General features: G+C 43.7%; 1 protein-coding gene, 1 long non-coding RNA gene and 2 other non-coding genes across 4 annotated transcripts; 1 reads left to right on the forward strand and 3 right to left on the reverse strand.

The window, feature by feature from the left end:
- Window positions 1-27,587: 27,587 nt before the first annotated feature.
- On the reverse strand, window positions 27,588-197,813 carry LOC101322361 (dehydrogenase/reductase SDR family member 2, mitochondrial-like). Its single transcript, XM_033849760.1, is given in 12 exon segments — window positions 27,588-27,738; window positions 28,034-28,089; window positions 28,441-28,575; window positions 28,899-28,939; window positions 128,343-128,397; window positions 151,537-151,557; window positions 183,338-183,385; window positions 183,387-183,440; window positions 184,314-184,350; window positions 184,352-184,490; window positions 184,661-184,785; window positions 197,806-197,813. Coding segments are annotated over 12 exon segments (870 nt in total).
- LOC141277991 (uncharacterized) lies at window positions 64,906-71,574 on the reverse strand. Its single transcript, XR_012330024.1, has 5 exons — window positions 71,338-71,574; window positions 68,764-68,867; window positions 66,872-66,934; window positions 66,623-66,672; window positions 64,906-65,038 (listed from the first exon to the last, which is right to left on the reverse strand). It is a non-coding gene; the product is annotated as an uncharacterized lncRNA (long non-coding RNA).
- LOC117311339 (U2 spliceosomal RNA) lies at window positions 71,913-72,099 on the reverse strand. Its single transcript, XR_004525552.1, has one exon. It is a non-coding gene; the product is annotated as a U2 spliceosomal RNA (small nuclear RNA).
- A 731-nt stretch (window positions 197,814-198,544) lies between the features above and the next one.
- Window positions 198,545-198,651, forward strand: LOC117311249 (U6 spliceosomal RNA). The gene has a single exon (XR_004525474.1). It is a non-coding gene; the product is annotated as a U6 spliceosomal RNA (small nuclear RNA).
- The last annotated feature ends 11,842 nt before the right edge of the window (window positions 198,652-210,493 follow it).

Consider the following 210,493-nt stretch of genomic DNA (forward strand, 5'->3'; position numbering starts at 1 on the left):
TCCGCTGGTATGAGATGAAGAAATGTTCCCTGCCCGCCCCCCACCCCTGAAGTATTTCATTTTCCTGTAAATTTCTGGATCAACTGAACACACACACACACACACACACACACACACACACACACACACCCACACCCCTTCCAAGAACCATCAACAATTCCTAGGGACAAGGCAGTCTAAATCCACAAAAGAAAATGAACCATTTCCCTAGAGGTGCCAGCCTGCCCTCTCTGGAGATAACGTTTGCCATTATTATGCAAAGCAGTTTCACTTACCCTGTCCTGCTTTTAGAGCAGCATAAGAGGCCTGTGGTATGAAATGAATAAGGCCTACCACAAACCTTGCTGAAAGAAAGGACAGAGCAATCTGCTTCTGAGGGCTCTCTCTTTGTTGGGCCAGATCAAATTCTTGAGCAGCATGCATTCTTTTTAATCTCTGCAAAGGAAGTAGGGGTACTTTAAGAATTTCTTCTCCTTCTGTCTCAAGCAAACCCTTAGGAGTGAAGGGGGTGGGTAGGTTTGTCCTTCTAATTACATATGCTTTTTGAATTTAATGACAAAGGGACTGTTCTTACCTTTTGATATTTTGTAAAAAAACCAAGGAATCACACAATACACACTTTCTGCACCTTTTTTTTTTAAACTTTTTATTTCGAAGTAATTATAGTCTCACAGTAATTATAAACTCAAAAGTAATACATAGAGTCCCTATGTACCCTTCCCCCAACTTCCCCCATGGTGACATCTTACAGTGGGAACATCTGTAGTACAATGTCAAGACCAGGACACTGGCATTGGTGCAATGCTGTTAACTAGACTATAGACTTTACTTGGTGTCCATCATTTTTTATGGGCACTCATTTGTGTGTGTCAGTGCATGAATGTTCCGTAGCTTATTGGCATGTGTTGGAGATATTTTTTTTTTAATTTTTATTATTATTATTTTTAATTTAATTTTTTTTTTTTTGGCTGTGTTGGGTCTTCATTGCTGCGCGCAGGCTTTCTCTAGTTGCGGTGAGCGGGGGCTAATCTTCGTTGTGGTGCACGGGCTTCTCATTGTAGTGGCTTCTCTTTGTTGTGGAGCATGGGCTCTAGGCATGTGGGCTTCAGTAGTTGTGGCACGTGGGCTCAGTAGTTGTGGCTCGCAGGCTCTGTAGTTGTGTTGCACAGGCTTAGCTGCTCCGTGGCATGTGGGATCCTCCAGGACCAGGGATCGAAGCCATGTCCCCTGTATTGGCAGGGGATTCTTAACCACTGCGCCACCAGGGAAGTCCCTGTGTTGGAGATCTTTGACCAGCAGTCCATACTTCATCATTATTCCTTCTTTCATTATCTGGATAGACAATCATTTATCAGTTACCCACTGAAGCCCACTTCAGTTGTTTATGCCTTTTCTCTGTCGACTTAAGAAATATTGCACAACGTGAGAGTTGCGAGCTAAGTTTTATTGGGGGCAAAATGAGGACTGGGAGAGAGTCCTCAGATAGCTCTGAGAAACTGCTCCAAGGAGGTAGGGGGCAAGTCAGTATATATGTGATTGTGGTGAAGGGGGAAGACATGCAATCAAGCACTTTTTTTTTTTTTTTGCGGTACGCGGGCCTCTCACTGTTGTGGCCTCTCCCGTTGCGGAGCACAGGCGCCGGACGCGCAGGCTCAGCGGCCATGGCTCACGGGCCCAACTGCTCCGTGGCATGTGGGATCTTCCTGGACCGGGGCACGAGTCCGTGTCCCCTGCATCGGCAGGCGGACTCTCAACCACTGCGCCACCAGGGAAGCCCCAAGCACGTATTTTTTGTAGAAGTTTTCTGCTAGTCGCGTGAAGGTTACTGCTAGTCATGAGGAGCAGACGTCACCATGAAGGATTTTAGTGTTTTTCTAGGTATGATGAGATACAAAAATTAAGCTCATAAAATCAGCTCCTGAAAATATTTAACGATCTGAAGACCTGTTCTGCCAGTTTTTCCCAGAGCACAGAGGGCCTCATCTCTGCTCTCCACCCTCCACACTTTTCAGGGGGTGTTGAAAGTCAGCAGCTGCAGCAGCGCATGATTAATCCTTGTAGAGGTAGATGGCGAGTGCCCATGGTGAGTGGCAATTGTAGTTGACATCGCCCATAAATATGATGTTGCAATAGCATCTTTGTTCACTTAAGTAGGATAACTTGTCTGTATGGGCCCAAGTAAATAGTTGAAGCAATAGGGCAGAGGGTATGTGCCTTTGACATTTTGAGAGAAATTGCCAATTGCCCTCCAGACAAACTGTGCCCTATTCCAGTCTCAGACACCCTTCCTGAGAAGGCAGTTCTGTGTGATGGTATCCATTTCATCCCACCCTCAGAGCACTCAGTTTCACCAAACATTTTAACTTTTGCCAATCTGGGCGAAAAAACTATTTTTGATTTATATTTCTTTATTAAGATTACTTTTTCATATGTTTACAGGTATTTGTATTTCTTGTTTCGTAAACTACTTGTTCATGTCCTTTGTCCACTTTTATTGTTTTCTTATTTATTCTTATAAACCCTTCACGAAAGGAAATTAACCATGTGACTGTCACGTATGGCAAATATTTTTCCCAGTTTGACTTTGGAGTTTATGTCTTTAATGTCATGTAGATGTTTTAAATCTTTACGGAATCAAACTTATTTGTCTTTTCTCTTATGGCTTCTGAGTTTTATGTCATGCTTAGAAAGGCCTTTCTTACTCCAAAAATATAAAAAATTCACTCATGTTTTCCTATAGTTATTCAATGTGGGTTTTGTGTGTGTGTGTGTGAGTGTGTGTCTGTTAAAATCTTTGGGCCACATCTGATATCTGCTCTTGTATGGGAAATGAGGTAGAGATCCAGGTTAATTTTTTTTTCCTAAAGGGTTAATCAGTTATCTCAGCACTGTTTGCATTATCCCTCTATGCCTTGATTATTTTTATTATTCCCATATGTATTTAAGCCTATTTCTGGATTCTGTTTCATTCCATTGCTTTGTCTATTTGTTCCCATGTCAGGATTTTAATAGATACTGCAAAGAGGAAAAAGGAAAGTGGAAAAAGTTTTATAAAATAATTTCAAATAGAATAGCATGTCAATTCAGAGGAGGGAGAGAGTGTTTTTAGTTGGGGTGGTCTGGAAAAGCTTCATGAAAGAGGGACATCTAAGACAAAGCTTGGACAATGAGTGACATTAGTCAAAGGGAATAAAGAGCTGAGGCATGGAGTCAGGAGGTGGTGAACATTTGTGCAGATGCCCGGTGTATCTCTGCAAAGGAGCCCACACTCCACCACTTGTGTTTTTATGCACGCATGTCTTGAATACGTCAAGAACATACAGACATTTTTGTATTACTTTTTCCAGGTATTTTGAAGATATATTTTTTAATCATAATAGCTACAAGTGGAGTACCTACTGTTTGCTAGGGATATCTATATCGATTCTGATTTTCATCACAATGAACAAAGTTGATAGTTATTCCCATTTTAGGAATGAGGAAAACCCTCAAACAGGTTAAATAACAGCTCATAAGTGGCTGCACTGATATTCAAATCCATGGCCAACAAGTTAAAGAACAAAACAAAACAAAACCAGAGTAGAAAACATCACAGATTATCACTCATGTTTAGGGTGTTTGGAGCAGGCGCTGTCCCTTCTGCGACCATGTCACCTGGGATTCCTTTACCTTTTCTTTTTTTAAATATTTATTTATTTTCTTTATTTTTTGGCTGTGTCGGTCAACTGCAACTAAGGTTGCAGCACGCGGGATCTTCGTTGAGGCATGTGGGATCTTTCGTTGCTGTGCATGGTCTCTTCATTGCAGCACTCGGGCTTCTCTCTAGTTGTGATGTGCGGGCTCCAGGGCGCGTGGGCTCTATAGTGTGTGGCACACGGGCTCTCTCGTTGAAGCACGCGAGCTCAATAGTTGTGGCGTGGGCTTACTTGCCCCGCGGCATGTGGAATCTTAGTTACCTGAACAGGGATCAAACCCACATCCCCTGCATTGGAAGGCAGATTCTTTACTACTGGACCACCAGGGAAGTCCCCCTTTACCTTTTTTAAGAAAAAATTTTTTTAGAGTTTGGTCTAGGAGAGAAACTTTTTTTGTCTTTTTTTTTGTCTTCACTGCATGGCTTGTGGATCTTAGTTCCCCAGCTAGGGATCAAACCCATGCCCCTTGCGGTGGAAGCGTGGAGTCCTAACCACTGGAATGCCAGGGACTTCCTGGAAAGAATTATTTTTTTAAAAATATTTTATCGAAGTATAGTTGACTTACAATGTTGTGTTAGTTTCAGTCTCTTTATCCTCTTTGTGCGCATCAGCTGAATTCCAGTGTGCGTGGCCCTTGGCCAATGACTGTTGGAGACGGGGATGTACACACTCCAGCTCTATTGCCCTCTCATTGGGATGATTCTGACTGCAAGTCATTGTGACCCACAGTGCCCCCCAAGCCCTCTGTGGGAATGAGTCAGAATTATCCTCCGTGTGACTTGGCTTGATATAGGACCCTTACTCGGCCCCTTCCTGGTGCAAGTTCCTCATTCCTCTCTTTCCCCTGGAAATATTTCCTAATAAATTACTTTCACATGCATCTTCCTCTAAGGCAGTATTGTTTCAAGAAACTTTTGTTTCAGTTATGTGGAGGGGTGTGTGTGTGTGTGTGTGTGTATGTGTGTATGTGTCTGTCTGTCTCTCTGTGTATTGGGTTGCCATATAACGTGCATTTCTTACTATGAAGCTAAAAAGTTTGAAAGCCACTGTCCTTTACCACATTAAACTGTCTTTCTATTTGTGTATGGTTCATAGAGCTGGAAAGTCTCCTGGACGCCCCAGGATCAGAACTACAGATCAGATTCTAGGTCTTATTGCCTGTTTGAGCACAGCGACTTAAAATATACTGGATAAAAAATATCTTAGTCACGTGTCTAGAGAATGCCATCAACTTTGACACAACTGGCTAAGCTGTTCTTTGAACTTCTTTGGGCAGTCAAGCCTGCCAATTAGCTTTCAAAGTCCAGATTTCCCTTTGCTAAGGTTGATAAATGTGGTATAAAGGTCATGATGGTTGATTATTAATTTTTTGTGGACCAGCAGAAGCAGGAAGACCAAGTTTGTCTTGTAGCAGAGTCAGATGGTGTGCCTGACCACGTGGCAGGGTTGCCATCCCAGAACCCTGGCCCTAGGTTTGGCTTAGATGGGGAGAGTGGGGTGTTCAGAACTGCTCTGCATTTACCCCCAAAGACAGTGCAGTTAAAAAGGAAAGAGAGCACAACACACACTCGCTAACAACCAATGAAACCTAGCTAAGAGGTCAGGCAAGTCTCTGTCGGTCAGATCTGCAGGAATCCTGGGGCAGGCCTGGCTGCAGGGATCCACTGGAGGTCATGAGTGGAAGGCAGAGAGCACCGATACCCAAAGTACAGTGGCAATGAGTTCTGGAAGGCAGGGCAGGGGAGAGGGCAAGACACCCATCTTCCCAGGAAAACCTTTCAAGCCCTGCCATCATCGTGTCAGCTGAAGATCCTTATTTGTCAGTACATATGATGTAAGATTGGTTCCATATTTAGAAAACAACAAAAATATGTTGAAAACCCAATGGCATGATTAAGGAAAAAAGAGGCAACCTCAGCTTGTCAAGTTTAGGATGAAGACTGCTGTGAGTTAAGAAGAATTCATAGGGTCTCTAGTGTTGTCCCAGGGAAGAGCTGTGCTTTCTGGTCGACGTGAGACTCTGGTTACCCCGAAGGTGTGCTGCAGTGTGGGGAGTGGTTGCTCTCAGCACGGTCAAGGTCTGGTTGGAGGACCCTCAGATCTCTCCTGATTCCAAACTCACTCCGCTGCCTTCTGATTATCACTCCAGGTAGGAGGTACGGATCACTGACAACTTTTTCTTATCACGGCAAGGGCTTGTTCCCTACCAAGACTGAGTCCATTGGCTTTTGAGACTAAATCCATTTCATGTGTGTTTGGGGTATGAGCATCAGTACCACATCCCCTTGAGGTGTTGACTCTCCAAGTTCCTGGCTGACCCGTCTGAGAGCCACGTGGGGCTCAGGACCCTGTGGGACTTAGCCCGAAGCGGGCAGTCAGATCTCACAGGCTCCAAGACCATGGAGGAGTGCCAGCTCCTGCCTCATCCTGTCTGAGCTGAGACCCCGGGGTTCGGCAGTACATGCTGATTCCTGACTGGAAGTAGCAAACCTGGACTGTTGGCGAGACTCTGAAGTCCAGCACGAAAGGGGTGTTCACATGGGGGTGGGTGAGAGAGACCTTTGACTCTTGGTAGCAGAGCAGGAGCGGAAGGAAGATGGGGTGGGGTGGGGGTCAGTTTTGTCCTCAGTTTCTGTCTGGCCTGCCATTCCTAGAAAGTTAGGTGAGAAAGAAGTCTTTGGGCTCTGTCTCCAGGGGAAACTCTGCTCAATTTCAGTGGTGATGAACTTCTCCCTTATTCAGGCTTCTCTGTCAGATGTCCAGGGTGGGGTGGGTGGCTCCTATGAGGCCCAGTACGGGGTGATGTGGGGAGATCCTTGTCTCGTAGCACACAAGTAGTCAATGTTTTATTTATTTATTTAGGGCTGTGCTGGGTCTTCGTCGCTACGAGTGGGCTTTCTCTGGTTGCAGCGAGCGGGCGCTACTCTTCATTGCGGTGCGCGGGCTTCTCATTGCAGTGGCTTCTCTTGTTGCCGAGCATGGGCTCTAGGTGCACAGGCTTCAGTAGTTGCAGCACACGGGCTCAGTAGTTGCGGCATGCGATCTCTAGAGCACAGGCTCCGTAGTTGTGGCACACTGGCTTGGTTGCTCCATGGCATGTGGGATCTTCCCGGACCAGGTCTCGAACCCGTGTCCCCAGCATTGGCAGGCGGATTCTTAACTATCCAGTACTTTCAAATAAACCTTACACTGTAATTGTTGCAAGGATACACCATTTTTTTTCCCCACCAAAGCAGATTCTAATTAATCAACAGTATGCTGATGAAGCATCTGTAGGAGAAGCGCTGGGCTGAACACTGTAGTAGATTAAAGATTTACAGCATAAACAGTCCTTGCGCTCAAGGAATTTACAATCTAGCTGCAGAGATCGGACATGTCAATGAAACACCTAGAAAACAACAGTTTAAAAAAGTACTCAGCTAAGTGTTATTTGCATCTCCTTTCCACCCTTTCCACTGCATCTGCCCCATGGGGAGGCTCTCCCTTGCCCCAGGTGGTGGAACCCTGGAGACAGTGGGCAGATAATAAGCATCTTCCCTCTGTGCCCCACCCCCTCCTCAGGCTGTGGGACTTAGTCTCCTATCTTCCCATTGAGCTTAGCACCCATGGCTGAGAGTAGGGTTTTGTGTGGAGATAATTCCAGAAAATGGACCCTGCAAAGGGGATCCAGCCCAGATGAAAATAGGTTTAATTCTTCGATCATCTTCTGTTAAAATTGGATGGGTTAGGCTAGTTGAATGGTCAGAGGGACAATAAAAGGCCATCAGGAGACCCAGGTGGGGACTTCTTGGGGGCTCCTCTGGTTGTTTTGCCATGTTCTCTCACTATGCTTTAATACCCATATTCTTAAAATAAACATCCCCCCTGCCCCACTTGTGCTAATGCTTGTGGGTGGAACCTTTTTTTTTTTTTTTTTTTTGGCTGCACCCTGCAGCTTGTGGGATCTTAGTTCCCATTCAGGGATCCAACCCGGGGCCCCAGCAGTGAGAGTGCCGAATCCTAACCACTGGGCCGCGGGGGAATTCCCCTGGGTGGAATCATTCGTGTATGGTCCTTTGAATCAGACAGGTTCAAGAGAGTGACCAAAGCATTACTGGGACCAGCTTCTGCTGTTGGGCCAGGCTTTCTCAACAAGGGTTCCAGGAGAGAAGGAAAGTTTATAGAATATTATGAGAGTGACTATTTTCTCAATTCTCCCAAGGACGGTACATAGCTGGTACCATTCCGGAAGCATAAGAGTTACAAGTTAATTCATTACATATAATAGATGCCTTAGGGCTTAGTTCTCTCATGGAACCCAGATTGAGAAGGGCTGCTCCAGGCCCACGTGCCAGGGTTTCAAGCAACACCTGAGCTCCCTCCTTTCCTTGGCCTGCCTTGGTTGCCACAACTGACCCATAACGGCTTCTTGAGTCATGAGTTTTGATGGTGTAGATTAAGTATAATTGGAGTTCGAAGGAGAGACCAGAGACCTGTGGGTGGTAGTATGCTGAGTTACAACGTTTTTAGATGTGCTAAGTTCCAGTATTGACCTACAGTAGGCAGTGAGCTGGGCGTGGGGAGCAGATCCTCAAACTTTGCTCTCTCCCTCCTTCCACACTGGGAGCTCCGGCAAGGCAGGGTGGCTCTGAACGGCCGTGCATTTGAGTCATGATTTTCCTCTATAGTATGGAATTGGAAAACCTCCATTTAAAAAACACACTTTAGATCTGGTAAACAGTGATTTAAGTGGCAAAAATGAAGAGAGTATGCCTCTCCCATCTGACACATAAATCCAGAGCTTTTATGATTTGGCAAGAGGAGCCCAGGTGTTGAGTAAATCTGGAATTCTTCAGGATGGCCCAAGATTCTGGTTTCTCCCCTGCCTGGACCAGGCAGAGCCTAATTTTCTTGGACCCCTGAAGGCTGCTGAAATAACTCCATCTCTGCTTCTCTGCCACGACTGTGCACTGAATCCTGCTTGAAACCCCTGACTTTCTTCTTTCACTAGGGACCCTTTCTTTCTCCCCTGCTGGATCCAGGAAGGGTGAGAGGTAGCATTAAAACTTGCTGTGCTGCAGCCACAGCTCATGGGGCTATGTCTTTGTGTAAAGACCCATTGACTTAGGGTTTCTAGTGTCACCTATAGAACTATTCTTATTCTAGGTTAGGTCTCTCTGCTGTATGTTCTTATATACTTCTCTTTTGAAATACTTATCGTGCTACTGATGGCTGGTTTAACATTTGTTTTCCCTGATAGACTATGAGCTCCATGAGATCTGGAATGGAGCCTGTCTTGCCCACTGCGATATCCTTATTACCAAGTACAACAAAATCATCCTGGGCATTTCAAAGAGGGAATTTAAAACAGGGAATTGACTACACAGGAAATGCACAGAGGTGAGAAGCTGAATGCTACTACCACGAGGGCTTGAAGGACACAGGAGAGGGATGGTGTCACCAGAATCAGAGGCTGAGGCTGTCCCATGGCTGGGACTGGCAAGGGCCCTGGAGGGAAGGGCTGTCTGATGGGGAGCTGGAACCACTATAGGAAAATGATGCTCAAAACAGAGAGAGAGGGCCAGCAAAAAGAATCTGGCTTCTCCTTACTTCTCAACCTCCAGTCTCTTGCCAGTGCCTCCCACTGGCCATTCTTGCTGGAAGATAGCTGGCAAGGATAAACAGGAAACTGTTTTTAGGAGAAGGACAGGGAAGAGATCTGAGAGCAAACAGGCAATGACTGGTACAGTATGAACTAATAAGTATTTGTGGTTTGCATGAATGAATAGGCATAGAGGTGCATTAAACATTGGCTGAACAATAAAGTTGTCACAACTCTCCCATTCTCAGCCTGTCAAAATAATTCCATACCTCACTTTTCTGCTACTAGTTGCCACAGATATCTTCTTGAGACGTGAGTTTGGACAATGTAAACGAAGTGTAATTGAAGTTCAAAGGAGAGACAAGAGCCCTGAGGCTGGCAACTTCATTCTGAAGCACTTGAATTTAAGTGTTTTTCTTCTGCCGGGAGAGCCAAAATACTAGTAAATATGTAGGCCATTTAACATTACCCAGTTTGAAATCCAGCTTAGTTTTCTTGAGCCTCAGATCTAACGGCTGCAGGGATGGTGTGCCTCAGAATGACTCGAGGCACCATTTGCAAGGCAAAGACCTAGGGTTTCAGGTCATGGGTGCCTTTCTGGATGTAGAGAAGGCTGCAGTTCCTCAGTGTGTCCACGAGAGGGCCGCAGGGTCTCCCCTCGCAGAGTCCGGACTGAGCTGAGACTTGGTGCCCCATCCATGCCTTGGCTGCCCGTGGTGTCCACTCTTAGGTACTTCGTGTGTTGGAGTACATCTGGGGATGCAGAGGCTGCCCTGATTCCAGAGGGAGGAATTTCCTATTTACTTCCCTTATTTTCCCTTTCACTGGTTCATTTTATGTTTAATAACAGTTGATTTGAAAAATGTACAAGTGGGGAAATCGAAGTAGGCCTGTGGGGCGTGTGTGTGTGTGTGTGTGTGTGTGTGTGTGTGCGTGCGTGCGCACATGCACACAGACCCATATGTACATTTTGAAGGTGGGATATCAGGAAGTGGGGATAATTCTGGTTACCAATTCATGCTTGAACCTGCAGCTTAAGTATTATTTAATGTAGAAATTCAGAACTGGAAGAAGACCTTGGAAATAATTTAGCACCCCCCTCATTTATAGCTAAAGAAACCAACCAGCCTTTGCTGCTTGCAAGATGCCTGGAAGGTTCAGAATGCAGTTAGTAAGTAGAGCTATTGAGGGGTTCGTGGTAAGATTTTATTTCAATATTCCATCCTTGCTCCCCCTTTCTTGGGCCCAGCCTGAGCCTTGACAGCAGCACCAAAGCACAAAAAGGCATCTTCCAGTTTTCCATTAAAAATGCTTGGCTCTCAGTTTTTTGTTTTTTGTTTTTTTTGCGGTACGCGGGCCTCTCATTGTTGTGGCCTCTCGACCCGTTGCGGAGCACAGGCTCCGGACGCGCAGGCTCAGCGGCCATGGCTCACGGGCCTAGCCGCTCCACGGCATGTGGGATCTTCCCGGACTGGGGCACGAACCCATGTCCCCTGCATCGGCAGGCGGACTCTCAACCACCGCGCCACCAGGGAAAACCCGGCTCTCTGGTTTTAATCCCATCTTTTGTCTGTGGAGTCTTTCCAGACTCTATTGAACCAGAGGATAGAAAGATCTGACACGGTAGGAAAAATTTCCAGGAAGACGGTGGAGCGAGTAGAAACCCAGTCAAACTCCTAATCGCAAATTCTATCGAAATCAATCAGAAATTTTACTAAAGAATTTTCAGTAGCAGAGCAGACATCAGTCACTAAGGTAACTTAAGGGAGAATGCAGTAAACTGGAAAAATTAATGTGGACTCCCTGAAAAAGTTTCATTACTCCAAAAAGATCAAAGAGTGTACAGAAAACTTCTTAAAAATTAATTCTGCAAAAGAGCAACTGCAGGAAACCACGCAGAGAATTCAGAAACTGGTTGGAGTTTTTTTGGAGTTTTTTTCAAAGAAATGAAATGGACTCTACATCTTCTCAAGGGAGTGAAGGTCAGAATGAAAAAGAATGAAGGTAAAGAGATCATTGCAGAAGACAGACTGAAAATACTGTTTCAGCTGCACACAGCAGAAATGGCACTTAAATAAGTAAAAAGAAAACCTGAGCAATATAACCAGAATTTGAAGAAGCTGAGAAATGAAACATTTCGGGAAGGCAGATCTGGGGTGTAGAGTTCAGCATTGCAATTTCTGAATGGTTAGGCTTCCTGAATAAGCAATCAAAATCAAAGGCACGAAATCAATAATTAAAGATGCAATAATACATTTTCCCAGAACCAGTAAGAGATTGGATCTGAAATAGAGGAGTCATATGGTCTAATAGAACACGTATGAACATTTGAAGAGTGACTTCAATTTACAAGACAGTTCTCCTGTTGCAAGGACCGTATGGTTTTTATCCTTCATTTTGTTAATCCCACTCATACATCTTTTCTTTTGATCTTCACAACAACTGTGTGAGGTGGACAGATACTATTAATCGCTCATTTTACTGATAGAAAATAACCTCCGAGTGGCTAAATGATTTGCTCGAGGGATAGGACTAGTAAGTGAGGAGCCCTAGGTCAGGTCCAGGTCTTGCTCTCCAAAGTGTGAGGGTCTTATACACATTTTAAACAATATGGAAAACACATCTGTGATAACAAACAAAAAGAGAAGAGTACTTTTAAAAGCATGAAAATTAGAAAGACTATTGCCTTTTCTAGTAACAAAAAAAGAGCTGGGTGGATATGGAACGTTAGCACCAAGAATGAGAAAGAGAGAGAGAGAGATTGTTCGTTCTTGACCTTGACAAACTGCCCTTCATGTGGGATGCAACAAAGAGTCATAAGCTCTTCAAGGTCTTAGAAATCTAACCAGTCACTCACCTTATTCCACTTGGCTCTAGGGACTGCTTCTAACAGAAGTCTGCGTTAAACACAGGAACCTAAGTAGATATGGTGGCAATTGACGCACCTACATTGACACATCATCGCCTAGAACCAAAAACTACTCTAAAAAAATAAAATCTGGGCTTCTCTGGTGGCGTAGTGGTTGAGAGTCCACCTGCCGATGCAGGGGATGCGGGTTCGTGCCCCGGTCTGGGAGGATCTCGCATGCCACGGAGTGACTGGGCCCGTGAGCCATGGCTGCTGAGCCTGCGTGTCCAGAGCCTGTGCTCCGCAAGGGGAGAGGCCACAACAGTGAGAGGCCCACATACCACACACACACACACACAAAATAAAAGAAAATAAAATCTATTAATTATCCCCCCACCTGCAACTGTAGACTTGTGTATGTTGCGTAAGGAAGTATGTGCAACTGCGTACTGCTGTGTTTTGTGGAGACAAGCAGCGCTGTCTGGAGTGTGACTCTGACTCTGGACCCCTCTCTCTGAGTTGCCTGGCAGTGAGCCAGCTCTCAGACTCACTGTCCCACAGGACTCGAAGTCTCCAAGGTCTGGAAACTGTCGAGGCATCCCAGAGAATCCCCCTAGGCAGTGGGCACCTAAGATAAGAACCACTTTGTGTACATAAATCCCCAGGTGAGGCCACTTTCATACACATCTCATAAAACAGAAGCGTCCCAGGGGTGCGTCCGAGCCTTCTGCGGCTCTTCTCCGTAGCACTTGCCTTTCACTTGCCCCAGCACACCTCTCCGCAGAACACAGCCCCGCTGACCCTGCTCCCCTTGAGTCCCACCCGCACCAGGGGACACTGGTGGGTGTCCATCCTGAGCCCTTTACAGAACAGCTGTGCTGTCTTAGTTCAGATCCTGAGGAAATACATGATTTCTGTAGATAAAGGGACAAACTCTCTCCTGTGACTTGCGGTATGGAAGTCCATTTCAGCTAGCAGAGGAGAATTTACTGTTTCATCTCATAACACATATGTTTTAGTTATTCCCACTACCAAACTGAACAAAGCCCTAGAGTTAAAGTAGAACGAGGATTTTCTGAAGACCTTGTATAATAAGTGAAGTGAAATATTAAGTGAAGTGAGTCAGACAGAGAAAGACAAATATCGTATGATATCACTTACATGTGGAATCTAAAAAAACAATATAAATGAACTTATTTAAAAAACAGAAATAGACTTGCAGACATAGAAAACAAACTTATGGTTACCAAAGGGGATAGCGGGGGTTGTGGGGGAGATAAATTAGGAGCTTGGGATTAACATGTACACACTACTGTATATAAACTAGATAAACAGCAAGGACCTACTGTATAGCACAGGGAACTGTATTCGATATGTTGTAATAACCTATAGTGGAAAAGAATCTGAGAAAGAATATATATATACATAATATATAAATACATACATATATATAACTGAATCTTTTGCTGTACACCTGAAGCTAACACAACATTGTAAATTAATTATACTTAAATTAAAAAATGGTTAAAAAATAAAGTAGCACAAGGATTTTCTGAAGACCTGTATAAGTTCCAGCCATATCGCTCCATTCACAGAATCTGAAAGACAGCTAATTACTTTTCTTACTATTTTCAATGAGAAAAATTTCTTAGATTTCTTTCTCCTCAGGTCTCCTGAATAATGGGGGTGTATTTTCTCTCCAGTGGCATGGAGAAGGCCCCTCTTCTGCTGACTTTATTGATCGGGTTTGAGCAAATGGTAGTGGTTTGTTTGAAGTAGATTTTTGTATGTGTTTGTTTGAGGTAAAATTCACGCCAAGAGACAGGTGAAATAGTCCTCTGGGTTCTCGCTGTGACCAAGAAGGTTTTATCTTTTTTTATTCCCCTTTCTTTCCTTTGGGAATGAAAATAACACTGAAAAATCTTAGTTGGCTTTGTAGTTGGTCCAATTATTGGAGTTCAAACAAATCTCATCAATGACATTACTGGGTTTAATATAACTCCATTTATATGATGACAAGGACCAGTTGTATTTAAAAAACATTTATTTTTGATGAAAACATAAATACTTCTTAAAGCACTCTGACTTTCTTTTTTCTGGTGACTACTACCTGAAAATATCTCTGAATACTGTCCGTAAGGGAAAATATTTTGGAAAAAGTGAAAAATTATGTGAGAAGGTATAGAAATCACATGCAAATTAAAAAGAACCAAAATATATAACCAGTATGTGTGTGTGTATGTTTGTGTATCTATATATAGATATACACACACATATAACTATATGTATATATAATATGCCATATACTTTCTTCCTTCTGCTCTGCAATGGAGAATATTATTCTTGTCTTGTATACTCAGGAACACAATTAGTAATGACATATTTCTAATGATCCCCTAGAAATCTTGATAAGGTTGACTAAGGGTAGGAACCTGTAATTAAGCTTTGTGTTGGTGGCACGAAATAAAGAAGGTGGCACAGGAAGCTGAGGGCAGGATCCACTATCTCTTTCTCTACGCTGTGATTCTATGCGGTTCTTGCAAAGTCACCCTTAGGCTGATGACAGTAGTGACAAGGATGTTGAACCTGGAGATGAATCAGAATGAGGCCTAGAGACTGAAATATCAAGAGCTCTGCACCCAGTAGAACATGGAGGAAAATGCCAGTCAAACCTTTCTTTTTCTTTTTTCAACTTCCCCACATTAAAAAAAATTATTTTTTTAAGTGTTTTTCTGGGAGGAATGATTAGAATGTCCAGGGTGGAAATGGGGAGAGAAAAGTGGTAAAAAAAAGCATTTACTATAAAGGGAAATGCAGAAAAAAACCCACCAAAACATGGAATTGCTCTGTGGTTGGTGGAGTTCTTCCAGCTCTATCTATGAAAAAGACAATGGACAGTTGGGGATTCTCCTTCCGGACAATTATTACTGCGCTACTACTGTGATCAGAAGCATTGCCGCTGTGGATGCCTTTGAAGAGAGTTATTATTGAGAATCATTTGTAATGGGATTTTACTTCTAGTTATGGAAAACTTGATAACCAAATTTATAATACAAATGATTAAAAAGCCCAAGAAATCTTTAATGGCAGAATTTGTTAAATGATGTATTAATCATAAATACCAGTATCTTTCTAACGCATGTGCTTCGCTTGGACATATTGAATGTGTAACCTGTGATCTATCTGGACTGAAATAGGCCGTGTTAAGACAGCATTCTGGAAGAGACTTTTTTCTCCTGCCCACTACTAACCTGAAGTTTTACTGTAGTCATGTCTAGAAGATATTCAACAAAATTTCTTAGATTGATTGCAAGCATAATTCAACATTTATTAATCTGTTAGTGGGGAAATTAAGGAGTGGGCTGGTCCAGAAAGGGTATGAAAATGGAGGGTTTTAGAGTTGGCAAACAACGTTTATTTAAGCAGCTAGTTTAAAGAACTATGAAAGGTTGCAGTTTCATTTCGAAGGTCACCACAATATCTAGTCTGCATTGTTTGTTGGAAAGGAAGCCCACACAGGATGGCCTGAGATGACAGGCATGCAGACTCCCAGGCCCGGTGAAAGTAACACATCTCAGAAGCAAATGACAAGGGGCTGCAGTATGGCCAGTAATGGGAAAGCAAGATTTGACCCCCAAGTTACATTAGGGCTAATAACCAGCAGGCATGAATGGCATTGAGCCTCCAGGGGAGCCACCAGGTAACCAGGTCAGAATTTTGAGCTGCCTGAAGCCAGTGGTTTTTCTCAAATGCAGACAAGTATGTCCATTTCTTAATTTTGGGACACTTTTTTTTTTTAACTCCTTTTGACAAAAGCGTTTTTTTCTTGGATGTTGGGGGTAGGAGTTTATTAATTAATTAATTTATTTTTGCTGTGTTGGGTCTTCGTTTCCGTGCGAGGGCTTTCTCTAGTTGTGGCAAGCGGGGGCCACTCTTCATCGCGGTGCGCGGGCCTCTCACTGTCGCGGCCTCTCCTGTTGCGGAGCACAGGCTCCAGATGCACAGGCTCAGTAGTTGTGGCTCACGGGCCTAGTTGCTCCGCGGCATGCGGGATCCTCCCAGACCAGGGCTCGAACCCGTGTCCCCTGCATTAGCAGGCAGATTCTCAATCACTGCGCCACCAGGGAAGGCCCGACAAAAGGCTTTTTGACTTGAAACTGATTGAGAATGACTAAAACAAAATAGCTTGGATTCTGTTTCAACCCGCACGGGTCTGACACCACCCGGTGTACTGCAATCCAATTGTGATACTAACCCCCTGGAGTTACTGCAGACCACAAGCAGGTGGGAACTCAGTCCTCCAGAAGACGGCCCCCACTTCAGATGCCAGGCATACTTCGGGGGTTCCCAGGTCACCCACACTTTTGACCAACAGGCTACAAATCCAGGAGGTTCCCATGACCCCCTCAGTTTTGTTAGTTCTCTGGAATGACTCATGGAACTCAGGAAAGCACTATCTGATGATAATTTTATTATAAAGGATACAGATCAGGACCAGTCAAATGAAAGACGCATGGGACAAGGTCTGGGAGGCCCCCGAACGTCAAGTTCCCCTGCCATCTCCAGGGGAATCAGGACAGGTCACCCTCCTGGCACATTGATGTGTTCACCAACCAGGACGCTCCCCTGAGCTTCAGTGTTCAGCTTTTATTGGGGCTTCATTACAGAGATATGACTGATTAAATCGCTGACCAGGTGACTGAATGCAGTCATCAGTCCTGTTCCCCACCCGGGGATAGGGCTGGGCTGGTCGCACATCATTTAAAGACCTAACCTTCTAATCGGGTGGTTGGTCTTTTGGGTGACCAGCCCCCATCCTGGAAACCCCCTGAGTCATTTAGGAGACCCCCTGAGTATCTTACTAATATAAACTCAGGTATGGTCCAGGGGCTCAGGAGTAACTGTATCACTTGGGGAATTCCAAGGGTTTTAGAAGCTCTGCGCCAGGAACCTGGGACAAAGGCCAGACAAATTCTTCATTATACCATAGCATGGGAATATAGGTAAGGTTAGCATGTTTTGACATAACTTTAAATGTCCTATAGGGGATTCTGATACATTTCCCAAAATGGAACCAGAATGATCTTTTCAAGCCAATATCTAGTCATGTCAGCCCCTGCTTGAAACACTTCAGGGGCCTCTTAACGATCTTAGAATAGAGAGTAAAATCCTTAACCAGGTCTCTGAGGTCCTGTGTGCTCTGCCCCCGCCGTCCTCATGGCCAGCCTCGGCTACCACACCCCTCTCCCTTGCTCTTAGGACCTGGCATTTTAGTTTCTTGAATGTAGATTGATTGTTCGGTCTAATTATTCTGCTGGAAAGTTATAGGAAACAGACACAGAGAATTAAGTAAATCTTACCTGAGCACACACAGCTAGTTAGTAAAACAGTGGAATTAGAATACCAAACTCCTGACCTCATAGTTAATGGTCCTTTCTAGTCTACCCCTGAATTGGTTCACATTTGTGAGCAAATGAGTAGAAAATCGTGTTGACGATCTTTCTACCTAACAAAGTGTGTGGAACCACAGCAAACATTTTCCTATTAGTTTCACCTCATTAGATTCTTGGACTGCAGGAATGGGAAGAACCAATTAATAGCAACTTTTCTTAACTGTCCCCTTCGGAGGTTCTGAGCAAAGAGACAAAAACCCAGCTCACCCCAGAGCTCCAATTAAAGGGAACTTGACTGCATACCCAGATGTTAAAATTGTTGCCAATCACCCCAAGTTTCCTCTTCAGTGTCCACTTTGTGAAAAGTGGCTGGTGAATTCATCCATACCAGACACTGATAGGTTCATACCTTCAGTTTTTATTAAAATCAGTGCGAAAAAGACCTCGGTTTACCCACCTGAGATAAGAAAGGGTTCTAAAACTATCTTTTTATGAATGACTTGTTTATGGACACCCAAAAGGTTCCATAAAAGATGAAATACAGATATAATTTAGGGAAGATGGGAGATGAAGTTTAGGGTTTTATGAGATTAAAAAAAAGGATGCAGAGAAAGTTTCCAGCTTTTCTAGTAGATCAGATGGATGACTGAGGTCTCGATCATCTTGATCTATCACCAGCAGTCTTCATGTTGAAATGAATAAAATAGAAATGATTAACCCAAAAATAGGCAGGTCATCTGACCAAGAGGAAGAATAACCATCTGCCGAGAGGACCTGTCCTACTAAATCTTCTGCATCTCCTCTAAGGTTTAAAGACATTCGTCTTTCTCATCAAGCTTCTCCGGTGTCCTTGCTCAAGCCTTCCTGCCATAGACACCTGCCTCCTTATTCCACATTCACACAAATCTACCAGTACCGTGTTTCAGGACTTAGATGGGTTTTTCCCTTTTTAATGAGGATGCACTCAGGATGAGATCTGCAACAGCAGCAGTTGTAGAATTAATCATTCTCCTTGTTTGTTTTTAAAGCCCAAGTTAATAACTCCTTCAAAATAAATCTCAAAACTGAGTAAACCAATTATAATCAAAATTCTGGTGCATAGCTTTGCACATCACAAACCGCTGCCTTCCCCAGGTGTGCTTCTTAATCATTATATATTGTTTTCTCAATCTGTTCATGTCACTAATAGAGGCAGATGGAAAAGCAGCTTAGCTCTTTGTCCTTTTCCTCTGTTGGCTCCTGCATTAGTTGTCTTCTTTTTGCCCCTTCAGACCCACTTTCCACCCATCCACTCCCAGCCAGGGAGGCTGGCGCATATGGACGTTATCAACATACTCTGATGCCTCCAGCTTCCGGTTGGGATCGGCTGGTGGAAAGCATCAGCAGGACATGGAGATGGAGGACTCGGAGGAAGGTGCAGGTGTTTACTACACCGGTTTGTGCCCTTCCGGTTCAAGAGGGATACCTGCATCCCACTTCCCATGGGTGGCCCTTTTCTTGTAGCTACTCTCTGGGTGCCCCAGAGCTCCCTTTCTGAGACTCTTCAAGCCAGAGGTGGTATCCATTGCAGTATCCATTGTTGGTTACTGCAAAATTCAAAAATTCCAAATTCAAATCCAAACATTCTTCCAAACCGGGAGTTCTCCAGTGTATGATCTCCTCCAAAAGGGAGAGTCACACACGAAAAAGACAAATACAAGACTTGAATGTAGACTAGAGATAGCTAGTGGTTGAACCTTGGGTGTCTCTAGCAACGCCTTTAGGGCACACAGGGTGGTTCTTAGTCTGTAAAGTGAGTGGGATAGGCCACATTTACAAAGTACTTTTCTCTATAGGAGGAGAAGGGGAGAAGGTCCTATTTGTCCCTGCTTGCTGCCCTGATGGGCAGGGTTTCCTCCACGTGGGACAGAGCCTGGCTCTGGCTGTCTCTCCTACGCAAAGGATCAGGTAAGTGAGATGCGGGGGGCCTGGAGAGATGGGAGTGTTGTGCTCGTGCGGACACAGCTGAAGTTCCTTCCCTCGCCTGAAGGGGTCAGCAAAGGCCCAGGAAGGGTAGACACATCTTGCCTCCCAGGAGAGAGAAAATTCCTGATAGGCCGTTAGTTCCCAAGGGATAGGCCCTAACTAGCCACTGTGTGATTTCTCTGCTTGGGTGTGGACCGATCCTCCCACAGGGCTCCCCTAACTGCGTGGAGATGCTGGCACTGGCCCTAGCTGTTTAAGAACGGGTATCTACGTGGGATACAGGAACAGGAGTGGGCCCGAGGGCCCAGATTGAGGGGGGCCACCAGGGTGTAGAATCCCCCAGCTCATCTCTCTTGGACACTTTCCCTGGGTTGTCTGTGCCCCATCCAAAGCCCGTAATCAAGCCATCAAAACTAATAGTATGATCTCCACATTAAATGAAATTGTGGATGAAGAATGGGGATGGAGGAAACCGACTAATGGTTCTAATGTTTTTCTCCCAACCTTTCACTTCTCAGTAAAGTGCAGTCATCTGACTCCTTGTTTGTGTGCTAAGGAAATGATGAGTCCTCTGAGAAGCTCTTAGCAATAATCATTTTCTTCCTTGTTCCCTCATGTCTATTGGGTAGGTTCAGGCAGGAGAAACCATGGCAGAGATGGGCAGTAAGTCACAGTCTGCCCCTTCGGGGAGCTTCTAGCTTCCCACCAGTTTCACTGCTTGCCATATGTGTAATAGTCAATAATATTTATTTTTTAGTTACAAGAGTATGACAAGAATACTCTTTTCTTTTGGCCACGCCGTGCAGCTTGTGGGATCTCAGTTCCCCGACCAGGGATCAAACCAGGGCCCATGGCAGTGAAATCGTGGAGTCCTAAGCACTGGGCCGCTAGGAAGTTCCCCAAGAATACACTCTTATTAAAAAACAGAGGGAAAACAAAAAACTTCTTTTTACTTGACTCCTCTAGTCTATTCCCTTCCTCAGAAGTATCCATCATTGTTGATTTGGGAAATTTCCTTCTGTATATACGTCGTGGTTTGAAAATACATCCACAATTATTTGATACTATTCTTCAAAAGGTGAAGACTAATCCCGCACACCTTAAGTGTAGGAGGTACTTCGTGACTTGCTTTCAAAGCATAGAGTGAGGCAGAAGTGGTGGTTTGTGGTGTCTGAGATTAGGACCGGAATGGTGTTTAGTCTTTCTCCTCTTTCTTGCTCTCTGGGACCACCTGCTCTGGGGGGAAGCCAGCTGCCATGTTGCGAGGATGCTCAAGTAGCCCTAAGGAGAGGCCCATGTGGTGGGGAACTGAGGCCTCCTGCCAACAGCCATGTGACTGAGCCGTAAAGAAATTATTATAATATTAGGTTCTGCCTCTGGTGAGGGCACAGGTTCTCTTGAGTCAGGGTTCCCTGTTCGTGGGAATGAGCAGAGGACAGAGCACATAATCCCCAGGGACATTTTTCTGTTGACAAGGATACCTGAGGGTTTATACAACAGGTATATTTAGCTCCAGAGCTTGGGTTATGTGGTGGTTGCCTATATTTGCTGCCCAAATTACCCTTCAGGATTAGAAGATTTATTATCTCAGCTGCTGGGAGAAAGCCCTCAACAGTCAACCCCTTGAGGGATTTCTTTAGCTGAAGAGCGCCCTTCTTCCAGCAGCCCACATCCAGTGATCGATGAATGAGTGGAATGGAGCCCAGCCCTCTCACCCCAGCTCGGGAGAGCTCTGAAGGGTCATCCCATCTTCAGAGCTCCCCGCAGGACTGACTGAGACGTTCCCTTGAGACTGCATTCAGCTAGACTTCATTCTTTGCCCAACCCTGCTTTCCTCTCCTCCTAAAAAACCTCCTACATGTTAATCTCCATCTCAGAATCAGAAACCCAAGTAGGGATAGTGGGTACCCAAGAGTGGTCTAAGAAAACAAATGATGAGACAGGATTTTAGAGCGGGATTACTGGCCACCCAACTGGCGTCACTGTTAGGAGTCGTTGCCTTTCAGGAATGAAATCGGCAAGTTTTTTTTTTAAAGAAAAATGTATATCTTTCAGTGATATTTGACTTATCATGTCCATGTATCATATTGCTTTCATTTATAAATGGTTAATTGCAAATGTCTGAGATGTGGTGTTATAAGCCATTTAAGTTTTATTCTTTACATTTTTTGTTTTAAAAATGATTGAATGCTATTTAAGAATATCGAGAAATCAGGAAAAGAAGTGGGGAGAGGGTTAATATTTTGTTCCTGCCTTTGGGGCTTCAAATCATATGTCAATTAAATTCTAAAACTTCAGACAGTGCAGCCTGGTAAAGAATCCATTCGTGTGTCTTCACCTGGCAACTTCTCCAGCCCCCACTCACCACCTCAGCCTTCCCAGTAAGAGAAGCCACCTCCTGGTGGGTTCTGTGTGGGTATAAAAGGTGTGCGTGTGTATGTGTGTGTTGAGTGGTGTGGAGAGATAATGCCCTCTCTCCTGGGTTACACCCAGTCAAAGGGTACCACGTAGTGACTGACACAGCCTCCCCCATGTTACCACTCAGAGCAGCCCTGAGCCCTTCTGGTGGGGCATAAACCTGATTTGGGGCTGACAGGGTCAGGGCAGGTTCTGGCATCAGTGAGTCCTCTTTCCACCGCGACGGCCTCCTTCTCTCCCTCCACGATTCTCTCTCAGGGGCCACACCAGTGGTCCTGCCAGCTGGTCTTGGTCAGGGAAACCCCAGCTCCTCAGAGATACTGTAGGAAACTTGGCTGTCAAAGGGACTCAGCTTCCTTCCTCTCAGGGGTCCTGCTTCTGTGTAAATGTGTAGGAGCAGAGAGATATGTATGGGTTTGGATGCCTGAGAGCATCCAAGAACCACGTACAATATCATATTCCAGTGGGTATATCAGAGGAGGCTGATGGGACACCATTTGCCTACAGAGTCTGAATCCAGGCCCTCATTCAGGTTAATATCCTTTTACTGTTATAACAGTAATTCACAAAGGGAGGACTCACTCCGTTGTTAAATCCTGTTACATTCCTGGTAACCAGGGTTAGATTGGCCAGGAAATTACTAGGTTTGGTCAGTGCCCTCAGGTTACATCTCTCTTTGTCTCCCTGGGAATGTCACGCCTTCCCAGAGAGTATCAATTCCTCAGAGGCCCTGGGGGAAGGTTAATGATTCTGCATCTCCAGCATTTTGGCTCAGACACAGGAAGCATAACTGGACAGTGTGTGGGGCTGGGGAAAGGAAGAGTTCTTCCTTCTAAGTTTGATGCCAGCACTTCATGACTCTGCAGCTGTCTGTGGAACCCCTGCTCCTGCTGTGGGATCAGCTGTCCTCTTTCTGTCTTAGAATTAGTGTGGCCACTGGTTTCTCTTCACAGCTGATTTGGAGATGCTAAGGGTGTGCCTCTAATCCAAGCCCTCTCAATTATCCCTAATGATTCCACAGAAATTTATCGCATAGCCCTACGTGATGGCCAAATGACCCCACACTGCCTTAGGCTTAGAAAGTTTATATGCCCTTGGTAAACAACATCACTGAAGTGAAAAAACAAGGCAGGTGTCCAGGGGTGGAGAAGGGCATCCAAGAATCTGTTTATAGCTTCAATGCCTTCAGGGCATGAAGCCACAGGATAGCTAGGATGGAGCTAGGAAGGATCAGGGCAAGCTCTAAATTGGAGGAATAAAGAAATCTACATGTACTTAACTCATATCCTGGATGGCCTCTGGAAATAGGCTCCCAGCTCCAGCGCCCTGGTGGAGAGCTGTCCATTGTAGTATTAGGGGCATCTGAGTCTCTGCATGTGCTTCTCACCTAAAGCTGTGCTTCCTCCTGAAGTTGGTGGCAGGTGGTACCACCTGGGAAGTCAACTGGGGAGGCCATAGCCCTTGTGAGTAGGAGGGATTCCGCCAGAAGGAGAAGTCATGGCCATCCTAGTGACTGCCACCAGGGAGGCGAGAGGCCATTAGGAGACTCCTGCCTCCAACTAAGACCTGCCTAGGGAGTCCAATTCCTTCCTTTTTCTGGGCTTCAAGGAGTCTATGCTTGAGGTCACTACTAGTGGTGGGGAAAAGTGGCTGCCTGACCCTCCTCCTCCACACTTGCTTATGGTAAGCTAGGCTATGTTAGATAATAGGCAATCCCCAAATCTCGGTGGCTTAACCCGATAAGAATTTCTTGCTTGTGTCACAGTCCAATTCAGGGTCTGTGGCGCTCCTGGGCAGCTTTTCTTCAAGTAGAAACTCAGCAAGTCTGGCTGTTGCTATCTGGCAACTCCATCATTTCAGAATCCTTCACTTCCAACCATACAAACTGGAGAGAGAGGGTGGACCAAGGTTCTTGTGGGACATTTTAGGGGACAGGCACAGGCAGAAATTGTGACATAGCTTCAATATAGTTGTCAGGGAGGCTGAAGCTGCAGCCTTTCCACGTCTGCGGGAGAGGAAATGGGATGGTCAGCATCACACCAGTCTCTGTTATATTCATGCAGAGGCTTCAGTCCCCATGGCGATTGCAACTACTAACAGTTTTCAGAGGACCTTGCAGACCTGTCTCTCTCTCCATTACAGCGTATGCATTCTTGATTTTTTAAACCTTAATGGCCACCTGTGTACCGGTGGCACATCAACATTCGAGACCTAAGGCACAGCGAGATACCACGGCCGCCACAGTAGTAGTTGTTTCATGTTTGTTTAGCTGAATGAATGGAGAAGGGTAAGGATGTCTGAGTAGCCGTCTCTGAATCAGATTTGAAGAAAAGCCAGATTCAGAGGTCAGACTGAGCCAAAGGCAAGAAGAGGTCACCACTTCTGCCCGCACGTGGAAATGGCTCCAGAAATCCTAATCCTCTGGAATTCTGCTGTGGCACAGAGAGGCCAGAGTATATGAAGAACTGTGGTCAGTGGCAGACACAGAGAATTCTGGTTTAAAGGTAGTAACTCTTACCTCCATGGCCTTGCACACAGGCCTGGTTATGATTCCCTGTGCTTGAGCCAACCTTGGGTTAATTCTCTTCGTCCTCAACATCCTTTTTGATTTGGTTTGCCCTTGTGTGTGTTGGCCTGGACTTGCTCCTCTGGACTGACTGATACAGAAGATCCTTTCTGGTCTTTGTCCGCAGAGTGAGGGCGGGTCCCTGGAGCCTGAGCTAGGCTGGGCCTGGCCAGTGTGAACCTGCCTCTGGCAGGTGCTGAGTTGTAAACCTATTAGTGGCTGCCTGAATTATCAACACATTTGATCTGCCTGCTCTTCTTCTGTACTAGGATATTACTATTACTAGCAATAAGGAGCTTTACCAATAAATGTAAACGGCCAGGATTTAATGGTGTCCTGCTTACCTCTCTGTGGTGTGGGCTTTGGTCCTGTGTATTTTCACATGCTTTATTGAGGTATAATTGACAAATAAAATTGTATATATTTAAAGTATAAATGTGACGACTTGATATACAACATTATACATTGTGAAGTGATTACCACTGTAGAGTTAATTAACACATCATCACCTCACATGACTGCATCTCGGAGGATAACCTCTGAGTACTTGGAATATTCTTCCTGATAAGAGTGTTTCTGCATGCCTGAGGTTTTGGATACACTGTGTTAGTTTGACCTCTGGTGGGTTGGAGGCTGGGTAGCTAAGATCAGTCATGTGAGTGTTTTATGACTGACTCCCAATAAAAACTCTGGACACCAAGGCTTGGGTGAGCTTCCCTAGTTGACAACACTTTGCACATATTCAATATTGATGCTACAATTAAGCATGACCCCATACGACTGCACTGAGAGGGGACACCTTGAAGCTTGTACCTGGTTGCTCTTGGACTTCATCTCATGTGCCTTTTCCCTTTGCTGATTTTAATCTGTACCCTTCCACTGTAATAAACTATAACCATGAGTATAACAGCTTTTCTGAGTCCTGTGAATCCTTTTAGTAAATCATTGAGCCTGAGGGTGGTCTTGGGGACCCTCAACACAGTGTGATACCCTTCTCCTGCCTTTACTTTCAACCTTCTTGTATACCTCAGATTTTATTTTTAAAGTCTCATATGTGTTTATATGGTTCGATTCCTTCCTTCCTTCCTTATCCAGTTTGATAATCTTTTTCTTTTAAGTAGACCATTCAGTCCATTTACACTCACATATATATTTGGGTTTATATCCATCCTCTTATTATTTTGTATTTTCCACTTATGTTTGCTATTTCTTTTCCTCTTTTTTAAATATTTATTTTTATTGATTTATTATTTATTTATTTGTTTTTGCTGTGCCAGGTCTTAGTTGCAGTACGTGGGATCTTTGTTGAGGCATGTGGACTCTTAGTTGTGGCATGCATGTGGGACCTAGTTCCCCGACCAGGGATCAAAACTGGGCCCCCTGCATTGGGAGTGTGGAGTCTTACTTACTGGACCACCAGGGAAGTCCCCTTTTTGTCTTCTTTCTTGATTTCTTTTGGATTGATTTTTAAAATCGTTTTATTTTTCTTTGTTAATTTGTAGCTATATATCTTTTGTTTCACTTAGTGGTTACTGTAGAAATTGTAACACATTAGCTTAACTGTCAAAATCTAAGATTAATAACTTGACCATCCTCCTAGTCCAGTTGGACATCTTGTTTATCCTTCCATAACCACTTTCCCCCCTTTCCTTCTCTGCTCTGTGCTCTAGGAGACTGACCTGTACAGGTTGATCAACAGGCTCCCTCTGGCCTCTGGTTGGATATTTATTCCCCCAACTCTGTCTCTGCTAGGTCACAATGTGTGGGCTGGGACTCTTTACCTAAGTCCAGGGCTCCTGTCAGTTGGCTTCTTCCTTACAGCTACCCTTTTCAGTCCCTGCATCTGCTCCCTCCTTTTTTCCTTTGGGCCTAGAAGAGGTGCTGCCCCCTCCCCCAACCATTGGTTTCCTTAAACCTTGACCACACCTTTGTAAGTGGTACTTTTTTTGTGTGTGTGTGGTACACGGGCCTCTCACTGTTGTGGCCTCTCCCTTTGCGGAGCACAGGCTCCAGACGCACAGGCTCAGCGGCCATGGCTCATGGGCCCAGCCTCTCCACGGCATGTGGGATCTTCCCAGACCGGGGCATGAACCCGTGTCCCCTGCATTGGCAGGCGGACTCTCAACCACTGCGCCACCAGGGAAGCCCCCTGTAAGCGGTACTTTTATTAAACCTTCTCAAATCACTCAGTTTAAGAGTTTGTCCGTTTCTTGCTAGGATCTTGACTAATACATAAATATGAAAATCTAAAATACTCTCTCTTTACTCCTTTCCAACTTATATGTCATTTTATTTGTTATTTTTCAAATTATGAAATCTTTTATTTGTATTACAATGACTCAAAGCCAAAGTCCTACTCACACCTATTATGTTTTTAACATTTAATTGAGAAACATGATATATGTACAAAAAAGTATGTAAAATATATACGTAGAGCTTAATGAAGTATTATAAAAACCAATGCCTATGTAACTATGTACCAGGTCAAGAAACTGAAGTGGGGAATGTGAGACCCTGGAGGGAAAATAGTCAACATTAATGTGCAAATTATCACTGTAACAGGGCCTCATTCTTGCCTGGCACTCTCTGAAAATCCAAGTGGGGAGGCTGGCATTGATCCATCAACTCCCATCCTCTATTGGTGAGGGTGACCTCTGCTGGTGTTAACTCCTCTGTACTTCTGGCTTGTTATCTGTGTACAACCAAGCCATCTCCTATTGTGCTAGGGATGTACAGGTACTTGAGAAACCGTCAGTGTGCCAGGAACTGCCCACAGCTGCAAATGGGCTGAGGCCATACCCCTTCTAGATTCCCTTCACCCTTGGTCAGCATGTCCTCTGGTCTAGGCTGCTCACCTGATGGCGTGGCCCAGACTTCATCTCTGAGAATGCTGCTCTCTTGGTAACTATGCTGTTGTTAGGCCATGGTTCCTAATAACCAAGGTGGGAAAGGGGTGAAGAAAAATGAAAATACTCAAAGACAGTTTTATATTGTAAACTTTCTTTTCTTTCCTTTACTATTTTACCCTCTGGCGATTCTGAACTCAAAGTGTGTATATTGAGCACAGGCTTGTCATTAATAGAGGTTTTCCAACACGGTGACCCAGAACCACATGGGGCCTTCACATCAAGAGGCAAGCCTGAGCTCTGTGCTCATACCCCTCAGAGGTGGGGGAGAAGTTGGGCACCATGATGTTCTTGCCAGTGATGTAGCTGGCATCTGAAGAGCACAGGAAGGACACCAGCTCTGCCCAGTCCTCAGGCCACTCCACTCTGCACAGAAAGAGGAGGTGGGGCTGAGAGTGGTGACACCTCCCCATGAGCTCTGGGTTCCTGTGGGACGCTGTGAAGTCAAGACCCTCATGGGGATGAGTGGAGGGCTGCAAATGGAGATATATGGGCTCTACAGGGACTTATACTCATCCCAGGGCTAGGCGGGTGATCAGATCTCAGAAAGAGGAATGGGTAACAGCCTGCAGAGTGATGGCATGTGATCTTTTATCCATCACAAAGCTTCTAAGGTCACGTTAATCCAGATCCGGATGGATACTGCCTCATCACAACATACCTCTGTATTCCATGGACTCTTTCCAAACAGTTCCACAGAGTTGGGTCCTCAAAGAGCTAAAGCAAAGAACAATAATAGGTCATTGTTACTCAGACAGATGCAGTTACATTGGGGGCCACACCATGCACGTGCCCTTGTGGAAGCATGACCCTGCTCAGAGGTGAGGCAGGTGGGGGAACATTCCCTGCCCCTCCCTTAAAGAATCAAAACCCTAAAATTGAAACCCATTCTCCTGTATTGTGGGCAGAAGCTGCCAAGTCTCAAAGCTGTGGACCAGAATCTAGGGGTGTTGGGCTTGAGGACAGACTCCACGTTTGTGAGCGTGGGTCTCTTTGGCTAAGGTCTTGCCTGGGGAAGACAGCAATGGGACAGTGTGGGAGGGCCCAGGAGCTGCCTTTGGTCCTCACCATTTGACTGCAGTCTGTGTTGATGATTCCTGGCACCAGGAAGTTCACCCAGATGTTCTTTGATGCCAGCTCCACTGCCAGGGTCTGGGTGAGTCCCAGCAGGGCCATTTTACTGACGCTGTAGGCTCCTGTTTTCTGTGGGCAGAAAGGGAAATAGATAAATAACCTAGAACTGAGAATAAGGGAATGTCACTTGGATGTCCTGGGTTCTGCCTGGGAGCTCATCCCAATTGCACCTCCATATCATCACAATGCCTGAAAAAGAGGGTAAGAGGCTCCCACTAAGTGCATTTATGTAAAAGGCAAGATCTGTGACACCCAGTGATGTCATGTCTGCATGTGGGGAGTCCTGAGGAGCAATTGTCAAGCCTTGGATATCTCTATGCACCCAATCTTCCAGATGAAATGAGAGCAAGTTTCCTCTTGGCTCACCTAGAGCCACAGACAGTCATATTTACGGCAAGTGGAATATAGGCTGCCACTGAGGAGACCAGGACCACTGAACTTTGCCTGGGAAGAGAAAGATGGGGTGGCATGTGAGCTGAAGACACTTGTGTGTGACTGAGAATGGAGACTATGTGGATGAGGGGGAGGACTGTGAGCGTGAGAGAGGTTGCTGGTGCAGGTATATCTCTCCTTTTCCTTTTAGGTCTTCAGTGATGTTTCTCAAGTTGTATTGCCAGTAAAGACATCTGTGTTTGGATTTTGTTTTTGGAGGAAAAAATTTGACTGTAGATCACATTTATCTAATGGTAATATCATGTAATATAATAGGTATATAATTTTAAAGAATTTGTCCATTTCAATGCAATTCCAGTTTAGGTTTGGAATAAAGATCTCTGTCACTCTCATTCTCTTAGTGTCTTTTTATTGTCTTCAGGATCCATATGGTGTCTTTTGTTTTTTTATTCCTGATACTGGTTATTTGTGCCTTACCTCTTTTTTCTTGATTAAACACACCATAAACTTGTCAAAATCATTTGTTTTTTTAAAAAATAAACTTTTGGGGACTTCCCTGGTGGTGCAGTAGTTAAGAATCTGCCTGTCAATGCAGGGGACACGGGTTCGATCCCTGGTCCGGGAAGATCGCACATGCTGTGGAGCAACTAAGCCATGTGCCACAACTACTGGGCCTGTGCTCTAGAGCCCGTGAGCCACAACTACTGAGCCCACATGCCACAACTACTGAAGCCTGCGCACCTAGAGCCCGTGTTCCACCATAAGAGAAGCCATTACAATGAGAAGCCCATGCACCGCAACAAATAGTAGCCTCTGCTCACCACAACTAGAGAAAGCCCATGCGCAGCAACGAGGACCCAACACAGCCAAAAAAAATTTTAAAAATAAACTTTTAGTTTTCTTAATCCCTATGTTATATTTTGTTTTCTTTTCCATTAATTTGTGCTTTTTATTATTTCCTTTCTTCTTTTTTTTCTTTATTTTTTCCTTCTTTTTTTTGTGTGTGTGTTTCCTTTTCCCCCCCGTACATTCCAGTTTTGGTTTTTGTTTAACATTGACAATATAATACTCTGCTAACCACTATCATTTACAACTCAGAGATATATATTTACTTCAATGTCTGTAAAGAGGGATCTGAAATCTGTATTTTAAGCACAGCAGTTGAGCTGAGTACATTTTATATAATTTACTGAGGTTTATCTGTCCTAGTTCAAACAACTTTTTTCTTTTTTTAAGTTTTTAAAAAATTAATTAATTAATTTTACTTATTTATTTTTGGCTGTGTTGTGTCTTTGTTGCTGAGCGTGGGCTTTCTCTAGTTGAGGCGAGCAAGGGCTACCCTTCGTTGTGGTGTGTGGGCTTCTCATTGTGGTGGCTTCTCTTGTTGCACAGCATGGGCTCTAGGTGCGTGGGCTTCAGTAGTTGTGGCACGTGGGCTCAGTAGTTGTGGCTCACGGGCTCTAGAGCTCAGGCTCTGTAGTTGCGGTGCATGGGCTTAGTTGCTCCACGGCATGTGGGATCTTCCCGGAACAGGGATCGAACCCGTGTCCCCTGCATTGGAAGGTGGATTCTTAACCACTGTGCCACCAGGGAAGCCCAAACAACTTCTTGATTCCTAGTTTTTTCTAGAATTATACCTTTGCTAGAACTACAAACTCAATAGTCAACAGAAATGAAAAACTTAATAAAACATATCATTGTTGTCTAAAGTAATCACATTTCCCCCTTGTCATACGGTACTTTTTAGGTTGGCCAAACTATTCAGTGTAAACTGATAGCTTACTTTGAATGAACACAGTTTGAAATACTTTTCCTTTATAAAACATTTTTTTTTGCCATCATGACAAAAGAAAAATAGCCTCACATGTTATGAACATAAGGAATATCTTAAATAATTTCACTGTAGTGCTAAAATTTGACAATCTTAAATCCCTTAAGAGAAGACCAGTGTTTCTGGCCTGTCCTATCCTATATAAAATGGTCACGAATTTGACCACTTGGGGTTTAGTTAGCTATTATTATTCCAGTGTCTTAAGATGGATGCCTAGCACACTAATTTTCTTTTGTAAATAAGCATTTAAGGCTATCAACTTCCTAAGAACAGCTTTAGTAGTTTATGTATACAAGAGCAATTTCATTGGGTTCAGCAGGAGACGGCTCACAAAGCCCGATTGGATTGGTCCAGGAAAGAATTTGGGGTAGGGGAAAGCAGTCAGGAATTGAACACTGACAACTTTTGAGAAGTTTTTCCTAAAACGGAAGGAGAAAGGGGGTCACTCCTGCAACAGCAGTGTGCAGAGCTTTGCATAAGCTCTCTCCAGGGAAATAACCATGAATGGTGAAAATTATTCTTAAAAAAACAAACTGGAAATTGTCCTAAAGGCATATAGAGAACGATGAGACCTTCATTCAAGAAAAATCTACTGTCTTGGTAAGAACTCCATGAACCCAATGAAACTGCTCTGATCAAGGTTGCCCGTGCCTTTCACATGGCTACGTTCAACAGCCCAATCCCATTTTCATCTTACTTGGCAGCAGTATTTGACACAGTTGATCTCACCTTGAAGGGCTTTCTTTGCTTTTGGGACACTACACTGTCCTGCTTCCTAGTTCCTGGTAGTTTTCTTCCTGCCTCATTTATTTCTCCTTCTCGGTCTCCTTTTCTGCTGCCTCAGAACCACTCCTTTGACCTCTCGTCCTTTTTATCTACGCTCACGTCCTTGATGATCTCATCCGGTCTCATGGTTTTCAATAATCATCCATTTGTTGATGGTTTTCAAATTTGTATCTCTAGACCAGGCCTCTTTTCCGGACTGCATACCCATAATATACTGCTTACTTGACATCTCCACATGGTTGCCCAATAGGCTTCTCAGACTATTTATCTACAAAACAGCTCCTGATCTTTCCCTCCAGGTCTGTTCCTTCCAGTCTTCCCCATCATTGCAGTTGCTCAGAAACCATGGCATGTCATTGAGATTTTTCTCACTCTGTGTCTAAACTGTCAACAAATCCTTTTGACTCTACCTTCAAAATTTATTCAAAATCTGATTTCTCCCAGTCTCCACTGATGCTCCTTGTCTCTTGCTTAGATTATGCTGAGAGCTGCCTAAGGGGTCTTCCTGTTTCTACCTTGCCCCCCTTAGGCTGACTCTGAACAAAGCAGTCAGAGGAATCCAGCTACCTCTTTGACCTCATCTCCTGTTGCTGCCTCCCTTGCTCCAGTCATACTGGCTTTTTCACTGTTTCTTGAATATACAAAGCACACATCAGCCTCAGGGTTTTTGCGTTTGCTGTATCTTCTGCCTGGAGCACCCTTTCCTAAATTTATCCCCATGGCTCATGGCTCACTCCCTCATCAGGACCTCTGACAAACATATCTTTCCCTCTGGCCTGAAATTCTGCAATAAGAGAATCATCTTCATGGACTTTATAGGAATTTCTTTTCAAAATCAAATATACTTGGGGGACTTCCCTGGTGGTCCAGTGGTTAAGACTCGGTACTCCCAATGCAGGGAGCCCGGGTTCGATCCCTGGTCAGGGAACTAGATCCTGAATGCTACAAATAAAGATCCTGCACTTGGCAACTAAAAGCTCCGGTACGCGGCAGCGAAGATCCCACACGCAGCAATGAAGATCCTGAGTGCTGCAACTAAGACCCGGTACAGCCAAATAAATAAATAAATATTTTTTAAAGAGGCTATTAAAAATCAAATATATTTGGGAGGGATAACACTGAATCAATATTAGACATAATACCCTAACATTAAGAATTTACTGTATTGCTTTTTCTTGCAGATAGCTAGCTGAGAGCAGAGTAAGAATAGAAATTCGGTAGATTTTGAATGATGCTCTTACCCAGTGAGGATGAAGAGTGAAAAGCATGAATGGAGGACCCTGGGCAGACAGTGAAAAAAGTACATGGGGAATAAGGGAGGTCAGTGGGTTAGAGGAAGTCTCAGAAAAGGAAGATGGAGAGAAGATGGAGAGAAGAAGGATGTGGAAGACACACTGTCCCTTCTAAGACTTTCTACACCACCACTTTAGCATAGGGAGTATAAACAGCATATTAGAAGTATAGATGCTCCAAAATCCTTTGAGGAAAACCAGATAAAACTAAGAAATGGATTAAAATGTATCAAAAGTACCAGAAATTGGCTCCACAAACTGTGAAGGGCAAGTGTAAGTTCTACTTATTTTGCTACTGTGTAAGCCTCCCAGTTCTAGATTCTGCCATATATATGTCTCTTGTTTGGACGGTTCTAATTTGTATTCTTTCATTATAATAAAACTATAATCATAAAAATAGTTTATACATATTTTCATTATAATTCAGTTCTAGATATTTTCTAATTTCAATTATAATTACCAAACATATGAAGTTTTTAAAAGTAACTTTGTTATTGATTTCTAGTTTAATTGCATTGCAGTCAGAGAAACTAGTACTTTTTATTCAATAACTTGAAGTTTGTTGAGGCTTCTTTTATGGCCAACATGATCAAATCTTGTAAATATTCTCTCTGTGCTTGAAAAGAATGTATATTCTACAGTTGTTGGTACCTTTTCTATGTGCATTCATTAGGTCAAGTCTGTTAATCATGTTATTTTAATCCTGTTTATTCTACTGATATTTTTGAGGGTACGGGCCCACTTGCTCTAATTAACTACTGAGAGAGAGGTGACACTATCTATCCCACTCTAATTGTGGATTTTTCTTCTTTTCTTTGTACTTCTGTAAAATTTTGCTGTATATGTTTGGAAGCTGTCAGTGTATATAGAGCAATTAAAATTTTTATACCTACTTAGTGAATTGATCCTTTCAACATTATGAAACAACCATTTCTATCTTTAGCAATGACCTAATATCTCTTCCATCTCATATTACTATAGTGATACCAGCTTTCCTTTGATTGAAATTTACCTTTCATTTTTGTCACTCTTTTCTTTCAACCTTCAGTAATGGTTTTTTTTTTTTTTTTTTTTTTTTTTTTTTTTTGCGGTACGCGGGCCTCTCACTGCTGTGGCCTCTCCCGCCGCGGAGCACAGGCTCCGGACGCGCAGGCCCAGCGGCCATGGCCCACGGGCCCAGCCGCCCTGCGGCACGTGAGATCCCCCCAGACCAGGGCACGAACCCGCGTCCCCTGATCGGCAGGCGGACTCTCAACCACTGCGCCACGAGGGAAGCCCAGTAATGTTTTAAAAATATATTTCTCTTGAACAGAGCATATAGTTTGATTAAGAATTCTAGCTCGGCTATCTTCGTATTTTAACTGTAATTACTGATACATTGGAATTAATATCTAACATCAAATTTTGTGTTTTATTTTTTATTCCCCGGTTCTTTGTTTTCTTTCCTTTTCCTTCTTGTTTTCTTTTGGATTATTTTTCCTTTTTCCATTTCCCTCCTCTACTAGTTTGAAAATATATTGCGTACTCTCTTGCCATTCTTGTAGCTGTTATCCTAAAAAGTCAAACAGGCCTGTTTACCTTATTAGAGTTTAAAGGTAATACCCTTACTCTCTCTCTCAAAGAACATGAAAATCTTACAACACCTTAACTCCATTTCCATTCTCCTGATTTGAGTATTATTTTCTTTGTATATTTTTATAAAACATCATTATTGCTTTTTATAGTAAATGGTTATATTTGTTCATACGTTACTATATTCTGTGCTTTTCAATCTTATTTTCATCTTAGATTTTCCATATGGGCTCTCATTTTCCTTTCTGCCTGCAGTACATCATAGACTTTCTTTTCATAAAGGTCTTCTGAAAGTGAACTCTGTTTTTGTATGCCTGAAAATGTTATTACTTTGCCCTAGTTTTTGAAATATATTTGTAGGTATAGAATTCTAGGTTGATAGCTATTTTTTTCAGCATATAGATGATCTCATTTCATTCTTTATGATTTCTTTTGTTACCAATGAAAAGGCAGTCTAACTACAGTACCTCTGTTCCTTTTGAAGGTAATCTCTCTTTTCTTTTTGGGTGTCTTTTAAGATCTTTTCTTTTTCATTTGTGTTCTGAAATGGCTCATGATAATTCTCAGACTCATTGTGATTTAAGTGTAGAATTAAAAAATATATATATTTTGCTTGACACTTACTTCTTGGATATGTGAATTGGTAATTTTCATTAGATCTAGAATTTCTAAGATATCATCTCGTCATTTATTGTCTCTTCTACTTTTATTTTCTGTCTGTTATCATTGTGAGTATTACTTAGATGTTAGTGTAACTTTCTTGCTTTCTCCTCCATGTCCTTAACATATTTATCATATTTTCCATCTTTTTGTATTTTTGTTTTACATTCTAGAGTAATTTCCTTAGCTCCATCTTTCAGTTCACTGATTCTCTCTTTGGATGTGTCATATTTGTTCTTAAGTCCATCCATTGCATTTAAATTTGAATAATTATATTGAAAATTTCTAACATTCTTTTTCTCTACATTTTAAGTTTGCCTGGTCATTCTTTATAGTTCTTTTGTTCTCTTAACACATTTCCTAGCTTATCTTTTATTTCTTGAAAAAAAAGTATATTTAATTATTTTATAATCTGTGTCAGATCATTCCAGTATTTAAAGAACTTGAGGGTCTGTTTCTGTTATCTGTTGTATGCTAATTTTTGCTTCTTGCTCTCTGTTTTTTTTTTTTTTTGCGATACTCAGGCCTCTCACTGTTGTGGCCTCTCCCGTTGCGGAGCACAGGCTCCGGACGCGCAGCCTCAGCGGCCATGGCTCACGGGCCCAGCCGCTCCACGGCATGTGGGATCCTCCTGGACCGGGGCATGAACCCGTGTCCCCTGCATCGGCAGGCGGACTCTCAACCACTGTGCCACCAGGGAAGCCCTTGCCCTCTGTTTTAAGTATTATTTTGAATGTGAGCTGATCTTACCTTAACATTTTATTTTTAAGAACTATGTAAGGTCTGTGATTAAGGTAAGTTCATTTAAAGAAGTTTTTCTTTTGCCTCTGTTAAGCACCTGGGGCTAATATTCGCCTGGGATAACTTTAAATTAAATTTTTTTTTTGGCTGCGCTGGGTCTTCATTGCTGTGCGCAGGCTTTCTCTAGTTTTGATGAGTGGGGGCTACTCTTCATTGTGGTGCACAGGCTTCTCATTGTGGTGACTTCTCTTGTTGCAGAGTACGGGCTCTAGGCACGCGGGCTTCAGTAGTTGTAGTACATGGGCTCAGTAGTTGTGGCTCGTGGGCTCTAGAGCACAGGCCCAGTAGTTGTGGTGCACAGGCTTAGTTGCTTCATGGCATGTGGAATCTTCCTGGACCAGGGATCAAACCCGTGTCCCCTGCATTGGCAGGTGGATTCTTAACCACTGAGTCACGAGGGAAGTCCCTAAATTAAATTTTTGACTTCTTTTTTTTTTTTAATTGCTTGTTTGTGTGTATGAGGTGTGTGTATGTGCGTGTGTGTGTTGAGTCATCTCGGTAGCAGGAATTTAGACTAAAAATCTGCATGAGGGCATAACTTGGGGTCCAAATCCTTAGCCATATTTTTCTTTTCCCCTCCATTGGTTTCTAACTTTGCAAAAGCTAATTTTCCTTGTAGTCTTCCAGGGATCTATTTCTAGTTCATCTTTTAATTGAGGGGTAGTTATTTGGGGTCCCAGCTTCATGACTGGAGTGTCCCCTACTGGACTTTCTTCCTTGGGCAGGCCTTTTTTTTTGTCTCCTATGTCCTGCGAGGCCATGGAAACAGAAGCTAAAGGGTTTGGCATTTGTCAAACAGGATTTGGAAAATACCCACAAGGCAAAAGCTGACTGCAGGGCTCAGCTTACTTCTCAAGGCTCCTAGTTTCACTTAGTTTTTTGGTTTAAGACTGTTTAACTTTCTTGCTTGTGTTTAAGATGATACATTAAAACTTTTTTAATCTTTGATTTTTAAATTATTTACCTCTGCTAAATTGTGTCCTTGTCGTTTCTTCCTCTTTCTGGCTGTTTATACTGGCTCCCATAACCAAGGTCCTTTTTCTCTTCATACTTAAAATTTAGAAGGATGGATGAAATATGCTCAAGATTATTAAAATGCATGATCACATGACTTCTTGCTAAAAAAAGTCAGAGCCTCCTCCCTGCCTACTGCATAATATCTAGACACCCAGTATTAATACTTGTTTCCTTGTTTCACGCTGTCTGACCACTTCTTTTTATTTCCCAGTGGTTTTTCGGGTTGCTCTTTGAACCTTCTCTAAGCTTCCCATTATTTTTTCAATTGTTTCCATTTATTCTTATCTACTTGTCAAAATCCTAACTACCCTTCACAACCCAATTTAAATAGAGCTTCCTTCATGAACTCCTGCCTTGCCCACAAGGCTGGAGAAAGTAAGCTTTTACTTGCTCAGATCCTGTAACTAGTAAGAATAGTAGTGGCCCCTGTGCTTATGCCCCTTCTAGCATTTATCTCACTAACTCTAGGTGACTGTGTTGCATTTATCACTTTTAACAGGGTGCCCACCACCTAGTAATTGCTTACTAGATATTTGTTAAAGGAATGAAAACCATGAATGAATTGAGATTTGGCTGCAGTGAAATAGTGATGTTGTAGGGGCCCACTAGACCCATGAGTTAAATTCCTTCGCCACACTCTTCCCCTCTGCTGTCCAGTTGTGTCAGTTCAGCTCTGATCTGGAAACATTTACTTTCAAGTAGCCATTCTTAGTTTTTAAGTGCTCAGGCTTTGAATGGCATCAGGACTTGTGTACACAGTGAACTTGTGTTTTCCTGATGTTTAGGATTCTGACCCTCTGCTCAAATCTCCACAAATCTATAGCTATGAACTGATTTACATAAAACCAATTCCCTTATTTAAGCACTTAAACTTTAGTAAATCTTAGGCAAATGTCAAAGCAGATAATGCTTTCGAAGCAAATATACACAAATTCGTAATCTTTTTTCTCAGAAACTTGGCTCCTGTGGTTCCTATTCATTCACTATGGTTCCTTACCTCTCCTTCAGCCAAGGATTCAAAATAGAAGGGTTTCCTTGTCCTCCTGCTTAACTTTTTCTCAGTGTCACTCCAGGCAGTTTATTCTTAAATCTCTGGGGCTTCATCTTGTTCAAGGACAGAATCACTTTCTCACCTTTCCCCAAACCATTTCTCAGTCTTTTTGACAAGGAAGAATCTGCTTGGGGGAAGCAAAAGGCTAAGTATTTCTTTTCTTCTCTCTCTCTCTCTCTCTCTCTCTCTCTCTCTCTCTCTCTCTCTGCTTCTCTGCTCCCATCACATCTTTATTTTGGAAAAAAAGATACAGAATCTAGGAGTATACTAGTTTCTTCGTTCTTTCAACAAACATTTAATGGGAACCTACTATGTACTGGGCACACAGAATATAAGGATGACTCTATCATAGTTTTAGTTTTGGTACTCAAAGCTCTCATGTTCTGAACTGGGCCTGCAGACAAAAAATGGTAATTATCCATTGTGTTAGGAGATAAATATGATTAACACAGTTTTATGGGGACAAAAGGGAAGGAGGGGTACCTCACCTAACCTTGGGGTTGGAGTGGTTAGATAAAATATCCTGGGGAAGACAATACCTGAATGGACTCAGGAAAAGGAGCTTCTATTATTATTATTTTTAACTTCTTTATTGGAGTAAAATTGCTTTACAATGTTGTGTTAGTTTCTGCTGTATAACAAAGTGAATCAGTTATATGTATACATATGTCCCCATATCTCCTCCCTCTTTGCATCTCCCTCCCACCCTCCATATCCCACCCCTCTAGGTGGTCACAAAGCACAGAGCTGATCTCCCTGTGCTATGCGGCTGCTTCCCACTAGCTATTTTACATTTGGTAGTGTATATATGTCCATTCTACCCTCTCACTTCATCCCAGCTTACCCTTCCCCCTCCCCATGTCCTCAAGTCCATTCTCTATGTCTGTGTCTTTATTCCTGTCCCACCCCTAGGTTCATCAGAACCTTTTTTTTTTAAAATAAATTTATTTTATTTATTTATTTTTGGCTGCGTTGGGTCTTTGTTGCTGCATGCGGGCTTTTCTCTAGTTGTGGTGAGCGGGGGGCTACTCTTCATCCTGGTGCACGGGCCTCTCTTTGCCGTGGCTTCTCTTGCTACGGAGCATGGGCTCTAGGCACGTGGGCTCAGTAGTTGTGGCTCTTGGGCTCTAGAGTGCAGGCTCAGTAGTTGTGGCGCACTGGCTTAGTTACTCCACAGCATGTGGGATCTTCCTGGACCAGGGCTTGAACCCGTGTCCCCTGCATTGGCAGGCAGATTTTCAACCACTGTGCCACCAGGGAAGCCCAGAACCATTTTTTTAAGATTCATGCTTTTTTACAAAAAAGGTTCACTGTAAATTTTTTTTTAAATATTTGGGAAAAGTCATGAGAAAATTCAGGGAAAAGTTGTGAAAGGCTTCAAAGTGGATCCCAACTTTGAAATGGGTTGGGTGTCTTCAGTGGAAGACCAGGCTTTGCCTAGCATACTCTTCCAGGTGATCGGATCCTGTGGGGGTCACTACACCTTTCATTACCTTTGAGCTATTTACAACTCTATGAGTTATAGATAACTGATAGCAATGCAAATGATTCCCATCCATAGATGCAAATAAATGGTATCTGGAGCAGAGTCAATTGGTTTCCCTCCCCCACTGTGGAAAAAATCAGCTTTGCATCTATTAAGCAAATTTATTTTAGTCTTCCTTATGGTCTCTCTCTATGTGTAGTTCTTTGAATTAACTTTTGAATCATTTATAATATCTTAGTGGTTCCCTTCATGAATTATTGAGTTAAATAAAAATTTTGGTACTTGCTCACATATATTTGCATGACAGTCATGACTTTACCTTTTAAAAAATTATCCTTCAACAGAAGAAAGTAAAAATTTGATGTCAAGTTAAATATTGCTTTTTTAAAAAACAATTCCCCTAGTTACCTCTCTACATATCCATTCTCTTTTTTTTTTTTTGCGGTACGCGGGCCTCTCACTCTTGTGGCCTCTCCCGTTGTGGAGCACAGGCTCCGGACGCGCAGGCCCAGCGACCATGGATGGCTCAGCAGGCGGACTCTCAACCACTGCGCCACCAGGGAAGCCCTCCGTTCTCATATAATATCCATGTATTCAATTTTGCAGAAAGGGTCATAGTTCTCATGGCTTTTCTTTGTTCCTTTCTCCATCCCTCCCTCTTCCTTCCTTTCTTTCTTTCCATCCTTCCTTCCTTCCTTCGTCCTTCCTTTCTTCTCTCTCCCTTCCTTCTGTCCCTTTCTCTCTTTCTTTCTTTTCTTCTTTCTCTTCCTTCCTTTCTCCCTCTTTCTCTCTCCTTCTTTCCTTCCTTCTTTCTTTCTTCCTTTCTTTCCTTAGCTGGTTCTTCTTTCTTTTTATTTTATTTTACTTTTATTTATTTATTTTTGGCTGTGTTGGGTCTTCATTGCTGCGTGCAGGCTTCCTCTAGTTGCGGCGGGTGAGGGCTACTCTTTGTTGCAGTGCGTGGGCTTCTCATCGCGGTGGCTTCTCTTGTTGAGGAGCACGGGTTCTAGGCGTGCGGGCTTCAGTAGTTGCAGCATGCATGCTCAGTAGTTGTGGCTCGTGGGCTCTAGAGCGCAGGCTCAGTAGTTGTGGTACACAGACTTAGTTGCTCTGTGGCATGTGGGATCTTCCCGGACCAGGGCTCGAACCCTGGTGTCCCCTGCATTGGCAGGCAGATTCTTAACCTCTGTGCCACCAGGGAAGCCTTCCTTAGCTGTTTCTTAAACGAACAATGAAATACAGAGTTTGGGAATACAGGAGGGCACACCAAGCAAGGAAGGTAGCATGAATCGAGGCAAGGAGAGAAAAGCACAGTGGGAGAAACTACAACAAGTTTGGTATTCCTGGAACATCCAGTGTGAAGTGGGGATAGGCTGGAGATGAGGCTAGAGAATTAGTCAAGGGCCAGATGGTGGCAATTATTGAACGCTGAGACAGAGAACCTGGGCTTTATCTAGACGGCAGAGGGAGACGCTGAAATTTAATAAGAGCGGTGAAAGGGTCAGATATTGACATGGTTAGATTTTTGCCTTATAGAAACAACTTCTGTGTGAGTTTGTGTGTGTGTGTGGGGGGGTGCGTGCGCCCGCGCGCGCCCGCGCGCACGCATGCATACGCTCATGCACAATTAAACTTTCCATCTTTTTTTGCAGAGGTGAGAGGTAGGAGGAAAACCAGGCATTTGGCATCCCCAAAGTCAAGTGAAGATAGCATCTATGGAGAAGAGTTATCAGCTGTACCAGATGCTGCTGGTAGCTGAAGTAAAAGGAGGACTGAGTACTGACCCCTGGATTTTGCAAGGTGGAATTTACTGGTGACCTTGACAAGAAAGGTTTCAAAACATGATTGGAGTGGGTTTAATAGAGAAGGGGAAGATAAAAATAAGAGACTGTAGTCTTTCAAGTAGTTTTGTTGTTTAAGAAAAAAAAAAAAGGCAGAGAAGTAGGGCAGTTGCCAGATGGAGAAGATGATTAAGAGGAGAGAAGAATCAACACATCTGTAAACTGATGTGGATGGTCTCAGTGATCCAGGATAGAGGGTAAGATGATCAATGTAGGAGAGAGAGCAGATCACAGGAGGAATATCCTTGAACAGGCAGGAGAAGATGGGACCTAGAACACAAGGAGTGAGCTTTTAGCTAAGAGCACCTATGATTCATCCGGAGTAAGAGGAGAGAAGATAAATAGGAAGAAGTGTGCTGGGGGCTTGTGGAAGGTCTCTCTCATTGCCTAATTTTCTCACGGAAAAATGAAGTGAGGTCTTCATCTGAGAGTGAAGTGCTGGAGGTTTGAGGAGAAGAGAGAGAATGAAACAGTTGTCAAGAGAGTGAGAGAGTAATGGAACTAGAGTATGATGATGGGCAGCGTTAAGGGCTCGCTTAAGATTGGTTAGTGATAGTGGCACTGGATTATGTATTTTATGATGCAAGTTGATAAAATAAGCTTTAACTTATTTTAACTTATTTAACTTTCTGATAAATTCATATTGACTCTGAAGAAGACAGTTGGAATTTCTATTCATGCCTTTTATTTAATATATCTTGAAATTTTGGTAGTATTGGAAAACAGTCTAAAGAGACAAGTGTCACTAAACAGTTCAGCTTCATTCGTCCAAAGGTGACTGTTTTCTTAGTAATGACACAATCTAGGGATTGAGTGTTGAGAAGAGCTGAAAAGAATTTTTTTTTTGGCTGCGACGGGTCTTAGAGGCGGCGCCTGGGCTCTTCATTGTGGCGCGAGGGCTTCTCTCTAGTTGTGGCATGAGGGTTTTCTCTCTCTAGTTGAAGCGCACAGGCTCCAGGGCTCGTGGGCTCTGTAGTTGTGGTGCGTGGGGTCCAGAGCGCATGGGCTCTGTAGCTTGCAGCACCCGGGCTCTCTCATTGAGGCACGGGAGCTCAGTAGTTGTGGCGCAGGGGCATAATTGCCCCACGGCATGTGGGATCTTAGCTCCCCAACCAAGGATCAAACCCGAATCCCCTGCTTTGGAAGACAGATTCTTTACTAATGGACCACCAGGGAAGTCCTTGAAAAGAATGTTTATTTTTAAATACTTGGAAACGCTAGTTTCAGCATTTGCTATTTTGTATCAATGCTATTTTTGCTTTGCTCCTGTAGAACTCTCCCCCATTATGTGTTCCTTGATAAGAACTGAGGTGTGGAAAGGTGTTTAAATGAAAATTGTCCACACACGCACTGCCCCTGACAATGTATCTGAATTCAGAACATCCCAACACAGGCTAAAACACTTAATTTCTAATATACCAGGCTACACTCTTAACAAACTTAAGTATCAAAAAGAGAAAGGTAAGAAGCCCTAAGGCATTTAAATATTAAATGAAGTATCCCAGAAACCAATATGTAGAACAGTCTTTGTTGGCAACTGGGAGGTTTTCTCATTCTGAACCAATACATCATAGTAGAATAATACAACTTTCTTCCCTTTTCGAGATTGGCTAATGGTAAGGGGAGGTAGGAAAGGAAATTTTACATAACCTTGCACATAGGTGCTTTCTCAGGCAGATCGTTTTTAGAAAGGACCACATCTAGAAGGTGAAGATCTGGAAGTTGATTTCTTTTTTAAAAAAATTTATTGAAGTCTATTTTACTATAAAAATTAAGTATACAATTGAATCATTCTCAGTAACTTTGCCAAGTGGTGCAGCAATCTCACTAAGACATTCTTAGAACATCTTCATCACTCCAATAAGATTCTACAAGCCCTTTACAGGTAATTCCGTTCTTACCCCCAGCACCAGGCAACAACTGATCTACTTTCTGCCTCTTAAATTTTATAAATTTGCCTTTTCTGAAGCTTTCATATAAATGAGAAAATTGATTTCTTAAAAGATATGTATGCCTACTTGTAAAGTCTTTACATATGTATTGTTCTTCAGCATTCTCTTGCCAAAAGGATGGGACACTTGTCTCAGGCATATGGGGTTTTGGGAAGAATATATATCTGTATAAAATATTCTATATATACTTTAAAAAATATTTATTTATTTATTTATTTAGCTGGGCTGGGTCTTAGTTGTGGCACATGGGATCTTTAGTTGTGGCATGCGGACTCTTAGTTACAGCATGTGGGATCTAGTTCCCTGACCAGGGATGGAACCTGGGCCCCCTGCACAGGGAGCGTGAATTCTTAACCACTGGACCACCAGGGAAGTCCCGATGTATACTTTTCTTACCTTGGTGGTGAGTCCCAGGTGCTTTGCTCGATGCCTGGGGAGAATCCGTGTGATAATAATAGCTCTCAATGTCGTGCAGGTCCTCGGGTGTCTGGGCTGCTGCCACTCCTCTCCATGCTTTAGGTCAGACCATCCCTTTCTCCTCCTCCCAGGACACACCCACAAGATCTCCATGTCCTCTTTCCAGCCTTTACTTTTTTGAGTCATCAGAGCCCCAAACTAGAATGGAGGTTCCTATTGAAAGACACAAAATCACGTTCTGTCCATCATGTAGGGCCTCTTGAACACCTTCCTTTATCATCACAGCGAACAGTGACCTCTGTGACTTTCTATAGCACTGTACTCATCTGCTTCCAGGACCCCTGTTTCTTTTCTTGTATTTTATGTTAACCACTATTCATTCAGTTGTCCAAGTCAGAAACTTGAGTCAGCCATGATTCTCCCTCTCACTTCTTCCACATCCAACTGTCACCAAATCCTGCCAATATTATATCTGCTCTACTTAAGTCAATCTTCTCCCCATCCCACTGTTGCTATATCTTATTGCGGTGGTCATGTATCTGGCCTGGAGTGTAGTTGTAGCTCTTTTCTGCTGTTACTTCCAAACTAAGCTGGGGTGATCTTTCCAAGGTGAAAAACTGATCAAGTCCATCTCGTTGCTAAAATTCAACAATGGCTGTCCATTGACTTTTATGATAAAGTTTAAATTCTTGGCTTCTTGTACTAAGATTTTGTTGATTTGTCCCTGACCTCTCTCCCTAGCTTCATTTCTCTTTGCTTTCACAAGCTCCTTTTACTAGAAACATAACAATTTCCCTGTATTTCTATGCTTGTATCCTCATCATCTGGGTTGTCCTACTCTTTCCTCAAGACTCAGCACAGGCATCATCTCCTCTGGAGGCAGTCACGTCTGCAGAGAAGACTTCTTGGATACACCTATTTGGTCTTTCCAACCAAACTCTATGTCTCAGCCCTGTGCCTCCTCCCACCCCCAACGAGGCTGATAGCACCTTAAGGGCAGAGTCAATGTTTTATACTTCTCCAGAGTCAGGTTTGCATTTATTGTTTGGAGTTCTCTTTTTAAAAATGACGTCTCTCTTCTCTGTTGATGCCTTGAGCCTCTTATTGACATCATGAGGCTTGTGTGTTGTGACCCAGAGAGTCAAAGCCTGAGATTCAGCTGGAGAAAGTGGGCCTGTGGCCAAGCTGATATTGTTTTCTGTTACAATCAGCATCTTTCTTCCTAAGGAGGGTCCAACAGCACTTTTTTTTCTTTTGAGTGCTTACTGTGTATCAAACTCAGGTTCATTAGGTGTTTTCATCTTTATAAAAACCCACTGAGGTATTGATAAGTGATACTATCCCCATTTACACACAGGGAAACTGGGTCATAGAGAAGTTAAATAACTTGCCCAACCACATGTAATCACTGTTCATCAGCTGTGGGATTTGTCTCCAAGCCCCATGCTCTTAACTTCTAAGATATCTATTTATATATATCTATGTGTGTGTGTGTTTTATGGGTCCAATAATGAAATGGATCAAATATTGTGAGCTTAAACTCAAACAGTTTTGCATCCTGACCCAACACATCTTTGGACGTAAGAGGGTGTCTAAATGTGGGCTGAAGATGAGAACCAAGGTAACTATGGGGCCTCTTTCCCTATCCTGCCTTCATGTGGGCTCAGCCTGGGCTTCCCTTTAAGGGTTTGCTTGCCTACCCTTTTCCTAATTCCTTGATATAGGAATTATACCTGGAATAATTCTGTTCTTTTTCAAATATTGCATGTCTAAGTCTTGTAGCAAGATACAGGATTCTGCAGCCAGTTTTAGAGTCAGGCTTAAATATACAGAGACAATCCTTTTATATTAGACAGTTTCTTGCCAAAGCATGCCTAGTATAGTTTGGCTTTCCTGCTATGAGTCCACATATGCTTTTTCGTTTGTTTGTTTGTTGCTTTTTCGGGCCACGCAGAATGCGGGATCTTAGTTCCCTGACCAGGGATCAAACCCGTGTCCCTCTGCAGTGGAAGTGTGGAGCCCTAACCCCTGGACCGCCAGGGAATTCCCCACATATGCTGTTGAGAGGAAGATGATTTGCATCCTTGGCACCTTGACAGGTAGCTGGCATTATAACCTACTCTTGCAAGTATTTGTTTTCTTTTTGATTATTTTATTCAGAACAAATAATAATATGACTCAGGTCATGAAGGTATAACTGTGTTCCTGCCCCAAGAAAGGACCAGTTTGTCCCATCTTCAGGCAGAGGACTCCTAGGAATATCATATAAAATTATATATAAATATATAATTATATCTATACATATACATGTACCTATATACATAATATATACATATATACACACATGCATACACTGTAATTTTTTATTTAGCAGCTCTCATCCCATTTGCTTCATTTAACGTTCTTATTTTTCTTATAATTGCTTTCTTTTCCATGGTTCTTGATGAGGCAATTTTGTTCCTTCTATTCGGTCTCTGCCTCCAAATTTACCTTTAGCTTCACACCTATGTCTCTGAACATATACTCAGCCAGGAACTCATGTAACTATATAACTTGGTATGTTTATGTAAATGTGTTTACATGCTATACACCACTTTGTAACTTTGCTTTTTTCATGTTATAAGGTGTCCTGGAAATCTTTTTGCATCAGCATTTAGTACATTTACCTCATTTAATAGCAATTCTGCCCTTTTTGGCTGAAGGAGCTCGTGAGAATATACAGAGACTAGCAGCCATGTTTCAATCCTGCAGTAAACCTGACGTCCAAGTGGATATTGGTGCTCAAGTTGGACAAAAATCATATTGTAATGGCACCTGGGCTTGGCTGTCAGTGAAACTGTTCTTTAGAACTCTTAGCGATTAGAAAGTGAGCAAACAAGGGGCACAGAAACCTGTCACACTGACACAGTGGCAGTAGGGTCTTAGGGAGGCCATTCTCAATCTTTCTACCTTCGAGGAATGCTTGAAATAATTTTCAAGGGAAGGTCTCAAGGAATTCTGGCATAAACACTGTTATATCTGAAGCAGTTGTTCGTTACTATGATAGTAAATTACAGATAATAATCTAATATTAATAGTCAGTGTTCTTTTGAGTAGAGAATCATACTTTCTGTGGATCTGTTTACTATGGCCAATTTATTAGCCTACTATTTTTGTGTGGTTTCCCTTCCCCACAGAGGATATTCACTCTATTGCACATAAGTAGTGCACCCGAGGAGACTTCAGTTTTCCCTTGATTTAAAAAAAAATCCTACTTGATTAAAAAAAAACTTAACTAAATAGGTCTAAATGTTTTATCACACCATCATACTGTAAGAAATACTAATGAGGTATGGTACATGGTATTTAATATATGCAAGAGTAATTATTTCTCCTATTTAAAGCTAAAAAGATTTTTTTTCTGTTTTTTTTTTTTTGGCCAGTGTATCTTGAATAGAATCAGGTAGCTAAAGATTAAGTAACCTTACTTGAAATTAATCTCTTTCTTTCCTTTTCATAAATTTTAAAAACTTTTAAGGCAAACATAATACATTTCTGTTAAGTAACTGGCTTAAGCCAAAGTGGGGATTCAGTTTTTGAAAGGTCAGCTTGATAGATTTAACTTAAGCAAGGGTTGTAAATTTATTTTAATTAATGTTATTTATAATACAAAAACATTTGACAGTTTTGAATAGTAAAGCAATTAATCACAAGCCAAAGCAATATGAATAAAAGTAGCCTAAGACACTGTTATTAAGACTGGAAAAGAAATTTCTCACTAAGTGACATGATCAGGCTGAAATAAAGGTCTAGCAATTACAAAGTTATTATGCATATATATAAGTTTCTTGATCTCTTCTGTAGGCCTATATATACATATAAAGTGTTATTTATTTATTTTTTTTTGCGGTACGCGGGCCTCTCACTGCTGTGGCCCCTCCCGCTGTGGAGCCCAGGCTCCGGACGCGCAGGCTCAGCGGCCATGGCTCACGGGCCCAGCCGCTCCGCGGCATGTGGGATCTTCCCGGACCGGGGCACGAACCCGTGTCCCCTGCATCGGCAGGCGGACTCTCAACCACTGCGCCACCAGGGAAGCCCAAGTGTTATTTTTGAAGCTAAAAAGAAATAATAAAATCTGTGTTTTTCATTTAAAACCCGTGCTGGAAAATTTATGCTGGGACAGCAGACACCACGTCTACAACCTCTAGTCACCAAGGAGTTTGTCCAGGTTGGAAGAGGGCAAAACGAAGAAACTACTGAAACCAGAGGACAATAGCGTGAAGGAGTTATCTCATTTTGTGAATCAATGTCATCAGCTTCCTCAAAAACGTTTACTAAAATGATTGTGAGAGTGACTAATTTAGGGGCAGTTTCCTTGCTTTTGAATACTGCAGCATGGAAGAACACATTGGGGTTGATGTAGGACCCACAGCTCACTACTAAACAAATGCAGATATCTATGCATGATCCAGACACACGGGAGGTTGTTCCTAAGCCTGGTGGACTGTATAAAAGCTGCTCTAACACTTGTTTACGCTGAAGAAGGGGGATTATTCTCTTCCTATAAATGCCTAGTGGAACTCTCCCTATGAAGGGGCTGATATACTTTGTATGAAAACCATGGTGGATTAGTTTTATGGTGATCATGATATTTATCTCAATTGACAAGATACTGTACCAATTTGGACCACCGAATAACATTTCTTCAGATCAAGGACCGCACTCATCCTCAGAGTAATTTTTTAAAAATTATTAATTAATTAATTAATTTTTGGCTGCGTTAGGTCTTCGTTGCTGCTTGCGGGCTTTCTCTAGTTGCGGCGAGCGGGGGCTACTCTTCGTTGCGGTGCGCGGGCTTCTCATTGCGGTGGCTTCTCTTGTTGCGGAGCACGGGCTCTAGGTGTGCGGGCTTCAGTAGTTGTGGCTCGGGGGCTCTAGAGTGCAGGCTCGGTAGTTGTGGCACACGGGCTTAGTTGCTCTGCGGCATGTGGGATCTTCTCGGACCAGGGCTCGAACCCGTGTCCCCTGCATTGGCAGGCGGATTCTTAACCACTGCGCCACCAGCTAAGTCCCAGAGTAATGGTTTGATAGAGAATTGGAACAGACAATTGAACATTGGTTGCCTAAAATGAGAGGGAGATAAAGGCTTGAAAGGCTGGTTTGTCCCCATCATGAGTGTGTGCTCAGACTAAACATGGGGCGGGTTAGGAGGGTCCCCACTAGATAGATTCCTCCACTGTTCCGGGGGATCTGGGGAGGCATGATGGTATGACTGTACAGTGTTTCCCACGGAGGGGAGGATGTTTCCCACGGGGAGGAGGATGGTGTGATCATATGATTTTCCCCCATATCACCTCAACTTTTTTCTCTTTTCTACACATCAGCTTTCTTTTTTTCTACCCCATGCAGTGATCCCAGTAAGCTAACTTTCATACTTGCCTACTCTCTTCCTCACTCTCAAGTCCAAGCAGCAGCAGAAACACTTTAGGATCTCCTTTTACAGCATGATTTTTCCAAAGATTCTATTTCCTTTTAAATCTTGTTAATTGAAGCCAAAGCATTTTTCCCAAGCGCTTTCATTGGCTTGTTCAACTGGCTCATGTGATAAAAAAGGATCTGCTAAGTAGGCGTGTTTTTGGAGCCATTCTTATCTTTAAAGCACTCAGCAGAATCTGGCCCACGACTTTCTGGCAAATACACCAGAAATTCACCTTTGAGCTCAAATACCCCATTAGAAGTCTTCCTCTGCTGACCCCGGAAGTTTCACTATGTAGCAGAGATTTTTACCCTTTCTTTGTCCAGGTTTCCCCACAGCTTTAAAAACAAACTTGAGTGACCTGGTCTTTGTTAATAAAGTTAACCATTTTTGTACCACCATCCAGAACTGTTTTTCATTTAATCTCCTAGACTTTTTGACACCATCTCACCTCCCCGTGAAGAAAGCAGTGTGTTGTGATGATGTCAGGACTGTCTTATTTTACACAAGGGGCAAAGCCTTTCACAGAACCAACCGCTTATAGGGCACCATCAGTACAAATGCCAATATCCTCCGAGATAACCTTTCGTTTCTAGATACTAAACAAAACATGAAATACATCTTGGCCTTTGCTTGTTTCAGGTAACACTTTGCAGTAGAAATTTTTTCTTGAATTTTACCATTATTTACACATTAATAAATGTTGCAGCATGACATTCATTAGTGAAATCTGTCGACTTACCAACCTGGATATAGAAGAGGTTGTTTTCAGTTTATTAGATAAAAAGCTTTTTAACATCATGTGACAAGTCATAGATAACATCAACATATCCTGCTACGGAAATTTTTCAGTGTCTTGTATTGTATCTGTCCAAGTATTTTACTCACTATAATTTTACATCCTGGAATTAGGAGCTTTTCATCACCTCTGTAATTTTTCCTTTTTAGGCAGTAAGTTTGCTACTCCATCACTTGCTTCCTGAGCTTTTCCACTGGCCTTTTTTGTAAACAAAAGTTTTTCTCTGTTTGCTTTGAGATTCCAGTAGCCATTAGAAATATTCAGCACTTTTCTGGGTCAAATGGTTGTGATTTATCGTTAAGTGGCTTTTCCATTTTGCTGGAGCCATTGCTGCATTTGTAAGTTGTTTGCCTCAAATAAAGTACATGCACTAGGACAACTTGGATTACTAGCATGTGTAAAAATCCATTGAGGGGGACTTCCCTGGTGATCCAGCAGTTAAGACTCTGCGCTCCCAATGCAGGGGGCCCAGGTTTGATTCCTGATCGGGGAACTAAAATCCCCCATACAGCAACTAAGCCCGCACACTTCAACCACTGAGCCCATGTCCTCTAGAGCCTGTGTGCTGCAACCAGAGAAGCCCGAGTACTGCAACAAAGACCCGGTGCAGCAAAAAACAAAACAATCAATTGAGGGGTAGTTTTCATTGTAAAGAGGATATTTTTATAGACCACTTTTTGCAATGGTGCAGTGGAATGACTCAGAAGATTATAATTCTTCATCACTAATCTTATCAGAATTGTCCATAGGACGTGGCCTAGAATTCTCCTCTTCTGTCTCACACCTTATCTTCAAAAATTGCCCCACTGGACTTGTTTGTGAAATACAAATGCTAGTAAAATATAAAACAGAAGGGCCTAATAACTTAATGAGAGAATTGCAAGAAACAAAAAATCCACAGTACAATTCACTTCTAGCCTACGTAATCCAAGTTTGTAACATTTACAGTAGCAAAGCTCTTGGGGGGCATCTGTGTGGTATGAAAATTTCCTTCTGATTTTTTGTCAACCCTGTAGAGCTCCTTCACTCCTGCCAGGTGGTCAGAGTTGTGTCAGGGAAAGTTGGAGTGGTAAATTCAGAGGGAGGTGGTGACGTCATCAGCTACCCCCTCCCTTCCATGCAATATACAGTGCTTACCAATTATCAGTGTCCTTCCCTATCTCGAATCAAAAACTGAGGATGGGCTCAACCAAATGACCACAGTTCTACCCTCACTGCCACAGGGAGCTTCGAAAGTATTCTAATTAAATTGCTAACGGAGTTGCTCTGTCATTGGCCATCACTGGCAAATTTCAGCATCACCCAATTTGCAAAGTTCAAAACTTGTTTATTATTATTTGTCAATCTTTTTAAAAAATGTATTTTATTTATTTATTTTTGGCTGTGTTGGGTCTTTGCTGCTGCGTGCAGGCTTTCTCTACTTGCGGCGAGCGGGGGCTACTCTTCATTGTGGTGCGCGGGCTTCTCACTGCAGTGTCTTCTCTTGTTGTGGAGCACAGGCTCTAGGCGCACGGGCTTCAGTAGTTGTGGCACGTGGGCTCAGTAGTTGTGGCCCGTGGGTTCTAGAGCACAGGCTCAGTAGCTGTGGCACACGGTCTTAGTTGCTCCATGGCATGTGGGGTCTTCCCAGACCAGGGCTCGAACCCGTGTCCCCTGCATTGGCAGGTGGATTCTCAACCACTGCACCACCAGGGAAGTCCTATTTTTCAATCTTAATCTCTCTTGGAAACTTGATTGAGAAACTCAGACTGAGAGGTTTACATTATAAGTATGCCCAATTTTGCCAGCTTAATAAACAATGACACCCTATTTTGAAATGTCTCCAAAGACCCAGATAATTATGAATTTCAGTTACCTGGGGAGGTCCCTTCCCTGCTGTGTCCGGGAAGAACTAGGCATGTTTCTCAGGTCTCATGACCAGTCTGGGCTGCTTACCGGTGTAGCTAAGAGCTCTCCCATTAAGTGCAAGGATCCAGGAGGCTCTGCTGGGATGTTGCTTCCCTGGAATGGGCCCCAGTTGGGCTGCTATTTCTGCTCCACTAACACCCCTGCCACCTCTTTGTTTAAATTCTTTGTTCTGCCTTTTGAAGTTGCAACTGCCTCCACTGCTCCCCTCCTCCCTCTTCACCTCAGACACTTTAATCAATCCTCTCAGAAACTTCCAAGTGACAAAATAAAATTTAAAATATCTGTTCCCCAGAAGGCATAAAGGAACAGACTGATAAATCTGTATAAAAATTTTAAACTTCTGTTTGGCAAAAGACAAAGACAGACTGTGAAAACGTAATTGCAGAACATATGATAAAATGGCTAATTGCCTTATTTTGCAAAATAACGCTCATGCAAATGAATGAGAGAAAGTAAAACAACTCAAAAGAAAATACGCAAGTTATAAGAACGGACAGTTCACAGGAAAAGTATAAATGGTCTATAAAATTATGGAAACATACTCATCTCACTCACATTTTAAAAACATGGAGATCAAAACATCAACAAGATACAATCTTTCAACTCTTAGATTGGTAAAAAAGAGAAGCTTCATAACCCAGAGCTGGCAAAAGGATGGGGAAATAGGTACTTTCAGATGTTTCTGATGGGATTTTATTTTTTTTTTAAAGATTCTTTTGTTGTGGACCATTTTTAAAGTCTTTATTGAATTTGTTACAATATTGCTTCTGTTTTATGTTTTGGTTTTTTGGCCACAAGGCATGTGGGATCGTAGCTCCCCAACCGGGGATCGAACTGGCATCCCCTGCACTGGAAGGCAATGTCTTGACCACTGGACTGCCAGGGAAGTCCCTGATGGGATTTTATTTTGTTGCAACCTTTGGGAAAGCAATTTAGCCTATCTATCAAATATTTAAGTGTGTGTATATTTTGACTGTATTGATTGAGAAATTTCAGTACTTGGGGTTTACATCGTGAATATGCTTGCTAAAATTTCCCCTCAATTTATGTGCAAGAATGTTTGCAAGACATTGTTTAATAACAATTTAAAAAGCAAATTTGTTTAATAGCAAACAACTTTAAAAAAAGCAAACTAATATCTATTGGTAGGACATTTAAGTTGGAGTATATCAATATAATACAGCTGTTAATAAAGGAGATAGATCTGTAAGTGCTTATGTTGTTGGTTTTTTTTTTTTGCTTTTTGGCTGCTTTGGGATTTTTGGCTACACGCGGGCTTTCTCTAGTTGCCGCAAGCGGGGGCTACTCTTCCATGCAGTGCGTGGGCTTCTCATTGTGGTGGCTTCTCTTGTTGTGGAGCACGGGCTCTAGGCACGCAGGGTTCAGTAGTTGCAGCATGCGGGCACAGTACTTGTGGCTCGCATGGGCTTAGTTGCTCCGCGGCATGTGGGATCTTCCCGGACCAGGGATGGAACCTGCGTCTCCTGAATGGGCAGACAGATTCTTAACCACTGCGCCACCAGGGAAGTCCCTGTAAGTGCTTAAAGGGAAAGGTGCCCAAAGTATATTCTGAAGCAAAGAGAACAAGGTAGAGAACAATGTGATAGAAATAAAAATTACCTGTCCATACAAACATGTCCTAGTAAATGCATTCAGCATTTTTCTAAAAAAATGTGCAACACACACACATACACATTAGCAGCAGATTCCATGGAGAGAAAAACTATGGAGGAAGAAAGATTTTATTTTTCATTGCAAACCTTCCTGTTCTCTTTGAGGTTTTCCTTTTTTTTTTGAGGGAACTTTGGACTTAGAGGGTTGAATTCAGTACAGTCTTTGGTTCATGGAACTCATTGGTTGGGGCAGGACCCATAACCCCAATCCCCAGTTTCATTTGCCTCTTTCCCCTTACAGACAACCATCCAGTTAAATGTATATGCGTTCAGTTGTATGTGTTCTTTTAAGATGTGTATTGTCTGTTGGGTGTAGTGTATTAATTTATATAAGTGCTATACACTCTAGATCTCATTATTTTCTTCCTGTTTTCTCTTGGCATGATGCATATTGCTCTGGTACGTGTAATTGTTGCTTCTGACTGCTACACGGTACTCCTTATTTTCCAGTTTATTTCTTGGATAGACTCTGGATAACCTCCAGATCCTTACCACCACAAACAGTGGAATAAACCTTCTTGGAGATGTCTTCATGTGAATTTGAGTGGGAATTTTTTGGAGAAATATATCCAGAAGTGGGGCTTGCTGGTCACGAAATACAATGATGTATAACTAAGAACTGTCTGATTGCTCTCCAGGGTGGCTGCACCTGTCCACACGCCCACCAACAGCATAAGAGGTCCTGCTATCCCCACATCCCTGCCAACACTTGGTATTCTCAGCTTTATTATTTTCACCAGCTTAATAAAGTAATATCTTATTATTTTAAAACTTTGTGTTACTCTGATAGCTAATGAGTTTGAGCTTCTCTTCACATGTTTGCCAGCCTTTTTGATTTCCCCTTCTACAAACTGTCTTTTCATTTCCTTTGCCCATTTATCTTTTGGGGTTCCTGTTTTTTAATCTTTTTTTTTGGTCGGTACACGGACCTCTCACTGTTGTGGCCTCTCCCGTTGTGGAGCACAGGCTCCGAACACGCAGGCTCAGTGGCCATGGCTCACGGGCCCAGCCGCTCCGCGGCATGTGGGATCTTCCCGGACCGGGGCACGAACCCGTGTCCCCTGCATCGGCAGGCAGACTCTCAACCACTGCGCCACCAGGGAAGCCCAATTATTATTATTTTTAATGATATGTTCTTTTTTTTTTTTGGCCGCACTTTGCTGCTTGCAGGATCTCAGTTCCCTGACCAGGGATTGAACCCAAGCTACAGCAGCGAAAGCCCAGAATCCTAACCCCTAGGCCACCAGGGAACTCCCTAGTGTCAGCCTTTTAAATTCCCCCAGAAGTCTCTTCAACTAGCAGAGGAGAGGCTTGCAATAAAGGGGGGAGGTGCAATAACAATGACTGTTTGCCTCTTTGTCTGCACTTCTGTGATCAGAAGTAGCAATCAGCAGTCAGAGCACTGATCCCTGATATTTGGAGGATAAGGTCCTTTTTGCTCACACTGGCTCCTGGAAGCTGTATACAAGCTCCTCCAGGAACAAATGCACAGCTGTCAACCTACCAGGTGGCTAAGAGTGGGGGATGGGTAATTGCTACTGTGCTAGGAACTGAAATTAACTGCAATTTACTACCCAAGCCTTCCCCTGGCAGATTCTGCTGGTGCAGTTGTTGTCTAGGTGGGGATATAGATTCCTGGCCATCTTCCCAGATTCCTCTCTGTGTATACAGTTTTATAGGCTGCAGATACCTCCAGGAACCTTCTGTGAATCCAAGAACAAATACGGAAAATAGAGATTCGGAAAAGATGTGAAGACTTCCCTGGTGGTGCAGTGGTTAAGAATCTGCCTGCCAATGCAGGGGACACGCGTTCGATCCCTGGTCCGGGAAGATCCCACATGCCGCGGAGCAACTAAGCCCGGGTGCCACCAACTACCAAGCCTGCACTCCAAAGCCCGAGAGCCACAACTACTGAGCCCGCGTGCCATAACTACTGAAGCCTGTGCACCTAGAGCCCGTGCTCCGCAGCAAGAGAAGCCACCACAATGAGAAACCTGCAACGAAGAGTAGCCCCCGCTCTCCGCAACTAGAGAAAGCCCGCGCAGCAACAAAGACCCAACGCAGCCAAATAATAAATAAATTTATAAAAGAAAATAAAGCAAGATGAAGAAATATAATACTTTCAACCATTTTTAAAAAAAAGAAAAGAAAAGATGAAGACAGTATTGTCAACCTTCAGGGTTTCTAGCATCTCATTCTCTGTTCCTGCTCTGTATCACCTCTCTAGGGTTACCTCCTCCTTAGCTTTTTTTTTTTTTTTTTTTGTCGGTACACGGACCTTTCACTGTTGTGGCTTCTCCCGTTGTGGAGCACAGGCTCCGGACGCGCAGGCTCAGCGGCCATGGCTCACGGGCCCAGCCGCTCCGCGGCATGTGGGATCTTCCCGGACCGGGGCACGAACCCGTGTCCCCTGCATCGGCAGGCGGACTCTCAACCACTGCGCCACCAGGGAAGCCCTTGTAACCATTTTTAAGTGTACACTTCTTTGGCGTTAAGTACATTCATGTCATTGTGTAAGCATCACCACCATCCAACTTTTTCATCTTCCCCCACTGAAACTCTGTGCCCATTGGTAGCAAGTCCCCACTCTGCCCTCTTCCCTCCACATCTTCCTTCTCTTAAAAAAGCACTTTGTAAAGTGTCAGAATCTTGTACTATGATAAAACATTTACCACAGTTAAATAGACGTGATTTCCCAGAATCGATGGGCAACAACTTTGCTGGCATTCAGTCAACACACAGAAGTGCCAGGTGTCCTGTCTCCCAGCTCCATCTCTCCCTCCCCATCATTAACACCCTCCCTAAGGTGCTGCTGAAACCGCAGAATGCATTTTGGGACTTAGTAGAGCATAGGTTCTTCTGTTTCAGCACAGAAGGAATTCAGCAAGAGGCAGGGTGACAGGTAAGGAAAGAGTTTATTAGTATAGGACGCTTGTGAGCGATACAAGCGGGCAGGCAAGGGATTGCGCACCGAGGACTTAATGGGTTACATTTTCATAATCAAAGGAAAAGTGGGGAGGGGAAGAAGGCCACCTTCCTCCTCATTCTTGAGTAGGTGTCAAGCTTCTATTGTCATCTCCTCCTCCACGTCGGGTGGGGGAGTTTTCTTGTCCCTACATGGTCAAACTGGGGCTGTCATGGTGCTATTTAGAAGGGTGGTAATATATGCTAAGATATGGTAAATCATCTCAGGTTTCAGAATAAAGTCACCTTTTCCCCTATATTTTTGTTTTTAGTGCATGCAGAGGAGCATGTCCTGGGAATCATTAACTTACTGACATCACTGGGCAGGATGTGGGTCTCATTCCACCATTGTTTTATTGTTTTGGGCATGTCTCATGCTTCTGTTGCATGGTTTTGTTGTTAAGCAAGCCTGCTTTCCTGTTTCTTTTTTAATATTTATTTATTTGGCTGCGCCAGGTCTTCATTGCAGCATGCTGGATCTAGTTCCCTGACCAAGGATGGAAGCCAGGCCCCCTTCATTGGGAGCGTGGAGTCTTAACAGCTGGACCACCAGGGAAGTCCCTACAAGCCTGCTTTCTTGAGTGATCGTTAACTTACAGGGGTCTCCCATACTTTTCTCTCTACTTACAATCCCCTAGTGGGATTAACTATTTAATCACCTACTTTGTCCCTTTACTCTGTCCCTATCACTCCACAAAGGGTTCACAGTTAAAAGGGGAGAGTGATTCCACTGTCTTTCTAGGGTGGCAGTTGAAATCCCTGCTTAAGGGGCCTCCTTGTTACTGCCTTGCCTACCTGTTGTCTGCTGAAGGCAGCCTGATGTGGTGGAAAGAAAAATGCCTAGTGAGTCAGGAGGCCTGATTTATTCACTTGTCCCGCCACTAATTAGATGTCTCCTTTGAGCTAAATCACCTACTTCTCAGGGCTGTACTTTGCTAAATTATTAAGTAGAGAGTAGGCAGAGTGTTTGATGAGCTTTAAAATTCGGTGGCCTGCTTTTCCCTGAGTGGGCCTCTTTCCTTTCAATCTCGGAGAGATACCCCTTTGTTTTCTTCAACAAATACCCCTCTCTTTCTCCATAGTTAGCTTCATTATTCACTCACTCCCCACAAACCATGTCAATCTTGAAATATTAAAAATACAACACTCACCTCTCCAGAAACTATAAAACATTTTTTCTTGGTTTTTCTAGCTGAGGTTAAACCTCTACTTATTTTTTTTCTAACTCAGTGGCTAGAAGTATGAAGAATATTTTCAAAGGCCAGCAAGTTTTGTTTCGTCAAAGGTGAAGGTTCAAATTCATCTTTGCGGAGCAGGGGCCTTGCTTTTTTGACACTGAAAATATTTCAAAGGCCCTTTGGTTATGCCAAGCCAAACCAAAATACTACTCTAGGGTGGAGAGACAGGAAAGAAACAAACTACTATGCAAACAGTGCAACTGTTTGTTTTCATTGTGGGTAGATTTGGCATTTCTGTAAATCATTATACGTGGTGGAAAGCTAGCCTTAAACTTAGATTTTCTTTGTTTCACTGGAAATGTGTTCCCAGGTACAGAAATCGCCCATCTTTGGCCCGTCTCTGGCCCCTGCAACTTTGCTGCAGGTTGGGGTGGGGGGGGCAAAGGAGAGCACTGGTTAATCTCCTGTGGATGGTCATAACATAGACAATCTAGGAGCAGATGCAACTAGTTACCTGTTATACATTTTCTTTTCTGCAGCATGAATTGGTCCTGTTATTATATAAGGCTAAAGCAAAGTTTCGTGAAATGTTATGCCTGAGAAATACAGGAATGTATCTGTGTCCAGACTTGAAAGAAAGTGGTTTGAGGGGAAAATGGTCTGCGTGGAGAAGCTAGTGATGAGATGGAAAGACTGTCCTGTGCTGGAAATGAGCAGCAGTCCCGACCCAGGCAAGGGGGCAGGGGAGGCAGAGACAATTCGGATGGATTTGTGGGATCTTTAAGCATTCCTTGGGGATAGTCAGAAACATCAGGGAATCTTGGTAAAAGATGGGGTTTTCTATGAGTAAGCAGGATGGGGATTCAGGGAGACTATCCTAAGGGAAGTGTGATCCCTGGGTTACGTTAAAAAATAATCGCTTGATTACCCAACAGTGGTACATACACTGGTAGGTTACACCCAAATTTGGCAGGAGAGGTAGTTTTGGGTTAGGGCACAGCAGATGTCAAGTCAATATAACTGCTAAAGGGAGAAATGAGAAAGGTTTCCTCACCTCCCCCCTACTCTGACCTCCAAAATGCGAAGGGTGCACTAGGAAAATGCTATGTACTCAGAAAACAAAGGTTTAAACTCTCTCCTGGTTTTGCTACGAACCAATGTATAATCTTGACTATGTTCTATGATCTCCTACTCATCAATTTCTTCATCTGCAAACTGAAGTGAAAGGTCATAACTAATATCCTTGTCTAGTCCCATTCCCACAGTCTACGATACTGACTGTAAGGGGAAAAAAAACCCCAAGGCGGCCTTTGCCTCTTGGGTGGAACAAGCATGGCCCCCAGGGGGACTCCAGGGCAGAGATTTCAAACTCTAACATTTTATGGAGTTCATGTAAATAATAAAATGGGTGGACATTTAGAGTTTTATGTGGATTGACGTGATTTCTACAATGTTGACAATTAATTCAAATTTTAAAACAATACTTTGGGTCTACAAAACACATCTGGCTGACACACTGCCAGTTTGGGGGTCTGTGTGCAAGGAGGGAAAAGGGAGGGAGAGAACAGAAGTGCTGGTGTATTAGGGCCGTGAAAGCGTGGAGTCCTAACCCCTGGACCGCCAGGGAGCTCCCAAGAATTCGTATCTAATATAATGTGTCTTTTCATGACTCCTCTAGAGTAAGCCTCCACGATATTATCAGGCTCATACACCCAAATGCCCCTATTCCTGCTCCCGGAGCTCTCCTGAGAACTCCTCAAAGGGCTTTGAGTAAAGAGACCTTTGAAGCCGTGCATTCAATCGTCATTGCAGTTCCATCACTCATATAATTAAATACTTATTTTCAGCACATTCTTCCCTCCGGCTGACGGAGGTGAGGTCTCTTTAAACAAGCTACAGAGTCCTTCTGGATCTCACAGAGTGACCTGTGTTGTTATTTGGCTAACCTGGGCTTGTCATTTTCTTTCTACAAGGCTTCTAAAGCAATTAATAAAAGCTGGCAAACTCTCAGTCCTTATAATCATAACTGCCCTCATATCGTTCAAGTGCCTTAGCAACCTCGTAACCCAACACTTGACCTTTACCCTGCGCTCATCCCCATCTTAGGAATCTTGTGACCGCTATGGCACACCAGGGGTCATGCCCATTCCACGCTGTCCGGCAGTGGAGCCCTCACTTCCATTTGAGCAGAGAGTGATTCAGATCCAGGATCCTACTCTAGGGTCTGCTCTCTACCATTTCTGTTACCAACGCTCCTAGCCTCCCCCTCCCCAATCCCCCCCCAAAAATTAAAAGCAAAGCCCAACACAAGGCTTGCATATAGGCAATTTTGGGGGAATAATCTCAGGAGAAGGAGGGAGGAAGTGGGGAAAGTAAAACAGAGAAGAAGGGAAAGCCAATGCAAAAGTGTGTTTTCCAGTTGGTCACCACTGTAGGAGGCTGGGGCTGAAGCCACTGGGATCTTCTGAGAAGCCACATAGAATGCACCTTGGATTCTCCACTCAGAAGGTTGGGAGGGGGTGCTTCCCTGGTGGCGCAGTGGTTAAGAATCCGCGTGCCAATGCAGGGGATACAGGTTCTATCCCTGGTCCGGAAAGATTCCCACATGCCGCGGAGCAACTAAGCCCGTGCGCCACAACTACTTAACCTGTGCTCTAGAGCCTGGGAGCCACAACTACTGAAGCCCACGCGCCTAGAGCCTGTGCTCCGCAACAAGAGAAACCACCGCAATGAGAAGCCTCCGCACCACAACGAAGAGTAGCCCCCACTCGCCGCAACTACAGAAAGCCCGCGCGCGGCAACGAAGGCCCAACGCAGCCAAAAATAAATAAATAAAAAATTTTTTAAAAATTAAAAAAAAAGAGTTTGGTAGGGGGATCAGTTGTTCACCAGCACCTTCCTGCATTGGTCAAGGGTTGTCCCAGGGCTTGTTAATTCCTTTGCAGTTTCAGACCACCCATGAGTCCCATGCCCCAGCATTAGAGACACACTGGGAAGAGAGCAAGAGAAACACAGAGCGCTGAGGAAGGTGGTGTCAGTTTACACCCACATGAAGCTTATAGCTGCAGCAATGGAAAGAATAAAAGGGGAGCCCAGAGAATGTATCCAATTCACTGTCCTTTGCGGTTATCTTCTTTAGACTGTTTCTGTGCACTAAAAAAATCGAATGCATACTATTTAAAAATATCTAGCTGGGACTTCCCTGGTGGCGCAGTGGTTCAGTGGTTGAGAGTCCGCCTGCTGATGCGGGGGACACGGGTTCGTGCCCCGGTCCGGGAAGATCCCACGTGCCGCGGAGCGGCTGGGCCCGTGAGCCATGGCCGCTGAGCCTACGCGTCCGGAGCCTGTGCTCCGCAACGGGAGAGGCCACAGCAGTGAGAGACCCGTGTACCGCAAAAAAAAAAAAAAAAAAAAAAATCTAGCTGTATTAAAAAGCAACAAAGACCCAACGCAGCCAAAAATAGTAAGTAAATAAAATAAATTTATTTTTTAAAAAAATAATCAATTCTTAAATATTTGTCTCCTGTTTCTTAAAACTGATTTCAAGTACTTGAGAAATACCTCAGCGAGTTTAGACATTGGCCAAGACTCAAGTCATCACAACTAAACTCCCCAACTGCACAAACTCTCTCCTTTGGATGATGACCAGTTTAAAAAAAATATGGTGACGTCAAAGGGAAGTAAGACTATGTTGCTCTTTCTCCCGTATTCTATGACCACAAGGATTCTAGAAAAGCAGCCTGACTTTATTAGACCTGGAGGCTCCCCAGGAGCTGGTAACAGAGCAGGAAGTATAGGAGAGTTCACACGCTAAGGGTGTGAGTGACAGGAAATGGGAAGGAGCTGACAGGTAAAGTTGCTGTCCTTTCTGTCCCAGCCAGACTGTTATGAGGCACTGTGATTCTGCCCAGCCTCTCCCAGACATCGGGCATGACCGAGCAGCTGGAGTGTTTCTGCTGAGGCTGTGGACAGCTCTGTAACATGCCCCGTTGTATATGTTTGCCCTCCTTCCCCCATTCACTGCCCTCTGTCCTTCACTTTTGCAGCCTGGACCCTCAGTAAAGTGTTAGCTTACAAGCTTTGCCTTGGATTCTGATTTCTAAGGACCCCACAGAGACACAGCTCTCTAACTGGTGTTGGAGTGGGGTTGGACCTTTAACATAATGACGAAGTACAGTTGCAGCCTTCAAGTTCTGTCCTGTGAGTTTCAGCTCCCCAGAAGAGGCAGGTACCAGATGGTCAGTGCATCTGCACCCCAAAAGCCAGGCCAGCTCCAGTGAAAGCTCAGCCCAGCCAGGGTCAGCCTAGCTCAGGCCTCGGAGTTTTGCCTTCCTTCAATGGAGACAAGGGCCAGCAAGGGTCTTCTCTGTTGGGTATATTCATGGGAGAAGATCCAGGCCAGCATCACAGGTATAGCCTTTTAGCCAAATTCAAAGGGAAGTAGGGGACCAAGAGAACTAACCACGTTTTGTCTCTGACGTGGGGAAAGCACAAGGCAGGGGAGGGGAAGGAGTGAGTTTCTTTCTTTCTTCTAAACCAGAATGCCAACTCTAGTTGACCACAGCACCCTCGTGTCACGTGGAATCTTCTTTCTGCATCACTGCAGTTAGCCAAGGGATTAGCGTTTGTTAGCTCATGGATTTGGTTATGGCAGTACCAAAAGGAATTTTAAGGGTATGGGGCCAGGACCCCAGGCATAAATGGTCTTTTCTTCCTTTTGACTCAGTCTGACCCTGACTGTCTTCTCCTCAGATCTGATTTGGAAACAGCTTCAGGTAAAATAATTTAAACAAGTTTAGCCTTTCCCATCAGTTCAATTCAATTCAACAAATATTTATCTAGTGACTCCTCTTTGAGGACCAAGTTATCACGCTCAGCATCGTAGGCCTAGAACATGCACCGTGCATTTGTAAACAGTTACAGTTGATAGGGCAGAAGAACAGGAGGGAAGAATGTGGTGGAGAGGAGACAGATCTGCAAGGGTTCCCTTAGGGCATGAAAGGCCTGGAGGCCTTTCAACAACAGTGAATCTGGAAGGGCTGGGGAGCTTGCCCAGTGGTAATTTTGTTGTGTATTCTCAACAGGAGAAATACAGAGAATCCTGGCTCCGGGGCATTTTGGCTTCCTCTACCTGGCTCTCCTGCAGACAGCTTAAACTCAGTGTGTCTGACTGAATTCCCCTTCCTCCTCTATTTATTTTTTTTTAAATTTTATTGAAGTACAGTTGATTTACAATGTAGTGTTAATTTCTTCTGTACAGCAAAGTCACTGTTATACATATATATATATTTTTTCGTATTCTTTTCCATTATGGTTTTTCACAGGATATTAAATACACTTCCCTGTGCTATGCTGTAGGACCTTGTTGTTTATCCATTCTATATATAATAGTTTGCATCTGTTAATCCCAAACTCCCCCTCCTTCCCTCCCCTACCACCTCTCCTTCTCGGCAACCACAAGTCTGTTCTCTATATCTGTGAGTCTGTTTTTGTTTTGTAGATATGTTGATTTGTATCGTATTTCAGATTCCACATGTAAGTGATATCATATGGTATTTGTCTTTCACTTTCTGACTTACTTCACTTAGTATGATAATCTCTAGGTCCATCCATGTTGCTGCAAATGGCATTATTTCATTCTTTTTGATGGTTGAGTAATATTCCACTGTGTGTGTATACACATATGTATATATCATCTTTTTACATACACATCTATATATGTATATATATATGTGTATATATATATATATATATATATATATATATATCTTCTTTATCCATTCATCTGTCGATGGACATTTAAGCTGTTTCCATGTCTTGGCTATCATAAATAGTGTTGCTATGAACATAGAGGTGCATGTCTTTTTGAATTATAGTTTTGTCTGGTATATACCCAGGAGTGAGATTGCTGGATCATATGGTAGCTCTATTTGTAGTTTTTTGAGGAACCTCCATACTGTTTTCCATAGTGGCTGCACCAATTTACATTCCCACCCAGTGTCAGAGGGTCCCTCTCCTCACCTTCCTCCTCTAAATCTCCTTTGCCTCCTGTACTTATGATACCATCATCTCCCCAGTTAGACATCTGAGAGTGTAACAAAATGAGCCCCCTGCTACTGTGTATGCTATGTCTTATATGGTGAATGGTCATTTTTTTGCACAATGCACATTTTTTTGCCCTGTTCTGAGGGGCCGTAGGTTCACACCATACCCTTCTGGTGTCACTGAAAGCACATGGCCATGGGTGTTCATGTCAATTTTCAGGGAGGCTCTGGACCCTACAAAGGGATGCCCCAGGGAAGACCTAGGGGAGGAGGAAACTCCTTTCTCTTTCTGGACCTTGCTGTCTTGGACTTGGGCTTTGAAGAGTCTTGTTATGCTTGAGGGCACTGCCAGGTTGAGGAAAGATAGCCTGTGTTGCATGGGGCTTACGTGTGTGTCAGATCCATATCTGAGACTTCCAGGCAGTTTGACATTTGAGAAGGAAAGAGAAGCTGGGTGAATTATTAAGCCACCACGTCTGTCTGCGCTTAATTTGCTCTAGGGATTCTGGCCAGAGTGTCCCCGAGGTTCTGTACTAATATACGAGGAATCATGGGCTTTGATGGCATCTTGTGTGCCTTCTACCCTCGATATAGGTGTTTGGCTTCATTTGCTTGTACCAGATTATCTTTGTCAATTCAATATCATCCACACCGCTTTCTCCATTCTCTGCATTGCAGGGAAGTCTGGAGCTCCATTTCCCAGGATCACCTTCCTGTATTGGGTTACAGTCTGCCAATTAAAGTTGCTCACAGGACATGAGGAAGGCAGAAGAGTCAGTGTGTCTGTTGGCAGTTGTGAACAAACGCTTGGACATATGATAGACATATGATTTGCTGCAGCTTCCGGCCCCCTCCTGAGAATCCCCTGCTTTGATGTTACAGACACAGCTGGGATTGTTGTCAACAGTTTCCCTAGGATCCGCCCCTGCTTGATTTCATGAACCAGCTAGTTTCCATACTGTTTCTCCAACCCTTCAAAGCATTGTGTAAGCTTCTAACTAACTCCTTTGTCCTTGAAATACAGAAGTGCTTCTCCTTTAGCAAGAGAGCCCTGACTGATAGAACATTGCTGTAGCACCTGCCTCGTGATGGGGGTCACAGTGGTGGTTGGAGGCAACTTTCACTCCTATTAATTATTAACGTGTAAGTATATTAGTATTAGTGTACGTATATTAGTATTAGATTTATTAGTATAATAGGCCAGGAAGATTCTGGGTAATTCCTTCGGCACTGTGACCAGAGGTCCTTGCTGTATGTGTTGTACTGCAGCACTCGCTCCTGATGGAGCAGGACAAACACGGTCAGTTCTTATTGCCTCTTATCTCGAGGCCTTTCATTTGCTGGAACTCTGTGAGATGGAGCACCTTCACTTAAGATGGGCTGGTTGGCCTATCGATGAATGAACGACATTCCTGTTTGGGGAGAATGAGTGGAAGGTGATAGGTTTATACAATAAAAGTGCATAGTGAGTTAAGGAGTATGGAGTAATCATCACAGACCCTGAACTGGGTATCTGGGTTCCTATCCCTACTCTGATCCTTCTGTTCCAAATTCCCACCAGCTGTCTTGGTGTCTGACCCATGATAGGACAGAGTAGTGTTTATGATAACTATAAAGTCTGTAGAGAAAGAATATTTATTTAAAAGTGGCCTCCAACGTGCCCACCTGGAAACAAGCATCTCTGGGGATTCAAGATGGGTCGCATCTTGGGGGTTAGTCACTTCTCTAGAACAAGGGTTTTCCACAGGGGGTCACGTTCATGCTTCCTAAAGAGCCCCTTCATCTTCTAAGGACCAGGTAAGAGCAGTGCACCAGTGTATAATCCTGTTAGTCCTTGATGTTTTCTATGCGACACAACAACCCACCTGCATTTAAATCGCTATATGTTTCTTGGAGAATTTATAATTTTTCCTCCTGTCAATCAAGTACATCCGCCATCAAAAAACCTTGACGCTGGAAGAAATCTTGGAGTTCCATCTTTTTAACCTCTAAATTTTAAAGATCCTGAGCTCAGGGGGGTGAAGTGCTTTGCCCACAGTTCCTATAATTTAGGAGCAAAGGGGGGACCTCAATCCAGCTTCCCAACTCTCAGTTCAAGTATTTTTCCCCCCAGCCTAGCCCATAGCTGTGCTAAAGGAAAAATTTCCGGAACAAAATTAAACAGGCAAAGAAGACTTTGTTCAAGGTTATTGCAACAGGGGCTGGGGTCCTCAGCTCAGGCTGAGCTCACCTCTAGGGAGACAAAGGGCAGGAGAGTTTTTAAGAGCTGGGGTGGGGAAGTTCCAGGCCATCTGTGTTTGTTAACTGGCCTTACCCAAAGGAAAACTAAACTTTATTGCATCTTCATGACAGGAGGTAGTTTTACAATTTGGAGCAAGATGCCCACCTAAATTAGGCTCCTATCCTCCCACAGAAACTGGGAGATAGGGATGCTGTCTCCCTTGATGTTTATATTTCAAAGGGATGTCTCCCTGGTCCTTAAGAAAGACATTCCTGGGTTGTAAAACTGGCAAGATGCTTTTTAAAAAGATTTACAACTCAAAGGGGCAGAAAGAATTCACAGTGACAGGTTTTGAAAAGGAAACACTAAGAAAAGGGAGGTAAGGGCTTGGAGTCAGGAAGAAGCCTGCCTAAAGTCCAATCAAGCTGAGGGGAATGTTGAGGCTCTCTTGGTCAGATACCGCAATATTTACTGCTTACACTAACTCCGAGGCTGTCCCTCTTCTATGTCTTTCAACTCAGCTACACATTGGCATATTTTGCCAACTTCCCAATGGCTCACCTTCAGCCATCATGGGAGAGCAACAGTGGCATGGCATGGACCATCCATGTCCCTGCCAGTGGCACCTCCCATGTGAATCTCCCTCCCTATTTCCCTCCCCCTCTCACTTCCTTCACTCCTTTTTCCTTTCCAAAAATTACAGTCACAGAAATTACATCAATAGTAGACAGAAGAAACATGTCCACCTATTATCTAATAAAGAAAATGCATATACCTGAGGCAGGAGATAGATGGGCCGCAGGGTAAGCAGCAGGAGTTCATTCCCTGTGGACAGAAACTCCAAAATATCAATAACAGGACAATCGAGAGAGGAGGCTGAGCCTTGCCCAGATAAGAGATAAAAGACCACATATTCCTCATCCTCAAAGCTAAGGAGACCTTCCCGACTACACATGCGTAGAAAGGCTCCTTGGAGGTCATAAAGGGAGGGGGCACCACCCCACAGTAAGTGATGTCAACTTACCCATAGGTCTCTTCACTAGAATCCCTCTTGGCTAAGAGATGTGCATGCACACAGAGGAGGACCCTGTAATATACGAAATATGGACTTAGAACCAGGCAAAGCGGGACTTTCGTGGTGGCGCAGTGGTTAAGAATCTGCCTGCCAATGCAGGGGACACAGGTTCGAGCCCTGGTCCTCTGCTGCGGGAAGATCCCACATGCCGCGGAGCAACTAAGCCCGTGCGCCACAACTACTGAACCTGCGCTATAGAGCCTGCAAGCCACAACTACTGAACCCACGTGCCACAACTACTGAAGCCCGTGCGCCTAGAACTCGTGCTCCGCAAAAAGAGAAGCCACTGCAATGAGAAGCCCGCGCACTGAAAGGAAGAGTAGCCCCCGCTCACCGCAACTAGAGAAAGCCTGCGTGCAGCAACGAAGACCCAACACAGCCAAAAATAAATACATAAATAAATAAATAAAAATGTAAAGAAACTAGAAAAAATAAAAATCCATATGAGATAAAAGAACCAGGCAAAGCAAGATGATCGGTCAAAGGAAACCTGGAAGAAATACCCCGTAAAACTGATTCAAACTACCACGAGGGCATGACTTTCTCTCTGAGCGCCCCCGTGTGTCTATCCACATGTACTGTATGTACTCTTTTTCCTCCTAATAAACACTTTACCTACTTCACTACTTTCCATCTCTATGTGGAAATTCATTTCTACACAGCTGACGGGCCAGGGCCTTGTCACTGGCCACTGGTCCCTTGTGGTCTAGTGACTAAGATTCAGCGCTCTCACTGCTGCTGCCCGACCTCAGTCTCTGGCTGGGGAACCTAAATCCTGCTTCAAGCCGCTGCAGCTCAAGGCCACCTGAGATCATACTTTACCAAGAAACATCAGTTTAAGTACTAAAGCCTTAAAATGAATGGAGAATAGATCATAATCCTGTTTGCTCTTACTGAAAAGGCTGATGACCTTCTAAGTTTTCAGGAAATAATTGCTGTCACCCCAGATTCAAGGAGCAGGAATAAATGTAAGTCCGTCACCAGCGTCGGTAACTCTCCATGTATGATTGAGCACACACTCAAGTCTAAGGGCAGGTGAGCAAAGACTTTCAAGGAAATATTTACTGTCTCTATTGTGAATGATCAGAAGACAAAATTTTATGTTAGGATGTCCATTAGGTGGGGAGATCAATATGTGGGGGGAACCATGCTTTCAAATTCACTGAAATTAGAGTCATTGCAACCAGTGCTGTGCTGTATCATGATCATTAAAATTTTCGTAATAAAAAAATTCTCAGTACTTAAAATAAATATTAGTCACAATCATCACTGTTTCCAGCCCCTTAAGTAACATACTTTGAGTCAGTTGTGTAAGCAGGAGTCAAGCCTGTCCCGGTGAGGAGAATATTTTTTGGCCCCAGAGAATTCGCCTCCCTACCCAGGGGGATCCTACGCTGAGGTGGAACTGTGGTACCACCATGGTGGCCTACTCTGCTCTTGAAAGCCTTTCCAGCCTCCCACCTGCCCCACCAGAGACAGCGAGTCTTGGTATGCATGCTTGGTTGTTCCCTATCCTCTCAGGGGATATCTGTTCACGGTATTACATTCGTATTACAAAACTGGCTTAAATCCCTGTGCAAATGTCTTATTTATTTTTGTTCATTATTCCATTCAAGAGGTTAGTTTTTTTTCCCCTGAAATTTCCAAAGATTCTTTCACTCAGGCTTAGCACGTAATAGACGCTAAATAAATATTGAATGAATGAATGAATGGATGGATGAATGGCATTATTTGTAAAACTTCCAGTTACCTCACATTTCTAGGCCTATATAGCTAAGAATCTGTTGGCTAGTCATTAAACAAGCATTTGTTTAAGGGGTAAGTATTTACACGTTACTTACAAGTGTAAGTAGAAGAAGGAAAGAAGGCACATTGCATCAAGTTTCTTTTAAATGTTTTCACAACAGCAGTGTTTCTCTTCCTCCTCCACCTCCCTTACCTCAACCTACAGGAAACAAAGAACATTTTCCATCACAACCCACTACACACGTGCACACACACGAAAATTTCACAAATCTCACCCACGCTATAATTTCAGTGTACTCTGATATTTTCTATTTCATTTCTTAAAAAATAAATATGAATTGAGACCCACTATATAAGTTTTATGACCCATTACTAATTGAGACCTACAATTTGAAAAACATTGCTCTTAAAACTACTTTAAAAATAATAGTGGAAAAACTGCTGAATATATTTTTATGAAAGCCATTCCTGGGAATATCTAAAATTTTGAAAGTGCTAAATTCTAAAAGAGTAGTATGATGTTGGAGTCAGTGAAGATAAAGGGAGATTGGATCCATAACCCTTAGGGTTACAGGGTTCCAGACTTGAGGGTTTAAATTTGGGAAGGGGAAGAAAAATGGGAGTAAAAGATAAATGGCACAGATAGGAAATAGATTGAAATACTAATAACTTCATTTGACAAATTCTGCTAAAAGCAGTTGGCTACATTCCTGAGTCAGGGGACCTAGAAATGTCTAATTCCCATATGGTATCACCAGCACACTGTGAAACAATATGTTCTTTTAAAATTAATTCCATTCATTTATTTTTAATGACAAAGTAATACATAAATACATTCTTGTCATTAAAATTATATAGAAAAAAAGTTCCTCTTGACACTGTTTCTCCTCTCTGATCCCAGCGAATTTTCTTTTTTTTTTTTTTTTTTTTTCTTTTTTTTTTTCCAGCGAATTTTCAAGAACTATTTTCAATTTGAATATACTTCCAGATCTTTCTAATGCATTTATGTTGGGCTGGAAATACAAATGTACATGGACATACAGGAATATATAAAAAACTTAACTGGTTTATAATGAATGCTTTGTTCTGTAACTTTTTTTTTATATAACAATATGTCCTAGAGACTTTTCTACATTAGTGCATATAGAAACAGCTTATTCTTTTAAATGTAATTATTGGCATGTTTGGGTTTAGGTATACCATTTTTTTTTTTTTTTTTTTTTTTTTTAGGTATACCATTTTATAAATTTGTTTTTGCTTGTTCCCTCTGTGTTTCACTCCTGTTTCCCCTTTATTGCTGTAATGTTGTGGTATAATAAGAAATATATAGTCGGTCATCTTCCCCAGTTCCTGGCACGGAGTCCCTAAAACTCTTGGAACCTCCATTGTGATAAGTCTGTTTATATGCTAATGAGATGACTCTGGGAGGCTGGGGGTGGTTGCCAGAGGAACAGCCACCTGATTAAAGGGTTGGAACTTTTAGCCCCACACCCGACCTCCAAGGAAAGGAGAGGGGTTGGAGATTGACTTAATCGCCAATGTCCAATGATTCAATCAGTCATGCGTACATCATGTAATTTCTATAAAAACTCTAAACTAAGGGGTTCAGAGAGCTTCTGGGTCAGTGAATGCATGGAGGTACTGAAAGGATAGCGTGTCCCAAGAGGGCACAGAAGCGTCACACTCCTTCCCACACGCCTTGCCCTGTGCATCTCTTCCATTTGGCTGTTCCTGAGTTGTATCTTTTATGATAAACTGGTCATAGTAAGTAAAGGGTTTCCCTGAGTCCTCTGAGCTGTTATAGAAAATTATTGAAACTGAAGAGGGGGGTGTAGGAAGCCCTGATTTATAGCTGGTTGGTCAGAAGTATGGGAGGCCCAGACTTGCCATGGGCATCCGAAGTGGGAGGCAGTTTCTGGGATGAAGTCTTTAGCCTGTGGGTCTGCACTTACTTGGGATAGTTAGTGTCAGAATTGAATTAAATTGTAGGATACGCAGTTGGATCCATAGACAGCTGGAAAACTACTCAGTGTTGAAAAACTGCACATTTTACGTCAGAGTGTTCTGTGTGTAGAAGAAACTGGTTTTCTTACATTTGCCTTCTTTTGAGTTATTTGAATATCTTTTAAATATTCCATTTTAATTTATCTATTGGGATTTCATTATATATCTGTTACAGTTTTTTTTTTTTTTGCGGTACACAGGCCTCTCACTGTCGTGGCCTCTCCTGTTGCGGAGCACAGGCTCCAGACGTGCAGGCTCAGCGGCCATGGCTCACGGGCCCAGCCACTCCGCGGCATGTGGGATCTTCCCGGACTGGGTCACGAACCCATGTCCCCTGCATCGGCAGGCGGACTCTCAACCACTGCGCCACCAGGGAAGCCCCATCATTTAATCTTAATTACCTCCTTAAAGACCCTATCTCCAAATACAGTCACATTTGGAGGTACTGAGGGTTAGGGCTTCAACATAGGAATGGCGGGGGGTGGAGTGACAGTTCAGCCCATAAAAAATATTAACCTGTATGTTCTTTTCTTCTCTCTTTGATTATCCCATTTGGCCATGAGACAAGATGTTGCCAATTCCCTCAGTGTATTAATTATCTATTGCTGTGTAACAAATTACCCCAAAATTTAGAGACTTAAAACAACAAATATTTATTAGCTCACAGTTTCTGTGGGTCAGTTTATCTGGGTAGTTCTGGCTCACAGGCTCCTGTGTTGTTGCAATCAAGATGTCAGATGGGGCCGAAAGGGATTGGAGCATCTGCTTCCAAGATGGCTTGCTCACATGGCTGTTGGCAGGCATCCTCACTACATGGGCTTCACATAGGCTGCCTGAGTGACATCACAGTATGGCAGCTGGCCTACCCCAGAGTGAATGGTCCAAAGGAGAGTGAGCAGGAGTACCTTTTACGACCTTTTACGACCTACTTTCCCAAGTTATACAGTGTCACTTCCACAGTATTCTATTCATTAGGAGCAAGTTACTAGGTTCAGTCCACACTCAAAGGGAGAGAAATTTGGCTTCCATCACTTGAAGGGAGGTGCACCAATGAAATTTTGAACATATTTTAATACCACCACACCTAGTAAGGAAGTAGAAGGTTGGGAAATTTCACATTTTTAGCATCTAAGTTCGAGAAGTATAGTCCAAGTCTCAGACCAAAAGGGACTTTTAAAAAAAAAAAAGTAAGCCAATAGAACAGACTAGAAAATTTCTATGAGCTGGTGTAAGAGAAGAATTTGGGGCAGAGATGCAGAGTGGGAATGGTGTAAATCTCCTGTCCCTGCCTAGTCTAGAGTGGGGATAACTAACAACCTGACAAATTCTCCATAACGTTTAGGGTCCGAGAATAAAGAGAACCCAGGCCGTACTTCTGATAAGAATAGATACTACACCTGATCTTAGCCAAAAGGCCGAGAAGCAGTTGCCCAGGCCATACTTCAGAGCAGCAGGCATCAGGAAGAAATTACCTGTGCTATCAGGCCATGGAATCACACAGACAAAAGGTGTTTTGCATGTGGGGCAACAGAAGGTCAGAGACAGTCTTATGCTTTCCAGGCCCTGGGCCAGTGCGGGGACAGGTGAGGAAGGCCTGGGGTGTGTCATATTTAGAAATTAACTGAGAGGAGAGCCACAGGCCTTCAAGGATGTCCTGATTTGGACGAGGAAGTAAATAGAATTCATGATGGCTCCTGCTGACTGAAGAGTAGGAACGTTTAAATTTTTAACTGTTTTCCAAAAATATTGTATAAAAGTGTAGCCCATAACTGCTATATCTGCCAGCATTTGTAACAGCAATCTTTCACATTTTGGTCATTCTGATTAGTGAAAGATGATATATAAATTATTAATTTTATTTTCCATAGTTACTAGGAGTTTGAGGATCTTTTATAATTCTTTTTACTGTTTGAGTGTCCTCTCCTGTGAATTGTCTGCTCCTCATTTGGCAACATTTCCATATTGTCTTTTCCTTACATTTGTAGGAGTTATTTGTCTCTTTGGACACTACTCCTTCATCTGCTACATATGTTGCAAGTGTGCTGTCATAGTCTGCCACTTGTCTTCTAAATGTGTTTATAGTGTCTTTTGCCAAACAGAAGTTTTCAATTTTAATATAATCAAATGTATTAATCTTTTCCTTTATGGTTTGTGCTTTTTGTGTCTGCTTTAGGAAGTCCACCCATTGCCAAATCACAGAGATATACTTCTGTATATTTTCTATTAGTTTAAATGTTTTAATTGATCTAAAATTTGGTTTTTCCACTTATAAGATTGTGATCTAATTCTATTTTATTCCAAAAGATGAGCCAGTTTTCCAAGACTTTTTTTCTGAATAGTTTATCTTTTCCTTGGTGAGTTTTAATGCCTTCTCTAGTATTCACCCACATGTGCATGGTTCTGTGTCTGGGTTCTCTTTTCTATCCCACTGATTTATTTTTCTTCTCCTGTAATGATACTACACTATTTTATTTATTTAAAAAATTTTTATTGTTATTTATTTTTGGCTGTGTTGGGTCTTCGTTGCTGCGAGCAGGTTTTCTCTAGTTGCGGTGAGCAGGGGCTACACTTTGCAGTGTGCAGGTTTCTCATTGTGGTGGCTTCTCTTATTGCAGAGCACGGGCTCTAGGCACATGGGCTTCAGTAGTTGTGGGACATGGGCTCAGTAGTTGTGGCTTGCAGGCTCTAGAGCACAGGCTCAGTAGTTGTGGCGCACGGGCTTAGTTGCTCCGCGGCATGTGGGATCTCCCCGGACCAGGGCTCGAACCTGTGTTCCCTGCATTGGCAGGCGGATTCTTAACCACTGCGCCACCAGGGAAGTCCTATTTTATTTTTTCAATTGAAGTACAGTTGATTTATAATGTTTCAGGTGTACAGTAAAGTGATTCAGTTACATATATATATCTGTTCTTTTTCTTATTCTTTTTCATTACAGGTTATCACAAGGTATTGAATATAGATCCCTGTGCTATACAGTAGGTCCTTGTTGGTTATTTCATATATAGTAGTGTGCATCTGTTAATCCCAAACTTCTAATTTATCCCTCCTCCTTCCCCCTCCCCTACACTGTTTTAAACTCTAGCGTCTTCAATATGTCTTCTCCAACGGGGCAAGAGACCTCCCTCACACACACATACCTGTGTTCTTCTCTTTCAAAACTGTCTAAACTATTAGTGCACCTTTACTTTCCCACTGGCATTTTAGAACAGTCAAGTTGCCTAAAAATCCTGCCGGGATTTCAATTGAGATTGCATTGAAGTTATAGATTAATTTGAGAGATAACTGACATCTTTATAATGTTAAGGTTTCTCATCCAGAAACCTAAACATCTGTTTATATTCACCTTTTGTTCTATATCTTTCAATCAAGTTTAAATTTTTTCCTGTAAAGATTTTTTGTGCTTTTTATTTAGGTCTATTTCTAAATATTTTCTGTGTATTGATTGATGTTGTCTACGTGATGTCAGTTTCCAAAATATGTGTTAGGATCTTCTCCTATGTTTTTAGATTTGTCTTTATCTCCCTGTAATTCTATTTTTATTTTGTATATGTAACAGGCTGTTAAAATTGACATCTTGTCCAAGGCACCAAAATACTCTAGATGAGAAATTCCAAAGCCAGGTGATCATATACAAATATTCAAAGACAATGTTTAAAAACTTGTTCTATGACTTTTAAACCTCTCACCCAGTTTTAGGACACAAAAAAGGAATCAGTACGGAGGGGAACATACTCCATTTCCGAAGAGATCTGTGAAGAGATTTCTTTGGAAAGAGATGATCCTTTGCTATTAATACCCACCCCACTCCAAACTTTGGGAAGAGGAAGGAGGTGCTTTACCTCAATTTTCTTTAATTTAAACAGCGTCTACTTTCCCCTAAAACCCTAAATTTCCAAACCTGCCATCCAATCCCCTCCTCAAAGGGCTTTATTTTAAATTTGCAAGTAGTATACACAGTAGACATCACAGGACCACAGCTCAACTCCCAAAGCCTCACGTGGGATCGGGAAAGGGGTGAAGGTAAAGGTGACGTCCTTTTTAGCGTCACGATCTCCTCACTACCGCATCAAAATAGTTGAATGCATAGAACATCAGGCTCTTCCTGTAAAAATGTGATGGAGAAGTGGCTGGAAAATGTGTCACTGACTCGATTTAGGTCAGAATGGGCTTCTGCTCCGATCACCTCAACACTAACTCACTGTATTCAACCAGGAAGGCTAGAAGTTAGAATGTTTATGACCCTGTCAGGCAGAAATTTTAAAATGTAGAGTGTTTGGACTTCCATGGTGGTGCAGTGGTTAAGAATCTGCCTGCCAATGCAGGGGACATGGGTTCAATCCCTGGTCCAGGAAGATCCCAGATGTCGCAGAGCAACTAAGCCAGTGCACCACAGCTACTGAGCCTGCATTCTAGAGCCTGTGAGCCACAACTACTGAGCCTGCGTGCCATAACTACTGAAGCCCACGCACCTAGAGCCCGTGCTCTGCAACAAGAGAAGCCACTGAAATGAGAAGCCTGCGCACAGTGCAACGAAGAGTAGCCCCCACTGGCCGCAACTAGAGAAAGCCCGCGCACAGCAACGAAGACCCAATGCAGCCAAAAATAAATAAATAAATATTTTAAAAAAAGAAAAGACAATACAAGGCTTAAAAAAAATAGAGAGAGTGTTTGAGTTCCTTGCACCTTTAACAAACAAGGTCTCTCACACAGTTAGATTTGGAATTCATGATGACTAAATCATCGGGGAGAAGGGCTATTGCCTGCAGGAGAGCTCTAGGGAGACCTGTGAGAAATAAGAGACTACAGACAAAGAGCCTGAGCTCTTTCTTTCCCCAAACAGCCTTTCCCCTGGGACTCCCCATCAGGCTGAGAAGCCTGGGACAGGTTTCATGTTTCTGCGTGTTAGAGGCAAGAAGTGTGAACACTTATTCTAGAAATGCATTAGCGCCTGTAGCCAAAGTATCAGAGCTAGTGGAATGTTTCCTGTCTTCACCAAGGCTCTGGATGAGTGAAGGGAGATGTAGGAAAGAAAAAGGAGGAAAAGAAACAGACAAGCTGCTAATGAGTAAGAAGATTTCTATAGAACACTTCACTTAGTTAAAGTGCAGTCATTTGACTCTTGTTTATTTGTGTAGAAAATGATGACCCATCCAAGAATCCATTAGAGATGATCAGATTGGTTCAAATTCCCTTGTGTTTCGTTGAGTGTGGACAAGCTAGGGAAACTGAAGCACCATTGGGTGGGAAGAGGCATAGAAAGAATGAGTGAAAGCACGAGTTCACAGAAGTGATGCGTACATCTTAGAAAAGCACTCAAGATAAATGTCTGGCTTGAAGGTGAGTAGTTTCTCACTTTGATTCATAGGTTGCCACATTTTCAGAAGCATTTTTGTGTCACATACCTACAGGAGCTTACAAAAAGATTCATGGAAGCTTAAGGAAAAAAAAGAAAGGGAGTCTTTCTTGTTTCAGTACTATGTTTTTGCTGGAATGAATTTCTGCTACTGTGAACTCTGAAGAAAGCTAGTTAGAAAGAAACTAATTATATTAGAAATTTTTCATTGAGAGTCATGAGCCCGAATGTCACGGGGACTTTGCTCCTCGGGGTCCCCAGGGACAAGAGAGACAGAAAAAAGAAAGCAAAACCAGGACATTTGCTTATTGATAAAGTACCTTTTGAAAATGTATGCACATTTCTTCAAAGTTATTCATTGCACACAGTGTTCAACCTGTCCTGTAACAGTTATGAGAGTGTTAACACTAACATCTGGTCCAGCTCTTGGGTCCTATTCCAATGAGCTTGTCTCCAGTTGTCCAGAAATTGCAGCCTCTTTCAGGGCATGATTCTGTGCGTCCAGAGGTCAGGTTTACTCAGAGAGCTAAGAACAATGGGTGAGAAACCAAGAAATGCATATGTTAAGGTTTTCCAGAGAAATAGAACCTCTATCTCTCTATCTCTCTCTCTATCTCTTTATCTATCTACCTATCTATCTATCTATCTATAAAGAGAGGGAGAGGGAGAGAGATTTTAAGGGATTGGCTCAAGTGATTGTGGAGTTGTGGTAAGTCTAAAATCTGCTGTGCTGCAGATCCAGGGAAGAACTGATGTTGTAGCTCAAGTTTAAAGACAGTCTGAAGGCAGAATTCCCTGTTCCTTGGAGTCCCTTAGGCTATTTTCTCTTAAGGCCTTCAACTGATGGATGAGACCCATCCACATTATGAAGGATAACCTGCTTGACTCAGAGTCTACTGATTTAAATGTTAATTTCACGTAAAAAAAAACCTTCCCAGCAACATCCAGACTGGTGCTTGATCAAATATCTGAGTACTGTGGCCTAGCCAAGTTGACACACAAAATTAGCCATCACAGCTTACTAGTTGTGTTACTTAAGTTTTTTTGTTCCGGTACGCGGGCCTCTCACTGCTGTGGCCTCTCCCGTTGCGGAGCACAGGACACGCAGGCTCAGCGGCCATGGCTCACGGGCCCAGCCGCTCCACGGCATGTGGGATCTTCCCGGACTGGGGCACGAACCCGTGTCCCCTGCATCGGCAGGCGGACTCTCAACCACTGCGCCACCAGGGAAGCCCTACTTAAGTTCTTTTGATTGCAAAGGACACTCACCCAATCTGGAAATTACCTTAGAACAAAGGCAGTTCTCAGGGATGGTGAATCTTTTGCTCACCCTCATAGCTGGAATGTCCTCTCCCTCATAGCGGGGAGTGTCTATTTGGTAGCAAGAGAGGAATGGAGCAGAGATGCAGAGAGAAGCAGGTACAGATCCTCTTAGGGAGCAGTTTTCAACTGGAGGAGCAGGTCAGGAATGCCAGTGGAGCTTTACGAAGATGACGATGCTCAGGCCCCTCCCTAGACTTCCTGAATCATAGCCACACCCTATTTCTTGAGGATGCACACCCCCTAGAGGCAGGCTATATTTGGACAGAAGCAGCATCTGATTCGGGGACTGAGAGAGGTACATTTGTATTGTAACTTGAATTCAGGAACATTCACTGCAAATGTTGGACTCTAAGGATGAAGAAAGGGAGGAAAGAAAGTGGGTGAAGGGCGCTATCAAGTATTAATAATTCCAAAGAAAGAGAGAAATACATTGATAAGAAGAAAACTAACATAAGAATTGAAGATGATGGTAGAAATTTAATAAATTATGCATAGGAGTCATAGGACTCAATGACTAGGGAGCAGCCAGTTTTAGTTTTTGCTGGAACCAGGACCTCTAGACTTGTAGATATTAAAGTCACAGGGATAAGAAGCACAAATTAGCCAAGTGAGTTGCTGGGAATGATGTTAAAATGGACCCCTCCGACTTTGATCCTGGACACATGTGTTCTGTCTGTGGGGACACAGCATCGTTGGTTTAATGACCATTGGTTTAAGATGTACACTGCATCCTGAAAGACAGCATCTTATCTCCATGCTGGTGCCTTAGCATCCCTTCAAAAAACAGTTACCATGCTCTTTTATATGAGCAGCTTCTGGGTGACATGGCATATGCTAGAACCCATAGATTCTGCCGTCATGTGCCCCTTGTCACACCCTCTTTGGCATAAAGTGGGTTTTTTGGCCTAGGGTAACATTATGTGGAATGTCACGGTGGTAAATCAGACACCCTGTGAGTCCTTGATTGATGGTGTTGGTGCAGAAACAGTAGGAAAAGCACACCTCTTACCCAGAACACATGTCAGTCACCATCAGGATGCATTTTTTTTTCTTTTTTTAAAAAACTGAAATATAGTTGATTTACAATGTTGTGTTCCTTTCTGCTGTTCAGCAAAGTGATTCAGTTATACATATACATATATATATATATATATATATATATATATATATATATATATATATATACATTCTTTTTTTTTTTAGGATGAATTTCTGAATGAAGGACCATAAAACAAGTCTCAAAAATATTGAAATCATATCGAGCATGTTCTCTGTCCTCAGTTCAGTTGTGCTAGGACTCAACTAACAACCGCCAAAAACTAGAAAGTCTACATATGTTTGGAAATTAAGGCATACATTTCCACATAACTCATGTTAAAGAATAAATCATAATGGTCATTTAAAACTATTTGGAATTGAATAATCATTAAATATTCCATATCCAAACCTGTGTAATAAAGCTTCTTAAAGGGAAATTGTAAGTTCTGAATGAATTATACAAAAAAGAAGAACAGCTGAAAAATAAATGAACTAAGCATCCATTTTTAGAAATTATAAAAAGAACAGCAAAATAAACTCAAAGAAAGTAGATTAAAGACAAGAATGAATCAAGAGATGACCGTAACGGGAGGAACAAAAAAGCCAAAATTTGGTTCTCTAGTAATACTGATAAATGACTGATAGAAGAGAGAGGATGCAAATAACTAACATTAGGAATGTAAAGAAGCATCTCTATTGATCCTGCAGACAATAAAAAATAATAGAAGAATATTGTAAGTAATTCTGTGCCCATGGCATTAAAATTTAGATGAAATGAAAAAAATCCCTAGAAAAATACAACGCACCAAATTTTATATCAGAAGAAATAGAAAAATATGGATAACAATTAAAAAAATTAATCCCACAGAGAAAACTCCAGGCCTGTGAATTTTACCAAACATTTATGAAAAAATAATGCCAATCTTACACAGATTCTCCCCCAAAATGAAGACAGAACACTTTCCAACCCACTTCATAAGGCCAGCATAAACTTTCATTTCAAAATCTGACAAAAATATTATAAAAGTAAATTTCAGTCTTATCTCTCACGAACATAGATGTAAATATCTTAAGTGAAATATCAGGAAACCAAATCGAGCAATATATTAAAAAAATACGCTACAAGTAAATTGGATTTAACATTAAGAAATCAATCGGTATAATTCACGATAAAGCATAATAAAGGACAAACACCATCTTATCTCAATAGATGCAGAAAAAGGACAAAAACTGTATCTCAGTATATACAGATAAATGATACCTTGTAATCAAACACATTATATTTTTGCAGCAAAATATATAAGTATTCTCCTTGAGGAGGATAGACTATAAATAGATTCCCATCTGTTCATGTCAAGTTTTGCTGCCAAATGAAAAAAACAACTTTCTTTTTGGATTTCAGAGTAGTGGATAAGGGATTATAGGCGTATATCAAAATAATAAAGAAAGATAGCAGATTGAGAATTCATAGAAATACACACTTAAGAAAAATAAAACCATAATGCTAAGTTCTTGACTTACAACAAAAAAGAACATTCATTGATCAGCTTAGTATCTTGCTAGAGATAAAGCTACAAGAGAAGTTAGTTATAATCAGGGTTGTTTGGTGGTCCTGGAATCATAACGGCTAATGTTGTCAAAGGTGATAACCAGATACACCTTTTGTGACAATAAGGGCACCGTTGCCCTGCACACTGGCTGAGGGCACCTTCTCCCAGAGATATGCTGTCAGCGCACACACGTATTCTGATTCAGGAAGCATGCTAATCTCAATATTAGCTCAAGTGAGAGACCAGGAGCATAAAGAAAGCAATAGGAAGGATCCATTCTACTTTTGACATTTTAAAATGCAAATCGGGTCATGTCTCTTGTCTACTTAAGGCAAGGTCACGTGCAGTGGCTTCAGGGCCACCCTCCCACTCAGATACTGAACTCTGAGGCAGGGCGGAGCTTTCCTTCCCCTTGAGCCTTTCAAAGTATTTGAAAAAAAAACTCAAAAAAATTCTGTTTCATATCTTAAAATATTTTATGAATCATTCTTAATTCAAAGCTACTGCATTAATTGCAATTTGGGGCACTTCTTTTTAAGAAGACAAACAACATTGCCCTTTGGGTCTACACAGCTTGTCGCTTCTCTTAACTTTTCTTGTTCTTAAGAACCTGAGTTCCTCCCCATCCCCCATTATTTTTTCTCTTTTAGGTTGCTTTATTTGCTTTTAGGCCTTACTGATTCTGAAGTGGTGCACCTCAGATTGGGACTTGAACCCATGTGCCAGGACTCGAACCCAGCCTAAACCCAGATTGGGACTTGAACCCATGCAGCGGGGACTTGAACCCGGCCAAAACCCACAGTCTTCCAACTGAGATCACACACCTGGTTTCAGGACGTAATGTAAAAGTTCAGGTTCTTGATGTCTCATCGCAGAAAGAATTCAGTGAGAGACAAAGTGATACGTAAGAAGTGGATTTATTTAGAGAGAAACACACTGCACAGACAGAGTGTGGGCCATCTCAGAGGGTGAGAAAGGCACCCGGGTATGGGGTTGTCAGTTCTTACAGAGGTGGGTAATTTCATAGGCTAATGAGTGGGAGGAGTATTCCAGCTCTTTGGGGAAGGGGCGGGGATTTCCAGGAATTGGGCCACCGCCCACTTTTTGATCCTTATGGTCGGCCTTGGAACTGTCATGGTGCCTGTGGGTGTGTCATTTAGCTTGCTGATGTGTTACAATGAGCATATACTGAGGCTCAAGGTCTAGTGGAAGTTGACTTGTCCGTCATCTTGGACCCATTTGGTTCTACTCAGTTTATGTCATGTCCTCGGGCTATGTCATTCTTACAAAGGTTATGCCCTGCCCCTTTCCTTACTGTTTCAATTCCAACATTTAATGAAAAATCAGTTACTTTTCTGATGACATTTGGAAGTTATTACACATTCTCTTCAATAAAAATAACTATATACCAAGGTATGTTATCTAATTACAACATTTAGTATTTTATCGTGCTTCTTTGAGCCCCCTTTTTATAAGGCTCTTGGCTGAGTTTAGACATTACGAAGAGTTTCTTCTGCCTTCCCACAGAAAATGAAAAATGTCACTTTTAAGTCACACCTTTCCACTCAGTCTTCAAGGGAAGATGCCACCCCACCATCCTCTGGCACTGCTAGTGAGAGACAGGAAATCCAGAGCTCAGCCTGAGGGCTTGTTCCTGTGAACACTACCCATATTTTCTTTCTTAGAAATGTGCCAGTTTATCTTTCCCTGTAGTTGAAAATGTTGAAGAAGCTGTGTCTCAGAATTTCTTACTTTTCCAGAGACACTGTTGGTGTGATTTTCAATCTGTGATCTTTTTTGCAATTCTGCAGTTTTTTTCCTTCTCTTTAAAAAAAAATGAATTCTACTCCTATTGTTCTTGTGTTATTCTTTTTGTAAACTTCTGCTAATTGAGAGTTGATCTTTTTGTTGGATTTCTATGTTGGCAACATCTTCTGAAATATTTCCATGTTTTTATTCATTCCTTTTTAAAAATTCTGAAATGGTTTAACAAATGGTGAGATATGATAGAATTGTAATGGATAAACAAGAGACTTTATTTTAAAGTTTATTTGTAGTATTTGGCTGCCAAACCAGCAATCAGATGGGATTGGGAACTGAACTATCCTGTCCTCTTTCTGTGAGACCCCTGGGCTAACAGTTATCTCTCCTTTGGTGAAGACAGGTGGGCACCTACTGCCTAGTGAAGACTGGGAAGGCAGCTCACACAAGTATGGAGTTTTCAGAAACTGCTCATGCATCTTGCCAAATATATCAGATAAAGATTTATTGATATTTTAAGGAATTGACTCACACGATCGTGAAGCTTGGCAAATGAAAATCTGATGGGGTAGGCCAGAAAGCTAGAGATCCAGGGAAGGGTTGCAGTTTTAAGTGCAAAGGTCATTTGTTGGCAGAATTCCTTCTTGCTTAGGGGAGGTCTTTGTTCTTTCAAGGTCTTCAATGGACTGGACAAGGCCCACTCATGTTACGGAGGGTAATTTGCTTTACTCAAAGTCCACCAATGTAACTGTTAATCTCATCCAAAAAACACCTTTGTAGAAACATCCAGAATAATGTTTGACTAAATATCTGGGCACTGTGGCCCAGCGAAGTTGACACTTAAAATTAACCATTACAAGCCGTCCCTTTGTCAACGTGGCATCTCTATGCTTCTCCTTAAAACATACTTAATCTTTAAATAAAGACAATGACAAGGTCATACTTCTACCGAACATGATATAACTCTTCTGCATCAACTAAAAATGCACAAATCCTTTCCCTAGAAGAGGATGCAAAGTCCTTGGGTGATGTTCACTCTTCTCCTTGATATCCTGTAACTTAAATACCATAATGTAAAGTTAACAACACTTAAATACCATGATGTGAAGTCACCTCTCCTCTTCTGTTTACTCCCCTTGGCCCATAGGAAGAAAATGAAATAAAATGATTTGTCTCTTTTCCTACCAACACTCATCAAGTACATCCTATAAAAGCATAAGTTTTCCTTCTTCCATTCCTTGCACAGCTTTGGGTATGGGGGAGAACGAAGAAGAAAGAAATAGAAAAAAATGTATGGAAGAGAGGGAAGAAAGTGGCAGAGTGGTTCCGAAACCATTTGACCCTTCAAAAAGAGAGAGTAAAATTGATGCCATCAAAAGAACAGACACTTTTCTCCCTCCTTCATTCTTCACCCCTCCTTCATTGCACCAACTCATTTCTTTCCTTTCTTCAGCCCAAATGTATGCAGGCATGAGTTCTCTCTTCACCATCAAGAGTATTCAGATTGTGGATATAATCAGGTGTCCAGTGAGCTCCTCTGTCATCACCCACCTTTGAGGGAAGAAAGGGATGGGAGTGGGAGACAGCATCTTTTCTTGTCCTCTAACTCTTTTTTAAAAAATAATTAATTAATTAATTTTGGGCTGCGTTGGGTCTTTGTTGCTGTGCGTGGGCTTTCTCTAGTTGCTGCGAGCGGGGGCTACTCTTTGTTGCGGTGCACGGGCTTCTCACTGCAGTGGCTTTTCTTGTTGTGGAGCACAGGCTCTAGGCACGTGGGCTTCAGTAGTTGCAGCATGCAGGCTCAGTAGTTGTGGTGCACGGGCTTAGTTGCTCCACGGCATGTGGGATCTTCCCGGACCAGGGCTTGAACCCATGTCCCCTGCACTGGCAGGCGGATTCTTAACCACTACGCCACCAGGTAAGTCCCTCTAACTTTTTTTTTTTTTTTTGCGGTACGTGGGCGTCTCACTGCTGTGGCCTCTCCCGTTGCGGAGCACAGGCTCCGGACGCGCAGGTCCAGCGGCCATGGCTCACGGGCCCAACCGTTCTGCGGCATGTGGGATCTTACCGGACCAGGGCACGAACCCGCGTCCCCTGCATCGGCAGGCGGACTCTCAACCACTGCGCCGCCAGGGAAGCCCCTCCTCTAACTCTTAAAACACTCCCCTACCTGCCTTCTTCAGACACCTGTGGCTAGGAAAAGGCTATCGCTAGCTGTGGAGTGAGGCAAAGTCAGACAGGGAGAATGTTTTTACTTGCCTTCCTCTTTCAGGAAACACCTCTTTAGGTTCTCTTTTTTCCCTCCACATCCTGTTTGCTGATTCATGAAAGCATCAAAATGGATCTGAGTTTTCCATAGAAACCATATGGTGTTCTGCTCTCTCAGGATCAGGGATTAGGAGCTGGGATTCCACATCGTGGAGGTGGATATATTCTCTTTTTCCAGGAAGAGACACGGGGTTATGTGACAAGAGAGAGTCTGTGCTATAGACCCAATGCTTCTGTCCCCCTGACCCCCAAATTCATATGTTGAAACCCTACCTTCCAAGGTGATGGTATTAGAAGGTGGGGCCTTTGGCAGGTAATTAAGATTAGATGAGGTCATGGGGTTGGAGCCCTCATGAATGAATTAGTACCTTAAAAGACTCAAGAGAAATCTTACTTCTCTCTGCCCTTCTGCCACGTGAAGACACAGCAAGAAGTTGGCCATCTATGAACAAGGAAGCAGGCCCTAACCAGATATCAAATATTCTGGAGACTTGATGTTGGAATTCCCACCTCCAGAACTGTGAGAAATAAATTTCTGTTGTTTATAAGTCAGCCGTTCTATGGTATTCTGTTATAGCAGCCCCAAAAGACTAACACAGCTTGCAAGCTCCATTAGGGTAGAGGCTATGACTCTTGCTCATCACTTATACTCAGGAACTAGCTCTGGCACAGAACAAGTGCTCAATTAATTACTGTTAGAGAACAAGCTCTAAGACCCATGAGAAGAAGAAGTTTCCTGGGAAGGAGCATAGAAGTGTGGGATCTGATGGCTGTAGTACCTGAGAATTTCTTTCAAGATGGATTAGACGGAGCTACATTTTCTGTGTGCTGTGATGTCTGACATATAGAAATTTAGAGGTATGTCTATATTATGGGTCTCCAGATGTCTATAATGCTATCTATAAAAGTTATTTTGAGCTTTTATAAATTTTAAAATGTTATGCTTATAGTACTGTACTAATATATTTTGTATATAAAAAATTTTTAAACAAAAACATAAATTCTTAAAAGATGCAATAAAAATAAATATAAAAAAGAAGTTATCATTTTCCCTGCGCTCTCATGGATGATTTTAAGTCTCCCCCGAGTTTAGTTAGTTCTTCCTATTCGAAAAGAAAGTTTGCAGAGCTTCGGGTGAGGTGGGGGAGAGACCAGCACGAAATATACTGGAGGGCTATGGTTGATTCTAGAAAGGCTAACCCATCCAAGTAATCAAGAGAATCTCTGGCTCATCTCTACCACTAAAATGCACTTTTGTAATGACTGTAATAAAACATTTCAGCTAATTACATGGTTATTCTTATTTCTGCTAATAGTTTATAAGGGTCCAAGGAAAGGAAGTGCTTATTTTCTCTCATGTATCATCATCCTGTTCATCATATAATTTGTGGATAGTCAGAAAGCTTTTCCTGGCAGGATGCATTGGCTAACTTTTGCTGCATAACAAACCATCTCAAAATTTAGCAGCTTAAAACAGCAAGCATTTATCATTTATCTCACAATTCTGTGTGTTGTCTGGGTTGGCAGTTCTCGTCTAGACTGCCTTGGCTGGGACTGGGTAACCTAGGATGACTCACAACTGACCTGCCAGCTGACTATAGACACATGGGTGAGCTAGTTAAGATAAACCAAGCATGGCCCAGATTAGCAGAGTCACCTATCCACACTGCAGATTACTGGGAAATGACTAAATGATTGTTTTAAGTGACTGAGTTTTGGGATGGCTTGTTACACTGTAACAGCTAACTGATACAATTCTCGTGATGGTTCCTAGGTGTTCAAGCAAGTACTATCATCACTGGAGAAGTACAGGCATACCTCTTTTTACTGTGCATCACAGATACTGTGTTTTTTTTACAAATTGAAGCCTGTGACAACCCTGCATCGAGCTAGTCTATTGGTACCATTTTTCCAACAATATTTGCTTACTTTATTGTCTATGTGACATTTTGATAATTCTCACATTTCAAACTTTTTCATTATATTTGTTATGGTGATCTGTGATTAGTGATCTTTGAAGTTACTATGCAAAAAGATTATGGCTTGCTGAAGGCTCAGATGATGGTTAGCATTTTTTAGCAATAAAGTATTTTTTAATTAAGGTATGTATATTGTATTTTTTTGACATAATGATATTGCACACATAATGGACTACAGTATAGTATAAAGATAACTTTTACAAGTACTGGGAAACCAAAACATTCATGTGACTCTTGTGATATTCGCTTTAATGTGGTGGTCTGGAACTGAACTTACAACATCTCTGAGGTATGCCTGTAATCAATCACATTGTCTGCCTAAGGATGGAGTCATGTGCGGGCCTTCAGTCTGAAACTATTCTTCCTAGAATGACAAAAGCCTTGATTGGGTGATGTTCTTGGACTTTGCTCATAGATGTTTTGCTGTTCATAGGTATAATTTTTTTCTAATTTTTCTTTTTTGTTGTCTCTGTTTTTTTTAAAAATATAAATTTATTTATTTATTTATGGCTGCGTTGGGTCTTCGTTGCTGCTCACGGGCCTTTTCTCTAGTTGTGCGAGCAGGCGCTACTCTTTGTTGCAGTGTGTGGGCTTCTCATTGTGGAGCACAGGCTCTAGGTGCACGAGCTTCAGTAGTTGTGGCACGTGGGCTCAGTAGTTGTGGCTCGCGGGCTTAGTTGCTCCGCGGCATGTGGGATCTTCCCCGACCAGGGCTCAAACCTGTGTCCCCTGCATTGGCAGGCGGATTCTTAACCATTGTGCCACCAGGGAAGCCCCTCTGGTTATTTTTTAATGTGCCAAAGTTTAAGTAGTTATGATTTCAAATCTCTCTTTTATGTTGTCTGTCTTTGCATATTTTTTAGGAAGTTTTACAATACTGTGATTTGATAAACATTTACTTATTGATACTTTTTAATTTAAGTAGTTTTATGGCTTTTATTTCCATGTATTGTAGAGCTGTTTTTAGGCTCATATAATTTAGGTTTGTTATATCTACTGAATAAATGGGTCCCTTTATCATTGTGAAATGAATGATCCTTTTATCTCCTAAAATACTCTTTTTTTGAAGTCCACTTTGTTATTAACATTGCCACACCAGCTTTCTTATGCTTAGCATTTTGAAGATTCATCTTTTTTTGCAGTACGCAGGCCTTTCACTGCTGTGGCCTCTCTTGTTGCGGAGCACAGGCTCCGGACGCGCAGGATCAGCGGCCATGGCTCAAGGGCCCAGCTGCTCCGCGGCATGTGGGATCTTCCCGGACCGGGGCACGAACCCGTGTCCCCTGTGGGAGTCGGCAGGTGGACTCTCAACCACTGCGCCACCAGGGAAGCCATTGAAGATTCAACTTTTGCTATCCTTTTGCTTTCAATGTATCTGTGCCTTTGTATTTAAGTTTTGTCTTTTATAAATAACATATAATTGGGTCTTGCTTTTTTATCCCTCTGACCATCTCTGCTTCTATGGACTGGTTAATTTCTGAACATTTAATGTAATTATAGAAATGACTGGATTCGGGTCTACCATCTTACTATTTGATTTCTATTTGCCCTCTCTGTTCTTTCCTCTGTTCCTGCCATTTTGGGGTTAGTCAAGCATTTTTAAAACTATTTAATTTTATCTCTTCTATTAGCTGTTAAGCAAAACAAATTGTATTACATTTTTAGTGATTGCTATCGCAATTACAGTCTGCATTAATTTATTATAATCTAACTTGATTTATTATTACACCACTTTACGTGTAACATAAGAATCTTTCAACTGTATAATTTTATCTAACTCATCCTCCCATCCTTTGTGTAATTGCCATCATGTATTTTACTGCTACATAAATTATAAATCCCATGTTACCTTGTAGGGTTTTTTTTTTTCTCTAAGCAGTCAACTATTTTATAGAGAATTGAAGAAAAGTAAGGAAAAATGTTTTTATATTTACCCATATATCTACAGTTTCCAGTGATCATAATTTTTTCTTATAGTTCTAAGTTTCCATCTGGTATCATTTGCCTTCCGCCAGAATTTTCCTTGGTGTTTCTTATAGCACAAGCTTTCTAGTGATGAATTCTCTCAGCTTTTCACTATCTGAATGTCGACGTTTCTCCTTCAATTTTGAAGGGTGTTTTTACTTAATGGAATGATAGGTTGATAGTTTTGTTATTGTTTTTCTCTCAGCACTCTGAAAAGTTTGTTCGATTGTTTTCTGGCCTCCATTATTTTATTATTTATTTACGGCTGCATTGAGTCTTCGTTGCTGCACACGGGCTTTCTCTAGTTGCGGTGAGCGGAGGCTACTCTTCCTTTTAGTGCACGGGCTTCTCACTGCGGTGGCTTCTCTTGTTGCGAAGCACAGGCTATATGCGCGGGCTTCAGTAGTTGTGGCACGTGGGCTCAGTATTTGTGGCTCACGGGCTCTAGAGCGCAGGCTCAGTAGTTCTGGCGCATGGGCTTAGTTGCTCCGCGGCACATGGGATCTTCCCGGATCAGGGCTCGAGCCCATGTCCCCTGCATTGTCAGGCGGATTCTTAACCACTGTGCCACCAGGGAAGTCCCCTGGCCTCCATTATTTTTTATGAGAAGTCAGCTCTAATTCTTACCAGTGTTTCTTGTACATAACGTGTCCTTTTTTTTCTCTCATGGCTTTTAAAATTTTCTCTTGATCTTTGTTTTTCAGAAGTTTGATTATGATGTGCTTAGATGTAGTTTTCTTTGTAATTATCCTACTTGAGGTTCACCAGGATTTTTGGATCTGTGACTTGATGTTTTTAGTCAAATCTGGAAAAAAATTTGTCTGTTATTTCTTCAAATATATTTTCTGCCCCATTCTCTCTTCTCCTTCTGGGACCCCAGTTATGACTACTTAAGACTGTTCCCCAGGTCCTTGTTCCAATTTTTTTTTTCTCTGTACTTCAATTTGGATAATTTCTACTGGTCTATCTTCAAGGTTATCAGTCTGTTCCTTTGCATTGTTCAATCTGCTATTAATCTCATCCAACAGATTTTTAAAGTTTATGTATTGTATTTTTCTATTCTAAGAGTTCTATTTGGTTCTTTTTCAGGATTCTCAGTTTTCATCCATTATATCCACCCTTCCCTTAAATTCTTTGATAAATATTTATAGGTTTTAAAAATTCTTGTTCGCTAATTGAAACATCTAAGTGGTCTGTGGGTCTATGTCTAATGACCACTTTTTTTTTTTTTTTTTTACTATTGGTCCCACATTCCTGCTTCTTCACATATCTGCTAACTTTTGACTATATATTTTCTACGTTTTGTAGGATACATTGTAAGAGACTATGGATTCTCTTATCTTCCTTTGAAGAGCACTGGATTTGTCCTAGCACCTGTTAAATCATTGGAAGATTACCCCGATCTTATGGAGGCTTGGTTTTAAGCTATATTAGAATGGGGCTATTTCAGTTTTATCCTTTGTCCTAGAGTAAAGTCCTTCATCCTTGAGCATGATCCTTGTTCTTAAGACATGGCCCTTCTGGAGGTCAATAGAAAGCCCCTCTCCAGAGCACCAGACAACTCCTGAAATCTCTGCCACTAACCCCAGCTGTTGCTTTCCATTGAGCTTCTTAGATTCTTGCCCTGTTCAGGCACAGCCAAGGATTTGAGGGAAGTTTTTATTATTTATTTATTGATAAAGTCACTTTTGTGAAACCATAGTTTTAGGAATGAGGAAAGTTTTTATGCTATGACCCTCAATATAATTTTATTTTCCTCTGAAATGGCAGATTTATCTCAGCTTGCGTCTGGATTATGCAAATACTGCAAATTATTTTCAATGAGCTTTTGAGTACCGCAGGGAATTTAAGATAACTGTTACATCCATACTGCAAACAATTACAACCAACTACACTTGTCCTGGTATCATTGTTCAGGACCTTCCAGACTCATAGTCCAGTCCGTATTTCCTCCAGAACCTAGGATCCTGTGGCACTACATCCTCAAGCCTTAGAGCTCTGGAGGAAAATGCAGCCACAGTGATGCTCTCTAAGCACCTGGAGAACATGATATGGTCAGTCCACCATTGCTCAATCCTGGATGATCAGTGAGAAGAGCTGGTGACTGATGAGCTCTGGGCACTGGCTCTCTGCTCTGGATGCAGGGTCTAGCACACATTCCACCCTTGGGGTCCTGCTGCTCCAGATACCTCAAGGCACTGGCTGGGGTCCATGGAGGGAAATGTTACTCAGCAGTACCACTTTTGTCCTCTAGTCTCCAGCCCCAGATAATGCTGTCGCAAACTTCAGAAAAAGGAATGGCCACTGAGATGGAAAGGGTCTCATCATGTCTCTTCTTGAGGCTGTGCCTTCTCCCAACTCCACAGAGACAGATGAAGCTACAAACCCTACTTACTGCTGACTCTTTGGTCTCAAGAGGACAGGACTCTAGGAACGAGGCTGCGTATAGAGCCCACTATGAAGTCAGCACTTCTGGTTCCTGACACTGCTCAGGTCAAAACAAGGAGGGCCTGTCAAACCTTCTGGATCAGCTAGGGTGGATCTGATGGCAGGTTATTTATTTATTTTTTTTGAAGATGTTGGGGGTAGGAGTTTATTAATTAATTAATTAATTTTTTTTTTTGCTGTGTTGCGTCTTCGTTTCTGTGCGAGGGCTTTCTCTAGTTGTGGCAAGCAGGGGTCACTCTTCATCGCGGTGCATGGGCCTCTCACTATGGCGGCCTCTCTTGTTGCGGAGCACAGGCTCCAGACGTGCAGGCTCAGTAGCTGTGGCTCACAGGCCTAGTTGCTCCGCGGCATGTGGGATCCTCCCAGACCAGGGCTCGAACCCGTGTCCCCTGCATTAGCAGGCAGATTCTCAACCACTGCGCCACCAGGGAAGCCCCCTGATGGCAGTTTTGATATGACCGGGAGACTGGTTTGAGGAGGACTAGGTAGCTGGGGAGTTCAGTCTTGGAGCGGAGAGGTTTCCCTTTGGCATATGGATTGAAGGAAGGGCAGTGAGCACAGATTACCCACATTTTTTCTCAGAGCTCTAAAGGTGTAAGTCATTATAGAGACTGAGGGAGGGGATGAAAATGCAGCTCCAAATTCTCCTCTTCTCCCCATTTGCTTGTTCCCAGACCTGAAAACTGTCCTTTCATGTACTCTGGACTGAGACATTGCTTCAGAGCTTCCATATCCTGAAGTGGTCCAGATAGGGCCTGCGGTTCACAGCGTGGAAGAAAAGTATAAGAGTTTATTTAACAAAACAAAACCAAACAACTGACAAAAACACATAAAATTAGAAATATTAATTTTTCCTTTAAGAAAGGAAGTCAGTTTTTCTCAGTGAAATGCTTGCTGCCTGATTTGTTAGGTTAGAAACAACATTTACATGTTTTTTTCCTTGTACCCTATTTTCTCTAAGCTGCTATATTCACAGAGAAAATATCAATACAAACTCCTAGGACCCACTGGCTAGATATATATATATATATATTTTTTGCTTCTAACATTTACTGTAATGATATCTATTGCTTCAGTTAGTTTTAAGGTTTGTGAAGAATGTTTATATAACAACATATGTTCTAAAACAATGGCTACTGTGAAAAATAATAAATATTCAAATTGTATGTAAATGATTCAGCAGTAAAGCTTACCAAGCTTTTTCTATAGATGCATTATCTAAAAAGCTATAAAAATCCCAGGGCAAAGTCTTGCTGTTTCAGACGAATAATTTCACTCTTCCTACTGTAGCAGAGCTGTGTTGTTCTTTTTATTTTCTAATATAGTGATATCTGGCACTTTTTCCTTCCAAAATCTAGGTATAAGCTAGGTTGTGAATTACAACCTCACAGTGGAAAATGAAGCAGCCTGGTTAATGTCACCGACTCCACCATCACCACACTTCTGAGAGTTCTCTGCAGCCAGCCTACCCAACAGCCATAGCTCCTTGGGGAAGGTAAGCCCATCCCCTAAGAGTGAAGCATAATTGGTCCAAGTAAATCATGGTAATTGCATTAACTAGTGATTTGCTTAGAGGTAACCCTATGACCCAGTTCTGGCCAATGAGACATCAGGAAATATGCTGAGAGGCTCCTAGGAAAAAATTTTCTCCCTGATTAAGCTTAAAGTTGGAGACATCATGTAATTAACATTTATTGAACTTTGGAGACATTAAAATAATTAAGACATGATCTTTACTCTAGGTGTGCTCAATGCCGGAGAGAAATATAAACATATACAGTATGATTTAATGAATATCATATACAAAGTGCTCAGGTAGAATACGGAAAAAAAAAAAAAAGCTGTCCAGGATGAGGGTCAGGGCCTCCCAGAAGAGGTGATTATTGTAGGTGTTTGGACCAGGTTATCTAAGAAATCTTTGCCTAGCCCAAGATCACAGAGATTTTTCTCTTATATTTTTTTCTAGAATGATATAGTTTTAGATCTTACACTTAGGTCTAGGATCCTTTTTGAGTTAATGTTTGTATATGATGTGAAGTAGGGGTCAATGTTATTATCATCATCATCATCATTATTATTTCATATATGGCTATCCGATTGTTCCAACACCATTGCTGAAACGGCTATTTGTCCTCTTCATTTCCTTTACATCATAGTCAAAAATCAGTTGTCTATATATATGTAGGTCTCTTTCTTGACTCCCTAGTTGTCTATCTTTATACCAACTGTATTAATACCATTGTATTAATTACTGTAACTTTATATAGGTCTTGAAATCAGTGTTAGTCCTCTGACTTTGTTCTTTTTTTTTTTTTTTTTTGCGGTACGTGGGCCTCTCACTGTTGTGGCCTCTCCCGCCGAGGAGCACAGGCTCCGGACGTGCAGGCCCAGCGGCCATGGCTCACGGGCCCAGCCGCTCCACGGCATGCGGGATCCTCCCGGACCGGGGCACGAACCCGCGTCCCCTGCATCGGCAGGCGGACTCTCAACCACTGTGCTACCAGGGAAGCCCTCTGACTTTGTTCTTTTACAAAGTTGTTTTGGCTTTCTAGGTCATTTGTATTTCCATATAGATTTTAGAATCAGTCTGTCAACTTCCATGAAAAAAGCTGTTGAAATTTTTATTGGATTGCATTGACTCTATAGGTCAGTTTGGGGAGAAATGACATTTTGCTCTTCCAGCGCATGAACAGATTCAGAGAACGAATGTAAGGACACCAAGCGTGGAAAGTGGTGGTGGGGCGGGGGTGATGAATTGGGAGATTGGAATTGGCATATATACACTAATATGTATAAAATGGATAACTAATAAGAACCTGCTGTATAAAAAAATAAATAAAATAAAATTAAAAAGTCTTCCATGTCTCTACGTAATTTTGTGGACGTATGGAATACATCTATTTAATATATTATGCTAATTCTAACATCTCTGTCAACTGTGTCAGTTGGGATGGATTGATTTTTTTTTCTTTATTATGATTGGATTTTCCTGCTTCTTTGCATGCCTTGTAATTTCTGATTGGAAGCTATACATTATGCATTTTATCTTCTTAGATGCTGGATATTTTTGTATTCCTATTAATCTTCTTGAATTTTGTTCTGGGATACAGTTAAATTACTTAGGAGCAGTTTGATCCTTTTGGATCTTGCTTTGAATGTTCGTTAAATGGGATCAGAGCAGTGCTCAGTCTAAGAATGATTATTCTTCATTACTGAGGCGAACGAGACCCCTCAGAGCACTCTGCCCAATGCCCCATGAATTATAAGGTTTTCAATCTGCTGATGGGAACAGGCGCTATTCCTGGCCTTGTGAGAGCAGCCGGGCAACTTTCCAGTGGTTCTTTCTCTGGCCTTGGTTAGTTTTCTCACATGCATGTGCTGATCAGTACTCTTCTGAATACTCAAGAGGCACCTTCTGTAGATCTGTGAAGTGCTCCTCTGCAGCTCTCTCCTCTCTGTCTTTTGTTCTGCAAATTCTAGCTGCTTAGTTCTTCCCAAGCTCTCAGTTCCATCTCCACAACTCAGAGACTACAGTCATCACAGTTTGAAATTTTATTTATTTATTTTTTTGCGGTACGCGGGCCTCTCACTGTTGTGGTCTCTCCCGTTCCGGAGCACAGGCTCCGGACGCGCAGGCTCAGCAGCCATGGCTCAAGGGCCCAGCCGCTCCGCGACATGTGGGATCTTCCCGGACCGGGGCACGAACCCGTGTCCCCTGCATCGGCAGGCGGACTCTCAACCACTGCGCCACCAGCGAAGCCCCACAGTTTGTAATTAATAAATGAGTGTGATTATCTGATTAATGTCTGAGCCTTACTTTACAATCACTGTCTCCTTGAGAACAGGGTCTTGGTCTGTTTTGCTCATCATTGTATTTCCAGTGCCTCACACAGTTTCTGGCTGATAGTAGGTCCTCAATAAATACTCAGTGAATAAAAGAATGAACATTAAACCCAATCATAACACATGGAAATACTAAGTTCCTAAAGGCTTCGTGGACATTAATTACAGTCTGAAAGTTGATGTCCCCCCATGTTAGGAGGTGGGGTTTTTTGTGGTTTTTTTGGCGGTACGCGGGCCTCTCACCGCCGTGGCCCCTCCCGCCGCGGAGCACAGGCTCCGGACGCGCAGGCCCAGCGGCCACGGCCCACGGGCCCAGCCGCTCCACGGCACGTGGGATCCTCGCGGACCGGGGCACGAACCCACGCCCCCCGCATCGGCAGGCAGACTCCCAACTACTGCGCCACCAGGGAAGCCCCGGGAAGCCCCGAGGTGGGGTCTTTGGTAGGTGCTTAAGTCACGAGGGCAGAGCCCTCATGAATGGGATTAGTGTCTTTATAAATGAGACACCAGAGAGATCTCTCACCCCTTTCACCATGTGAGGACACAGCAAGAAGGCGCTGGCTATGAACCAGGAAGAGGGCTCTCACCAGAAGGTGACCATGCTGGCACCTTGATCTTAGACTTCCATTTTCCAGAAATGTAAGAAATAAATTTATGTATATAAACCTCCCAGTCTCTGGTATTTTGTTATAGAGCCTGAACAGACAAAGGTAATACATAATCTTTTTTTCAATTATCTCTTTTTTTTCTCTTTTAGATTTACTGAAGTTAAAATGAATGGCTCAGAACTACGTTTATTAACATGGATAAACCTCACATAATGCTGAATGAAGATAGCAAGTTGCCCAAGAATATGTTCAATGCGATACCATATGTAAAGTTTAAAAATATGGAAAACATACTGTATATAGTTAAGGGATACATATATCTAATAAGTGTATGAAAACATGCATAGGAATAAACTACACCAAGTTTAAGATAATGGTTCCTTCTTTAGAGGAGGAGAGGGGAGTGATAACCTGGGAAGGGGGTATAGAAGGAACAACTTTTGATCCTTGAAACTCCAAGTGTGTTCTGTCAGACCAGCAACATCATCATCATTTGGTGACTTGTTAGAAATGTAGAACCTCGGCCATCACTCCAGACCCACTGAATCAGGATCTGCATCTTGACAAGATCCCCAGGTGGCTCACATGCATAGTAAAATATGATAAGCACTGTTTCTGGTGGAACTATAGGATTATTGTTAACTGTCTCAAGCGTGAAACTGATGAGTATGGCTCTGTCAAAATGCTTTAATTCTTAGGAGATGCATGTTGAAGTATTCAGGGGCAAAATGACATTGCTGTCTGCAACTTACATTCGAAAGTTTCAGAAAATAAAAGTAGTTGAGATGAAGTAAATGTGGCAAGATGCTAACGACTGGTAAATTGAGTTGAGGGGTGTACAAATGTTCATTGCACTATTTTCATCTTTTATGTAGATTATACATGTTCACTATTTCAAATGTAGAATATGTTTAATGGAATTGCTTTGAATTTAAAAATCTGCTTGGGGGAAAATTAACATCTTGACAATATCGAATTTTCTCATCTGTGAACATGGTATGTCACTCCACATGTTCAGGTTTTCTTCTCTGTTCTTCAGCAATGTTGAACAGTTTTTTTCATGTAGATTTTATTCATTTATTGTCAATTTACACTTACTCCTAGATATTTGACAGCTTTATTGTCACAACTGTGAATGGATCCTTCTCAGTTATATTTCTGTCTGTTGCCAGTATATAGAAAGCTATTAATTTCAGAATATTTATTTTCTAATTTGTTACTATACTACACTCTTATTTTTCTAATAATTTCCCAGCTCATTTTCTTTTTTTAAAACAAGTTAACCTCTTTTTAAAATTTTTATTTATTTTATTTATTTTTGGCTGCATTGGGTCTCTTAGCTGCGGCATGAGGGATCGTCGTTGAGGCATGCGGGATCTTTGGTTGTGGCGCGCAGGCTCTTTGTTGAGGCACACAGGCTTCTCTCTAGTTGTGGTGCGCAGGCTCCAGGGAGCATGAGCTCTGTAGTTGTGGTGTGTGGATTCCAGAGAGCATGGGCTCTGTAGTTTGAGGCACGCAGGCTCTCTAGTTGAGGCGTGCAAGCTCAGCAGTTGTGGTGCATGAGCTTAGTTGCCCCACGGCATGTTGGATCTTAGTTCCCTGACCAGGGATTGAACCCGCGTCCCTTGCATTGTAAGGTGGATTCTTTACCACTGGACCATCAGGGAAGTCTCCTCCCAGTTCATTTTCTTGAAAGTTTTAGGAAGACAATGATAACATCTGAAAATAGTGAAAAGTTTGTCTCTTCTAATATTTTTAGAATTTTTTTAGTTGGCCTATTAAATTGATTTCCTGCATGATTTAAATAGCAGTGATGGTGAGTATCATTGTCTTCTTCCTGACTTTAATGGAATGGCTGCTAGTGTTTCACTGTTAATGTAATGTTGCTTTTAGTTTCTCTTATATTCTTTTTATTGTAATACACTAATAACTTTTATTGAATTAGAAATGCCTGTTAAATTATATTAAGTCCCTTTTTGGCATCTTCGGAAATGATTTCATTGTTTTTTCTCTTATAATTTATGAATATAATAAATTGTTTATAATAAACTATATTTTCATTTTAGAAATGAAACTCCTTGGTCATTATTCTTTTAACATAATGCTGAATCTACTCTTACTATCATTTTATTTTTTCCATCTATATTCACAACTAAAACTGGTCTATGATATTCACTTCATTTGCTTTCTTTGTCATGTTTTAGGGTCAAAGTCTTAACATAAACCATGATATTCCTCACTGCAGGTTGCTCAGTACACACTGGTGAATTGAATTTAGTCTGGCTGCTGTGGTGTTTCACACCTAGCTCCCTGTTCATTACTTACACACAGAAGCCCAAGAACAAACATCATTAATATTCCTTTGCCATGGGTAAGACAAGCCAGGAAAAATACCATCAGATCATGAGCATCAGCTTAAGACCATAGGCTTTTAAAAACTCCCCGTAGAAATACGTACTGGACGGGAAATATCCAATTGAGTTTTGAAAATCAGCTTAGTAATATTCCATAGCTAAAAATAAAGACAAACTGAATATAACCCTTCTAGTAAAATGGATAAAAGACTGTTACATAACCAAACCTTTAAGGAAGGTAGAAAAATTTAGTACATGGGTAGGAAAGACCATGACTAGCTCTCAGAATACTTAATACACATTCACAAAGCACAAGTGGTATTTTGACTGTCTTGTTCATTTTTCATACCAAGTCTGACCCAGTGCCTCCCACCAGAGAAACTTCCAATAAGCATTTTTTGAAGGCACCAAGGAGAGACGATTCTTTGTTGTCCAGCTATCACGTGGGGGTCATGAGTGCCCACGAGCCAAGCTACAGTGCACTGGAGATCCCCCCAGTTCTACGCTGATGCGCTGAACTCAGAGTATGATGCCTAGTCAACCTCTTTTCAGCCACTGCACACGTCTGTACCTCGAGGTACAGGGGAGGCGGGAGGGTGGGGGAACCCCTGGGCTCTGCCTCCTCAGCCATCATGGCTGCCATGCTGTGTGCTGGGGTGGCTGCTGAGGCAGGTGCACCGGGAAGGCTGGCCAACTCCTGCTGAGAAGCAGGACCACGTGATAACTTATCGTGTACTGTATGTGCCGGGGGACAGGAGCTGGGGCACACACCAGCAACTGTTTTCCTGCGTGAAACCTATATCTTAGGAACCTAAGTACGTGAGTATAAACCATAGTGTTTAGCAGGAATGGACACACGAGTGGCATTATAGAGGTATTTTGAAGTCAGTCCAGCCTCTGGGGTCCCTCAGGAGTCCCTTCTCTGTGTCACGCTCCCTCCACAGCTGCTGGGCATTTGCTGTTGGGAAATCTGGCATGAAAACAGAACTGGAAAGTCTTTGGGGTGACTTTGGAAAAACCACAGGTTGAGAGAGTTGTATCAGAGTTTCAGAGTCTCCAGGTGAGGTGTTATGAGCATCTGTGATGCACTTGCGACCCAGCAGACTACCTGCTTTTGGAACAGCATTTTGTGAAAAGCCAGATGACACGGAGCAGGTGTGTCTCCCAGCCCTTTGATACAGTGAAGCATCCAATCCGTTATCGTCTGCTCCTCTACCTGCTAAATGTAACTTGAAAATGTCTATTTTTCTTTATCCCCACTGCCACTACCCTGGTGCAAGTCACTGTTTATCTACAGCCTAGATTTCTGCAGAAGCTTCCTCACCAGTGACGCGGCCATCGTAGCAGAGCTCCAGGATGAACTTTAACGTTGAAGCCTATATAGGCAGCCCCGCGCCCAGCACACCTCTATTCCCACAACAGGTTACAATAAGAAGATGCCCTTAAAGTCCTGCTATGCTGCCTGCCCGCTGCTCTCCCTCCTTCTGTCTCCTTCCTCGGATCTATTTTCTCTTTGTGATTTACTATTAGTTTTGGAATGTTTCAAGCAAATAGAAAAATATAAAGGGTAATATAATACGCACTCGCGCATCCATGACCCAACGTTCTCATATTTTAACATTTCAAAAAATTTTCTGGAGTTAGATAATCTAAATGAATGTTTATTATGAAATACAGTTGACACAATGCAGGGTTTAGGGGCACAGTCGAAAAATCCGTGTATAACTTTTGACTCCCCCAAAAGTTAACTACTAATAGCCTACTGTTGACAAGAAGCCTTACCGATACTATGGTCAATTAACACACATTTTGTATTATATGTATTATATACTGTATTCTTATAATAAAGTAAACTAGAGAAAAGAAAATGTTATTAAGAAAATCATAAGGAAAAGAAAATACACTTACATTACATATACGTATTTACTGAAAATAATCTGCATATGAGTGGACCCATGTAGTTCAAAGGCCTGCTGTTCAAGGGTCAACTGTATATTGTGCATAGGGAAGAATATATATAACGTAAATGAACATATTATGCACCACTCAGCTTAAGAAGTAGAATATTACCAAATGCCTTTAAGCCTCCCATATGCCCCTTCCAAACCAGAAGCTATGTCATGCCTCCCAGAAGTAACCACTATCATGAATTTTGAAATAACAGTTTCCTTGCATTTCTTTATATTTTAACATATAGGTATAGCTCCTTAATGTTTTTTCTTAGTTTTGCCTGGTTTTGACGTTTATATAAATGAAACCAACCTGAATGCATTCTTCTGTGAATTGCTTTTCTTTTTTTTTTTTTTGCCTAGCAGTCTCTTTTGGGAGTCATATCCATTGTTACGGGAAGCTGTTATTCATCGGCTTTCACTGCTTTCCAATCTACACTTTGCATGCAGCCAGAGCAGTCTTTTAAGGATAAAAATCCAGTTATCTGTCACCTCACTGCATGAAACCCTTCAGAGGCTCTCCAGTGCTCTTGGAACAGAGTCACAGATCCCTGGTGTGGCCTACAAGCCCCCATGTGACCTGACCCCACCACCCACGTGCATCTCATCTCACTCCCCGGGCTGAAGTCCATTTCAAGAATCTCAGCAGGTTGCTCTCTCCCTTTTGGTCTTTGCACATACCTGGATTCTTTCACTCTTCACTGGCTAGTCCTGCCCAAATTTCAGGTCTCTGATTAAACCTCCCTTCTTCAAATGGATCTTCACTCACCACTCAGTGTAAATTAGATGCCTCTGGTCTTACCTCCTTCCTGCCCTGTTTCTTCAAGCACTTACCACAGTTTTGTTATTATATATTTATTTGTGCATTTTTTTTTTTTTTACATACTGAGTGCTTGTTTCCCTTAAGTTTTATTGAGGACAGGATCACATACATTTTGCTCAGAATGGCATATCTAGTCTTAGCAGAGCCCTGGCAGGTAGTAGGGTTCAAATAATTACCATTCAATGAGAACTGGAGCCAAGAAAAGTTGATGCAGTCATGACAAAAAAAAAATTGTTCAGCTCATGTATTCTGGGGCAATTCTCTGCTGGATAAAAATTGTTAAAAATGAAGGTGTCAAAGCATTTTCAATAAAGCATGTTAGGTGCGGTATGATCAGAGGCAGATGTTAAGCTTTTGTATTTGTCCTATATGCTGACCCAAAGAAAGTGACTGAGAGGCAACTTTTTTTTTTTTTTTTTGCGGTACGCGGGCCTCTCCCTGTTGTGGCCTCTCCCGTTGCGGAGCACAGGCTCCGGACGCGTAGGCTCAGCGGCCATGGCTCATGGGCCCAGCCGCTCCGCGGCATGTGGGATCTTCCCGGACCGGGGCACGAACCCGTGTCCCCTGCATCAACAGGCGGACTCTCAACCACTGCGCCACCAGGGAAGTCCAAGAGAGGCAACTTAATGTAGCATGTGCTATGCTGCATTTTAAACATAAAATATATAACAATAACGAAAAAGTATTGAGCGCTTACTTGTGTGGGCACCAATTTAAGTGCTTTGCATGAATTCATTGATTTAATTCTCATAAGAACCCTAAGAAAGAGGTGTTTCCATTATCCACATTTTTACATTATCAGGAAACTGAGGCACTGAGAGATGAACTCACGTACCAGAGTTTATACAACTAGTAAGTGGCAAATCCTGGCAGTGGTCCCAGGCATTGTTATTCCAGTTTTCTTCACTCTTATGCTATATATATCACCTTTTAATAATTTTGTTCAAGAAATATTTGTGGCAAGAATAAACGATGAGGTTTATATCAAAGTTCAAGCAAACTGCTATAGGCCTAAGGAATGACAGAGTTGGATTCCATAGATGGCTGTCTGCTGTAGCGTTTCAGATGGTCCCTGGGAGGCAGATGGGACTCAGAGGAATGGATGTGGGAGAATGATGCTGTCACGACCCAAGACACGTCTGCAGAATGTGAGACACATTAGGGAAGGGGATGTGATTTGGTGTCAATGGACAACAGGTGGTGTGAAATGGATGGATGTTTGTAAAGAAAGACCCCTGCCAGAATGCGGAGGGTCTTGAATGATACTTTCGGAGTTCCTAAGTTTTTAAGCAGGGCTTGGGCTTAGGCAAATGCAGTGTCGTACTGAATATATAATAGAATCCTGTCCCGGCAACAAGTGGAGCTCAGATGTTGCAGGTGAGGAAGACTGAATGACGCTTCTCCTCTGTCTATATGTAGACATTTATTTCCATAAGGGCTGAAGGGCCCCTGAGATTCAGATATACAGAAAAATGTCTGATGGCTGGGGGGACCTCAAAGGAGAAAAGTTGTAGGAATAGACATCAAGAAACATAGAAGAGAGTTCACTGTACTGGACAAAGTTAGGCAAAAAGAACTAGGATCAGTATTGATGCCTCAGATAAGAGGGCATTGCTAGGTCTGGGCTCACTGGGACCTGATCACCTCCCCAGAGTGTATGTGCCATAGGAGAGAGGGGCTGTGGACACTATGAAATAGATTCATTCTAATACTTCATCAGAGCCTGAGTGTGACTTGTGGTGTAGCCTGGCCTTTGGTGTTACTAGTTTCTCCAGCCTTGTGCATCGTGAATTCTGGGCTCAACCAAACATAAGTGGGGCAGGGGTGATGGGAAGTTCTAATCCTGGAAAGCAAGGATGGGTTAAATTCTGGAAAGCAAGGATGGCTTAAATTCCTGGACACTTATATGCATCCCGTGGGAACTCCTTGGAGAGAGAGCTTGTACAGGAGACTAGAATTCCTATAGTCATAAAAGTGGTAGATCTGGGGCTTCCCTGGTGGCGCAGTGGTTGAGAGTCCGCCTGCCGATGCAGGGGACATGGGTTCGTGCCCCGGTCTGGGAAGATCCCACATGCCGTGGAGCGGCTAGGCCTGTGAGCCATGGCCGCTGAGCCTGCGTGTCCGGAGCCTGTGCTCCGCAACGGGAGAGGCCACAAGAGTGAGAGGTCCGCGTACCACAAAAAAAAAAAAAAAAAAGTGGTAGATCTGAACCCACAAAACTTGGGAAATAATAATAATGGGACTAAATCTATTGTCCCTGGATGCTGAAACCTGAGACACTTGGGATACATAACACTTCAGCTCAGATTTCTCTACTAAGCTCTGCTCTGGACATCTCTACTTGGACGTCCCACATTACCAAAACCGCAACATACCAACAACTGAACTCATTGTCTTTCATCTACACCCTTCTCCTCCACTGGCTTCCTTATCTTAGTAAATTGGCGCCATTTTCTCTCAGTTACTCAAGCCAAAAACTTTTGCATCATATTTTATTCCTGTATCTACTTCAACGTCTATATGCAATCCACAAAATCTTGCCTAGTTTACCATCTAAATAGCTCACTCACCATTTTTCTCTCATATCTCACATACCATTCTTAGCCCCCATACAAGCCAGCAGCATCTCCACCTGGGTGACTGCCACGCCAGCCTCCCAGTTGGTTTTCTTACCTTGAAATCTGCCTACCCAAATACCCTCCCAACTGGTTCTCCAGCACAATTGTTCTAAAATTCAAATCTGAGCATGAACCTCCCTGAACCCTTTAAAACACTTCAGTGGTACCTTACTGCCCTCACCATAAAGTTCAGGTGTGTATCACCAGTGCCTTGGACCATGGCCGGCATCTAGCACACACCCTGTAATTATGTGTGCATGGAAACTGGAATGAGCTTGCATGTCTCCTTTTAACTTGCTGTGAGCACGAAGGAGGCTGACTTCCCTAGACTGCAATAGCAGCAGAAACTTATATGTGTTACACGTTGGTCATCTGTATTTTTACTTTGCCTGTTTATTTTCTCCTGTGCAGAAGTGTTTAATTTTATTATAATCAAATCTATAGATTTTTGTAGTTTGGGGGGTTCAAGATATACTTAGAAATTCCTTGCCCATTTTGAGATTATAAAAACATTTTCCTATATTTTGACCCAGCAATTCAATCATTTCATTTTTCTCATTTAAATATTTAATCCTTTTGGACATATTTGTATATATGATGTCAGGCAGGGGTCTAACTTCATTGATTTCCCATTCAGTAGTCAGTTTCCCCAAACAAAGAATCCATTCTTTCCTCACTGATTTAAAATGCCACCTTAATCATTTATTAGATCCCCATATACACTTGAATCTGTTTCTTGACTCTCTGCTCTGGTAGTTCTACTTTTCAGTTCCTACACCAATATGAGACTATTTTATTATTTATGATTTTTGACACAGGGAGTTTTGAATATTTTAAAACAAACTTTTACCATGTGATTTCTTCCATTTAGAAATGTAGTCCCTCTATCTTACTTATTGAAATTTATGTGTGAAATAACTCGACTTCACATATGCATTTACTATACAAGGACAGATGAATTTAGGCAATATTTTTAACATTCACATGCCTCCCAGCTTATGTGATTTCTTCAGAATCTCCTTTCAAGGGAACTGTTAGAAAAGTCATCTTTTCGTGCATACCAATCGAGGTATTTTTCAATTTTACTATAGGATAATATACTTTTCTGAAAGTAATTTCATTATTATTGATGAGGACAGTCAACAATGTTTGTATGGTGTTAACTATTGTTTATATACTAAATGCCCATATCTCCTTTGAATTTATTCGTTTATTTTTAAATCACCTGTGTACAGCTTTGGCAAATTAAAGTTAGAGAAAAATGTTTGAGATCCTCAATTCAGAAGCATTAGAGTTTATTATAACTCTTTATTGGAGAATGATTTGATTAATGCATCTGTAACCAAAGCTGTTATTCCTCTCTTCCCCATTTAAACACAAAACACAACAGACTAAAAATAATCCCAAACGACAGGTCATATCTCCATCATTATCTTAATAGCCTTGTGTTTTAAACACTTCTTAAAGAAAAATGAAATCAAAATTTGCATTTTATATATTTCTGAGCATACCATTAGAAAGTTCATATAATTCTTTATTAATCAAAACCAGAGTGTGGGAGTGAAATAAAACCATTTGAATAGCATAGTTCTTGCATAAACGAAGCATAACAAATGCAAAAATCCTTAGCTGAAGGATTTAAAGCAAACATTCCTCAATTATTTTGTGTCAGAATTTATAGGACTAACATATGATTCAGCAGTCTCTCAGAACTCATCCTACAGTAACTCAAAAGATACAAGGATGTTCACTGTAGCATTGTTGCAATGGCAAAATATAGAAGCAACCTGGAAATTTAACAATGTGAGAAAGGTTTAGTAACTTATAGTATCCATATAACTAAATACCTATGTAAATGAGTTGCAAAACAATATATTTGGTTTTCTCCTCCACCCTTTTTCTGGCAAAATTACTCCAATGCACCATAAAACACTCTGTGTTTACAGAACAATTTCAGCATTTGTCTATAGCACAATATTTGCCATTTCTTCCCAGGCATTGTTGTTTATTCTGTTCTGAAACACTAGTGAAATGATCTGCTTCTGAAATTTCTTCTCACAATAATTTAACAATATCTGTTTGTTGTCACGTTTTGCTTTCCGCCAAAATCATCATCTGTTAATGCATCAGATTCTCCTTTTTCCAAGTTTTTCTCCTTAGTCTACTAACATTACAGTAATAAAATTAAGGTCATGCATGTTGGTTAAGTTTCTAAATACATTCTCCTTAATGAGGCTCTGTCCCCATCTTTTTACAAACAATGCCAAGAGGTGATTTGACTTTTCTCAGTTCATCCATGATTCAGGACAAAGAGAGTCCATAACCTCATCATTTTTTGCTCTTCAAAATTCTGTAGTTTTATCAGTTTTCTTCGCTAGTCAGAATCCTTCCCTCTTTTTTTTTCTTTATTGAAGTATAGCTAATTTACGATGTTGTGTTAGTTTCAAGTGTACATCAAGTGATTCAGTTATACATACATATATACGTGTATATATGTATGTATATTCTTTTTCAGATCCTTTTCCATTATAGGTTACTACAAGACATTGAATATAGTTCCCTGTGCTATAAAATAGGTCCTTGTTGCTTACCTATTTTATATACAGTAGTGTGTATATGTTAATCACAAACCCCTAATTTATCTCCCCCGCCCCTCTCTATCCCATTTGGTGACCATAAATTTGATTTCTATGTCCGTGAGTCTATTTCTGTTTTGTAAATAAGTTCATTTGTATCATTTCCTCTTGACTGATGACTTCTGTTTGTTCAGGATGGAGAGATAAATAACTACTAGTATAGAAATGGAAAAAATTGTGTGCATTGCGGCTTTCCACAGCAATTCTACTCCCTGATTTTCAGATTCTGGAAATCCAGGGGTCTGGCCTGCACACACAGGAAAATGTCATGGATATTTTCTTCACTGGTCCATTTGGCCAAAGGCAAATCCTCACCGAGCCTTTCTCACGCCAGAACCAAGATAACACTCCTTGATGAAAACATCCATCCCAGCAACTTCTGAATGATGGACCTGATTTTAGACAGACTCACTAAGACTGGAATTTAAGTTACTTGAGAAAATAAAGCTTGCAGCCGTCCAGCGCACACAAAGTGTCTGGGACAACTCACTGGCTGCTGTATTGTGTTATAATTGCAAAGCAAGCTCACTGTCTGCCAGGATTTATTTAAAATATCCTTTCTTCTTCTTCGCATTTATAGACACGATTCTAATTTCCTATCAGAATCTGGCTTCCTTCCTTTTGTGAGGGAGTCTTTGGGTCTCTGGTAACAAGTGCCTTGTTCACTGGAGCCCCGGGTTACTGTCCAGCTAAGGGAATGACACCATCCCTGAAAAAATTTTTCACATGGGAGGCATAGTTTCCAGTAGTTTTTAGATGGTTTATGCCACAGCCTTGTAGAAATGGAGGAACATCCAATAAACACAGAAAACTCTTCTTCCTGAGGATCTACTTTTTTTTTTTTCATCAAATACTGACATTTCTCATTTCTCCATGATTTTGTTTTCTTCTGGCTTGAATTTCTTACTGATATGATTATTTTTGCAGATACTGGTGCCTTTCAAATATTTCATTCACCCGAACCTCTCTTCTACGTTTTAAATCCAAATAGCTAATTTTCTTACGAAAAGTTTACTTCAAAATCAACCTGACTAAAACCAAATTTGATATTTTTTGGTAAATTTACTTTCTCTTATTTCAATCAATGACAATGACATCCACCAATGCCCAAACCAGGGACCACAATGTCAATATAGATAGCTCCACCTCTCTCACCCTCAATGTCACAGTAGGTCCAAGAATTGTCAATCTTACCAATCTCTTTTATCCACCCTTTCTTCCTCTTCCTCATCTTCACTGCCTTTTAACACTTCTCTTTTTGTCTCATCTCACTTCTGTCATTTGACCCTCCATGTTGGTGCCAGAACAGTCCTTTTAAAACACACATATTGGGCTTTCCTGGTGGCGCAGTGGTTGAGAGTCCGCCTGCCGATGCGGGGAACGCGGGTTCGTGCCCCGGTCCGCGAAGATCCTACATGCCGCGGAGCACATGGGCCCGTGGGCCATGGCCGCTGAGCCTGCGCGTTCGGAGCCTGTGCCCCGCAACGGGAGAGGCCACAACAGTGAGAGGCCCGCGTACCGCGCAAAAAAAAGAAAAAAAACAACACACATATTACTGAACTTTTACGCTACTTAAAACCTCGCTGCATCTATTGAGGCCGTGCTGTGTGTCGGGCTCAGTGCTAATTTGCTGATGATAAAATGATAAACACGACCTTGTCTCTGTCTTCAATTATCTCATAATCTGATGAAGACAAAGACAAGCAGTTGGAATTCACTGTGATGTAAGCAATGATCTCTAGGTTCCTCCTTACCTAATGTAAAAGTGCCAAGTGTCAGAGAGGAAGAGCCCCCTGATTCTGCCTTGGGAATCAGAGAAATTCACAGAGAAGGTCAGGGGAGGAGGAATTTGAAGCGCTTCACAGGAGATCACCTCAAATACCCCCATGAAGCTGGGGCACACACAGGAAGTGTGGGCGCCTTGCGGTGAGGCAGGTGGGCTTGAGGAGGGTGTGGTGTTCTGCTGCAGACCTTGTGGGAAAGGGGAGAAAATTTTACCAAGACACTTGAAAAACTTACCAAGACACACTTAACAAAGAGGCTGAATTGGGGTTCTGGGCTGACAGAGTTAGAAACACAGAGGGAAGTGTCAGAGGCGCGAGGTCGGGATGAGCCCTTAGGGTTTCTGGGCTGAGCAGGAAAGTGCCTGGTCTAATATTGGGGAGGTCCCTGGAGACAGAGAAGGGAGACAAGGCCCAGGTTCTAGGGAGTCACAGTATGAAAGTCTTGGCATCATCGGAGCTGGGAGAGACCATGAAAGCCTTGTTTCGTCTTCCTGCATCATACAAATGAGGGATGAAAGTACAGGAGAGCTTAAGTAAACAGTTCCAGATGCTCGGCAGGCAATAGAGCCCTAGCTCTGCCGTGTGACCTTGGGCAAGGTCGTCAACTTATCTATAAAACAGAATCAATAACGGCACCTATTTCATGGGGTCACTGTGAGGATTTGATGAGTACAGTGTATAAGATGCCTGGCATGTTGGCTGGCCTGTGGTGGGTTTCCGTGACAATGTGTTATTATTTCTACTGCTAATGAGGTCTCACAGCTCACTCAAGGCAGAGCCAGGACTAGAGCCAAGTGCTGGCTTTGTATTCTGTTCCTCCGTCCTCCAGGCTCCTTCCTGGGGAGAAGAGGAGAGGATTGTTCTGGCAGCAAGAACCTACAGTAAAGTCACCAGTGGACAGTGACCCAAGCCTGGAGAGAGGAGGGTGGGAAATCCTTGGAGTGAGGGATTATAAGGACCTTCTCTACTTTCTATCCTCTTTAACTTCTGGAGTGATAGGTATGGTGTGTTGGGGGGGGCGGATTTAGGCATGCACGGCTCTAAAGGACTATAGAAGGCACCAATAGAACCCACCAGCTGGGGTGATTATAATTGTCCTAGAACCTTGGCTTTTAGGCAGAAAGGAGAAGTGGAGTTTGGGGCTGCTTTCTACATATCTTGACCCAGGTCAAGAGGGAAGGAAGGATTTGCCTGGTGGTCCAGTGGCTAAGACTCCATGCTCCCAATGCAGGGGGCATGGGTTCGATCCCTGGTCAGGGAACTCAGATCCCACATGCTGAACAGTGCAGCTTAAAAAATAAATAAAAATAAAGTACACAGGAGGATGTATGTAGGTTAAATACAAATACTAGGCCATTAAAAAACAAAAAAGAGGGCAGGAAAACAGACAGGGATCACAAGCCAGAAGCTCTGCTCCTAAATCGAGTTTAGGACACTACAAGGGACAGGAGGGAAGTTACTGATTCGTATAAATTGGAAGGCCAGCAGATGTACATGGTAAAAAATTCAAAACATACAAACAATGAACGGTGAAAACTAAATCACCTTCCCACCTACTCCTTAGTTTCCCCTCTCAGTGACAGACTCTGTTATCAAATTCTTTATTTATCTTTCCAACAATATTCTGTGCACTTGCTAACAGACGCTCATACACACGGGCTGTTTATTGCACCAAATTTTGCATGCTAGTGTCTTGCTTTTCCCACTTAAAAATACATCTTGGGAGATGATGCTGTATCTGTAACTGGAAGCTGCCTCTTGCTTTTCAAAGCCTAAATAGTATTCTATTGAGTGGATGCACTGTAATGCATCCTTTATCAATAGGCGCTCATATTATTTCCAAACTCTTGCTTTTACAAGTAGAGCTACAATGAATATCTTTGTATATACATCTCTCTAAACATGTACATATGAGGTAAATGCATAGAAGTAGAATTGCTGTGTAGGAGGAAATGTGCGGTTTGTAAAATTTATTTATTCTTTTATTTATTTGGATCATAGTTGATTTACAATATAGTGTTAGTTTCAGGTATACAGGAAACTGATTCAGATATAGATAGAGATAGATAGATAGGATTATTTTCCATTACAGGTTATTACAAGATATTGAAAATAGTTCCCTGTGCTATATAGTAAACCCTTGCTTATTTATTTTATGTAGAGTAGTTTGTATCTGTTAATCCCATACTCCTTATTTATCCCTCTCTTCCTTCCCTTCCCTTTCCCCTTTGGTAACCATAAGTGATATCATATAATATTTGTCTTTCTTTCTTTTTTTTTTTTGACTGTGTTGGGTCTTCGTTCTGTGTGAGGGCTTTCTCTAGTTGTGGCAAGCGGGGGCCACTCTTCATCACGATGTGCGGGCCTCTCACTATCGCGGCCTTTCTTGTTGCGGAGCACAGGCTCCAGATGCGCAGGCTCAGTAGTTGTGGTTCACGGGCCTAGTTGCTCCGCGGCATGTGGGATCCTCCCAGACCAGGGCTCGAACCTGTGTGCCCTGCATTAGCAGGCAGATTCTCAACCACTGTGCCACCAGGGAAGCCCTAATATTTGTCTTTGTCTGGCTTACTTAGTATGATATTCTGTAGGTCCATCCATGATGCTGCAAATGACAATATTTCATTCTTTTTTATGGCTGAGTAATAGTTCACTGTGTGTATATATATATATATATATATATATATATATATATATACACACACACACACACACACACACGCACACATACCACGTCTTAAACCAATTGCCTGTTGATGGACACTTAGGTAGCTTCCATGTCTTGGCTATTGTAAATACTGCTGCTATGAACATTGGGGTGCATGTATCTTTTCAAATGAGAGTTTTTGTCTTTTCCAGATATATGCCCAGCAGTGGGATTGCTAGATCATATGGTAGCTCTATGTTTAGTTTTTTAAGGAATCTCCATACTGTTTTCCATAGGGGCTGCATCAATTTACATTTCCCCCAACAGAGTAGGAGGGTTCCCTAGGAAACGTACGTTTTTAATTTTGATGGAATAATAGGATATTAGATGTGACATTTCCTGTTGTCTTAGATTTTCAGCAAAGGCCCCAAAGACCAAACTAAGTCACGAACTACCTATTCAGGAGCTGTGAGGAGATGGTAATACCTGTTTTCTTTCCACCTTTAGCCTCATCTCTGCCTCAGGGTCATATAAGAGAAGGCCAGGAATTCATCGAGAGGCAGAACACATGTTAGAAGAGACGGTTTCTTTAGAGAGTGAGAAACTGGAGAGTTGTCAGAGCAGTGTGCTGTTTCTCCTTTCCCGAGTTTGTTTCCCTCTTAGTTTAAGGCAAGTCGCTGGGGAGGGTTCATAAGAGCAACTCAGAGACCTTGTCACGAATCCCGTGGAATTTGGGGGATGTAGGGTTTAGTACCTGAGTCACTGCTGGGGAAAGCTTCTGAAAGCCACAGTCTGTGGCAAAGCTGCCTCCGTGGGCAAGGCGAGAAGAGGCTGCCATGGGAACAGCGGCACCCTCCCCGACGCTGGGGAAAGGTGTGTGTTTCCTGTGACCTGCTGTGGGCCCTGTGGAAGGGAGCTGGAATTGAAAAGGACCCCACCAAGAACAGGCTGGAGGCGCCGGGGTGGGGATGGAGGCAGGGTGCCAAGGTCTGAGTGTGAGAGCCACAACTGTCAGCAGGAGAGTGTCGGTGGGGTCAGGAATGCTCAGGTTAAGGTCTCCAATGAACCCCAGAATCATCCCATAAGAGACAAGCATTTGGGCACTGGTCACACACAGAGGGTACCAAAGCCAGATTACAACTGTCCCAGTCATCAAAGACCTTTTCCACCCTCTGCGTGTCTCCTCTCCCAGCGTCAACCCTAGGGGAACTGGAGCTCACAGGGTCAGGGAGAAATGGAGGGAAAAGAACAAGGTGAAAGAATGAAAAGCCAACCAGGACCCCCTTTCCGGGCTTCAGGTTTCTGAGCCTGAGTCAGGACTGATCCAGGGATTGTGGAAAAGGTTTAAATTGCAGGAGGTTACAGCTTTGATGTGAAACTGGTCTAAACTTGTCAATACCTGGAAAATGAGACTATTCACTAACTGAAAGCGACTACATATTTAAAGTATAAGAAGTAGAAAAATATTTTTAGACATCTTTGAATTTCTTGTTCTTCCCATTTATTAGTATTGTTTTTAAAAGCCAATTAGAAGCAAAGTTTATTTCTTTAGATTTCTTTTAGCTTTTTATTTTGAAATTATTTTAAATTTTCAGAAAAATTGCAAAACTAGTACTCACAAAGTTTACATACATGCCTTCCACCTAGCTTTCCCTGTTGTCTTCTTGCATAATCATGGTATGATGATCAAGACCAAGAAATTGACACTGAGGCAATGCTATTAACTAAACGCCACAGTTTATTCAAATTTCACTAGTTTTTCCTGGCCCAGGATCCCACACTGCATTTAATTGATCTGTCTGTTTAGTGTCCTCCAATTTGTAATAATTCCTCAGTCTTTCTTGGTCTTTCATGACCTTGATAATTTTGAAGAGCTCTGTTCAGTGATTTTGTAGAATGCCTGTCAGGTTTGCCGGATGTTTTCTCACGATTAGATTGAGGTTGTGCGTTTTAGCTGGTATCCCACAGAGGTGATGTTGTGCCCTCCCCAGTGCATCCTAGCAGGGGGTACATGATGTCAATATGTCTTGTTACTGGTGATGTTGACCTGGATCACGTGGCTAAGGTGATGCCTGCCTGATTTCTCCACAGTTGTGGAGACTATTTCTCCCTTTGTAATTCATAAATATCTTGTGCAGAGACACTTTGAGACCATCAAATTTCCTGTTTCTCTTCAAACTTTTGCTCACTAATTTTAGCATCAATAAATGGATTTGCCTTCTCTAGGGTCTAATTCCCTTTCTGCCTGTATCAGTGAAGCACAGTAATAACTCCACAGTCTACTTTCCAAAGGCTGGGTTATTTTGCCTAAACTAATCATAAGCACTTCAGCAGGAAGTCTGGTGGAAATTTGCCTCCAACTCCTGCCCTCCTGCGGGCTCCTGCCATTGTGAGGCCTATATGTCTTCTTATTAATCCTAATCATCTGATAGACAACTACTGACCACACACACACACACACACACACACACACACACACACACACACACACACACCCCTCCCAGGGACAGGCATTAATTCTCAGAGACTTTAGAGCCTAAATTAATATTCATAGGCAGAAACAATTTCCTCGAGGCAGCATCAGCTCCTCAGCCTCCCCAGGTGAGACCTGGCCTTTTGATATACAGAGCCCTGGACAGTCCCCTTTGCTCACACACCTTCTTTCAGCACTTGCTCCAGGGCTTGACAAATGAAGGGTTTCAGGGCACGTACCTTTCCACATTAGAGCTTTTCTTTATTTGAGGTGCAGGGTCAAATTCTTTCACAGAATCCCTATTCTCTGGTAATCTCTGTAAATGGAAGGGGGTGGCTCCTTTGAGGATATATTATTCTCTTGTACAAAAAAAAAAAAGCTATAAATGAGTGAGATTGTTTTTCCAGTTACCTTAATATTAATCCAAATGAGAAAATTACTACCTGTATAATGATGCCTAAGAAAGATCTATTTCCAGCCTTAATATTCACATTCACCATTACACTAAATGAACCAGAGTTCGTGGAAATGCTCAAAAGTTCACCAAAGGCCTAGTGAACATTATCCAATGATGTTTTAATAATTTATATCAAGATTAACCCTCTCTGGTCAGTGTTACCCAGTTGTAGGTTTTATGTATGTCTGCCTCTTGATCCCACAATAGTATTAAGTTAGCATACAAGTTTGCAGAAATATTAATAGCCAAGAATATACATCTTCTGTCCATAGAATCACAAAAAAGGTCTATGATAGATCAGTGAGAGTGAAAAATAGTCTTTTATTGGGCTTGGTTCAGCTCTCTGTAAGATGAAAGAAAATATAGCAATGGAAAATATCTTATATTCCTACTGTTTATTGTTTCATCGTACCATTTATTGAATATTGGTGTTTTTATTATTGAAACTTTATACTATGCTTAATCAATTTTGTTTCCGACTCTATTATCTGATATTAATTTTTATTAATTTTAATTTCTTTTTTCTGTTTTAATTTGTTTTTACTGTTTTTAAATGACCTATCTTGGACCAACTTTCTAACTTTAACGTTTTGGAGTATTAATCTTGCTTATTGATTTAGGCAGAAACTGGCTTTTAACGGTAGGTTTAGATGATTTATATTAAATCTGGTATTTGGTACATTTGGTTTTCATTCTTTCAATGTTTAGGATCTGTCTCTTTGCTTATATGAACTATATTACCCCCTTTATCTTTGAAAAAGTTTTGGAAGACAAAAAAAGCCCTATTTTAAAGACATACATGAATATCGTAAACCATTCTGTAAGCATTCTAATGATCTCTTTCCCAAATCAAAAGCCTGTTCCACTCCCCTTCATGGAAGAAAAAGGCTACTATTCTTTTTGTCTGTGCTTCTTGTTCCCTACGCTAATTTCCCATTCATAATTAAATATGATATTTCTCACTGTTTTCTCTTTCATGTTTCTTTTATGCTTTCTGTGTCTTACTTTTCTTCAAATAATTAAGCTGGTGTCATAAATAACCCTTCCAGAGTTATCCTTACTTCTTTAACAATAGTTGCTATCAATAATTATCACGGGTTCATTTTTTAGCCATTAGCCATTCAAAATTTCTACCACTAATTTTAGCCTTGCATAGTGTACATTGTGGCTTTGAGCACTTTTCAAACGAGGCCCCTGGCTGCCACATTTCTTTTGAAATTGGGCCGATCTGAGAATGTCTCTCTGTTGCCTCCCTATACAAGTGGCTTGATGTGGCCCATTATTCTAGAGTTGCAGCTTATCCCTTCCATAGAAGATGTCATCACCATGTCATTAGGCATTTCTCCTTGCAGTGGAAAAAGCCAAAGCTAGTCTGATATTTCGCTCTTTGAAAATGACCTACTTTTCCTACTTGGAAACTTGCAGAATTCTCTTTTTTTCCCTTATAGTTTTAATTTTTTATGAAACTATGTCATGGTGTTGCTTTTGTTATTGATTTTGCCTGGAGCTTTGGACGTACTTGCTGTAATTTTTTTTCAAATATAATGTTTTCTCTGCGTATTGATTTTATCCTTTTGTTTGTTTTTTTTTTTCACCTTTGGAAACCCCTTTTATTTGGAAATCAGATCTCCAAATTTAACAACTTCTCTTGAATTATTTCCTTACTTTTTTCACTCCTTCTCAATTCTGAATATTGTAATTATGGATAAGGAGGGGGTGAACAGTTGCTGTTTTTTTTTAATGTAAAGAAACCACGAACAATGACAATTGTCAAAAAAGGAGGCCTTGTTTTAATGAAGAACAGTTGGCACCTGTTTGGCTGAATCAGGGATGACATGGCAGCTGGACCATTTTGTCCATTTTCAAACAGAGCCAAGGATTTATGGGTTCCTCCTTTGGTGAAGGTGGTAGCAACTGCAGCTAAACACAGAGCAGGTGGAATCTGTCACAGATCTCACTTCTCTACAGACTGAGGAATTTTTTCATATAATCTGCAGAATAAGTCAGAAGCAATTAAAAGACAACAGCGGTAAGTTCTTGATATGAGGAGCCCCCGCCCCCGCCAAAGAGGGCTCCGGAAGTTCAGCTCAGAGTGTGAAGTCAAGTGTACAAAGAACACCGCAAACGGCGTGAGTTACAACATGGCTCACAACAGCAGCTGGGGAAAAGGAGAGGGAGATTCTTCTGGTTGTTTGAGGACCAGGGATCCCCTGGGGCAGGTATTGTGACTTAAGATATCCATCCACAGGCAGCAGGATCTCTACCTGTCTGGGGTTTAGCGTGAGCCCTGACCTAGATCCTGGACCAGTGATTGTTTGGAGTCTAGGCCTGGGAACCAGCAGAGGCCCTGGCTGACAGGTTGTGCCAGCCTGAAAGGAAGGAGGGTGGTGGGAGGGCTGGACCTATGTTCATGTGGACTGACAGGGATAGAGATGTGGGAAGTAAAAGGGAGTGGTCAAGGCTGGGCCGAGGAGGATGAGTTAGGACTGAGATCACTAATGCTGTACTTGCCTCGGTGGCAACTGATATAGAAACAAGGGTTGGGGGGCTTCCCTGGCAGCGCAGTGGTTGAGAGTCCGCCTGCCGATACAGGGGACACGGGTTCGTGCCCCGGTCCGGGAAGATCCCACGTGCCGCGGAGCGGCTAGGCCCGTGAGCCATGGCTGCTGAGCCTGCGCGTCCGGAGCCTGTGCTCCGCAACGGGAGAGGCCACAACAGGGAGAGGCCCGTGTACCGCAAAAAAAAAAAAAAAAGAAAAGAAAAGAAAAAGAAACAAGGGTTGGGCTAAGACTGTAGATGGCATGTCAGTGGCCCTGACCATTAGGAGCTGAGTAATAGAAGTCTTTGGGAGCACAGAGGCCATTTTTATGAATCTGGAGGGACCTATTTTCCTTATTTTATCTCTCTACCAGAGTTGTTTGACAAATGCCTTTAGTAATTACAGGTCTTTTCTATGTCTAGGCTTCAGATCTGGCCCTTCCTCTATGATCAGACAGGAGGTTATGAAACCAGGTACTATATTTGTTGTAGTGATCTTCTTGAGGACGTTGGCAATGACATATCTCTTTCCATTTGTTAGAGTTATCTGATAAATTCTTTCAAAGAAAAGTATGACTTCAGAGGGGGTACCAGCCCCTAATGGTCCTATTTACCTTGCATTTACGGATGCTCCTAACACATACGTTTGTTCATTCTTTGCAAATCCCAAATCCACTAAGCTCCCCTTTCTTATCGAAGATCCTCTCATTTGAAGCCCAGAAAAAGTAGAAACAATTTGAGCCCAATTAATTATATAGCATTGGATTTCCAGTTCCCACGACTTTCCACTGGACATGATGTTAGATGGTATTGCTGCATTTCCACCCCTTCAAAGCATTTTGAACATAAATAACTACAGTTATTTCCATCGAGGAAAACAGCTTGCTAAATTCATCTCCATGTACTTAGAATTCTAAGTTCCTCACTTGCCAGTAAGTTATTAAAATTCACTCATTTTTAAATAGACTTCCACCTTCCTAAGAGGCTTCTATATATCCTGTCATTACTTTTCTGCTGCTTTCCACAACGGGTAGATAACTGATTTGATGGGAGAAATTAATTTGACATTTTATCCTCAATCAGAATATTAAATATCCTCCTAACCATAGTCTTAGTCATTTGTGTCTTGTCATCATACAACGATTGCACTTTCTTCTCTAGATCCATAGTTAAAGTTTGAAATTGAAGGTACACGAGAGATGAGGACTTCATTTTAGAAACTCATTTGCTATATCGATCTAGGAAAGATGGGCTTGCTCCCTCCTGTCCAGAGACTCAGAGACCCTTGGGTGTCACCAAGGGAACTGCGCTAGAGACAGGAAAAGTGCAGGATGATTTTATTTTAAAAAACAAACAAAAGCAAAACCTCTACTTTTCTGGGATATCGCTGGCATTTATGGAAACACGCCCCCACTTCTGAAGAATTCTGCTGTGGGACTTGAAGATAATCTTCGAAGGTGACCATGTCATATAAGTCTGAGTTTCGAGCACGCAACAGCTAAAATTATCTGAAGGAACAAAGGTCTTCTGGGGAGTGGGAGAGGGTGAGGGAAACTGGAAGGTGGGGCAGGGCTGGGTCAGGAGCCGACCAAGCCCACAAGCCTCAGTTTGCTCCTGTTTTCAGTTATCAGCCACCATTATCTATCTTCACCAGCGGTGAATGGAAGAGGCAGTGCAGCAGAGGTGCGCCCAGGGCGAACTGAGTGCCGCCCCAAAGTGCAAGTCAGAATTCAGTGAGTGTCCTGGGGGATAGTCTGAGACTAGACTGCTCTTTAATAGAAGTTGTCCCCCTTTCCGCATCTGCCCCCATGGCCCCTTGTCAAGCTCAAAACTTGTCCTCAGGTTCTGATTGACTTGAAAGTGGTTTTGCAAATACATCTCTGTTTCTTTCTGTGGACAGGAGCTTAGAATTACTTAGCCCAGTCTCTCATTTGATAGATTAAAAGAATTAAGCACAAAGAAGTTCAATGACTTGCCCAAGGTCACTTCTTGTTGAGTTTAGAACCACCATCTTTGTATTATGAAAACCATCTCCAACATTTCCTAGATTATACACGTATTTTTTAAACTTGTGTTGAACTTGGACACAGAATGTCTTATGGCTGCCTGGCACCTTTTGAAGACAGTTTTAATATTTGAAGAATTTTGACTAACGATTCCCCATCCATAGTCTCTCTAGCCAAAAAGGACTCTTCCCACCTCCTCTGCAGTAAGACACAGGCACTGGTGCCACCAATCAGAGGGCCTCACCTAAGACTGATTCGGAAGGAAATGAAATAAGTTCCTCATTCTGCTGCAACTGTGGCTTCAGAGCCAGCTGGCTTTCGGAGGCTGTGGTGGTCTCAAGGTTGGGTTCCTGACAGAGGCACAGCACTGATGTGGCATCGGTGGCAACTGCAGTGATGTCAAGTCCCTGGCATTCAGGTCAGAGCAACCTGGAACATTTGGGTTCCGTGGTGACAACAGTCAAGCCAGTGTTGTGTTTTGGTGTGGGCAATGCACCTGGAGCTTTAGCCTCTAGCCTGGTTCTCCAACCTTCCAAGGTTCTAGGAGCTCCCTAATAACCTTTAATAAAGTCATCTTTTGCTTAAGCTGACTCCATGGGTCCCAGTATTTGTAAGTGTTATTGGCAAGGTGAACGAGCAGGATGAAATCACCTTTGTTGTTCCCTCACCCCATTCCCTATTCCAATGCCCTGCCCTGCCTCTGGATGAAATTCCTCTTAGATGATAAAAGTCCTCTGTTCCCCTTCGGTCACAAGAACAGTCTCATGTTAGTGATTATTGGTCCAGTCCAATATGGTAATAACAATTCTGGACTCTCTTCTCAGTGAAAGCTTCTTCCCTCTCCAGCTTGGGTGTTGGCTTTATCCTGGAAGCATTTATCAGAGGAGGGAGCGTGGTCCTCTTATCTCTCTTTCCCCCTCCAGGGCTTCTCCTTTGCCTCTTACAAGGCTGCCTCTACTCCTCCAGAATTAAAATGAGCAGGAGGGAGGAGAGACAGAGGTGGGAGAGCACTCACAGGGCCAGCGCAGATGCACCTGGTCTTGGTTTCCTCTGGCCACGGCACATGTTTAAAGAGATCGTGTATTCAAAAGGTCTAGTACAGCATACGACAGATGCTTAATAAATATTTACATTTATTTTCATTAGGTGTACATTTGATGTTTCCACTCTATTAGACAGTAAAAGAAGAGGGACTATGCCTAGTCTTTGTAGTATTGTCACCTATTTTATCGTGATGTATCCTGTTAAGCTCCATCATTACTGGGATACTGATAAAGTCATCAAGGTTTAAGCCTCTTAAAAGACTACACTCTGGGGGTTTCCCTGGTGGCGCAGTGGTTGAGAGTCCGCCTGCCGATGCAGGGGATGCTGGTTCGTGCCCCGGTCCGGGAGGATCCCATATGCCGCGGAGCGGCTGGGCCCATGAGCCATGGCCGCTGAGCCTGCGCGTCCGGAGCCTGTGCTCCGCAAAGGGAGAGGCCACGGCAGTGAGAGGCCCACGTATGGCAAAAAAAAAAAAAAAGATTACACTCTGGTTATTTGTGCACATGTGGTGATCCTACTGCAAGCACAAGCTTTCTAAGCCGGGGGCATATTGTGGGAGATAGATGGCTTTCCACCAAAGACCCTGATTCCCCTTCAGTAGAGCTATGACTAGAAGGTTGCTTCCCAGCCAGCTCCAACATTTCCTAGACTCCCTTGTGTTTAGATGGGTCCATGTGACTGAGTTCTGGCTAATGGAATGTGGATAGAAGTGTTGTTTGACATTTCCAGGCCTGGCCCATAAAACCTTTGCACGCTCTCTCTGCCCTCTTGGCTTCCCAGATGTTGGTGTTAGGGTTAGCTTGGAAATCATGTGTTGACGATGGCAGAGCCTCCATCAGCCTCAATTCTGTGGAGCAGAACTCTCTGCTTCCAACTGGACTTTACATAAAAAAGAAATAAACTTCTACTATGTTAAGTCAAGGGTCAGCAACATTTTCTATAAAGGGCCAGACAGTAAATATTTAGGCTTTGAAAGCTGTATGGTCTCTATTGCAACTACTCAACTCTGCCATCTTGGTGTGAAAGCAGCCATAGGTGACACATAAATGAATGACACAACTATATTCCAATAAAACTTCTTTTTTTTTTTTTACAAAAACAGATAGCAATCTGGTAACTGTGGGTGGTAGTTTCTGACCCCTTTATTAAGCCACTACAATTTTGGATTTTATCTGTTAGAGCAGAATACTACATTAATCAACTCACTTTCTTATTCAATCTTGTGTCAGCACTACTCAGGGTGATGCAGGGCACAGAGTAGATACTCAGTGATGAGTGAATGGAGAGACTCGAAGCACAGAGTCCGGAGTTTCAACAACTGTCTGGGACAGAAGATCATGCCTCAGGCCTGAACATGGCCAGGAACTTAGTCTGAGTTCCTTGCATAAAGCTGGGAGACACAAAATGTTGGATAAGAAAGCTCCCTCTACTGTCCCTCCGTTGTCTTCAAGACTGTGTCCAGTTCTCCCACCTTGGCATTGAGGGATTTCTGACTCTGGCTTCTGCTCTTATCTCCATCTTCTTTTCCCACTGCTCCTTCTTCTTTGTGTCTGAGCCCCAGGAATACCAAACCAAGTTCCCTAAATGTTTGGCAATTTTACACATGCCGTTTCCCCTGTCAGGAATGTCATTCTTCTTGTTTCCCTAGCTTAACTCCTCCATCTCCTCTTATCCCACCTAGACTGGGAGGTGAGAGTCGTTGATGTGCTTATCGTCCATATGGCCACAACCCAGCTCATCCTTCAGTTACAGCACTTATCATGTTCCGACGTGTCGATATACCTGTCTACGTACCTGGGTGGGTGCATCCTGAGGTCAGGGACCACTTTGTTTTCCATACCCCCAAACCCTATGGCATACTTGCCACTTACTTGGTTCTCAGTAGAATCTGGTGAAAGAGTCAGTGAATTAATATGAATCCCAGCCTTAACGAGTACAGCAATAACTACATATGTTGAAGAGTTGTTTTACTCTTGGCATTTACAGATATTTGATTCAAAAACACTACCAACTAAAAATGATATATCACGGATAGCGTAATAACTTACATTGGATTTACATTTCCAGTAGCTGGTAAAGAATGTCCATTCCTTTTGCCTCTGCAACAAAACCACCCTTGGTTGCACCTGAGCCCAGAGCAACTGAGGTGCTCAAGATTGCCCAGCACAGAACAAAAAGGCTAAAGTCTTATTAAACAGTTTGGGCTCTGCTGATGGCACATGGATCCTCTAAAAAAATACACAACTCTGTGACCCAGATTTTCCAGAAAAGTCCCACTTTCAAGTGTTTGTTCCATTTTTCCCACAAATAAGCATACATTTTTCAAGCCATATGTCTCTATTTTGTTTAAGAAAACATGACTGCTGTTAAATAGCCAACTCCAGCCCTGAAAGGTACATTAAGTTCATGATAAACAGCCTTATATTTAACCCAGCATCTCACCTAAAGACGTTTTTTGAATTTACGCCTATTGAAAAAATTTAGAAATGTCACAGTACCTAAATTTTTTAAAAGTCTCCATCTGACCATATATAAAACTTGGCTACAATTTTTAACATTGTGCTAGTAAAGCTGAGTGAAATGTATTCCTTAAATTTGGAGCTTTTGAACCGGCTTTGCCTTTTGGCCAATTTGGCATCCATTGGGCTAGTCTTTTGCCTCTGACTCAAAATCATAATGGAAACTTTGACCTCACGTCTAGCAAGAAGGATAGGAGCAGGCCTTAAAACTGAGGTATCCCCACCCCAAATGCAACCACAGTGTTTCCAGTGCTTACCTGGTGGGAGCCCCAGGGCAGCCTGACTTGTCACCAGGGGAAAGGAAGACCTGGAATATTCGGGGTGGGGGGGGGAAGAGATGGTGACTTTTGTTTGTTTGACTGACTGCTGCTTGCGCCCAGGAAGAGCCAAAAGCAGAAGAGAAGGAAGCAAAAATAGCCTCTGATAAGGACCCAGATCCAGAGGGGAAACCACTCAGGAACAGAATTGAGGTTTGGAGACGGTCCTACCCACCCCTCTTCCTTTCACACACACCCTCGCTTCCTCTTCCCAGGGCCATCCAGCCTGTGAACCCCCTCCCTGCTTGTCTGGGCACTCCTGGTCCAGCACTTGTCATCCTCAATGCCAGACACATGCTTGGCAGGGTAGGTGAAAGATGGGCAGGTGGAGTAGCCTTGGAGCTCAACTCAGGAGGCCTTCACCACTCACCTCCATAATCCCTTTTACGAGGAGCAGGTGGGTCCTAAGGAGAACGGGTCCTTACCTGAACAGATTGCAGGATGGATGAAGGGACAGATATTTAGTTGAACTACAGGAAGTTGCCAGTTATCTAGACAGATAAATAGATAATTTAGGTATAATAGATGGTGGATAACAATATGTACACCTAGGTAGATATAAAAGCAGATAGTGGTAGAGATGGCAAGTTAGGAATATACAGATCAATTTAACTGTACATCAGTTATTTGAGGCACATATGTGCTTCTTTCTAGAAGGAAAGGATGGTCTGAGGGATATCAAGGACAAAAGAACAAGATGTGCAGACATCTATGGGAGCAGTGTCAGCCCTGGTAACAGCCAAACCATGCCACAAACCCTATTCCTAACCTGCTCCCACCTCGACAATTACAGTAAAATCCCCAGCAGAACAGAACTGTCAGAAATTGAACTCTACGAAATGGTACACACCACTTAGGTACAAATGAGATATTTTGTTTTAAGATAATCCATAAGTACATCTTAGGGTTTTGTAAAATAGCTCATAAACTATGATTTATACACTGACTGGAGCTAATCTGCCCCCATGGACTCACGGTTATTATTTATTACTTTCTCCCAAACTGAAATATAAGTATTCCGGACCATTAGTTATTGATCACAGTCCTCTCTTACACCAAAGGGGACAGATGGAATCACAGTCAGGGTCACCTTCATACTGTTAATGCTAAGTTAGAGAACAAGGCTTTCCATTACCTCATCTTTAAATGGAAGGTAACTGGCAGAGTAGAGCTGACCTGATGTGCCCAGCAAGTTTCAGGTCAAACGTCTTCAACCCAGAACAGAGACATGGCAAGCCTTGCTCACTAGAGACTAGAAAGGTCACTTGAGCCCACCTAAGTGTAGGTGGCCCAAGGGGAAGAGACAGGGGACACTGCCTTGCCTTTGTAAGCCCCCATCGGTAATGTGGACCAATCAGTTTATCTACTCCTCAGCCTATAGGGAAAAGTGAATAAGGCAGCAGAGCGAAGGGTGTGTGTTTCCCCACCGACACTTTTGAAAGGGCTGAGTTCTACAAAGTGTCCTCTTTTATGAGCAGAAGCAACAATGTGTAGAGAAAGGTCCTTCCTGCAAAAGTCTGTGAAGCCAATGGAGCTCCTTGGGAGCTGATGGGGAAATAGTGATTTGTAACTCTTGTTATGACCCTTCTTCTACATATACACATATAGATAGCTTGGAAATACCAATCCATATTTTGGAGGCCCTACTGAAGGGATTCCAATATTGTAAATTCCCTTGCTCCCCCAATGGGTGTGAGGTTTTCCACTTCTCAGGTCCAGGCATGGCTCCTTACCATGGTGGCCAAATGCTTCCTGGCTGGGGCTGTGGGATACTGATTGCCCCTTCATGAGCCTTGGGATACCCACCAGGGGAGAGCTGGGGAAACTACTTTGCCCGGTTGGAGCCCCAGATGGACGACTAAGGCCCCAAAATGTCAGGCCAAGAGAGCCTCCCCAGTTCTGTGGGTAGCACACTTTAAACTCTCTTGAGAAATGTCATGAGTGTGTCCCGGAAGCCTGTTTGGAAGGTGACACTTATGGACACTAACTTGTTTCCAGAATCAGAAAGGAGATCCATGGCAGAAATCTCCCCCCAACCCCCAATCCCCAGATATCTAAGGAAAATTTCCTTGACGCAGGACTCAAATGACAGAATAGGTGATCGGGCAGGCCGTGAAACCCATAGGTGGGACCCTGTAGACTTAGTGCAGAAATGAAGAATTTCTGAGACAGAAAAGAAAAAAAAACAAAAAATAAAATAGCAACAGACTTAGAGGCTTACTTCTGTGACTGTGGAAGAACCCTTGAAGACCCTGCTGAGTATCTGAGTATGTGGAGAGCAGCAGCGATCTGCGTGTTAAATTCCTAAACACCCCAAAAGGCAGGAAAAGAAAACTTCAGCACGCACACTGATGATGAGAAAACCCCCGCAGAGGGCACAGGAGCAAGGAACTATTACAGCAAGGAGTGAAATAATATAATGGCTCCAGGATAATTAGAGATATGAGTTTTGTTTGTTGGATGATTTTGTTTTGTCTTTAAACCTCTGAGAGGTTGAAGCTGCAGATAAGAGAGAAGAAATTTCAAGGAATGAGGTGCCTAGAGGGGTGGGAGTGAATGAGATCCCAAGTGGGTAAGGAAGGAGTTCCCTGGAGAGAGAAGACACACGCACCTCCTTCACTGATGTGTGGGCTTTCGGGGAGGAATAGAAGCAATGCAATTAAGTTTTAGACCAGAGTGGGGAAAGGTGATGAGTACCATCTTGTTGAAACCATGCAACTCAGATTGGGACTTGAACCCACGGTCTTTTAATTGATATCACATTCCTGGTTTCAGGACTTTTTTTTTTTTAAACATCTTTATTGGAGTATAATTACTTTACAATGTTGTGTTAGTTTCTGCTGTATAACAAAGTGAATCAGTTATACGCATACGTATATCCCCTTATCCCCTCCCTCTTGCGCCTCTCAGGACTTAATAAAGCTCAGGTTCTTGATATCTCGTTGCAAAAAGAAGTCAGTGAGAAACAAAGTGATAGGTAAGAAGCAGATTTATTTAGAGAGAAACACACTCCACAGACAAGAGTGAGGGCCATCTCAGAAGGTGAGAGGCCCCAAATATGGCATGGTTAGTTTTTATGGGCTGCATAATTTCATAGGCTAGTGAGTGGGAGGATTATTCCAACTATTTTGGGGAAGGGGCAGAGATTTCCAGGAATTGGGCCACTCCCCACTTTTTTTAAAAATTAATTTATTAATTTATTTATTTTTGGCTGCTTTGGGTCTTCGTTGCTGCAGGCAGGCTTTCTCTAGTTGTGGCAAGTGGGGGCTACTCTTCTTTGCAGTGTGCGGGCTTCTCACTGCGGTGGTTTCTCTTGTTGTGGAGCAGGGGCTCTAGATGCGCGGTAGTTGTGGCTCTCAGGCTTAGTTGCTCCATGGCATGTGGGATCTTCCCAGACCAGGGATCAAACCCATGTCCCCTGCACTGGCAGGCGGATTCTTAACCACTGTGCCACCAGGGAAGTCCCCCACTTTTTGATCTTTGATGGTCAGCCTTGGAACTGTCATGGTGCTGGTGGGTGTGTCATTTAGCATATGCTAATGTAGTACAATGAGCATATAATGGGGCTCAAGGTCCACTGGAAGTCAAATCTTCCACCATCTTGGACCTAGCTGGTTCTAACTAGTTTTTGTCATGACCTAGAGCTACGTCATTCTCTTAAAGGTTGTGCCCTGCCCCCTTCCCTCCTGTTTCATTACTGCTATTGTTCTCTCTGTGAAGTGCACAGCAAGGTCCTTGCTCAGAGTGAATAAAGGTGAAGCTGTAAGGAAAGAGTGGTGGCAGTTTTCAAAAGCCATTGGGGAAAACTGGGGGCCTGGGTCAGCCATGGAGGCGTGTGAGGGAAGGTTCACGGCTCGGTGTTGATGAAGGTGGTGGAGCTGGTGGTGTGAATTCTGAGGAGGATGTGGGTGAGGACTGGAGTGTAACAGCCACTTGACTGGAAGGGCACCCCCTGTGTGGGGTGAAGCTGGGGGTCTGTCTGAGCCACCTCCCCTTGAGGGACCCAGATTTCTCCAGCTTCCTTTGCTCCCTGATAGGAACGTGTTTATGAGAGAGGCCATAACCTTGCGGTGGTGACAAGGCTCAGAGTGGCACATGTTGAGGGGAGCTGGAACCACCGAGCCCCTGGGACCCAGAAGCTAGAGGGTCAGGAAACAGAGGGAGTCTCACAGAAAAATAGAGGGGGGCAGGGGTGGGGGCTATTAATCCAACCCGTTATTTAATAGCTGAGAAAAATGAAGACCAGAGAAGGTAAGACAGTGGCAGAGGAGGGACTCTTAGCAGATCATCCATTCCTCATCCAGGTTGTTTCCATGGCTCCCAGGCAGGGAGGTGGGGAGGGAGACATCTAAGAGGAGGTGAATCTCCTCTTGGAGCCACTAACCATGTGAGGGATAGGCTCTTGGGTGTGCTCCTGGGAGACTGGGCAAGACATTTAATTACCACCTCCCTAACTCCCCAGGCAAAGACTTTTTTCCGGCATCTCAGGATGAAACAGGAGGGAAGGGGGTAGTGGTGAGGAGATGGACCACTGATGCAGGGATAGCATTTGCAGGCAAAGCAGCTGCTCATACTTGCCATCTTCACAAGGAAGCTGAGGTTAAGAGTTTCAAAACAAGTTCATTGCCAGTAAAAAAAAAAAGAAAAAAAAATCAAGACTTCAGCTCAGCAACTGCTCAGCAGCAACTCTGTCTCCCCACCTCCATACCCTACACTAGATTTGTCTTAGATTTCACCTACAACACCTCCTAGAGGCCTGGCCTTCATTCTCCTAGCCAATCACCATCTGGTTCCCAGGGCGAAATGCAATATCCAAACCCAGAGCAACAGCCTCCGGTCCCGGTGGTGGATATCAGAGCCTCAAGGAAAGGCCGGCCACCACAACGTTCTCCCCAGTGATGTAGCTGGCGTCTGGAAAGCACAGGAAAGACAGAGTCCCCACAGTCCTCTGGCTGCCCTGCCCTGCATGGAAGGGGGACAGAACTGCAGTCTCGATGCCTGTGCTAATGAACTCTGACCTCTGTCTCCCTGCTGACCTGGCTGGAGGGCCCAGCATACCTCCATCCCTGTTTCCCACCTCCCAGGCTCCTCCTGTCCTCCAGCTCCCGGCTCCCAGGCTGTGCAACCCCAGACTCGTTGAGAGGAATTTCTGATAAGCCAGGATGCAATCAGAGTCCTGTCTCCTCTGGGGACCCCACCTGCCTCTGTGATCCACAGAGATTTTTAAAAGAGTTTTGCACAGCCAGATTATATTCAACCTGAAAAAATTCGGAGAGTCAGTGCTCGATAGGATTGTGAAAGGCAAAAGCCTGGCTACTCTTGGCACATGTGTGCCTTTTGGCGAAGATGACCCTGCTTAGGGCCCGGGGCTGGGGATTCCACTGGATCTTCTCACAGAAGCCAGAGCCCTGATTCTGCTACAGAGAAGTGAGAGGCTGCTGTTCTCAGAGCCCCGAGCGGCTTGCCCAGCCAGGGAAAGCACAGGGTGGTTGGCATGGGAACTGCTGGCAGCTGCTGAATCCTCGCCACTCGGCTGAAGTCAGTCTTGACAAGTCCTGGAGACACACCCTGCACTCGGATGCCCTTATGGGGCCAGCTCCACAGCCAAGGACTTGGTAAGTCCCAGTGGGGCAGTTTGCTGGTGGTACTGGTCCAGCATCTAAGAAGGAAAAAGAAACAGTAAAAGTACACTGCCAGTGAGGGGAGGAGCTCTTGCTGGACCTCCAGGGCTGTGGAGGATAAACCTGCTCTCCCTTAGACCAAACTCAGACACGCCTCCCACTCCACCCCTGGGAATTACCAAGGAACAAAATTGAAGCAGGAGCAGGATGAAGCCCGGGCTTAAAGAAAGGTCAGGAAGGCAGAGGCTATGTTGGTCTGTGCTCGACCCAGAGAGAAAAGCTTAGGTGCGAGGTCAGGGAATGGGACTGAAGAGACCCAAGGCCAGACCCCTGCTGTACCATGACTTGGTCGACCTTGGGCAAGTCACTTAAGATCTCTAGGTCTCAATTTCCTCATCTGCTATGTGGTTTATAAGCGCTGCCTGTCGATAGTCACAGGAATGCCATGTCTCTACTGCCCCCTGGTGTGAGTTTTTAAAAGAACTCTCCTTTGAGCCCATACAGCCCCTCTGGTGCCAGACTTGGTGAATGCATGTTCAAGACACCCCTTTCCTTCAGGAGAATAGAGTACCTCTCCAGGGTGCGTGGCTTGGTGAGCAGAGCATAGACTGGATTTCAGCTCCCACTTGTCCCTGTCCCTGGACCTGGTGCCTTTGCACAGTGAACAACCTGTACAACCGTCCACGGCAGCCCTGGGGGTGTGGGGTTTGAATGAGATAAAGGCAATGAGTGTGATTTTAAGTGTGGACCAGAGAGATGTTCAGTGTTTGTGCACTTGGATATTTTTATCACACAGGATCAATATTCACTTCCCCGACACCCTGGCATCCATTCCACTGCCCCCTTCCAAGGCTCCCCACTCACTGTGTGGAGGTACATAGACAGCAGCAGTGGCAATGAGCACCGCAGAGCCTCCCCTGTGAGGAAACAGACAGGTGTGATGAGGTAAAAGGTGAGCACAAATGTGAAGCAGATGCTGCCAGAAAATGGGCTTCTGACGAGGAGACAGAGCTGAGCTATAATGGGAGAAGAAGGGAAATTGGGGATGGGGCCAGGGTCTCTGGGGAGAAGTAAAATCTTTTGGGCCTGAGAGGGTGCTGACACAGCCTCCCCTGCTGGGAAAGCCCAGGACTCCCTGGAACCAGTCACAGGGGCAGGGCCAATCAGTAGCTGGGTCTCTGGAGAACAGAGCTGGGAGCCTGGAGGCAGCCGTCAGGGTGAGGTCGGTGCAGCCCAGGGGACAGCCACTCCCATAGGAGAGAAATGCGTTTAGAGTCACCTGAGTTTCAAATCTAGAACTGTTTCTGATTCAGACAAGAAGAGGTGAAAAGCAAAGGGGGGAAAACTTGGCTACCAGAGGCATGCAGGGGAGGGACTGAAGGGGCTTCCTCTGGCCTCGTTGGAGGGGTTTGGCTCTCTGGGTTACACTACCAGGCCCTGGGCCTGGCATCTGGCCTGCCATTCTCAGGGGACACAGCCTGTCAGGGGTGATTGGGGCTCTTCTGTGGGTTTGGAATTTGCCGACCACATTCCTTCCAGACAGTCCCTTTCGCTGTGTTGGCCACATCCCCGGGGACAAAGTAGCCTGCAGACGTGGTTCAGGAGGCGACGGGGACAGACCCTGGCAGCCAGAGCACACTCCTTCTACCTCCTCTCCTTGGGATATTCCACTGAGGGCTCCTTCCCCAAGTGTCCCCTTGGTGTAGAGGACAGCAAGGCCGAGTCCCCCCAACTCCACGGGCCCTCCCTGCCCTCCCCCCTTTTCTCCACGAGGGGCAGCAGCCGGCTCAGCAGCACAGCCGGGACCTCACGTTCACGACCAGGATCTGCAATCAGAACAGGGTGGGGAAGCAGCCACCTCCGCTCCCTGGAGTCCCATGGGGAGGAGCTGGGGGTGTGGGTGCTCTTCTCCCAGAGTGCGGAGGAGGGGTCTGAGGGACCTGCTCGCCCACCAGGAGCACTTGGCTCACGAGCCCTTCACTGTCATTCACGCCAGACTCTCCTCATGGCACGTCACCCTCCAGAGAACCAGGTCAGTGAAAACAGTTATCAGGAAAGGACATTGGGAAAGCTGGGGTGTTAGTGCCTGCTTTAATGAGGAGAGGTGAGAATTTGCACAAGGTAAACAACGGTGCTGTTTTTAGGGGCAGATGCGGAAATCTGACTTTCCTAGAAGAGCCTGAGGCTGGGCAAGGGAGGGAGGGAGAGGAACTTGGCTGGGAGAGCCAGGGAATGTGAGAACCAAAGAGAGAAAGTGGGGCAGGGTCTGCAAGGAGAGGAAGGAAGGGGTGGTCAGCGGAGGAAGACTCGACAAGGAGGAAAGAGGGAACGGCTCTGCCTGATCGCAGGACCCACCTCTGCGCACATTGCGGGAGGGGTCAGGATGGTGCCCTCAGAACAGCAGGGGCAGGGAGTCTGCAGAGGCAGCAGGAGTCCCTGCTGTGCTTAGTGTGTTCCGTCTGGGATGCCGGGCAAGGGTCCCTTTTCTCAGCCGTGTCTGAGGACAGGTGAGGTGTCCCTGGGACAGCCAGACTGGAGGGATCAGAATGGGTGCCAGTGAGTCGAGACTACAACAACCTCAGGTTTCTGAGCCAGGAGAGAGGATCTGGCCCTGAGCGGGTGTGTCCCGTCACACCTTGCGCTTGGAGGAAGGCTGAAGTAGAGAAGGTCTGCAGCATCATTGGCCACCGGGGCAGATTGACCCAGGTGTGCTCTACCCATTGGGACCGGGGGCTGCAGTTCCAAGGAACAGGGGGCAGCTGGGAACACGTGCAGGTGTGTGAGTAGACTTGGGAGACGGAGAGAACCTCACAGCTCCATGCTCCCCGGGCCTCACCTTGTCCCCCACCAGCTTACCGGCCCCCAGGGTGCTCCCCACCAGGGGGTTGACTGCAGCACTCACACCAGGAATTTGATGCCCCCAGGACTCTAGGGCCTGGGGGGAGACAGAGGCAGCACAGAGGGTGAGGAAGAGACGAAATTGTGGATCAGAAACCTCCTCCCTTTAAGTCCCATGTACCTGGTGTCTCTTCTCTGGAAAACATAGCTGGCTGATGCCCACTGTCCTTTAAGGCTCTTCAAAAACAACCTTTTCCCTGTGAGCCCCCAAGAAGAGTACCCACTCCCACAGTGACCACGATGGGGTCCCCAGCCTGGCATCTCCCCTGCTCCGGTCCACAGACCAGCCCCTGTCATGGGCATTGTCCCAGCTTCACCAGGCTTCGGGCATCTGTACCCTGCAGGGACCTGCCAGGGGCAGAGCCACAGTCCTGCTTAAGAATGTGGGTTTGGGGGCTTCCCTGGGGGCGCAGTGGTTGAGAGTCCGCCTGCCAATGCAGGGGACACGGGTTCGTGCTCCGGTCTGGGAAGATCCCTCATGTCGCAGAGCGGCTGGGCCTGTGAGCCATGGCCGCTGAGCCTGCGCGTCCGGAGCCTGTGCTCCACAATGGGAGAGGCCACAACAGTGAGAGGCCCGTGTACCGGAAAAAAAAAAAAAGAATGTGGGTTTTGGAGTGAGGCAGAGCTCGATTCAGAATCATCCCTGACACTTAAGGTCTGTTTCCCACCGTAAAGCTGTTATAACAACATTGAGCGCCTCACACACTAATGTGATGGGGTGTTGGTATATGTCTGGCACTGGGAAATATCCAAAATTATCTTAAGGAGTGTTTTGACTTCCCTAGGCTGGGTCTGTGTGTTCTGATCTCTGCACCTGTATCACCCCCATCCCTGACCCCTCAGCATGGACAACAGCCACTCCCACTTCTCAGCCTTCCCCACGTGGCACACAGTGCCCGTCATGTTCAACTCCTCCCCCTGCAGCACCGCCACCACCCAGTCCACGTTCTGCTGCTTCCAGATGCTGACCACCACGTGGGTCCCATCCTGGGCCAGACGCCAAGGTATGGTGAAGCTGATCCTGCAGCAGAGATGGCTGTGATGGCTTCAGCCCCTTCCCTACCTCCACCTGGGAGCCTGATCATGAGACATAAAATGTATTCCCCAGTGTCCCAGACTCCAAATCTGTCTGAGAAAAAAAGAAACTAACTTTTACTGAGCACCTACTATGTGCTGAGCTTTCACAGTGTCCTAGCATCCATTCTATCATAAAGGCATTATTATCCAAGTATAATATTTTACAGAAGTGGTTAAGTCAAGTCACAAACTGCCCAGGGAAACAAATCTGGAGCCCGGATTCAAATCCACGTCTGAGTCCAAAGCACCTGCTCTTTCCAGCTTCTCACTCTGCCTCCTGGGAAATGGGAGTGTTTAATGACAGAAGCTCACTCTTGGAAACATGATAGTTTCCAGAGCTGGGTAACAGGATAGTGGATTGGGCAGGGATGTGGGAGAAGGAAATTGACAGCAGATCCACTCTGTAATGGGGCTGCTACATCCCTTGGATGCATCCCAGTTGGGTACTCCCGTTACTCAGCTACATGTGGACTCGGTGACCACAGCCATTTTGGCAGCCAGTGCACAGCTCCTGTCTGCCCTACTGCCGTGCATTCTCATTGAGAGAGGGAGTGGCCCAATATGTATGCCATCTGTATGCTCTGGACTCCCAAATTTATGTCTCTAGCTCAGACCTCTCTCTTGAACCCCAGACTAGCGTATTTAAATGTCTACATTTTTACAAAATTATTTTATTGAAGTATAGCTGATTTACAATGTTGTGTTCGTTTCTGGTGTACAGCGAGGTGATTCAGTTATATATATATAGTTTTTCCTAATCTTTTTCGTTATAGTTTATTACAGGATAGTGAATATACTTCCCTGTGCTATACAGTTGAACCTTGTTGTTTATCCATTCTGGGTAATAGCTTGCATCTGCTAATCCCAAACTCCCAATCCATTCCTCCCCCACACACCCTCCTTGGCAGCCACAAGTCTGTTCTCTATGTCTATGAGTCTGTTTCTGCTTCACAGATAGGCTGATTTGTGCCATATTTTAGATTCCACATGTAAGTGATATCATATAGTAACTGTCTTTCTCTTTCTGACTTACTTCACTCAGTGTGATAATCTCTAGTTGCATCCATTTTGCTGTAAATGGCATTATTTCATTCTATTTTATGGCTGAGTAGTATCCCATTGTATATATGTACCACATCTTCTTTATCCATTCATCTGTCAATGGACCTTTAGGTTGCTTCCATGTCCTGGCTATTGTGAATAGTGCTGCCGTGAACATTAGGGTGCATGTGTCTTTTCGAATTAGAGTTTTCTCCACATATATATGCCCAGGAGTGGGATTGCTGGATTATATGGCAACCTTATTTTTAGTCTTTTGAGGAACCTCCATACTGTTCTCCATAGTGGCTGCACCAACTTACATTCCCACCAACAATGTAGGAGGGTTCCATTTTCTCCACGCCCTCTCCAGCATTTATGGTTTGTGGACTAAATGCCTACTTGACATCTCCACTGAGATACCTAGTAGATACCTCAAACTTAATACACCTGTGACAATTTTAAAACATGTCCACAAACTCTGTGATATGCTTTCCTTCAGAAGTGGAGACTAATTCCTCTGCCCTTCAACGTGGGCTGGTTTTAGTGCAGTGAAGGTGATGGTGTGTAACTCCGGGGACTAGGTCACAAAAAGGCACTGTGGCTTCCATCTTGGTTGCTCTCTCTTTCTCTCTTTCTTGGATCCCTTGCTCTGGGAGAGGCCAGCTACCAAGTTGTGAGAACACTCAGGCAGCTACAGAGAGGTCCATGTAGCCAGGAACTAAGCCTCCTACCAACAGCCATGTGAGTGCACCATCTTGGAAGTGGATATTCCAGCCTCAGTTAAGCCCTCAAGCCCCTATTGACATCCTGACTGGAACCTTAGGAGAAACCCTGAACCAGAACCACAGCTAAACCACTCCTGACCCACAGAAACTGGGCTAATAAATGGTTGTCTTAAGTCACTAAATATTGGGGTATTTTGTTATGTAGCAATAGATAACTAATAAATATCAAAACTAAACTTCTCCTATTTTCCCCAAACCTGCTCTAGCTTCCGCCTTCCCTCTCTCAGATGATGGTAACTCCATCCTTCCAATTGCCCACACTTAAGAGTTTGGAGTCATCCTTGATTTCCCTGTGTCATACTTCACATCCGATCTCTCAGAAAATCCTGTTGGTTCTAACTCACTATGTATCAAAATCTAACACTGTCACCACTTGCACTGCTACTACCTGGTGGGTGCCACTGTCATCTCTCTCCCTGTTTCCATCCTTGCCTGCCTAAAGTCTAACCTCAACACAGGAGTCTGAGTGAGCCTTTAAACATGTCAGCTGGAGCAGGTGTCTCCTCTACTTAAAAACTTGCAGTGACTCCCCATGTCATTCAGAGTGAAAGCCCATCCTAGTCCGTTCCGGTTGCTGTAACAAAAATACAATAGGCTAGTAGCCTATTATAAACAACAGAATTGTAGAATTTAATTTCTAACCTTCTGGAGGCTGGGAAGTCCAAGATCAAGGTGCCGGCAAATTTGTTGTTTGGTAAAGGCCCACTTTCTGGTTCATAGACAGCTTCTTCTCACTATAGCCTCACTCAGTGGAAAGGGTAAGAGAGTTTTCTCAGGCCTCTTTTATAAGGGCACTAATCCCATTATTCATGAAGGCTCCACCCTCAGAACCTAAGCACTTCCCAAAGACCCCACCTCCAAATATCATCAACATGAGGTTTAGGATTTCAATATTTGAATTTTGCAAGGGACATAAACATTCAGACCATAGCAAAACCCCAATCCTTGCCATGACCTAGAAGGCTCTAAATGATCTGTGCTCCCCCTTGCATCTCCGACCTTACTACTATTCTCCTCCCAGCCACAGTGGCCTCCTTGGGTTCTTCAAACATGCTGAGCACGCTCCTGCCTTAAGGTTTCTGCACTGGCTGCTCCTCTGCTGAAATGCTTTTCCCTTAGATAGCCACACATCTGTCGCCTTCCCCTTCTTCAAGGCTTTGCTTGAATGTCACTTCTCAATGAAGCCAAATTTGGCCACTCTCTACTCCCCTCTCCTTCCATCACTCTGGATCCCTCTTAACTTTTTCTTTTCCACCATACTTATCACCTTCCAACATACTATGTCATTTACTTTTTTATAATGTCTCTTGTTTATTATCCACACGCCCTGCCTGGACTATAAGCTCCAGAGAGCACTAATCTCTATCTGCTTTGTTCACTGATGTACCTCAAGAGCCCAGAACAGTGACTGACTCACAGTAAGCACTCAATATATATTTGTTGGGACTTCCCTGGTGGCGCAGTGGTTAAGAATCTGCCTACCAATGCAGGGGACACGGGTTGGAGCCCTGGTCTGGGAAGATCCCTTGTGCCGCGGATCAACTAAGCCCGAGAGCCACAACTACTGAAGCTTATGCGCCTAGAGCCTGTGCTCCGCGACAAGAGAAGCCACTGCGATAAGAAGCCTACACACTGCAACGAAGAGTAGCCCCTGCTCACCGGAACTAGAGAAAGCCCGTGTGCAGCAATGAAGACCCAACGCAGCCAAAATAAATAAATTTATTTTAAAAAAAAGAAGGGACATTTTAAAAGATTAAGGCAGAAATTATTAAATTTAACAAATCAACAATAAATTTGAAATGAAATTTACAAAAACATCAAAAGTAATTTTCTTCTGATGGAGTTTTGATGGGTGATGGAGCTTCAGGTGTTTTCTTTCCCTTGACTTTCTACTTTACTTCTCTTACTAGATTTTCTAGGAATAGTATTGCTTTTATAATACAAAGACTTTCTTTAAAAAAAAAAAGTCCTGTAGGGCTTCCCTGGTGGTGCAGTGGTTGAGGGTCCGCCTGCCGATGCAGGGGACGCGGGTTCGTGCCCCGGTCCAGGAGGATCCCACGTGCCGCGGAGCGGCTGGGACTGTGAGCCATGGCCGCTGGGCCTGCGCATCCGGAGCCTGTGCTCTGCGGCGGGAGAGGCCACAGCGGTGGGAGGCCCGCGTACCGCAAAAAAAAAAAAAAAAAAGTCCTGTAACACTTACCACAGAGGATTTTGAAAGACTATCTTCAAATGGCAACACATTTAAAGCTCCAGTAGTAAAATCTGCTTTTTAAATTTGATGACCTTGGCTAAGTTGCACACTTAAACTGTATGAAAACTGGCCTGTTCTTAGATTTCCTGAACGATTACCGTGGTCCTAATCAGCTGTCAGCAAACGTCAGCCACACTTCCTAGACATAGGGATCAGTAGGAAAACTCTAGAAGGAGTTCCCTGAGGGATAAGATCAGGCTTCCTCTCCCCCACAGCAGAATCCTAAGGAGCCTCGGCCCCGCCCGACCTTGTGTTCTGAGGAGAGGAAAGCCCAGAGCCTCCGAAAGTGGAGAGTGGCCGGCCCAGTAGTGCCTCTTTGATCAGTGGCTATTGGCTTCTGCAGCCTGGACTGGAGATTTGGAGTTTTATCCTCAGGGATTAAAAAGAAAGAAGGAGGTTTGTAAATCAACTATACTTCAATTTAAAAAGAAGAAAGGAAGAAAGAGAAAGAAAGGAAGGAAGGAAGGAAGGAAAGAAAAGGAAGAAAGAAAGGAAGGAAGAAAGGGGGAAAGTCAGTGTTCCCTTGGATAAGGACCTAGTACCCAAAGGGTAACCAGGGAGGGCCAGAAATGAGTCTTTAGAAGAGCACAGGCATACACACACACACACACACACACACACACCCTTACTGCAGTCTGGGCTGGACTATGAACAGCCCCTCACTGGCCACACTCTGGTCACTCACGGTGGTGACCAAGGCACATCCCTCACCTCTAGGCTCCCGCAACACAATCCTGGCATCTGGTATACCCTGGATAGAGGGTAAGCTAGGCAGAGATAAATTCCTCTCTATAGCCCCAGCCCTGGGGGAAATATTCCCACCCACCTTTCCTAGGAGATAAGTTGCCTTTCTGGAGAGCACAGAACCTTCCCTGAGATGTGGATCCTAATGACCCTTCTTTGATTTGTGGATGGGGAGCTTCGTAAAGCAACTGCTCCTCTCTGTAGATTCCCAGATACTGTCTCCCATGGGCATAGACATTTAAGGCTTAGCTTCAACCCCCATTCCTTCTTCTCTCACACCCCCTTCAGAATATTCCGATGAGCTCAGCCTCCCCTCCCTATTCTACCTCCTAGTCTTCTTTTAGAGTCATTAGAGCATCAGAACAGACTTTCTGTTTGCACAAATCACACACATGGACATAGCCCAGACCCAAAAAAAGGCCAGCCCTCCGAATCTGTCTACAACTGGCTCCATCACGCTCAGACGCCTTATCTTTGGAGGTAGTAGGAAGGGAGGTCGAAGTAGGGGTCACTACCATACGATAGTGGGAAAGCCCCAGGAGGGAATGAGTGCAAAATTAGGGGAGGAGAATGGGTCACCCATGGAGAGATTTCAGGAGGTATGTGCATCCCACATCAAGAGTGTCATTTGATGTTCAAGCCACCAACACAACCATGATTCTCCATATTACTCAGTGCACTTTGTAACGGCTGTAATTATGTTTCAGTTGGTAACATACTTATCTGTATTTCTGACATTGCACCATTCAAATCCTTTACTGTGGTGACTGCTTATTCCGAGTGGTGTCTGCCACGCCCAGAACATTGTTCTGCAATTCTAGCTGATTGACAGACTAAAAGAACGAACCACATCCTCTGCAGAAGCACCAATGTCCTTACTTATGCGATGAACTTTGCCAACACCTTCTCCTTGAATATCTAGTTTTTACAGCTTTGCAGTTGATCCTAGTGTTCTGTGATGGTTTGTTTCATTTTATAACTGAAAGTCTAAGTAGATATTAAAGCAACAAACTTCTGGGCTACAAAGTATTCTACCCCATAGCACTGGAAGTATTTTGAAACCCATGCTTTTCTGTTTCGTGTTTACCCTTAATATTATATCCTGAGCAGTCTTCATGGCACTAGTCTTTTAAAATATGATTTTCAGAAGATTGTCTATGCCACCTAATAGATGATCTACAATTAATTAACAATTTCCTGTTGTTGAATTATTTATGTTGTTTTCAGTTTTTCCTTATTATGTATAATGCTGTGTTTATCCTTGTTGATAAAGCTTTGCTCCCCTACCTGACGAAATCTTTAGGCTGAAGGCAGATAAGTAGAATTGCTAGGAAACAGATATGAATATTTTAAAGTCTTAATGCAGCTGTTGAACTGCTTTTCAAAAGTCTGTACCATTTTACCCTCCAGACAACAGTGTATAAGGGCCCATTTCCTTCGCTAATGGTAACGCTTTTTAAGTATTGCTTATTTGGGTAATAATGTGTATAGAAATTCAAAGAAAGTGTGCAAACCCAGTGTGGCCATGTCTGGGTTATGTGTCCTGGCAAAAGTCATCAGGCTTTGTTGTATTTGAAACATAAAAGTTTATGACTGCTGTATCTTCTTCAGGAATTATAAAATTTTATCAGTGGAAACATCCTTGTTTAAATGCAGTGTCTTCTAGCATCCGTTATCCCTGACAAGAAATCTGATGACAATCTAATGGTTATTCTTTTTCTATATTACCTACTTTGCTTTCTATGCAATGAAAAATGGATGAAAAGTTAGATATATTATAGCACATCCATTGAATAGATGATTATGCAGCTTTTCAAAAGAATGAATTATGTATGTATTATTTACCTGAATGGGTGGTCCTTATATATTATCAAGTGAGAAAAGCAAGTTGTAGAGAAATATATATCATTTTTATAAAAACAAACATCAACTACAAAACTCTATACGTTTGTAATCATATTTTGTATACATTTTCTAGTCTAGAGAAAGGAGCAAAAAGGTAGAAACCAGGCTATTCCTTTTTTTTTTTTTTTTCTATTTTTTGTCCGTGCTGTGAGGCATGCAGGATCTTAATTCCCGAACCAGGGACCAAACCCATGCCCCCTGCAGCGGAAGTGCAGCGTCGTAACCACTGGACCGCCAAGGAAGTCTAAGGCTGTTGGTTTAGATTCCTTTTTATTTAGGAGAGAGGGTGAAGATTATGGGGTACATTAATAACATAATTAACACTACTAATGTTATTTCATATCTGCTTAAATTTGAATTTTCCTTACTACTAGAGGTTAGGAATCTCTTCACGTTTATTAATCATTTATTTGATTATATTCTTCTGTAAATTTTCTACTCATAATTTTCCTATTATTCTATTGGACTGTTTGGGGTTTGAGGGGAATCAATTTATAGAAGCTCTTTATATTTTATCAATAATATGTGTTGCACATACTTGCTGCAGTATATCATTTGTCTTTGACTTTGTTTATGGTGCCTTTTGCCATGCAAAAATGTTAAATGGTTATGTAGCCAAATATATTTATCTTTTTCATTTATCTTTCTCATATATAAGCTCTGAGTTTCATGCCATGTTTAAGAATGTCTCATCCATTTTAAGATTATTCCTAAATATTATTTTAAATTTTAATTTTGTCTACATTTAGATCTTTTTTAATTTAATTTTTATTGGAGTCTAGTTGCTTTACAATGTTGTGTTAGTTTCTGCTGTACAGCAAAGTGAATCAGCTGTACGTATACATATATCCCCTCTTTTTTGGATTTCCTTCCCATTTAGGTCACCACAGAGCATTGAGTAGAGTTCCTTGTACTATACAGTAGGTTCTCATTAGTTATCTATTTTATACATGGTAGTGTATATGAATGTCAATCCCAATCTCCCAATTCATCCCAACCCCCCCCACCCCCCGTTCCCCCTGGTATCCATACATTTGCTCTCTACGTCTGTGTCTCTATTTCGGCTTTGCAAATAAGATCATCTATACCATTTTTCTAGTTTCCACATATATGCATTAATATACAATATTTGTTTTTCTCTTTCTGACTTACTTCACTCTGTATGACAGTCTCTAGGTCTATCCACATCTCTGCAAATGACACAATTTCATTCCTTTGTATATACGTACCACATCTTCTTTAACCATTCCTCTGCTAATGGACATTTCAGTTGCTTCCATGTCCTGGGTATTATAAATAGTGCTGCAATGAACAAAGGGGTGCAAGTAGATCTTTAATTTTATGGGATATATCCCAATAGCCCTCAACACATGGGTCAGAGAACCACTGTGAAGATTCTGCAAGTTACTAATTATGTTTATTGCAATTACACATTTAGGATGGGGAAAATAACAACAGAGTGAGTCTGTGGACCAACTAGACCTACTGTGAGTCACACTTGAGCTCAGACTCTATTGGTCACTTGACCATCATAAGCCCCTACTTTAACTAGTAGGCACAGTGGTGTTTTGGGTCCCTAGGAATTAGCATCAATTCAGAGCTAGTGTCTTAGTAATCCCTGAAATGTCTGGGTATTGTCTTTCTCCAATGAATAGTAACCTAAAATATGATCACAAGTACTTTGGGGGAAGAAGATTTATGGTATGTATAAGTGGAAATGATAGTATGTACTTTTGGAAATGATGCAGAACTATTCTTCAAGGGGATCCAGCTCCCTTCTCAATCAAAGGACTCTGGATCTATAAATTGACTTAGATCTGGAAACTGAGTAAGAGATCATGACTCTCCACAGAGGTGACTCAAGTCAGGTTTTTTTTTCCTACCAGACTAGAGTTTTTCCTTTATATAGATCAAACAATCCTCTAATGAGATGTCCATCTATTTTGTTCCTATAAACACTGTGATCAGTTAGCTCCTGCCAAAATCTCTGCGAGCCAAGTCATTCTGATTACTGGTATATCCCTGTTGCTCTTTACAATAGATACACTGACTTTATCTTTGGAGCCAGGAATAGGAGATGTAGGGAGCAACCACTACTCCAGGGCTGAAGCAGAGCCCCCAAGGAAGGAAGAAATCTGGAAAGTGGTCCCCTCCCCCAGGACTTTGATCCAGATATGGTTGGAGAGAGCATGGCTATGGCTCACTGGATGGTGAATTCAGCTGAGGTACCATGCCAGGAAGAATTACTGGAGAGTCACCTTCAGGGGTGCCAGGGGGAACCATCTCAGGAAGGTTCTGAGCCTCAGAACTCACTGCAAAGCCATCAGAGAGGTGCTGGTGGAAGCCATATGTGCAGAGGTGTGACACTGTTGGAACTTACTGGAAAACTGCATTTTGGAGCGTCAGGAGAAGCAGTGTGTGGGGAGGTGCTGGACCACAAGAGCCTGCTAGAGCAGGAGGAAATACCCCTTCCTCCGCTAGTGTCATTCCAGTGCCCTGTGATAAAGTCTAACAACATGGCAGCTGGCAAGGGGGCGATGTTTCAACACCACAAGCAGGGCAACAATGGGTGGGTTTGGAGCAGAAAGGCAATGGATTTATAACTGACACAGTCAGCTAATGACCTCCGTCTCCTTCTACTCACTTCACTTTTATGTGGATGGGTTTTGTGCTTCTATACTGTTATTTCAATAATGGTTCCAGAGTCAGTGGAGACAAACACATGTACTCAGCCTGCCATCTTGAACCGGAAGTGTTATTTAAAAAAAAAAAAACATCTGTAAAGAAGCGCTGGGAAAATATGAAGCACTGATACCAACATGGTTTTTGAAAAGGGGTCACTTGAGTTGCAAGCCCATCACCATCATTAGCTGAACAGACAAGTCGTTGAACTTACAACTTAGGTAGTTTAACTTCAAAAGCCATGCTTCTGCATAAAAGATCCCTATGTCTAAAACGAAAATAATGCTTTCCTGACTGTGGGACTGAACTGACTAAGTGATGTAATTGTGTGAAAGTGCCTAGCATGGTGACTGACAATGGAAGGGACTCGACAAACGCTAAGGGAGCGAATGGCAATCAATAAGTAATATTTTCCCTTCCCTTCCATCTTCCTGATAGATGTGACTAGAATGGCAAGCAGGTAGTTGACAGATGCCAAAAAATTATTTTTCTTTTTACCATTTTCTTAAAATTATTGAGCATTTAATAGGCAGTGACATGCCAAGCCCTGAGAATATACAGATAAATAACTCAAGGTTTCTTCCCTTAAGAAATTCACACCTGATGGACAAGACTGATAAGGAAATGCATATTTCAACATAGTGTAGTATGTGCTGTGATAGAGGCAATGTAAGGTGTGATTATAAGACCTCTGAAAGATTACAACCCAAACTGGGGTGGTCTGGAAGATTAACCCTAGGTTGCACCTGAAAGGATAAATAAGTTAGCAAGATAAAGAGTGATATATTTTCAAAGCACAGGGAGCATATATGCAAATGCAGAGGGTAGGAAAAGCATGGGACATTTGGGGAAGCCCAAATATTTAGTAAGGCGAAAACATAGATAGTTAAAGTGGTGAAAAGTTAAGGTGGAAAGGTCAGGCAAGCAAAGAGATTTGTAGCAGAAAAGTGACATACTCCCAGTTGCATTTAGAAGAAATCTTTTGCCACATTTGGAGAAAAGATTAAAGAGAAATGAGCCTGGAAGTGAGGAGAATATTAGAAAGTTGCAGCAGCAGTAAGCTAAGTGAGAAGGTATGAGGGTCTCCGCCAGGACCATTACCATCATGACTCCATTCCCCATGATGTCTAGGGATGGTTGCTCCTGGAGCTGTGCAATGCAAAGCCTACATAGTCCTGGACCAAACAAAAGCAAAGGCGGTATGATATGCAGAGACAGATTTGAGAAATATAATTGTGAAGTTTGTGAAATATAATTGACAGAATTTGCTGAGAGAGTAAAGAAGAGGAGGAGTCGGCAATAATATTCAGATTTCTAACAGAGGCAAACGCTTAAATGTGGTCCTAGTCACTGTGATAGGAACCTTAGGACAAGGGCATATTTGGGTAGATGAACAATGAGATTCGATTTGGGAGATGTTGTTTTGGAGGTGTCTGAAGCACACCTGAGAAAAGATACCCTGGTAGGCCGTGGACTATATGAGTGTAGAGACCAAGAGGCTCTAGACTATAGATGAGGATCTTGAAGTGTGTAAGTAGAGATAGAAGCTCTGGAAGTGAATGGATTACCCCGGGAGAAGTTGTGTAATGAGACCATAAGAGGGTCAAGAATACAGCACTGAGGAGCAAGTCATCTTAGAGATAAACATTGGTCTGGAAAATAAGTTGAGGAGAAAAAAAAGTTAGAAGAAGAAAAACAAAAAGAACCACATCTCTTAAAAGGCAGTGGAGGAGAATTTCAAGAAAAAAACATTATAAGCAGCATCAGATTCGAGAACCAGGATGGTAAAGGGTTCATCAGATTTAGAAACTAGACAGTCAAGAGTGAATGGCAAGAGCAGTTACGGAGGAGTCGGGGGACAGAAGCCAGGTTGCCTCATATGAAAGACTGAATGGTTAGTTCCTTTATGAGTCAGGATCATCTCTGTTTCAAGTGTCAGAAACCAAACTCAGACTCAGCATGGAAATGGAAAGTACAGAATAGAATTGGCTTCTATCATAGTTATTAATAGATCCAGGGACGCTCAGAAATTGCTTTTCAGAAGATGGTCAGAATCTCTATCTATCTCATATCTCCTTTTTCTTCCTTCTCTCACCATCTCTCAGCTCTGCTTAAATCTGTGTGTTGGCCTCTTCCTTCAGATAGACTTCTTCCAAGAAGCATGTAGCTAGCTACTGCATTTCAAATACTCTCAGAATTATAAAATCAGAAGAATGGGAAAAATCTTAGCTCCAGGGCAATCCAGCAAGAATTCTGATTGGTCCATCTTAAGTCATGTGCCCATCCCTGAATCAAACCCTGTGGCCAGGTGAATGGAGTATTCTTCTTGCATAGCCTATATTCAGGGGAAGGATGTTTCCCCGAAAGAAGAAATTCTGGATAGAGAAGAAATATATATCTACCATATTCCACACCTTAGCTGCTTAACATTCCGTTTGCCCATATGTACAGAATCAAAAATGTCCCCACTTGATACGATGCAGCCATCCCCTTTGCAAATGAAAATGCACCATTTCTTGAAGAGAAACAACTGAATGTCATGTCTAGTTATTGCATCCAGATCCTTGAAACAAGTGCATTCCTCTTACTCTCAAATCTTACTCTTTCCGTCTATGCAACCTTTGACTGATACATTTCAACACTCCTGACAGATTAAAAAATGATGGAGGAAAAATAGAAAAACATTTTAATTAATTAACAAAAAAGCTATCACCTGGAAAAGGAAGGGAAACAAACAACAGTCACCAATCCAAAGTATATATTTCTGGGCAGGGGTAGGATGGAGGAAGGAGTTTATTAGTCAGCCAGTATGACTGCCTGCCACCCCGCCCACTCAAAGAACTCTTTTGTCCATTGCCCTCCATGGCCATGACTGAGAGGGGAATAGAAGAGAGTCATCAAAAAGATCCCTGTTAGAACGTGAACTTCTATAGTAGCCCACTTTCTGCTGGCACAGTTTATGAGAGGTGGGGGTCTAGGGTCGCCTTTGAGACTGAGGAAACATACCCTCCTCTTTTGTCCAGGGTTGAGGTTTCATTGCTAGTCAACTCTCCCAACACTGTATAGACTTTAGAACTGTGTGTTCACAGAACTGGGCCCTACCCTTGCTGTTCTCTCTCTTAGCCATAAGCCTTGGAACTTTGCCCTTAGCCCCAGGCTTAAATGCAACTGTGAAATAATAAGTGAGGCAGAATAACCTGTACCTGTGACCAGGCTGCAGCCCACTTGCTGGCCTCATATAGAGAGAAGGATTACTGAGACAGTTCAAGGAAGGAGAGATGTGGGAAGGGACCAAGGAATCTGGTTTCCTTCATTTTTCTGGCCTCTCAGCTGTCCCAATTTTATCTCCCTGCTGATTTCCCATCTCCTTGACTTTTATGCTAATTTTAGAAGGGGCAGAGATTCTGGGTTTTGCAATTCTGTGAGAAGCACGGTTAACCCAGCCTCAGCAATCCTGTCCACAGGCGGAGGGGGTCTCTGTGTTGTCCCTTTTCTGCTTTCAGCCAGCTCAGCTCAAATCAAAGCTGTCTCTGTTTTGTAAGACCTTACTAAACAGAGACACAAGAAACAGCCAATATTTTCTACCATCCTGGTATTTTTCTACCAAGTTTCCTAAAGCTCCAGCTTCAATAGCCATTCAGTCTGAGACAGTTAAACTGCAGTGAGAAAGAGTTTAACCAGTTACGTCAGTATCACCTAACACAGAAAGGGCCTCTCACTCAGCCAATTTCACATTTTGGAGTCTCTCTACCCTTTTAAATCTTGATTTGACTCAAGGTTCTTCTTTCTGTCTTATTTTTAGAAACATGCAATAACTTGCAGTGTAATGAAATGTAGAATTTAATTGGGCTTTAAAATTTAAAACCTTTTTCAAGGCTACTAGACAATGATGAACTTTGTAGATAGATTGACTTATAATCGAGATCCTACATAGAATGTTGGATGATGATAAGGTCTAGGAAGAAAAATGAAGCCAGGGAGAGGAGTATGGGTAGAGGGGTGCACTTTTAAAAGGGTGTCACTAAGAAGGTGACATTTGAATAAAGACCTGGATGAGGTAAGTTTGCAAACCATGCAGGTATTGGGTGAAAGGTATTCCAAGGCGAGAGAACCGAAAGTACAATTGTCCTCGTGTTGGACAAAGCATGGCTGCCCAGGCAATAGCAGTGAAGACAATACGGTTGAAGTGAAGTGAGCAAGGGGGGGTGACGGGCAGGATACACATAACAAACAATTTCCTTATTCAGGGTCATTCAGGTTATTTCCGATATTTTTATTTTATAAATAGTTTTGCACTCAACATTTCATAAATTATTTCTTTAGAAGAGACTCCCATAAATGGAAATCCTGGATTAAATGGAGTCAGGTTCTTGATTCATAATGTCATGTTCACTTCCTAGAAAGGTGTAGAGTTTCCACTTTCACCAAAAATGTATGAAGGTACTCATCTTATCTCTCATTACCATTAAGTGCTTTCCTTTTCAAATATTTGTCAACTTGGTGGGCAAAGATAGTAACCCATTATTGTTTTATTTACAGTTACTTGATTACTAATTAAACTGAAATTTTTATATGTTTATTGGCTGGTTAGATGTCCTTGTTATGCACTGTTTTTCATAAATGTTGCTCATTTACCTACTTAGGCATTAGTATTTTCCTTATCCATTTGCACAGTCCCTTTGTTAAACTACTGTCTAGTTCAGGCTGCCACAGCAAGTACCATAGACTGGGTGGCTTAAAAACAACAGACATTTATTTCTCACAGTTCTGGAGGCTGCAAGACTGACATCAGGGTGCCAGCATTGTCAGGTTCTGGTGAGAACACTCTGGGGTTGTAGACTGCTGACTTCTCACGGTATCCTCACAGGGTGGGAAGAAAGCAAACTAGCTCACTGGTCTCTTCTCATAGGGCACTAATCCCATCATGGGGGCTCCACCCTCATGACCTAATTACCTCCCAGAAGCCCTCCTCCAAATAGCATCCCATTGGGGATTAGATTTCAACATATGAATTTTGGGGGGACACAAACCTTTAGTCCATAACACTTATTAAATCTTGTTGTCATTTCTACTGGATCTCCCAAAATAATATGCAGGAATAGCTCAGGGTCATGAATACAGTGCTTGTTATCACTGCTCCATCACCGCAGTGGGAGTCTCCAGCAAGGTACTGCTATATGTAAGATTCAGGCTCATAGAACTCTACACTTTGTCTCTCTCTTTCGAGGCCAGCAAAGCATCCTATCTCCTTCCTCCAACCGCCCTTGCTGTCACTCAGCTCCTTCCTACTACAGGTTCCACCCTGTTTGCTGTTCAACTCATTAGTTCATATTTTACAGCAGTCTTCCTCATTATAACATGATTTTTTTTTTTCCACAGAAAGGGTCATGTGTCTATGGTGATGCAAGAGAAAGTCTGTGCAGGGACGTTGCAACTTTCACTTATTTTAAGAGCTGGTTAAAGCTGATTGAGGTAAAGAGTCAGTGGAGACCCTTAAAGGGCCCAGCAGAGGCCAAAACTTTGCAGCAAAGTTAAAAGTAGGAAAGCATAAAGAACTCATTTCTTGTCATTGCAATTACCTCTCCTAGGCATGAAACTTTTCACATGCATCTAACAGTAACTTTCCATATTCAATGATGTTTTTCATGTATTGCCTTACATATTTGGTCTGAGGCAAATTTTTAGACAACAACTTTTTATTCATTTTATTTTTAAATAAATTTATTTTTGGCTGCATTGGGTCTTTGTTGCTGCGCGTGGGCTTTCTCTAGTTACGGTGAGCAGGGGCTACTCTTCGTTGCAGTGAGTAGGCTTCTCATTGCGGTGGCTTCTCTTTGTTGCGGAACAAGGGCTCTAGGCACGCGGGCTTCAGTAGTTGTGACACGCAGCCTCAGTAGTTGTGGCTTGCGGGCTCTAGAGCGCTGGCTCAGTAGTTGTGGCACATGGGCTTAGTTGTGGGAACCTTCCCGGACCAGGGCTCGAACCCATGTCCCCTGCACTGGCAGGCGGATTCTTAACCACTGCACCACCAGGGAAGTCCCACACAACATTTTAAAACCACTTTGTTAAGGAAAAGGTAAGTATTGTATGGCAGCTACAGAATGATAAAGGATTACTGGGAAAGCTTTCTTTTTATAAATGAGAGAGAGTTTAAACATTTTTCATGTGAAAGGTAAACAAATAGTAGGAAGGGAGAAATTCAGCAGCATAATTAATAAAAATGGTTCTACTGCAAAGTCTAATAGCCTCTCCCTTTTGTTTACCCTCCACATGCAGTAAATCAGTCTTAAAGTATAATTTTCCAAAAAATGATATCATGACTCTCATACAAATATAAAATGAATAGGTGTCAAAATCTTATTCAACTCATTAATTAACGAAAGCACCAATAAGATGTTACAACCAGTTCAAAGGACATTTGAGAAGCTAGGTATTTATAGGAAATGTTAAAATAAGATTTGGGGGTTAGAGAAAAAACTGATTAATGTCCAACAAGACAATAAACCATAATCTTTGGGATTATCAGTTCTAATAGACAGAAATTATCTGCATCTCCAACAGATGAAAATGTACACATTAACCTTTGCTCTCAACATTTCATAAATTATTTCTGAGATACATTGTTGCCCTGCTTGTGGTGTTGCCAACTTTTTGGGGAAGCAGCCGCATAGCACAGGGAGATCAGCTTGGTTCTTTGTGACCACCTAGAGGGGTGGGATAGGGAGGGTGGGAGGGAGACGCAAGAGGGAAGGGATATAGGGATATATGTATATGTATAGCTGATTCACTTTGTTATAAAGCAGAAACTAACATACCATTGTAAAGCAATTATAATCCAATAAAGACGTTAAAAAAGAGAGAGATAAGAAGGCAGAAAAAAAAGGCATTTGTAAGTAGTTTGTAATAGTATGGAAATGCTTCAGTTAAAATGCTAACTGAAAAATCATGACACAAACTTATATACGGAAAGGCTGAAATTATACTAACATAAATGTCTACATATAAAAATGCTTGAAAGTAAATAAGCTTGGAATAAAAGTGACAGATTAAATATGTACTTATCAAATTTCCCACAAGCAGTATACGTTGCTTCTATATTTAAAAATCTACTATTTTTAAATGCCTAGTTATTCCTTGGAGAAATGGCTGATTCTAGGGCTGGAGCAGGGAAAATACAATATGAGCCTGGAGCATATTGTATGGCCAGAAAGTAAACAATCGCTAAAAAACAAAAACAAGAAAGAAAGGAGGGAAGGAAGGAAGGGAGGGAGGGAGGGAGGAAGGGAAAAAGAAAAAAGAAAAGAATAGAGATGGAGGGATGTCAAATGGACAGAGGACCCCAAACTGGAACAAGTGAGTAAGAAAATAAATAAGGTAGCACTGCATTTTAATCTAGAGTAGAAAATTAATATACATGTATCCATACTGATACCAAAAAATGACTGAATAAATAACTAAGCGACAGGGGTGCCGATCCCCTGTGCAGTCGAAAATCCATGTATAACTTTTGACTCCCCCAGAACTTAACTACTACTAGCCAACCGTTGACCAGAAGCCTTACTGATAACATATACAGTCAATTAACATATTTTGTATGTTATATGTTATGCACTGTATTCTTACAATAAAGTAGAGAAAAGAAAATGTTTTAAAGAAAGTCATAAGGAAGAGAAAATACATTTACAGCACATATATGTACTTATTGAAAAAATCTGTGCATACGTAGAGCTGTGCGGTTCAAACCCGTGCTGTTCAAGGGTCAACGGTAATATACGTAGATGCTTTCTTTTCCCAGAGGTGGAGACTTGATACCTCCTCCCCCACGTGAAAGGTGGGCTGGACTTGGAGTCTTGCTCCCGGAGAATTGAGTGTAGAAAGGGAACAATAGTAACTTGAGAGTGGAGAAACCTGGCAGACACTTCCCTATCCAAGTAACCAAGGTCAACACCACCATAAATGCCATGCCGCTGTCTTGTACTCCCTGATAGGATGAGATAGGAAGTACACTTCACCTCTGTGTTATCTTCCCCAAACCTATCATCCCAGTCTAATCATGAGAAAATATCAGACAAACCCAAATTTAGGTACATTCTACATGGTCTTGACCAACAGTCTTTAAAACTGTTAAGGTCATGGAAAACAAGACTGAGAAAATGTCACGGACAGGAGGAGATTCAGGACATACCAGGATTAAATACAGTGTGGGAACCTGGATTGGAACCTGGAATAGAACCTAGAACAGTGAAAGGACATTAGTGGAAAACTCGGTGAGATGCTGGGAATTCCCTGGGTGGTCCCATGATTAGGACTCTGTGCTTTCACTGCTGCAGCCCAGGTTCAGGGAACTGATATCCCACAAGCCGTGCAACCAAAAAAACAGAAAAAAAGAAACTTGGTGAGATACGAATAAAGCAGATAGTTCAGTTGTAATATTGTACCAGTGTTAATTTCTTAGTTTTGATAAATGTGCCATTGTTTTCTATAAGATGTTAACATTAAGAGAGACTGGGTGAAGAGTATATAGGAGCTCTATCTTTGCAACTTTTTAGTAAATCTAAGATAAATCCAAAATAAAAAGCTAATTTTTATACGTACCTTAGCGGATTTCAAGAGACTGTTTCTTAAACTTTGAACGTAGAATTTGACAATGATTATTACAATTGTGAATAGGTAAATCTGTTACTAAAATTTCACAACTTTAAATTAGCTATACATTTAGAGATTTTAAGGTAACATATGAGAACTGAGTTGTTCTTAAATTTTCTGAAAGAATATGTTCCACTTTCACTGTGGAAACCTCTAGACACACTTCCAAGGCAGCAGGATTCACAGGAGGGATCAGATGGAACCCCCTCATCACTCCTGGCCTAGCCCTGCCGGAGCCCTCCTGAGTCTCTAAGGGTGGGGCCGTTTAGGCTGGTGGTGCCTCTGGCAGTGGCTGATGCTTTTGACCACAGCAAGGAATGGGGATTTGACCTGATATCTCTGGGTACAAAAGAAATAAGGAGGTAAACACTTCTCTGATAAGAACTTGACTCCCGGCCTTAAGACTCTCCCTCTCTATACTCTGGCCCTCCCGGTGGTGACCAGTGCAGGTCACTGACCACTGCCTCCCTGCCCCCCAAAGCCAACCTTAAGCCTTGCCGAGCAGGAATTTTGCCCAGAAGAGTTATGTGTCCCCTAGACGACTCTGGCCTCTCCAGTGTCTACAGCCCTCTGTCCCCAGGGAATCCCCTGAAGGAAATAAACATTCCTACCTGGGACGGATGGACTCAGATGCTTTTGTCTGTTCCTCGAACAGAAGCCTGGGCTGCAGCAGGCACGGAGCTCTGCTGATCATCCTGAGTGTTCTGCTGTATAAGAGCGTCATCCTATTTCCTCTTGTCTCTTAGGACTCTGCCCTTAAGCTCACCTGGTCCCTGCCCACCACACTCCCAAGCCCTTTGTTGAGTCATGAAAACATCTAAGCAAAATGTGATAGCCTTAGAGTCACATGTAATATCCCTGAGTGACCCCTTATAAGGCAACATCCTACCTCCAAATTTGTCCCAGCTAGGCTTCTGGTAGCACAAAGTCCTGGAGGAAGACCTTTCTCCAGGGGTTCACATTCCCAGGAGAGTGCAGGCAGAGGGGCATGGGGTGATGACTGCAGGAAGAGGAAGAGGACCTAGGAAAGGGAGTGGACCATACAGGGGCCATGCATATGTTTGCACTCACGCAGGCACATTGCCTGACACTTAGGAAGCCATCAGTATCTATTTGTCAAATACTTATATATTACATATGTGTGTGTGTGTGTGTATATATATATATATATATATATATATATATATATATATATATGGCACAGAAAAAGGAGAGACATGTATCCAAATGTCCCTTAATGGCTCAGAGAGAGCCTGGAGGAAAGCAGTCACATATTGAAGAACTGGAGAGCTATGGCCATGGAGAAATATTTCAGTAGGTTTTTGTCAAATTCAACCCATTCTAGACCAAGCCACCAGCACCACCTCCTCTTGATGCACATTTGTCATGATGAATTATATGTTTCTATGAGTTGCATGTTCAGATCTCTGACATCTGTTTGGAAATTCTGCTCATTCTCTGCAGGTGTCCTGACACGGAGAGCACTGTTATGCAATTTTTAGTGCTCCAGAAATGCTTGTAATTTGACAGACTGACACTGAACAGTGGGCTTACATGAGCTTTAAAAATGTGTTTATCTGATCTCAGATAGTGCTGTCATCCTACATAAGCCATGAAATTTTTCTATTGCGAAATATTTCAAACGAATGGAAAAGAACAGCATAATATATAGCCAACACCCACGTTTCACAAATATTAACATTTTGCCCTATTTGCTTCACCTTTTTTTCAAAACTAAAACATTCCAAATTGAATAGAAAGCCGTTTTGTGCTTCTCCAAGATCCCGCTCCCCTCTCTCCACCCTCCCCAGAGGTGGCTGCTGTCCTAAAGTTGTGTGCATCTTTCAGGCCCATTTTTTTACATTTTTACTCTGTATATATGTTCATAAATAATATATCTTGTTTTGCTTTTTTTTTTTTTTTCTTTTGCTGTACGCGGGCCTCTCACTGTTGTGGTCTATCCCATTGCGGAGCACAGGCTCCGGACGCGCAGGCTCAGCGGCCATGGCTCACGGGTCTAGCCGCTCTGCGGCATGTGGGATCTTCCCGGACCAGGGCACGAACCCGTGTCCCCTGCGTCAGCGAGCGGACTCCCAACCACTGCACCACCAGGGAAGCCCTGATTTGCTTATTTTTAAGTTTTACCAAAAGTGGTATTTCCACACTGTACATATCATGCTGCAATTTACCGATTTTCATCAGCTTTGTGTTTTGGGAATTGAATCACAGCACATGTCTCTAGTTCATTCACTTTCACTGCATAGAATGAGCATTCTCATTGTTTGAATAGACACTGTTTACTTACCTGTTTTCCTGTTGATAGACATTTGGGTTGTTTTGATTTTTATCTATTTCATATAATGCTGCCATCTCCTTGCCCCACACATGTGTGAGCTTTTCTGTAGAGTTTATATTGGAAGAGGGAAGCTGGGTCAAAGGGCACATCCATCTTGATCTTTAGTATATACTACTAAATTTGTTCTCCGAAGCCGTTGTACCGATGTGCACTCGTATGAGAGCTCCTGTTCCTCCACATCATTCTTAATGCCTGTGCTCTCAGACATTTCCATGTTTGTCATTCTGATAGATGTGAAATAGCATCTTGTTTTCCTAATTACCAATGCAGTTGGTCCTCTTTACATGTTTGATGGCCATGCAGGGTTCCTCTTCTGTAAATTGCCTGTTCGTTCTCTGTCCACTAGTTATTGGATTGTATGTCTGGTTTTTATTGATTTTAAGGGTTATTTGAATATTCTGAATGCTAATCCTTTTTGATAGACTACTCTCTTTCCCCCTACTTTTTGTAATCATCTGATGTCCAGGTTATCACTCTTTATTCCTTGTTCATCCTAAAATTTTAGCACCTTGTTCATTGTCTCTCTTTCCAGCACGAGCACTGCCTTAATTATTAGGGACTTCAATATTCACAAGGATGATCTTCTTAGTTCCTGATCCCCTCCCCCAAGCCACACACTCCACAGTCATGCCACAGACCTTGCCATTAGCATTGCCTTCATTATCTTGATGACAAGCATCCCACTCCTTCAGTGTTTATCCTTCAACACACTCTCTCCAACAGCCCGACTTCAATAATTCTGCAACCCTAATGGAACCTGCTATCCATTGACCTGCCAATATTTTACATCCCCTACCCCTTCATGTCCCCACCTCATACCTTATCTGGCTTAGAATCCACATTCCATCATTATAGTCACTTCTTTGTATGTGTAGTTGTTCCTTTGCTCCTCTCTTCCTCCCTTGAACTTTTCTGGGAAAAAAAAAAAAAGAACCAACATTGAATAAACATTACATAATATTTAATAATAAAAATTACATAATTTAAAAGGGATTAAATTATCAAGAAGATGTAACTATCCTAAATGTGTATGTATCTAAAAACAGAGCTTCAAAATAGATAAAGCAAAAACTGATAGAATTAGGAGAAATAGGAAAATCTGCATTTATAGTTCAAGACTTCAACACTCCTCTCTCAGTAACAGATAGAGCAAGTAAATGGAAAATCAGAGAGGATGTGGAAGACATGAACAACGCTATCAACCAGCTTGACCTAACTAACATGTATAAAACACCCTACACAGGAGTAGAATATATGTTTTTTTTCCCCAGGCGCACATGGAGCACTCATCCCGATAGATCACATTCTGGACCATAAAACAAATCCCAAGAAATTTAACAGGATTGAAATCATACAAGTATGTTCTCTGGCCTCAAGAAGATTAAACTAGAAGTAAATAACAAGGATACCTGGAAAATTCTTAAATGTCTGGACATTAAAAAATGTACTGCTAAGTATTCAACATCAAAAAAGAAATCATCAGAGAAATTAGAAAATATTTTAATAGAATGAAAATGAAAGCAGAATATATCAAACTTTGGTGGATGCAAACTAGTATCATAGTTCTCTCACGTGTGTTCTCTCTCCCCTGCAAAACAGTTTGTATATAAAAAAAGAACGATCCACTTCTAGTTGGCTAAATACGTCTATAAAACCATCTTGTCATAGTGCTTTTATTGAGAGGAAGCAGGGAGACTGAATTTGACTAGTGATTCTTTTTCTCTAATTTTTTTTTTCAAGTTCTCTTGATAGCAAACAATCTGTTCTGCCACTGATAAGATTGCTCTTACATTTGCACTTAAGGTGGTGCTAACAAGGGGAAGAGGACCCTCACTGGAATGCAGACCACTGCGTGGGCACAGCAATACCCAGCAAGCCTCTATGGGATGACGAGAGGGTCAGGGGATTCCTGCCTTCTCTCGACAACTCGGCCCTGTAAGTGATCCCTTTCCTAATGAAGTCTACTCCTTAACCCATCCTAGATGACGTGGAATTCATCCACAACCTTGACACACAACAGGTGGGCACCAGCGATGGACACATCTCACTAAATACTATTTGTACCTTCTCTCCTTTCCTTCCTCTGGTTTTCCCAGAGGTTTGTCATTAGTCATCTTTAAAGAAACAGCGCTTAGTTTCGCCCATCATCCCTACAATTTCTTCTTTCTAAGGAGATGGGAGGATGCTGGTCGTGGTTTGGTTTGGTGTTGTAGTTGCTTGGTTTGTTGGTTAGTTGGTTTTCAGTCTCCCTCCCACTCCATTCCACCCGCCTCTCAGTTCCCCTCACCAGTGGCAACTAATGTGCTTATATGAGGAACTACATACATTTATCAATCACACTTATATAGTTTTAACTCCTTTTCATAAAAGAGCAACATACTGTGCACACTGTCCCACCCATTATATATTTCACTTACTAATATATTTTGGAGATCATGATGAATCACTACAAAATGAGATTCCTCATTCTTTTTAATAGTTACAAATAGTATTTGTATTTTCTGGATGTTTGCTATAACGGACCCAATATTTTGCTTTTATAACTACTGCAATTAATAGCATTTTTCATACATAATTTTGCTGTATCTATAGAAGAAATTAGGAGAAATAAAACTGGCAGGTCAAAAGGTATACGCTTTTGTTATTTTATTAGATATTGCCAAATTGTCCACCATAGACGTTATACCAGTTTGCACTGCTGCTTGCAATGTGTGAGACAATCTGTTTCATCACACCCTAAACACAGGCTAACCCAGTGTTTAATCAATTTATTGGATCGTTACCAACCTGATAATTTTTAAATGGTATTTCAGTTTAAAACTGCATTTCTGGAAATTCCCTGGCAATCTAGTGGTTAGGACTCTGCGCTTTCACTGCCGAGGGCATGGGTTCAATCCCTGGTCAGGGAACTAAGATCCTGCAAGCCGTGTGGTGTGGCCAAAATAATAATAATAATAAAAATTTTTTTAAAACTGTATTTCTTTCTATACTAGTGAAATTGAACATTTTCTGTGAATGTCCATTCATTTTCCTTAACTATTTTTTCTAAGAGTTCTTGTCTCTTTCTTATTGATTTGTAGAGGTTCTTTATGCATTAGGAAAATTAGGCCTTAGTCTATAATATGAGTTGCAAATACTTTCCTCTAGTTTGTTATTTGTATTTTAACTTTTCTTGCAAATAAATAAAGCCCTCTTGGTGGACTCTTCCCTATAGAATTATGAATCATGTGCTATCCCTTTTTATTCTCATTAATTCTTTATTGTCTTAAATTTTATATGGTCTGATTTAATATTGCTACTCCGGCTTTCTCTTGGTTAGTAATCACCCAGTATATCTTTTTCCATCCTTATGTTTACAACCTCCACAATCACTCTTTCCACTCAGCCTCCTGTAATCAGCATATAACTGGATTGTATATTCCTCTTTAAATCTAACCTGCGAGTTGTTTAATAGATGAGTTTATCTACTTCTCATTTATTGTGATTAGCAATAAATTTACCATATTTTATTGTGTTTTCTGTTTATCAATTGTATGTTTACCTAGGGCTGCTCTAACAAATAACTACAAACTTCAAAAAACAGAAATTTATTTTCTCACAGTTCTGGAGGCCCAAAGTCTGAAATCAAGGTGTTGGCACGGCTGAGTTCCTTCCAGAAACTCTCGGGGAGATTCCATTCCTTGCCTCATCCAGCTTCTGGTGGCTACTGGCATCCCTAGAATTGTTGCTACATCACTCCCATCCTGCCTCTGGCTTCATATTACCATCAACTCCTCACCCTGTGTGCCTCTGGACAGTTATCACTGGGTTTAGGTCACACCCAGATAATTGCGGATGATCTCATCTAGGGATCCTTAATTTTTTTTTTTTTTTTTTTTTTTTTTTTTTGCGGTACGCGGGCCTCTCACTGTTGTGGCCTCTCCCGTTGCAGAGCACAGGCTCCGGACGCGCAGGCTCAGCGGCCATGGCTCACGGGCCCAGCCGCTCCGCGGCATGTGGGATCTTCCTGGACCAGGGCGCGAACCCGTGTCCCCTGCATCGGCAGGCGGACTCTCAACCACTGCGCCACCAGGGAAGCCCTAGGGATCCTTAATTTAATTACATGTGCAGAGACCTTTTTTTTGCAAATAAGGTTGCATTCACAAATTCCGGGAATTAGGACAGGGACATATGTTTGGGGGAGGGGCTATCATTCAAGTCCATCCTTATTCTTTCTTCTTTGCTTTTTAAAATTTTTGGCTCTTTTCTTAACTAATGTCAGGTTGATAAAGGTTTATCTTTTTACCTCTGATTGTTCAGAAGCTATGGCTATTTACATTAATTTTGGTAACTGTCCTTAAATTTTAACATATAGATAGCCATAAAATTTTCTAATAAAATCTAATTTTTAAAGTATTTCTGTCCTTTCACAAAGTAGACCCCAAAATTAGCGTACTTTCATTTCCCATTGAATAACCCCCAGCCCAATCCTCTTTGTTATTTTGTCTAGAACACTGATGTCCAAAAATTCCAAATATCCAATTAATAAACTCTGAGCATACAGCTGCAATGTATGTTTTTGTTTATTTAGAGTTTATATACATGTATCACTTAACATATTACATAAATTATAAAATATATACAAAAATATAAAAAAGAAGAAATAGGATATAAAGATTAAAATTCTAATATTTTTCCTGAACACCAAGAGATCATTTTGCTAACCCTCTGGGGTGCATGCACTCCATTTTGGATACCACCTGTTTAGAGACTTTATTTTACTTTCAAAATAACATATAAAGTATATTAACAAGTAATTTCCTGTCAATTAAAAATTACACTTACCAAAATATTTTACAAAATTCAATAATTACCGTTGCTTCTTTTTTTTAAAAGTAAATTTATTTATTTTTGTTTTTGGCTGCATTAGGTCTTCATTGCTGTGAGCGGGCTTTCTCTAGTTGCGGTGAGAAGGAGCTACTCTTCGTTGCAGTGTGTGGTCTTCTCACTACAGCGGCTTCTCTTGTTGCAGAGCATGGGCTCTAGGCACGGGGCTTCAGTAGTTGTGGCTCGTGGGCTCAGTAGTTGTGGCTCACTGGCTCCAGAGCGCAGGCTCAGCAGTTGTGGCGTCTGGTCTTAGTTGCTCCGCGGCATGTGGGATCTTCCTGGGCCAGGGCTCGAACACGTGTTCCCTGCATTGGCAGATGTATTCTTAACTTCTGCGCCACCAGGGAAGCCCTACCATTGCTTCTGTTTTCCTACACCTTCTCTCTCAGTTTGCCTTCATTTAGTAATGTCTTCTGGTTTTCCAGTAGACATATTTTGAGACTTTCAGACTTTTCTTTTTTTGTGTCTGCACCATAGAATCGTCTCTACTGTCTCTCTTTGACTTTTAATTCGCAAGTATTTATTCTTTTTTTCTAATTCTACTTTCAATGTAACAGTGTAATGAAGTGATTAAGCGCTATGGAATCAGATTGCTACTCTGTTTTTGAATCCTTGCTCTACCGATGACACCCTGTGAGAAGCTGGGCAAGTTATTTCACCTCGGTTTCCTCATTTGTGTATGATAATAATAATATTCGCACTTCATGGGATTATCGAGCTGATTAGATGAAATTTAATGGCTTACTATGTTTAAAGCATCAAGATTTGTGCCTGGCCCTTATTAAGTACTTAATAGAGTTAGCTATTTATATTTCTAATTTTGCTGAATTGAAGTCAGAAGACATAGTTGGTTCTCTGTCTCTCTCTCTCTCTCTTTCTCTGTCGAGTGGAAAATTTTATTGACATTTTTCTGTGGCTTGATTTGTAAAGAATTCTGTGGGTATATTCTTGTGTATTTGGTTTGCAGAATAAAGAGCTGCAAGCAAAGCCAAGATCAGCTCTCCCTCTAAGGACTAGAAAAACCGGACAAAATATTTTTTATGCATTTTAAGGTATTAGAAAGCTATCAAAGTTACTGGGCTCAGATCCGGGGATCAATAGGAGAATAGGTAAATACAACTTGGAATATATCCATAAAATGGAAAAATTATGCAGTATTAAAATGGAGCAACTAGATCTGTATGTATCAACATGGATAAATTAAAAAACATTAAGTGAAAAGTACAAGATGCAAAGTATTATATGCAGTCTGATATTAATTATGTAAAACATCATACAGTTACTATATATTTTCTGTGAATACAAATATTTGAATTAAAAAAGGCTTAGGTCTGGAAGGAAAAATACTAAGTTCTTGAGTTTGGATAACTTGGGTGTGAGGGAGAGGGATGAGAGAGTGGGAATGTTGCCAAAGGGGATTTAGTGTGAACAGATAGGCAAAATGTGGTCTATACATACAATGGAATATTATTCAGCCTAAAAAGGAAGGAAATTCTGACATATGTGACAATATGGAGGAACCTTGAGGACATTATGCTAAGTGAAATAAGCCAATCACAAAATGACAAATACGGTAGATTCCACTTATATGAGGCTCTTAGAGGAGTCAAATTCCTAGAGGCAGGAAGCAGAAGGATGGTTGTCAGGGGCTGGGGGAGGGGAGAAATGGAGAGTTATTGTTTAACAGATATAGAGTTTCAGTTTTACAAGATGAAAAGAGCTATGGGGATGAATGATGGTAATGGCTGCACATTATGGATGTACTTAATACCAATGAACTGTACTCTCAAAATGATTAAGATGGTAAATTTTATGTTATGTGCATTGAGCAACAATTTAAAAAAATTTTTAAAGGACTTAGCAGTATCTATAATATTTTAAATTTTTTTAAGCTAAACAATTTTTAAAAGACTGAAATGAAAATAGAATAAAACAGGTAATTATGTTACACTTAGCTAATCTATAAAGTGCTGTTAGAAGTATAAAGGAGGGCACGACAAAATGTACCCTAATGGGATTTGGATATACCATCAGGTTATGGGGGCCACAGGGAGGGGCCAGCGGAACCTGATGTCTGCTTATTAATGACAGCTACATCTGTGAGGACTTGTTATATGCCTTATTTTCTGTATATCCAAGGCTCTGGGTTCATTATCTCATTTAATTCTCACGGCAGCCTTTTGAGTTAGGTATTACTTTTGTTCCCACTTGACAGATGGAAAATCTAAAGATCAGTGAATATAAATAATTTGTCAAAGTGACAAAGCAAGTAAGCAGTGGAGCTATAATTTATATCCAGGTGTGTCCAACCCCAGCCTCCTAACCTCTCTGCTACAATTTTGGTTTTCTTGTAAACGGAAGTAAATGTCCATACACTTATCATGGCATTAAGATATAATCCAGGGGACTTCACTGGTGGTTCCGTGGCTAAGGCTCCATGTTCCCAATGCAGGGGGCCCCGGTTTGATCCCTGGTCAGGGAACTAGATCCCACATGCCGCAACCAAAAGTTTGCATGCCTCAACTAAAGATCCTGCATGTGGCAACAAAGATCACGCATGCCACAGCTAAGACCCGGTGCAGCCAAATAAATAAATATTTTTATATATAAAAAAGGGATATAATCCAAAGCAATAGCTATGGAAGAATATGTGAGATATTTGTTCATTAACATGACTGTGTCCTTAGACCCAGAAAGATAAAACTTGTAGATGCCTGCCCTCTGAGACTCAAACCAGTAAAAAGAAATCTTTAATGGATGAGAGTAGCTAGCTAAAGAATTCACTTTAGGGAACAGATCAAAGTCAGAAGAGACAAGTGCATGCACACTTCAATCAGGATGTCTAGAGTGAAGTCACGTGAAGGCATAATTGATGGGAGCGATTTGGATTTTTAAATGTTTATATTCTTTGATGCAGTGATTCTACTTTTTGGAATCTATACTAGAGGCATAATACTAAATACTTAAAAGAGCTTAGTCCATAAATACATTCACCATAAAATGATTGATGATAGTAAAAATGAAAGTCAATCTAAATATCTAACACTAGTACAATGGTCAGGAAAATGAAATCCCCATATGATAGAAAGTATGAACCTCCCATACACACACACACACATATATGAAGAGTTTGTTATTGTTAAACAACTTGTGTTGTGTATATTGTTATACACGTGTAAAAGACAACATGCAAATTACATGAGGAATTCCGATCAGAGCCAGGGTGACCCTCCTGCTAACAAATACAGAGAGATACTGCACAACAGATAATAATATTAGAAATATGTAGTTGAGGAAGGAAATTAATAAAAAGCAATTTTATGATAAAATAATAGGAATTAATAAATAATAGGAAATTTTCAAGTCCCAGAAACAAATAGGGAAACCAAAGCCATCAGGTAAAGAAGGTGAAACTAGAGCCATCAGTGGAGTGTTGGACCTGGAAATAGACCCTTAGGGTCCAGGGTTGGGGCTTTAATATCCACATGGGGATGGAAATGAGGCTTCAGGTCCATGAAAATCAGGGACCTTATTTTGACCTAATTCCCTCTAAAACAGAGGCTAAAGCAAGGAGGAAAGAGTTCAAGCATTATTTGGTGTATTAGTCAAGGTTCTCCAGAGAAACAGAACTGATAAGATGCGGATTTACATAAAAAGTGATTTATTTTAAGGAATTGGCGATGGCAATGATGGGCTGACAAGTCCAAAATCTGCAGGATGGGCCAGCAGGCTGGAAGCCCAGGGTGGGGTTGATGCTGCATTTCGCTCCAAAGGCTGTCTGCTGCAGAAACCTCTCCTGCTCAAGAGAGGTCAGCCCTTTGTTCTCTACAGACCTTCAGTTGATTGGATGAGGCCCACCCACATTATGGGGCAGAGTCTGCTTTCCTCAAAGTCCACTGATTTACATGTTTATTTCATTCCCAAAATATCCTCCCAAATATATAAATTTATCTCCTCACAGAATAATGTTTAATCACATGACTGGGCACCATGGTCCAGGCAGGTTGAAGCATAAAATTAACCATTACATTGGGGAAGTGCAAACAGAGAGCAGCAAGGCTGAGAAAAGGAGAAGCAAAGCAAGGAAATGTGAGGAGGTGTGAAACGGTGCGCTGTCCTTCTGGCTGACACTTTATGCTAAGCATCAAAGATCACAGAAGGTTACTCAGCAAGCCTGTCTGGCTGGCATATGGTTCTTCTCCCAACAGGCTGCAAAGAGACATGATAGCCATGGGAGGGAGGAGGAAGGGGAATTTATCTGCCAATCTCCCTCTCATCTCTTGCTTTCCATTAGTGAAATTTCAGTCCACAGGAAGTTAACTCCCCAATGCCCCCTGGGGTTGTCAGGTGGCTCTTTCTGCAGTGAGAGTCAGTGTGACGTTCCATCCAAGTCTGGATGTGGTGGGAGGAGCCAGAAACTCTGGGTTCGTGGATGTTCAGCCTGGCTGTCTGGTGGCAATCAAGGTGAAGGACTTACTGTTCCCAGAGAAAGTGATGGTCAGCCCCTGGTAGTGTCAGCAGAGGCCAGGAGGCTGTCGGTACCGAGGAAATCTGAGGGTGAACATAGATTTGAATAAAATATAATCCAGCCCTTGAACCACTCAGAGTCACTCATTCCCCTTGTATTGACTCCCATAGTACATTGTAGGGACTCCATTTCTTGTGAGTACAAGATGCTCTCACTCCTTCCCCAAGCAGGAGGCATGGGGTCCAATCAGTAGTCACAGAGTCCCTTAAGGTGGTGGCCAGTTGCAATCCCCTGGAAGAATTCAGATACAAGAGTCAGAAACAAGAGTTTTTGCTGTTGCACCTGTTCCCAGGCCATAACTGATAATTATCATCTCTCTCCTCCACCACCCATTCTAAATATCCCTTATCTCCTGACCTCATTTAGGCTGGTCCAGATTGATTGCCAGGTAGTGTAACCCAGACCTTCAGGCTCCTTTTCTTCCTGCCCTTGGTGGGTTGTAGTTGCTGTGATTCCCATGATTATTCCCATGGTTATGTAGTTGCTGTAATTCCTGTGTTATTATAGGAGATAGGAGTACTAAGAGACACCCAAATCAACACCCTGAGTTCTGGAAATTCTCTTTGCTGCTCCCTTGCATGGAAGTAACCCTAGTTCCTCATGCCAATCAGGATTGATCACCCAACCAGCACAATAAGTCCTTCCTTTGCTTCCTAGTCCACTGTGGCCAGGTAGAAAAGTGGCCAGATGATATCTACCACTCCTGATTTGGGGGGCCCATTCTCAAAAAGGTCACATTCCTGTTAGGTGACCCTTTCTTTCCATACAGCTACCTCCTCTGGGTTCCAGTAGCTGCTCCCTGCCCTTGCCCCTTTATAACAGGCAGAATAATAGCACCCAAGGATGTCCATCTCCTAATTCCCAGAACCTGTGAGAATATTAGTTTATATGGCAAGGGGAGGATTAAGGTTGCAGATGGAACTAAGGTTGCTGATCATTTGCCTTTAAAATAAGGAGGTTATCCTGGATTATCCAGGTTGGCCCAGTGTCCTCAGAAGGATACTTAAAAAGTGGAGGAGAGGGCTTCCCTGGTGGCGCAGCAGTTGAGACTTCGCCTGCCGATGCAGGGGACGCGGGTTCGTGCCCCGGTCCAGGAAGATCCCACATGCCGCGGAGTGGCTGGGCCCGTGAGCCATGGCCGCTGAGCCTGCGCGTCCGGAGCCTGTGCTCTGCAACGGAAAACATGAAAAAAAAAAAAGTGGAGGAGAGAAGCAGAGAGTCAGAAGTGGGGAAATGACATCATTGGAAAGCCAGCCATTGCTGGCTTTGAAGATGGAAGGGGGCCGGGAGCCAAAGAACGTGGAAGAATCAAGGAAACCATTCTTCCTTGGAACTTCCCAGCCCTGTTCACACCTTGATTTTAGCCCAGTGAGAGCCACTTCACAATTCTGACCCCTTAAAAATGTGAGACAATACATTCGTGTTGTTTTAAGGCACTAGACTTGTGTTAACATTTTATAACACCAACAAATATATCCCTTAGCATCACTGCAGGCCCAAGGGCACTGCACCATCCTAGTTGGTTTCCTAAACTCCTTAAACCTTTGAGGGGTGTTTAATAAAAACAAACTGTTTACAATTACCCCGTTTGAGTTATTACCCATTTCCTGCTGAGACTCTAAACTGATACTGAGCCCAAAGCATCATTGCCAGGATTCGAGTGTCCTCAGCCACAGGAAGGGAGAAGAAACTTGTCCAAAGAATTAAAGGGGCAGCTAATTAAAGTTCTCGCCGAGGTGTCCTAAAGGCACCCGTGAAAAGCCTAGCCCTCAGGTAGCCAGTGAACCTAATTTCACTCACCCCTCTCCTCCAAGTCTCCCACCTCTCTTCTTGCAATCTCGAGGAAAGAACCCTGGACTAAGAATCGGGAGTTCTGCTCTATAATCTGGCCTTTGCCATTGAGTGTCTTTGGGAAGAGCAGCTGATTTCTCTGCGCCATGACTATTTCATCTGTTAAAAGGTGAGCTTGGAGTCATAGTCCCTCAGCAAGCCATTCCATCTCTGACATTATTAATCTGTATAATTTCATATTACCCTGAACCTTCCATCCTCTCCCCTGTGGCCCACGGGACTTCAGGTTTCATTGCCGAGGTCCTCCCGGCAGCATTAGCTGGGCTGTGCTGCAATAACCAGCCTTCCATGGTTTGGAGAACAGGGTGTTGATTTCTCTCACATGTGTCCCTCCAGGGCAGTTCCAGGTCAGAAAGGCTGGGTTGAGAATGGGGGTGGGAGTTCTGTTCCATAAAGTCACTTTTGTACCCAGACTAATGGCAACTCTGCCATCTTCAACACGGAGGTTTCACCATTGTTGTGGTTGTTTCCATCTCAGTCAACCAGACAAGGGAAAAGGAGCAAGGAGGAGAATTTGTTGGAGTGTTTTACGGGCCAGGACTCAAGTAGCAGACGTCACTTCTGCTCCCATTCCTTCATTTAGAACTCAGTCACATGGCCACACCCAACTGCATGGCAGATATATTGCTGGGAGCCTAAGAAAGAAAGAATCAGTGGATTTGGTGAACAACTGGGTGTCTCTGCCACAAAAGCTCACATGGAACTCTTTCATCTGTCAACTCAGGCCCCTCTGAAGAGCCCAGGAACCCTTACCCAGCTGGCTCCTACCTCCCTCTCTGATCTAATCTAATCTAATCTAATCTCCAGCCACCCACCCACACTCACTCCGTCCCTGTCTCATGGGCCTTCCTCGGATTCCTGAATCCCACCTAGTGCTTGCATTATCCCTTCATTCCACCTGGAATACTACTGTCACCAGGAGGGCTCTTCCTAGCCATTTACATCTTGGCTCCCACATCCCCTCCACAGAGACCCTTCCGTGACCATCATATGCAATGTTATCCCCATCTCCATAGACTTCTATGACATTGTCCTGTTGAGAAATATGGCTGAGACTGTCTGGAATTGAAGGACTACACCAAATATCAAGCAACATAATTAAAGATGAATGCTCACCTCTGCTGGAGACATCAGAGTGCAATCACAGGGCATCAGAGAGAAAGAACTTCAGAAGTATCACCTCAGCAAAAAGAAAATGAACCAGAAAGGAAGAATAGAATGCAAGAGGCGGTAGCGGGCCAAAAGCGCAATAAAACACATTGGCACATCTAATCTTTGACTGATGGTAAATCGTAACTATTGAGAGGTTAAAAGCATACAAGAATTTAAATACTAGACAACTATAAGGTAGAATTTAAGAGGAAAGATTGCAGAGGGAAATTAAGTCATGTTACATCTTTAGTGGAGGAGAAGGATCATCATTTTTATTAACTTTTGACTTTTATAGAAAAATATAGTTAGGTATGCACAGTTTTTAAAGTTTTACCTAGCTGCAAAAATGGATGTATAAATAGAAGTCACTACTTCTGATCAGTGAAAGAGACAAGAAAACTTCATTAATCCAACAAAAGGCAAGAATGGAGAGAAGAAAAAGAGAAACAGGGGAGAAAAGGCTGGTAAAGAAAAAACGTCTAAATACATCAGGTATGGCAAAAAAAATGCAATCAAACTAAACTCACCTATTTAAAAATGGGGTGTCTGAGATCAGCTTTTTTTTTTTTTTTTTTTAAATCCAGCTCAATGCTGTTTAAAGAGACAAGCCTTAAATGAAGTGCCTCAGAAAGGTGGAAAACAGGAAGCTCATCTATCCTTTTGGCTTCAACCATGACCTCCAGGGGAATGACCCGCGTGGAAACCACACCATCACCAGAACCTGTAGCAACAGGTTAACAGGGATAAGCCCACTGTTAGTGGAGGGTAGGGCAGGAAAGGCCAATGACCCAAAAAGTGGGTGAGTCGGTTCAGATTGTGCTTTCTATTCTGACCAGAGAGTGTAGCAACATGAAAAGCTTTGCTGAGGATGGACAATTGATAATGATCTGTAAAGAAAATGACAAGCAGTAGTAAAAATCCGTCTCCAGCAGCATGGGAGACAATTTATCACAGCAGTTAGGATGTGAGCTTTGTCTCGTCTGGGTGTAACCCTCCACCCGAGTTTTAGGAATAACTTAGCAAGTTGTTTATCCTCTCCAAGCCTGTTTCTTCACCCATGGAATAAAGAGTGATGCCACCTCTCTGAGTTTGGGGGAAGGCTGAATTAGGTGACAGTGCCTGGACATGGTAAGCCTTCGGCAAACAGCCTCTATTACCGCTATTACCGATTACCAAGACAAAGACTGGATATAGGGCTTCCCTGGTGGCGCAGTGGTTGAGAGCCCGCCTGCCGATGCAGGGGACACGGGTTCGTGCCCTGGTCCGGGAGGATCCCACATGCCGCGGAGCAGCTTAGGCCCGTGAGCAATGGCCGCTGAGCCTGCGCGTCCAGAGGCCGCAGCAGTGAGAGGCACGCGTACCGCAAAAAAAAAAAAAAAAAAAGACCGGATGTAACATAGTAGTGCCACTCCCAGGGTTAAATACCTCAGGGGTCACATCAGCCAGGACTTAGTTCTCAGCCCTGATGGTCCAGAATCTCATTTTTTTTCACCTCCAGCAAACCTAATTTACACAAGTGAAAATTACAAGAAACTATGTGCAAACCCAAACATTGTTTTAAGTATAAGTGCCAAGTAGACAGTGTCTCCCCAGATTCAAGAAGAAATTTCCCTTTCTCTCTCCCTTTCCTTCTCCTAGGGAATCAGGTCCATGGTGTGGCAGGACCACTAAATTCACAGATTGCTTAAAGGTCCTCTGTGGGGGGAAAGGTGTATCCTCTGTACACCTTGCTTTTGGTGTCTTTTCTTCCCCTCCATGGAAGCCGCCCTGTGTCAAGATTCACTCCCCCTGTGACAGGGAGATGGATGCTCTAAGCACCGACCTGAGCACAACTCCACTGCTACCTTGTCCCCGTTTATCACCCTGAACCCTGTAGATAGAGCTTCTTATTTGTGTGCTCGGGGTTGGTGGGGAACGGTTAGAAGTATCTGCCTGAGCCTGATCCCTGCTAGGATTCAGTCATGTCTGGACATGCCAGGCCACCCAGGACCTTCTGTTTATAAGAGATTCGACGGTAAGGGCACGAAAGAGCACTGCACACTATGGGGGGAAATTAGGAACACAGAGCAGGGTCTGTCTGGAAGATTTATCCTCTGGCCCAGACTCACTGCAGAGAATGCCTGTGCTATTATCACTGTGACCTCTGGGAGACACAGACTCCACTCAGTACTGATACCCAGTGACCAAGTGACACACTCAAAACCTTGGAGGGATTCTCCTCCACAGAATACAACTCTGCACGCCGTGAGTCCACAAGACACAACTTACACTGACAGCTAAGACACATGCAGGATGACATCAATAGGTGTGGTGGGCAACCTCCAAGATGGTCCCAATGACCTTGCCTCTTGGTATCACACCCTTGTCCCCTTCCACATGTGCCATGGTTGAACTCTGTGACCAATAGCATATTGATAGGGACAGAGTAAAGGGACAAAAAGTAGGTGATTAAATAGTTAATCCCACTAAGGGATTGTAAGTAGAGAAAAAAAGCTGGGAGAACCCTGTAAGTTAACGATCACTCAAGAAAGCAGGTTTGCTTAACCACAAAACCAAGCAGTCTTGCGTATCAGCAAAACCATGCAACAGAAACATGAAGACATGCCCCAAAACAATAAAAGAATTGCGACTGAAAACCACATCCTGCCCAGTGAAGTCAGTAAGTTAGTGATTCCTAGGACATGCTCCTCTGCGCACAGTAAAACAAAAATATAACGAAAAGGTGACATTATACTGAAACCTGAGATGATTTACCATATTTTAATATATGTTACCACATTTTTGCTCATTTCCATTGCACTATGACAGTCCCAGTTTGACCATGTAGGAGCAAGAAAACTCCCCCACCCAATGTGGAGGAGGAGCTGATGATAGAAGTGTGACGTCTACTCAAGAATGAGGAAGAAGGGGACTTCCCTGGTGGCACAGTGAGTAAGAATCTGCCTGCCAATGGAGGGGACACAGGTTCAATACCTGGTCTGGGAAGATCCCACATGCCACAGAGAAACAAAGCCCGTGTGCCACAACTACTGAGCCCACGCTCTAGAGCCCATGCTCCACAACAAGAGAAGCCACCGCAATGAGAAGCCCGCACACCACAGTGAAGAGTAGCTCCCACTCTCCACAGCTAGAGAAAGCCCATGTGCAGCAACGAAGACCCAACGCAGGCAAAAATAAAAATAAATAAATAAAGCAATTGTACTCCAATAAAGATATTTTAAAAAAAGTTTTTTTAAAGAATGAGGAAGAAGGTGGTCTTTTCCCCCTCCCCACTTTTCCTTTGATTATAAAAATGTAACCCACTAAGTACTCAGAGCAGCGCCATGCTCACCTGTCTGCTTGTAAGCCTCACAAGCGTCCTATTCTAATAAAGCATTTCTTATCTATCACTTTGCCTCTCTCTGAATTCTTTCTGTGCTGAGACATAAAGAACTGGAGCTCCTTGGAGCCCCCAGAGACACATTTCTGCAGTTTCAATATGGCAGGAGCCATGGCATGCCACTTCCAAGGCTTGGCCATAAAAGACCAAGATCATGGCTTCTCCCTCGCTCCCTCAGATCACTCACTCAAGGGAAAGGCAGTTGTCTGTCTTGAGTAGCCCTATGGAGGAGGCTGCTTGGCGGGAAACTGAGGCTCAGCCACGTAAGTGAGCCCTCTGGAGGTGGACCCACCAGTCCCAGTTCAGCCTTCAGATGGCTGCAGACCTGGCCAACGTCTCTACTGCAACCTCATGGGCGATCCTGAGCCACCAACTAAGCCAGCCTTAGATTCCTGACCCTCAGAAACTGTATGAGATAATAAATGTTGGCTGGTTTAAGCCACTGTAACAATAGATAATAAAATAACATTCTTCTAACACAGTTATAAACAAATGGAATTTAATGTAGTAAATCCTACTATGTAAATATGGACAAAACTTTAAATGTATGTAATGGAAAGTAAATGTTTAATAATGCTAAGATATATTCCACATCATGGTGGGGGGAAAGTGTATTGTCTAACAGATATATTGGGAGGATTTAAGAGATTTCTTTGGAGAAGGCTGATACTTTCTCATTCCCCAATCTCCAGGGAAAGGATAGAAAACTACCTTCCAATGTAAACCTATTGAGAGATGGCTTCCAGGGCCCACTGGAGAGCCTGGTGTGTGTTATCTGCAGTTGGAGGGGATCCGAGACTCCTGCCTAACTCAGGCCTTAGAAAGCTGAAGCTGCCTGTGGCCACAGGACAGGGGACCTGCATTGCCAGGGTTTGTTAGAGGGTTGAGGGTTTTCCATACAATAAATGTTTGCCACTCAGCAGAGGGGAAGCCAGGCTGGAGCCATTTTAAGATCTTCCCAAGAATACCACGTGGAGAGTGAAGAGGTTGCAATTGTTGGTGTATTGGTGACCACCGGATCCAGATGGGGTGGGATGCGGGCAGCAGCCAGAGGAACAGAAGCCAGAGGAGGTGGGAGAGTAGGAGGAGGGGAAGATGGGAAGGCGGAGGAGAAGTCTTACCTAAGAATGCAGTATGAAGTGTCGATTATCATCTTGGTTGGACATTTAAGTTTTTTTATTATGAGGGTGTTTCAGTATGTAAGAAGATACATCACCTAGATTTAATGATTGTTAGTGTTTGTATAGTTGCTTCATCTTTTTTTCTAAGGTGTTTTGGGGTAGCTTGCAGACATCAGGGATTCCATATTTCTAGATACTTGAGACTGCTTCTGCAGAGAACAGGGGCGCTTTCTTGCAGCCGCAGCAATACTGTCACACCTAGTGGGGTTAATGGTGATTCTCTGGAGTCTCCTGGTGCCTGACACATATATAGTTTCCTTAACTGTCTCCGAAGTGTCTTACATATATATGTATGTGTATATATATATATATATATATACACACATAGGAGAGCAGAATTCCATTCAGGAGTGGAGGAATTTTATCCCTGCTGAATAAATCTGAAAGAAATGACAGAAAACAAGGGGAAATGTGTATTTTCATAATTTCCTGAAAAAGAGAGAAGTTTGCATTTTGTGAAGGTACAGACACTGCCAGAAAGATGCTGTAATAACTTTATTCACATCTTTGTAACCCAGGTGTTCAGACACTGCACAGGAGTCACATACATTGCTGATATGTGTGTAAATTGGTACAAAGGCTATGCAGGGTGACGTGGCAGTATCTATCAAAAGCATATGCTCTTTGATCCAACAATCTCTTCTCTAGGATTTATTCTGTACATATCCATGCCATGTGAAATGACCAAGTAAAAGGATATGCCTTGCAGCATTGTCTGCAGAAGATTGGAAACAATTTTCAAGTCCATCAGTGAGGGATTTTTTATATATGTATATATATATATATATATATATATATATATACACATATATGTATAATTTACATATACCTATATTTACAACATCTATATATATTTTGGCTTCACCATGCAGCTTGCGGGATCCTAGTTCCCCAACCAGGGATTGAACCCAGGCCCCAGCAGTGAAAACACCAAGTCCTAACCACTGGACCACCAGGGACTTCCCATATACCATATATACATATATTTACATGGTATATATTATTATATATTATATATGGTATATATAATTGTATATAGTATACATATATGGTATAGTGTTCCAGAGCAGGAATACTGTAGAATGCTCTAGGCAACCAGAAAGAATGAAGCTAGATGTACAGATAGACTCTTAAGTGCAGGTGGAGGGGCTGAGTGCACGTGCTGGTGTCATACCACAGCTTGTCCTCCTTACCCATCCTCCCCTTCTGGCCTCACTCTCTTCCTGAGAGTACAGGCTCTCTTGTTCTCCGGCTCAGGTTGGGTTCAGCCTTTGGGACGCAGGGAGGGAAGAGAGCATGGAATGGGTATTTAGCCCCTGCCTCTTCCCTGGGATACCCCAGCTGGCTGTGTTGCTCATATTGGGTCACTGCGCCATCTCACTCAACTGTTGCTGGCCCTGGCTGGTTACTGCCTTCTCCCTGGGCTTCTCCTATGTCCTGCCCACACTTTCGTAAGCAGTCCATTCATTAAAGTCAACTCAAATGACTCGTTATTTGTGCCACCTGTTTTCTGTCAGGGTTCTGACTGATACAGTTTTAGGCACTTATGTAAAAAAAAAAAATGCACGTTGGTGGGGGGCACGGGGGGACATGCGCTTATATATGCTTAGAACATCTCCGGAAACCTGCACAGAAACTGCTAACAGTGGTGCCTCTAGGAAGTGGTGGCTTGGGGAGCAGAAGAAAGGGATATTCACTTTTACTGTATAATTTTTGTTCCTTTTGAATTTTGTACTATATGCATGTATTACTTACAAAATAAGTTTTGTGAATATTTTAATTGAATGAATGTGACATGTAACATTGTTTGTTTTTTGTTTTGTTTTGTTTTTTTGCGGTACGCGGGCCTCTCACTGTTGTGGCCTCTCCGGTGGCAGAGCACAGGCTCCGGACACGCAGGCTCAGCGGCCATGGCTCACGGGCCCAGCCGCTCCGCGGCATGTGGGATCTTCCCGGACCGGGGCACGAACCCGTGTCCCCTGTATCGGCAGGCGGACTCCCAACCACTGCGCCACCAGGGAAGCCCATGACATGTAACATTGTAAGTATAAGGTGTACAGCGCGTTACTTTCATACATTTCTATGTGGTAATATGATTGCCGATGTAGCACTATGTATCACATTATACAATTATATTACGATATTATTGTCTGTATTCATTATACTGTGCATCAGCTCTCTACAGCTTATTTTCTACTTGTTTCAAGTTTGTACCCTTAAACACCATCACTCTCATCAGCACCCCCATCCCCGGTCGCCATCACTTTACTCTGTTTTTTACAGGTTTCACTTTTCTAGATTTCACATATAAGTGATGCCACCAGTACTTGTCTCTGCCTGACTTATCTCACTTAGCATAATGTATTCAAGGCCCATCCATGTTGTCACATACGGGAGGATATCTTTCTTGTGGCTGAATATCAAAAATAAATTTTGGGGCTTCCCTGGTGGCGCAGTGGTTGAGAGTCTGCCTGCCGAGGCAGGGGACACGGGTTCGTGCCCCGGTCTGGGAAGATCCCACGTGCCGCGGAGCGGCTGGGCCCTTGAGCCATGGCCGCTGAGCCTGCGCATCCGGAGCCTGTGCTCCGCAACGGGAGAGGCCACAGCAGTGAGAGGCCCGCGTACCGCAAAATAAATAAATTTTAATTTTTCTTTTACAAAATAATTTAAAAAATAAAGACTGCAGAGGGACAAGGTGACAGAAGGCATCACATGCAGCTGTCCCTGCAGTGCACAGAGCCCTCCTTCTGTAGGAGCAGCTGCCTCTCCTGGCAGATACTCCAAGCTGCCAACTGAAGAAGGAAGGAAGGAAAGGGGGAAGGGAGGGAGGAGGGAGGGAGGAAGGGAGAGAGGGGGGAAGGATGGAGGGAGGGAGAGGGGAAGGAGGGAGGGAGGGAGGGGGAAGGAGGGAGGGAGGGAGGGGGAAGGAGGGAGGGAGGGAGGGGGAAGGAGGGAGGGAGGGAGGGGGAAGGAGGGAGGGAGGAAGGGGGATGGAAGGAGGGAGGGAGGAGGAAGGAAGGAGGGAGGGAGGGAGGAGGGAAGGCAAGCATAATTAGCAGGCTTCTTACACTATACACTACAGACAAGGGGTACAATGTTTTGAAAAAAATTGGTACATTTACTCAGAGCATTTTCTGATTGGTGCTCATTGGCAGGCGAGGGGCTCAAGCTAAGGGCAGGAATCTCACAGCCCCCATCAGTGCATGTTGGCCACACCTTGTGCATCCCCTGTGGAGCTCAGAGTCACAGTGACCAGGATAGAGTCTGCTCGGGATGCTCACTCAGGCCCACTCTTTAATCCCTCTCTGACATCCTTACCACCCCACCTACAGAGCCCTAACCAGCCTTGGCCCGTTAGAGTCATAGCGACAGAGCAGGGAGTCTGGCTGGGGGGCCCGGTCCACCTGCTCCAGGCTTGTCTCCTCCTCCCGCTTCTCCACCGCTGCGGCCCTTTACTCAGCAAGTCTCTATTTTTATCGCGCTCATTATACTGCAGGGCTCTTCATTTTCATCTCATTATTGTTGGCAGGGTCATCCAGAGGCTTCGTTACCCGGGAGACAGGGAGGGAGGCTGCACACTCAGCTCTTCCCCAGGCATGGCTAAACCATCATCTGACAATCAGGGTGGGCTCTCTCTTTTCTGACTGTAGGGTGACCGCCAGAGCCCATCAGCTGTTGCAGCTCTTCCTCCTTCCAGAGCATCTGGTTCAATCACAGTTCCCTGCATTGATCCTTCCCTGCTTATCCAGAAAGGGAGAAACGTGTCTATATTTTATAGGCAGATATATAATTGATAGAGAAAACAGAACATCCATACAAGTCCTCGGTGTGAATATTTCAGAGAAGGAAAGTGTCTAGAGGTAACAGACTGCAGTATTAGGAGCATGTGGAATAGAAACACGCCTGCCCTAAAGAGCACGTGTTGCTGCTACTTCCAAGGGCTGTGGCTAGACGAGAAGTCTCCAAAGCACATTTGCAGAAAGGCCCCCGGTGCTCTTGCCCCAGACTCCACTGCAGCAACTGGAAACAGACGATGATCTCCAGGAGGTGGCCACGAGGCAAAGGAGGGGCCAAGGCACTGCTGTTGAGAGGAACTGGTGCTTCACCTCTGTCCCCAGCACTGTTTCCATCTGAGGGTCCTGCCCCCACCCTCTCCCTCACACTCTGCTGTCCTATGGCAGGGACAGAGGGCCCCAAGCCCTCACACCTGTGCCTCTCCTCGTGTGCTGTCTCTGCTGGAACTGCTCCTTCCCATGCTATAAAACTCCCACGGCAAATGTCGCTTCTTTAGTGAACCCTTCCTGAACCCCTATCCTATACCCCTCGGGCAGAGTTAAACATGCTTTCCTCTGAGATCCTTTGTTCCAGGATTGTTATGGTTGGTTGTTTGCTGCTTGATTGTCTCACTGCTTTTTTTTTTTTTTTTTTTTTTTGCGGTACCCAGCCTCTCACTGTTGTGGCCTCTCCCGTTGCAGAGCACAGGCTCCGGACGTACAGGCTTAGTGGCCATGGCTCACGGGCCCAGCCACTCCGTGGCACGTGGGATCTTCCCCGACCGGGGCACGAACCCATGTCCCCTGCATCGGCAGGCGGACTCCCAACCACTGCGCCACCAGGGCAGCCCTGTCCCACTGCTTTTATATCACCAGACTTTGCTGAGTGCTTGACGCACAGAGCACAGCTTAGTTGAGTAGTACTGCACCCAGCGTGGTAATTAGAGACAATTATGTAAAGCGCCTAACAACGAATGGTCCGCTTTGTGCCAGGCACTGTGCTGAGAACTTCGCAGGCTCTCTCCCCCTTAATCCTCAGCACAGCCCAAGAGGTGGGTGCTCTTACTCCCCATTCTACAGAGAAAGAGAGTAGATGAAGGTAAGTACCACACTCAAGGCCATGCAGGTAGAAATGGATAGAAATTCAACTTCAGTCCAAGTCTGTCTGATTCCATAACATTTGCTCATCTCTTAAATTTTTAAATAAAGAAATAATACCCACAGGTGGTGAGGAATAAGAAGAATCCAAACTCCATTAAAGGATAAAAAGTAAGCCATCCTCCTACCTAGATCAACAATCCCACTCCCAGAACCAACCACTCTTGTCAACTTCCTTTTTCCTTCTAAAAATAATCTCTGCACACACCCTTTTATAGCTCTCCTCTCATTGCACACGCAGTAGCACACTCTATACACTGTGCCACACCTTGCGTTTTTCCCTTTTAACTTTTATCTTGGAGTTTTTATCTTGGAGTAGTGACAAACCTATGCCCATGTTTGTTTTTTTTTTTTTTTTTTTAATTTTAAAGATACATTTCCCTGGAGGTCCAGTGGTTAAGACTTCACCTTCTGATGCAAGAGGTGCAGGTGTGATCCCTGGTCGGGGGAGCTGAGATCCCACATGCCTCGCGGCCAAAAAACCAAAACATAAAACAGAAGCAATATTGTAACAAATTCAATAAAGACGTAAAAAAAACAAGATACAGAGTAGTCCATAAGTGGATGTATTATAACTTATTTAATCATCCCCTGTTAATCATGGCCTATTGTTGGGCACTTAGGTGGTTTCCTGCCTTTCACTATTATACATGGGGCTATAAAATGTGTTCTTGTCCATAAGCCGCAACACAAGTTATATTACTTTACATGTAAATCCTCGGTCCTTCTGGAAAATTTGGCATAACAAATGGGGTAGGGGTCCAGTACAGATGTTGGCCACTGTCCTCTACTATGGCCAATTATCTTACCTGGGACATAGTAGGTGCTTGTAAATGGTTATCAGTGACAACGATGACAAAGATAATTACAGCAGCATCCACTGGAGCGTATCATCAGGCTCTGTTTATTGAACATATGAGCATACAGTTAATCCACATTAAGCATTAAGGATGGCTACCCGGAAGCCGTCTAAACGTTGGAGTGACTGAGTTCTAAAAGTCACTTACCCGTCAGAATGAATGAGTTTGCAAACTTCCTAAGAGCAGGTTTTGACATGGGGAGAGGAGGAAGACATCACATGGATACAGTGATAGGATGCACCAAAGAGTGATGACCCAGGGTGGAGGAGCTTCTGAAGACAGACTCTGGGTGATTCATGTAAGGCATGCCTTGTGGACTGGTTCAGAAGAACCACTGCTAAAGGTTAAAGGCTAATTGGACAGCTGAGGGCTGGAGGAAATGGAGGCATGTACTTGCACTAGGTGAGGTGTTGGGCAAAGAGGTAAGGCCACCAGCTGTCAAATCAGAGCACTGAACACAGAACTCATCCTTAGGTTACATGAGAACATAAAGGGCTTATGATGGGCAGTTGGAGTCTTGTGATCTGTGCTTGTAGGATAGAAGATGGAGGATGCGGGACTTCCCTGGTGGTGCAGTGGTTAAGAATCCGCCTGCCAATGCAGGGGACACGGGTTTGAGCCCTGGTCCGGGAAGATCCCACATGCCACAAAGCAACTAAGCCCATGCGCCACAACTACTGAGCCTGCGCTCTAGAGCCCGCGAGCCACAACTACTGAGCCCACATGCCACAACTACTGAAGCCCGTGCGTCTAGAGCCCGTGCTCCACAACAAGAGAAGCCACTGCAATGAGAAGCCCGCTCACTGCAAAGAAGAGTAGCCCCCACTCGCCGCAACTAGAGAAAGCCTGCACGCAGCAACGAAGACCCAATGCAGCCAAATAAATAAAATAAAATATATATTAAAAAAAAAAGATGGAGGATGCCACAAGAAAGAATTGTAATCCCCGTCACCTGTAAGGATTGTCTTCGTGAGATGCTGTCTTATCTAGGTGGGTTGAAGTGCAAACCACACCAGCAGGGGATCCCTGGGAGATGAAGATGAATAGCTCTGGGCTGGGATTACCAATCTCCACATAATAAGTGTACACGGTGGAAGAGCAGGGCAGAGGCTGCTCCCCAGACCTGGAGTTGATGGAAATAAGCAAACCCCCTGCTGGGCAGGCATAGGAGCATCTGCAGAGAATAACTGAAAAATAAGTCGTGTTCCCAAGCTCTGTATGAGGACTTGGTAATAAAACATCATAATAACAGCTAAAACCTACCATAAACCAGGCCCAGCTGTTAATTCATTTAATTCTATTTTACACATGAGAAAACTGAGTCACACAGAGTTTGACCCTCCAGAACTGGAGTCATGTCTTGCATCTATTATAAAAATTTGGTTATGAGTTTAGTCCTGAGGGTTGCTCTCACAGACCACCTTCTGTCTCCTAAGATGTGGCCTTCACCAGGATAGCCACCAGCAGGATGAGTGGACCTTAGGTCATGTCTGTGACTTTCCTAAGACACTCCAGGAACAGAGAGATCTCAGTACCACTCTGCTCCTCTCTAGCCCTTCAGGGTGAGGCCTGCAGTAGAGACACAGGCTGATTCTTTGAATAACCCAACCACGGAATAGTGAGGTAAGAGCACTGGCCTGGGAGTGAGGAAGCCCAGGGCCAGGGGATGGATAGACTAGAGAGAGCGCCTGGGAGGAAGGAAGGAGGTGGGCAAGGCTCCTGACCCAGCACTGCAAAGTAACCAGCTATGGGCTGAACACAGAGGTCACGGGACCCACCTGTGTCTGGCAGACTCCAGCAGGAGTTGGGCAAATGCTGGGGACAAGCAGAGAGCGTGCACAGGCCTCTGGCCTCATACTGCCAACACCTTGCCATCGGCAAAGCCAGGATACCCCAACATGGGAATTAGGAAGCTTCACTTCAAGTTGGCAGCAAGTTGTTTGTCTCCACAGTCCTGGGAGGGGTGGGGTGATTTCTACAGAAGAGCACTTATTTAGTTGTGGGTCATTTCCTAGGAATGTGCTGCTTCCTCCTCTCCGTCCCCTCACCCCACCCAGGGCTGGACAGATCTGCCCTGCTCTGGCTTTGTCACGGCTCCAGGCACATATCAGCTGGCCTGGCTGGGGGTAAGCAAAATACAGAGTCAGAAAAAGAATGAAGCTGAAAAGAATGGGGCTTCGGCAGCCCCAAACCTCAACACCGCCAGCCCTAGACCCACCTGTCACACCCGTCCCTCGCTCACTGCTCACAGAGAGAAGGCAGCGAACAGTCAAGCTGTCCCCTTTCATCAGCCACACTCGTGACAATCATACTGTCCCCAGGCCTCCATCCTTGCTGTGGTCTGTGAGGTGCTTTGGAGCTGTCCTTCCAACCCCCACAGGTTGTCATGGTGCCTGCTGTTCAGGCTCTTCATTGGACAGAGCCGCAGACTGTCTCCATGGCAATAAAAAGAATCTGTGGAGAAAGGATGCTGGCCTTGGAAATTTACTCACAGGAACACTCCTGGGAAATAAGCTCCTCTAAGGGGGTCAGGAGACATTCCCCTCCTGAAGGCGCAGTTCCTCAGCCATTCCACTGGCCTGGGGAGCCCGGCTCTCTAACGGCGGTGCGCCAGCCACAGAGAATTCCAACTCCAGATTCCTGGCTGCACCAGCAAAAACTGCAAGTCAGGATAGCGTGGTTGAGAGACAGAACACCTGCCCTTCTCGTGCTCCACAGCCAGCATCCCTGCCCACCCCACTCCTCCTGGGACCTCTCCGTGCCACCCTCTCTCCCCCTCTGACAGGACCCTCGGCCTCCCTACTAAGGTGTGAGCTGATACAGCTGAAAACAATGTCTCCCCTCCTCCCACATACCTGTGTGTTATTACAGAGCCTTTGATAACGAAAGAGATCTCTACTGGTCCACTCCAGTCTTTGGGAAACATTTCAGTTCTTAAACCCCAACAAGTGAAGGCAAGAGGGGCACTGAGTCTCCCTGAAATGTTTGCCATGGAGTTAGCTGGTGCACTTTAGGAGTACGGGGAAGAAAGGAGTGAGAGGAGGATTCTGAGACGACTCAATCTGATATGGGCTGTTGGGGTCTGTTGTGAAGTTGGGTGATAGGGATGATGGTTTCTTTTGCTTGGCATCTCATACTCCTTCCTGGTGCCTGTTAGAAGGAACTCTCCCAATGTGAGCCAACTATGCTCTCCATAAGCTGTTTGGCCGAGGGGACCATTTGCTTTAGATGATAAAATCTAACCCAGAACACTCAAGACCCAAAATGCCCAGTGCTCTGGTCAAGATTACTGTTGAGATATCCAGTGGTTAAACCCCAAGGCTCCACATCTCAGTCCCACACCTGAGGTGTATCAGGTCACGAAGGCCCCAGTCTCACCACCAGTGTCTTTTGTCAATTGTCTCCAGAAGCTGGGTCAAAATGGGACAAAAGGGTGCCCTGTCTTCCTCCCCTCCCAGGTCCTCACATTCTAAACTGTCCTGATTTTTACTCAGGGAAAAGCAAAGGGAGTTGTTAATATGTAAATTTCACCATATTAAGTGTTGCATTTAAATGATTCTTTTTTTAATTTCTTTTTGCGGTACGCGGGCCTCTCACTGTTGTGGCCTCTTCCCCTGCGGAGCACAGGCTCCAGATGCGCAGGCTCAGCGCCATGGCTCACGGGCCCAGCCGCTCTGCGGCATGTGGGATCTTCCTGGACTGGGGCACGAATCCGTGTCCCCTGCATCGGCAGGCAGACTCTCAACCACTGCGCCACCAGGGAAGCCCTAAATGATTCCATTTTTTGACAAGTAGAGCATTCGCTTGTTGAAAGACCCCAGCCCAGCTCTATTAGTGTGTAATGAGTTTATTCTGAGTTTCCTCTCAGATCTGCCTTCTCATTTCAATCCTCTGCTTTCTTCTGGGAACCCCACGGGACAGCCACGTGGACTGCTCAAACTATTAACCATAGATCCGAGATCTGGCGGCTTGAAAGCCTCCAGTGAAAATTTCTGAAGGCTATCACTTGGGGGAAGTGGACTAATTGTTATTTGCGGAAGAGGAGAGATTGTGTTTCTTCCTGGGGCCTCACTGGAGCAATAGTTGAGTGTTTTGTCCTTGAAACATATCTGAGACCCTGGACGGTTACTTCCTGGAAACCTGTGGTGGACACTTTAGGTGCCCTGACTCACCCCTCCCGCCTTCAGCCTGATTTTTGACGTGGACGGGTGGATTGTACCTGTGAGCCTTGCTACACTGCAGAAAGCATCTTTTTCTTTGACTGGAAGTATGGGGGTGTTGATAAACCCAGGGGCCGCTCTCGATGGATGGGAGATGAAGCACTCTATTAAACGCTCTGCTACCAGCCTTAGGGTGGACACTTCCCATCTGAGAGGCATTCCATATTCTCCTTGGGCTGTTGGAGGTTGGGGAACAGAGTCTGTGGCAAGCAGTGCCACCCTCCCTGCACACCCCTGTACGGGCTTTTTTTTTTTGGTCTTAGCTGCAGCAGGTGGGCTCCTTAGTTGCAGCACACGGGTTCCTTAGTTGCAGCATGTGGGCTCCTTAGTTGTGGCATGTGAACTCTTAGTTGTGGCATGCATGTGGGATCTAGTTCCCTGACCAGGGGTCGAACCCAGGCCCCCTGCATTGGGAGCATGGAGTCTTATCCACTGCGCCACCAGGGAAGTCTTTGAATGGGCTTTCCTCGCTTCCCTGATCACTCATCACTCCCTCCCTCACTCCTGCTTCCTCCCATCTCCTGTCCAAAAGCCCTTGTCTCAGCTTTCAAGAGAAACCAAACTAAGACAGACCTGCAGAGAGAAGTGGGCTGACAGAGCCTGGCCATCACTTTGTCATGGAGGGTGGTTGAGAGACAGACGGGGATTCAAATCTCAGCCTTGCCTTTTACAAGCTGCACGTATGTAGACAAATTAACCTCTCTGGAGCAGGTTGCAATTGGAAAACATCAAAGATTTATGATAAAATGATCAGCAAAGGGAGACATTTTACCCACTGGGATTCGCAGGGACCCATCCTGCAGAGGGGACAGCATCTTTTGGCCTTCAATGGCTAAGGCAACGGTAACTCTAAACTTGAGTCCAGGCACCCAGGGCATACACAACAGCCCAGCCCAGCATGGCTCCTTCAGTCCCTCTACCGCCTCCACACGGTGTCCCATCCCCACGTGTAAGGAAGCCCCAGGGCACGCTGTGGCCTGTAGCCTCAGCTCTGAACCTTTCCCCTGATCACTTCTGTCCTCCATTCCCATCCTATTCTCAATCTTTCATTTATTCTGTTAATCAACTAATGTTTGCCCCGCTGCTTACTTGGCCAAAAGGACCATTTGCTTTAGATGAAAGGATTCTTCAACTTCTTGGTAAAATCTGACCGAGGATCTTCGCTGGTGAACTCAGCATTGACCAAGCATAGCCTCAGGCATTCAGCTATTTTTGCCCTCGCCTCACCCCACAGAACCCAGCCTCCATGAAAACTCATGTGTTTGACTCTTCAGCCCAGAGACACCGCCTCAGGCCAGCCAGGGACCACCCCTTCTGCTCCAGTGCAGCACCAGGAGCCTCTGCCCGGACACTGCCCCTCCAGCTGCCCTCCTGCCCGTGAGCCCAGCCCCACAAGAGGGACCCGGGCAGAGGCAGCCAGGGATGTCAGCACAGGGGTGAGGGCTGCATTGTGGTGGGACAAGGGACCCACCACCACAGTGGTCTGGGATAAAAACAAGAGAAAAACAGCCAGGGTCTGGCTCTGGTGCCACTTTTTATTCCCAGGTGGCCCAACATCCAAACAAGACTGGGTCACAAGACAGAGAACCCTCAGGCTGGAATGCCGTCACCCCCGTTTATCATAATCCTCACCTGTGGCCATCCCAGGATGCCCTAGAATTCCCCCTTGCCCTAATAGTTCTTTCCAGATCTTTCTTAAGAGACCAGAGATGAAGAGGTTAACTTGAAATGTATAAATACAGACAAAATGTTCCCAGGTAGAGTTGGATATGCCAAGCGCCCAGCGCCAGAGCCTGACCCATCCTGAGGAACCCCCTCCCATTCCTGTGGGAGCTACAAGCGAATTAGCCCCTGTGCCCCGCACCCCGGGGCCTTCCAGCACACAAATACCCGCAAAACAGCAGGAACTCTCTCATGTGCCAAACTCGGTGTTTTGTTTTTCACTTATTAGCCCAGGTGAAAGCATCCCAGTACCTCCCCAAGCGCTGTCAGGAACCAAAGAAATACTGAGGTTATTTATTCCAAGGAAGCACTTGTGTCTGATTATCCACAGTCCACAGCCTCTTGCTGGAAACTTGGCCTGAGGAGGACTCTGGGGGAATGGGATGGGGAGATCCAAAAAGTCCAGTCCGTGTCCTCACCCAACCCGGGCAGCTGCCTTCCTTGGAACCCCTGTCCTCTTGTGAGGCTGTGAGGTGAGGGCAGTGTGAGTGGTGGACACGAGGGCCTGCCCTTCTCTTTGTCCCACTCCTCATTCTCCCTATGCCCTCCCCCTCCCCCTTCCCCTCCCCCTCCCCTTCCCCCCTCCCCTCCCCCCCATTCGGGACACACCCTCACCCCACAGGGCTCTGGACTACTTGAGCCCAGGGCGGGCTTTTCCAGACGCTTCTCAACAGAAGACGGGGCAAGGGCCATAAATCGAGTGCAACCCCCCCCCCCTGCACCCTTACCCTTTCTCCTGTACTCTCCCCCAGCCCTTCCCATCCCTGAGGTCTCCCCACCATAGACACACACACACACAGGCACTGCACACACACAAATCCCCTCTCTGAGCGTTGCCTTATTGGAAGCAAAGTTCTCTTCTCTCCAGGCCTCAAATCCCTGCCTCCTGCTCAGGGTACAGAAATAGGGCTTTTTTTTTCTTGGTGACACCCCTCCCCACTCTTACCCAGGAAGTCAGCACCTTCTGTAACTCATTGCAGGAGGGTGAGGGGTCAGCAGCCCTGACCCTGCTGTCAGCCTGCTGTTCCCCGCCCCCTCTCTGCGGCCTCTCTCTCCTTGGGGGCCCCTGTGGTCCCTCTGCACCATCCTCAGTGTCTCCCTGCAGGCCTCTGGGGCACTGGCCTGGCCTGCCTAGCAACTTCCCTCACTGTCTTTGCACTCAGCCCCTGTGGAGTGTGGGAGAAGGTCTTGGGGCTGGAGCTGGAGATCCAATGGCAAGGTTCTGCCCATGGCCTTGGCTATTAAAAGGTTGTGGGACACCCCAGCAAGTCACCTCTCTGGGCCTGGCTTTCCCACTGAAGCAATCTGTCCTGCCCTGTCTGTCTGCATCTCCTCAGCACACCTCACTGCCCACCCCCCATGGCCCCAACTCTTGCAGGCCCGTAAAACCTGCTCTGCACTGACTGAAACCTTCGGCCCCAGAGTCTTATGCTCTTGGTTCACTGGTAAATTCTGATTCCCCACTTCACAGCCCTCAGTCAGGCTGCTCCAGGTGGCACCCTGCCCTGAACGTGTGGCCTGGACCAGTCCCAACCCCAGGGTTGGGGTTGAATTTCCTAAGTCATAGAAGTGGTAAACGTGTCTTGATATTCATAACAAGTCCCTTTCAACTACACCTGAGTTTGTTAATAGGTAACTTTTGGAAAATACCTAAGGATGGGAGCTGGTTGCTAGGGGAACCAACTCTGTGATTAGAGGGTTGGAACTTTCAGCCCCATCCCCCTAACCTCTGGGGAGGGGAGAGGGATTGAAAGTTGAATAAATAGACAATGGTAACTAACACAACATTGTAAAGCAACTATACACCAATAAAAATTAATTTTTAAAAATTACCAGTGGTCGGGCTTCCCTGGTGGCGCAGTGGTTGAGAGTCCACCTGCTGATGCAGGGGACACGGGTTCGTGCCCCGGTCCAGGAAGATCCCACATGCCGCGGAGTGGCTAGGCCCGTGAGCCATGGCCGCTGAGCCTGCGCGTCCGGAGCCTGTGCTCCGCAACGGGAGAGGCCACAACAGTGAGCGGCCCGCGTACTGCAAAAAAAAAAAAAAAAATTACCAGTGGTCAATGATTTAATCAATCATGCCTATGCACTGAAGCCTTCATCAAAACCCAAAGGGCAGGGTTCAGAGAGCTTCTGGGCTGGTGAACACATGGAGACTGGGGGAGAGCAGTGCCTGAAGAAGGCATGGAAGTACTGCGTCCTTTCTGCATACCTTGCCCTGTGCATCTCTGCGGAGCTCTGTGAGTCTGAGGAGGGTGCAGAGAGTCTGCAGAGTCCTTGGGGATGGGATGGAGGAGAGGTGGAGGGGTGATAGATTCGAAATTTCCCAGCCAGCTGGAGAGAATGGGGTCTGCCTGAAGGAAGTGCTCAAAATGGCCCATGGATAAGATGAGCGAGAAGAAATTCTCCTCACCGGGCACCTGCTGAAAGTCGCATTTGGGTGAAAACAGAGAAACTCATTTTTGTGAGCATTTCCCCTCTGAGATGGTGGCAGATGTGACGGGGGGAAGATTTCTGTCCAGCTGTGCAGAAGCGCTTGTAGAATAGCAAGCCCTTGGAAAATAGGGGAGCAGCAGAGAAGGCTGTCATCTAGTGCACCCAGCTTCAGGAGGGAAGATTTCAAACAGTTCCAAGAAGAATCATGATCCCATGAACTGAGACGCTAAAAGGGAAAATGACTCAGGAGAGTTAGGAGACTGTCAGCAATGAAATCCCAGCTACAGATTCACAAATGAGGCTTAGGAGACATTAAGGAAGCTGAAGAGCCTGGGGAGGCCACAGGGAGCTAGGATTTCAGGCCATTTCTGAGGGTGGAGGGAAGGGCATCCGGCCAAGGGCAGATACACAGGAGGGACCAGCCCAAGAAGGATGTCAGCAGAACCCAGAGAGCTGGGGAGGCAGAAGGACAGCTTTGGCCTGTGCTTGGGGCAGCGGGGGATGCTAACAATGACAGGAAGAACATGACCCCATCACAGTCCATGTGGTCTGTCAGAGGGGCTAAGGGAAAAAACACAGGAGTGAACAGAACTGAAGTCGTAGGAGAATAACAAAGCCAGAGATGAACCTCAAGGCATTTTACGAGGTCTGTCCCAGATCCTGGTGGACCAGGTGGCAGGATGGTTAAGTGGACTGCAGTGGGTTGGAACATCCAAGCCCATGGAAAGCTGGTGGGAGGGTCCAGGTTTGACAGGTGCAGCAGATTCATCTGAGGGACAGTGAGAAGCCCTCGTCTAGGAAAGGTGGAGAATCTCAGTGGCAGGTACGGTCACCAAAGAGGAGCACGACCACCAATGTACGTCCCCACCAAAGGATGTGAAAAACATAAACTGTTGGCAGAGAGCAGACACCTTACTATGCTTGACTCTTACCACAAGCAGAAACTTAATCACACAGCTCTACCCCCAGAGCTTGAAACAGGGCCCGGCACATAGCAAGTCCTCGATAAATATTTGCCGAATGAATACATGCGAACGGGACGGGAAGAGAAAAGAGAGCAGAAAGAGTGTAGGAACCAGCTTTAAAAGCACACAGGCCATAAAGGAGCATCACAGCACATTCCAGGGGGCACGTGGTCAGCGCCTGCTTTTACAGTAACTTCAGGAGGGGAGAGGAGGGTCTTGGTGAGGGAGCACTTCAGACCCCTCAGCCAACTCCCAGGGGCAGCCTCTCACCTTGTCCCCCACCTGCTCACTGGCGCCCAGGGTGCTCCCCACCGGGGGGGCTGACCGCTGAGCTGCACACCAGGGAGTCGACGTCCCCACAGTGCTCCAGGACCTGGGGGGATGGGGGGACATGAAGGGCTGGGTGAGCCTGGAGATGGCCTGAGGAGGCCTCGTCCTCCCTGAGCAACCCTGTGCATGGGACATTGAGGCAAAGCTTGTTAATTAGGGGCTTCCCTGGTGGCTCAGTGGTTAAGAATCCATCTACCAATGCAGGGGACACGGGTTTGAGCCCTGGTGCAGGAAGATCCCACATGCCACGGAGCAACTAAGCCCATGCACCACAACTACTGAGCCTGCATCCTACTAGAGCCCACATGCGACAACTACTGAACCCGCGCACCACAATTACTGAAGCCCGCATGCCTAGAGCCCATGCTCTGCAACAAGAAGCCTGCGCAGCGCAACAAAGAGTGGCCCCCGCTCGCTGCAGCTAGAGCAAGCCCGCATGCCGCGATGAAGACCCAACACAGCCAAAAATAAATAGATAAAATAAATAAATTTATTTAAAAAGCTGGCTAATTATATACCCTCTCCAGCAGGAATGGTCACAAGGCTCCTGTGAGAACCAAACTCTCAGTGAAGGTAAGTGCCCTGGACAGGCCCAGGGGTAGGCTCTCCGGGGCTGAGGGCCTCAGGGGAGGAAACCCCTCTGGGGACTGGGGATGGAGAAATCCCTTTAGATCCCTCCTCAACCACAGATCTCCCAGGACGGGTAGGAGTGAGGTCCTCCCATGAACAGGCCCCTTTCCAGAGAGCCGGCGTGAGCAGTGAGGTCCGCCCGGTTAGACTGCGAGCAGCTGTGGCCTCAGACCGCCTTCCAGGACCTCCAAGCCCCCCTCCTGGCCCCTACCCCTCCCAGGGATGAGCAGGCAGGGTGTTCTGCACACTCTCCTCCCTGTGTCCTTCCACCCCCGGGGCCCCTTACTGTGGCCACCAGCTGCTCCTGGTCTCTGCCTTCCCCTGTGGCACATGGTGCCCACAGTGCTCAGCCCCTCCTCCTGCAGCGCTGCCACCGCCAGGTCCACGTTCTGCTGCTTCTGGCTGCTGACCACCACATGGGGCCCATCCTGGGCCAGACGCTGAGCCATGGCGAAGCTGATCCTGCGGTGGAGATGAACGGAACAAAGCCTCAGCTCCTCGCTACTATTCTCCTTCCCCCCCCAGCCCTGGAAATCAACAAAGCTGTGTCCTGCTCTATAGCCCTGAGGTCCTTTTGAGCAAGTAAGGGTCCCTGTGAGGGGTCAAGACCCACAGGGCAATAGGATACTCAACCATCAGTGGACCCTGTGACCCCGGCTACCTGATTGGCCAGAATGCCATTTTGTTCTATCCCACTGCTGCTCAGCAGCACAGAGAGCCCAGCACAGGGACAGAACAGGCCCCGGGGGACCCAGGCCCTGCATGGCGGCCAGTGACTGGTCTACTTCCCGCTGAACTCGGCCCTGGGGGAAAGAATCAACTTCATTTACCACTGATGCCATCAGCAAAAATGATGATGATCTACCCCCAGCTCCTCCGGACAGACAAGGCCAGTGGCAGAGAGTGGGAAAGAGTCGGGCCAGTCAGGGTGAATTTCAAACAGGTGAGCCTCAGGTCAGGGAAACTTTCCTGAAAATTCTCTATTTATAAAAGGAGCAAATTAGAATGTGAGATCCAGAATTAAGTAGACATGATTATTTTCCCATTCATTCCATAAGCAAGCAACCGTGGCCCCCAACCTCCACCCATGGAGCTTCCCAGTAGAGTGAGAATGCCAGATACCAAACTAATAATGACACCAATGATCAATTTTAATGAGCTGCTTATAGTTGAAAAAGTAGAAATCAACGAAAGTCTCAGTCAAACCTGGAGGGAGTATAAGCACAGCCACTTTGGAAAATGGTTTGGCACTGCCCAGGGAAGTTGAGCAAACAGCCCTCTGACTCTGCACTTTCACAACCCAGGAGTGCTGTCACATGTGCACCACGAGCCTGCACATGAGCGTTCACAGCAACATGCTTTGAAATAGCCTCAAACTGGAACCAAGCCCAAATGTCCATTAATGGTAGAATAGATAGATAAATTGGGTTGCACGTATATAATGGAATACTATGCAGCAATGAAAATTAGTGAACTGAAGCTACACTGAACAACATAAATGAATCTAAAAAATGATATCATTGAGGGAAAGGAGCCAGACAAAAAATAATCCTTTATTATGTGATTCCACATACACGAGTTTCAAAAGCAGGCAAAACCCCTCTATGTTGTCTAAGAATGCAAACAGGTGATAAAACTGCAGAGAAAAGCAAGGCAGTAATTACCACAAAAGTCAGGAGAGTGGATATTCCTAGGGTAAAAGAGGGGGGACGACTGGAGAGTGGCAAACTGAGGGGTTCCTGGGGTGCTGTCTGTGTTCCATTGTATGATTCCATGGTGTCCACTAAGATATGTGTGTCTTGGGGCAGGGATAAATTAGGAATTGGGGATTAACAGACATACACTACTATATATAACATAGGTCAACAGCAAGGACCTACTGTATAGCATAGGGAGCTATATTCAATATATTGTAATAACCTGTAATGGGGACTCCCCTGGTGGTCCAGTGGTTAAGACTCTGCACTTCCACTGCAGGGGGCGTGGGTTCGATCCCTGGTCGGGGAATCCCTCATGTGGATCCTGCATTGTTCCGCATGCCTCACAGCGTAGCCCCAAAAAAGAAAAACCTGTAATGGAAAAGAATCTGAAAAAGAATACATATACATCTATATGTGCATACACATATAGATATATATATATCACTGAATCACTTTGCTGTACACCTGAAACATTGCAAATCAGCTATACTTCAATAAAGGTTTTAATTGGGGGCTTCCCTGGTGGCACAGTGGTTGAGAGTCCGCCTGCCGATGCAGGGGACACGGGTTCGTGCCCCGGTCCAGGAAGATCCCACATGCCGCGGAGCGGCTGGGCCCGTGAGCCATGGCCGCTGAGCCTGCGCATCCGGAGCCTGTGCTTCACAACGGGAGAGGCCACAACAGTGAGAGGCCCGCGTACTGCAAAAAAAAAAAAAAAAGTTTTAATTAAAAAATAAATTCAAATTTTCAAAAAGAATATACCTCCACAAGAGAAATAAAAGATACGTGTGTCTTGCGTATGTACATGTATATACATACATATATACTTTTTATGTATTTGTTATATTTCACAATCAAAATGTTTAAAAAGTAAAGATTATCTGCTCATGGTAGATTTTTAAATTCAAGCGGTTCAAAACTAGTTCAAAAACTAAGTCTCCCAGTTCTCTTCTTGGAGGAAACTTCCCAGTGTCTCAAACACTTTCTCAGAGATGTTCTGTGCAAAGGGCTTTGTTTGAAACAACAAGCCTTCGTGTATAAACGCTCAATCCACAAAGGTTTTCCTGGGAGCATCCTGCCAGATGGTGGAGGAAGCAGAGGCTCAGTGGGCTCCTTGAGGGCAGTGCCACTTGCTCCCTCTCTGGGGCCCCAGAGCCTTGCCGGGCCTGAGTCCAGGGGTGCTCGTCAGTCCAATACATTACAGGGGTGCACAGCTCATTCTGCTCAGGCTGGGAGAATCATCACTAGGGAGGCTGCAGATAAACAGGACCTGGAAGGTGAAGGGAGGTCTGATGGGGGAAGCAGCGGGATAGGTGGCCTGTGCTCTGGTCCAGGGCACAGACTGAGAGGAGAAGCAGAGGGGTGTGAGTGTCCATGGTGTTTGGGAGAGAGCAGGGCCACCTCTGTGCCTGGGGAACAGAGAATGGAGGACTCCTGGCTGCAAAACCTGACTGGTTCCGAATGCCTGCATGATGACTCCTCCAGGCTGTGCTGAAGTGAAGCTCTCTGAAGGGCAGCTGTGAGGAACCCAGGCAGCCAAAGGAGCCCCAAGCCAGGCTGCTGTGTGGAGACCCACGCACCCAGCTCACCCTTGGGAAGGGAAGAGGCGTGCCACCCTAGCTATGCGCAGGATGAAGAGTGGCATGGGAGACTCAGAGAGGAAGACATTTCCCTGTGAACTGCAAATACATCAGGGATGCTTGCCTAGGGGACCCTCTTTCCGCCCAACCCCAAATTTCCCAGCTCCAGGTCAGTGTGAGCCCAGAGGCTCCTGCCTCCCCTGTGGTGAGATTCCCGTTCGCCTGCTGGAGAGCCCTGCCCCTTCTTGAATCTAGCAATCTGATTAGCTTCCTGCCAAGGGAGGTGGGGAAGGCATGGTTGGAGCAAAGCACTGTTGAGGATACTCAAGGACTTGGGGTGTACTTTTTGGGCAAGGCAGTGTCAGGGAGCTGAAGAGAGGCAGGCTCTGGCCGCTCTGGGCCCAGGGGCCAACGGACATGCCCTTTCAGGAGGCTCTGGTGTGAGCTGACTCTGTCCACAGATCTTCATCAGTTCCACACCTGCTCTGGCCACTCCATCACAAAGGGACTCTGGTTACTAAGCAACCCCTGCCGTACCTACTGCATCTCCCCTCGTTCCTTAGCAACCTTTGCATAACTCAGTTCCCTGGAGTTAGGTGTTGGTATCTATACATGATAAGAGAATGGGTGCTGCTCAGGAATTGTGGAGAAATTTCAGATGAAATATCAGTCTGTATCAGTGTCATAGTGCCAAAATGAAGGTGACCAACTGCTCTGCTTTGGGAGGGACAGCCTTTGTTTTCAGTTTATGTCTCTTCTGGTACCCTATTTCCAAAACCACCCTTTGCAGGTCCTACGTCTCCTAGCTTTTTTATCCCAGCTGCTTTCACTCTGTTTGCTCTCTCTCTCTCATGCTCTCTCTCTTCTCTGCAAGGTCATATTTACAGGCTTTTATTCAGAGGGATGAGGGATTTCAACTCCTGATGGTTTTACCTTTCTTAAACAGGACACCAGATTCTAAACACTATTCTGACCCCCAGGGGACTCCTCTCCCCCTAGCTGTGAGCACAGATTAACCCCATCAAGTGTCAGGGGAATCAGTCTCTTTGGCTGGGAGGGCAGCAGGAAAAAGAAGACTTGCATTTTGTCGGGACAGGACATCCCCTGCTGGAAGGCTGGAGTTATAGCACCTCTGAGAAGCTGTTCCCATCTCTCAGCAAGCCGGCGTCCTACAACACTTGCTGTAAGGTGGTTTGCCGGAAAGCTGCCCTACTTGTAAGGAAAAGCAGATCCAGGCTATTGCAGGTGAAGTGCGGAGAGACTGGTCAGGCCTCATCTATCTCTTTTTTTTTTTTTTTTTTTTTTTTTTGCGGTACGCGGGCCTCTCACTGTTGTGGCCTCTCCCGTTGGGAAGCACAGGCTCCAGACGCGCAGGCTCAGCGGCCATGGTTCACGGGCCCAGCCGCTCCGCGGCATGTGGGATCTTCCCGGACCGGGGCACAAACCCGTGTCCCCTGCATCGTCAGGCAGACTCTCAACCACTGCGCCACCAGGGAAGCCCTCATCTAGCTCTTTTGGTTCCCCTTCCTGTTCAAGTCCCCCTAGACCAGGGCCTGAGATTGAGTGGCTTCCAAAGGCCCAGGCTCTGGCACCCTCTCCCCTCATTCATCTTTACTTTGAAGCAGTCAACTGGGCCAGAGTTGAATGCAGGTCCTGGGAGCTTGGAGTGGCCTCTGAACCTGGCACTGCCCACTCTGATTCCCCTTTCCATGCTGGTCAATTCAGATGCCCAAATGTGGAAGACGGGAAGTCAAATGGACACACCTCAACCTAGTCCCAATGTTGAGGTAGGTGGCCTTCTCTTATCTCTTGGGTCCAAAGAGATAAGAGAATGGTAAAGGAAAGAAAACAAAGACTAGGGAGAGACGTACAGTCATTAGAAACATCGAAAATCAGGGAAGAGAGGGAATTCCCTGGCGGTCCAGTGGTTAGGACTCCGTGCTTTCACTGCTGAGGATCTGGATTCAATCCCTGGTCAAGGAACTAAGATCCTGCAAGCCACATGGGAGATGTCAACAGAAGCTGCGTGATCTTGGGTGTCTGTTCCCCTCTCTGGCTCCATTGGCACCTTGGTAAGAAAAGTTGAGCTAGGTGATCCTAAGGGCTCTGATAGTCCCACGAGCTTTTTTATGACAATCAGAGAAGAAATCAAGACTGAGCTGCAGGGACTTCCCTGGTGGTCCAGTGGTTAAGACTCCAAGCTCCCAATGCAGGGGGCCAGTTTCGATCCCTGGTTGGGGAACTAGATCCCGCATGCATGCCGCAACCAAGAGTCCATATGCTGCAACTAAGAAGCCCACATGTTGCAACTAAAGATCCTGCATGCTGCAACGAAGATCCCATGTGCCACAACTAAGACGCAGTGCAGCCTAAAAAAAAAAAAAAGACTGAGCTGCAGACAGAGCCCAGGAGAAAGCACCAGCACGAAAAGTAAACAGGAGTGAAGGTGGGCAGTTCCGGCATCACGAACACCAACCTCGGCACAGCATCCCTGCCTTTAGGCGGCGTCAGCTCAGCCTCACCTGGTTGTGCTCCTGGCTGTCCTGAGCACTGGTCAGGGGCCCCTCCGCCGTGGAGCCTGCAGCTGAGTGCGAGAATGTGAGTAGGCAGCAGGCTGGGTTTCAGGCACTGCTGTTTCTATCTGAAAAACTCAAGGATTCATGGACTTTACAGTCCTAGAATTAAGAAAGTTGGAGGTGAGAAAAGGCCTCCCCCACACAGCTGGTGAGGAAGCCTCAGGAGGGGGAAAGTGTAGGAAGTACTTGTCTGAGTGAAATTCTGCAGAATACTGCACAGACCATTTACCAATGACCCAGTCCTGCCAGTCCAGCTGTCCCCAGACTCTCACACACAACAGAAGCAGACAGACCCGTGGGTCCAAGCAGGCTCCAGACCCCACACTGGGCAGGGGGTGGAGGCGAGTGAATGAAAGGACGGGCAGCCTATAGGCTCAGCTGGCTGGGGACGCAGAGCTGAGTACAAAGTCAGCACCAAAAAGAGACCATAGACCTCAGTCCTAAAGCCTTCGCTGTTATATCGGGCCCCTGGCACCATACAGGACTAATGGCTGCAGAGCTGCAGGTGCCCACTACCCAAGCTGTCACCTGGGTCCAAATATTTGATGAGCACCTGCTTCACGCTAAGCACTGTGTTAAGTACCAAGAATATCAAAACACTGAAGGCCTAATCCCTACCCTCAATAAACTTACAGTCTGTTAGAGGAATCAAATTCATGCAGTGCAGAGCACTACATGTCAAATGGAAGGAGGTTTGAGACTCAACCTCAAACCCAAGGAGAGCAGAGGATAAGCCACGTAGAGATGCCTGTGGGATTTTTCAGACGAGGTACCCAGGCAATTGGATAAATCGTTCTGGCACTCTGGAGAGCAAGTTAGTAATCAGAAGATCATAGGTAGAAGCAGCCTCATAAAACGGATGAGATATTCCAAGAAAGTGAATAATGTGGAAAGAGAGGACAGCCAAAACTGGAAATGTGGTTGCCAGCCTCTGAGATGGTCTCTGGGACCCCTGGGGGCTGGCGTTCACTACCTTGTATAGTTCCCTCCCACATCATGCCCGGCTTGGCAGAAGTCACGGTACGTCACTTCTGAGATTAGGATATATAAAACTGAACATTCCGTCTTGGGCCCTCGCTGTTTCTTTCTTTCCCTCTTGGATTAGTCCTGGCTGCCATGTCGTGAGCAGCCCTATATGGCAAGACCCACGTGGCAAGGAACTGAGGGCTGCCAAAAACCACATGGCTTGGAAGCAAACGTCTCAGCCCGAGTTTTGAGATGACCGCAGCCCCAGCTGGGAGCTTAACTACAGCCTCACCAGACACCTTGAGCCAGAACCCCCAGCTACACTTCTCTCATTCCTGAGTCTCAGAACTTGTGAGATAAATTTTCGAGCTGCTGAATGTTAGGGTAATTTGTTATGCAGTAACAGATAACCAGTACAGGAACCTTAGAAAAATTTACCTCATTGAAGCGATAGAGCAGAAAATCCTAAAATATAATATTTTTGCAAATAATATAGTCACAGTTAAAACAGTGTTGTATTGATACTTGAACAAACAAATCAAAGGAACAGAAGGGAAGGTTCAGAAAGAGATACAAACACACTTGAGAATTTAACATGTGATAAAGGTGGCATTTTGAATCAGTGAGAAAAAAGATACATGTAGCAATAAATGATGTTGAGACAACTGGGTAGCTCTCTGGGGAAAAAGAACTTAAATTAGACCTGTGCCTTTCACACCACACACCAAAATACATTTCAGATGTATCAAAGATTTAAATATAAAAAATGAGACCATAAATACAAAAAATTACAGGAACCTTTTTTGCTTCTGCATGGAAAAGAAAACTACCTAAGCCAAGCCAAAAGAAAAGTACAACTTAGGGCTTCCTTGGTGGCGCAGTGGTTAAGAATCCGCCTGCCAATGCAGGGACACGGGTTCAAGCCCTGGTCCGGAAGATTTCACGTGCCGCAGAGCAACTAAGCCCGTGCGCCACAACTACTGAGCCTGCTCTCTAGAGCCCCTGAGCCACAACTACTGAGCCCGCGTGCCTAGAGCCTGAGCTCTGCAACAAGAGTAGCACCCGCTCACCGCAACTAGAGAAAGCCCGCACGCAGCAACGAAGACCCAACGCAGCCAAAGATTTTTTAAAAAATAAATAAATTAAAAAGAAAAGTACAATTGATATAAAGTTCTAGAATAGACAAAACTAATATATGGTGGTAGAAATCAGATCAATGGTTGTCTGAGTGTAGGGGCACAAGGGAACTTTCTAGGGTGATGGAAATGTTCTGTATCTCAATTGGGATGGTGGATACACAGATATAGACATTGGACAAAATCCTAGGGACTGTACATTTAAATTGTGTGCATTTTATTTTATCGACAGTATACTTCAATAGAGTTGATTTAAAAGAAAGAAAGAGGGAATTCCCTGGTGGCCCAGTGTCTAAGACTCCTTGTTACACTGCCAAAAGCATGGGTTCAATCCCTGGTCGGGGAAATAAGATCCCACAAGCCGTGCCGCATGGCAGAAAGAAACCGGGGTTGGGGGGGGGTGCGGGGAGGGAAGAAAGAGAGAAAGAAAGAAGAAAAGAAAAGAAAGAAAGAACGAACTGAGGGCAAACACCAGTAGGTCTGAGTTTTTTAAAAAGCAAGATTTCTCCATGAGACTTGTTAGTCCTGGATCCTGACCTACACTCAATCCCTTTCCTCTCTAGTGGTGACCCTTCCCCAGCTTCTCCTGGGCATAGGTGATTCAAAGCTGATTTCCTACAGAATGGGAGACTCTCCTCATAGAGTTGAGGTCTATATGAAGCACAGCATCACTTTGCTTTGGTCTCTGTACCAGGTTGAAGCATCCTCCAACCTTTGTTTCTGGGATGGTGCTGTCGACTGAATGTCTGTGTGTCCCGCCCCCACAAAAAATTCATATGTTGAAACCTAATCCCCAATGTGATGGTATTTGGAGGTGGGACATTTGGGAGATGCTTAGGTCATGAGGGTGGAGACCTCATAAATGGGATTAGTGCCCTTATAAGAGAGACTCTAGAGAGGTCCCTCACCCCTTCCTCCATGAGGACACAGTGAGAAGACAACAATCTATGGACAGGGAAGAAGGCCCTCACCAGACACTGTATCTGCCATCACTGTGATCTTGGACTTCCCAGCCTCCAGAACTATGAGAAATAAATGTTTGTTGTTTAAGTCATCTAGACTATGGTATTTTTGCTATAGCAGCCCAAGCAGACTAAGACAAGTTGGTCAGCTGGTTTAGTAGTTAGTTGATTTGTTGTTTGGAAGGTTGGTTGGTTCACAAATTGCAGAGATGATAAAAGCAAGAGAGATTTTTCTATGGGCAAAATCTGAAAGAGAAGGAAAAGAAGGGGGGAAAAACCTTAAAAAGAAGAAAAGAGGGACTTCCCTGGTGGTGCAGTGGTTGAGAATCCACCTGCCAATGCAGGGGACACGGGTTCGAGCCCTGGGTCGGGAAGATCCCACATGCCTCGGAAAAACTAAACCCATGGGCCACGACTACTGAAGCTCACACACCCTAGAGCCCAAGCGCTGCAACTACTGAAGCGCGCGCGCTCTAAGGCCCGCATGTCGCAACTGCCGAGCCCGAGTACTGCAACTACTGAAGCCCGCGCACCTATAGCCCGTGCTCTGCAACAAGAGAAGCCACCTCAATGAGAAGTCTGCGCACCACAACAAAGAGTAGCCCCCACTCGCCACAACTAGAGAAAGCCCACGCACAGCAATGAAGATCCAACACAGCCCAAAATAATTTTTAAAAAAAGAAGAAGAAGAGAAAACCCAAAGAAAAGAAAGAAAAAACTTAAAGGTCTGTACATTTGAGGAGGATATTGACCACGGTGAAATTTCTTAAGACAAAAGTGAGAAAAAGAAGAATTGGGGAAAATGGCATATATACATTCCCCTGATGGGGAAGAAAAGAGATTATGGGGAAGAAAGTTCTGGAGTGACATTTTACCACCTCAAGAAAACCCCCTCAGTAGCCAAGGCCTTTGGTAGCCATGGGGTAATGTAGACACAGGGACCTGCTGGAGCCCAGAAGCCCAGGACATAGTACCAGTCTCATGGTGACTACAGAAGAGTTATGCAACCTAATGCCAAAGGCTACATCTTGTGAAAGTTTATATGTATTTAAAAGCAAAAATTCCCATTGCAACATTTTATAACCTCCCTCCAATTCATTCCCTGCTCATCCCTTTCACCACAACATCTCACAACCTTGACAAGCTGCAAGGCATTTATCAGGAGAAGAGTGAGTTTGCCAACATTTCTTTGCCCCAATATCCTCCTCTCAGAGCTTCTTATCTTATCTTCCAGTGAGCTTTGGCTCACAAAGATGTCCAAAGAGCACCAGCAAGCTGCCAATGGATCTGGGTTCTACTCCACAACTTGGTACCTAAGGGTCATCCCCCATATCCCCTTTATGAGATTGACAAACAGCAAATTTTTAAAAACAGATGCCCAGTTAAATTTGAATTTCAGGTAAACAACAAACAATTTTTTAGTATAAGTATGTCCCAAATATTGCATGGGACATAATTATACTAAAAACGTATTCCTGGTTTATTTGAAATTCAAACTTACCTGGGTGTCCTGTATTTTACCTAGCAACCATACCCTTTCACCCTAGCGATAGTGATTCTCCAGAGAACAATGACAGCTGTCAACTTATGAACTGATCTGAAAAAAATACCAAAATTGTGTAAATTTTACATATCACCCAGGAGAAAGATGAAGACAAATTATTATATAAAATTAACTATTACATAATATATATATATATATATAATGGGGTTTTTTTGGCTTGGCTGTGCTGCACAGCTTATGGGATCTTAGTTCCCTGACCAGGGATTGAACCCGGGCCCCGGCAGTGAAAGCGCCGAGTCCTAAACACTGGACGGCCAGGGAATTCCCTATGAAATATATTTAAAGGACACCAGCAATACATGGCTACAGTCTCCTTGTAACCATTTAAAAAAAGCCAAATAAAGCAAAAGTTGTCCATAAGTAAGCCACCAAATTTCTGTATGCTTCCCAAAAATAACCACAGTTAACAGCGTGTTCTTCTAGAACTTTTCTATGCATTTGCATACATATATGTAAGTACAGAATATGTAGAGTTGTTTTGTGTGTTGGTATGTATCATGTTGTAAATGCTATTCCGTTGTTCTTGTTACATGACAGTACATATAGATCTACCTCATAGCTTTTAAAAGCTGCATAATATTCCACAGAACAAACATTACCCTAGTTTAGCAGATCTCAGAGTGTGGTCTGGGAACCACTTGGGAGATCCTTTCAGGGGGCCTATAAGGTCAAAATTATTTTCATAATAGTAAGACATCATTTGTCTTTTGCACCCTCACTCTCTCACAAATGTACAGTGGAGTTTTCCAGAGGCTCCATGACATGTGATGATGTCATTGCTCTGACAGCTAGTGAAATATGTACGTGTACTTCTAATATTTTCCAAAATGTTCTAAAGAAGTAGAATTAGAGTATAAATGTGTACATTTTCAAGAGGTGAACTCAGTTTGTTCTTGAACTTTTACTGTGCTATTCCTCACTAACTTCAATTGTACCTGCTATAATTTCTGTACTATTATCCAATATTGTTATTTTGAAATTCTGAATTTTTCCTTGGACCCCTGGGGAAACACGAGAAATAAGTATGCTTCATCTTGTTTTGCAATAATATTTTTTAATGTTTCTCAAAAAAACTTCCTAAAATTTGTAATTTTATGGGACTTCCCTGGCAACCCAGTGGTTAAGACTCCGAGCTTCCACTGCAGGGAGCATGGGTTTAATCCCTGGTCGGGGAACAAAGATCCCACATGCTGTATGGTGCAGCCAAAGAACTTTTTTTTAATTTTTAAAAAAATAATAAAATACATGTAAAAGAATGAAATTAGAACACTCCGTAACACCATACACAAAAATAAACTCAAAATGGATTCAAGACCTAAATGTAAGACCAGACACTATAAAATTCTTAGGGGAAAACATAGGAAGAACACTCTTTGACATAAATCACAGCAAGATCTTTTTTGACCCACCTCCTAGAGTAATGGAAATAAAAACAAAATAAACAAATGGGACCTAATGAAACTTAAAAGCTTTTGCACAGCAAAGGAAACTATAAACAAAACAAAAAGACAACCCTCAGAATGGGAGAAAATATTTGCAAATGAATCAATGGACAAAGGATTAATCTCCAAAATATATAAACAGCTCATGTAGCTCAATATTAATAAAACAAACAACCCAATCCAAAAATGGGCAGAAGACCTGAATAAACATTTCTCCAAAGAAGACATACAGATGGCCAAGAGGCACATGAAAATCTGCTCAATATCACTAATTATTAGAGAAATACAAATCAAAACTACAATAAGGTATCACCTCACACCAGTTAGAATGGGCATCATCAGAAAATCTACAAACAAGAAATGCTGGAGAGGGTGTGGAGAAAAGGGAACCCTCTTGCACTGTTGGTAGGAATGAAAATTGATACAGCCACTATGGAGAAGAGTTTGGAGGTTCCTTAAAAGACTAAAAATAGAATTTACCATATGACCCAGCAATCCCACTACTGGGCATATACCCAGAGAAAACCATAATTCAAAAAGACACATGCACCCCAACATTCACTGCAGCACTATTTACAATAGCCAGGTCATAGAAGCAACCTAAATGCCCATCGACAGACGAATGAATAAAGAAGATGTGGTACATATATACAATGGAATAGTACTCAGCCATAAAAAGGGATGAAATTGAGTCATTTGTAGAGATGTGGTTGGACCTAGAGACTGTCATACAGAGTGAAGTAAGTCAGAAAGAGAAAAAAATATATCATATATTAACGCATATATGTGAAATCTAGAAAAATGGTACAGATGAACCGGTTTGCAAGGCAGAAGTAGAGACACAGATGTAGAGAACAAACGTATGGACACAAAGGGAGGAAAGCGGGAGTGGAGTGGTGGTGGTGGGATGAATTGGGAGATTGGGATTGACACATATACAGTAATATGTATAAAATAGATAACTAATAAAATCCTGCTATATAAAAAAATAAAAAGTTTTTTAAAACTTTATCTAAAATAATAATAAAATAAAAATTTTATCTAAAATTGCTACTTTGAAATGTAATAAATGTAATAATGTAATAATGTTTTATTCTAACACACATCATCATTTCTTTATTTTTTTAATATTTATTTATTTATTTATTTGGTTGCGCCAGGTCTTAGGTGCAGCAGGCAGGCTCCTTAGTTGTGACATGCAAAAACTTAGTTGCGGCCTGCATGCGGGATCTAGTTCACTGACCAAGGATCAAACCTGGGTCCCCTGCGTTGGGAGCGCAGAATCTTAACCACTGCGCCACTAGGGAAGTCCCCATCATTTCTTTACAATATATTTCTTCTTATGTTCAAGAATTTATCATTGGCTTAAGAAAGACAGATTAGAAGACTTGCTTCTTCAACCCACCTCTACACCATCGATGCCTAAAAATACTGAAAAAGATGAAATTGACATGTCAGAGTTCTCTGACTAGTGGAAAGGAGGGATAGACTCCAAAGCAACTGTGCAAAACTAAGTAAGAATCAAAAATATGATGAAATCTGTATTTCCCTCAACTATATAGATATTAGTTGTTTATCTTATCATGTCTTACGCAACAGAACATTTTGAATAGTATTATAGCACTAGGTAAGTTGCAGCATCATTGTGAGACCAATCATTCAGAGTTTAGAGAAAAAGGAATTGCTTAGTTTAAATGTAGATATGCTGAGCTCTTCAAAAGCTCAAAATTGTTTCTCTCAGCTTTTCAAAGTAGAAATGAAAAAGTTACTGAAGCGTCGTACAGGATAACTTATCACACTGCATTCGCTGAAGAAGTGAACTCAATAGCTGAGAGATAATAAAGCCTCATACCTCGACATAGCTGAACACCTGCTAGATGAAAAGTCGTGAAAGAAATCTGAGCTTCCACTTAACAACAATACAGTCACTCGTCATATTAAAGATTTAGCAGCAAATATGAAGACTGAGTTAATCTCTTGCCTGAAGAATTGTACTTGTGCCTCATAAATGAATGAATCAACATACACAGGAGAAACGTGCTGTTTTCTCGTATTCATCTCATGTCAGCACCACCTGATCGTTAAAGATCTTCTTCTATGTGAATACTTGGCAATGAACTAATGTGGTGGTGAAATTCTCAGTGCTGACTAACTTTTTTGAACGTCATGGCTTCTCCTGAAACAACGGTTTTGATATTTCCATCAATGGCACAAAAGCAATGGTGGGTTATTTGGTGCCACAGATAAAGCAGTGACACCAAACTGTCCAAGGAGTCATTAGATTCTTCATAGCACACACTCGCAGTTTAGGAAAAAATGTCAGTTTCACTTAAGATCATTTTATTAAAACTTGATCCTTTAAAGAAGATATGTTATATATATATATATATATATATATATATATATATATACACACACACACACACACACACACACAATGGAATGTTACTTGGCCATTAAAAAGAATGAAATAATGCCATTTGCAGCAACATGGATGGACATAAAGATTATCATGCTAAGTGAAGTAAGTCAGACAGAGAAAGGCAATATCATATGATATCACTTATACGTGCAATCTAAAATATGATACAGTGCTCGTTTCGGTAGCACATATACTAAAATTGGAACAATACAGAGAAGATTAGCATGGCCCCTGTTCAAGGATGACATGCAAATTTGTGAAGCGCTCCATATAAAAAAATAATAAAATAAAATATGACACAAATGAACTTATTTACAAAACAGAAATAGACTCTCAAAGAAAACAAACTTATGGTTACCAAAGGGGAAGAGGAGTAAGGATAAATTTGGAATTTTGAATAAACAGATACACACTACTATCTATAAAATAGATAAACAACAAGGACCTACTGTAGAGCACAGGGAACTATATTCAGTATCTTGTAATAACCTATAATGGAAAAGGATCTGAAAAAGAATATATATCACTTTGCTGTACACCTGAACCATTGTAAATCAACTATACTTCAATTTTTTTAAAAAAGCTAGTTAGCACACCCAAAAAAATCTTGAATATAAAACACATTCACATTCTTTGTGAAGAAATGGGAAGTATACATAAAACACTGTATACTGTGAAGAAGTGGGAATTACACATAAAACATTGCTGCTGCATACTGAAGAACAATGTTTATCTCAATAAAAAGCACTTGTGCAATCATTTGAGATGTGAGCTGAACTACCTGCTTTCTTCATGTACCACTCTTTTTACTGTAGAGAATGACTGATAGGCAAACTATGATTCATATTTGGGTATTTGGCAGATATTTTCTCAAAAATGAACAAAGGAGGGCTTCCCTGGTGGCGCAGTGGTTGAGAGTCCGCCTGCCGATGCAGGGGACGGGGGTTCGTGCCCCGGTCCGGGAAGATCCCACATGCCGCGGAGCGGCTGGGCCCATGAGCCATGGCCGCTGAGCCTGCGCGTCCGGAGCCTGTGCTCCGCAACGGGAGAGGCCACAACAGTGAGAGGCCCGCACACAGCAAAAAAAAAAAAAAAAAGAACAAAGGAGACTGTCACTTCAAGGAAAATAACTGACAATATTTGCTGCCATTCATAAAATTTGAATTTTCCAGCAAAAATTAGAATTGTAGAAAATCTGCCTCTGCCATCCTGAGTTTGACAACTGCCTGACACTATAAGAGTTTTCCAATGAGATCAATATTGATATTAATAAATGTGATTTTTTTTTAATATTGTGCAATAAAGTATATCAACATTTGGAGGGTATGCAAAGTTCAGTGACCCAAAATTTTCCAGGTGACCAATGCATGACGTTACAAAGTCACACATGGATGAACAATCCACTCAAAGTGCAAGACAGACCAGAGCAATTTTAATGTAACAGAGTAGAAAAATTTGTTGATATGGTTTCAGATTCCACATCACAGCTAACCTTTAAGAAACTACCAGTTGTCAAGTGTTGGTGTAGTATCAAAGAAAAATATTCACAATTATCTGAGAAAGCTGATACACCTCTCTTTCCAACTGCATATCTGTGGGTCCAGATATGCTTCATCTACTTCCATCAAAACAGCATATTGTAACAGATTAAATGCAAAAGCAGGTATGAGACTCTAGCTGTCGTCTATTAAGCCAGATATTAAAGAGATTTGTGAAAATGTACAACAATGCCACTCTTCTCACTAACTATTTATTTTAGAAAATATAACTATTTTTCATTTAACATGGTATTTTATGAAGAAATGTCTAGTGCAGCCACTATGGAAAACAGTGTAGAAGTTCCTCAAGAAATTTAAAATAGAACTACCATATCATCCAGTAATTCCACTTCTGGGTAAATGTCTATAAGAAATAAAACCATTATCTTGAAGAGATATCTGTACTCTCATGTTCATTGCAGTATTAGTCACAATAGCCAAAGTATGGAAACAATCTAGGTATCTGTCAATAGATAGATGTATCAAGAAAATGTGATGTATATGTATTTATATATACACAGAATATTTCAGTCTTAAAAAGAAGAAAGAAAATCAACTATACTTCAATAAAAAGTTGTTTGTTTGAAAAAAAAAAAAAGAGAGAGAGAGAGAGAGAAAGAAATACTGTCATTTGTGACAGCATGGATGAAACTGGAAGGCATTATGCTTAGTGAAATAGCCAGACATGGAAAGACAAGTACTCCATGGTATCACTTACATGTGGAATCTAAAAGGAGAAGTCAAACTCATAGAACCAGAGAGTTAGAAAAGTATTTTCCAGAGGCTGGGGGATGGGGAATTAGGGAAATCTTGGTGAAAGGGCACATTTTCAATTATAAGATGAAAAGTTCTGAGGCTCTAATATATGTATAACATGGTAACTATAGTTGATAACACTGTATTGTATAACTGAAATTTGCTAAGAGAGTAGAACTTAAATATTCTCACCAAAAAAAAGGTAATTATGTGAGATGATGGATGTGGTAATTAACTCAATGGGGGGAATCGTTTTACGATGTATACATATATCAAATCATCACACTGTACACTTTAAATATCTTACAATTCTTTTTGTCAATTATAACTCAATAAAGCTGAAAATGTTATTTATGTGAACATTTATTGTTTTTAATGAATAAGTTAAATTTTTAATTTCTCAGTTTTAATTTCTATTTTAGTAAATATTGACAGTTATAACTCACAATTACTGAGGACTCTTTGGAGTCCTCGGTAATTTTTAAGAACCTACAGGGCCCCTGAGACAGAAAAGTTTGAGAACCCTGCCTTCCCTGGTTTATCTAACTATTTGCCTATTGATGGGCACTTTCTGAATGTTCCCTTTTGTCCTGTAAGCAATGCTGTACTAAGCATCTTTGTACATATCTCTTTGTGCACAGTATAAGAAAATCTTTTTACTCAAGGGAAACATTCTAATACGGGGTAATTAGTGGTTATCACAGGTGGCTTAGATTCATGTATCAGGGGAAAGGGCAGGGTGACAGTGCCTGACATTGGATGCAGATAAATCAGGAAGCTTTGGGGGAAATACCCTGGCTGTCCAGTGGTTAGGACTCCGTGCTCTCAGTGCCGAGGGCCCAGGTTCAGGTTCAATCCCTGGTCAGGGAACTAAAATCCCATGAGCCACACGGTGCAGTGGCCAAAGAAAAAAAGGAAGTCCTGGGTTTGTCATCGTCAATAGAAAGCACAGTCAGAACGGCTGTGCCAGACCCACTGTGACAAGGTCTGCAGAATCAGACACAGTGACATTGGCACAGGTAAACAGAACACACTGTTGACAGGATGAGAACATTAAGAGTCTCAGCACATAGGTTTCCTCATCTGTCAAATGTAAGGGAGGTGAAGATATGGCCAGCATTATTGCAGGGCTGAGTCAGGTAATGTCTGAAGCACCAGGCAGCGTGCTTGGAGCGTACCCAGAATTGACCAGACGGTAACTTCTTCTCCACCTCTTTTCCCTACATTACACGGCCAACCCCAGTACTTCTGGCCACCCCATGCTGGAGCCTGGAGAAGGTTCCGTCCCAGACTCGCCCTGTGGTTTGCAGTGAATCGGGAAGATGCAGTCTCCTGCCTTACAAAAGATCAGAGAAGGGAACATGTTGCCATTGCCCCCAAACTCCGTGAGGCCCATGGGGTGGAGGCTTCCATTTTCTCTAAGATGTTAACCTCCCAGCCTGTACCTGCCTGAGACTTCCTGAAGCCACTCCCCATCAGCCTTCCTGCCCCCAGCCTCTCAGATCTAAGAAGTCCACCGGGCAACCTGCCGGGCAGAGCAATACAATAGCCTTGCGACAGTCTGGAGCGGGTAGCCCGGGCAGAGAGCCAGGCCCTTGACAGGGCTCCCCTCAGATTCCCACCACCCTGTTCCTGTCCCAAGGAAAATTACTCAGAGGGCAGGCTCCCTACACGGCCACCACTTCCTGCCATCCCCCCACAGACAAAAAGCTCCACCCTCCTCCTCTCCGAGACTCTACCCTAACTATTATAGGGTAGATAATCCCTATCTACCCCAAGGCCTCCCCAGCTGAGTACAGGTCAGTCTCCTGGAAATTACAGGTCGTTAAGGAGAAGACTGTTAGCCTGTCCTCCAAGGCTGCATATCAAGGACGTTCCAGAGCCTTTTACCCCCATCCTCCTCTTTCCTGAGAATATATTCTCCCTGTCAATCCTAAATATTGTCTCAACAAACTGTCACCGAGTCATATATTATTTTTCTAAGAATCAGTAAGGTGTTCATTTCACAAGGTAATATAAAGAATGTCCCCAAGACTCTACTCACCCCCTGTGCTCCCTCCTGCCCTCCCACTCTCAGCTGCTCCCTCCCAGGTTCCCAGCTCCGGGTGTGTCCATTAAGTCAGCCTGCCCCTAAACCTCACACGGTACACAAAAATTAATTCAAAATGGCACACAGATTTAAAGGTAAAACATGGGGACTTCCCTGGTTGTCCAGTGGTTAAGACTTTGCCTTCCAGTGCAGGGGGTGAGGGTTCGATCCCTGGTGGGAGAGCTAGGATCCCACACGTCTCTCGGCCAGAAAACCAAAACATAAAACAGAAACAATATTGTAAAAAATTCAATAAAGACTTTTTAAAAAGTGGTCCACGTCAAAAAAGAAAATCTTTTAAAAAATAAATAAAGGTAAAACATAAAACTATAACACTTTTAAAACATAGAACAATCTTCCTTAGTCTGTTAATATGGTAAATTACATGGATTGATATTTGAATATTGAATGAGCCTTGTATCCTTGGTTGACTATGATGTATAATGGTTTTTATGCATTGCTGAATTCTATTTGCTAATTTTTCATTAAGGCTTTTTGTACCTATTTTTGTATCTATATTCATGAGGGTTATTGAGCTATAGTTTTCTTTTTCTTTTCTTTTTTCTTCCTACGGTCTTTGTCTGATTTTATTATCAAGGTAATAGTATCTTTATAAAATGAATTGGGAAGTTTTCCTTCCTCTTCCATATGCTGGGAGAGATTATGTAGAATTGGTCAAATCTATCTAGTATACTCCAAAAGGAACAGGGTTCTCTTTCTTTCTTTCTTTCTTTTTCTGTCACAATGGTTAATGATTATCTGGGGGAGGTGAACCACTCACCTAATATGAGGTTCAACTATGTCCTACTTGTTTTTATATTTCTGTAATGCTAGTATAGCTAGTATAGCTTTTACTATGTGCCAGAAACTATTCCAAGCATTTTGTAAATATTAATTCTTTTACTCCTCATACAACCATTTAAGGTAGGTATTATAATCATTCCTATTTCACAAATCAGAAAACTGAGACACAGATAAATACTTGCACAAGGTCACACAGCCAATAGAGGCATACCTCAGAGATACTGCAGGTTTGGTTCCAGACCACCACAATTAAGTGAATATCACAATAAAGTGAGTTACGTGAATTTTTTGGTGCATACAAAAGATACATTTACACTATACTGTTAAGTGTGCAATAGCGTTATGTCTTTAAAACAAGTACAGGGGGGCTTCCCTGGTGGCGCAGTGGTTGAGAGTCCGCCTGCCGATGCAGGGGACACGGGTTCGTGCCCCGGTCCGGGAGGATCCCGCATGGCACGGAGCGGCTGGGCCCGTGCGCCATGGCCACTGAGCCTGCGCGTCTGGAGCCTGTGTTCCGCAACGGGAGAGACCACAGCAGTGAGAGGCCCGCGTACCGCAAAAAAAAAATTAAAAATAAATAAATAAATAAAACAAGTACAGGGGTGGAGGAAAAAGGAACTGGATGAAGGCAGTCAAAATGCACAAACTTCCAGATATAAGATAAATAAGTACTAGGGATGTAATGTAGAACATGATAAATATAATTAACACTGCTGTATGTTATATTTGAAAGTTGTTAGAGAGTAACTCCTAAGAGTTCTCATCACAAGGAAATTTATTTTCTCTTTCTTTAATTTTGTAACTATATGAGATGATGGATGTTCACTAAACTTCCTGTGATCATTATTTCATGATATATGAAGTCAAATCATTATGCTGTACCCCTTAAACTTATACAGTGCTGTATGTCAAGTACATCTCAATAACACTGGAAGAAAAAAAAACTTTTTAAAAAGTATATACGTTAAAAAAAAAAGTATATACCTTAATTTAAAAATACTTTATTGCTGGAACTTCCCTGGCGGTCCAATGGTTAAGAATCTACGCTTCCAATGCAGGGGGCATGGGTTCAATCCCCGGTCAGGGAACTAAGATCCCACATGCCCTGCAGCAGCACAACCTATATATATATATATATATATATATATATATATATATATATATAGTTGCTAAAAATTGCTAACCATCATCTGAGCCTTCAACGAGTCATAACTTTTTGCTGGCGGAGGGTCTTGCCTCAGTGTTGATGGCTGCTGTCTGATCAGGGTGGTGGTGGCCGCTGAAGGCTGGGGTGACTGTGACAATTTCTTAAAATAAGATAACAATGAAGTTTGCCGCATCCATTGACTCTTTTACAGACCATTTCTCTGTAGCGTGCAATGCTGTTTGATACCCACAGCAGAACTGCTCTCAGAATTGGAGTCAATCCTCTCAGACCCTGCCGCTGCTTTGTCAACTAACTTTGTGTCGTATTCTAAGTCTTTTGTTGTCATTTCAACAATCGATTAAGTTCACTGTCTTAACTGGGCCCAGTTCATGTTGCCCCAGAACAATTACAATAGTAACATCGAAGATCGCTGATCAGAGATCACTACAACAAAATAATGATTAAAAAGTTCAAAATATTGCAAGAATTACCAAAATGTGACACAGAGACACAAAGTGAGCCAATGTTGTTGGAAACGTGGTACCGATAGAACTGCTCAATGCCGGGTTGCCACAAATCCTCAGTTTGTAAAAAATGCAATACGTGTGAAGCACGATAAACGCGAAGTGCACTAAAACGAGGTAGGCCTGTAAACGGAAGAGTTGGGATTTAAACCCATTCTCTCCATCACAGGAATCTTCTGCCCCTGGAGACATTAGTATTATTTTCACACTCTAGATAACGAAACTGAAGATCACAGAGCTTAAGTGATTGGACATGACAAAAGTAGAATTCTTGATTCCCACCCACACCAAAACCTGGCTTTCCATATCTCCCCATCTCAGAAAGGAGTTCCAGCCAAATGCATGAGAGCTGCCTTTGAGTTTTCTCTGCACCTGAACTCCCACAGCCAATCCATCAGCCATGGGCTTCCCTGCTGGCGCAGTGGTTGAGAGTCTGCCTGCCGATGCAGGGGATGCGGGTTCGTGCCCCGGTCCGGGAAGATCCCACATGCTGCAGAGAGGCTGGGCCTGTGAGCCATGGCCGCTGAGCCTGCGCGTCCGGAGCACAGGCTCCGCAACGGGAGAGGCCACAAAAAAAAACCAAAAATAAACAATCCATCAGCCAGTCCTGTTGATTTCACGTCCAAAACAGTTCAAATCCTCTCTTCCTCTCCACCTCTACTGTCATCTCTGGTCTATACTATGAATGCAGTGCTCCTAACTGACCTCCTTCATTCTCTCCTAAACCCTCATAAGCCATTCTCCCTCCACCCTGCAACTAGAGTTTTTTAGTTTTTAATTTAAAAATTTTTTTATTTACTTACTTATTTATCTATTTGTTTATTTATGACCACACATGGCGTGGCTTGTGGGATCTTAGTTCCCCAACCAGGGATTGAAACTGGGCCCTCGGCAGTGAAAGCACAGAGTCCTAACCACTGGACCACCAGGGAACTCCCTAGAGTTATCTTCTCAAACATAAATCTCCACTGTTTAAAACTCTTCAGTGGCTTCCCATTGCACCTAGAATCCACTTAGAATCAAAACTTAAATCCTTTCCCTGACTCACAAAGCCGTGCAGCCCCCGGCTCCTGCGTATCTCTCAGAGCACCTCATCCGCATTGTCCCTCACCCCCGTGCTTCTTTCTGCCCCAAACCTGCCCTCACCGTCTTTGCATCTGCTATTCCTTGAAAGCTCTTCCCACAAACATTTTATGGTCGATAAACGTCACCTCCTCATAGAGACTTTCCCTAACCACCTGGTACAAGGGGACCCTCGGCAGCAGTCTCTCCCACCATTCTCTTTTATTTTCTTCATAGCACGTGTCACTGCCTCACATTTTTTTCTTGTTTATTAGTTTACTACCTCCGCTACTGGAGCATAAGCTCCCTAAGCAAATAATAATAACACTTATGTAGCTCTTATTTTATACCAGGTACTGTTCAAAGCACTTTTACACAGGTAAATTCATTTAATCCTCACCACAATCCTAAAAAGTTGCACTATAAACATCTCCTTGTTTCAAAGTACTCAAGAACAGAGAGGCAGAGCAACTTGCCCACAGTCACACAGCTTGTAAAGGGTGAAGCTGGGAGGCAAGCCCAGGCAGTCTGGCTGTGGAATGTGTGCTCCTAACTCTCCTACTTTATGGCCCTCGTAAGAGTCCCATGTTCTGCTTGGAGAGCCGTCCAGAAACTTGTAAGAGTGTGACAGACAGGGCTGTTCAAGGGTAAAGCTCATAGAGACAAAGGCCCAGAAATCAAATCTGAACCAAGGCAAAGACAGAGGGCCTGGTGTGTCATCAGCCAAAATGAAAACTGTCAGACTCCCTGAGTTGTTCAGGGCTCTCCTGGGAAGGGTTTGGGGCCACAAATCCTTTAACCATCCTTCCCGTCCGCAGCCTGAGGTCACCACTGTCACTAGTGTCTGAAGGCCAGAAATAGAAAAGAGACACTTGGCCTTCTAATGTGCTTAATCTAATGCTTGATTTATTAAAGATGAGACAGTGGCCTTTTGCAGTGGGAGCCTTACTAGGCACTGGAGCTGCCGGATGTGGCATCTGGGTCCCAATATTCACGTTGTCCCTGCGTGATGCTTTCTGCTATACTACAAGGTCACGCTACTCCCTCACTCCCACCCCAGGACTTTGCTCTGATCGGGGAGAGGTACCAGGATCACCACTAAATACTAGCAATAAAAGCCAACTTAGTCTGCTTTTCCTGTAGCTTATCAGCACAGGGACACAGTGGCGGGTAAGGTGAAGGGTAGCCCAGCTCCAAGGATGGGATTATGACCTTAGACATTTCCCCAGTGATGAATGTCCAGTCACTCTGAACATATTCAGGTCAGCCCCGGCCCTACCTTACACACAGCGCTCACTCAAGCAGGAGGGGACCTGCCAAGAGTCCAGTGAGCAGGAGGTCAGCACAAGAGAGGTCTGGCCACCAGGGACGCCGGGGAAGGGTCCTCGGTCCCTAGGTGGTCTGGAGCATGAAGTCACAAGGACAGACCTGGAAGCACAAAGGAACAACAGGATCACGGCAACACCAGCCACCGCGTGGCCTTGAAGCCAAGTTAGCCAATGAGCACCATCGCTCCTCCCATCTGCAGCGTAGGACCAGGATGGTTCCCAGAACTGAGAGCAGAGGAGAGGGTGGAGTCGTGCTGTTAGGCAGATATTCCCAACAGGGTGACGGAGCCACAAGGAAAAAGAGCTGGGAGGCTGGGACAGGTCTTTCCAGATGGGGAGAAAGCTATGGGTGTGATGAGGGAGATTAGAGAGAGGCTGACTGCCCTCCTCACCCAGTGCGTGCCCCCCCAAGGGCAGGGTTTCGGGGGAATCTTCATGGAAAAGTCTGCCATGAGGCAGTGTGTGCAGTGGCTAAAAAACTCAGGCTTTAGGGAATTCCCTGGCGGTCCAGTGGTTAGGACTTCGTGCTTTCACTGCCGGGGTCCAGATTCGATCCCTGGTCAGGGAACTAGGATCCCGCAAGCTGTGCGGTGCGACCTAAACAAAAAACAAACAAAAAAACCCCACAGTCTTTAGAAACCAAAGAAACTGCTCTAAAGCCATGACTCTACACTCAGGAGCTGTAAGGCCTAGGGCAGTGGTTCTCAAAGTGTGCTCCTTGGTCCAGTAGCATTAGCCTTACCGGGGAACTCAGGAGAAATGCAAATTCTTGGGTCCCACCGCAGCCTTCTGGATCACACTCCGGGGGTGAGGTCCCACACGCTATGTTTGATCAAGCACTCTGGCTGATTCTGCTGCATACCAGAGTTTGAGAACCGCTAACCTAGGACAGAACTATCTGTTAGTTAGTACTGGTTAGTACTAACTGGTTAGTACCAACCGGTTAGTACTGGTTAGTACTAACCGGTTAGTACTGGTTACTACTAACCGGTTAGTACTATCATCTCCCACCTGGTCTGAGAAACAAAAAGAATCTGGATCCTAATGTTGCCCTCTTCCTGGGTCACCTAGTCAGTGTCACTTTCAAGCAGCCAGTGCTAACAGGAAGATACCTAATGCACCTCTCTCTCAGGGGGGTGCTCACCGCGTATCGAGGGAGGGGAAGGGGCTGGGAGGTGCCCTGGTTCAGGCCCCAGCTCGAGAGCTACCAGCTGTGTGAAGCTGTCAGGTGTGAAGCTTCCCTTTGTACCTCCCACACCACGGAACCAGGGACACACTGGCTGCTCAGTCCTCACTGAAGGGTGAAATCGACCTCAACTTCTCCATGTCTCACATCATGATCAGCCTGCACCACCACCTCTTCCGGAGTTGCTGGAAAGCCATGACTCAAATTACAGATTGAATAGGTAAAGGTGCCTGTGCAGAGACACTGTTAGGCAAAGCGGAGGGGGGGAGGCTAAACTAATGGTGTGAATGCCCTTGCTCTCCCACCTAAGGCTACTACAAGGGCACATTCTACTCTCTATGGTTCCCAAGAACAGCCTGGTCCAGGAGGACCAGAGCGTAAACAGCAGGGACTGAGCCTGTGGTTGTCACGTCTGGAAGGAGGCATCGCACAAGGGCAAAGGGAGGAAAGGGTGGCGTACCTTTCTGCCAGCTCCAAGGGGCAGAAGGAGAAACCTCTTTACCTGAAAATGAATTTCACGGACAGGCATATCTCCCTGCATTTATGCCTGCCACACGGTGTTTTGAATCGTCGTTCCCGTTTTATTTCGAAGATGTCACTTTTAAAATATATTTTCCATTTTTCTATTTTCATCAGAGAGAAAGAGTCAACTAGATGTTAATCTGTCTTTCACACATGCTAATTTCCCATTTAATGAGGAAATTCTGTGGGAAATAGCAGTTGCAGCTGCAAGAGGTGAAATTCCACCCTGGAGGATAAGATGAGGGGGCAACTGAGTGTGGAGTGAACATCAGATACTGAGGCGCCCGAAGCAGAAGGCTGTGTATTCACACCCGTGCGATAATTGTGGTTTAGCCACGAGGTCTCTACTGGCTGCCTCCTCCTCTGCTGCCAGAAAGGGATGTGGGTAATGATCATGATTTGCTGTATCCTCAGGTTACCTTTATGTACAAATATAAACCATTATTATGAGATAAACCAGGGTATTCGTGTGGGATTTAGGAATGCTCAGGGTTTTCTTCATATCTGATGTGCTGGATGACTCTAGCCTTGACTCTCAGCCTCTCCAAGCCCCCAGCTCCTCCCTCTGTGGTAGAGCCAGCCTGCACTGCTCTGGGGATCTTGGGGGTCCTAACCCCATCTCCCATCCACACATGTACAGGGGCTAGGACTTCGAGCAAGTTGTGATGAAATAAGACACAGAGCAGTGCCCTGGTGGAATGTCACCTGGCTGGTTTCTCTACCTCTTGGGCATCTTACCCTTGCTGCCACCCATGGCTCAGAGGTACAGGCTCCAAGACCAATGGCCTGGGTGATCCCAGGCCTTGCTTCCCCTGATCCTTTGCTCCCCGCACAGATCACTTAAAGCATACAATCATATGCCCCTCAGTGTGAGGCATGGTACCTAATGTGCACCCAAATCCAATTCAGTCCCAGTGACTGCCCGTCTCCCTTTGTCCTCCCCATCCCACCCCAGGGAAAATTCAGACTCTTTCTCTCAGCTCCATTGGATGATGTAGAAGGCCCAACCCCGTAGCATAACCCCCAGGACTACGTCTCTTTCCAATACCAGGCTGCTCCCTTCACAGCCACCATAGGAAACAAATGGGCTTAGGACGGATGAGGGGGGTACCAGAAGATGCTGAACTTTGCTGGGCATGGATGCCCCTTTCAGAATCTCATG

Source organism: Tursiops truncatus, chromosome 2, assembly GCF_011762595.2.
Source record: "Tursiops truncatus isolate mTurTru1 chromosome 2, mTurTru1.mat.Y, whole genome shotgun sequence".
In the NCBI taxonomy this organism is placed as follows: Eukaryota; Metazoa; Chordata; class Mammalia; order Artiodactyla; family Delphinidae; genus Tursiops; species Tursiops truncatus.